At 42.1% G+C, this 266,782-nt stretch overlaps 5 protein-coding genes, 3 long non-coding RNA genes and 2 pseudogenes across 9 annotated transcripts; 4 read left to right on the top strand and 6 right to left on the bottom strand.

Moving 5' to 3' along the window:
* Nucleotides 1-1,630: 1,630 nt before the first annotated feature.
* On the bottom strand, nucleotides 1,631-63,279 carry LOC119913464 (melanopsin-A-like). The gene is made up of 12 exons (XM_038732893.1): nucleotides 63,105-63,279; nucleotides 58,069-58,293; nucleotides 22,941-23,083; nucleotides 19,448-19,581; nucleotides 15,664-15,867; nucleotides 11,530-11,701; nucleotides 10,002-10,166; nucleotides 9,198-9,305; nucleotides 5,094-5,289; nucleotides 4,849-5,013; nucleotides 3,363-3,422; nucleotides 1,631-1,867 (listed from the first exon to the last, which is right to left on the bottom strand). The coding sequence occupies exons 2-12, from the start codon at nucleotides 58,252-58,254 to the stop codon at nucleotides 1,706-1,708; spliced, it is 1,695 nt and encodes a 564-aa protein (XP_038588821.1). The 5' UTR covers nucleotides 58,255-58,293; nucleotides 63,105-63,279; the 3' UTR covers nucleotides 1,631-1,705.
* LOC119913465 lies at nucleotides 19,555-40,442 on the top strand. 2 transcript variants are annotated; one of them, XR_005446456.1, is made up of 3 exons: nucleotides 19,555-19,645; nucleotides 36,482-36,553; nucleotides 39,701-40,442. It is a non-coding gene; the product is annotated as an uncharacterized LOC119913465 (long non-coding RNA). The 2 variants fall into 2 exon arrangements; XR_005446457.1 differs by lacking the exon at nucleotides 39,701-40,442 and adding an exon at nucleotides 38,410-38,593.
* Nucleotides 63,280-81,335: 18,056 nt separating the features above from the next.
* zgc:64201 (prolyl-tRNA synthetase associated domain-containing protein 1) lies at nucleotides 81,336-88,672 on the top strand. Its single transcript, XM_038731226.1, has 4 exons — nucleotides 81,336-81,416; nucleotides 83,815-83,940; nucleotides 84,056-84,145; nucleotides 87,791-88,672. Exons 1-4 carry the CDS (start codon nucleotides 81,336-81,338, stop codon nucleotides 88,001-88,003), a joined length of 510 nt encoding a protein of 169 aa, XP_038587154.1. The 3' UTR covers nucleotides 88,004-88,672.
* A 4,354-nt stretch (nucleotides 88,673-93,026) lies between these two features.
* Nucleotides 93,027-94,082, bottom strand: LOC119912179. The gene is made up of 2 exons (XR_005446080.1): nucleotides 93,907-94,082; nucleotides 93,027-93,434 (listed from the first exon to the last, which is right to left on the bottom strand). It is a non-coding gene; the product is annotated as an uncharacterized LOC119912179 (long non-coding RNA).
* Nucleotides 94,083-94,306: 224 nt separating this feature from the next.
* Nucleotides 94,307-97,332, bottom strand: LOC119912178. Its single transcript, XR_005446079.1, has 3 exons — nucleotides 97,225-97,332; nucleotides 95,770-95,913; nucleotides 94,307-94,742 (listed from the first exon to the last, which is right to left on the bottom strand). It is a non-coding gene; the product is annotated as an uncharacterized LOC119912178 (long non-coding RNA).
* A 14,240-nt stretch (nucleotides 97,333-111,572) lies between these two features.
* On the top strand, nucleotides 111,573-167,936 carry LOC119912176 (annotated as a pseudogene).
* Nucleotides 167,937-171,961: 4,025 nt separating this feature from the next.
* LOC119912482 (multimerin-2-like) lies at nucleotides 171,962-210,467 on the bottom strand. Its single transcript, XM_038731690.1, is given in 13 exon segments — nucleotides 171,962-173,780; nucleotides 173,919-174,416; nucleotides 175,994-176,092; nucleotides 176,095-176,278; nucleotides 176,281-176,355; nucleotides 177,805-178,263; nucleotides 180,125-180,325; nucleotides 180,461-180,909; nucleotides 188,046-188,249; nucleotides 193,793-193,858; nucleotides 195,253-195,359; nucleotides 197,835-197,957; nucleotides 210,208-210,467. Coding segments are annotated over 13 exon segments (3,108 nt in total). The 5' UTR covers nucleotides 210,465-210,467; the 3' UTR covers nucleotides 171,962-173,394.
* A 17,950-nt stretch (nucleotides 210,468-228,417) lies between these two features.
* Nucleotides 228,418-238,928, bottom strand: LOC119911574 (G-protein coupled receptor 4-like). Its single transcript, XM_038730477.1, has 4 exons — nucleotides 238,840-238,928; nucleotides 238,422-238,577; nucleotides 229,745-229,932; nucleotides 228,418-229,639 (listed from the first exon to the last, which is right to left on the bottom strand). Exons 2-4 carry the CDS (start codon nucleotides 238,560-238,562, stop codon nucleotides 229,138-229,140), a joined length of 831 nt encoding a protein of 276 aa, XP_038586405.1. The 5' UTR covers nucleotides 238,563-238,577; nucleotides 238,840-238,928; the 3' UTR covers nucleotides 228,418-229,137.
* Nucleotides 238,929-241,677: 2,749 nt separating this feature from the next.
* LOC119913455 (G-protein coupled receptor 4-like) lies at nucleotides 241,678-247,016 on the bottom strand. Its single transcript, XM_038732884.1, has 4 exons — nucleotides 246,853-247,016; nucleotides 243,455-243,646; nucleotides 242,854-243,345; nucleotides 241,678-241,699 (listed from the first exon to the last, which is right to left on the bottom strand). The coding sequence occupies exons 1-4, from the start codon at nucleotides 247,014-247,016 to the stop codon at nucleotides 241,678-241,680; spliced, it is 870 nt and encodes a 289-aa protein (XP_038588812.1).
* A 13,828-nt stretch (nucleotides 247,017-260,844) lies between these two features.
* LOC119913453 lies at nucleotides 260,845-264,858 on the top strand (annotated as a pseudogene).
* The last annotated feature ends 1,924 nt before the right edge of the window (nucleotides 264,859-266,782 follow it).

Below are 266,782 nucleotides of genomic sequence, written 5' to 3'. Positions count from 1 at the left end.
AACGTTAGCCTGCACTCCAGGAGTAGCACAGTGGATAATGCAACGTGTAATGCCACAAAATAATGCAATGCTAAAAAAAATGCCTTAGGTTTACTACTTTTTATAGTAGCATAAGGTAGTCAGCTGGACATGCTCATTTACATCTTAGGTTAGATTTAACAGTTTAATCCCATTCCTTACACCTTTACTCGTACCTTTTTATATTGTTTGAGTGGGTTAGAGTATACAGAGCCACATGTACACCTCTTCACCATGCGGAAAATTACAAGACTTGACGGATCAACCACTCCTAGTAAGGTTACTGTTAGCTATGAGCTGTGATGGGGTTTAGTCAGTCAACGGTCAAATTGAGAGCTGGGTTTTGAATTTGTTTTTTTATGTAATCTAAGTTCTTACTCACAAGAACCAAACAACAACTTTCCACCTGTCACATGTCTCTGTAGGACTGAGCTGGGAAACGACAGAAAAACAAATCAAAAGCAAAACACAACAAGCACACAAACAGGAATCCACAGGGTTTGTAGAAAAATCTCATATTAATAATTTCCTTGTCCTGAAACAAATGAAAATGTTTGTTAAAAGGCTCAGGGACCATAACCCGTCTCACCTGAAGAGAAAAATAAAATGATAAGAGAAAAAAAAAACTTACATCTGTTTACATCTGAATCAGGGATAGCAAGCCATTCTACTCCCAAGTCACACATAAACATCATCACATAAGATACATGGCCAAGTCCTGTTGGCATCTAGGGCTAACCCTACCCCTAACCCAATGCACTGGGGAGCCCCTTAACGTCATCGTTCAATGCACTGGGGGAACGTAGCATAATTTTTGACCGCTAAAGGTAGGTGTAGATACTTAACAGAAAGGTCTGAGTAAGGAGGTAGTCCAGAAACCGGACTTTCAACCAGGGGACTGGTGTTCGTTGCTCGTGTGAAACAAAAAGTACAATTGAATTTTTTTATTTAAATTATGTAGGTTATGTTAGTTGCATAAGTATGTTACTTAATTTAAGAAAGTCAAGTTACGTAAGTAACGCGGTTATTTTAACCCAAACCATTAACGTTTGTCAACAACGTGCCGTTTAAAATTGCGACATCTCGCAACGTTAACACATACCATTATTGTGAAAGTCTAACATTGCGTGTTTATTGTTGCTAACTTGACCGGACGTTACATATCTATTGTTTAGACCCTAAAACCCTTAAGGGTACTTAGGGCGTTAAAAAGTGACGCCAAGGGTCTTGACCAAGCGTCCTTATGTGACGAGTTGGGATTTTGGGATGGAATCAGATGCAGGAAAATTATGTTTTTGGGTTAAAGTAAAAAAAAACATTCCACCCTCCAATGCTTGTTTACTTAAGTAGCATAAGAAACATTTTCATATTACAGTCTTCTTGACAACTTAACACCTAATACACGTTAGTTGGGACAAAAATATAAGTGCTGTTTGGTTCAGTTGGTACTGGTCGCAGTCTATATTAATCATGGCTACAGCCGTTCTTTGACATTTATCAGGAGTAATTCTGTCCACTACCAATAAATCTTTGACGTAGTCCCCAACGTACCCAACACCGTCATGTTTGCTTTGATCAAATGGCTTTCGTGTGTTCTTCAGTGTGTTTGAACTCTACACTTCTAATTATCTGACTGGACGTGAGCTGGTCAGGTGGCTGCAGGTGATCAGCTGGAGGGGGCGGGGCTCTACCCAGACCCCGCCTTTGTGTTGTTGGCTGTCTTGGAGCGGGCAGTGCTGGAACCTTTTCGACTGATGGGAAGAAAGGGGCTGGACTCAGAGGTGACGACGATGCTCGGGATTCGACCAATCGTGCTTCTCGTCACGTGTCCCTCTGCAAGATCCCCGCTCTGTCAAACAGGAAATCCAGCTCAACATTTAATTTCAGAATTTATCGCTTTTAACTTATTAAGATTAACAGATTGTACGTATTCAAAAAATCCACCAAGTCCAGCTTTGGGAGAAGTATTCCGATCCTTTACTTCAGTAAAAGTACTAATACTAAACTGTGAATATACTCCACTAATGCTTTAAAACCCTTAAGTATTATGAGCTCATGCTGGCTGTACACTAGAGGACAATCAGGCTAATACTGGGTCCGATTCGCAAAGCTGAGGCTGGTTGATGAACAGATTATTGGCCCAAATAATCCTGTAGTGGGAGGGTTTATAGACATACTCTTAAGGCTCCCCAGTTACGGATCGTCAATATTACAATTCCAAATCAGTTAACTTCCGGAAACCTGCAACGGCCAATGAGAGAAAGGTGAGTGGAAAGAGTCCCAGCGTGTTGTGCATCTACTCGCACTATAAAACGTAAAAGTGTATAAACCTGCTCATTCCCTGTTCTCAGCCTCGAGTTCATCCACAGTTTGATTCTCTTCTTTTGTTTTTCTGTGCAAAACACAGCACACAAGAACAACCAGCTGACCTCTAGTGTGTACCAGGCATAAATGTACTTCGAGTATGAAATTAAAGGTACTCAACTCAGAAAAATGTTTCCGGTCAGTGTTTCACCATTATATCTAATGTTTCTGGATTAATATTCCTGCTGCATTAATGTGGATGTTGCATTTTACTGCTGAAGGTTAAGCTCATTCAAACTCTTTATCCTGTTCCGTAGTTTAATCTGCAGCAATACATCATTGTCTATAAAGCCCCTTTTCCACTGCACAGTACCAGCTCGACTCACCTCGACTCACCTCGACTCTACTCGCCTTTTTTTGGTTTTCCATTGTGGAAAAGTTGTACCTGTACCTGCTACCAGGTAATTTTTTTTGTATAACCTCCGTCGAGGTTCCAAGCGTGCTGAGGCGAAACTAAAATGTGACGTGAAAACACAGCAGACTGCTGATTAGTCAGAGAGAATATTGACTATTCACTGCATCATCATTGCACGCGCCAGACAGAGGCCAGCAACAGAAAGTTTTATATTTTACAGTTTTCGTATGGAATTTCATCACTAAATCCACTTCTGAGAAGTTTTGAGGTGAGAAATCAGCTGTGTAGATTTCGAATATTGACAGTTTTATGAGAAGTGACAGCGGAACAAAAATGTGCTTGAATATTTTCGGAGTTCTTTGAGACGATGCATTTTCCAGCTGACACACAGAGGAGAAATTATCTCTTGTTTGTGTCCGATGGTGTCTCTCTCGCCTGCGCCAATGAAAGCTACATTAGCTAGCAAGGCTAAATTAGCTTAGAAACACAGTTCAGAGCCGCGAAGTAAACCACTCAAAGTGGGTAAATAAGAGACGGAAAACACCACTCACAGATTAATATTTTTATATTTGCTTTCATAACTTCAGATTAAGATCCGCTGTGTGGACAGCTGGACAGTACTTACGTTTGGGATGCTGCCGCGTTCACTGACTCCTGCCATGGAGATATCAGTGTCACCGGACATCTGCAAAAAAGACACAAAAATGAACGGGAGCCAGTGATTATCAGACTGATTAACCAGCATCCGGCTGCAGCCATGATGGAGATTCTCCTCTGCACCACTTCCTGTCACATTAAATCCCAGGAAAGAATTTAATATATTTAGATTTTCATCGAAAGTATAAGTGAGTAAAGCAGGAAACTAGAGTCATTAAACTCTAATCTGTTTTGCAGAATTTTAAAACACTTTTAAAAACCCGAGCGACCGTTTCGATTCAATGATAGATCAAAAGGAAAAGAGGATTTTCTCGTCCGAGCTGAAAAGCACATTGAGCAGAGAAAATATGAAACACAGAGCAGCAGATTAACAACGGTGTTTTAAAAAAAGATGTTCTGGTGTTTGGAGCTGCACAGATCTGCTTTCACCAGACACACACACTACTCCTCACCGGCTGAATGCAGCGATAATGATCTACATGAGGGGTAAAATGCCTTCTGAAAAACACTTGTGGGTGTCCTGCTGTGGTAATCTGCTGTTTAATCTGACTCCAGCTGTGCAAATTATCTCTTTGAGACATGTTAAAATGTTTGCCCATCAGGTCAGCTGAGTCAGTGAACTCTTTTAAGTCCCTTCTTACAACATACTTTTATAGGAGAGCCTTTTCTGATTTTTGTTGATTTAATTTTATTCTACTTAATATATTTTTTCTTTTCTTTTAACTATATTTTGTGTTTCTTATGTCTTTTCTTGCCTTTTCTGTGTATTTATAATCTGTGTTTTATTGTATGCGCTTGTTTAAGCACTTTGTAACATGGGTTTTGAAAAGTGCTCTAAAAATAAAGATTATTATTATTATCATCGTCCCCTTCAGTTGGTCAGATCCTGACACCGGGACCTGTCAATCATCTGGATTGGCTGTTATTTGAGCCCGGGGGAAACCTCTGGCTCTCACAAGTGAAGCCAGTGCTGAAGCACCTTAAACCTGCATTCTCTCTAGCAGCCAGCAGGGGGCGACTCCACTGGCTGCAGAAAGTAGTGTGATTTTATCGAAGTCAATAAGAAAATGAGGCTACTTCTCAGCTGATTTATTACCGCAGTAAACACTTGGTCTCAGTCGCTAGTCAACATTGACTGTTTTTAGTAAAATTGCATAAGTACTGTTAGTAACTATTTATTTTAATCCAAATTATGATGTTTTCCTGAACCTAACCAATTTGTGATGTTTAACATTAATCACTAGTTTTATTTTGTTTCAAACTTCAAACAAACCGTAGAGCCTTAAATGTTGAAAACGTCACTAAAGGGTACCCAGGGCGTTAAAAAGCAACGCCAAGGGTCTTGACCAAGCGGCTTAGGAGTAAGAATCTGTTGACAAACACGATAAAACACTGCAGGCCTGCGGCAAATCAAGCCAGCGGTAACCCATGGGAGGAGCTGGCAAGGTGTTTACCTTTTCGAAGATGCCCGAGTCGTGGTTCTTCATCTTGGACTTGAAGCTGAAGGAGGGTTTGATTTCGGGGAGCTCGGCGGTGTCTCTGCTGATGTCACAGGAGACCTGGCGGCTGGCTGGTCTGGAGCCCATGCTGGACAGGTCAGCTTCAGTGTCCGTCAAACCCTGCAGAGAAAAAAAAAACACACTCTTTGACTCGCACAGCGGTGCACACACACCTGAGCGCCAAATGGATCTGAGCTTACCGATTCGCTGTCGGAGATGGAGGAGAGGCGGGACTTGCCGTTGCTCTGCCGCCTGAACTGGCTGCTGATGTCGGAGGTCTGGCTGGTCACCGTGGAGCGACGCGTCGACATGAAGCTGCTGCTGGCCGAGCGGAGGTCACGAGGACGGATGCAGAGCAAGGCGCCGAGGAATGGGATGTACTTGGCTAGCGCTAACCTGTACAGACACAGAGAGATCCAGAGATTGAGGCTGGATTGAAGCTTTGATCAGTTCTTCGTTGGTTAAGAGGTTGACTCTACTGTTAGGCAACGGGAGCAGGTGCCTCCTTCCAAGATAACTTCCGTTTTCTGATCCAGTAGAAAACTTCATACCAGCAGCATTTTCAATAACACAAATAACTTAAAATCAGGCATTGGAACATCATTTTACTCAGTGGTGTGTGGTTCACTCCACATGTCCAGATAAAAAACTAACACCACTTCCCATAAGCTCTAGAGCTCCACCGGTTAGACGTTACGCCTCGACAGAAGAGCCCATGAGCAAGCATCGTGCCTACAGGTCGAAACCAAAGTCTATTCTCACTGACTGTAACCGGCAACTGTACTGAAGTTGTGGGCAGACGGATCTTCCGCTGTTTGTCAAGAAGTAGTGCCTGCACACAATATTTATATATATATATATTTATATTTCTGTTTGTGATCTTTACAGGTGTTGGTTGGTGCATTTTGCTGCCTCCTCCTGCTTCCAGCTGTTATGCTAAGCTAGGCTAACCACACCCTGACTCCAGCTCTGCACTGAACACACATGAGATTGATATCCACCTGAACATATCGCTAACATAACACTATTTTCCAAAATGTTGAAGTATTCAGGGTACAAAGTCAAGTTTCACGGTATTCTAAAGTGACGCAGTGCTGAGGATGAATTACGGACAGCTGTTACGAACAGTAGCTAGCTGTGTATAGTTTAACCCTGTAAATTTGTTTATTAGATGTCACATTATAAGCTTTGACTTTTGAATAAAAGCCACCAAACAGGACTTTAACTAAACCATTTTATTGCTTTTTGTTTGAATATAGAATTTAAAGCTTCAAGCATCAAACAGCTCTCTGCTTTTCCTTCATAATGTTACAGATGTTGTATTAAACACCTAGAGTTACACAAGCTGTTTTCTCTTACACTTTAAAACAAGGTCAGGTGTTCTGCATCAGTCCATTGTGTGTGTTCGATTGTCTCCAGCCCAGTTAACATTCAGGTTAATTGAGCAGCGATTGGTTCAGTTGTTAGAGCGCCTTGTCTGATTGGATCAATCTTCAAACAGTGTGACGGTCCACTGAGCAGAATAACAGGCAGGTTAGCTGGAGTCAAACTAAATTCAGATACTAATGAACAAATAGGTTCAGGTGAGAGCCTGCCGCCGAGCTTTAGGTTGTATGTTGTCGATGTTTTTCTTCTCTAAGGACGATCATTAATCCTCTTCTGAGAGTGTTTAAAACTAAAATTGGCAGATTAAATCAAGAGGGGATTTTGAGGAGGGTTGAAAACAAAAATTAACAGAGATTTAAAACAATACACAGATAACTCAAACACAACTGAGTCAATTAAAGTATGGGGTAAAGTCAGTCATCATTTAGAACAGGACCTCTGTGTGTCTACTCACGCCTAGTATGTGTTATGAGTTGTAGTTGTTTCCCTGTGAGTTTGAGTTTTTGCCATTGTTTCATATGTCTATTTGCCCGTTTCTCTCGTTCCTTGTCCTTAGTAGTTTATGTCTCCTCTTTTATCTTAGCTCTTGGTCCTGTGTTCTAGTTTGTCTTTGTTCCCAGTCCTGTGCCTCGGTTACGTTTTAGTATTTACTTCTTGTTCCTCGTCTGCATTATTTTAGTTTAGTCTGCTCTGTATTCTGTGTCTTAGCTCCTCGTTCTGTGTCTCGGTTTATGTCTTAGTGTTTTGGGTTCTGTCCTGTGTCCAGTATCAGTTATATAGTCTGTTGTGTTTTGGGGTTTACTCATGTCCGTCTCTGTCTGTCACTCATGTCTGTCTTCTTGATGCATTAGTTTCCAGTTCAGTGTTTTACTTCGCTTCACTTCGGTCTGTGTTCCTTGTTGGTGTTAGTTCAGTGGGGATGTGTCTGCTTGTGTCTTGATTCATTTATATTTATTCCTCTGATCTGTTATGTGTTCAGTAACCTGTGTCATGTCTATTCCCTCCAGTATCCCTCTGCCTGACTGTCTCTCTGTTCTCCTCTCTGCTCTGCCTGCCTCGTTAGCCTCATGTCTTTCTCCTGTGTTGCTCCCGCCCTGCTCGTTAGTCCGTGTATATATACCTGGTGTTTCTGTCTTGTCTTTGATGGGTCATTGTTTGTTGTCACCCAGTGTTGCAGTTTGTTCTTGTGTCTTCAGCCTTACTTGCTGTGTCTTCCTGTTACCCTGCTCATTTTTGGATTCTGGTTTTCACCCTTTTTGGATTTCTGTTGGACAGCCACTCTGTTTGTAAGTGTGCTCGCCTTTTGTTATATTAAAACCCTTCTCTGAACTGTTCCTGCTGGCTTTTCGTGTCCTGCATTTGGGTCCTCCAACCTGCTCAACCCTGCCTATCACCACATAACTGTAACAGTATGTCTAACCCTTTTCTAGAATTTGTCCAGTAAAATCAGGATTTTCAAGTGTGTGTGCCCAGAAAAATATAACTGAGCTTGATGACCTACATAGCTGTGACAGACTGATGCTGTTCCAGCAATTTAATGACTTAGCAAATACCTGCCACACACATGGATATCTACAGCTGAGACATTTTAAACGTTCGGATCCCTGGAAAAAACAAAGCTTTCACAATTTATTACAAACCCAAGGAATCCAACGTAAACATTTCAGTGGCCTGTGATTTATTGTTAGCACACAGCATAAAGCTAACACCAATTTGCTCAGAGGGAAATGGGACACAGATCTTGAAACAACACAATTTGATAATCAATGGTCCTTACTGCCTCAGGGCGCACACAAAGATAAGTGCTAGATACAAAATCTGAAAAATAGTTTCCAACACATTCTTTTACACTCCTGATTTAAAAACTGGAGCTTCAGAAGCAAGAACCAGAAATTTCTTCTATATGGCTTGGTTATGCCCAAAACTAGGTCCGTGGTGGGAGGCCATAGAAAATACTCACTAAAGTCTTAAATATGGAATATGGCTCCTCCCCTATAATGGAACTACTGGGAGATTACTGAATCTGCAGTTTAACTTCATCCATTCAGCTCATGTCTTTGGGATGCCCAAAAATTATTTTTGTCAAACGGACTGCTGTGGATCCTCCTAGCCAATCACAATGGGTGAATAGACTTAACTATTGTCTGGCTTTAGAGAAGGTTACACATTTTTTTTAGAAACACAGCCGGGTGAATCTGCACTCCTCCACTATTATTTTATTAATTCCTTTTTCCCCCTCTTTCTTTTATTGCATAAAACTTAAAATGTTCAATAAAAAGGTTCAAAAAAGAAAATGAGTCTTAACGAAAAAATCAAACTAACGTAAACTGTATTTTTTTGTTTGCAGAACAACAATAAACTAAAATTACAGAGCAAATGTCTAATAGGGTCGACATAAGCTTAGTATTTCAGGTTGGATATGAAGTCTAGTGGCAGCAAAGTCGGGAGAAAGCGGCAGAGTAATTTGGGCTTACTTTCACTTTGTCACTGATAAGAGCAAGTGCCTCGCAGTGGATGGTGAAGAAATATGTGGAACGTTTCTCAAGGGGAAAAATCCCACAAAGTCCGTCCAAATTTCTGCATTCACACCTGTCCAAATGAACTGCGCCAAGGGGGAAAACGAACTCTGGTGCGATTCGACCGAACTAAATGAGGCAGGTGTGAAATCTCCCTAAAACTAACAGTGAAGCTAATAAAAACTAAACTAAAACTTAACATTTTCTAAAAATATAAACTAGACTGAACTAGCAAACCTGCTTTAAAAACTAAACTGAACTTGTAAAGTCAAAACAGAATAAAAATAAAAACTAATGACAAAATGCAAAACTACAATGACCTTGGTAAGGAATCTGTGAAGGTTCTCAGTCGCCCAGGTCACAGATATCCAAGGAAGGTTAAAATCAAGGGCAGCATGTTACCTGTATTTCGGGTGCGTGATGGCGTAGATGATGGGGTTGTGGATGGCCGAGGCCTTGGCGATGACTGCGGGCACAGAGTTCATGTAGGGAGTCAATATGTCTGCGTACCTGAAACACAACAACAACACAGTGAGGACCAAGAACCTTTGCAAACGGACACTTCAGCTGCACCGTAGGGGGGCGGGGTCAAGTTCACGTTCCCGGAGGGGACCACACGTCCATTCTCCCCCCAGCTTGTACTTTAACCATTTCTGTTTTCTGCTATTTTCTACTTTTCCACATTTCTGAGGGAAATATTACACTTTTATCCGGCAGCTTTAGTTACTTTGCAGATTTAGATGAATAATACAATATATAGTAAAAATATAATCAACTAATAAATTAGTTTGTATTATTACTGATTACGATTAAGACTTTATTGGTCCCTTGGTGAAATACACAAGCTACCCAGCAGTGTATAAAAACTATGAAACTAGCTCCACCTTTGCATCTGCAACATTAAAGTGATGAACACATTAATGCATCAATAATAATAATAATTTATTTCTCTTACATTAGCCATTCCGCATGATAAGTACTTTTACATTATTTTGTACTTTTACTTTTAGCAGAGTATTTTTCCAGTTCATTTCATTAAAATTAGTTTTCTTGGAGCAGCATCTAGTGGTCATTAGAGGAACTGCAGCTAAAGACCATCCCTGACCTCGACATTTGAATTTGGCGGCTGCAGGTTTGAAGCTGTGATACTGTGATTTTATCGATGTTGCTGTAAGCAGCACACGTCTGGCGGTGGTCTTGTTTTACCCGGCGAAGGCGGTGAGAGCAACGGCGGAGTACGGCGACCAGGAGATGACGTAGAGCAGGATGACAATCAGAGCGATCTTCGCCATTTTCCACTCATTGTGCATCCGGTGGGAGTCTCGACCGCTGCCATGACTGTGAATGCTGCCGTTTGTCTTCCCCACGGCCCTGAAATCACACAGACACACACACACCTGTAGCGCTACACCTGTGGGGACACCGTGCACATGTACTGTAACTTATATAATAATACTAACCAAAACAAACACAAAAGGGGAAAACTAAATGCGTTTTAGGTTTAGAAACATTTTGAGCCCCCTCTCCTTTGCCTCCCAGTGGTTTGATCCACTTCCTGCTTTCCCCCTTATGTCACTGACACACACAAGTCCGGTTTGAAGAGACCAAAGTTAAGATCTCTATAGTAGTTGTGGATCTCAAAGTAACATTGAGTTTTTTCTCTTTAATACAGATAATACTCATTCATAAATTAGTCACAACAAAAACGATAATGATTACCGTGAGTGCTCTCTGTTAGCTTTATTAATGTTACTTAACCTGTTTGGTGGCTTGTTTATTAGCTTGTTGGATGGTAAGTGACCCACTACAACTAACACGGCAATTAGCGTGAACCAACATCAGGCTAATACTGTAGCTCTAACGTGTGACTATAACTCCTCAAACATTAGGCCTAAATGCATAATTCTGGTCTCCTTTGAAAGGTCAGAAGCTACGTAATATGATCAATTGTAAATGAACCTATTTAATTTGCTAATAAAGAGTAAAAGGATATTTTCATCCTCGCCTGGTATAAAATTTATATTTTAATAGCAATATCACCATCAAAACCATCATCCAATTCATTATAGTTCAACAGAATATCTTCTAATACACCTTTAACTGTAAATTGGATGAAAAGAATCTAATACACAACAGTTATTACACACTTTTTCAAAAATATACCAGGTGAATATTTACTGTTAATATGTTCACTGGTATTGTAAAACACTATTTCTGCCCATACAACCACGTTCCAAATAATATTAAGCTTCCAAAACATTGAAATATTGATAAAAACAGTGAATATTCATCAACATTCCTGTGACCAAATGCACTCCCATGCTTTACAGGCCCAGAACTTGAGAAAACAGCTGACAAAAGTAAGTCTGGGGTTGTAACTGTATATGTATGTTGGTGCGTTTGTTGTTATTATTAGTCCGTGTGAGTTTTGTGATTTGAGTGATATGAGTTTCACAGCTGCAGTGCCGCCGCTAAAGGTGCGCCAAATATGACATCCAGACTTTAGTCAAACAAGAATAAACCTATAAACGTTGAATCTGTCAATACGAAGCGACTCTTTTATGTGTTTATCTTAATAGACTATATGTTTTCAAACAAAAAGGAGCTTTACATAGTCAACTTTAATCATATAAATCTTAATTTTCCAACAACAAAAATGGGGCTAGTAACCACACTGGCTAGTGCTCAAAAAAGTTAATGTCAAGCCCTGCCAAACACACGTACGATGACTGACCGGTTGGTGTTGCGGATGGCGCGGAAGATGAAGAGGTAGCAGTAGATGATGATGAAGAGCGGCAGGAAGAAGGCGAAGATGAAGAGCAGCATGGTGTACGCTCGCACCGACGGGGTAAAGGTCATGTAGTCCCACGAACAGGAAGTAAGCAGGCCCTCTGGGACATAGGCACCTGAGGGGCGAGAGACATAAACAGACACACACAGAGAGAGAGTTTTAATGTCCCATCTGGACACTCTTGTTGCCACGGCCACACATTTCACGCTCTGTTCAAACACAGACGTACAGACTGAGAGGAAGAAAAGGGAGGGCAGGTTCTGACCTCTTGGCGTCACTGGAGCCATTTAGTGTTATTTTTGCACGTGAAGGGCTCCGCGCCGTTAAGTTAACAAGAATAAACATGCAACATCTGGTTAGAAGTCTTTCAAAATAAAAGTAGTGAATTTGGATAATTTTAGACAATAAAACTATGTCCACCCAACCACCTCCTTACATTTCTGTTATTTATATAAATGCTCCGTATAGCACCTTTCTAGTCTTTTCGACCACTTAAAGTGCTTTTACACTACATCCACTCACTGAGCCTAAGTGCTCAAACAGAACTGGCAATTCAGGGTTCTGTATCTTGACCAAGGACACCTCAACATGTAGCCTGGGATTGAACCTCCGACCTTCAAAATAACAGGCAACCTGCTCTACCTCCTGAGCCACAGCCGCCATGCTTACTTTTAACAATGACGCTAAAGAGTTTTGCCAGTGCAAGGGGTCTTCACCATACATTAACACTTGGGAGGGAGAACGGTTTGCATTTAATCAGTCGTAAGCGAACACTTAGACAACACTTAGAGAGGGAGACAATGCTGCGCGAATATATACGCAGCACTCTGCAATCAAGTACTATTTTAAATAGATCATATTAATATGTGGTGGTTGGCGGTGATACTGTTGCGGGCCGCCACAAACAAATCAATGTATGGGAAACACTGACTGAGTGATGACCTAAACGTGCTCCGGCTCAGATCGTTAGGCGCAGTGTGAGCGCAGGCCAGCGGTGGAGTGGGGAGGAGGGACAATCACGGAAACCGGGCCTAGTGTGACTACGCCCTAAGTCCCTCCCATTCTGGTGGACCACCATAATATGTGTAATTCTGGGCTCAGTTCAAACAGGATCAAAAAATAAGTTGTCTCTCACCATTGACTACCGGACATATTTTTTTCCAAAGTAAGGTTCCATGAGCCGGAAGTGGAAGCGAATGACTGAAGCTGTGTTCACACTGAAAGCGAATCCAGCGTTTCGGGCGGCTTGATTACATACAAAGTCACGAATTCCTGCGAATTTGCTCCAGGCTGTGCGGAAGATACGTTTGTTGCAAATTTTTTAACTTGAGTGTGAAATTTGCATGGAGCTATGTTGCAAAAAGCCTATCAGCGTTGAGATTGTCCGGACGTCACCGACGGCTTGAGAGCGTTGTTTGGAGAGGACCAAGCAGAGCGGGTTATTGACGCCGCTGGCCGACGGAGAGCTGCTAAACTACGGGGAAGTGTAGAAGAAAGAGACGGGAGCAGCGCTGCAGCTTTTGGACAAATAAACCCCCGTCTGGATTATGCTCTGACAACTACGCTTGTCAGCAGCTAGCTTCCGTGCATTTGCGGTTCCACTGGTATTGTTAGCGTCGGTTGGCACCCAGAGCTCTGTTGGACTACACTATATCAAAACCGGATAAATCTGGACGTTACTTGGAGAAAAGAAAGCGAGGAAGTTGAACTACCTGGAGAGTTCAGAAAACATGTGTCTGTAACTTTATACCAGCTATCGTTGTACTTTACTGTGAACAAGTTAGCATAGCGTAGCCCTGATCAATCCAAACTACATTCAGAAAACAAACAATTTAGAAGTTGTTGTCCTGCTGACAGACCTGACAAAGCATAAATTCATAGGTCTAACAAATCTGCATCATATTGTAGTTATTTCGGCATCAGTTTGATCCGTTTTCATTTCAGCTAACATCACTGAAATGAAACAAATAAGGAGAAATAGCGTTATAGAAATAAATTGTTGCGTGTTGCTAATGATATCAGCTGCAGTGTTTTCTGTCTGTCAACATGCAAACAAAACGTTTCCTCGTGGTTAAATGTCTCTCTGTGTTTATCTCCTTAACAAGAACACAGCCAAGAGACCACATACTGTATAAACACTGAGGCTGTTCTGCTATTTCTGCCTTCAGCACTGATTTATTTAAAATTGGTCCAGATTTATATGTATTGTTGACTTTGTGTGATTTGTAAATGAAGCAGATGTGCTGCTATGTGCTTGTGAAAATGTCCTCTTTCTTGTTTTGCTTTGTTGTATAAAGAGGAAAATAAAGAGTAATTGTCCAACGAAGGTTAAAATCAAGGGCAACTGGACTTGGTTGAAGATACTAGAAGACGTCGAAACGTCTTCCAGTATCTTCACATAAGTCCAGTTGCCCTTGATTTTAACCTTCGTTAACTATGACCTAGATGACTGAGAATCTTCATAGACAAAGAGTAAATGACATTTTTTGTAGGTAAGATTGTGTAAGCTGTGTATTTGAAACAGTCAGTGATATTTTTCAATGTGAATATAAACTTTCAGATGCGTGAATGTTTTTATTGTCAGTGTTTTATCATTACAAAAAGTTCTGATCTTTTCCTGTATTAGAGTGTACTCTTTCTAGTACTATATATATATATATATATATATGAAGGAAATACATCGGGAACATGTGTAAGTCATGCATATGATGTGTGCATTGTTTCTTTTTGGTGTGAATTTTCATCTGTTGTCTAAGAGATCAAAGATTGAATAATATTTGTTTCTATGAAACTGTAAAATTACACATTGTCCTACTTTGTTTTAATTATTAATGTTTAATTTCATGCTTGTCCCAAAACAGCCGCTGGCCTCTGTCTGGCCCCTGAGAGCCGTCACTGGAAATGAATGACAAAGAATTACCCAGGGGAAAAAGTTAAAACGTATGATCAAATTTAAAGATTTAACAACATACCAGACTCCATTCAAATGACAGCACGTTTACATTGGGTTAGAAGGTTGACAGACCCTACGTTCACCTCCAGCTGCTCCAGACCTGAACCCAGGAACTCATCAAGTCCTGAATAAGATTCCTGAAGAAATGTTTTCTTTCATTCTCCACATGTCCTCATAAATATAAAAAAACTCAATCTTAGAATCACATACTGCTAAAAGCAAATGGCACATTTATGACATGACCTCTGCTCAGAAACATTTTCAACCTGAAGGATTTATAGGAGCTTTTCTGTTTCAATACGTTATAATTTACATATATCTTAGTAGAAATGAGAGGTGAGGGTGAAGAAGGAAAACAAACCACGTGTAGCGCGTGTGAACATGAACTATAGGCGACTGGAGCACAGACACCATACGCCGGTATGGTTTATGTTATATTATTCTTTTTCCTATTTTCCTCTAGCACCATCATGAGGTTCTGGTCCAGTTTAAATACAAAGGAGAGGAGAGTAACATATGGAGAGCCTAAGTCCCTCTCCTTCCAATGGACCACCACCTTACTTTGGAAAAAATATGTTCGGCAAGAGACAACAAATTTTTTGATCCCGTTTGAATTGTGCTCTGAATTACACACGATGATGGTCAATTTATAATATACATTTAATCTAAAACTGTATAAGACAAAAAGTCAAAAATACAAAATTACAAAGACTACAAACCCAAAAGTCGCGTATGTGACGTAACTCTTTCTCTAAATGACTGAAGCTAACGTCAAAGAACTTCCATGAAAGGATGATGTGATAAAAGGCCAGAGAGTCGTTGGATTAAACAAATCAGATGAGATATATATCTGCGAGGAACAAAGCTACGTTATCTAATTAGCAGCAACCAAGCAATGAACGTTAGCTAGCATTACCGCGGCAACATCTTGGTGACGTATATTGTGCGAGACAAGAGAGTTAAGTAGTTCACTCAACTGTTTTCACACAAAATAACATGTAACTTTATAAAATGATCTTTTAAATTGACAAACATCGTGTGTGTGATTCAGGGCTCTGTTCAAACAGATAACAAACATATAAACAAATAAGGTCCCATATAACAGAGTGTGTGTGTGTCCTCACTCCAGCCGAAGAACGGCGGCAGGCTCCAGCCCAGGGAGTACAACCACGCCGCCATGATGACGAGGAGGGCCCGTTTTCGTGACAACACCCCGATGGAGGTCAGAGGTCGCGTGATGACGAAGTAGCGGTCGACAGCGATCACCGTCAGCGTGATCATGGAGCAGATCCCGAAGAGAGCGCCGCAGAACGCGTACAGCTCGCAACCTAAAGACAGAGACAAGATTACAGTAATGGGGACAGATAGTGTTTGAAAAATGTGCTATGCTTAAGAAAGAAGAAGCATTTAAGACTTTCAATGAACTTATAGGACAGGAACTGGAACAGGAAACGCCTGCAAGTGAAAGACATGGCGTAAGATAGGTAACAGTCTATTTGTAAGTGACATGTGATATAAAGATTCAGTTGCTTTGTATGTCATGAAAAACACAATGGGGGCAACCAACTGTTTAAAAGCAGACTGTCGAGCCTCTAGGTAGTTAGATAGATACGTATGTTTTCAGATAAAGTGGACTAAAGGGAGTGCAAAATGCGTAAAAGAAAACTCTGCAGGCAGTTTAACGAGACATACAGGTGCAGAAGATGCTGATGATGTTTAATTAATTTATGAAGGACACAATAACTGCTCCTCTCTTACAGTCATCGCAGCCAAAGAAAAGTCAGACTGTGGTTTAATGAACTGATCAATCCTCCCTGAAAGAGTACATTTCTTGTTAAAAGACAGACTCAACAAGATAAACCAGCACCTCCTCTGCTTGTCTTTCTCTTTTTCTTTACACTCAGTGATTAAAACTTAAAGTGAACTCTCTCTCTGCCTTATTAAAATGACCTCGGGGCGTCTGTCTGGGGAGACGGAGGATCGAGGATCGACTCAAATGAAAACACTTCGCCTTGTTTTCTCTGAGCTGAACATTATACTTTCATGGTGGGAAATTAAAACGGATCTGAAAGCCTGAAGGTGGAGGGGGGGAGGGACACAGACAAGGACTGGATCAGATCTTTATAAGTCTGTGCACTGGTACTTGGTAGCTTTGGGAGAACATATATTTCCTATCTTGTATCTCTATATCCAATTTTCCTACAAATGTTCAGTGCCAATCGTTTAGTTGTTTAAAGAACCACACCAGCAGTTTTAGTCCATGAAATTAAATTTGCAGACCATTTTACACATGATCGGTATCATCTTGATTTCCTTTGCTCCAGGCAGCCTTTTTGGTGTCAGTTCTTTTAGCTAAAAATCTACTTTTAGAGATTTAAAACTTGCCACAGAAAGATAATCCATCACAGTTTAGTGCCCGATGACACCAGCTTTCAATTAAATTGCTAAAAAATAAATCTATTCCTGCTCTTATCCCTATGGGTTTATGCTTAATGAAGAAGCTTTACAACAACCAAGTCTTTCTCTGTTATTATCCTCATTTCTCATCTTTGCTTTCTCTTAAAATATTCCTAACCAGAAGGACAGTCACAGAGCACAGAACTCCTACAAGGCCAACAGTCCAGTCTTCTATGAGACCCAAATCTACAAGCGCTGCCACCATAAACAGGGTTTCTGCGGAGTCTTAAAAAGCCTTAAATTTCAAAATCAAAATTCAAGGCCTTAAAGAGTCTTAAATTTGCTGAAGTTTGTGTTCTAGGTCTTAAAAAATAAAAAAAAATTTCCCAAGTCCATGTAACTGTTATGAGTTGTGGTTTCTTCCTTGTGAGTTTGAGTTTTTGCCATTGTTTCATATGTCTATTTGCCCGTTTCTCTCGTTCCTTGTCCTTAGTAGTTTATGTCTCGTCTTTTATCTTAGCTCTTGGTCCTGTGTTTTAGTTTGTCTTTGTTCCCGGTCCTGTGCCTCGGTTATGTTTTAGTATTTACTTCTTGTTCCTCGTCTGCATTATTTTAGTTTAGTCTGCTCTGTATTCTGTGTCTTAGCTCCTCGTTCTGTGTCTCGGTTTATGTCTTAGTGTTTTGGGTTCTGTCCTGTGTCCAGTATCAGTTATATAGTCTGTTGTGTTTTGGGGTTCACTCATGTCCGTCTCTGTCTTGTCTGTCGTCCAGTGTTCAGTAACCCTTGTCATGCCTGTTACCCCAGTGATCCCTCTGCATGTCTGTCTCTGTTTTCCCTGCTGTCTCTCTCTCTGCCTCGTTAGCCTCATGTCTTTCACCTGTGTTGCTCCCGCCCTGCTCGTTAGTCCCTGTGTATATATACCTGGTGTTTCTGTCTTGTCCTTGTCGGATCATTGTTGTCTCCTGGAGTTGCTGTGAGGTCTCCTGTTGTCTGCCTGTTTGTCGTGTCTCCCAGTCGTGTTACACTGCTCCCTTTGGGTCTCTGTTTGGACTACCTTAGTTTTTGGATTCTGTATTCAGCCACTCACCTGTAAGTGTGCTCGCTTTTGGTTTGTTTAATTAAAACCCTCGAACTATACCTGCTCCACTCTGTGTCCTGCGTTTGGGTCCTCCAACCTGCTTCACCACACCACTTACCGTGACAGTAACAGTCTCCCACATATAATTTGCTGTAATACGACTACAAAGATCTACATGCCGGTGTCGTGTTATTGCAGCGAGTCTCTTGTGGTTTGTACCACAGATATTAAACGGATTTATTCTTCAGCTGTGCGAAAGTGCAACCTTAGTGACTCTTGCATGAAAGAAGCAGAGCTTAGGGCTTGGTTAAAACCAGTTGCTAGCAACGTGTTTGTGTCCCAACGTATAAGTGTCCCAAAATGACAATCAACCAATCATAGGCGGTCGCTGTCAACTCATTTCGTTTCTGTGAATAAACAAAAGCTGCCCGTCCTCACAAGAAAAACAGCCGTGTAGGTCAATTATTACACCGCTTATTACAACAGATGTTGAGGTTTTTAGCGACCTGTAGTGGCTGTACGGCAGTAGCGATGGAAGAAGTCAGTAGACGTATTATAAACTATAAAGAGCATAAGGAGGTAGAATGGGTTAAATACAGGACTTGCACACAGGAGAGCAGCATTCGAATCTTATTTCAAATCAAGTAAATGTAGAGTAAGTTCGATCACACCAGCGTTGAATTAATTTGCTAAAAATAAATCTGTCCCTGCTCCTATCCCTATGGGTTTACGCTTAACGAAAACGCTTCACATAACTTTCTGTTATTGACCAAAATACGTAGATTGTCACGTGTCCCAAAACTACATATGTGACCGTTGGCGAATACCAATCCAGTGACAGGTGTACTGGAACTTGACGTTAAACATGTGGTAAATGTTGTGAAACGGTGGTAGTTTGGTTAGGTTTAGTAAAAGATTGTGGTTTTTCTTTAAAACAAGTACATTACGTCACATGATGATTTTCATGTACAAAATGTCATAACTTAAAACATGTGACCTTTGACTTTCTATAACGCGGGACTCAAACCTCAGTCTCCTGAGTTAAAGTCCCAAGATTTCCTGACTCGTCCATCCCATCACCTCCTTACGTGGACTTTGACTAGATCACCTGACTTCTTCTGCCACTAGAGGTCGCGGCCTAACAACAAATGTAAATATGTGTCAAAATAAGCTGCTGCATAACCGACCTGCGATGCTGTTTCTCTGCACCAATTTTCATAAAAATTGAGCCAGTAGTTTTTCTGTAATCCTGCCGACACACAAACGGCACCGAATACGTGACCTCTTTAGGTTAAAGGAGGTAAAAATAAAGTGAATAATTTGACCATTTTGGGCCTCAAACAAATGACATCGTGTGAAAAGTTCAGAGGGGAAACTGACAACAATACGTCGGTGCTAGACCTTCATCAGGCAAAAGGTGACTTGTTTCTACCTTTCTCTCCAAAGATCCACCTCCTGTGCATGCTGGTGATGAAGAAGGTGGGCGTCTGGGTGACACACATCAGCAGGTCTGCGATCGCCAGGTTGATGATGAACATGTTGGCCGGCGTCCGCAGGCTGCGACTTCTGCAACACACACACACAGACCGCCATGTTTAAGCCACGAGACCAGAGCAGGTTTAACGCCACGGTAAGAGGGGTTTCTCTGGTGTGTGTGGTTATAATTAACAGACAGACACGAGTGGAGAAAGCTGAAAGAAACTCGGAAACAGACTAAAACAAACGGAATCACTGTTTGACCGCTTCAAGATAGAAAGTTCAAAATTCCACATCTTCAGAGCATGAAAAAGACCCTCAAGTTACCACAAACTACAAAAAGACAACTAAAAAACGGTGTCTTCATCTTCTTAATGTGATGCCTTTCCTGTTGAATCCACTGGGTAAAGCAGTCCACACAGACTGAATTGATAGGACAGGCAGGAAGGTGGGATGTTGGTAATCTAAACTTTACGGTTTTCTTTTTAATTACTAACATGCATTGGTCAAAACTGAAGTTATTTGTCAAAACTATTAACACAGTAAGTTGAACAGAAGTGTATGTGGACCAAACTGTGAATCATTTATCATTGCTTTCACACATAATACATTCATTGACTGCTTTCTCCAAAATCCATGAACTCTTTTCTCATCCGTCCTCCATCACCTGCGAAACAATATATATTTGGAGCATATTTTTCCAACACATTCAAAACAGAATGATGGCAAATGTCCTGAAATTCTGCAGAAACCAGATGGAAATAAACAGAAAATCTTAGCAGAACTCTGTGCAGTGATTTGAACAATGTTTGGTTTAGAGCTGCTGTGTGAGTGTGAAGCAGGAAACGTGCTTGTATTGTACAAGACTTGATTGAAGGGGTTGCAGTGTTGGGAGCAATTACAGTAATGTATTTCTTTTTGCTGTAACGCATCACTAAAAGAAAATCGGTAATATTATACCCGTTACGATCTCAGTAATGCGCATTACAACGCGCTTTAACCCAAAATTAAGTTGTGTTTTGTTTTTTTAATAATTCACCAACAATGAGAAACATTTTGGAAGCAGAGTAAAAGAGTAAAGTTACTTCCTGTTGCGGGAATCCGATGGTCGAGATTGTAGGCCGGGTGCAAACTACGGGTGAGCTCGGCTCCTCTTAACAAGACGTTAGCTCCCCTGATGGATCATGGGTAAATAGATTTCGATAGGCTGTGTGTTTGTGTTTTAACAAATTCCTGATCAGAGAGGCTGCTGTCACTTCATAATGATTCAAATAATCAATGATCTTATGCTGCTGTACCTCGTGCGTAAGTGCGCACAGCGTCTTTCTTAATGGGGAGACGATCCATCCTATTTCACCCAGGTTGCACTCTCCTGTCATACATAGGCCCTAAATGTTTCTGAATCGGAAGAACAGCAGCTGTGCAATCAAGATCTTTGGCTTTTCGATAAAGGAGATGTAACATCTGAGTCAGGGCCAAACTTCAAACCATTTTTCTTCAAATTCCAATAAAAGCTTGTATCTAATAAGCTGTCCTTTAAAGCTGATTTAATCAGAGCTGAGTCTCCTCCTGCTGCTGCTGCTCTCTAACTTAAAGCTAACTGGCTGGATTAATCATGCGGTTACTAAAGGAGGATGAGGAAGAGCCTACACAGAAACATCACTGCTTCACTACCAAATTTAACATTTAATCAATGGAAGACCCTTCATGGACCAGGTCTGCCTCAAATGGTCCAATCAATAGGTCGGTCGAGCTCATCTTAAGTGCCGAAGCTTCTTCAAAAGACTCCAGCAAACGCTCTGTTTCAGAGACATTTTCTGTGCAGTGATGGAAGATAAAAAAACGCAGCGCAGGGTCGATAAAAGACAGCAGACACGACTCATTACCGACTCTCCCTCTGCTTATCACAGCGGGAGATGAACTGAATTGAAGGTTTTAGAGGAGAAACAGAAACAAAAGGTGTTTGCTCGTCAAACGATGTTTCTCCCACTTGTGAATTATCTTTTATTTCAACACCAGGAAGGAAAATAGAACTGAATCCTTTCAGTTTGTGCAGACTGACAGTCTTTCAAACAGCACACAAAAAACAGACTTTTTCCTGTAATTATCACATCACGTGCGTGAGAAGAAGCAGCTCTAAAAGAGAAAAAACATGAAGCTGCTCTGCTTTTAACTGGAACCACAAGAAGAAAACACACCACCAATATTTTCACCTCGCTTCATTGGCTTCCTTTTGCTTTCAGAGTACAGGTCACATTTGTACGAACAAGGGCACAACAGAAAAGGCTCCTCCTGCAGTCTAGATTTGCAGCGTCCATTTTGTCACATGTCCCTTGGCGTCGCTTTTTAACACCCTGGGTACGGTCTTTTTTTATACGTGTAGGCCTCCGTTGTCAAATTAGCAATAATAAATATGCAAGACTTTCAAAATAAAACTAGTGGTTAATGTGAAACGTCACAATTTGGTTAGGTTTAGGCACCAAAACCACTTGTTTAGGTTTAGCAAAAGATCCTGGTTTGGGTTAAAATAACTACCTTACTTACGTGAGTTACGTAACGTAACCTACATAACTTAACTAAAAGGAATCAATGTTGACTTTTTGTTTCACATGGGAAACCGGTCTCTGTTATTTACTACACACTTGCTTCTACAGTTCATAAATGATGCCAAAGGGCTTCCCCCACTAAACTATGACGTTAAAGCGTTGAGAATCAGCACAAATACTTTTAAACGTTTATCTGTTTTTACTTTCTACTGTATGACTGTGTTAAAGCTCTGCGATGTGACCAGGTGTACAACTATTTTCCTGTTTCACGCACGTTTCTGTGCTAGCTCTGGGACAATGCTGCACAAATAAAGTTACAATTATAAAACTATTAGGCCTTCGTGTAGAAGCACATTTTCTAAACTTTAATCTGAGGTTTGGATTTACATAATTACAGAAGTGGAGGATAAACAATATGATCGAGGGGATTTAAACCTGCAACAAGTTCAGCTGCTGAACTCGGCAAAAAAAAAAGATCAAACACAGGAAATATTAAAGGTGCAATGTAAAAGAATTTCAGTTTTAAACTTTCAAAAAATTACCAGGATGTGAAGAAGTGACAGCTCTGATGTCAAAGACCTCTGTGTTAGTTTGCAGAGATGTCAACTGGAGTAAGTTGCTAACCAGCTAAAACCACTTTGTACCTCGGGAGGCGAAAGTCCGATAGTTCAGCTCAGGCCTCCCGTCGTAGTTTCAGCTGTCAGATAAAAGCTAAAATAAACTCTCAAAAGGTCAAAGGAAATATTCTTACACCTAATGTGAGTTTATTTTGTTTATGAGCGAGGCAACGCATGTACACAAACTGTACGCAGTCAGAACGCACTACACACTCATCTGACATCATACTTGTATGAATGGTACGTTTTTCCAAACACCATATTAGGGCACAGGAAGTTGTCGTACTTGCAGAAGGCGTATATGACCAGGAAGTTGCCGATCATGCCGGTGATGCCGACGGCGAGGATGACGGAGCCGATGGTGTAGTGGGCGTGGTCGGGCACGTCCACTGTGGGGAAGGGGTACTTGGGCTTGGGCGCCATCGCCACCTGGAGGACAAAACAGGAAAGGACATGTAAATGTGACGATGCTGCAGGTAATCACCTTCCTGGCAGTTTACTTTGCAGAGTGAACAGCGTGTTTCTGCTTTTTGAATTTTAAATTACTGTCACAGTGATAACTTCCCCGAGTCTCGAGGCGTTTCTCAATCTGTTATGTTCTTGTGAAACGCCATCAGAGGGAGAGGCAAACTCGTTAACTCTGCTGCTCTTATAACAGCAGCTGTCACGTAACTTCACTGTCATTTGATGAATGAGGAGGAGAAGCTAGCAAAGTGTGATTTACGGGTGTGCGGGTGAAAATCAGTAGTTCCGCATTGATATTAAATAATTGAGTGAAATTTTTGTAGCATCGGTCATAATTCAGCAGCGGCGATGCGCCGAATACAGGGGAACCATGTCTCTGTAATGTGGACGTCAACATTACCTTATTAATTAATACTTAGATAATCGATTTTTAAAATCTGTGAATCAAAAAAATAACTAAACCCAGCTTTCATAATTGATCATATTTACAGTACAATGTCAGTAAAATATGAGGGCAAACAACAACAACAAAAACAAAATAATCCTTTGATATGGTAATCAAGGTAAAATGTTCAGTTTATCGTGATTTTGATTTTAGGTGAAATCGTCCAGCCCTAACTGTAGGATTACTGCATAAGCATTTGTAAATATTTTCTGTTTTAACATTGCATTGGTGTTGACAGTGTACTTTTCAGCACCTCAGCAGATAACGTTCACTCTACAACATTGAATGGAAATGCATCCATGAGCCTGTGAAAGACAAAAGGGCTTTAGACTTAGAACGACAGTGCGTGCATGGTATATCCAACAATTGCTATTATGAAAAAAGTGTTTGGCGTTTGATGCAAATGCTTCACTTTGAGATGTGTTTATGTTATTTTGAATGCGGTGTTTGATTTTGAGGGAGGCATTTTGCAGTTTGAGTGCTACATTGCATCATTGCGACCTAAGAGAAGGAAAACCAGACATCAGATGTTGGAAATCGCAGCAGTTTAATTCTCCACCTCAGCAGAACTCAGCTTTCTCTAATATATTAATGACTTTATCCCACACAGTGGAAAAACCTTCACATCCATCAGCCTAATTATCACAGACTACCGACCTTAATTCCTTTTGAAAGACTAAGATCTCCTGTACATCGCTGTTTCTAATTAACATGCTCTGAGCTCCCTCTCTCTGTCGTGTCTCACATCGCTTCGTCCCGTCTCTCTGTTGCCACGCAAACGGCATAAATTACTCCTCTGCCAGCAGAAACATCCGACATCAGAGATGGAAGTCAGTCAGAGCAGCAGCCTGTTTAATTTGACTCAGGACCAAACTGCAGTTTTAATAAAAAGATTCTGTGGACCCTGGCATGTCAGTGTACTTCCACTCCAACATCTTCACAAACCTCACAAAGTTCACAAAGTTCACCTGCACTTTAGTTTGTTAAAATATTTTTACACCCTATTAATTACATTTAGCAAAGTAAAATCTATAAATACTCCTAATCTACTAATACTTTTTTCTTTAACATATGACCCATAGAGTGATTCCAGTGTGATGTTACATGTGGTTATATAATTACATCTGGACAGAGCGATGTGCTCTACAACAAATAAACATCACCAACGTTGTTGACACAAAATTTTCAGCCTGTATGCAGAAAAAATATAAAATGTTATTAAAAAAAATGTTATTAAAAAATGTTTTCATTTTAATTTAATTTCTGTTCACAGTCCTGCCTGTTTCCAGTCTTGGAAACCCGCCACGCATCAGAACTGACTTGTTAAAACAACCAGTAGACTTTCCAATCTGCTTCAAGGGGCCTTGGCGTCGCTTTTTAACGCCCTGGATAGCCTTTGGTGTCCTTTTTGGAATGTAGGGCTCCGCGGTCAATGATAATTATACAGCGTCTGGTTATACTTTAAAAATAAAGGTTCTTGGTTAGGTTAAGGAAAAGAAGTGGTTTGGGTTAAAATAACATTACTTATGTGACTGAACTTACGTTACTTGAGTAACTTACATAACTTGAATAAAAACATTTAATGTTGACTTTTTGTTTCACATGAGAAATGGTTAAAAGTACGGCTTCTGGCCCACCATCCATCCCAACCACCTCCTTACTCTGACTGTTCTGTTAAATATCCTACACCTACTTTTAGCGCCACAGGGCGTTACAAACTGACGCCAACGGGTCCTGAACATCCAATGTAAAGAAGCAAATTTTCACCCAAAGTCATGTCATGTTGCCACAAAAACTTGAGCCAAACCACTTGAGCATTTCACAGTTTAACACACACCCTCCTGCGCAAACACTCGCGCTTGACTTTGATGCTTCCCATCCTGCAGTGACCCATAAAGCGAGACGTCACCTCCGGCACGCTTTGGGTTAAATGTTTATTAGGTTGTTAACGCTCTGAGCTCCACTCGGCAGCCAGCATAAAGAGGAAGCTGTGAAGGACGCGGTGACAGTGATGGCGTCCGACATGTTGTGACAGATAGGGGAGTTGATGCAGCAGGCAACAAACAAACCAACACGCCGGCTCAAGGACACGCAGCCATCTGACTGCAGCGGGAATCAGCACAAAGTCACTTTTAAAAACTAAACTACCTTTGGTTCAGTGTGGATTTCTTCCTACAGTTGTTTTTGTCAGCAGAAAAGGGAGGAGTTGTATTTTCTGTTATTTTTACCTCTTAAACCCTAATGTTACCTTAAATTTCCCTTTTGTTACATATTCAAAACATGCAAATTCTAAACCAGTCGTTTCAGAGCGTGGAGTAAAAGCACTGTATTTTCCCTGGAAAAGATGATAATTGCTGTTTTGTTTGTGATATAACAACAACCAGTGGTGGAGGAAGTCTGAATACTTCCTGTACTTCAGTAAAAGTACAAATACCTTAATGTAAAAACTACTGCATTGAAAATGATACTAAAGTAAAAGTATGTATAATCAGGAATATGTACATAAAGTAATAAAAGCAAACTACTCTTTGTCCTGTGACTGTACTTTTATATATTTTATTATTATTATTCCTTATGCATTTATGTAAAAGCAGGATTTTCAGCTAATGATTAATGTAATTATGGATTAATCTGCTGATTATTTTATCCATTAATTGACTGATTGATTTTTGAAATTCTTAACATAGTGAGAAATGCCATCACAGTTACGCAGAGCCCAAAGAAAATTACAAATCTTCAACAGCAAAATCTTCAAAAAACAAACAGCAAATCGTCACATTTGTGGAACCATGAAATGTTTTTACATGAAAAATGACTTAAATGATCAAAATAGTCAACTGACCAATCGTTTCAGCCGTACTTGTATAAACTGTTTAATTTATTTTAAACTCTCTGTGTGTAAAAATCTGACTTTGTAAAGTAACTGAAGCTGTCAGATGTAGTGAAGGAAAGTACCTCAGATTTGTACCTCAGTACTTGAGTAAATGTATTTAATAACTTTCCATCAGTGAAAACAACTTTTTGTTTAGCTGTCTGGCCTGCAGCTTTATGCTTTAGAGAAAATCCGTGCACGAGCTGCCTGACAGGGAAAAACAGCCAGTAAGTGACTTTTGTTAAAAGAATGTACATGAATATTTATCCAAATGTTCCTACAGTCTGTGGCTGGTTTTGAGGAAACCTTTTCCATCCCGTCAGCAGGTTTTATTTATTTTTATTTTTTGCTGCAAGGTCACAAATCTCTCAGATTAACTGTGGCAGGTCGAGGGCAGCGCGGCCTGTCAGAGAGGATCCAGCTTCACCCACCACCGCTGCGTTTGACTCAGGGAGGATCGGTCCGGTCTGCCTTTAAACGGCGAGCTAAAAGGTCCTTTAAAGGGCAGGCGTTTCTTCTTTTGGTTTCAGTTACACATCATATTTAGCTAGAATTATTTTTCAAGCTGTTGTGAATTTCAGGAAACTCGATTTTTCCTTTTTAAATGTACTTTTATGTTTATCTATACTCTCAAAAGCACTTTTTCTTTCCACTCATGTGTAGCGTGTTGTGTGAACACGTGTGTTTGTGGATAAATCTTTCCCCTCAAACAGAAATATTGCAGTTGTTTCATGCATCTCCTGCCTCCACAGTTGGTGGCTATAAACACTTCTGATGAGGTCAGACGTCGTGAAAACTGCCTCTTTTTGAGCATAACCAGGCTTTACTGTTACACACCACTTCAAATTCTACTTTATTTGTCCCTGGAGGAAATACTGAGTGTTGCAGACTCTGGATGAACAACAGTGGAATAAAGGAATGAAGTGCAGAATTTCAGGACATCAGTCACACAATCAACATGACAACAATCTTAAATACAATGTGGATATGTAACTAGGCCTGAAATTCAACAGCCGGATGTAAAAACAAAGCAGACAATGTCCATCATAAACAACAAAATCAACAATCAGCTAAGGTCGGCAACATCTGCACCTCTGCTCTCGTCACTCTTTACCGTGACAGCGAGTATGAGCACGACACGAACACTTCACGTTCAGCTCATGTTCAAGTTTTGACGACGCTCCTGAACGCACCATGTGTCCAGTACTGTGGGATACTGAGGACTACTCCGGTGACTCCAGGTAAAAATCCACCTTTCTGAGAGCCTTTGGAGACAAGACCGACCCTGCTGACCCTAAAAGATGTTTTCTGTCTTGTAATGTGAATTGATAAAGAGGCGGTGACGCAGCTACAGTCACATTCAAGGACATTTCAGCACAAAAGGAGACACGATGCTGACGGATGCGTGTCGGCTGTCACTCCGATTGAGTCCTTAAGGACTCACGTGATGGACGCCGACGAGGTCAACAAGCGTGTGACCTTAGACTGACAGATGTCTGAAGTCCATGAAATATTGTTAGCAATGAGAAAGATCCCCTGGCTTTTCAGCTCGATTTGCTCTCTTATGTCTCTCTGAACACGATCTTCCTGCTGAAATCCAGAGAGAGATGAAATGTTCATAAAACTGCCTGAGAATTGGTTTGTGACCTAAATTCAGAAGCTGTCTTTTGCAACACTTTGCACAAACGCACATCTAGTGGCCGCTCACGTACACTGGGCATGCGCGTGCCGGTGTAAACGTGAAGCAGATGGTCTATTCCGTAGTTCCAGAAGATTTGGCGAAAGAATAAAGTAATGCAGACAAAGAACCGCACCAGATTTTATTTTGCATGGACCAACAACGAGCTGGGACTGTTACTGAATGTGACACAGGAGTTTAAAAGCAACTGCGGCGGCGGAAAACAGACTGGGAGTCATCGGAAAGTAAATACAATGTAGTGACATGCAGAGTACAAGTGTAAGTTACTTGCACAGTCAGTCAGTAGCATCGTGTTTCTACTTTGCATGACTGATAAGACCCAATCAGAGAGCCAAATGTGATGCGTCATCGTTTCTCCTCCGGTTTTGCCCGCTCGCACTAAAACGTTTTGAAATGAAAAACGGGGTCTGCAGCGTTTTCAAACTTCTCCGTTTTCGGCGTTTTAGTCTGGACGGGAGGTGCAAACGGTCTCCGTTTTAAAACGAAAACGCAGTATTGTGGACGGGGCCTCGGTCAAAACCCCTTGGCTTCGACATGTGGGTCCACGACACGCGGTCAAGTTAACAAGAATATATACGCGACATCCGGATAGGCTTTAAAAAGAAAAGTGGTTAATGGTGTGAAACAGGTGGTTAGGTTTACGCACCAAAACTAGAGGAGAGCCGGGACGATTGAAACATGTTTATACATTTAAATAGTTTAAGTTATTCTTGTTTTTATTTAGAAAGCTTGACTCAGCCTTCTTAATATGTAATTGCAAATTCAGTATGTCCATTTTCTTAATAAAAACTAATAAATATAACTTAGCTAGCTAACTAGAATATCCAACAGTTCATGCACAGTTGGATCAAATCTCGGCTGCCCTCTTTATGCTCATCTGCAACCTGTTTTCCTGGTCAACTGTGAAGACCCTATTATTAGGCTGTAAGTATCCTGGTGGTCTAGCCTGTAGTCTAGTGGACTCTGCCCCCCTCCCGCTGTATCTAAATAAGGTAGAATGGCTACGTGTCGGGCGGCACGGTGGTCTGGTGGCCGCACAGCAAGAAGGTCGTGGGTTCAAACCCCGGTTGCCCCGGCCTTTCTGTGTGGAGTTGCATGTTCTCCCCGTGTCTATGTGGGTTCTCTCCGGGTTCTCCAGCTTCCTCCCACCGTCCAAAGACATGCAGCCTAGGTTAATTGGTGACCCTAAATTGTCCTTAGGTGTGGGTGGTTGTCTGTCTATGTGTGGCCCTGTGATGGACTGGCGACCTGTCCAGGGTGTACCCCGCCTTTCGCCCGATGCCAGCTGGGATTGGCTCCAGTCCAGGTTGAGGATGGATGGATGGGAACGTGACTCCTGACGTTTAAACTTCACTCGCTTCTAAACTGTAAAACTTTAACACATCCTGAAGTTTTAAATGTCAAAGTACTAACTAATCTGTCACGTGATCATGACCATGACACATAAAACAATTAACACAACTTGTCGTAAAACGTGAATTTACTTTCCGTGCTTGAAAACAGCTTCTTTCGTATAACTCCCTGAAAGTGTGACGTATGCACTTGATCTTTCCCGGTTCTTGTAAGTACTGTGTCTGTATGTGCTGAGGTAGTTTGGCATATCAGACTTGTTTGGGCTCTGAGAAAATCGCTGTGTCCAATCGTCCCGGCTCTCCCCTACTTGGTTAGGTTAAAATAATAATCCCCAGGACCTTCTTGCTGTGAGCGGACAGGGCTAAGCACTGCTCCACCGTGCCTTCCCTACGTATCTTAAATAAAAACTCTCAGAGTTGACTCTTCGTTTCCAGGTAGAAGCACAGTCGGGCAGGCAGAACGCTCCCAAACGCCTCCAGTGTGAGTTGACGCCGGGCAGAGGACACAACAAACCCGCAGTGCAGGCGTTCCTGTTGTGAGTCCGGGGTCATGTTATGTTGTTGTGACATAGTCTTTATTTTTAACACTCAATTTTCCCCTAAACATGCTAGAATTGATTAAATATTAGCTATGGCAGAAAAGGACAGTAGTCTTTAAAGAACATTATTACCTAAATGTGATGCTACTCAAATGCAAAGTATTTAGTATATATTGATTATATAATATACACACACATAAATAAACATCTAAAATACACAAAAATGCTGTAATTTATAGGCGGAGAGTTTCTTCTCTGAGCTGAAAAGTTAATTTAAATGTCACCGAGGTTCATCCACTCGCCTATGAATCCAAAGTCTTCATGTAATTAGACTGCTGAGAGCCGTTCTGCTTTACATGTAAATTATTTCAGTGACTCTATCGAAAGGTCGTTCTTCTCATTACGGCCATTTAAATCCCAGCAACCTGTGTAACGATTCAATGAGCGCACATATGTAGAAATATGGCTGTGGAGGGAGTGTGCGTCACAGTGAGGACGCCCCTTCAGTTGGAGCTACAGTTAAATGTATGTTTTTAGACCATTATCATATGAATCATAATATAAATATATAAATAAAACCAAGAGAACAGAGTTTTATATACTGGTGTATGTTAATGAGCCAGTATTGGCTGATGATCACACGGCAGGAAGTCAACGTCTAGAGCAGCTTGACCAGCAAGATGTGTTTTGTTTAATCAAATGTTTATTTTTAATGTACAGAATCTCATAAATTGATGGACTCTTTGACATTTCCCTGCCTGGTAGTCAGAGGTGGGTAGTAATAACATGTACTCAGAGTAGTTTTAATACAACGTATATGAGAAAAATCAGTACTTTTACTTGTGTTGGTTAAATTTGGATACAATCATCACTCTACTTTCATTTATTTCCTATTTTATGCTTGTTATCTTTCGAAATGTATTTTCTATTGCTAATTATTGGTATATTTATGTGTTTTGGTTAACACAAAATCCAGGTTTCTTGCTGCTCCAGGTTCAGACGCACAGATACAGACAGAGATAAAGTAGGGAAATAATAAGGAGTTCAGAGAAAAACAGAATTCAGAAGTTAATAAGTAAATTAAATGTCAAATACGACCCTGACTGCAGCTAATTAACTTATTTAACTCACAAATACACTGTGTGCACAACTATTAGGCAAGTGAGTATTTTAACCATGTCAACATTTTAATGCGTATTTTCCAACTCCAAGCTGTTAATAGTTGAACGCTTGTTGGATTTAAGCATATCAGGTGTGTAATGAGGCCTGAGGAGATCAACACCCTATTTCAAGGTGTTCATTATTATTAGCAGCTTCATTTCCTGGGCCCAAAATATATATTTTTACTGACCTTTCAGACAGATGCAGCACTCTTGAAATAGCTCAACTTTTGAGGCGTGACCACCGCACAATCAAGCGTTTTGTTGCTAACTGAAAGGGCGCAAATTCACTGGGTAATAAATAAGCACGTTATGTAATGTAACTCAAAACATTCAGTCAGAAACTTTATTTAAATTAAAACTTGTCACCTTTGACTTTCTTTAACATGGGACTTGTAGTCCTGAGCTTACTTGACACATCCATCGACGCCACCACCTCCTTACACGGCAGGTCCCACTCAAGCCAACACGCTTTGAAGGCAGCATTATTTACAGCAAGTGTTGGGAACAGAAGTGGAAAAAATCCTCTCTGAACTGGACATAAACTGGATCAGTGTTTGTTTACAGCAGGCAGGAATCCATTACTACTTCAATTATGTAACAAAATTACACGTGTACTCGTTCTACGTGCAGCTGACCCAGATCACTCTGTAATTACAGTCGTGTCTGAATCACTGTGCATGTAATTAAAGTTTCACCAGCTCGTGGATATTATCATTCCTTATCTCCTCTATGAGTCCGGCTTCTCATTAGATCTCACAGTGCTGACGAAGTCATCTGAAATCATCTCAAGCTGAAGCAGTGTTCGTCAAACCTGAGGCCCGTGGCCTAAAGTCTGGACAGGAATTTATTAGAGGGTCAGCAGAGGGACAACAGAGCGTCCTTGTTTTCAAATGGACGATTTGTTCATCAAGTATCTGGATGAAAACATAAATGTAAGTAAATGAAAATCTGATTATATTCAATGAATCTATTTGTTCATTAACAGAAAGCCAATCAGCAGGTGGAAAAGTCACAGTTATCCAAGGACGGTTAAAATAAAGGCAACTGGACTTGATTGAAGATTTTTGATGACACATACACTCCAGACTCATCACATATTGACTCGTGATCAAGGCCCTTTAGCTTCATTTTTATTCAACTTAGCAACATATGCAACGTCTGGGTAGACTTTCAAAATACAACGCTAGCATTTAGAAACATTGCCATTTTGAAATGGCACGTTATTAAAGTTGTGAAACGTTGCAATTTGGTTATGTTTAGGCGGGGGCGGCGCTAGACTCTCAGCACAGGGGGGGGCGGAGCTTCATCGCGGGTCCCACCTGAGCCCGTCTGCGTCGCAGCTACTCTAGTCAATACTTGTGCTCACACCAGAAGTGTCTCTTCGGTCCTCTCTGGAGAGAATATGCAGCCATTTTCAAAATAAAATACCCCGTGCAGACCCCCGATCGTATACCAACAATAAACACAGATAAAACAGACAAAAAAGAAACAATTTAACTATGTAGCTACTTAATCATAGTAGAAGGTCAAAAAGCAAGCACTTATCACTAAATCAACAAAATCTAAATATGTCAGCAAAATCAGGCAGGCAAATGCTCTTATTCTGAAATGCTCCCTGTGGGATCTGCAGATCGGAAAGAAAGCCCTCCATCCACCTCCTTGCTCAGTCTTTTCTGTTAAATATCATATACCTGCCTTTACCGTCACAAACTAACGCTACAGGGCTTCCAACAGTGTGTTGCATTATGACGCTACAAGGATCCCCAGTGCGTTACAAACTGACGCCGATGGGTCTTGACCATGCGTCCATATCTGATGAGTCAGGGAGAGCGAACGGGTTGGATTTGAAGACGTTTGTCATTCACTGACTGGTAGGGAGTCCCAGCTATTTTACCCTGTGTTGGGTCGTTATCAAGGTGATGGACACGATTGGTTCGTTAGCGGTCCAGGCTGTTGTAATGACTGTCATTAGACACCTGAGGTCGAGTCTGAATAATCCTTTTTGCCATTATCACCTGAGGCCTAATGGGACAAAACCAGCCCGACCTCAACAAAAAAAAAACGGTTGTACAGGTCTATTATGCAACAGCATATTTGATATTTTTGAAAGGCCACGCCTTCTATAGGCAGAGGAAGTCAGGTGACTTATTATGAAAGTCCATGTATAGAGGCGGTGGGGTGGATAAGTCAAGTAAACTCAGGACTTTCACTCAGGAGACCGAGGTTTGAGTCCCACGTGGAAGAAAGTCAAAGGTGACATGTTTTAAGTTAAATAACGTTTTGTAGGTGACTTACGACACTTGACTTTTGTGATATACTTATTTTAACCCAAACCAGTATCTTTTCCTAAACCCAAGTGGGTTTGTTGCCAAAACCTAACCAAAGTCCACATGAGGCCAAATGGGACAAAACACAGCAACTGATGATGAAACGTATATAGGCAAAGAAAGATGATTGTAAGCACAAGGTCTGATTCAGTAGGGATGTGTTTGGTGATTTGCACTTGAAATACAGTGGCTTTATTTCAGCGGCTTCCACAAATGTAGTACATTTAAACAAAGTCAGAGAAAAGCTGGTAAAACACCCTGTTTCTAACTACATCCTGCAGCTGCACCATGATCCTGCTCACCCAGAAATATCCACATATGATCTTCATACTTACAATTTAAACTGAGATTACACATAAATAAACATTTTAGTGGAACTACTCCAACTAACTGACAGCTGTCTTGTCTCCAGTTGTTAAAAGAAGGTCTTTTCTCCGGCTCCACGTCCCTCAAACCCTGCTATAAATCTTCTTTTTATCAGTCTTCCTGCCTCTTTGTCGGACCAGTGAAGCCACAGTTTGTTGCCATTGCTGTCAGCGTGGCTGTTAGTGTGCTGTTGGTTTGAGCAGCTTGCTGTGATGTCGGGTCAACAACCATCAGCAGAAATAAAACGACTCAGGCGACAGGAGCATGATGGGAGGAATAAGAGCGAGGAGCAAAAAGCAGCATGATGTGTCAATTCCAGTTCCCATCAGCCCTCAGTGTGATGCAGGCGGCGGGGGGGTAAGAAGTCACTTATATTTATCTTCGTTTTGTAGTGGTAGATTTATAAATATATTTTAGTATATTAGTTTATTTTTGTGTGTGCGACCTTCCCTGCAGGCGTTATTGTTTTCTGTTGATGACGTTCACATGACGCTTCCTTTAAAAAGAAACCTGGTGACGGCTTCATGCCTCAGCGTGTCAGCAGTTTTGTCAGCCTGGTGATTGCACATTAGATCAACATATGAGCTGATTGTTTTGCTGCTATCCTTTTCGCTTAGGGGTGCTGCACCGTAGAAATGCGCACATGACACGACTGTGTGTGGGCACGCACTTACACACTGTCCTTCAACAGAGTGTTTACAAGCATGGTCGTATGAAGTCACCGAGGTCCGGACCTCCGTAATTATATGTATGTTTAAATAAAATCATCTGAATAAACCCCACTGATTACATGATCAATTTAAATGAAGGCCATGCGGACGCAGCTGATTACACGTCGCTACCCTCATTTCAACTTGAAAAACTGTTCCACGCTCAGTGTCCACACTTGGGGAAACGCCTGAAAACCTTGAGCATGCAAGAACTGAGAGCACCGCTGTTTGCAGGCAGAGCCTTAGGCAAAACGTTTTGTGACTTTCCGGGTGGGTAAATTAGGGGGAAGCGTCTCCCCATTAAAAGATACGCTGTGTGCATTTAATCACGGGGAACGGCAGCACTAATCTCCCGACACCGTGACAGGATCAGTCGCAATCTAACGTTAATTAATATCTTGTGTTCTTCTACACATCCAAATGGTCTCACACACAGTCCAAGTTCACACAGTGAAACTGTTTGGAGTAAAGCAGCCGTCCTGATCAATCCTGAGCTCTATCAGAGCTTTAAACTATTTCAGAAGCTAAAAGTTGCATTGTTTCCTCTGCCTGTCTTGTCAAGTTTATAACTACAGTTTTTAGTTTTGCTGCTGGAAACATTTAAAATGACTGATACCAGCCTCTCTAATCAAAAAGATCGTTAAAGAAAACACTCGTACATCAACACAATAAAGAAACCACACCTGGTCGTGTGTGGAAGAACTTTGCGTTACCATTATTTTAGTTTGAGACAGCTGGCTTTGCTGCGTTGCTTGGCCAACTATGTAACATACCACGTTCGCCACATATGGACGCATGGTCAAGGCCCATCGGCGTCAGTTTGTAACGCGCTGGGATCCCTATAGCGTCATGGTTCAACGCAGTGGGAGGAAGCCCTGTAGCGTCTGTTTTTGACGGTAAAGGCAGGTATGATAATTAACAGAGAAGACTGAGTAAGGAGGTGGTTGGAGGGCCAGAACTCTTGAACCAGGACACCAGGGTTCGTGTCTTGTGTGAAACAAAAAGTCAGCAATGAATATTTTTATTGAAGTTGTGTAAATTGTATGTAATTTACGCAAGTGACATTAGTTGACTTACATGTTAACTGACGTACGTAGTTATTTTAACCCAAACCATGATCTTTTCCTAACCATAACCAAGTACTTTTTGGGCCTAAACCCAACCAAACTGCAACGTTTCACAGCTTTAATAACCCGCAGTTTCAAAATGGCGATGTTTCGAAACGCTAGCATTATTTATTGTTGCTAACTTTACCGGACGTTGCATATTTGGAGTGAGAATGTGTTGGTTTAGGCTAATGTAATGTAAACACAGCTCAGAGTAGCCGTCCTTACAGTCTGTCTTGTCTGTGATGTCGTTTTAAATAAATATTTCTGGACTAATGGTCTGTCTCCATGTCAGCACATTTAAACTACTAATGGCGCTCTGAGTAGAGGTGCAGGGGTTTGTACAGTTATAATTTATTAAGAGTGTAAGTTGAAGTACTTGGGATTTATTTTGTTTGGAGTGTTATCATGCTCGCACAGTGTGCCAATGAAAATGATTTGCAGCCTTTTGATATTAATGTTAATGTGGGCTCAGCGGCGGTGGTAAGGTACAGGTAATGTGTCTCCTGACAGTGGATATCTGGAGCACTATGGAGACGTGACGGAACGGGATGCCATCTGTATCCACGAGTTAATTAAGGTATATTATCGAACCGGATTGCTTTTGAAATGTTTATCTGCGGGGAAACATTGTCATCAAGTTCTGAATCATTAAAACAGAAGTCCAGTGCTCTGGTTCACGTCCAATCACATCCCCGTGGAAACATATTTGCTTGGTTTAGCGAGCCCAACAATCTTGTAGTGTTGAATTTATACCTTGTGATTTCATCTGTCTCTCTCCAGAAAACAGAGACAAAGACATTTGGCTGAAAGCTGCGTGTCACACTGATGTTGCATCAAAGCTGAACAGTAAAGGTAGGGGATTCAACACATGCACATCGGGATGGACACACACTGCTGCTGCGTTTTCAAATGTTACCAGCATGAAGCCAGAGGCCTCGAGGTCTGAAAATCAGGTGCTCCTCACAGAGATAAAATACCTTCACACACTCAGGGGCAATCTGCCTTACACACCTCCAGATACAAACACAAACATGAGGGCAATGAGTTCCATCTGAACACACAGTTGATGTATTATAACAGACAAAATCAAACTGTGAAGAGAATCTGTGGAGAAAATTCAAATCATAGGCTTGATGTGGCTTCAATCATGTGTGTGTGGTTCAGGTTTGGATTCTGGGGTTCAGGTCAGACGTTGGTTTCGGTTCGTCTCTGGGTTATGATTACAGGACAGTCAAACTTTGAATTGATAGTAACAGTCAGTATTTTGGTTCTCAGTTAAAGTTTCTACATAGTTAAACCTGGCTGCTGCGTCTGTGTGTTCGTCAATAGTGACAAATAATCTATGTTACTATTTTTATGGTATCTAGTTGTTGTTGTTCAGAAACATCAGCTCTCTGCTAACACAAAGCCCGGTTGCAAGATTATATTTCTTTTAGAGCCCGACCGATTTACCGTTGTGCAGATATTATCGGCCGATATAAGATACTTGCAGAGAGATCGGCATCGGCGTCTACAACACCCGATTTATGACTGTTACAGTTATTCTCAATCGTTTTGGCACAATCATCAAATCACTAACAGGATTTTAAAATCCTGAAATATCGAAATCAGTATCGGGCTTAAAAATCCCATATCAGTCAGGCTCTAATTTCTATTGTCTGACTTTTCCTAGGGCCATCTCATGAGGTCTACATTTTTATTGGTCCAGTACTTACACCTGCAAAACTAAAGACATTCTCATCAGCCTTAGCTATACCTGAGGTTTGGTGCCAAACGTTTGCATGCTAACACGCTAAGCTAAGATTGTGAACATTTTAAAAGCTATATATGCTAAAACTCAGAGTCTTAGCATTGTCATTGAGAGCATGCTGATGTTAGCATTTAGCTCAGCTTCACAGAGCCATTAACATGACCTCAGTCTTTTTGCTCCATGTAACGTCTCAGGCTAAGGTTTGCGTTAAAGTTGTCGTCGTCGTCAAACCTCTCTTATGTTACGTCTACATAAAAAACATTAGTTGACACTTTGTCTGCATCTGAAAGGCCCTGAACTAAACTAAATCAGTTAGATCAGATTTTCAAGCGTGTGTAACAGGACTTTACATTATTATTATGCTTTTCCACATTTTATGACTTATCTACATGTTATAATGTTGGATGTTCATGTTAAACGTGAGCAAAGCTTTAAAAAAAAAGAAATCAATGTGAGCAAATTTCTCAGGTTTCCTCCTGTTCTGAACGCTCTGTTTTGAACTGCTTCTTCTACCAACGGCTCCGTTCTATGTAATACGGAGCCAGACGGAGCCGCCGTTCCATATATGGTCATTTGCTCCCACACTAACAGCACAGCAACACTCAGTCTGCCTGTTCCGCCCAGCAACAACAGCAGCCTGGTAACATGCTTTAGCTCTTGGCCAATCAGAAGACAGTGGGCTCTGAGGGGGGGCTTAAAGAGACAGGAGCATCTACAGCTTGTTTCAGACAGAGGCTGAAATGAAGGCCTACATGAAGAGCCAGTATAAGATAGGAAATAATTTTTTTTGAACTTTGATTCATGCATAGCTGTCATACAGGCATCACAAAACTACAATATAGGACTGGAAAAGCAGTATAATAGGTCTCATTTAACCAGGGGAGGGTTGCTTTACAAATAAAGACCGCGAGTTCAGTCTAAGCTGAATCTGTAAACCATCCTTTTCTCTCTGTTTCAGCCCTACCTCATTTTCCAGAGTCTATAAATCCTAAAAGCTTTGTGTGTCAGTGTGTACGGAGAAAACAAAGCTTGCCAAGTGAGGGTCGGGGCCTACGTGGTTAAAGGACTTCCTGTGATGCATCATCTTAAAAGTCAAAATAAACTGAGCAGCTCTTGTGATTTACCTATATTTATGCTGATTCTGTCAGACGATGTGGGAAGCATTTAAATTAAACTGGTTTGTTGTGTGACAACACAAACTGAAACAAGTAAACAAGAACAACTATGTAATAAACTGAGACACTCAGGTAACAGGCTAATGTGTCTCATTATATTCTGTACTCACACTTACTATTTTGTGCATGCGTGCGTTCACACTGACCGTTATGGCAAAGAGCAGTTCACTATTAACAACGGTCAAAAAGTTTAGTCTAGCACGTTGGACACCCCCTCGATGATTGCCATCTTGGCAGAAGGGAAGGAACAAGACAGAAAATTTATTGTATTTTTAATAAAATTTAAGTCACGTGAGCAAACAAGCCGGCAGATATTTTGGCGGTCAAGTGATAATGAGCTGCCCGGTTACAATTTGCCATAAAAATAAAAAGTAGTTCATTGTCCATCCGCATTCGATTGGAGACACCATGTGGACATTTATTAAATTTTAGGTACATAATATACACAGTATACTGCATGTTAGTGTACCAAAGTGAGACACAGCTTGTCCTCAGTCAGTCCACTGTGTGGCAGCTGTTTCCGAACGTCGATAGCTGGAGATGCAACACGACTGTTATGCTGTCATGTTATTTGTCACACGATGTCACGAACATGAAATGATAATGATTCGGCCCGTCTGCTCTACAGAGCGTGACCAGACAAGAACAGGTGAAATTCAGGACAGGGGAGTTGGAGGTGGGCGTGGCCTCCTGTGCATTACTTTCACGGTCAACGAACAGTAAAACCAGAACCTGCAAAACGCTAAAATGTATAATTTTTGTTAATGAAGTCACCTGTCTGTCTTTAAGAAAAAACACAATGACTGTATTGTATGCAATGATTTGTTACATATAGTTTATGTAATTTTCCTGCAGCGACACTTCCCCTGTCCTCACAACTATCTTCATCTACACTAGAAAAGAAGAGGGGCAAAAGAGCAGCGAGTTACTTTGTGGCTTTAACAACTCTTTTGACAAAATGTCCAGATACTCTGCAGTCCCTGCTGCAGCCAGTGGAGAGCAGGGACAGAGCCCATTAACACCAATAGTTAATGTTTTATTATGCAATTACAGCTTTAATTTTGTCCTAAACAGGACAGGACTCGGGACAACCGCTCATAAATCAGGACTGTCTCGAATTTTTTGTCTGGTCAACCTACCTCTGTGTGACGGAAGCCGGCGAGGCTGTGCAGTGAGTAAACCTCACTCCCCGACACCTAAAGAGAAACGCCAGGGCCCATGGGTTTTAGCCTCCTCGAAAGTGTGTCCGCCTGCCGTAGCCGAGGTCGCCGGTTGGAGTCAGGACCGTGCAGTACGTTCTCAGGAACAGCCGGTTACATCTACATGACGTTGGCTGTGATGCAGTTTTATCTGACTACTGGAAACATGTGACTTTTCAGACCCGGAGTTTCCAGCTTGGTTTTTAAACTGAGTGTGCCGTCCATTTTATCTCTTGTTATAAGACTGAAACAACTAACATAATCTGTATCTTTATTAAATAACACCTTACTCTATGGAATAAATGCACATGTGTTTTTGCCAAATTGATGAAAATAAAATGTTTGGAAAATATGCTATGCTTGCCTAAAAATAGAAAGATGAAGCATTTAACACTTTCAACGCACTTATGCACTCTCAGTGAACTTATAGGACAGGAACTGGTGCCTGGAGGCAGACAGGAAACGCCTACAGGGAAGGACATGGCGTAAGATAAATAACAGTTCCTGTCTATTCTTAAGTGACATGTGATATAGATAAAGATTCAGCTACTTTTTATGTCATGAAAAAACAATGGGTGTGACTTTTTAAAAGAAGACTCTCAAGCCTTTCTCGTCAGTCAATTCTGTATTCATTGCAGTGCATGTGTTGACTCCTTGCAAGTAAAGATCATTAATTGTGACTCAATCGTTCTTTGGTAGAGGATTTTCTTAACATTAACAATGTTCAGGGTTGGAACAATTACACAAAATACAACAGGCTGAGACCAAATACAAAACTGAAAACCTCAAACTGGAGACGCTGCGACCTGCAGAATATAAATTATAAATATAACTGACACTTTATTTCTGCAGCCAATGAGATGTTTAGAACCGAATCTTGTCGATGAACACAATGAGAAATTGGAAGAAGGATTCTCTCGTTAACATTAAATGAATGCATTTAAAATAATCGGTAAATTGCTGGGAAAAAATAATGATTTTCTGTAGCTGTGACTTGGAGATAACGAGGCTGAAATGACTGTGAGGGACAACAGAGAGAAAAGAGTGTGTGTTTGTGCATTTAAGAGTGTGTGTCCTCTCAGCCTTGAATGTTTGAATGCTGCATCACATGACAACCATCCACATTACGTGTGTGTGTGTGTGTGTCTCTCTCTCTCTTACACAACAGGCGTTAGAACTGATTCAGGTCATTGTTTGATCGTCGCACAGTTCAATAACTTCAGCAGCACTGAGTGGAACAAAACAACTGATCACACTGACACCTCCAGCCTTTCACTGATAACACCAGAAGTTTTAAATCTTAAACCACCTGCCTGAGCTCAAGCTCAGCTCATAAACGATTACCTAAAACAGACTTTTATTACTGACAAATTGGAAGTATATACATGCAGATAGTTTTTATTTGTATAGATTTAAGATATCTCTTTTCAGTACTAATTAAGGGTCGACTAATACAGATTTTGTAATTGCAGATATTTAGAGAGCAGCTTGATGTGGGGTACCGTATAACTATATTTTTTAACGCTAGCCTGTTAAATTAGAGCTGCTGACAGTTAGGATACGTCTGCCTCGGAGGTGCATCTCAAAATGCCAGCTATCGGCCCGATTAATCAGCTGACTGATAAATATGTCATGTCTACCACTAATACCAATACAATATTTAGTTTTTACTGCTCATAGTCTCACCAGACTAATAATGTGTCTTCCGTCAGTACACTTACAGTATCTCACAAAAGTGAGGACACCCCTCTCATTCTGGTAAATGTTTGATTATATCTTTTCATTTGACAACACTGAAGAAATGACTGTATGATGTAAAGTAGTGAGTGTACAGCTTGTATAACAGTGTAAATTTGCTGTCCCCTCAAAATAACACATCACACAGCCATTAATGTCTAAACAGCTGGCAACCAAAGTGAGGACACCCCTCATATTCTTGTAAATGTTTGATTATATCTTTTCATTTGACAACACTGAAGAAATGACTGTATGATGTAAAGTAGTGAGTGTGCAGCTTGTATAACAGTGTAAATTTGCTGTCTCCTCAAAATAACACATCACACAGCCATTAATGTCTAAACAGCCCCTAAGTGAAAAAATGTGATAGAATGTGTTTGGCACATTTCATGGCAATTCATCAAATAGTTGTTGAGATATTTCACTTAGAACCACAAATGTGAACCTCTTGGTGGCGCTAGAAGAAAAGTCAGATGATCACCAAAGTCAATAAAATAAACTATCTGGAGATCAAGAAAGTCTGTCCCACATTCTTTGCAGATCCCTCCAGGAGATATATGTTTCACAGAAGACTCTGACCTGCTGGTGGCACTAGAGGAAGGTTAATAGGACTCATCTTCTGGGGAACGTGAACGTCAAAACTTCATCACAATCCATCCAACAGCTGTTGAGATATTTCAGGAACAAATGTCCTGGTTCCTCTGGACAATCCAAAGAAGTCACCACACAACTTTCATACAAAAGCTTTCCCACGGTGTTTTATAACCTCACCTCCACTAACGTCAGAAGTAATTATTTTAGGTTTATTAAGTATAATATTTGGATTATTAGACTTGTCTTTAATGAGTGAGGTGATTATTGAACCATCAACTAGTAACTACACTGATAATAAAATGAGCTGCATCAGGATCCGTCTGATTCAGTTGATTGAGCGTTTACAATTTGGGAAAATTAGAGACAAACGGTCCACTGAGTCACAGTCAGGGGCTGATGTGGGAGCACGGGGGTTCAAATAATAACGCTCCAGCAGCAAACAGGGTTCGGATCATGATTATGTGAGATGTGCTCGTGCCCCAGCTTTTGTCTTCCGCAATGCGTCCAGTACTTACAGGCAGTTTCCTGGAAATGCTTTGCGTGAGAACAACATTTGCAAATACAATGGCGACCATAAATATAATCAAAACAAGGTTTTATATATCAGATATCTTGTTCAAGGTTGACTTCACTGTAAAATCCAAGCTGTCTGTACATAACAGACAGATCAGGCTCATCAGCACTGCAGCAACCTGTCGGTCTATCATGCAGAGCCCCAAAGAAAAGCTTAATTTACACCTCCTGCCTCAGATGGAGCGATGCGAAGCTCTGTGTTCTGATCCGTATAAATACTTTAAATTTACGTCATCTACATGCCAAACAAGATTACAAGTGTGTAGTCACGTTAGTGCTGCAACACTCATTACACAGCAGGAAGCCAAACATGGATGAAGCTTTGCTATTCTTAGATCCTCACCACTAGTCTGGTTCCAGACCTCTGAATTACCACCCACGCCTCCCAGTTTCGCTGCAGTTCAAACAGATCTGAGACAGAGCCGAGCCGATCGGGGCTTTGCAGGATGGGTTTCATGTGCTAGAGGCCACAGAAACGTCTTGAAGTGTGGATGAGATGTTTGCAGCTGTACAGGTTGGTTGTTGGCAGTCGACTTTAGAGAAGCAACTCTGAAATCAACATGTCTTTGACTGACACGAGAAACGTTGACAACCTCCACAGCAGCTTCTACGCAGACTGACTTCCTGCGCCAGCCAAGGAAGCTCCACCTGCCTAAGGAGCTGCTGACCCGTTTCTACACAGCCATCATTCAGTCCGTCCTCTGCACGTCTGTCTGGTTTGGATCTGCCACCAAACAGGACAGGAACAGACTACAGCAGACAGTCAGGACTGCAGAGAAGATCTTTGCTGCCAACCTGCCCTCCACACTTATACATGTCCAGGGGTCTCATTTATAAAACCGTGCGTGGAATCCTCACTAAAAGTGTACATGCGGCCAAAAGCCAAAAATGGCGTATGCCAAAAAATATTCAGACTTATAAATCCGTGCGTACGGAAACTTCTAAGTAACGTTCACTTTGTAAATCACAATCAATCTTGAAATGTGGTGCATGTGAGGTAGCCCAATGTCCGACCCTTCAAGGGGCCTCCCTCTCGATTAGTGACGTCACCGGCTGGAGGGGAACACACTCACAAGACGGGATGACCCAGGTACTAATCTGGATTCCCCCGTTTAAAAAGAGAGTAAACCAAATGCACTACAAATAGTGTTTGTAACATGAACATGAGATAACAATACATGAAACTATGCTCTCATATCTGCTCGACTGACGCATTGAAAACGGCATTAATTTAAATGTAATTTGTTCTCCTGCTCACCTTATATATGAGAATAAATTGCAGTGCACGCAAGTATTAATTTAATAATTCCAGATTAAACTGTCCAACATATTTGAGGCGTTCTTTTGCAGAAACAGAATCTCCATTTGTTTTTATTATGAGAGTAATGTTAAACCGGAGTCACATTCTACGTATGTGTGCACATACCTGGACATTACGTTGACGGGATGGATACGTCAGTCAGTTGGGATAAAGAGAACAAAATAACCCCCAATCACAGAAACCCAGTAAAAGACCTGGTTTCATTTTCAAAAAACACCATATTTTTGTCCGACTGCACGTTGCTGTAGCTCCTCTTTTCACCATCTTACCTCTACAACATCTTTGTTGCGCAGTGCCTACTTAAGGACTACCAGCCAATCAGAAGCAGAGTAGGGCGGGTCCTTGATACAACGGCTTTTGTTCAGCCGTACCTGTTGGAGCCCGATTCTGATTCCAAAACACAGGCAGAGCAACCAGAACCAGCTTCACAACGTGGACTGGATCAAGATGTTTCAGAGTGGTAAGTTATGAACAGCATTATGATGCGTGTTACATGGTGACGCAGAGAGGTTACACAAGTAAAGACTGAAGACGGTTAGAGAGCTAGTGTGACTGATTAGTGTGTTAGCGGTTAGCTCGCCAGCTACAGTCACCAGCTAGCTTTGCCACTAGTCCCTAAATCGGACTGCTGATAAACTCATTTATCCTCTGAACAGTGGCCATTTTAGGACAGACTGTCAGGCAGTAAAGCTTCCCCAGTGTAAGATGGACTTACTTGCTAACATCAGCATACTAACCAGAAAAGGTTTTTAGACTTAAACGTCTTCTGACATCCAGCTTTTGGAAAGATCTGGACAAGACACCACAGCTGCACCAGTTATCCACAGAAGATGGGATTAAATTCTCGAGTGGAGACAGAAATCCGCTGAACATCACCTCATTTTAACACTTTTTTTAAGAAGAAGAAGAAGCTCAAACCTGTGAAAACACCGGTTTGCTGTAAGATGGATTACAGGCAGGCCTCTTGAACCTGACCCATCTGTGAACTTCATTCCTCAGAGAAGAGTCAACAGATCAGGACTTTATTATAATTACACCAGCTTTCACGACACCAGGATCCTTTGGTGTTTGAAAGATACACGCTCAGGGCCAGAGGTCAGATAACCAGCGTGAAGACCCCCACGTCCTCTACAGACCAATCGCTCTGCTCTCAACAAAGGCAAGACAAACCATTCTCTGCCTCCTTATCTAACATTTCTAAGTATTAACATGTTTGTAGAAACAGGTTAGTACACATCTGATTTCCATCTGCAGAACGCGTCTTTGAACCAACAACTTCTCAGTTATGTTGAAACTCCAACATGTCAGACTTAAGAAACAACCAGATTCACATCCTCGTGTTCACAGCGTCTGTGTTTGCTTGTTGGTTGTTGTCTCAGTTTGACAGAGGTTGGTGGTAAAGTGAAAGGAGTCTCTGTACTAGAGGGGCGCCTCTAAGAAAAATATACAGTATATTCAATCATTTGTAGACATCATGAACGTCAGCTCACCTGTGTTTTGTACCTGAGACGTTGCTACTGTTAGCGTTAGCTGTATCTGGGGCGTCGTCGTAGCTGGGAGAGCGCGACACACTGAACACGGTGCGTTCCTTCATATTCATGCCACGTTGAAGTAAACGCTTCATGTTGGAGCTGCTTCCTCCCTCGCACCAAACCTCCTGACTGCAGCTGTTGCATTTTGCTAGTTCGTGAAGCTAAGCCAAACTTTGGAGCGTTTGCTGCGGTCCGCCTCGGTCCAGGACTGGAAACAGAAGGACTCTCTTCTTCATGCTTTGTTGACGTAACACATGAGGTGACGTTAGGCCGGCGTAGCAGCTGCTGGCAGATAAGAGACACTTTTATGGACTGTAAAATGCTCACTGTAGTTCAGTGAGATATGCAGGAAGTTAGTAACCGAGAAGCAGAATCGAAACGCACGGGTCTTGAAAATTTTGTACCTACTTTATTTGCAGTCTGACAGTTGATTTTACAGAACTAAACCAATGACTGCCTGGAAGGTAAAACATCAATCTAGTTCAAATCAAATGTATCTGGATAGCGATCAACCGGTTAGAAACAATTTAACAATTATTTAAACTGCCTACAAATGTTAAAGTGTTGCCATTCTGAGAACAGCTGAAAACTAACTAGTAACACCAGCTGCCAGATAAAAGTAGGGATGTAACCAGTAAAAAGTTTCCCTCTGAAGTGCAGTGGAGTAGAAGTATAAAGTAGCAGAAAGTGCAGTACTTGAGTAAAAGTACCTTACTCCACTTTAAAAACAGTCTGGTTCTGCCTCACAGAGAACCGATGCAGCTGCAGTAAGTCAGTAATCCTGTTAGAAAAAAGGGAGGTTTGGTCCAAGAAGACTATAAATCCAGACCTCTTCTTCACCTCCAGGGAATTATCTCATACTACATATATACGCCACAGAGGTCAACCCCGTTTCATATATCTCATTATAGCCTGAGAGCCCCCCAGTGTGTGTGTGTGTGTGTGTGTGTGTGTGTGTGTGATTGATGGATATTAGCTGCACATATTTCCCGATATCATTTCATCTTTTCATCCCTGACTTTCATTCCCTTTACCTCTTATAGCTTTTTTTGTCCAAACATGATTTCCTGAGCACCAAGCCTCCTCCTTTCAGCCTCCAAAGTTCAAGTGTGTGAGAGACGTCCTACTTATGATGATATTGTACAAATAGTAAACATTTAGTTCAGGATTAATGTTACTAGCTCTAAAAACTAACGTTACCGAAGGTTAACTCGAGCTGGCTGCATGATGGTGTGACGATGGTAATATTACCTAAGTTAAATTAAACTTGTCTTGTGTAAACATTATAATTAACCAGCCTGTTCTCATTCCCAGAGCATGGAGTACCTACGCTTTCACGTCTGGTAAGAACGCACATGGCAGCCTTTAGAGTCAGAAACGGGACTTTCACACAGGAGGCCGATGTTCGATTCCACGGCTTTCAACAAATTATTGTTAATTATTTTTGTATGTGTAGCCGACAGTGAGGGAAAGCCCAGGGACACCCCAAAGTCTGTTTCAAACCCACGCAGACCGAGAGGGTTGCAACACATTCTCACTCCCGACTTGTCACATATTGACGCTTGGTCAAGGCCCTTTGGCGTCATGTCTAGACGTTTAGGGCTCCGCGGTGAAGTCAGCAACGCTTAGCAACAACAAAATGCAACGTGCCGTAAGACTTTCAAAATAAAACACTAGCGTTTCAAAACATCGCCATTTTGAAAAGGCACGTTATGCAATGTTGACATTTTAATTAGGCTTTAGCCTTTCCGCTAACTTACCAATGTGGCAAACATACAAAACTGTTTTTTAGGAATGTTGCTTGTGGTTCTCCCCCCTCAAAAACCTTTTCACATGATGAACACAACAAAAGAAATAACAAATTAAACGTGCACATTTTTTATTCCTCAGTGTACAACAAACCAAACAACTAATTATTCTGCCCAGCATCCTGTCTTTGGCCAGAGATTCTTCCTTCACCTCTTCCTTCACCTCCTCCTCCTCCTCCTGTCTGCTGTCCTCCACCTCTTCCTTCACCTCCTCCTCCTCTCTGCTGTCCTCCACCTCTTCCTTCACCTCCTCCTCCTCCTCCTGTCTGCTGTCCTCCACCTCTTCCTTCACCTCCTCCTCCTCCTCCTGTCTGCTGTCCTCCACCTCTTCCTTCACCTCCTCCTCCTCCTCCTGTCTGCTGTCCTCCACCTCTTCCTTCACCTCCTCCTCCTCCTCCTGTCTGCTGTCCTCCACCTCTTCCTTCACCTCCTCCTCCTCCTCCTGTCTGCTGTCCTCCACCTCTTCCTTCACCTCCTCCTCCTCCTCCTCTCTGCTGTCCTCCACCTCTTCCTTCACCTCCTCCTCCTCCTCTCTGCTGTCCTCCACCTCTTCCTTCACCTCCTCCTCCTCCTCCTGTCTGCTGTCCTCCACCTCTTCCTTCACCTCCTCCTCCTCCTCCTGTCTGCTGTCCTCCACCTCTTCCTTCACCTCCTCCTCCTCCTCCTGTCTGCTGTCCTCCACCTCTTCCTTCACCTCCTCCTCCTCCTCCTGTCTGCTGTCCTCCACCTCTTCCTTCACCTCCTCCTCCTCCTCCTCCTGTCTGCTGTCCTCCACCTCTTCCTTCAGATTTCTCTGGATGCATTGAATGAACTGACTCCGGCCCTTTTATCTTTCTACTGAAGCTTCTGATTGGCGTGTTATCAATCCTGACTCCTTGTGTTTCCACCTGGGTAGCTCTGTGCTAATTGAGCTCACCTTGTGCTGATTGAGTGAACAATATCGAATGTCAGTGCTTTCTCAATGACCGCACGGTGCAGGCAGTGAGAAATGAAGGGATTAGAGTTTAGAGAAATGCAGTTTTGAAGCCTGTTTATAGTGTTTAAGCAATGGAGAAAACTGTAACTTCACCTTGACTTGCAAGCTGCTAAAAATTAGGCGTTGCACATATTTGTTGTTAGTTGTCATTCTTCTATATTTTAATATTTTGTCAATTTATATATTTATATAAATACAATATCCTCTCCCGCTGCAATACGTCTGCACCAGAATGCGTGCACCGTATACATGTAAATATCTGCCACGTTGTTTTTCTCTGCACATAGTTCTATTATTCTTTTGCATCTGTTTATCCCAGATATATACATATTTTTACATTTATTAATGCCAACTGTACGTTTGTTTACGTGTAGCACCTTATCACCACAGCACATTCCTTGAACGTGTAAAATACTACTTGGCAAAGAAAGCTCTTTCTGATTCTGATGCAATTATTTCTATTATAAACCCGCGCAGACCTCCGCCAAGGAGGTGAACTGAGTCAATGCGCCGTTTAAAAGGCAAATATAAAGTTAACAAAGCAAAGAAATCACTTAAATCAAGTATAGGAGGCATCAGATTACTGCATACCTTTTAATAACAATAACCTTGATGGCAGTGACAGAAAGGCGCAGTACTCCTTCTCAGTTTGCTTTCTACCTCTATCTTGATCAGTTTTTCCTTCTTTCAGTCTCGGACCCTCTGCTGGCTTCTGACTCAGGGGTTACACCTGAACTGTATTTAAAATTTAATTTAAATAGTCTGTCACGTTACATTTGGGAAATTCACATCAAACCTTATCAGCCGTGTAAAGTCGCCCGACTCTTTCCAAGCTGTTGCCATGTAGAATACACACATTAACCAAAACACAGGATGAATGTGTGACGTGACACACATAATGACAGGGAGCTGAAATCCTGAACGTCTGCAGAGGATTTAAAAACCTGCTGCTGGATCAGCGGATCAACACCGCAGCTTTGGATCACAAACAAGGACTCCAGAGGCCCTCAGGGAAAGTCTGGCAGCTCCAACACAATAAGGAACAGATTCATTTCACTACAGTTCAATGGAAAACAATTTATTCCAACCAGAATGTCTGCTTTCGTTACCTCCAGGAATAAAACTACCCTTAGAGCGAGGGTGCCCAAACTTTTTGGCTTTTCAAGACGAGGTTTTATCTACCTGCAGAGGTGAATACATCACTGTAAACATACTCTGTTACAAGTTAAAGTACTGCATTGAAAATGTTACTCAAGTAAAAGTATAATCAGGAAAATGTACTTACAGTTTTTCTCGATTGCTTAAACACCTTTCTTGAAATGATGCCTCTTTTTCTCAAAAGTCTAAACACAAATCCACAACTTCTCACCCAATTCCCCAAACGTCCTGTTTTCAGGTCATAATGAAACCATTCAATCTTGCTGAAAAACCAAACTTTGCCCTCAGACACTCGGACACACGAGGCCTCAAAAACACACACACACACTACAACACGGTCTGAAATAAATTCAAAACAATACTACAAAAACTGGTTATTAGTGATGTTGCTTGTGGTTCTCCCCCTCAAAAAACCTTTTCACACGATGAACACAAAAAAAATAACAAATGTAAGCATGTGCACACTTGTTATTCCTCAGTGTGCTGTGCAGTCCAACACACCAAACTACTAATTATTCTGCCCAGAGTCCTGTCTTTGGTCTGGGACCGGCCAGAGATTCTTGTTCTCCTTCTCCCTCCTCATCTTGCTCCTATCCCATCTCCTCCTCCAACTCCTAGGGCCTTTCTGAAACTGCTGGCTCCTCCCTCTCCCTACATACTTCCACTCCGTTTGCGCGTTCATGCGGAGGATCCGCCACATTGAGTGGCATCCGAAACCAGTAACAGCCTTTGCTGCACGATGGCGGACTTTATTTCAAATGTGAGCTCCGTGTGACTTCGCCGGTTAACATGTAGGATTTTTTAATTCCCGAAACCACACTAACATTTCATATCACCATTCACAGGTTAACAACGTAGCCCAAAGGTTAAACTGTGTTTAATTAAAAAGGCTCTTGTCTGATAGGCAATAAAACTGTTGTTGTTATTGAATCGTATTCATCTCATGTGAAAATAAAATAGCCTACATTAAAGGACAGAATAGAACTTGGCGTAACTAGATACACGGGGGGGGTCACGTAACAAGCAACAAAGGCATTAAAGAAAATAGTCTTCATACAACTGTTGAAATGTCGCATTTGTGAATGTAATATTTTTCATATAAGATAAAGAGGTTTAAATATACAGCCTGGGCTTTTCTTTACAATGAACATCATTCTTTTCATAACAGAAGTTTCGTTGTTGCAAAAACACAAATTTTTCCTCCACATCAATCCTGAATCTTAATGCAGCTGTTGTTTATTTGATACACGTATTATAGCAGTGAGTAGGCTTAGGCTACAGCGGTAACGTCACATCCTGTTTACGCTGGGGGAGAGGGTAGTTCGCCCGAAAGTTGGCCGCTGTATTTAAACCCTACGCCGGTTAGAAAGCTCGATTTGGCTGTGAGGGCAACTCCGTGTCAGAGTGGAAGTGGCGAGGGTCTACTGTTCCTCTTCCTTCGCCTCCTCCTTTCTGCTGTCCTCCACCTCTTCCTTCACCTCCTCCTCCTCCTCCTGTCTGCTGTCCTCCACCTCTTCCTTCACCTCCTCCTCCTCCTCTCTGCTGTCCTCCACCTCTTCCTTCACCTCCTCCTCCTCCTCCTGTCTGCTGTCCTCCACCTCTTCCTTCACCTCCTCCTCCTCCTCTCTGCTGTCCTCCACCTCTTCCTTCACCTCCTCCTCCTCCTCCTGTCTGCTGTCCTCCACCTCTTCCTTCACCTCCTCCTCCTCCTCTCTGCTGTCCTCCACCTCTTCCTTCACCTCCTCCTCCTCCTCCTGTCTGCTGTCCTCCACCTCTTCCTTCACCTCCTCCTCCTCCTCTCTGCTGTCCTCCACCTCTTCCTTCACCTCCTCCTCCTCCTCCTGTCTGCTGTCCTCCACCTCTTCCTTCAGATTTCTCTGGATGCATTGAATGAACTGACTCCGGCCCTTTTATCTTTCTACTGAAGCTTCTGATTGGCGTGTTATCAATCCTGACTCTTGTGTTTCCACCTGGGTAGCTCTGTGCTAATTGAGCTCACCTTGTGCTGATTGAGTGAACAATATCGAATGTCAGTGCTTTCTCAATGACCGCACGGTGCAGGCAGTGAGAAATGAAGGGATTAGAGTTTAGAGAAATGCAGTTTTGAAGCCTGCTTATAGTGTTTAAGCAATGGAGAAAAACTGTATTAGAAGTAAAAGTACTCACTGTCCTGTGACTGTTCTACTAGTATATATTATATAATTAGATTATCATTCCTCATGCATTCATGGAAAAGCAGGATTTCACTGCTGTAGTTGTTGAACTGTTTTGTATAAGACTGAAATTAGTGATTATTATCATTATGGATTAATCTGCTGATTATTTTCTACATGAATCGATTGTAAAAACTCTGAAAATAGTGAGAAATGTTACTCAGAGCCTTCTCAGAGACTCCTTCACAATGCTTTGTTCTGTCCAAACCTCAACATTATTAGAAATACATAAAAATAATTAAAGGAAAAGCAGCAATTCTTCACATGTTTGGAACCATCACATGTTTTTACATGAAAAATGACTTTGACTGAAATATTAAAATAGTTGCCGATAAAATTTCTGTCAATCAACTAATGTTTCAGCTGTACTTACTGTTAAACTGTTGGGGAGTTTAATTTATAACAAAACGTCATTTTATAAACTCTTCACGTGTTTCGTATGTAAAAATCTGACTTTGTAAAGTAACTGAAGCTGTCAGATAAATGTAGTGAAGTAAAAAGTACTGAGATGGAGTTTATGACCTCAGTATGAAAAGGAGTTGTGAGCAGTTCCACCAAAAAGTTGTTTTTCTTTCTCTGATTGTTTCATTTTGATTTTGAGTGGCCTGAAGAGGTGAAAGTATCCGGTACTTGCTTCACTCCAGAGGTACTGCAAGTTCTACGGAGAACCCTTTTGGCGTACGCACTGATTCTGAGGATTGAGCCTTCTTCATTTGATCAATTACTCAGTTGCCATTAACAATGATTCCTTAGCATTTGCATTCTGCACAGCAGTATAATAACACAGGAGACCTAACGGGACAAAACATCATGTAAACGCAGCGTTGTGGATTTTCTGAGGAAGGTGATGTGGAGAGAGGTCAGGTCAATGTGACGATCCGCTGCTGTGCTCTGATGGTCTTTCTGTTGTAAAAATACGGCTTTTAAAAGTACGCCACGCATTTAAAAATGCTTCAGATAACAGAGTCAAATACGTAATATTATAATTACACAATATTCTATGTAAATAGTGATCACCTGACATGTTAAACCTGCGGTGTCAATATATAAGGGAACGTTCGTGACGCAGCATCGACGCAGATGTGTGTGTTTTAGCCTTCTATAGAAAACAGATGCCCCCGTACCGGGGGCAGCCGGGCTGTGGTCGAAATCGTTGACTGAATTTTTTTATCTTCGCCGTTTTAAGTCCAAAATCCGCCTATTTTGTTGCTCCGAGTCTCAGCGGGCGCCATCGTGATTATTGTGCAATACCTGGGAGGAAACGTGCCGCTGTGGAACACATGGGCTTTTTCGCCATTTTGTGGCCGACCCGTTGGAGATACATAGACATGCAAGGTACCAAATGAAAGCTCTGCTCAAGCCGAATCGATTGAGAACAGAACATCCAACAATTTACAGTTTTTATAAATATTTCAATGTTATGTTATTTGGAACTTTGTTGTATGGACAGAAAAAGTGTTTTAAAGATATCTACCAACAAAAGTCAATATGTAAACAGTAAATATTGCCAAAATATGGACATTCGCCTGGTATATATTTAAAATATTGTATGATAACTGTTGTATTTTAGTTTATTTTCATCAAATTTACTGATAAAATTGTATTCCAGGTGTATTAGAAGATATTCAGGTGCATGAAAAGCTTCTTTTTGATGGTTTAATGCATTAAAATATAGCTTTTTTTTTACCAGGTGAGGTATTTGTTCTTTCTTGCATCTCCATGTAGTCTGCAATGGTAAAATAAACATGTTAATTTACAATGGATTTCTATTCCTTAGCTTCTGACCTTTCAAAGGAGACCAGAATTATGCATCTAGGCCAAATGGTTGAGGAGATATTCTTGATTCATTTTGGGTTTATTTTAGGCATTTTTCCTGGAAAAATGTCCCCAACAGATTAAACTTGTGTAGTTTGCTAATTAATTCCCACTCGTAAAGTTGTAACGACAATTGCCTGGAGGATTTTGAATTTACATGTGTTGTCGGGTATGTTTCGTTCTGATTCAGGGGGGCTGAAGAATAAACGGAGATCGACTCCCGACACTGATCCATCGAGCTGACACCTGCATGAGGACAGTTACATATGTTGTGTTCATGATGTTGTGGGAAGCAAAGGCATCAAAGACTGAAATGTCATCTAAATGCCATCGACGTACAGTTTCACTGTGACATTAACGCGTCACGTTAACCTACTTTTCTCTGACTGGTGGTCACAGGAAACACTTCCAGTGTTTGTTGACGTTCAAGTGAAGTGCGTTCACATGCGGCGACCGTCCAGTTGGATCAGGTGCACGCTCTCTACAGCTGGAGCTAAGCTAACCCGACTGTAATCAAAACACTGTGAGAGGGTGATGTTTCATCTTGTGCTGCGTTCAAGTTAAATGGGAGAAAAAGACACTGCTGACTACAACAGACTAGATAACGTGATATAATTTATGTTTGTTACCTTATTGAGATGTTTTTCACTAAGGTGAAGCTGTATCATGCAGAAACATGGTCAAATAAATACGGTAACGCATTGATGTGATATTATTACTTTCTCTAGTGTAAGGGATTACTATTTCTGAAACGGTCATAGTATTAGTTACTAATCTAAGTAAGGCTGTGGCTAAAATCAGGCATTTTAGCCCCCCCCACCTGTCCCACGCTGTCCTGGCTGTCCTGCACCACACACTTTCAACCTGGACCGACATCCAGTCTCAAAAAAGCCGCATCAAATCGGACTGACGGTGGTTTTTGACTTTGTGTCATTTAAAACTCTGAGTTGCCCAAACAGTGAGCGGAAAGTTGGCTTGAGAGAGAACCAGAGCCGGCAGCCGGAACACATGTCGAATCGATTCAAAACATTTGCAGATGCATGGATGGAGCTTCTGAGCACAGACGTCGATATGTGTTTGTTCAACGACATGCAGCAGATAAAACAATCAATACCAGACTCACGACATGACCCGCAGGAAGGCAGGAAATGTGCCGCGTCTCCACCTGAACAGGTGAGTACAGCGACCGCTGGGGGAGGATGTAAAAGACAACAGAGGAACTTTTCTACCCTGACTCCTGCATGATGTTTTAGACGCTCTTAGAGTTTAGCTCTTTGTAGTTCCAGTTTTAGCTTATCACTGTCTCTGCGTTTGTCGTTCTTTGTCCTTAAATATGTTTTGTTTTGTCTCTTACCGTCATAGACTGTATATAAGAAGCAGACGTAGTCATGGTGACGTCACCCGTTACTTTGTGGACTGCTGTTTTGAAGCCTCGAGTTTGTCCGATAGGCGCCGCCATGTGGGTTTTTGCAAATATGGCACCAGATGTGACCATATTTGGACGAGACGGTGGAGCTAACGTCCGTGTGTGGAGCTAGTTAGCTAGCTCAGCTAGGTCATCTGTAGTTAACGTAAACTGTCACTTTAACAGGGCTGATGACTTTGTCTAGACAACAACAGGCTTAAAACTAAATGTGCTCGCCAGAGAAAGTGAACAGCCGACTCCTAATACGCTTTTTCAATGGTTAAATTTACACAGCGCCGTACGAGTCACTCTAGATAATCCCGCCCTGAAGCCTCCCCTGCTTCCTGGTCTCTGTTCCTCTAAATGGGACCATAATTTACTAAATGAACATCATGCTGTGTTGAAGAAGACTTGAAACTAGCGACTGAGACCATAAACTCATCAGGAAAGTGTTTACTGAGGGAATAAATCAGCTGACAAGTAGAAACATTTTACCATTATTTCTAATGGAACCGGACTTCTTTCTGCAGCCAGAACAGTCGCCCCCTGCTGGCCGTTAGACAGAATTCAGGTTTAAGGGACTTTCGCGTTCACATCAGTTTACTGAGCGCTTCCTGCTTGGTTACCGTAAAAAGTCAATTAATAGCCCGAACATTTATTTGCTTAAAATCACTGAACTGACTATATTTGGGACAGGCGTCTAATTCCTTTCACACAAAACTCTCGCTCAGCAAAGATGTGAAATGAGCTTCTATCAAACTGTGTTTTTTTACCAGTATGAATACTAATTTATGAAAAATAATGATATCAAATAATATCAATTAGTGCTGGGCGATAAGGCCAAAAATGTTATCACGATAAAACATTTCATATCATTCGATATCGATAATTATCAGGATAAATGTTAAATCATTGTTTCTTTCCCGTTTAAAGGCAGATTTTTGCTCCTGAGTGAAAATTGAAGAAAGCAGATGGTTGATTATGTGGTTAAACTTTTCTTTATGGCCAGAATGGGACAAACACTTGATGCCAAACAGTGGATCACTTCACAAGTCTGAGGTACAACATTCAAAATTATTATTATAAAATCTTTTTCAACAAATATGATTAGTTAATCTTTCTTTAGGCCTCTTCTTCTCAACATAATAGATATTTTAATAGAAAAATTAAGTGCTAATTTGTTCGTGATTCAAATGAATTAAACCAAATATTTATTGACAATATAATGAACATTTATTTTATTGTTATTGAGGAAAATTGTATTGCAATAATATCATTATTGTTTTATTGCCCAGCCTAATATCAATTACAAATCATTCATTTGATCGATCTCTGACAGACAGCTTAGGCACTTTTATTTTGAAGGCAGCAGGTTAATGAAACCGAGCGTACCCAACAACACGGTGCAGGAAGAAGAGCAGACAGTGAGAATCACAGGACAGAATTCACAACTTGGATGAACTGTTTTGATTCTTTTCACTGGACCCTTAAAGACTAAAGGAAAATAAATAATCGAGGAACGTAGACATTCAGACTTTACGACCTCTTCAAAGGTCGGCACTTTTTTTCATCTGAGGACTTAGATTTTGGGGATCGCTGTTTCTGTAAAAAATAACTTAATTAATTGATCAACTGATCCAAGGATGTGTAGCTCGTCCACACTTACAAATGTTTGAACATTTAAATTTGTATTCAAGAGCTGAGCGGCTTAGAAGCAGCTAAAGAGATTTAAGAGGTTTTATACGTCAAAGTAAGTTCTATAAAAACCAGACCAGGCGTCTAATTGAGACAGTTTTACAGTATTTATTCATTCTGTGCTTCCTGTTTTATTTTGAAGTTGTCTTTGCTTCCAGTGTTTCCGCCTGTTTCTGATCATCCTGCAGTCTCTGTTCCTGCCTGCTTTTTCTCTCTGTTCATGAATCTACCTTCTCACTCTGGATTTGTGGATTTGTTTTATACCCTGGACAATCTGACTCGCTGTTCTGTAACTAACCTGCTCGCCACCGTTTTTTTGTATCTGGCTCTGAATCCCTTTTCCCCGTGTCTGCGCTTGACAAACCCTAAAAAACTCAAGGTTGTTTTTTTCTCGTGCAGCCGAGTGTAAAGTCCTGTGTGCGTGTACACATGTGATTTTAGAGTGTCTGATGAACCAAACAAAGCCGTCAGAGTTGCGTTCGAGCATTTCATGCTGATGCATCCGAGGGACACGTGCTGTCAGCACATCCCTCTGTAACTCTCTCTCCGTCTGTTTCTCTGCCTCTCATCTTCTCTGACATCTCAGCTAATTACACAAAACTAATGCAAATGCTGATTTAATTACATAAACTGAAATCTATAGGGTCTGCAGTATCAATGGAGGATCTGAGTGAGCAGTATTTATAGCACTAACCAATTATAGCCTTGCAATGGTCTGCAGATATTTATTTGTCAGGCCAATAAGCAGAGTCCTAAACTCCCTCACAGCCAAAAGACAGTTCATGAAGCCCAGGTATGTTATCCTGATATCAGGACATATAATCCTATTCAAACTACCAAGCTGAGTGGGGAACCCTCCGAGGATCAGCCTGTTCATCTGCAGTGATTTTCTTCACCTCTTCACCCAGTAAATTAAGTCTGTTTCATTTCACCTGATCAATATGTAGCCTGTGACCTGATGGAACTCAGCAGCTGCATGTTGAACATCTGAGAAAATAAGCTGTGTTGGAGTGTGCACCAATCTCTGTGGGAAAAAGGGTGTGTTGAATATTCACTTGCTCAGTGGCAGTAGTAGTTACCCAATACAATGTGACATGAGATTGTTTTTAAATCAATATGACTGATTTCTAAATTCGGAAATAAATCAAATCAAATGTACTTTATTTGTCACATACACTTGCGATATTCATCCCCTGCATTTAACCCAATCTTTTTAAAAGAACCCTTGACTGGAATGAGGCTTCATCAGGTTGCTTGCACACCAGAACAGAGAGAGTGCAGCCAGGTGTGCAGGAGTCAGGTCAAAGAGATCAAAAAGCATGAACATATTAAAGTGCTACAGTTTCTAAGGAGTTTGGTTCGGCAGCTTCCAGACCTTTTGGAGCAGAGCTCAGAATAAACCGTAAAGGTACTCACCGTCGGGGCGGCCGAGGCGGGAAGCTGGAGCTCCAGCAGCCGGTACGCATCCAGCGCGGAGCCGTTGCCGCTCCACGCGGATGCTGCGGACAGCGCCAGGGTGTCCGTGGTGCGCGCCGTGCAGTTCGGCTCGCTGCACGAGATGCTCTGCCGCGCGGACCGCAGCAGCGCGCTGTTCACGCTCATCCTCCCACGCCTCCTCTTCCTCGCTCCTCCTCACGCGCTCTGTGTGAGACGGAGAGAGAGGAGGCTGAATGACTGACAGGCGACAGGATGCGCAGCAGGTGGATCACAATGGAAAGTCTCCTGAATATGGTCGCTTTCTATAGGTGTCATTCACACTGGGGACGCTGGGGACATGTCCCCAAAAAAGGCTGATTTTGTCCCCGTCACTTTTTGAAAGTATTTGCTAAAATGATAAATTGCTTGCAACAAGAAATGTTAAATAACAAATGAGAATGCTTTTTAGAAGGTTTATTTGCACAATAACAAACATGCAATGCAATATAAATATCTAAGAATGTGCATTGTCCAAGAAAGCTTAAGTTGCAGAGTACTACATTATATTACATTATATTTTTATACTTTGTATTGTCACCTTACACCTGAATTTTGTGTTTCCCTTCATTTTAAAAGACATTTCACCCATAAATTGGTCTGGAAAAAGTCTCCAGAATGCAGGAAATTAAGTGCTCAGAATCTCCTGGGGGAGGAACCCCACCCCCCCAAATCTAGGGCTGGGTGATATGGCCAAAAATGTTATCCAATAAAAACATTTCATATAATTTAATATCATGAAATGTCAAATTATTATTTCTTTCAAGTTTAAAGGATGATTTTTGCTCCTGAGTGAAAATTGAAGGAACCAGAGGGTTAATTGTGCGGTTAAGAACATTCAAAACTATTAAGATAAAAAAAATTTAACAAATATGATTAGTAAATCTTTTTTCAGTCCCTTTTCCTCAACAAAATTAATATTTTAAAAGAAAAATTAAGTGCTAATTTGTTCGCGATTCAAATTAATTAAACCAAATATATTTTGACGATATTTTGAACATTTATTATATTGTTATTGAGAAAAATGATATTATATGATAATTATCATTATTGTTTTATTGCCCAGCCCTACCCAATCATATATCAGTAGTGAATATTTATTCTAATATTCTCTTGTTTTGTTCCTGTTTCGCGAGTAAGTGTATCACTGCACCCCTAATCGGAGCCCTTAAATGTTCCCTCCACTTTTCAGCACAAAGTGACGCCTCTGGGTGTTTCCAGGTGTTGGGGAGTTCCAGCCTACTGCACGTGATCCAAGTAGATTGACATGCTCATTATTGTTTAATGTGAAGATGACTTCAGACCCTGTTAAACTGTAACGTTTTATTTACTCTGCCACAGTTGGAGGAACTCGCTCTGATCCCGCTGCCTTTCTGTTGGTGAGTTGGCGGCTGGGTTTGTCCACATGAATCACACTTCAGCTCCTTTGTTTATAACACTGTTCTGCACTAACATGTGAAATAACACCTAAGCTACAACTCTTAATTGCACATTTGAACAAGAGGGACAAAACCAGGCGTCATCTGCTGCAGGGACGTCCATCCTGCAGAACTGTTCCTGAGCTTCGTATCATTTTTAACTCATGCAAGGTGTAGGCACTCAACACAGTCACTTTTAGTATCCGGGTATGTGAGTGGAGGCAGTGCGTCTGGTTCTGTGTCTCTTGGGCTGCAGAGTCAAATGGATCTGCAACGTTATTATTTTACCCAAATTACTGTGACCTTCAATTTCTCCCGAATGGCTTCAAGTGGGCGCTACAGCTGATCTTTTAAAAGTAGAGAGAAGAGACAGGATGCAGGGATTTCAGGATCACCAGGAGCTCTGGGAAACATGTCAGGCGCCTTTTGTTGATAAGTGCAACTTTTGAAAAAGTCAATGCGTTCATCAATGTCACTTTTCACAAACTGACCAATCACAGCCTGGATGGGGCGAGATGTAAAAAAAAACGTTCTGCGTGAATATTTAGGATAATTAACGAGTTAGCACAAGTCCTCCAAGTCGTTTATCCAGGCCTCTGAAAATGACCCATTTCCCGTTCCAGTCCAGCGTCAGGCGACCGGACCTGACTATGTTCCGTAAGTCACATGACATTTAGGTTTGGTTAGGTGTAGGCAACAAAACCAGTTGGTTAGGTTTAGGAAAACATCGTGGTTTTGGTTCAAACGTACGTGACTTTACTTACGTAACCTAAATAAAAACTTTCAGTGTTGACTTTTTATTTCACACAGGACTGGGTGAAAGTCCATTTTCTGCTCCACCTCCTTACTTGGATCTTTCTGTGAAATATCCTACATTCACTTTTTTGAGCGTTCAAAAACCACGCTGCAGGGCTTCCAGCAGGGCGTTGCAAACTGGCGCCGAGGGGGACCATGCGTCCAAATGTGACGACTTGGGAAAGACAGCAGGTTGATAAAAATGAAGTCCCAGCGTCTGTTTACAGTTAAACTGTGTAGGTGGGTGAAATAAACCCTGAGGGGCTTCAGAGCTTCTCACCTCAAAATGAGGAAAATAATGAGGGTGACAGACATGAAAGCAGCTCGTAAAGCTGCTGTAATTGATAACACTTTACTGAAACCTGAGTCACATTTAAATGGATTGTTCACACCTTTTTTTTGTTAATTTAGAAAGTTTGTGCTGAGTACTATTCTTGTAATAACTCGATGAGCTTTTATATTCTGAACGTTTTGTCCACATTGGGAAAACTGATTCATCAGTTTAAGGCGTGAACCTTTCAGAGACGTTTCCTGATCAAACAGCTCCGGTTTCTCCCGGGTGATTTTTACACATCAGCTTTTATTTCCGAAAGTTAAACAGATGTTTTGGACTCTGATATTTAACATCCTGTGGCGCTAGTTTGTTGGACGTATTTCATCACCGTCTTTCATTAAAGCTTTGTTTATTTCTAGTTTTACTGAAAATCCAACAGTTTAAAAAGAATTCAGATATTTGACTTTATTTTTCTTACTCATACCAAAGTGTAGAAATACTATATGTTACAAGTAAAAGCCCTGCATAAGTGGTATCAAAAGTTATTATACAGGATTGGTAATTTCAGAATAACTTATATTATTTGTTACCCCCCCCGAGGATCAACGAAGTTGTATCCTAAACTGTAATAAAATATATTGTACAATTACTTTCCTCCACTGCACAAAACTGCTGATTGATCCTTTGTGTGTTGTTATTTTGGACCCTAAATTATCTGAGGATGTGCAGCTCTGAAATGTAAAGTGTTCCTGCTCACTGCTGACATACTTACATACATACATAGGACAGCTCGGTCTCATCTCAGGGCTCAAAGCTTGACAAAGCATCGGTATTTGGTCTACGATACCCTTTAGCATCTGTATGAAAAGCGCTGGGCGTCCAATGTAACCCATTGTTGGCACAACGTGTGATGTGTGGAGCAGGTACAGTTCTTGATAAGGAGTGGCTGAGTCCAGTGAATCCAAAATAACCAACAGAAATAATCACAAAATGGCACAAATCCACATGTAGGCAGGGAACAAGCAGCTCATTACAAAAAAATCCAGTCAGGACAGAACACAACAGCAGGGAGGGAACGCAGAGGTGAGACATATGGGGTGGAATCAAGACAGCTGGATGCAAACAGACAACTTCAAACTAAAACAGGAAACAGAGCACGATACAAAGACATGGACCAAACTGACAGGGCATTACGACAAAACCTTCAACAGACAGGAACAAACTCAAGACGAACAAGACTGTAATCAAAATACACAGAGCAAAACCGAGCGCGCGACAAATAAGACTGAACAGACATAACAGGGAAACAGACTGAAACAAGGATCAAGACATAAAATGACTTAAACTGAAAACATGATCTGTTACTAAACCTAACCAAGTACTTTTTGGTGCCTAAACCTAATCAATCTGCACATGTAGGCTACCACATACTAAAAAGGTGGACGCTGAAGGAGTTTGGATGAGAATGCGTTGAAAAGGAATCGTTAAAAGACTCCTGGATGTGTCTCAGGCCCCGTCCACGCTGCTGCATAGACCCTTCGCTACGTTTGCTCCTTCCGTCCAGCCTAAGACGGCAAAAACGAAGACCTGAAACGGAGAAGTTTGAAAACGCTGCCGACCCCGTTTTTCGTTTTGAAACTCTGTTTTTGCCCGTCCGCACTAAAACGGAGTTTCAAGACGAAAAACGGAGGGAAATGATGACGCAGACGCTCTCGCTCGGCTCTCTGATTGGGTCTCATAAGTCATGCAAAGCAGAAACACGATGCTGCTGACAGAGTTTTTGACTCTGTACTTTTATTAAAATATTTTGCACCGTGCAAATAACACTTACAGCCTACACTTGTACTGTGCATGTCGCCGCATTTACTTTGCTGCGACTCCCAGTCTGTTTTCTGCCGCTTCAGTCGCTTTTAACTCCCGTGTCACATTCTGTAACAGTGCCAGCTCGTTATTGGTCCATGCAACCAAGAATCTGGTCTGATTCTTCGTCTCTATTTCTTTTTTCTTTCGCCAAATCGTCTGTAACTATGGAAGAGTCCATCTGCTTCAAGTTTACACCGCACGCCCAGTGTACCTGAACGGCCCCTAGATTTTCAGTCCTTTTAATACAGACGGAGATGAACTCTGATACGCAGCAAAAACGCTGCTGTGGACACAGATCGCATTCGTTTTAAAACAAACTCAGAGTAGTGTGGATGGGGCCTGAGGTGCAGTCCCTCCCCACTAATTTCCAGTCCTCGTCTCGACTGTTGCTCTCTAATAAAGGCATCATAAGGCGGATAAATATTTTAAAAAGTCAGATTTCTTCTCTTTACAATGTGCAAAAAGTGTTAAAGTTACAACTTTTTCTGTGGAGAGGCACTAAAGCACTGAATGACTGAAACATTTCATCACTTTCTGTCGTCTTCAATGCTTTAACAGCCAATAAAAAATCCTGTATGATCCAAAAATACACCAGCATCATCATTTTAGAGGGGGGGCTTTCTCTGTACCTGACGAGATTTGAGAAGACGCAAGTGAAAATCCAGGAGCTGCAATCCGGTCCAAATAATCCTGACGTTTGTCTTCAACTCTTCTGAGGGAAACGCTCCCCTGTTCATTCGTCCAGGCACCTTCACCTGTTCAGGGAAAAGCAAACCAACGAGCGCCAACAGACGTCCGGTCATCTACTCCTGCAGCTCCACTCTGTGCGCTGATGTTAGGGAGTTAAAAAAAAACATTAATCTTATTGATCCACAAAGTCTTTTATCTGCATGGACAAACAGCTGCAGCTCAGAGGGTGAAAGCTCGGATTAACACAGGTGTTTACGCGGCGGAGAAGCACACACACGCTGTTTATCTGGCATGTGTGAGTCTTTAGGTCAGCGCTCTGATGAAAAGTCATTACGCTGATTATCCGCTGACCTGCTGCTGCTGACTTAATTCACATCAAAGGAAATTATGAGGACAAAGCCTCTCGCTGATGATCAGACGATTACTGTGCGTCTGTGTGTCGGTTAAACTGTTAAACTCTCTGAGAATCTTCACTCTTATCACGATAATGGACGGCGGAGATCAGGCTGAAAGCCCTTCAAATCTATTTGGACGCACAAATCTGCCAAAGTAAAGAGACTTTACTTCACTTGTTAAGCCCCAAAGCAGCAGGCGGAGTACTGTGCAAGTTTGAGGTACTTGTACTTGAATTTTTTCAGATAATTCAGAGGAAATATTTTTATACTTTTTCCGGGCCAGTTTATACTTCTACGTTGAGTCTATGCCGTAGCAGACAGCGCCAAAACACCAGTACCTAAATTAATGCTTAAGTACAGGAGTTACTTTCCACCGCTGGACGGAGAAGATGGCGGCAGTGGGATGTAGATGACAACAGGATGTACGACACCTCGAACACACGGGTTCATTTGAAGCATACTGAGGCCTTAATCCAGTCATGGTGCTGCGAGGAGTTTTACATGAAGAAGCCTCTGTTTAATGGCAAATGGCGTGTTATGTAGCGTAGAAAAGGAGGAGAAAAAGCGCTAAACGCCGGCAGCGTGCAGACTCAAGCCCCGGATCCCAGCAGGTGTTGGTAGGAGAGCGTGACTGTCGCTTCAGGCCGCAGGTGTAGAAACAACAACAGCCGAGGAGCATTTATACTTGTGCGCTGGTGTCTGCGTCGCTCTGCAATCACGCCGCCAAAACACCAGCGGTGCGGTTTCTATGCTCCACTGTGTTGAGATCCTTCTTCTTCGTTGGTGCCGGCTGAAACTAAGCAGATCATGTTGGAGTCGGAGCTAAACGACGTTGAACAGCAGTCACGTTTAGTGAAATTACTAAAACGCAGAGACGAGAAGGATTTTGCCACCAAAAAGCGGAAATGTCAGACGAGAAAACTCACAACTGTGATTTATAATACTGCTCTTCTCGTGTCACATATAGTAGTTAAGAGTTTTTTTAAACTCCAAATATGTGGTTGATTTCTCAAGACAGGGCTGATTTAAAAATGACGGACTGCGCGCTCCCGCTCCTGGGAGCTTGTACTTTCGAGCCGAACTTGCCAAGTCCGAGCTTTAAAGAGCAGAAATCCGAACTTGGCATACTCGGTATTGAGAAACAGCCGTAGTCACATGGATGGACGCAGAAGTATAAATTGGCCTTTAGACTGTCTAGGTAATTGTTGTATTTAAAAGAAGTGTTCCAGTAGAACCACGTGTAAATTCTTCCTACAATCAGCACCAGATTTTAAAGTTCTTTTCAGGAATCAGCAGACGAATTACAGTTACACATCAGTTACTTCACTGAGCTGTGAAAGAAAGTGTGACAGTTTAATAGGACACAGGGTTTCGCTTATGATACCACGAGTACATTTTGTTGATAATACTTTAACCTTTCTAAACCTTTTTCTTTATCTGAGCCCCGTTGTGTACCTAAAATAAAAAACAGCCTCCATGACGTATGTTTGAGGCTTCTCGAAGGACGACACATGTTGAGCGCTAATTCTCAGACGGCAGCAGATGTTTCTCTGCGGGAGCCTCGATTCCTCTCCTGCAAACCAAGTTTCACACCTCAAACACAGAAACACGGGATGTTAGCTTTCTGAGAGCCCGCCCTGTTTGTGTATTTGTTAGCCAACACTGGTGCAGGCACGAGCAGTGAAATTGAGGATTATTGTAGATCCACATTTTGTATACAATATAGAGTTTATTATGTCATCTTAAGTATTTTGTGAGTCTTTCTACAATAAGAATATTTGTTTTCACAGTGGAATTCAGGAGTTTTACCCGCACAGGTAAATGTTAAAGTCCAGGTTTGTTATTTCAGATGTATTCAGTTTTATTTATATATCGCCAATTCATAACAAAAGGCATCTCATTGCACTATATTAGACCCTAAAATTCCCAATTCCCTGATAGTGTATGACTGCTGCTTTATTGAACGCAGATTACATTTGATTCACGGTCAACATGAGCGGGAGGAAAGGAGATATTTGCAACAAAAAGTTGAAACTTGAATTAAGAATTAGAGATGATAATGCAGACTGCATTGTATGACTGTGTCTTTGGTTCTGGTTCCACATTGTGTGGGTCTGTTTTGAGCGGTCATGATGGTCAGTTTTGCTCTAGAATACTTTGTGATCTCTGACTCCAAAAGTTGTCGTGTGGTATGGAGCACCATCAACAGGTGTAATGAATTAGATTTATCATCTACAGACTGCACACATTAGTTAAATAAGCAAGGATATTGTAAGCATTGTAAGATTTTAGTTTACTGAAGCCTGCTCCTGCTGGGGTTTCTTTCTCCCCCCCCCCCCCCCCCATGTTGTCACTGTAATTCAAATTCAAATCAGCTTCATTGGCATGAATGTGCAACAACAATATTGCCAAAGTTACATTTAAATTACATAAGAACAATTCATTTCATACATTTCATTAAATAAGCAAATAAAACAGTAAAAGTTGTGTTTGTGTGTTATTAAAATAATAATAATAATAAAATATAGAAAATCCGTAAAAATAAATATTAAAAATAAAAGTAAATAAATAAAATATAAAAAAATATATATATATTAAAAAATAAAATAAAACTTAATAAATGAAACAGTAACATGTGTGTTATTATAATAATATATCAAAAATTAAAATAAAGTAAATAGATAAAACCGTAAATGTGTGTGTGTGTTTATTAATTCATCATTAATTCACCAACTCAAAGTAACAGTCTATCACTTGCATTTTGGTTTGCAGGCAGTGGAAATAACGTCTTTTTGCCCCCCAAGGGAGCGTTTTCATTGGAGTGTGACGTCACGTGTGTAATTCGCACCCCGTCCGCCGTGTTTACGTTACCAGAGTAACACAGAGCGGAGCTGACGTGGTTGTTCTGGATGGAAGAATTTAGGGATGAATTTAAGGGAAGTTCCCTGAGCAGGGAGCAGGCTAATGTTTGTGTACACTGTGGATCCGAACGCAGCCGTTTGTGTGCGGGCCGGTGGGCTATAAGAGGTTTTTATAGATTTAAAAAAACCAGACCAGGCGTCTAATCAAGACCTGCGTTTATTTGTCAAAATGTGTTCCCACACCAGGCCACCAGACTCGGTTAATAATACAGTAAGTTTTTTAACCTTAACCATGACCTTTTCCTAAACCTAACAGTTTTCTTTTGAAAGTCTTACCAAACGCTGAATGTGTTGTTTTATATGGCGTTTACAAGCTAGTGTGCGCAGGCAGGTCCGCCGCTCAGTCATTTAAAGAGCTTCCACAAGTGACTGCTTCTTCTTCTTCTTTGATAACGAGTGGGGGGGTCACAGCCTTTAAACCACGTCGTTAAACTTCTACTCTGTAATTAAACCTCCCAGCAGGTGAAGCTCTGGGGTTACAAGGTGTCAGCAGAGACCTGTAATCCAGTATAATGCAGAAACTTGTTCAGCCTGTCAACACACATAAGCCTTTATCACATTTTCTCTTCTTCCGCTTGTGTTTTCTATGTGTAGCATTTGTATTCAGGTTTTTACAAACACGGTCGCACACCGCCAAAAAAGCCACATGTAAACCACAAGCAGGGCATCTCAGCTGCTGGTTACGACATCGATCCATGGAAGAATAATCAAAATCAAATGTGTGTGTGTGTGTGTGGTTGTCAACGGCAACCCCTGAATCAATTTAATCAGCAGTTAAACTGATGGAAGCTGAGAGGAATGTAGGGCACTGACTGAGCGGCAGAGACACACAGTGTTCACGGGAACGAGGACACACATTTGAAGGTCGTCTCTCTCTGAATAGAAAGCTGCTGCACTGACGGGAAAGTAATGACAGCTAACAGCCAGATCAATACGTTGAAATGATACTGAATGGTCTTTACACACAGCATCAGCCCTGATATTCAGTGAATATAAACACTACCAGTCAAACGTTTGGACACACTTAGAAATGTCCTTGTTTTCCAATGAAAAGCACATTTTTTTCCATTAAAATTAAATCACATTTATCAGAAATACAGTGTAGACATTCTTAATAAAAATAATAATAATAATAACTTTTTAGGGCCCGTGTCCACCAAAGCAACCTGGTAAAAGCACTAGCGGCGTGACGAGGGCGCTGAGCGTTTTTTTTTCCTGTCGCCGAGAGTTGTAAAATGTCCAACTTTGGGAAAAGCGTTGCGCTCGTCACTTTTTACCCACCTGTCCAATCACAGCGCAGAAGGGGCGGGACACAGCTGATAAAAAACGCTTTGGTGCACCACGGGGCCTTAAACTACCTTAAAATCAACATAAAATAATAGAATAACAACAATAGTATAATGTTTATAAAAACACAATACGATACAAGTGAGACTTAAGAAGAGATTTAAAAGATGCCACTGAGTTTGCCTCCCTGAGATCTCCAGGCAGGAAGTTCTCGGGGCCTGAACAGTAAAGGCCTGGTGAATGAATCACCTTTAGTGACAAGAAGAGACTTTGGAATCACAGATGTGGGCAGGAGCCTGACCGCTTTAAAAAACGCTACACGTCCGCGAGATGCAATTCAGCACATGAACGTGGGGGCAGAATGTCGATCTGAACGGCAGGTCAGCCACAAACTCCTGTTCCGCACACCAGCCCAGGTGGTGGCGGTATGCATTTGGTTTGCCAACCGCCGTTAAACGCAAAAGAAGAAGAAGAAGGTCAGCAGCAGACTTAATAAAGGAAATTTATGGAGGGATGTTTCCAGTAAAACTCCTGGAGCTTGTCCGTCGTTACGATGTCTCGTTAAAATCATAACCTCCTCGAGTGTCGCCGTGCTTGGTTTGTTTACATCGCCCAAATTCTGAGGTTGATGATCCGGTGTCAGCGAGGGATGATCCGGCCCTGGTCTGCCCCCTTGTGGATTCAGGTTTAATCCTGCAGGTACACGCAAAGTACGCAGGCAAGTATGTGAACAAAGCATCGACTACGCCTGTCTGCGCCTACGCACTGTTAGAAAGCAAGTATGTCGGGGGCTTTAGTGAGAGTTAGAAGTTTCCCTCACTAACACCAGCAGACAGCTTTGCAGTAGCCGAGTCTTGAGGGAAAAAAGGCAGCAGAGGAGAGGAATGTTCTAATCTTTGTCGGCTGTCTCAGCTGGAGAAATCAGGGCTGCACCACTGTTTAAATGTTGCTGCAAACTGATTTGTAACTGAATATGTACAGAGGTGTGTTGTGTTTGCCAAGTTTATCATTTTAAAAGGCTATCTGATTATTAGAAAACAGTTTTCAATCATGGTAACACAGCTGAAAACGGTTGTGCTGATTAAAGACGATGCATAAAACTGGATCAGCATCTGGAGTCCGTTACAGGCTTAAAACGGCCAGAAACAAAGAACTTCTCCTCTGAAACTCATCTATGTAATCTTGTTCTGAGAAATGAAGCTATTCCAGGAGAGAAACTGGCTTTAACCAGACCACAAAGAGGAGTGGGAGGCCCCCCCGGTGCACAGCCGAGAGAGGACAAACACATCAGAGGGTCTAGTCTGAAGAAACAGACGCCTCTCAGGTTCTTTTCATTGGCCGGTCTGAGATACGGCCTTTTCTTTGCAACGCTGCGTAGAAGGCCAGCATCGATTAGTCTTTTCAAATGATAAACTTGGATTAGCGAACACAACGTGTCATTGGATTTTATAACAACGTCTACACTGTTTGTCTGATTTTATAAATTAGATGTTACTTTAATGTGCTTTTCATTCAAAACCAAGGAAAGTGTCCAATCCTTTGACTGGTGGAGTGTATATAACCACGAGCCTTTCATTTGCTCCTTTAGTGCTCCTTTTGTACAGATTGTTGTATTTTATTGTTTTATTTTATTATTTACTTAATCAATCTGTGTGTGTAGGACTACAGTACTATAATAAAATAAAAATAGAACAGAAAACAAAGCTCCCTGTGACGGATTTTCACAGAGATCTCTAAACTGAACGTAAATGAATCCTCTGGTCAGAGAGGACGGAGGTGTTGAAGCTTCCGCCATTCATCCTCATTCACCAGTAAACTGTGTCCCTCTGCTACTTCAAGGTCAAAATGTTTTACTGCGTTTAGTGAAGTAATACACAGAAGTTATAATCCAGCGTGCAGATAATCTTCGTTCAGCCTCTTTTGTGACTCTTTCATCTGAAAACACAATCAGCTGGAAGCATCAGCCTGACCTTTTTTTGGACTATCAGTGGTGGTAAGTACACTTAATCAAGTACTTCATTCTGGTACAATTTTGGGTTACTTTACTTCCATTTCCTGCTGCTTTGTACTTCTACTTCTACTATTTTGGAGTTAAATGTAGTACTTTTTACTTCACTACATTTATTTGACAGCTTCAGTTACTTTGTAGATTCTAATTATTAAAACAAAATATAATCAATTAACATTGATGCAACATTAAAGTGATCAATAATTATAACCCAGTCACATAAAATACATTACAGGACATTATTATGGTACTTTAAAGCTACAGTCTCTGGAAAAAGCATGTGAAGCCTTTAAAATCCCCTGGATTTCTGCATTTTACACGTTTTATGAGCAATAAAATGTGATCTGATCTTCATCTAAGTCAAGAGACAAACACAGTGTGCTTAAACTAATGCCACACTAAAGGGTCAGATTCACTAAAGGTCTGTGTGAGTAAAAACGTGTGCAAACTTGATATCACCAGCAAATTGACACGTAAGCTGCTAACGTGCAGCAGAATGACGTCTTTCAGAAGTGCAAGATAGCACCTGTTGTTCATTTACTACTTTTGCCTTCATGAAAATGAAATTTGGGGTGTTTCAATGTTATTGTGCAAAGTTTTGGGAGGGTAACATGCAAATTACATTTATTTACTACACACAGTGTGATCTAACAAGCCTAAACGCAATTTAATGTGAGTGCGACAGCGTCTGTATTTAATACGTTTGAAAGGAAGGTGCAAAGTGTTGCAGAGATGGCTGCTGTTATTGTTGCGAGAGAGAAATTAAAATATTAGATAATATTATTCTGTATCCAATAATTTTATATTTTATTTAATCGATGAGCTATATGAATAGAATTGTTTTTTTGTATTTTCCTTTAGCTTCGGTGATACTGTTGCGTCCACATGAGTTAGGGAGTGAGAACGAGTTGCCGGAAACCATTAAAACACGCAAACCCCTCATTTAAAATACTGCCACCTCTGTTGTGTTTGCTCCTGTTGTCATCTATGCAATAATTCTTAGCTGATCACACATAACAGGTACTACAATTACATGTGAAATATTTCCAATGCACATGCAATTTAGTGCACTTTATTTGGCCCAAACGATTATCTGTTTTTAGAAAATACAGACCGGTGAAATAAAGTATTTTTATTGATTGTTACACCAAGATACAAAAAAACATCTGAACCTATCACTGAAATAAAGGATGTAAATAATCCTTCCGTCTCCTGTTCACACTGCTTTTCTTTAAGAACTGATTCTACATGTAATATATGCATCACAGGCGCGTCTCTCAGGACTTCTGCTTGACTGGCGGCTGACGCAGGAAGCAGCATGGTGGACAGTCGACCCTCTGTGTGTGTGTGTTTGGGCTTCAGGGACTTTGAGTTTTTTAGGGTTCAGGTTAGGCTTCAAGGTTGTGTTTGGGGTCCTGGATCAAGACTTCTCCTGATTCTGTGTTAATTGCTCAGACACCTGAGTGGCACTGGCGTTATCAACTCCCTGCAGAGACACAGACTGGATTCACACTGTGTCGAGTCTTCTGGCCTGAATGAAGACCTGAACCTGTTCCCTCTGATTTATTACACTTGATGGATGCAGTGCTTGTACTTTCTTGTACTTCGACCTGTGTACCTTTAAGATGAACCTGTGTTCTTTTGTTTTAAGCACCAAAACTACTTGGTTAGGTTTAGGAAAAGGTTCAAAATAACTACGTTACTTAACTAACTAACCAATCAATAGTTTGACTTTCTGTTTCTCACCTGATGTTTTTGTCCTGTTTGCACAATTAAAGGCTGCAGATCAATCTGTGTTTTTCTCTTGATCCTGAGTGTTTGAGGTCTCAACCGGAAAACCGGATTATATTCAGTGGGAAGTGCTTCTGCTCAATAGCTGTCATTGTGGTCGACTGTGGTTTCTATGCTGCCTTTCTGTTATTATTACATGGACAACAGGGAGTTTGATCTCTCTGTAGGATAACACATTTATCAGACACACGACAGTTATTGCCTCTTAATTATTATATAATTAAACCAGGTTGTGTCATTAGAAATCAAAGATACCAAACAGCAAACTCTACTTTTATTTTTATATTTTCAGTCCAGACTTCAGACGAGGTGGTCCTGAGTCCTGAGACCTACCTGCTGTGGTCAGCTCAGCCAATCAGAAGTGATGAAGTGAATCAGCTGCATATTTAGTGCTCTTACAGTATTTTTGTTATTTTTTTTTACAACTGTTTACACACGTTTTCAAAATTATGTCTCTTTTTTTGATTTACCATTTACACACTGTCGCTCTAAAGCTGAAGCTCTTCTTTCTTTCACAGGCTTATGTGTACATTTCCACACAATGTTCGTGAGTGAAAGTAATCTGCTGAGAGGTGCTGAAAAGTACACTGTAAACGCCTTCTCTCATTGTCAACCTGTGGTTGATCACATGATCAATAAGTTTGGCCCTGATCTCATCAGGGATGGCTCTCCTTCCTTCTCTTCTTTGCCCTCTTCCTCCTCCTCCTCTTCGTCCTTGAACTTGTCCTCGTTGTCGTCCCCTGCCTCTCCCTCCTGCTCCCCTTGCTGTCCACTGACCTTTGACCTTGAGGTCTACTGTAAACGAAAGCAGTGCGTGGTCAGTTAAACAGTCAGTGTTTGTGTGAGAATGAGATGTGTTGCATTTTCATTGGTTGTGCTTGGAAAATGAAAGCAGGTCACATCCTGTTAGATTTTTGTGTCTTATTTTGAGAATTGTGTTTTATGCAGCTGAAAACTGAGTGAAAAGCTGAGAAATAGAGATTTGAGGTGAGGTTTTGCTCTTTGAGTGGAAGGTTTATAAAATCGTGTGTAAAGATTTTGTGTGTAAGCGGTTGTAAACAACTGTAACTAAAACCGATCAATGTTGACTTTTTTGTTTCACACGGGAAACAAACACCTGGGTCTCCCGGGTGAACGTCAGGTCTCTGGCCTACCATCCACCCCAACTCATTCCCCCAGTGCACTGAACTATGACACTAAGGGGTCTTGACTGTGCGTACGTACAGCCCCCTCCAAAAGTATTGGAACGGTGAGGCCTTTGTTTTTGTTGTTCACTGAAGACATTTGGGTTTAAGATCAAAAGATGAGACAAGAGTTCAGAATTTGAGCTCTCATTTCCTGGTATTCACATCTAGATGTGTTAAACAACTCAGGACATACCACCGTTTGTTTTAAACCACCCATTTTTCAAGTGAGCAGAACTATTGGAACATGTGACTGACAGATGTTTCTTGTTGCCCAGGTGTTGCCTTTTAGGTTGATTGTCCAAACATTTAATAGCTCTGCATGACAAGTCTTAAGTTTTCATCCTTCAAACCTATAAAGACTGCATTTCCTGTTAAAGAGGATAAAGCAACAGAGAGCTGTCTATGGGAGAAAAGCAAGCCACTGTCAAGCTGAGAAAAGAAGGAAAATCGAGCAGAGAAAAAAGAAAAAGAAAGAAACTACTGGTGTCCTGAGCAACAGACGTCCAACAGGTCGGCCAAGGAAAACTACAGTAGCTGATGACAGAAATATGGTGAGAGCTGTGAAGAAAACCCCCAAAACATCAGGAAGTGACATCAGCAACGACCTCCACAGTGCAGGGTGAAGGTATCACAATCCACTGCTGGAAGAAGACTCAGAGAGCAGAAATATAGAGGCCACACCACAAGATGCAAACCACTCATCAGCAGGAAGAGTCGGAAGGCCAGAGTGAAATTTGCAAAGAAGTACAAAAGTTCTGGAGCACAATCTGATGGACTGATGAGACCAAGATTAATCTCTAGCAAAGTGATGGAAAGGCCAAAGTGTGGAGAAAGAAAGGAACTGCTTATGATCCGAAGCGTACGAGCTCATCAGTAAAGCATGGTGGAGGTGATGTCATGGCTCAGGCTGCATGGCTGCTTCTGGAACAGGCTCATTAATATTTATTGATGATGGAACTGATGATGGTCGCAGCAGAATGAATTCAGAAGTGGACAGAAACATTTTGTCTGCCAGTTTACAGAGAAATGCATTGAAACTAATGGGGAGGAAGTTTATCATGCAGCAGGACAATGAGCCAAAGCACACTGCCAACAAAACAAAGGACTTCATCAGGGGAAAAAGGTTTTAGACTGACCAAGTCAATCAGCTGACCTTAACCCAACAGAGCTGCATTTCACCTCCTTAAGAGGAGACTGAAGGGAGAAACACCCCGAAATAAACAAGAACTGAAAGAAGCAGCGGTAAAAACCTGGAATAGCATCACAAATGAAGAATGCAACAGTTTGGTGATGTCGATGGGTCGCAGGCTTGAGGCAGTTATTGCAAGAGAGGGTTCTGCCACCAAATATTAAATGTTATTTACTTTAATATGATTTGTTCCACCTAAGAATGCTGTGGTCTAATACAAACGGTGGTTTGTCCTGAGTTGTTTAACACATGTAGATGTGAATACCAGGAAATAAAAGCTGAAATTCTGAACTCTTGTCTCATCTTTTGATCTTAAACCCAAATGTCTTCAGTGAACAACGAAAACAAAGGACTTTGCCTCACCGTTTATCAAACTCTTGGAGGGGACTGTATGTGACGACTTGGGAGGGAGAACCGAGTGGTCTAAATGTGCTCTATAAATAAAACTGACTTGCACAGCCTTTGGAAACTCTCACCCCTGGATCCATTATCCAATAGACTTCCTGTTCAACCAATTATCCACTAACAACTGTCCATGTGTTGGAGGCTCACCTGATGTTTTTGTCCCATTTGCACAATTAAAGGCTGCAGATCAATCTGTGTTTTTCTCTTGAGTCTGAGTGTTTGTGGTCTCAACCGGAAAACCGGATTAAATTCAGTGGAAGTGCTTCTGCTCAATAGCTGTCATTGTGGTTGACTGTGGTTTCTATGCTGCAGCACCCCTCCTCCTATTTTTATAATATGTACAACACTTCCCTCGAAGGAGTTCTAACAGGGGGTATGAGCTTCCTCAGGGTGCGAATTATACAGTGACAACCGGGTGGGGTCAACTTTTTCCCCAGTTCATAAAGGAAACCCAGTGCAGGCGCGTGCGACAGTGAAATAAAATCTTACAATGCTAATTCTTATCATTTTAAGTTTAAAGTTTCAACTTTTTTAGCAAATATCTCCTTTCCTCCTGCTCATGTTCGCTGTGAACGCAGTGGAATATGATGTTCAGTAAAGCAGTAGTCAGACACTGTTTTTGTTGGATCTCTTCCCTGCTCTGTATAAAAAGTGCAATGAGATGACTTTTGTTATGAGTTGGTACTATAAATAAAGCTGAATACATTTGGAATAACAAACCTGGATTATAACATTTATCTGGCAGGTAAAACTCCTGAATTCCAGAGTGAAAACAAATGACACAATCATAAAAGACTTTAAATGAAATAATAAAATCTATATTTATGTCAAAATGTATCTCTACAGTAACTACTCTGCGTTTCACTGCTCATGTGGACAGACAAGACATTCAACTGACGTCAAGGTTAGAAAATGGTACGGTCCATTTTAGGGGTGTCAGAAATCATACTTCAAGATTCTTGAATGTAAGGCATGAGTGCATTTGCAATTTCAGGGAAGAAAGACCCTCCTGAACTGTTGTTTTTGCTTCTTTTGGGGGGGTCCAAGCATTAATTAGGGGGGTAAGACAAGCATGAGCCACCTGTAGGAGAACACGGTGCACATTTATCAGACAGACGACACTTATTGCCTTTTAATTAAACCAGGTTGTGTCATTAGATACCAAACAGTAAACTCTACTTTTATTTTTATATTTTCAGTCCAGACTTCAGACAAGACGGGCCTGAGTCCTGAGACCTACCAGCTGTGGTCAGCTCAGCCAATCAGAAGTGATAAAGTCACGCCTGCTGTTTCTGTATCAGCTGCCAATCAGGCTGAAGACCTCGGTTTACTCGCTGTGAGTCTGGTGACCGAAACCATTAAATTTAGACTAATTATTTTGTTTTAACATCAAATTATGATCAGGTTTAAGAATTTTTATAATATTAAAACTCATGCATATTAAAAATGAATGTTTGGTGTTCTCAGAGTGTTTACTGCATATTTAGCGCTCTTTTCCTGAAATAAAACCTCATTTCTGCTTCATGGTCTGCATTTATTCAGTAATAGTCATTCACTTCTGTAATTTTCCCTCTGAGTAGCGCTTTTCATAGATGTGGCGTGAGTCCGCCACTCCTGCGCTGGATTCAAGTCGCCTTTACACATGAGGTACTGACAGGACACGATGCAGCGTGTAATCAGCGTTACTGTTTGACCTGATTGATTTCAGCGTCACTGTCTATTGATCGCTCTCAGACAGTATTTTCCTCCAAAGGCAGTTTCTTATCGTTTCCTGTTCCTAAAGTCGCTGCTGTCGCCCTGTTCAGCTGAGGAGCAAAGCGCTAAGTGCTAATGGGAGCTTCTTCACAACTGCACGGATACATTGAACAGACAACACGAGAACACACGCAAGTGAGGTTTTACAGCACATTTAATACAGATAAACGCTCACACACATTTTAAATTCTTTACAAGCTGCTACAGGATACATTCCTTCAAGTTTACAAGAAGATAACTGATGTTACATCATCAATGACAGGCGAGGAGCCAACGCTACATGCTACATGCTACATGCTACATGCTCGTAGATCTGCGAGGCTGCACTCACGCCATATCATTTAATGCCTGGTTCTCTTCTCACTCCTGACTCGTCACATATTGACGCTTGGTAACAGCCCTTTGGCGTCGCTTTATAACGCCCAGGCTCCGCGGTCAAGTTAGCAACGCTTAGCAACAACAAATATGCAACGTCTGGTAAGACTTAAAAAAAAAAACGCTGCCGTTTTGAAACATCGCAATTTTGAAACGCCACGTGTGACGTCCTGTAAGGTCCTGTGGTGGGTAGTATTTGTGTTCCAGGTGTGTCTCTCTCCAGGTATGCCCCGTGACGTCATTCTCACAGCTGCAGACGCCCCCCCATAACTTTTGTTGTAATTATCAAAGTCCCTTATTTTGCCTACATGTTGTTTTAGTTGTCCCCCTAAACATCTCCAGTGGAGATCGCTGTCCGTTTGCTGCCTGATTATAAGAAGTTTCTGTTAAAACTTGAACCCGTGTCACCTGCTTGACTTTCCACCCTGGGAATTCAAACAGCAGTTTGGTTGGGTTTAGGCACAAGCAGTACTTGGTTAAGGTTAGAGATCATTGTTTGGGTTAAAATAACGTAACTCGCATAACTTAGCTTAAAAATATTTAATGTTGACTTTTTGTTTCACACGTGACATGAACCCCGGTCTCCTGCTTCAAAGCCGGGGTTTGGCCATCCATCCACCCCGACCACCTCCTTACTTTCTGTTAAATATCATACACCTGTCTTTACCGTCACAAACTGGCGCTACAGGGCTTCCCCCCCACTGCGTTGACTATGACGCTATAGAGATCCCCAGTGCGTTACAGACTGACGCCGATGGGTCTTGACCATGCGTCAATCTCACAGATCTCACCTGATCAAATGTGACTGTCGACGTCAGGTTGACCTTGTGTGCGCTGCACAGAAAAACAAAAGAAGAGAATCAAAGTGTGAATGAACTTGAGGCTTAGAAATCAGCAGCTTTATACATCTGGCTGGGGACGCGTCACGGTCAGCTCGCTCTCATTGGCTGCTGCTGGTTTCTGATCGGAGGTTACCTGACTTTGAATTTTAAACGTCACCAGTTCTTTAAACCGAAGTGTTGGACACGTTAACACGTTGACCTGATGGTGGCACTGGAAGAAAAGTCAAAGAATCACCAAGCAGATCATCCTGAGGGGACCGTGAAGGTCGGAACCACATTTCATCCAGTTAAAATCTGAAGTCATCCTTCTGACTCTCTGATTGGATGTTTCCTACAGCAGTGCCGGCAACATGACCTTTAGTGTGTCAGGCGACGGCAACATTAACACATAAAGAGTGAGTGGGATTCAATATAATGAATAGAGCTGTGTGTGTCATTTTATTTTTATTTTATTAGCATATGTTTGTTAATATTTTGGTTTTCATTGGTATTTATAGCACCATCCCAAAGAATGATCAGACTGTCAGGCAGGCGTCCAGGTACGTGCAGACGCTTCAAACATGTTCAACACATCAGCAGAGGTGGAAGAAACACTCTTAGGTGAAAGTAGAAATACTCTGCTACAAGTCAAAGTCAGTCTGCAGTTTGCATTCAAAAGTACAAAAGTTATAGGACAGTTCTCATAAAGCAGAACAGCCCGTTTCAGAATCGTATGTATTACTAGATTATAATTATTGATTGTTGATGTTCATCCCCTTAATGTTACAAAAGGTAGCGCTCATTTTCATCACAAAGTATATCATATCATATATTTTTATAAAGTTAGCTTAAGTTTCCATAGTAACGCTACCTAATTTAGCATAAAACTCAAAATAACTGAGGCTCAGTCCTTTTTACACCGCTTGGCCCTGCCCCTCCCATTTCTGCGTTCAGGTCTAGGAGGGGGGTGTCCCGATTCTTGTTGCAGTACATGGGTAGGGCGGAGATTACACTACAAACAGAGGGCTACGAGAAAGTATTTTCTTCGTATAATCTATGATAACCATGGTTATTCTTAGTTTAATGTTATTTCAACTTAATATGGTGGTTAGCGTTATTATTATTGTCAAAGTGGAACAATTGATTATTGATTTATTCATTATTACTATTGACTTTTCTTTTTTTTTTGCAGATGAACACAATCACGATCTGCAGCCACTCAGGAATATAAATGACTGATTTGTGTTTGAGTCCTTGAGCTATATGATTGGATTCCCATGCTGAGAAGGTGGTTATTCAGTCTTTCACTGAACTCAGCGGGGGGGTCAGCTACAGTTTTCTGCAGGCTGTGACGGAGAACCTCGATGCAGCGCTTGTAGTCTCCTGAGCATCTCTTGGTAAAACTGTTCCATCTGTCTCTGTGACTCGGTGGAAAGTCTCACTATCTGACACCCGTTATTTATTTTTGTTTGTTTTGTTTCACCGCCTGCAGCGAGCGACCCTGTCAGCTGACGTCTGTTTGTGCACTCTGCTGATGGCAAATCAGTGATGTCATTCTGACACAGAATCTTAGATCAAAGAGAAAGAAAGTGATGTCACAACGGGAGGGAACTTTTTCTTTCACCTTAAACTTTATTCAGGCTGTCGCGTAAGATGCCTTCAAACTGCCCCTGTAACGGCCAGTTTAGCTGCATATTACCCATAAACCAGCGCGGCTGTGGCTACGTTTTTAGTAGTTTTCTTGCTCTGATTTTTGAAACACTGTAAGAAAAGATACACTATATCTACTCAGATTACAACAACAGATTACAAGCAATATTATTAATTAAATTTCACAATGTTTGGTATTGAGTAACTATTAACTAAATGAGACTATTAACAGTTATCCATTTAATATAAGTAGATTCAAACAGTACAGAATTAATTACTACCTAATCAAAAATATTGAGTTGATTTGAAAAAGGTAAACTCCCTGATGTGTAAATAGTACTAATAAAAATTTAATTATATATATCAACGATATATAAATGAGTATCAACCGTGGGTGTACAGGGGCAGCCGACCCAGGTCAGCCAGGGTCGGTAGGAGACCCCACATGGCCACAAATACGTTGTCATTTAATTGTATTGTAGACATGACAATATAAGAGAATTGCTTTCCACACATGAGTCTAAGATCAGTGCAGCCGAACTTATCAAACACAACAGGCACTTCACTCCCGGTTTCATTAGTAAACCGTAGACTGTATAGAAAAAAAACACCACAAGAAAGACAATTACCAACAAAAAGCACTATATTCTAAACAGACACGTTTAAAAAAACATAATTGACAAAGTACATTTTGTATTTCAAACAAATAAGAGACTTATTAGCTCATTTTAACAAAACTCCCTTCACCGCCATGCATCATGGGAATTCTTGACAGGAAGTGCTTTTCAATTAAAATTTGCCTGATTACGTTAATTTGAATTCACTCAATATTCTCTCTATTTGGGATTAGATAAATATAAAGCTTATGTTTTATTTAACTACAATGGGTGGATTTTATTCCAAACATTTTTATTTGAAATTTAATTAAATATTTGCCTCAAAATCAAAAATCATATTTAATATATTTTATGTAATACATTAATTCAAATCTATATGACCACAGAATCCTTTTTTACATTACTTTACATCGTACACAACTTTCCTTGCCAGGAGTACGCCCCCATCGTCGGGTCGAGCACTGTTGAGAAACAAAAAAAAGAAAACCCCTTCGTGCTGATGTGTGTGAGATGAGATACATAAACTATCTTGGTTTACTCTGGAAGCTAAATTAAAAATGGGTTATCTTTTGTGAGAAATTGACATATACTGGCTCATGTCGTGGGTATATAACACATCAGGTATGTTCCAATCTGGTACCAAGGCCACGAACAAACTGCATGATGAGAAATGTTTTGTTTAGAGCTTCTTCTGCTTGGAATGTGCTGCCTGTCTATATCCGACAGATTAAAAGCAAATTCTCTTTTAAAAAGTCACTTACAAAATGGCTGATGAATCTTACATAGATGTGAGATTTATTTTCCACCATAATTTAAATCAAAAAGTGAAACTTAATCACATATTCTAGATTCATTACACATAAACTTAAATATTTTAGGCCTTTTTTTGCTTTAAATCTTGATGATTACAGCTTATAGCTCATGAAAATCAAAAATCCATATCTTAAAATATTAGAATATTAGAATTAAGAATGTATAATTCAGAAATATCAACCTGAGAAGAGCCTTTAATCTCTCAGTCTAGTTCAGTACACACAACCACAATCATGGATAAGACATCTGACTTAACAGTTGTCCAGTAGACAACTAATAATTTAATCAAGATTAAAACAAGAAAAGGTCTGAAATATTTCACTTTATGTGTAATGAATCTAGAATTATTTAAATTACAGGGGAGGGGAAACATTTCTACTATAGCCTAATGGTCTGAGATGCACCTGTGAATATATATAATTAGGTGTGTATGTTATTTTTTTAGTTTCTGAGTTTTATATTTAGTCGACTGCCTATTTTGTTTTATTTATATTATATGATTTTAAATAATACTTTATTTGAATGGTTGTTATTTTGGACTAGCAACCACTTTGTGGAAGCTAATGGGGATTTAATTTAAGAATAAAGAATAAAGTGTTGGATTAGTACTTGTACTGACGTAAAGGATATGATAGTTGTTTGAGTCCAGCTTGTTCTGTTTTTCAGGGGTCAAAAAAATCCACCTATCAGTCTGTAAGAAGCAGAACCCCCAGTTATTTGATTTCCATTTTCATTAATTAATTTATGTCTATCTTTATTTATTTGTCCATTGACTGAAAACTAAAAAAACTCAGTGACGCTGAGGAGTAGATCCAGTCCAACAGATGGCAGCACTGCATCAGATGTCAGCTGCTGTGAACCTCAGTGCAGAAGAAGAAGAGTCTCCTGCATACAGCTGTTTCTGTCCACCTCTGTTTCTGGTTTCTGTTTGATTTTTAAAAAAATATTTAGTGAAGATGTCAGAAGACCTGCGGGCAGAGCTGGAGAAATGTCTGGAGACGTTAAACATCCAGACGACCTGCGTGGAGCACCCGCCGGTAAAACCGATTATCTGTCTATAATCAGTCAATGAATCAGTCCAAACTTTTCATCGGAAACATTTTGATCGCTTTAAAGCAAAATAACATGTATGAATGAAGTTGTTGTAGCTGGCAGAGGAATACAATGCTGGAATATTAGACACTAACTGTATCGAGAACACAACACCGTTGAATCCCATAAGGAAACCACACAATTTTAAGTTTCTTTACTTATTGTAAACTGTTGATAAACACCAATTTTTAGAGACACTAAGTTACATGAATCGCTATAATTCACACTTCTATTCGGCTTTATCTAATAATAAGCCAGAGTGGCACTTATTGTAGTAAAGTTTTAACTTTGGGAATAGAGATTGAGAGACGTGAACGCATTAAATAGTTATAAATTGAAGTACAGGAGAGTTACATTGCCCATTACTTGTGTGCCGAATTTACCATCAGATCAATCGAAACTGAAATCATTTGAGGATTTGTTCGCTCCTGTCATGTAGTTGTGTGGAGGATTTAGGTAACCTAAAAAACGACAGGTTTTTGAACGGAGTCTGGGATGCTGCGACACTCCCTAAACTTTAAACGTCGCCTACCAGCTGTATACTTTATTCTGAAGTACAAACGTTAATTATTCCTAAACCTCCTTACCTTTCCAAAGTTTTTAAAATGCACAATTTATATATTTGTTAAACTGATTGGTTACATACTTACATAACGTAGAAACCTTTCCACTAATGGAGCGTGTTTGTGCAATCCTGAATTTCAGGTCCTTAAAAACAGAAATATATAATCAGATCCACATCTACAGATGGTTTAAATATCCTGTTTGACAAGTTTCTGCAGTATGAACCCGCAGTGACCGGCAGCCACCTGCAGGGGGCGTCAACAGATAATGAATACCTGTCCTGCAGCTTCACGCTCATTGGTGGATATAAATGTTCACTAACAGTTAAAAGTGTTAGAGCCTACACCCCCACCGTTACTAGTGTGTATGTAAATATAAGCAGTTCAAGTCCAGTTAAAAACCCTTTAATGGTACAAAAGTGTGTATATATATATATATAGTATAGAGTATAGAGTCCAAATAAAGCTTCTGGAGGGTGAATTAACAGGCTGTTTCAAGGTGTTTACTGTAGAAAAGTGTTTCATTTCCTTCCACTGCTGCAGAATAACTTCAGGTCGTTAACTTGATCCCTGAAAATTGCACATCTCTGAAATTTAATTATATATTTTGCTGACCTAAATTTAGTCTTTACCTGCTGTGGTTTTTCTGCAGCAGTTAAAAATCTTACAAAACTTTGCACAAAATTCAAATGTAGTGTGGTAAAAATGTTAGATATGTCATGAACAGACTTGCAGAAAAGCCTCTTGGAGCCGTTCCCTAAACCCAACATGGCCATTTTGAAATTTTTAAAAAATTTTTGGTGATTTACAGGTTCTGTATTTTAAAGAATTCCTCCTGGAGAATTGATCCGACCGACTTAAAATTTTCGCTGTAAAATCTAAAGGCATTGACGATGAGAAGTTGTGCTATCGGTGAGTTTTCGTTAAAGGGTGTGTCCGTGGGGTGGCGTCAAAAATCGCTGATTTGTAACAGGAAGTCGTTGTAACTTAAGTGTACATACTCTGTAACGAACTTTACATTTTTGATGACAGTCCCTCCCTCCACACATCTACATGCCAATTATCACTCAATATCTGAGCGCCAGTGTGTAGTCCTGATATGCCGGGACTTAACGCATAAGTAGCGGGTGTTCTCTAGCGCCACATAGGGGACACAGGAAGAGATGTACGTGAGGCATCCAGAGCACATTAAAAATTCAGAGCTGTGTCGACATTTTGCGACTCCCAACAACCCCCGACACGTGTCACAGTGCAAGGGCCCGTGCACTGCTGCTTACAGCTTTAATTATATATCTATGTAAGTTTGGATGCAGTTAAGGATTTCTAGTCTATAATTAACGTTTGCCTGAAAGGAAAAGGGACTTAAGTCCTGCTACAGTCACAGGTTGAGATTGATCGTTTGTTTAGATCAGTTCTTGTTGCTGTTTAGGATTTCATGTTTTAATATTTAACTTTACTCCTCATAAAGAACACGCTGTGTGCATTTCCTCCTCTGCCCAGCCAACTAAATAAAAATGTTAGTCGTTTAACTGCATATTCAGGTTTAACATGTTCATCTATCATTTCGTGACAGCTCTAGAGAGTTTACCTTGTTGCACATCAGGTGTGTCAGAAGTTCCTGCTGCTGTTTCCTGTATCTGCTGTTGCTATTTCTGAAAATGAGGTTTATATTTGTGTAGCTTCTAACTGTGACCGGGCAGCTGCAGAACTTCAGCAACAGAGACAAAAGGTCACACTCACAGTTGTGATAAAATCAGTTCCTCACCTCCCCCCCCTGCAGGTGTTCACGGTGGAGGAGATGATGCCTCACCTGCAGGAAGTGAGCGGAGCCGTCACTAAGAACCTCTTCCTGAAGGACAAGAAGAAGAAAGGCCTGTGGCTGGTGTCTGCTCGCCACGACCGCCAGGTCAGCTCACATCGTCCCAGGAGTATCTCATCCATCTGACAGCGCTCTGAACAGTCCTGCATCTTGAATGCATCGCCTCCATCCTCATCCCACAATCCTCTCTGCTCCTCTACAGGTGAACCTCAACGACCTCGCCAAGAAGCTCGGCGTCGGCAGCGGCAACCTGCGCTTCGCAGATGAGGCGGCCATGTTGGAGAAACTCAAGGTGGGAAAACACAACAACCAAAAACAGACGAGCTCTGAGCCTTAATGACGTCACCTCGTTGTGTCCTTTTCTTCTTCTGCGGTGGTTTAAAGGCAGCAACTGTAGAACCAGCTCCACCAGCTGTTATCAGCCAATGAGCTCGAGTTCTCACAGCAGCAGGTCAGGCTTTATTTTCATGACTCAATGAAAATCTGACTAACATCACCCTGCCTCCCATCACTTTGCTTTACTTCCTTTCAAACTACTCTTCATTCCTGTTTCTTCGATATATTAGTAGTAATACTACAAAGTAGAAAAACTCAAGTAAAGTCAAGTCAGTTTTATTTATAAAGCCCAATATCACAATCTGCCTCAGGACGTTTTACGGTCTGTACAGCACACGACACGTTCTGCTTAGAGTTTAAATGTTAGAAAGCTGAGGAAGGGTCCCTCTCAGTCGCGTGTACAGACGTGGATCAGTCATAGATCAGTTAAGACGACAGTGTAAGGGCGTGTTCACAGCTAAAGGTCCGGTTCCTGAATTGAACCAATGGAAGGATGATGCATTGTTTAAATTTTCCAGCTCCGGTTTGCGTTCACAAAAACTCAAATGGTCCATAAAGTGTAAACGAAAGACGTGTGATGGAAATGCCATTCGATTGTTGGCCACGCAGTTTCTACTACTACAAAGTTCTGCCTGGATATCATCATGGAGCGCCGTCACGGTCCGAAGCGCACACCAGCAGACTTTAGCGGGTCACGCGTACGAACGTGTCGTCTCGGGTATTAAAACATTTAATAAAGCAGGAATTTTGAAGGAGAAACTCTGCAGATCTTCTACTTTGCATTTGTTGCAAACATGCCAAAAACAAAGTTAGACCATTGAAAAGGCCAGCAGCTTATGTTTACATGTATCTCCTTAAATTAACATCGTACATAAATAAAAAAGGTCAATAAGCTGCCGAGAATAAATATGACATTATAATAATTTGCCAATTATTAATATATATTAAGTATTTGTTGTTGTTATTTTTCATAGTATCACTTTCATATTTTTATTGTAATTTTTCAATTATCTATATTAATAATGAAAATCAAGATCTGGTGAGTGTTTGCCTTCTGCTCCACGGGAGGTTCCTGTCCTCCCTGAGCTCACCTCAGTTCACCTGTGTTACCGTCTGACAGGTGTACCGCCCATCTAACTCCCCACCTTCTGTTATTAACTGTTGCAGTACTTTTTTTATTTTATTTATTTAAAAGGGACAGTGCATATTAATAATAATTAATGGACATCTTAGCGTCTGTAGTCCCTCGGCAAGTACAAGGTAACACAGCTAAACAATTAAACACAATTTAAGAGACACCACAATTTTCAACGTAATATAATCAAAGACACCACAGTTCTGTAGACAGGGTTATGTAAATTAAAGTGCCGTTCTATGAAATGAAGTACAATTTAATTATGTAAGTGCTACTCAGTGCAGTAAAGTAAACAATACAACAGTAAACAAACCCATACACGTACAGTTGTGCTCATAAGTTTGCATACCCTGGCAGAATTTTTTTAATTTTGAAAATATGACTCATCATGCAAAATAACTGTCTTTGATTCAAGGACAGTGATTGAATGAAGAAATTTCTTTTTACACAGTTGTTTTGCTGCTTTTTAAGCAATAATGATACCAGAAATAACCCAAATGGCCTTATCAAAAGTTTACATACCCTTGAATGTCTGGCCTTGTTACGGACATACAAAGTGACACACACAGGTGAAAATGGCAATTAAAGGTTATTTCCCGCACCTGTGGCTCTGTAAATTGCAATTACTGTCTGTGTATAAATAGTCCATGAGTTTATGGATGCACTGAGCAGGCTAGATACTGAGCTATGGGGAGCAGAAAAGAACTGTCAAAAGACCTGCGTAACAAGGTATTGGAACTTTGTAAAGATGGAAAAGGATATAAAAAAGATATACAAAGCTTTGCAAATGCCAGTCAGTACTGTTCAATCACTTATTAAGAAGTGGAAATTTCTTGGATCTCTCGATGCCAAGCCAAGGTCAGGTAGACCGAGAAATTTCAGCCACAGCTGGAAGAAGAATTGTTCGGGATACAAAGAAGAAAATGAGCTGCATGGTCGAGTTGTGCCAATACCACAAAATAGCCCGGTTACAATATGCCCGAAAACACCTTGACACGCCTCACAGCTTCTGGCACACTGTTATGTGGAGTGACGAGACCAAAATAGAGCTTTATGGTCACAACGATCAGCGTTATGTTTGGAGAGGGGGTCAACAAGGCCTATAGTGAACAGAATACCATCCCCACTGTGAAGCATGGTGGTGGCTCACTGATGTTTTGAGAGTGTGTGAGCTCTAAAGGCACAGGAAGTCTTGGGAAAATTGAGGGCAAGATGAATTCAGCATGTTATCAGAAAATACTGGCAGACAATTTGCATTATTCTGCACAGAAGCTGCGCATGGGGCGCTCTTGGACTTTCCAGCATGATAATGACCCTAAGCACAAGGCCAAGTTGACCCTCCAGTGGTTACAGCAGAAGAAGGTGAAGGTTCTGGAGTGGCCATCACAGTCTTTGAAGATTTTTAAGGCTTGTTTGAAAAGTGACTATTGGTTTGAGTGTTGTGGCATTTATAAGTGACCAGTTTGTAAAACAGTATTCAATATGAGAAAAGATCATTGAATGAAGAAACTTTCTGGCTGCATTGCCTGAGAGTGATGGTCTGATATGTCTAAAGTTGATTTTAAAGGACTGTGTGGGATCTTGTAAAACGCCAAGGTACGTGAATTCGTTTACAATCTCTAGTTCTTCTTTCAGGAATACATTTGAGTGTGTCCTTTCAGTCGGCCGTTTAGAAAAACATCATACAAACAGTTTTTTCAAGTAGTAGAGTTCAATAGTAGACATGATTTTGTGAGATTGTGAGGCTTCTTGATCAGTTTTGGCACGTGTAAAGATTACTGTGTCGTCTGCATACAATAAGATATTTATGTTTTGGCATACTATAGGCAGACCATTGAAACATAAAGAGAACAGAATTGGTCCTAGTATGGAGCCTTGGGGGACTCCTACTGGACATTTGAGGTGAGGAGGTTTAATATTGTCGACAAAAGACAATAATAAATTTCCATTTATTTCCTTAATGTGTTTATTGAATGTACCAAACGCCAAGGCAAGCTGGCAAACAGAGGAGACCCACCTGGTGGTGGAAAATATCCTTATAAACATGAAAATATAATAAATAATTATAATACATATAATAGCCCAGTTATGTTAATTATTTAAAATTACATAATACAATAGTAGCTTCCTGCGATTGGTTTGAATGGTGTTCACACCAGAAATTAACCGCTCCAGAGTTCACATGATCCGAGACCACCTCTTCAAGGCGGACCAGAGTTCGAGTCCAGCGATCATACCAACCCAAACGAAACCCAAAACCAAGGGGTTAAACGCTCCAGGGTTCAGTTCACCTGGACTAATCAAGGCTGGTGTGAACGCACCCTAAGACATAAGAGAAGAGGAGGACAGGTGAGCAGCTGACTTTATATGCTGCTGGGTAGTTTGGGGGTTTCCCCCCGGGGATCAATAAAGTTTATCTAACTTTTCTTTGTATTCACATATTTTCCTCCGCCCGTGTCCTCTCAGGTGGGTCAGGGCTGCGCGACGGCGCTCGCTCTGCTCTTCGATAAGGACCAGAGTGTGAAGTTCGTCCTGGACCGGGACCTGGTGGAGGGAGGCCACGACATGGTCTACTTCCATCCCATGACCAACGCCGCCACCACAGGGCTCCGACCAGACGACCTGCTGCGGTTCCTCAAAGCGACGGGACACGAACCCGTCCTGGAGAGCTTCGAGTAGGACTGGACGGAACCTGGACCTCAACCAGGGACGCCAACGCTGGACCCGAACAGCATGCGGGGATTAATGTGGGACAAAAAGGAACATGCAGAACGAACTTATTCTGCTTCAAAGATTTAATAAATGATCAAATGAAACGCACGGCCTTCATAAGAACATGAAGAGAAGAGACGCTGAGCTGAAACGATTTATCGATTCGTTTTCAACTGTTAAATTAATCGCCAGCTTTTTGGGTAATTGATAAATTAGTTATTTCCTGGTTTCTTTGCTCCTCTGTGACAGTAAACTGAACATATTTGGGTTTTGGGAAACACTCATTGACCTTTTTCTCCATTTTATAGATCAAACAACTAATTGATTAATCAAGAAATTCATGAACAATAAAAAACAATGGTTATTTGCAGCCCTCAGCATGCTGAACAGTTCTGATTCAAATCAGAAAGGGAACATTTTACTGGTCTGAAAACAATCATTTTTACTTTGGTAGAATTGTCAGAATTTGAAATGCTTAAGATATATTTAGAGAGGATTATTTATTTTAGTTTGTCGACCGGAAATCTGTTTGTTTCTCTCTGTTACTTTGTGGAGATCATGTCTGTTTTATTAAAGACTGTTGCTTTTACATCTTTGAGCTCCGTGAATAAATGTCTTGTCCCTGATCATTTTCATCCATCGGCTTTTTGATTGATTTCCTCCTCCTCTCCACGCACAGAGTTTTTATGGAAATCTACTTACAAGACTAGAAACTTGTCACAGTAAATGATTAATCAACCTTTCGACAAAATAATAAAGCAATATTATGTAGGATAATGTGTTTTTGTGTGATTTGGAGCCCCAGTCAGTAACTCTAATAACTTCTTGATTCACTAAATAACCGGGTATACTGTGACAAAATAAATCTACCTGCCTACACAGTTTCTTCCTGGCTTTCCGTTCTCTCCCTGTGAACGTGACAAAAGAGGAGGGAAGACTAAATCATGACTCAGCGGGGATGATATTACAGGAGAAAAGTTGATCTACAGGAGAAACAGATCTGTGAGCTGCACTGACTTACATCGTGTTAGAGGTTTATAGTTTTGACACCTGAATTCTGTTTCCCTTTACATTACTAAAAAAACATGCACACCATAAATTGGTTGCTCCAGCATTGAAAATTTCTCCAAAATCCCACAACTTTTCAACGTACTTGTACTTGAGTTAAATTACTTACCGCCACAGCTCTCAAGTCCGGTCCAACTCCAACCACTGTGACCTCGGTGCTAAACGCTTGTCCTGGGGGTGGCGCTAGAGGGCTAATCATCTCGGCCCCAAAGGTGTCCAGATAATTGTGGTTTTATTTTGAAAGGACCGCCGGAAGTGCTTGCTTGCCCCTCGGCGTCGGGTCCAGCAGAGTGTGCGGGTGAGCAGCTGATTACTGACGGTGACGCAGCGTTAAGCACAGCTGCGGGCTTACTGCGCGCGTGTGCGTGTGTTTTGCTTCCCGTATGCAAGATGATGGTGCACGTGCACGTCGCATCCATCCATCTTTCCTGCTGCTGTGAAACTGAAGCTGCTGTTTCAGATGCAGTCATGCAGAGTTTTCTCCTGTGTTGTCAGTGTTTCCTGTCAGGACGCTGCTGTTTTGTTGTTTCTGTTTCTGACTAAATGACTTCAGTGCTGCTAATGCTTACCGTCTTAAAAAATGTGTACATATGTATTTACTGTACATATGTATATGTATTTATGTATTTACTGTACATATGTTTTTATGTATTTACTGTACATATGTATATGTATTTATGTATTTACTATATGTATTTACTGTACATATGTATATGTATTTATGTTTTTACTGTACATATGTATATGTATTTATGTATTTACTGTACATATGTTTTTATGTATTTACTGTACATATGTATATGTATTTATGTATTTACTATACATATACATATGTATTTACTGTACATATGTATTTATGTATTTACTGTACATATGTATATGTATTTATGTATTTACTGTACATATGTATTTATGTATTTACTATACATATACATATGTATTTACTGTAAATATGTATTTACTGTACATATGTATATGTATATATGTATTTACTGTACATATGTATATGTATTTACTGTACATATGTATATGTATTTATGTATGTACTGTACATATGTATTTATGTTTTACTATACATATACATATGTATTTACTGTAAATATGTATTTACTGTACATATGTATATGTATATATGTATTTACTGTACATATGTATATGTATTTTCTGTACATATGTATTTACTGTACATATATTTGTATTTACTGTAAATATACGTATTTACTGTACATATGTATGGCACATTTCAACAACAAGGTAATTCAAAGTGCTTTACATAAAACATAAAAGCAACAGGGAAATATAAAAAACACATGTATTTATTGTACATATGTTTACTATAGTATGGAAAGGATTAAGCTATGGTCAAATAAAACTACACTTTTATATATTTATTGTTTATATTTTTTGATAAACATTTTTATATTGCAGACTTTTTAAATTGGGTATTTTTTATAATATTAATTTGTTTGATTATGTTCATGTTACGGATTCTAAATAAAACTATTATGTAGGCCTACACACATACAAGTTAAAAAGTATTTGTGTGTTCAATCAACACACACACACACACACACATATATCTACATGTATATATTTTATTTCTTATACTTTTAACATGTTTGTCATAAGTCCAGTGCAATACTGAGTCACTGGAGTACTATTTGAGGTTTGTTTTTTTTTAAAAGTTATTGAATTTAAAAAATGTGAAATGTTGTCTTGAAAATAACTCACAAGCATCCAAGCGCTCTCTCTGTCTCTCTCTCTGTGAAGCTCTCTCTGTCTCTCTCTGCATTTCTAATGAGTGTCTATTGTTGTGTAAAATTAGCAAATGAATAAACCCAGTTCCCAGGCATTCTTTCACACGCTGTGTGTGTGTGTTGTACAAAGACATTTTGTTGGGAACATGCATGAAACAGAGCATTAGCTGACACTGAGCAAGGCGCTGACCTTACTTTTAAACATTATATTTAATGCCGTCGTACGAGAGTGGCAAATTCATATCTGTTCCCCAGAGTTGAGTTAAATAAAACAATGAGAGATCAAACGTCCTGCGAACAGACAGTCGCATGATGATCGATCCCCACAGCAGCCTGCAGAGCCAAGTCCCATATCAGGCTCTGTCGTCTGCGAAGTCCTGCTTTCAAGACTGAAACTCACCTGCATATGCTATCCAGCAGCCAGCAGGGGGCGACTCCACTGGCTGCAGAAAGAAGTGTGGTTGTATAGAAGTCTATGAGAAAATGTTTCTACTTGTCATCTGATTTATTACCTCAGTAAACACTTTCCTGATGAGTTTATGGTCTCAGTTATTAGTTTCAAGTCTCAGACCTCTGACCTTTCTATGGTGATACAGGGGGGAGAGAGAGAGAGAGAGAGCAGCTTCTTCTGTGTTTACTGTCCTCTCTCTCTCTCTCTCTCTCTCTCTCCAGTCTCTCGCCCCTTGCTGTCTGGTTGCTATGGGAGACAGCCAGAAATAAACTCATTAGAGGTGAGTGTGTGCGCGATCATCTGTAATTTGTTTTTCTGCTGTTTTTAGTGTCACAGTCTGCTGAGTGGACACAGTACCATATAGCAATAACACAGTACTACACAGTACTACACAGAAGTACTACACATAGCAGTATAGCTAGTACTATAACAGCTGTTGCAGAACTGTGTAGTACTGTTGCAGTTTGTGTAGTTTTAAGGAAAAGATTTGTCGTGATCAGCTCCTCAGAGGATGAACCCTTTAGATTTCATGATTGCTCCTGTAGCGCCACCCTCAGGAAACACTTTAGATTTTTAGCTTCACTGCTGGTGAGAAATATTTTAAAGCTGCAAGGTGCATTGGACGGGCCCTCGCGGCGTGATGCATGTGGTGCAGTTGGTGCTGGAGGTCGTCAACCCGCTTCTGAATTACCATGCCTTTTGGACCCCTCGCAAAGGAGTTAAACGTCACTTCTTGTTTCCCCTAGGTGGCGCTAGAGAACACCCACTAATTACATGTTGTGTACCAGAACATGGAGCATACTGTAAAAATTTCACACAGAGCTTACTTCCTGTTGCCATTAGGTGGTGCTATGTCTATGAGTAAATATTGGTAAAAGGATGTCTTGAGGGTGGGACACTTATCAAACAGATGGAACAGATTTCACAGCAAAAAATAGATTTTTGACGCCACGCCACGGACACACCCTTTGACAATAGACAATTTAGATAGCACGGCTAAAATTTTATGTTGATCTGATTAATTCTCTGGGAGGAGTCTGTGAAATTATGGAACGTGTAAATTGGCAAAAATGATAATTAAATTCAAAATGGCCGACTTTCTGTGGGGTTTAGGGCATCGCTGAGCCCTGAAAGAAGAGCCACAAAGATTTCTTGCATCTAGGTGAAACGTGGCGCAAGGGCTGCTTCGTTTAAGGGTCAATTCCTGTTGCCAGCAGGTGGCACTACAACTTTGAGTAAATATTGATATGTGGTTGTCTTTGGTGCGGGAATGTTCTCAAACGTGTGAAGTGTGGTACAGATGTGAGCATGTTCACTGAGTTCATAACAACTTCCTGTTTCACGGCGAATCATGGATTTTTGATGCCACGCCACAGATACGCCATTTGATGAAAACTCACAGATAGCGCAACTTTTCATCTTCATTGCCTTTAGACTGCACAACGAAAATTTGAAGTCAATTGGATTAATTATCTAAGAGGAGTTTGTTAAAGTATGGAGCCTGTAAATTGCAATAAAATGACTAATAAATCCAAAATGGCTGACTTCCTGTTGGGTTTAGGGCATTTCTCCCAGAGGCTTTTTTGTAGGTCTGGACATGATATATGTGCCACAGAAATTTCGTACATGTATGTGAAACGTGTCCCGGGGGCTTTAGGGGGCGCTAGCGACCCATTTTGCTACACCCATGCATGAAAACACTATGACGTGCAAATTTGCTTTTTTGTAAGTTTTCGAGCATGTTAAGACTGACAAAAATGCTCTTTATTGGCAGAAGAAAGAAAGAAAGAAAGAAAGAAAAAGAAATCCTTCAGTTTCAAAAAGATCCTCGCTTGTTTCATGTTTCAATAATACGAATCCTGCAGTCTGAAGGAGATTCAGATATTTAGTTTCAGCCTGACTGCAGTTGTGTTTGTTCCTCTTCCTGCCGGCGATCCGTCTCCAGTATACAATTAACAAGAATATAATCCTCGTCTGTTTTCTACATCTGCATAATTCAGTAATTGGTTGGTTCATCCTGCGTGTGTGTGTGTGTTTACAGCCCGGCAGGGTTTGTAGAATAATATCGTGGTTCACATTCAGCTGCGGGAGAAACACTCAGCCTCATTAGATCCAGATAACTCTGCAAAAGAAAGGAAAGTTTTATCGTCATGTGACGCTCTGCAGGGAGACGGCCAGTCCAGAGGTCGGAGGTGCTGCAGATTTTAACCTGTTACTGTGAGTTTCAACAGTCTGGTCGCTTACTGTCACCACACATGGACATAAAGGAGAGTCAGCAGCTGACAGTTGCATGAGACTTTGTAGATTCACAACGATACACTAAGACAGAAATATGTAGACACATCTTTTCATCAGATTTATAAAGCAGATTCACTTTAAAAAAAGTAAAGTAGCAGTGGTACAGAAAATTAATGATGGTACTGATACTTGTACTCTTGTATTTTCCAAACACCCGTCTCCTGAGTGAAAGTCCGGTTTCTGACTCATCCATCCTTGCACTCCAACCACCTCCTTACTCTGACTTTTCTGTTACTTAAAGTACTTTTAGCGTTGAACAGTGATGCTAAAGGGCGTCCCCCAGTGCGTTGACCTACCATGTGAATGGCGCCATGCGTGTTGGTAACAGACACCGAAAGACGTGACACAGCGAAGCGATTTCATGTTCTGGGAAGGAGAAAGGGCTGGATATTCAGTTCCACAAATAAATTACAAAAGAACAATTAATTTCATACAGTTCATTAAATAAAGTAAATAAAACAGTAAATGTGTGTTTGTGTGTGTGTGTGTGTTAAAAAATTAAATATTAAAAATGTAAATAAATAAATAAAACACTAAATGTGTGTGTTAAAAAAATTAAAATTAAACATTAAAAATGTAAATAAATAAATAAAACACTAAATGTGTGTGTGTTAAAAAATAAAATTAAATATTAAAAATGTAAATAAATAAATAAAACAGTAAACGTGTGTTTGTGTGAGTCTGTGTTAAAAAATAAAAATTAAATATTAAAAATGTAAATAAATAAATAAAACAGTAAATGTGAATTACTGTTCGAGGATCATCCCAATATGTGATCAGTGATTAATTAAAAGAGCTCATGTTGAAACAGACTTCACAAAGTGCTTCACAGCTGACAATAAAAGAAAAAGATCATTTAAGGGGAAATAACTGCACAAAGAAAAAGAAAAAGAACGCTAATTAATTCATTTAACTTAAAGCGGCTCTAATCAATGTTCTATAATAGCAGAGAGGCTGAATCTGAGCGGGGAGCTTTGTACAGATCCTGCAGCACGTCTGCACACGCTCAGTGAAGCGGTGGCGGCCTCCTGCCGTGAGGCGTCTGCTGGGTTTTAATGGGACTCTTTCATGTCGGCTGGTTTCTAAATTGGTTCTGTGTTGCTGTTTTGGAGCAGAAGCTGGAGACTTTGTTCTGTAAAAGAAAAAGACACTCGTCTGATTACAAACTGTAGTTCAGCGGCGAACTCGGCAAAACCTTTCTGAATCTATCATTATTCACAAATACTGTCTCGATCAGCTGATTCATGATTTGGTCAGAATAGTGAAGATGTCTGCAAAACAAAACATTTGAAGACTTTACCTGAAAACCAAATGTTTGGCTTTATTATGGCTTTAATGATTATTAATTATCACTGTAGTTTTTACAGGACTGGAGGAACTTAAATGGGAACTTGGTTCTTTGGAATGAACCTTACGAGTACAAGCCTCTTCAACATGTTCCACCAAAATGTTTTATAGTAATAACAATAAACTTTATTTCTAAAGTGCTTCACAAAAGCCTGAGAGAGAGATGACATCACATCCCACAGCAAGTGATAAAATACATGAGAGCTAAATAAAATAAATAAAAATAGAAATTACATTAACTACGCAGGGTATAAGAGAAGATGAAACAAGAATAAAATCAGTAAAATAAACAGGCAGCTCGGATAAAATCAGGAAATGCTTTCTGGTAAAAGTGCGTTTTTAAAAGAGACTTAAAAGAAGACAAAAACTCTGAGAGCCTAATTTCCTCAGCCTGGACCTGGGAGCTCAAACTACGTAAAGGTTCATAAGGAGTTAAAGGATCTAAAATCTGGTGCCAGGCCATGGAGAGCCATAAAAGTAATCAATTTTAAAGCAGACATGGAGCCAGTGTAAAGAGATTAATACAGGTGTGACCTGACCGGACCTCTGGTTAAAAAGAGCACTGCTTACACACACATCACAAATACTCTCACATTTCACAAACGCTGGTTGCTCATATATCACAGAACCATTTGCGAGTTCTCCTGCATGTTCAGGGGCTCTTTGACTCCCAGTCAAGTTTCTTTTTGTCCCAATCCTGATCCATTTAATATTGAGCATCTGTCAGAGCCGAGTCTGATCCGAAACTTATTAATCTAAATGATCCAGCTGCCCAGCTCACACCTGTGTTTGTGTAACCCGGTATTGCTCACCGTGCAGCCACAGTCACAGTCTCTTTGTACTCCCCTGTTACTTTCAGTAACAGTTCCACATCATTGTCCGTCCATGCAAAGAAATCTCTGCTGTGGTTCTTCTCCATCGCTGTTCCTCGTTCGTCTCTAGTAGAACTTCTGCACCTGTATCATCAAAAGGCGTTTAAATAACACGCCAAGTCATTTGGTGTGGTATTCCAAAGCATTTTAGACTGCCTTGACTTCTATTGTGCAGAAACGGTGTGCTATTCATACGCCTACTGTCAAAGGTAAAATCAGCGTGTGTGGGATATAAATAAGTCCAAAAATTCACAAAACATTCATTTTTGTTATTTATTTATGTGACTATCTATCATACGGCCTTTTCCAGTCCTATATTGTAGTCCTGTGACTCCTCTATGGCAGCTTTGCATGATTCAAAGTTAAATAAATATATATATATTTTTATATTCATGTAGGCCTTCATTTCAGCCTCTGTCTGAACAAGCTGTAGATGCTCCTGTCTCTTTAAGGCCCCCCCTCTCAAAGCCCACTGTCTCATTTTTTGAAGCTTTGGCCACGTTTAACATGAACATCCAACATTATAACACTGTAGATAAAACATCAAATGTGGAACAGCATAATATGTCTCCTTTAAGTTACGTAGTTTACCATGCTACATCGTTGCTAATGTTAGCTACATAGCATTAGCTATGTTACGTTAGCTACGTTAAAGTTTAAGAAACTAGCTAGCTAACGAATCTAGCAACGACGCTAGTATTTTACTTTACTGCTAACCTTAACCATAAATAATTATATATGCATGTCTACCGGGTTAGCTGCGCAGATAGGGTTAACCTCCTTTGTGTTGCTTAGGTCTATGGGGACTATGCTATTTATACGCCATTTGATATCAAGTTGGCAGAGTAGACAATCTGCTTCCTGTTCACCCTGCACGCTCATGCCCAATGTACGTTAACGGTAACTTCGTTTTTAGTCGTTTTAATATAGACAGAGATCAATTCTGCTCGCAGCTAAAACGCTGGAGTGGATTGAGAGTTTTAAAACAAAAACAGAGTAGTGTGGATGTACCTTAAATGCTGGCCTTCCCGCCTCACCTCAGTGTTTCTGGTTGCTAAAGGTTGCAAGTAAACTACCTTTCATTGTTTCCTTTTTCCCCTTTGGCAAGTTTTGTCCCAACTCCCTTAAAAAGATAGTGAACTCCCCTGAAAGCCACGGTATAGTTCGCACACTGCATGTATCATTTTATCTGGACTTTACATTAAAGTCCAGCTGCTGCAGATAAAAGTTCAAACCTGTTTGACATCAGTGAAACCTGAGTTGTGTCTTCAGGAAGCAAATGGACGGAAATGTGTGTGTGTGTGTGTGTGTGTTTAAAGTGAATTGTTCCTGTTACAGAAACAAAACAGAAGATAAAACCCATCAAAATAAAAGAACAAGAAATATAAACCTTACACTGCCTGTTTCTGTTGTTCTGATTTCTTCTTCTGTCCCTTTGCTGGCGTTTCACTTTGACCAACAGTGTTTCGCCATTACAGTTGAACACACTGATCTGAATCTGAGAGCTCAGTGCTATAAATGCCACTTCCCCTTTAAGAGATCCAGGAAGTGCATGGGGGTGTGTGTGGGTGGGGGCGTGGCTTTCTGGTTCAGGGGTGGTGCTTTTTGAGGAAACAGGTGTGTGTGCTGACAGGGATGATGTCATTCTCTGGCTGAGTCACCTGGGAGACGGCTGCTGAGCGTAGTGTGGACAGAGAAAGAGAGATAAAGGAGGAGGAGGAGGAAACGAGCTGCCATCATCACTCCTGTTTTTCTTCCCCGAGGAGGCGTCGGTGTGAGGAAGGAGACCCAGCCGGAGGGCAGGAGGAGGAAGAGGAGGAGGAGGAGATCATTTGAATGCTGCTGTTGGTCAAGGTGAGAGAGAGAGAGGGGAATGAATGAGAGAGAGAGGGAGAGTGTAGTTGCAGAGTAGTTCTTCTCACCAAACTCCATTCAAAAATCTGTGTATTTAAGCTCATCTCTTAACTGTAGAACTTGATTTAAGATCTCAACTCTTTAAAAGACCACGTTGGTGTGTTTGCATGCTTCAGCTCAATAACTGGCAACTGCAAGTGCAATTTTCATCCTTGCTGTTCATCCTTTCCCAAATGATCTAATCTGTTTTACACTACATGGCCGTAAGTATGTGGACACCACCATCATGTCTGTATGTTTGGAACAGCGCCGGGGTCACGACGGGAGCGTGAACATATTGTCTAAAATGTTGAATTTAAGTTAAGTGAACTCACTGCTTTCACACTGACAACTATATCAAGAGTTTCATCGCCAAACTGGCATTGAATAGGAAGATAGTTTGTTTAAATTGACGGTGATATCTGTGGAAATTTGAGGAGGAGGAACAGACAGTTAAACGGCAGACGGTCTGCAGAAGTTTGGTTTTTGTGGTCAGTTTAGCCTCCTGGTCCCTCCTGTTTTTGGTCCTGGTTCTGGATTCTCTGTTGCTGAAGGTGAAAACTCTGCTTGTTTGTGTTTTTGTTGGGAAACTGCTTTTATACTAGTTTATTTAAAGCAGTTAAATGTTTCCTTTTCCTGCTCAGCAGTGCCACCATCACTGAAAGAGGTCTCTCCCTCCGTTTCTCTGTAAGCCACGATCATTCATCGCTCATAAACGTTCTCCATCTTTTCTCTTATTGCTCTGACCTCTGACCCTGAACAACCGGGCTTGAAGCAGAGATGAAACTGTTAGCTTAGCTCAACCAAATGAGCCCAAGTCAGTCTGATTTACATGCTGGATCTTGTTAGCTAACCAGCTAGTCAGCAGTCCATCCTGTAGCCAGATGGGGTTTAGTTTAGTTAGAACAGAGTTAAAATCTACAATCCAACAATGAGGCGACCGTATTCACAAAACATCCTCAGGCTAAACGTAGCTCCTAACTTTTACCAAACACAGATTTAATCCTGGCTTTCCTCGCGGCGGTTTTATCGCTGGACTAATGTTCAAACACAACTCGCCAAAAAACATTTATTTGTTAATCGGCTCACCAATAAATCAACAAAACACCCGAGATGACAGTTTGCTCCATGGTACTTGGACACCAGCGCTGATGAATGCTTTATCTGTGGAACTGCAAACAACTCGGAGACGTCTGAACTCCTAAATAATGCTTTTTATCTATAAACATATTTTGTAATGTAAAATCTTGCAATATTAATAATAATAATAATAATAATAATAATCTTACAATATTATTAGGCTCTGATTGGCCGACGTGGCTTCACGGTTAGCGTCATATCGCTGCCTGATGGTTTGGCGTGCTCTTGGCAGCGCTTGATAGCGTGTTTTTGCGTTTTCATGTAGACAGAGGAGGAAAAACTCTTTATAAAATGCACTAGGGGTGGGAATCACCAGAGGCCCTACGATACGATATTATCATGATACACAATATTATTGTGATTTTAAACGTATTGAAACTTAATACGCCTTTTTCCAACTTCAAATTGTGTCCCCAAAGGAAAACTCTTTTTCTAGTGGACTGAAAAGGCAACTGATTTCATTATTATAGAACAAAAAACGAAACTTTTCATGTACAATTTGTACAATAAAAGATCGATACTTGACGTTTGTGTATCGATACAATATTGCCACGGAAGATATCGCGATACTATGCTGTATCTATTTTTTCCCCCACCACGTGTGGACTAGGCCTTAATCTGAAAAGTATAGCTGTCAAAATAATGTAGTGTAGTAGTACATGAGTAATGTTACTTTCCACCACTGCATTCCCTGTAGCCCAGCCATCATATCACGACCCTGAGCTCTTTATTAATCTCCTTACCAACATCTTATTATTATAGAAGAGTTAGAAATGATAATATACCAGGAGAATGATCTTTTTGACCCCTGCTCTTTAGCTGCAAATATTGTTCAAAAAGGATTAAATTACCAGATTTAATTCTTCTTTCAGTACTCAAATGACTTCAATAAATTCCCTCTGTGAAACTTGCTGATAAGGTGTTTGTCAACATTTGTCTCTAGCAGATTTTAGAGTTCCATGCATATATACAAGAATAAACATGCTGATTGGTGGAGCTTTAGAGATAATTTTAATAGCTAAAACAAAGTGTTAAAGATGTCAGTACGTTTAAAGTGGCGTTAAAGGTGTCAAGTGTGTGACAGACAAACAGCGGAGAGCAAACAGGTGACTACCAGTCTGTCAACACACACACAGTGTACTAAATGAGTCACATCTGCCCCGGGCTGTGTGTGTGGTACCATCATATGACTGGGAGAGTAAACAGGGCAGAGGCAGCACGGGGGAACGGTGAGGGTGACGTCATGCAGGAAGTGGACATAGTGAAATGAAAGCACACACACACACACTGGTAACTGTACGCAGCCTGTCACACGATAGTTTGTTTAGTGTTCAGCTGGTTCAACCACAAGTGTCTTTCAAGCCTTTTTGATGTGACTGTCACTGTGTGCGTCCACATTGTGAGCCGTGTGGTTGGTCAGTCGTTCCGCCACCAGTTTAGACAGAAATATCTCAACAATGTAGGGTCCTAAATTATTTAACAATACTATACAAGCCTTAAAGAGGCAACAAAACGTATAGACAGTCCCTGCAGGATTGAGCTGAAGAAGTCTCTGTTATTGCCGGTACAACTACAATATGAAAAGCCTACATATAAAGTTAGCATCGGCATAATATCAGTCACAACTGTCATATTTAGGCAGAATATGATAAAGTTTTGTGAGTTTCCCACTGTGAAAGTCAGACGAACACATTTGGAAACATGTTAGTTCAAAACACGTTGGTACAAACTAAGTTAATTCAAACCACGGTGGCATTTAATTTCATTTTTTTGACACTTTTATCCAAAGGGACTTACAATTGCTATACAAGTTTTGGGAAACGGTCGTACTTCAGATGTTGGTTAGTTTAACGATGCATCGTACCAGGATTGTTCAATGCTACCTTCTGTCGCTGTACGGGAAACGGACCTTCACAGACACCCTCCGGGAATCGCAGCTATTAATACAAATTCAACAAACCCCAACTTGCAGTTTTGATGTGACCAAATGTGACCTATCATCGCCGTGTTGAAGAAGATTTAAAACTAGAGACTGAGACCATAGACTCGATAGGAAAGTGTTTACCGAGGTAATAAATCTTCTATACAATCACACTTCTTTCTGCTTGGCCCCGTCCCATGTAACGAACCCTTTGTTCTAATGTGAACCTGAGGTGTTTGCTGAACTACCTGGGGTTAGTTGTTCTGTTAAAGTACACACCAAGCAGGAACCTCCAGGTCTGAAAAAGAGCCTCACACCTGCGTTCTCTCTAGCAGCCAGCAGGGGGCGACTCCACCGGCTGCAGAAAGAAGTGTGATTGTATAGAAGTCTATGAGAAAATGTTTCTACTTGTCAGCTGATTTATTCCCTCAGTAAACACTTTCCTGATGAGTTTATGGTCTCAGTCGCTAGTTTCAAGTCTTCTTCAACACAGCGTGATGTTCATTTAGTAAATTATGGTCCCATTTAGAGGAACAGAGACCAGGAAGCAGGGGAGGCTTTAGGGCGGGGCTACAAGCAGGACAGAGGATAGAGGCACTGTGTACATTTAACCAGTGCCGCTGAATAAGCTGCTTTGTAGTTGGCCGTTAATTTTCTCCGTTAAGTACGTTTTATTTTAAGCCAGTCTGTCGCTAGCCAAAATTAGCATCCAAGTATCAAAAATGCCAGACTCTAGGCTTAAAAACGTTAGTCCACAAACCAGCGGGTGACGTCACGGTGGCTATGTTCACTTCTTTATTAATACCGGCTATGTGAGGGGCGCTGGCCGAGTCAGCAACAGTGGCACTACTACTTTTACTTATAGGATCAGAGTACTTGAACCACCTCTGACTGCAAAGCTAGTTTCTGTGTGATGACTTCCTGAACAGCATCAAAAGTACTGGTGGTAATATCATCATCATCGTCAGGGTCGCTTATGGTTTGAAACAGTCAGTGAAGATCCTGCAGGAGTAGACTGGTTCAAACAGGACGCCCCCCCCCCCCCTAGTTAACACACCATCAGTAATGAGCAGGAAGCTGCAGCAGGTCAGCACAGTCCCCCTCGTGTCTGTTCTGGGCTGCAGACTCTTTGTATTCAAATCACAGCAGCTTTTTGTCTGCGAGATGAATGAGGGACGAGTCTTCGCTCGCACTTCACTGAGCTCTTTGTCCGTCATCACAGACACTAAATCACAGCCGGCGGGGCCGAGAGGGACAGTAACCATCAAACACGCCAGCGTGAGAAGATGGAAGTCACTCATTGTTGTGTCCGTTATACAACCTCAGCTTCACGCTGTCACGTTTTAGTAAACTACACTGAGACTGTCATCAGCTGAACCAACATAACATTATTAGTGAAGGTAAAGAGTGCATGTGCAGGATAACAAGGAACACTTGTTTGGTTGGGAATTCATGCTCATATATATTGTAAAACTCACAAAACAGACTGAAATATAATGTTTGATGTAGTTGTTTGCGTAGTAGGATGGACTATCAGGGGGAAAAACTGAAGAGAACTGAGAGTGGTAATTTACCAAGATAAATTACATTTCAAGAATAAAGTCATAATATGATGAAAATAAAGAATCAAACAGAAATCAAAGATAATTAAGATTTACTTACCGTAGTAAAGCAAATGTAATCTAATTGACCCATTTTAATCACAGCATGTGACATTTCTCCAGTACAACATTTCTCTTGAAATTACAACTTTTGGAAAACTCAAACTCATGAAACTGTATATTTGCATTGTAACAAGAAAAAGTCTCATTCTTTCATATCACATGGAAATGACCAAAACCTCAAATATTATGAAAGAAAATTGCTTCTATTGTATCTAAGATCATTAAAAAGAACATCCCACTAGATCTGAGTTGGATTTATGAGTGCAAGAGTTATAGCTGTTGATTGGAAGACAATTAATCATATAAACGAGACAAATTATGGCTGCAAACATTTAAAACATTATTATTAAGTTTAGAACATGTCTAATTCCATATATACACCCACTCATGTAACTTGGCCTCAGATTAATATGCAGATTTATAGTATTATCCTGTCCTGACTAAATAAATGTAAATGTTAACACTATTATTGGGTTCTCTCTGGGAGTAGGCTGTTACTTAAACCAATCCACTATATTTAATACGTATATATACACGTTTATAAGTTAGGGTTAAGATATAAGTGCAATTTATGTACAGACAGAAAAAGTACCCATATGTTGTGTTATGTTCAATCATGAGCCATTATTAATGCAATCCAGGAATAGTTTCCTCTTGACTTAATTCATGCAGCATTTGTTCTCTCTGTGCATTAATGTAATAAAATAAACTTTTTCTTCTAACATTATAGCTTTAAAAAAATCTAAATATTAAAGTTTAATTCTGGAAATATTTAAATATTTACAAATGCCTTTATTCTGTAGTAAAATGTGACGAGTTTAATCATTATTGTGTTAGAAATGTTGTTTCAACATTGAAAGCAGTAAAACTGCCTGGATGAGGATAAAATCAATTATTTAGCATTCTCATGTGGTGCAAAGAAGAAAGAATGAAAAATCTTTGTGTTGTGTTATTTCTCACTGTTTAAATTAGAAAAAGAAAATTCTTAAACAGAGAAAAGTAGAAAAATTGTTGTTAAGTTGTTCCTTCATCTTGTGCATCTCCATGGTGATAAAATATCCCATAAACGCCCTTTTAGTGCTACTTCAAAATAAAAGCATGACGCATTTTCCCACATGAACTTTTATCTTATGTGGAGAAAAACCCTTCTCTCTGCTTTCACACTGACGTTTTCCTTCGCCGTGGTGACGTCCCACTTATCACAGTTGACCATGTGCTGTGACCTCTGACCTTTGACCTCCTTACTGCTGCGTGCGTTGAAGGTCGCTCTGCTCGTTCTGATCCTCTCTGGACACAAACAGTCCCTTGCATGGAAAACAGAAACTTTAGGAGTTCATGAGTCCAATTAATTATGAAAGATTTGTGACAAACAAAGTGCTTTATGATAAAAATTCAGACCTTGAAAGCATGTGCGAAGAGGATGGTGATGAGTTAGTTGCCTGTTTAATCCATTTTTACACTCCTGTTGACACCCTGACAATGGGCCGAGCGGCAGAAGAAGAAATGAACCGGTGATTAAATATGTATCTGACACATTGAAATAGCAGCTTACTGCTCACCAAACTAACTTGTAGAAGACAGAGAAAGATAAAGGGTTGGATAATCGTGGCTTTAGACCAAATGCATGAGCGCAGAATAAAGCAGCACATGATCCTACAGAGCAGCTGACTATGAAACAGTCTCATTATATTTATTTTTATAAGCTGGTATCCTCGTCCTGGATGCTCGAGAGTTTTTACCAAAGTCTCATTAGGATCAGAGTCGAGTAAAGCTGAAGACCAGCTGAAACCTACAAAGACAAAGTGACATAAAGACTGTTTCCACCAACCTGCACAGATATTTCAGTCTCTAACGGTCAAGAAGCTGCAGAAACCTGAACCTCTGCTCAGGAACCACCGGAGCTCTGCAGGTGGACGACAAGTAAATCAAGCAAGAACGCCAACCGTCACGGGTTCGTAGAACAAAACAAACATGGACGCCAACCAACAACTTGTTTACACTCAGCAACGTTTGTGCTGGAAAGTCCAAAAAAAAGGAGGAAACAGGTGAGATCCTGGATGGCGGGACTACAGAGCCCACAGAGGACGACCAAACGGCCGGCAGCGACTGAAGACTCCAGATTAGAGTCTTTACACATTTTATGATAGTATATATATATGTACAGACTTCATCATCAGCCCAACGGTCCTAATGACTTAATGTGCTTACAAAATTCCAGGAATTTGGAAATGCATAAAATGTACATCTCCAGGATTCCTTCCCATCATGACTTCCAGCTCTTGTTGAAGCCAGGATCCATCTGATGAGGTCAAAGCTCTCCGTTAGTAATCACAGACCTGCTTTGGGCGATGTGGGGTTCAGCTAATCTAGATATTTTACCAGCTGGACTCTGGATCATGACCATGAACTTTCCTTAACCAAGTTGTTTTAGTTGCCTAAACTTTAACAAATCTTAGAGCTGGCAGACCAGAACACAGTCGTAGGTTCTGACAATCTTCTGATTGACGGACGAACCATTTTGTCTTTTAGTTCGAAGGACCTGTCATGCCACCCTGAATGATGTTGGTGTGAGATTCCTCAGAAGCCACCGTCAGACAGATGTGTTCAGGTGAAGGTGTTTTCGGAGCGGAGCAATGACCTCTGCGACGTTTCTGTTGACTTTACCAGATAACCGTCTGTGTACTCAAACCTGCCCCCACCGTGTGAAGCTCCACAAACACCCACAGCGATAAACGTCATCAGATCGGCTGTGCTGTCTCTGCCAGGCTGCAGTGGAACTTCTCACCAGGGGGTTAAAACGGGCTGGACCTTTTCCACGGCTGGAAAATGCTTCCAAAATAGCCTGCTCAGATATGAGAGCTGCTGCTGTGCCACCCATTTCAAAAACAAGATCATGTGATGTTACGGGAGGTTAATGGAGCCACTTTATTCGGCACAGGTTACGTCCAAACATGCTCACATGCTCGTGAAGTATTAGTTCCATACTTTTACTGCATGTTCTCTGTACAGACAGATCCTTTCATGCGACCGTCTGACAGGCACAAGACGTTCCTCCTTTCCTCCAGTGCTTTCTGTCTACAAACCTTTTAGTTAAGTTCACCTTATTTGGAAAATGCAGGTCGTCGTGTTTATTGTTGGTCCTTCGCACCAAAGTAACGGCATCAAAAGATGTAGATCAACTTTGACCAAACAATGACTTAGGAGTTAGTTGCGATAACCACAGAGACTGAGGTCATGCTTACTGTTTATTATCTTTAAAACACTATTTATATCCAAACAACCACATTCAGAACATCATAACATTGAAATATTGATAAAAACAGTGAATATTCATCATCATTCCTTTGCAGGACCACAACTTGAGAGCTTCCCACCCTGGATGTCTATGAGGCGAGAGAAAGCTGGTGATATTTATAGTAACAAACTGGCGGATTTTTGGACTGGAGACGGCAAAAATAATAAGAAAGCAATACAGCTGATCTCAGGGGGAGATTAGCTTTGGTTTGAGAGGCTTGACATGAGGATGCGCGTTGTGATTAGAGATAACTGGATACTTATAACTGCAGCCATGTAAAGTGCTCACACAGTCATTTATGCTCATTTAGATGCTTAGTGTTTGATGTGCATAAAAGTGGTTGGTTTGAGTTTCTAGCTGAGCCTCCTAGCTTCACAGAGGTGTGTAGCATGGATAGGGTGATGCAATACTAGTTTCAGACTGGACAGGAATTTGCCATTTGCATTTTCCTCGTAATTGGCGTGCTAACATTGAATATGTGAGAAGGTACCTGTTATTTTGGACTCCATGTAGTATCTCTGTCCTTGAACCAAAGCATTTCAACTCAGAGGAGTCTGCAACGGGACACGGCATCTAATTGATAATCCGTAATGTAATCTATGGATGGTTTGTGGAGGGCAACAATAGGTGGACAACATCCAACCTGAAAGTGGTGAAAAGCTCCTTTCAGATGTTCATAATTTGTGTATCTTTCCAAAACAGAGAAACTGACAGAGCTAAACAGTCCGACCTGAACCATCCAGTCCAACAAAACAAGAGAAACGTTCCTCTGCTAGAAATGAAACTAATAAGCCCTCAGTTGGCTCTGTACAGCCCTGTTTAGCTCCATTTGGCCCCGTTCGGTCCAGTTCAGCCCTGCTTTAATAGAAACCAAGCTGAGGAGTTTCCACCAGAGGAATGTTTGAGGGCTGAGCTGTGGTTCATATCCGTTCTCCACCCAAAAACCCAGTTCAGCTCCATCAGACACTCTGCGTCTCATGTTTTCACCTCCTTCTGAAACTGTTATCTCTGGTGGATGTTGTGTTTTTATAGCAGCCAGTGGTGGAATGTATCGAAGCACATTTACTCACGTACTTGTACTTCTCTTGAGCATTTTTCATTTACTTTACAACATCTCAGAGGGAAATAATGTACTACGTTTGTTGCTATGAACAGTTTTCCATAACTCTTAACACAGTTAGCTGAACATCCATCTGTCCAGGCTTTATATTCAACACATTTCGTGTTGCTATGACACAAAACACACACAGTAAACACAAATTTAAAATGCTTGAACTTCTTTTAGACTCAACTAAGCTCAACTTACTGCCAAATTTACAAAGGCTTTCACACTGTATGTCAGAACAGATAACATCATGTTCTAAACATAACTTATAAGCTAAAGTCAAAGTGAACAGCTTTTCATATTGTGACTATTTTATTCCATTGCTACAAACAAAACAGCTAATTGGAGTTATGCAAATAGATCAATCACAGCTAAACACACTCAGGTGTTTCCTAGATGGGAATTAGCTTTCAGTTGCATAACCATACGGTATAAAAGAGGACCTCTTTGGGCTGATTTTGGGTGGAAAAGGAACAACATAGAGCCACACAAAGAAAGTAAGGAAAATGCCTGCACAAGGGAGAGAAAGACGAGTGCAAGGGAGAGGAATACCTGGACGAGGACAAGAAAGAGAGTATGTTGCTCAAAGAAGGGCCAGAGCTGTGACTGTACTATAAACCGGAAGTACAGTAGGACACACCGTAGGTAAACAGCAAAGCATTTACACTCACCGTGTCTGATTACTTTCAGAGAGTCACGAAGTTGGAGGCCAATCAAGTCCCACGTTACAGTAAACGAAATACATTCATTCATCTTTTGTATTGAATTTTTGCAGCAAAGGAAACAAAATGCATGCATTTACTAGACCCAACAGAACAAAAATGTGGAGAGACTGCAGAGCAAAGCATAATCTATGATCAGTACAATATAGTGTCTGTTGTTTAAGTGGCAGAACTGACACATATAAAATAATGCAGTTTCTGTAATACCACCTGATAATAGTGTTTTTATGACAATGTGCTATAAATGTTCCTGTTGGAAGAGAACGTGTGTTAGTGTTTTGGAAGAATGATTTGATTTGGGGACATGTCTGCTGTGTTTTGGTAGATATAGTGTACTGTGTCAGTGTATTATTGTATTTTGAAAATTAGTGTTGGAGTTTACTTTACAATGTGTGATTTTGAGCATGAAGTTAACTGCCAGTTGTGTGTTGTAGGTCTGTTGGTGCGTTAAGAGTTTAGGAAAATTGTTAAAGGTATTCAAAGGATCGTCATAGCAACAGTAAAACACTGTAAGATTTTTGCACACATGAGGACTTTTGTTTCTGTTTCGTTTTAAATTAAACTTCCCAACAGTTTATACAAAAACAGCTGAAACGATTTGTCGCCAATTGATTAGTCCAGGGGTTTTAAAGTCCAAGACCGTGGACCTCCCATCAGGCAAAGCTTAGAAAACTATAAATATAATAATAATTAATTAATAAAAATATTAAAAATAAAAAAGTTAAGGTGTGTTTGTGTGCAAAAATAATTAATTAATAAAAATATAAAAAATAAGTAATTAAAACAGTAAAGGTGTGTGTTTGTGTGTAAAAAAAAAAAAAGAAAAAAAAAGAAAAAAAATTAATTAATAAAAATATTAAAAATAAAGTAATTAAACAGTAAAAGTGTGTGCGTGTGTAAAAATAATTAATTAATGAATTAATTAATAAAAAGTAAAAATAAAGTAATTAAAACAGTAAAGGTGTGTGTTTGTGTGTAAAAATAATTAATTAATAAAATATTAAAAATAAAGTAATTAAAACAGTAAAGGTGTGTGTTTGTGTGTAAAAATAATTAATTAATAAAAATATTAAAAATAAAGTAATTAAAACAGTAAAAGTGTGTGTTTGTGTGTAAAAATAATTAATTAATAAAAATATTAAAAATAAAGTAATTAAAACAGTAAAAGTGTGTGCGTGTGTAAAGAAAAAAAAGGTATTTGTTTAAAAATTATTAATTAATAAAAATATTGAAAATAAAGTAATTAAAACAGTAAAGGGGTGTGTTTGTGTGTAAAAATAATTAATTAATTAATTAATAAAAATATAAAAAATAAAGTAATAAAAACAGTAAAGGGGTGTGTTTGTGTGTATAAAAAAAAAAAGAAAAAATATTAATTAATAAAAATATTGAAAATAAAGTAATTAAAACAGTAAAAGTGTGTGTGCGTGTGTAAAGAAAAAAAAAAGGTATATATTTTTAAAAATAAAACAGCGTGTGTGTGTGTTGTCTGTCTTTAACCAAATCACGCACATTTTGACGATTCCGTGTGATCTACTTTTGACAACTGCTGTATTGTAATGAGTAATGTAATATATTTTTTTCACTTCCATTCACTGAGCCTCCAAAGAAACTGTGTGGAGCCCCGGTAAGGAGGCCCGCCCCCCACTTTGAGAACCACTGGATTAGTCGGTTGATTCACTGAGTCATTTTTCATGTAAAAACATTTCATGGTCGCAGCTTCCTAAATGTGAAGATTTGCTAACGTTTCTAAGTGTAATTATTGTTGGCGCCGCTCTCACAAAGACAAACCGACAAGCCGACAACTGACAACTCGCTGTTTTCCTCAGAACCTTGCAACTACCACCGGCACAGGGCCCGCTGCATCTGTTCCTGAAGAAGCCAGCGAATCGTGGCGTTTCCTCGGCTCTGTGAGTCTGAGAGAGCAGTTTGTTGTGTTGGAGTAACGCTAGGAAATAAAGTCTTGCTAGCAGCACCTCTACGTGCACAACAAACCCCTCATCTCATGCAACAACTCGCCTCTCACGAGATTAAGAGCGAGAATTCGACAGTTGCCCCAAAGTGTTTATGTGTTTGCAGCAGCTGATAAAGTGTCAATGAGTCATAACAAAACATGTTAATGACTAATTAAGCTAATGATTTGTTATATACATTATAAGTCCTCTATCTGTCCTCCTGCAGTATGTGTTGCGGCAGGCTGCGGTGAGCGCCGCCACGTATCGATCCTGACATGTTCTAATGTGATCAATGCCCCGATCAATACTGTCACACACAAACACACACAGCACATCTTCAGCTCTGCTGCTCGCTGCACAGTCAGCTCACAGCTTTAACTCCTGAGTGACTCCATTTGATTATCCAGTGATTTCCTAATAATTACTTCATTATAATGTTAATTAATTGATGATATTCCAGTGACCTCTTCATAAAATCATTATAATCTTAAACTAAAAGACGCCTTAATCATTTCTTTATCTACACACAATGTAAACTAAAGCCCTGAGAAATTACTGGTGCCTCAAGTTTATCTTAAACATTGCCGGCCGGAGTACTTTTACTCGTAACGGAGTATTTTTCAGGACAGAATACAGGACGTTCCCGTGTTTTCCCCAGATGTTCCAGATCTGTTTCATCTCTGTGTGACCAGCGTCAGGTGCAGGACCCGGTTAGCCTAGCTGAGCACAAAGACCGGAAGCAGGGGGAAACTATTAGCCTCAAGGGCGTCACTTTGTGGTGAAAAGTGGTGGGGACATGTGGTGAGCTCAGATTAGGGCTGTGAAGAGACACTTGGATCGCGAGACATCACGATTAAGTTTCACGAGAATGAGACTAAAATATCCTTAAACAGCGTTTCAAAGTTATCCTCAATGTGGAGATATATGAGCGGGGAGGGGGGTCTGTGTTTCTTAAACACCTTTTTCTCGAAAGTCTAAACTCAAATCCACAACTTCTCACCCAATTCCCCAAACGTCCTGTTTTCAGGTCATAATGAAACCATTCAATCTTGCTGAAAAACCAAACTTTGCCCTCAGACACTCGGACACACGAGGCCTCAAAAACACACACACTACAACACAGTCTGAGATAAATTCAAAACAATACTACAAAAACTGGTTATTAGTGATGTTGCTTGTGGTTCTCCCCCTCAAATAACCTTTTCACACGATGAACACAAAAGAAATAACAAATGTAAGCATGTGCACACTTGTTATTCCTCAGTGTGCTGTGCAGTAGTACTTGTTCTGGGACACCCCTGAGATTCTTGTTCTCCTCCTCCTCCTCCTCCTCCTCCTCCTCCTCCTCCTCCTCTGGTGTCCTACACCTCTTCCTTCAGATCTCTCTGGATCCGAAATGATCCGATATGACATGTGAGTACTTTAGTTTTAAAAGTTAAAATAACTAAAAACTGTTACTAGTAACTTATGGGATATTTACTATTAACTAAAAATTGAAGTACTAGTAAATCTAATCAATAGTAAGTAATGAAAATGTGATATCTGAACTGCAGAGCCTCATGGACTTCAAGGGAATGACAAATTAGTTTAGTAACTAAAAATCTTTACTAGTAACTTTTAAATAGCGACTACTAGGCTAAGTTTTGGGGAATAAATGTTAAAACGGCTTCACATGAAAAACAAAGCAACAAACTGAATATTATTATTACATTGATTCATTTAGCTTTTATCCAAAGCGACTTACAATTGCTATACACGTCAGAGGTCTCACGCCTCTGGAGCAACTAGGGGTCAAGTGTCTTGCTCAGGGACACTATGGTGAATGTCTCACAGTGGGAATCGAACCCACGACTTCCACACCAAAGGCAAGCATCTTATCTATGCACCATCACCACCCAATTATTGAACATAAAACTTTTTCAGATTCAGATGTGACCCCCACTCTAACCACTGATTACAGTTGCATTTATGTAGTAATTAGTTACGTAACTAAATGACATGTAGGTCGTCACTCCTCCCCTGCACAGTGCTGCAGGTAGTAACTCCTCCCCCCTCCGCGCTGCCGCTTTAAACACAACAAACGGCCGCCTCTCCGGAGCTGCAGACGAGCTGGCTCCAGGTCAGCCGGGGTTCGCGCTTCTCCTCCGGCGTGCAGGTCACAGGTGAGCCGCTCTCTAACCTCCATGTTGCTGTTCGTCCGTCTGTGTTTGATGGTGGGTTTGAACGCAGCAGCCGTTACTCTCATTCACCCGGCGTTAGCTAATACTACGCACCGGTTACACGCAGGCTCCGTAGCGGACGACGCGCTAACGTGCCGTAAGTAACATCCACACGGACTCTGTTTTTGTGATCTTAGATTAACCAGAAGAGACATTATTCGGCAAAACAGACCTGTGGTGCTGTTTTTTCCCCTCATTGTTCTCCGTGAAGTTTGCTGGAAGTGATGTAATGTAGCCCCGGTGCGTAGTACGGGGTGGTGTGGAGCGAGCGCCGCGCCGGACTCCATTTAAAAACCAGCCTTTTTTAAATGCTGCGTTGCTGTTTATATAGCAGGAGAAACTTTGGCCCGCTGTGGTCTGGTTAGATTTGCTTAGTTAACACGCCAGCTATAATGTAGTTTTAATGAAAACTCAACTCCTGCCATTTGCTCCTGGTGTTTTTAAATCACTGTTTTGGAAGACATGGGAGTTAACATTACGGGAAAAACGGGGGGGAAACTTGCTGTGAGGTAAATTTAACTTCTGCCGATTTAAAGAGCAGTCCGTGTGGATTTCAAAAAGTAATTTACTAATATCATTCGGCGAGACTTTATCTTCATATAAGCGAAGAAGCTTTAAAGTGTTTCATTTTGAGAACGGAGTTTGGTGTGGCGGTAGAATGAGAACGTTTACGGGGCAAAGATGCGGTGGAATCTGCTTTTGCTTAACTAATTATGTTAGAATAAATGGGTAAATCAGCAGTACATCATCTAACTCTTAACATATATACAGTAAACAGTTTGGCTTTGATGAAATGACTTGTTGAGCTCATTTCCCACAAGGCATTCCTGTGTGCAGACTGAAGGCTCCCGTGGTTGAGACTGGTTACTAATAATTGTTGGTTCTAGTGTTTCACCATGAATCATCATGGTATAAGTCAGAGTTTGAGAGATGGGGTTTTGAAACAGAGTACAACAAGCTGTGGGCCTGCTCGTCCTGCAGCTGGAGCAGTAATGGACCCCTGGTTCAGGAATGAATGAATTAATGATGCATCACTTCTTGGGGAAGTTTTTTTTGGTGTAAGATTGTGCAGAAATGAAGAGTTTTGCATTGTGTAGGGTGACTGCGAGCAGCCGCTGAGCTCTCAGTTAAAGGGACATTATTCAGCAGTATTCATGGGAAAATAATGTGCTGAAAGAACAGGAGGAGGAGCTCCTCCCAGTCTGCATGATTTACTGTTTATTCACTCACTGATGGAGGCTGCTGTGTGGAATGTGGGAGGGTGGAAATTAGAACAATACGTTCACAACGGGGCGACGTGATGGAGGAGACGCAACACAAAGTCTCTTTCACAGACTGCTGTTTTTAAAGTTGTTTTTTTTTTTTTTTTTAATTAGTGAGAATTCAGTGAAAATCTGAGAGTGAGATCTTTAAAGAGTTTACAGTGATGACAAGACTCAGGGAAGTCCGCACATCCGGCTGGTCGCCAGGAAATAGTGCCAACATGTAAGACCTCCTAGTCCGTCTTCGTACATTTGTGTTTTAATCAAACAAACGAGATGCAGCTAATCGGCGAGCTTCAGATGAGCTGGCAGGCAGCTTTGTCATCTTTGGACAGAGCCAGGCTAGCTCTTTCCCCCTGATTCCAGTCTCTATGCGAAACTATGAGGAACCACACCAGAGATTTCTTTGCATGGACCGACGGCGAGGTGGGAGTAACACGGGAGTACAAAGGTCATCATGGACGGATACGCCATGACTGATCCAATCAGGAAGCCAAACAGGAAACCTCTGTATTAGCGCTGCAGCTGACGATTATTTTCATAGTCGATTATTCTAATCGATAACTTGTTCGGTCTGTAAAATGTCCTCAAATGGAGAAAAATGTCAATCAGTGTTTCCCAAAGCCTGAGGTGACGTCCTTTTTAAATGTCTTGTTTTGTCCACAACCCAAAGATATTCAGTTTACTGTCACAGAGGAGCAAAGAAACCAGAAAATATTCACATTTGAGAAGCTGGAATCAGAGAATTTACTGATTTAATCGTTGAATCCCTAATCCCAGGTGGGACCATGCCGTCATAATAAATCCTAAAAAACATGTCGTGGAGTTTCACCTCACACTTTGCCTTAAAGTCCTTGAAAGGTCCTTGAATTTGCTGCCCAGGTTGAGTTGAAAGAAACCTCCTGAGATGTAATGAACCCGTGCTGGATCATTTCAGACAGCTGTGTTCAGGGTCTGGTTACCGCTGGACAAAATGGTCAAAGATGTTATCACAATAAAAAAGTTTCATATCTTTTGATATCGATAATTATCACGATAAGTATCAAATCGTTATTGCTTTCGAGTTTAAAGGCTGACTTTTGTTCCTGAGAAGAAACGCGATGGTCAGTTGTGGTTTAAACTCTTCTTTATGGTCAACAGTTGATGCCAAACAGTGGAGAACTTGACAGGAACATTCAAAACAATTATGATAAAAACAAATATGCGCGAGTAAAATTAAGTGAAAGCTTTTTACCAAGTATGGCTGGAAGCGAACGTGACATCACTACTGGCTCCATGTTCGTTCCAAAAGATGGTTCAGTTACAGAAGGTCAACAAATCATGCTAACATGTTAGAAATGCAAGAAGACTAACGACAACAAACTAATTTCACCACCTCAAGCTGAAGCACCTGGCTGAGTGTGAGGAGAGCTCAGCAGCTGTCGTGAGTTCAGAACCAAACATTTTACTGTTTTGTGAAATCGTCAAGAACATCAGCCTCAGAAATATCGTGCAATTATTTCATCATCGTTTAGTTTTAAACCACTGTAAACTGCATGAAAACATACATGTGGGAACGCTCGTGTTCAAGTAAATTCATGTTCATTTAAAGGTGCTGTGAGTGAGGAATGCTGGGAAAGGAAAGCAGGAGGTCAGAGGTCAGCTTGCTCGTCGGACTCCTGTTTGTCTGCTGGTGTCCAGACAGCCGTCATCACAGGAGGTCAGGAGGTCACCGTCCCGGGGTTTGGTTATTAAACTGAACAGCGATTTGAAAGTAACGTTTAGGGAAGTCTCCTGAGACGACACTTCGGTACCAAGTGAATGGCAATTCTGAAAACACGCCGGTACTTATTTGTCTACAGTAGCGTGGTACCGGAGGTCCAACACGTGGAAGATGGCGACGTGTGCACCCTCAGTGACAGCTCCACCGTGACTCGTCAAAAAAAAACCTTTCCGAAACTGCTGGCTCCTCCCTCTCCCTACATATTTCTACTCCGTTTGCGCGTTCATGCGGAGGGTCCGCCATGTTGTTTTTTGATTCTGAAACTACGCAGACATTACATATCACCATTCACAGGGTAACAACGCGGGTTATATTGTGTGGGTTACAAAATGCTCTTGTCTGATGACCATAAAACTGTTGTATACGAAAATCATAAAGCGACAGAATAATAGAACATGGCACAACACAGCGGGTGAGCTGGGATTGGCTCCAGCCCCCCGCGACCCTGGATGTAGGATAAGCGGTTGACGATGGCAAAAATAGACCTGCTACCTATTCTCAGAGAGAGCCACAGCTGATGGACTCAAAAGCATTGACTATAATGGACGTGATTTGCTCCGGCAACCGCAGCGCTGCCGTAACGCACCGTAGCCGGAGTCAGTGGATTTTAGGGTTATGTCTTTATTAGGGCTGACCACTAATGGTGGAAGATTTGATGCTACGATGGGCGGAGCCTGATTCGACTATCAATCTCACAGTTGAAGCTTCGCAGCAGAACAAGGATCGTACCATTTTGGCGATATGGGGGTGCTCAACGTCTGATTTTACATAGAACTAACAGTTTTCTCCCAATAAGTTAATATGCAGCCTGTTACAATATACATTTCAACGTTTAATGCTGTAAATAAACAAAAAAAAAGTGTGGTGTTGTGTTTTTAAAAGTGCATGAATAAATTCAAAATTGTAACCCTAACCCTGGGTCATCAGTGCGCATGTGTAGGCGTAGCGTGTATGTGTGTGGCGGCAGCAGAGGAACACTTGCTGAAGAGACGGCGCTCCAGCTTCACTGGTGTTGTACCGAGTTGTTCGCACCTCGCGGGACTTTCGGATAATTTATCACCGTTGATGAACCACACAAAGAATATTATATTGTTTTTTAAATAGTACTTGAAATACTTCCGCGAGGATGCACGCAAAATCACACAAGACCGATGGGGGGGTGGGAGAGAGAGAGAGAGAGAGAGAGAGAGAGACTCAGTTTAGCTGAAAATTTACAGTGAAAGTTGAATGAAAAGAGACTGCAGCTCTGCAGCTTCTCAAGATTAAAGCGGAGTTACCATGTGATGCATTTGAACTGTTTTAAATTCTTCATTAGATATAATGCTTCAATATAATGTGTGATTTTATATTGAAATGTATTTGTGAATGTATGTGTACTGTATGTATGTATAATACCACTGTTGCTTATTTGATACACATTTAATGGCAGCGAGTGCAGCGTTAACGTCAGGTCCTATTTACGCTGAGGGGAGAGTGTGGTTCGTCCGAAAGTTGGCCGCTGTATACAAACCTTACGCGGGTCGGGGAGCTGAATTTGGCTCCATTTCAATCATCAATGACGGTTTTAGTGTTTCAATATAAAAATCTCAGACAGCCGCCAATATAGACAGTGACCACAGATTATAAAAATAAATAAATGATGCACATTGTAACTCTAGGGCTCTAGGATAATGTATTTTAGACCACACGATTAATAGTCCTTGATTTCTCCGAACACATTTGTCACACAAAACTAGTTTGTCTTGTGAGTCGTGAGAGGGAGAGATGGAGAAGGAAGTGAGACAGCTGGTTAAACCTGTCTCTCCGTGATCACCTCATCTCTGTGAGTTAATGCAGCCAATTTCACCACACACTGTTCTTATCAGACAGACACAACTAAATTAGAAGTTTTACAGTGAACCCTGGAACCACAATAGAAACACTGCCAGAGTTTCAAGCGGTATTGAAATGTGATTTTTAAAGTGTTGATGGTTTTTAAAATAAATGATACATTATATTTAAAGTTTTGCTGCATCTGTTTTGGCTGGAAGTCAATGACAATAATCTTAATTGTGCCAAATTCTGGTTTGACTCAAGCAGTCGGTGTGATGTTGAGACCCAGATAATAGATCAATCTGCAGATATCTTGCATTTTAAGATAATCCGCATCGACAGATACCTTCACTCAAGAGGCCGATATATCATCCTAATAACTAAGTGTGTCACGAGAGCCGGTACTTTAATATCAAGTCGATACAAAAATTCTGAAAGCGTTGAGTGTAGGGAAGCAGCGAAATGAAAATTCTTGGCCGAAACCAAATATAATGACAAAATTTGCCGAACACCGAACAAGTACATTCACATTGTTCCATTTATTTAGCCTTTTTCTTTTTTTTAACTGCATGAATTAAATAGTAAAAATGTGCTTTATGATCTCATTCCACATTTTATTGTGTGTCATGTAATGTGGGGAACTGGTCTTGACTCAGTCTCGCCCTCCCTCGGTCTTGGTCTTGGTCTCAGGCCCTAAAAGTCTTGGTCTTGACTTGGTCTCGGTTTGGGCGGTCTTGACTACAACACTAGTGTGTGGAAAATAGAGACGTCTGACAAACTCGCTCTCTACAGCAGAACCCATAAAATATGTTTCTGTTTCATTAATAAAACCTCCATCCACACTGACGTCTGTCTGATTTTATTTTTATTGTATTTTTGAGTAAGCACACGGTGAGCGACGCACACTTGAGTCAGATTCCTCATATGTGTACATATACCTGGCAATAAATATGATTCTGATCTCAAACATGTTACTGCTGAAAGAAACGTTGTACTGTGAGCCATCGAGCCAGAACCAGTGAAAACATCCAGTCTCAGTTTGTACCTGCACAGTGCGTCGCTGATTTTAAGCTGCTGTGTGTGTGTGTGTGTGTGTGTGTGTGTTTGGGATTATTTCTTCAGCGTTAGCCTCATCAGAAGAAGGGGTTTCTCCATCTGTCTCCCTCTTCTTAGTCAGAGTCCGTTAAAAAGACCAGACTGGATCTCTGAGTACCGGTCACAGCTTTGACCGGAGCTGAAGTGTCCTTGCCTGAAAGTCTCAGAGGGGCGACGACAAGAAGCTAATTCCTCCTTTCACTGCGTGGAATAAAGTGATTGAAGTGCTCCACATTCCCAAATTCTCCGAGTTATTTTGGTGCCGTTGCAGCGCTGAAGGACGGCTGTATATTCATGAGCTCTCCTTTTTAGTCATTAGGCCCCAAATCTCCCCCTCCAGACTGCCTGCCAACGAGGTCAGCGGCAAGCACAGCGTCAGTTCCTCCGCCCAGAAAGCATCTTGGAGAATATTTCACATCTCTCCAGAGCTTCATACAACGGAAAAAAGACAGATGCACAGATTTGTCTGAAGTCACGTCCTCAGGAATCGCCCGTAAATAAATCTGATTCTGAAATAGAAAGGTTTGTTTTTAATTGAAGAATCCTCAACCTCATTTTGGGTTAGTTGTTTCCTCTCCGTCCTCCGTCACTACCGAGCGTGCGTCTCTCACACTGTTCATTTTTAGACAAATTTATGGAATAAACATGTTTGCTGTGTCCTTAGGTCCCGATTTACACACCGAATAAAAAGCACTTAAGTGTGTGTGTGTGTGTGTGTGTGTATTCTAAAATATTGCACGAGTAATTTTAGTACCTGTTGTGGGTGATTTACTCAGAATTATTGCGTAGATGACAACAGGAGCAAACACAATGGAGGCGACAGTATTTAAATGAGGGTTTTACGTGTTTTAATGGTTTCCGCCATGGAGAGTTGGGAGGGAAAGCCGCCACAGCGTAAAAACCTTGGTTTGTTTCGTTCAGTGCGTCCCGATTATGTGGACCTGCCCATCCTGCCTGAGATTGCACCAAGTACTTGGGACATTGGAACGAGCCAGACGGGAGGAAATGCCGGCAGATCGCGCTTCATCCAGCCAGAGGGAACGATCACCGACCGACCGACCGACCGGGCACCGTGTCCGCGATCTCCTGTCCCTGTACGCCCCATTCCCTCTCCGATACCTACAACGGGTTGTGTCGCTATTAACGACCGGCGCGCTGTGAACAGTTGCCGATCGTTCCCTCTGGCTGGATGAATTTCACGCCTGATCCGTGCACCGCTGCAGCTGGGGGCTCTCCGCAGCGCCACGCAGCTTTCTAAATTCTTCCCTCTCACGGGTCGAAACGAAATTTGCTTTATTGGCATGAATGTTAAAACAGTATCGCCAAAGCTAAAGGAAAATACAAACACAAATTCTATTCAGATAGTTCATCGAATAAATAAAAAAAAATGGGAAATGTAGGACCTGGTGTTTTTGGAGTTTGACCCAAAGTCATTGCATTTCCACCTCTGTGTCCCAGTATGATCCGTAATATCCCCAGTTCATAATTTTGGCGTGGGGAGCGTGTCGTTGCTCAGTCCCACATTTCCTGACATACTGTTGCTGAATAATTCAGACAAAAAAAATCACCGTAAGGCCTGATGCTGTGAAGTGTCTACTGTGAGAAAGGTCATGTAAGGGCGTAACCCTGTCTGTCAGACTCCTTATCTCTGCTTCTCCATGTCTCTGTCCCAGTTTGCTTCACCCTCGTCCCAGTGTTCCCAGTGGCATCCACTCTCCTGGCAGCGGTCCTGTTAGCCTTGCAGAGCGGCTGCATGGAGCCGGCTCCGAGCCAGCCCGGCGAATTAGAGGTGATTATAGCTCTGTGTGAGTGTGTTGTGGCTGCAAAGCCTCTGCGACAGGCTGACGTTTTGTTATATAACCAATTTTACACCAAATCAGCCCTCGGCGCTCACCAGGAGATGAAACGACCTCTAACCAGCTGAACTAATCCTGGCTCTCTGATTGGTTAGTCTGCCGTCCAGGTACAAAGACGTCACCTGGGTCCCGTTTCAGTCACGCCACTTTGATGCATTTGAAGCAGGATTAAGTCCCGTGTGAAAGTGGAGACAGTTTTCTGTCAAGTTCAAATGTTTAAAGGGGAAATCAGCTGTTCTGTCTCACACTGTAAAACAAAACAAAAACCTCAGCCACAATGAGATTATTGCAGATATATCATAATTCTTAGATGCATTGTGAGCAGGTTGTATTAAATTACATTGGAGTTTAGGTATATTTCTGCTGATATCTACACAAACTGTTTATTAGAGCTTAAAGAGTCCATAAAATCTGTTTGTTTACATTGAAACTCTGTAAGGACACCTTTTTATTAGAAAATTAGAGCTGAAATTAATGTGCAACTATTTTGCCAATCAATTAATTGTCAAATATTTGCTGGTTGCAGCTTCTCAAAAGTGACCGGACAAAAACATTCCCACTGAATCATCACTGTGGCCACTAAATGAGCTAATCATGAAGTTATTTCCAGATAACAAAAGTAATTATTGCAGCCTCAGTCAAATTCTCTTGTGATTTGAATGTCTTTTTATTTTAAAGTCTTTATTTTCCATTCATCTCCCATTGTGTCTGGGTGATATTTCCAAACCAGAGGGACGAGAGGAGGCGCGAGCCGAGATTTCTAACACAGGTTTTCCTTTTATTAGCAGCAAACTCTGACCTCAGTCCGGTCATGTTTGTGTGCTTCACCCTCTTTCGGTGTGAATGTCACCAGGGTTTTATCAAGGTCCATTTTTCTAATCCCAGAGGCTCCGTAAGCCACTAACTGCCTCCCACTCACTCTTAATGTTACACTTCTTTCCCTTTAATTAACATCTCACTGGTGTTGATTCGACCTTGGGACCTTAATGTGTTTCTGCAGGATATAAAAAGCTGTAATTATTCAGGGGGAGGCTTTAGAAAGAGATTTGTCCTGCTCGCTGCTGCGGCGCGATAGCGGCTGGAAACGGCTTCTCCATGCTTCATAAATGTCATCAAGACGTTTTGTCTCCATTAAGCTTCTCTCTGCACTTTTCACACCAGGTTTCCAAACCTTCTCCAGCGACAGGAGAAACAGATTAATAAAGAGCAAGAGGACATGTCGGGGTGATGTTTTTAGTGTTATCCCACCATCAGGGAACCAACAGCTAAAATGTTCTGGACCTGAGTGGCAGCTTGGTGGTCCGACAAGCGCTGATCCTGAGCAGGAGATCCTGCTGCGTGGTTTATGATGGATACGCCGTGACGAGTTGACGGACCATTCCGCGTGTCTGCATTTGCATGAACTGAGTCCGTCCAACGCAACTCGGCAGGCTCATGAAACTCAGAGCAAACTGTAAAACTAGGCAGCGCTCATCAAATATGAATAAAGATTCTGTTCCTGGTGTTTTTCTTGCCTCATGTTTTCAGAAACATATTTTAGTGTACTTTTTATTAGGGATGCACCAAATGTTCGGCCACCGAAGTTAATCGGCCGAAAATGGCAACAAAAAAAGCACTTCCGGTGTTCGGCCTAATAAGTCAAAAGGCCAAATAAATAAAAAACGAACATTTAGGTTGACATGTCGGCAGTGTGGAAGCATTTTAAAGAGTCCGAGAAAGATGCAAAAATGGCCGTTTGCAGACGCTGTTCTGCTGAATTGTCTCCCAGCACATCCGCTCCATCTGCGGCTGACTTCTTAGAAAAGAACCGCTTTGTGTGTTTCTGTCACTCGTCTGTGAGAAGGAGATTAAGCTAGCCGCACCTACATTTGGAGTGCACGCATATTCAAGCCTTTATGGTAAATGAAGCAGCCCAGAGCGAGCTGACAGGCAGGTTAGCGACTTTATCCTGTCAGTTTGTCTCTTTACAAAGACAAGTGTTGCAGTATGAAGAGAGGCTGTGAAGTCTTCATGTTACGCCGTACGAGAACCACATACAACATTATTTATCACACCGGGTCGGACTGGATGAATTTAGCGCGAGGAGGAAACACATGTGACAACGTCCGTGGATGGAAATAAGATTAATTGGATTATATTCACAGAAAGTATAAAACAACCTGCATGTGTCCATTAAAAGTAAATGGCAAAATAATTGGAAAAACTGTAAACAAAACAAAAACAAACCTTGTTCGGTATTCGGAAACGTTTTTCATTATATTTGGTTTTGACTTCGGCCAAGAAGAATTTTCATTTCGTTGCACGACTGCTGTACTGAAACTTGCAGTCCATAGCTAAGCATCGCCCAACTTGCTGTTTTGTAACCCACTAGCCAGCTTTCATTGCTACGCTGCGTCCAGAAACGGTTGGTGAGCGAGACTGAATATTATCAGTGAGGTTGTTGCCTCACTTTATAACAGTCAGACCGCAGTGAAGTTACTGTAGTGGATGGTTCTTCTTCTCTTGTGTTGTCCTGTGACATAGTGTTGCATTATTGTATATTTGTGGCCCACGTTAGTTACAGCGACTGGGAAGTTGTGTATCTGAATATTAGTATAGTGACAATAAATCTAAATTGAACATTAAGAAGCAAACAGCCGCAGGTCCAAGCTAATATAGCGTTAGCTGGCTGCCCTGCCCTGTATCACTACAGGCTACTTTAAAGAATTCGCTCCACATTTGCTTTGTACCGTTAAATAATTTCTTGCAGGTTAAAATCAACACTTTGTCATAATACCGGTGCTACACAGGACAGTAATAATAATAATTATCATCTTTATTTGTAGAGAACATTTCAAAATCAAGTTACAAAGTGCTTTAACAAGTGTAAAGACAAAAATACCCAAAAAACAATAATACAGAAACAATACAAGATAAAAGCAATATGGGTTGTGTTAGCTGATGAAGTAAAGTGGAAAGACATGCAACTAAACTATTTTGCACTGGGATAACGTTAGCAACAGCTCGGTGTTAGCTGGCAAGCTAACGTTATCTAACTAACGTTATCGCAATATATTTCCCATGCTTTGCAGTAATGTTAGTTTAACTGTCCGATAAGATGAAAACCAACTCTGTGTTGGTTTTGTCAGTTCCAAAACAAACGGTCTCTCTGTGACTCCAGCCTTTCTGATGTTGACTCTTTTCACACGTCAGTTTGATTATTGTTTGGCCTGACGGCCTTCAGCACATAAACCTTTTATTGTGGTTTTTTATCCTTACATGGAGTCTGTGTTGGAGTTTATGTTGGAGTCTGTGCTGGGAGCCGGTTGTTTGTTGGTGTTATTGGACTGCATGTTGTTGGCTGCGTTGTTGTCACTGTAGTCAGAAAGGGGCTTGGGAGCGCGCATGCAGCTACATCCTGACCCGATACATTCACATAAGAAGCATTATAGTGGCTTTTCAAGCAACAGAGAGAGTTTTTTTTAAGAGGGGTGATTGTGTTGGAGAGGAAACCTTACTTTTTTCTTCAGCATTAAGTTTGTCACTGTAATTATCTTTCCTGTGTTATACAGATTTGTTTTGTGAGTAGGTGCAGTCAGATCTTCCTTATCTTTCCTTAACCTCGTGATGTTTTTCATCAAAGAGGAGTGGTCAGAAAAGAACATTTTTTTTTTGGGACTTTTTGACTGCAGCCTAGGTCTCGATCTAGATTTGGTTTTGCTAGCTTACGTCTTACTAATGTCAGGATTGTCTGGTCTACTGCTTGCTCACTTCCTGTTTTATCTGTTGTTGTTGACTCTGTGAGAATAAATAAACACATTAAAAGGGGGATCAGGGGACGACTCTACTGTGAGATGTATGGTGTTTACCTTCTACTACTGTTTATTACTACACACACACTCAGACAGTCTAATCCTGTGCAGTCAGACAGAATCTGATCACACTAATCCATCCACACCTCCCTCTGCTCTGACCGGTAGTTTACCTCTCACAGGCCACACAACACACATCTCGTTCCCATCTCCCTCCACGTTGATTCATTTATGTCTTATTTATTTTATGATGGAGTTTAAATGAGGCAAAATCCCAGCGTTGGAATACAAAAGTTGTTTGTTTTTTTTGACTCTTTGTTCTGGAGGTTTGCTGAGCATCATGGGAGCTCTGACATGTTTGTTTTTAAAGCTGACAGCTTCGTCTCGAACAGTCTTGTGTTTCACTGAAGAGGAATCACTCTGCACGGTGGATCAAGATGCGAGACAGATGATCTGCTGTCGGTCCACTTTTACCGCCAGGATCCTCCGAGTCACACTCATAAAGATAAACGGCAGCCAAATACACTGTGTGTGTGTGTGTGTGTGTGTGTGTGTCCTATCAGCTGATCCCTCTTTAGTAAACAAGTGCTCCCTGGAGAGACACACCCCTGATCTTGCAGCACACACATTCACGTTCTGAAACGCATACAAAACAACAGGTTGCCAGAGTAGCAAATAATCATCAATACGTGCTGAAACTGTTGGCACATCGTCACAGTCCTTACATGAGTATCAACACGCACTGCTGAGTTACAGCTGAGTCTGTTTGCTCACTTATATCATCAATAAGAGGGACGCCAAAGTTCAGACAAACGCACGGTATTCATCAGATGCAGAGAAACTCAGACAGGAAGCAAGATGTTAAAACACGGAGGCGTTTACCACACAAACCATTAAAGCCAGCTGCGTCTTACAAAAATTATCCAGAAGTTTGAAGCCGATCCAAAGGATCGAGATCTAGATTTTTGACCCAGTGTCGAGCAAGACTACCCAGATTAAACAAGCTGATTTGTGCACCATGAGATGATAAACATTTGCTCACCATCTGCCTGTGGTGTTGAATGCATTTATCTGCTGCACTTTGAGAACTTTGTGCTCTAGTAAACAATGTGATCATAAACACGTTAGTTATAAATGGTGACGGAACAGCAAAAAAAGTCCCAAAAATTTCTTGAATGTTTTTCCAGCAAAAAAAAACGGAAAAAGCACCGGTCCAACCGCAGTGTTCGCACACAGAGCTTGAACCCGTTTGTACATTCAGGCTATTGGCGACTGTAATTGCCAAACAGTATGCAACAAGTCCTTCCCTGTCTTTGTGTTTTTTTATGCAGAAGCAAAAAGAACATTAATGGGAAAATCATAAAATGTATATTAAAATCTTTAAAATGTTATAAGAACAAAAATGAATCAGTTTTTTGCTGTTTGAATGAATCATTAGTCAAGATTGTATACGATTTAATAACGTAGTGTTATTTTTCTCTTTAAACCAACAAACCAATAACTTTGTGATAAGATCTTGAAAAGTGATCCTGCCTGAAATAAATCGTTGCCATACTGCCTAGCACATCCACTCCATCTGTGGCTGACTTCACTGAGTAAAAAGCACATTTTGACTTTTTAATTTATGCAATTGTGTTAAAAAAAAACTCAAATGTGAAGAACCTTATTCTGTATTTGTTGATTTTTTTTTTTTTTTTTTTTTTTTTTTAGTATTTACTTTGATGGACCCCTGTAACATGTTTTTATACTTCCTGTGAATATAATCCAATTAACCTTATTTCCATACTGTATATATGTTGTGTTAACACCTTATTTTGAAAAACAGATGTTGTCACACGTGTATCCTCGCACAAATTCACAAAGTCCGACGCAGACCCTAAGACTGCAACACTTTTTAAAGAGAGAAAATGACAGAATAGAGTCTCAAACCAGCTGCTCCGTTTCATTTACCATAAAGTCGTGTTCTCACAAACGAGTTACGGAGGACACACTCCACACTGTTCAAACCTTTAGTTAATGTTACCAAACCTTTAGTTAACGGTACTGTAACGTTACCCAGCCTTTAGGTAACGTTACCCAGCCTTTAGGTAACGATACTGTAACGACCTCACACCACATTGTGTCCTCAAAAGAGAAGTGGTTGTCTCCATTCAGAAGTGCGCTGCAGGTCTTTAATGTTATGAGAAGTGTAAAAATATTTTTCAGATCATTTTGAAACTGTGGTGAAACAAATATGGTAAATACGCTGAGCCGAATGGATTCATTGGCAATATTGGATTAATTTATCATTTTTGTATCGATCAGATATTTTTTAATTAGCTGAATGAAACAGTCCTGCCTGGAAAGTTGATCAATCGATTTGTCATTTAAAGTAATAAGCGGCTATTTTGATAATAGTTTAATAATTATAGTCATTTAACAAGCATAAAGGTCCAGACTTTGTCTGTAGCTCTGACAGACTTTGCTTTATAGATTGGCCTTTTGTTCTGTCTGTCTGTGTGATTACTTTCCTTTTAATTTGTGTGTTTTGTATTAATTGTCAGAAAATCGCCCCGAGGGCTTTGGCAGCTTAAGTCGACAGTCGGGACAATAAAAGCTCTCAGAGAGGGAGTGATAGAGCGAGGTACAGTCAGAATGAGAGAGCGAGCTGAAATGCTTCTGTTGGTGCGCCTGCAGTGTGGCAGAGAGGAGCAGGAGGCTTTCCTCGAGTCATTACTCCGTCTGCAGAAGCCTTAAATTATCTCAATAGAAGGTCTTAGAAGAGATTTAAAGGCTTTAAACCCAGTTCCTGAGCTACACTGAGTAATGTCGGGTTTCAGAGCAGAAGAATCGGCTCCTCTCTGTCTGCATTTACAGTTTTCATCAAACTTGCAGCTGCTTATTTAACAGTTTGTTTTATCCCCTGTAGAAATGCAAAACTTTTACATCATGGCTACAGAAAATGCCTGGGATTGTGTTTCAGGCAGGCTCAGTAGTTTCAGGGCTGGGCGATTCTTTCAGGTTTAAAGGCTGATTTTTGTTCCTGGGTGAAAGTTGAAGAAACCAGAGGCACTTGAGGCCAAACAGTGGATCACTTAACAAATCTGAGGCAGAACATTCAAATCAATTCCGATAAAATCTTCTATTCAACAAATTTGAATTAGAGTAAAATCTTTCCTTTCCTCAACCGTAAAAGGTTGGCCCGTCCAGGAACGGTCCATGGGTCATGGTCATGTTAATTAAATTACTAGGAATTATTGTTGTATACAGGAAGTGTGTCAATACATTCACATTCTGAATGAATAATTGGCCCTGAAGTTTGTTTCCTGTCATTCTCTGACCATTATGACTTTCCTCCTCCTGCAGATCCGTCCTGAGTGGCTGCAGAGCCGAGCTGCCTCCTGTCAGTCTCTGACCTCTGACCCGCGGCGATGATGATGAAGAGGAGGATGAGGCGGGGTCACTGCTCAGCTGCACCTGCTGATGTGTGAAAGGAGGGAAAAGGTCGTCGCAACGGCAGCACACGGACAGGAAAGAGTCCTTGAAAGTCTTGGAATATAAAGCAGAGAAGCTTTTGGACATCCTTGAAACTCTGAAGCTGATTATTCTAAAAGGATCCTTGAACTGTGGAAAACTGAGGATATAACATTTATAATCTTCTGATCTTTCTGGATACAGAAGTCCTGGATTTCCTTGGATTTAAAGAAATTTTTTGCTGGAATTTAAAAAAGCAGAACTTAGAAATTAGTTCACTTTAAAAAACAAACATTCAATCTAAGGTTTCAACAGTTTATTACGAATTTATTTGTGCGAATTAATAAAATATTTTTGAGTTTATATATATTATTTTTCTTTTTTCATTGCTCCGCCCGTCCCGTTGAGTTTTCATCAGAATCAGACTTTCATCCTCCTCTCGGCCCGGAGGAAATGGCTCAGCCTCCTGCGCCACGGGAGCGGACGACAGGAAGTTGACTCCTGCAGGGAGCGAGGCCGAGAGACGAACAAGAAGAGAGAGGGGAAAATGTCGTGGAAGAGGAACTACTTTGCGTCGGGCGGCGGCGGAGGAGGCGGCGCAGGTGGCAGCGGCGGCGGGATGCAGGGAATGTTGGCGCCTCGCACCATGACGTCCATCGCTCCCAGTAAAGGGCTGAGCAACGAGCCGGGACAGAACAGCTGCTTCCTGAACAGCGCCCTGCAGGTAAGCACACCTTCCTCTCTGACCTCTGACCCGTGTTGACGAGTCACTTGTTCGGCGTACCTGCTGACTCGCCTTCACAGAGCACTGAGGAAAAACTGGGCTACATGGAAAGATGAGAAATGTTTCTGTCCATCAGTCTCCCCTGAGCCAAACTGTCGTCTTCTTCTGTCCAAAACCAAAAGATATTCACTTGATTTCTGGATAAATAATTTATTCTATGAACAGATAATTGATTAGCAACTATTTGTATGATTGTTATTATAACTAAAAGTAATTAATGAAGTAAAAATTACTTTGGGATATCTATGGGTTTTGGACTGATCGAGATTTTCTGACATTTTACAGACAAAACAATAAATCAAGATTCAGGAAAAATAATCTGGTAGATTAATTATTTCAGTTTACGTTTCCTTTAGCGCCGCCATGAGCTGCACATTTACGGTTGGGTCTGAAACGTCTCAGCAGCTGTCGGACGGATTGTGATGAAACGTGGTTCAGACCTTCATGTTCCCCTCAGGATGAACCGTAATGACTTTGCACTGAGCTCCTCTTATCCGCCTGCACGAGTCTCCTGTTTCACCTGGAAGTTCAGTGCCTGTGATGTGAAAACGTCACATTTCCTTACAGTCAGAGAAATGCACAGCGCGCGTCCTGCTCGCATCGAGGGATGTCACAGTACCAGAAATTTAGCAGTCGATACCAGTAAATTTCCACAATTCTTAATACCAATTCAATACCACGGTAAAAACTAAAACAATAAAGCCTTTGTACTTCCACGTCCTTTTATATAAAAACATTTGAACATTACAAAGAACTGTGATTAAACTGTGAAACCAGAACTGGGGGAAAAGAGGCTTTGACGCGGAGCTGTTAAAGGAAACTGCAGATGCACTTGCCGTCGTCTTCTACGTACCTAGCAAAACGAATACGTATACAGCACAAGGCTGCGTACTGAAACGAACTTTGTAGTTCTTCATGCTATACAAGTGTAGGCCCATAATATTAAAATATGGTAACATATAAAATAAAAACAATAGATACACTTATTTACACACCCAGAACATCCCACAGTGCATTTTTTTGGGTGAATGTAAACAGCAGCAACCAGATGATATGAAAGTTTGATCTTCACAATAGACATTTGGGGAACAGAGTCCATCTTGACTTGTGTTTGAGCACCGAGCATCATCGATGTTAAACACAGAGTCCACCTCCTCTCATCTTGCTGGAGTCTTGCGCTGACAGCTCAGAACATGGACCACCTGCCGAGTGCTTGATCCGGGATCTTGATGGGGCAGGTCTCTGTAACGATGTGGGCACTACAGTCTCTGAATTCAGTTACCTGGTCCACATGAGTCCCATTTTGTCCAGACCGGCTCTTTAGGAGCAGAATTAAGTCCAAGCTGGGCCAGCATGGCTCCTCTCCTGGCTCTCTTTCCTCTCCTCTGAGCGATCAACACACCTGGTCCGGTAGATGGAGAGAGAGAAAGTCTTTGAGTTCAGCTCATGATGAATGGGGGCAAAAACAAAAGTGTTCTATGATTTTGTTCAGTGTAATTTGTCCCAGAAGCCAACACGCACAAAACATGATGACGCAGAGCCGTTAAATAAGATAAAATGTACATTATGCGTTAATATTTACTATACTACAATTATATAGTATTTACGTTCATTATACTATAATTATATTGTAAAGTATACTAATACTATAATTCATTGTTATTGTTTGCAGAGCCACATGAACCACATGACCGCGTGGCGAGATCAAAGACTGTCAAAACTCTTATTTAACGGCCGTTCTGCTGCCTTTGAACCACAACATACAGTCTAACTTTCAAAAGGTGGCTTAGGAAAACAAAATAAAAAGGCAGCTGGATTATTATTTTTTTTTTCTCTATTGAATCTTTAATTAATCTCCTACAAAGAGCTTTAGCCAAAACCAGAGCCTTTAAATAAGATTTTATTATATTATATTATTATTTAACGGCTCTGGACAAAACAAACAAGATAATAAAGCATGACACAACTAGATATACAGAGGGGAGTGTCACGTTAAAACATTTACACATGAACTGGTTTAATTGCTTTAATACCCTCTTGTCATTAAAAAAATCTCTCTGTGCCGCAAATTAACCAGTCAATGTAAATCTGAAATCAGCTGGAGGATTTATACTGTGTGGGCCAGCTGAGATAAATCATGTTTTGTGCGCGGTGGCTTCTGGTACCAACCATATTTGGAAGTTGAACTTCCTTCACGTGTGCGTGCTGCAGCTGGCCTGCCGTTAGCCGACTTGTTTCCAGCCAATCGGAGCAGGCAGCTTCTTTTTCATTAAAGAACATTTTTCACTCGGGCCCCTGCTGCCAGCGTGTGCTGATCCAGTCTTTCACCCATATTCTTTCTCTTTATAACGTTTATCTTTATAATGATAATCAACTTCTGTTTTGCATATATTTCCGTGTCACTTCTCATGTTTTTTTTGTTTTTTTTAATGAGACAACGTCGGGTGACAGAGTTGTTGTCAGCTTGTAGTTTGTAAGGTTGGGAAGCCCCACGATAAAATATTATGAGGATACGATATTATTGCGATTTTAAACACATTGCGATGTTTTGGAATTTACCTTTTTCCCCAAAGGAAAACTTTTTTTTTTTCTAGTGGACTGAAAAAGCAACAGATTTTAATATTATAGTACCAAAAAGTAAAATTCTCATTTACAATTTATATAATAAAAGGGAGATACTTGGCGTCGGTGTATTGATTCAATATTGCCACGGAAAATATCGCGATACTGTGCTTTATCATTTTTATTGACAGTAGTTTTTGACAGAAACGAGTAGTGTGTAGTCTGAACTAGGCATAAGATCACATGTGCATTAATGGCCCTAAAAACTGTGTGAAAGGCCCTTTTTTATGTATGACTTTAACACTGTCGAGATGCTTGTGTCGACTGGCTGAATGCACCGAGTTCAGACTCTGACAGAAGACTGGAGCCTCTCAAAGCTCTTTAATGTGCGGTTCGACCACGGTGCCTTTGAGCCAGGAAGATGACTCCACCATCCATCTCGCACTCGCACATAACAACCAGTTTGACAACATCCTCCGTGTTTGCTTGAGCCCGTAATGAGCCGATCGGCCTGTAACACCTGCCAGACTGCACATTACACTCATTTCTGATTCATCAGCTTTCTAAGGAGGCGGCGTGGAGGCGTGGAGGCGTGGAGGCGTGCCGTCTGCCAGCCTCAACAATAAAAGCTAAGACGCTGTGAGGGATGGAGCGTGTGAGAGCAGTAATTACTGCTGACGGAGGCTGACTCATTAACCTCGGAGGGTGGGGCGGCTCAAATGACAGACTGGGCAGAAGAGGAAACTCTCATTACACCGTTTTTAACTAAAGCTTAGAGCAACATCACTCTGAGCCGAAGGTCAGAGAGACATTTGGATAGTTCAAACATCTCAGTGTCATCAGAAAAAGTCTTACTCTGTTGTAAAGTTAAAATCCTTAAAGGGGAACATCTGCAGGTGTTCTGCTGCGTACGTGAACAAAGTCAAGTATACTTGAATATCAAGCCAAGTCAGGTTTATTAATAAAGCACATGTAAAAACAACCAAAGCGCTGGACAAAGTCATATAATATATATTATAAATTCATGTTTCTGTTTGACGTTGTAAAAAAGACACTAGTGTCCCCAAACAGCCAAAGAGGGAAACAAAAGCGTTTTAAAGAAGAGACTTAAAAGTCTTTCTTCCTGAAAGGTACGATCACCTTCAGTTATCTACACTCCACGAACTTTAAAACACCTGAAAGCAAGGGTGTCACCAAAAGTGGTGGGGACAAAGGGGCTCAGTTAGTGGTGTGAACAGACACTTAAAAATATCCTTTAACAGTGTTTTTAAAGATATCAATGCCGAGCTATAGGAGTGGGGGGTCTGGGTGGACCTCCCCCAGGAAACTCCGATCTTTAAACCCTTCATTTCCTGCATTCTGGTGAAAAGTTTCTGCACCAGTTTATGGTGGAAATGTTCTTATTTATGGAAAAGGAAAACACAAAATTCAGATGGGAGGTGACTTTTTAAAATGTATAAATCTAACAGAATCAGTGCAGCTCAGTCATTCTGTGCTGCTTTTCTCATGAAACATCATCCCTGCTGAGGCAACAGATATGTCGGCATGATTCAGTCTTCCCTCCTCTTTTGTCATGTTCTGTCACAGGGAGAGAACGGAAAACTTAAAGTTACTGATTGTTGCTGCACGTTTTGGATCATTTTATAATCAGTAGCTTCTTTGCTTTTTGTACTAGTAGTTACCTTTTTTGGACACTGCACATTTGTTTCTTCTGTGTTTTATTTGCATGTTTTCTAAATGTGCAAATAAACATCATTTGTTACTAACTGCAAGCTATATTTCTGAAAGAATTATGCTTTAGAAAAATGAGTAAATACTACCCCTCCCGTACCGCTACAGTGTTTTTTAATATGCATAGATAATGAGTTTAATGCATCGTCTGTCAGTCAGCCAACATGGTCACAACAGTACACTCTAGTGTTGCAGCCACGCAGCTGCACAAATGTCAAATGCAAAAATACAATCGCTTTATACGTTCACATTTACTCACTTGGCAGATGCTTTTCTCCAATGTGACTTTCATTTAAAGAACAACATAGAAGCATCAATAAAGACAGAGATCTACAAGTGACAATAAATACTAGTAAGAGCTAATAACGCATGCAGCATCAGCAGAGTAAAGAAGGAGGAGAAAGTGTTCTCTGAGTTTTCAGCATCTTCTTGAAGTCTGGTGGCGTCACTGCACCCATCTACCTAATGAGACACAGGACTTTGGTGCCGGACGCCCACCGACACTTCACCCCTAGTTGCTTCAAAGGCTTGCGACCTCTCAAATATAGCAATTATAATTCGCTGTGGATAAAAGCGTTGGTTAATGTAATGTGATCCACCTTTAAACTTGTTTCCAAATGCAGCAGAAACACAGGAAGTGAAGAGTGAAGGAGATTCACCAAATGTTCATAAAATAAAACTGCCCTGTTTGTTCCTGTTTTTATTTTCTAATGAACTCAGATTTTTTTTTTTTTAATGTTTGTATATTTCCCTCTGTTGCTTTTATGTCCATGTAAAGCACAATACTTGTAAACTCACTGGTTTCAGTTAGGGGCATTATTTTCATTATCAATTCATCTACGGATTTATTTTCTCTTGACAGTAGGGCTGCAGCTAAGAATGATTTCAGTACTCGAAGCGTCTACAGATTATTATTTCATTGATTCAGTAATAGTTTCAGTTAAATGCTAAAGTTACTGTTCCCTTGTCTGTGGCCGGCTGCTGTCTGATCAGCTGCCGTCGTGCTGTTGCGTCAGTTTGGTTTTACGGTGGACGGACGGCAACGTCGTCTTATTTCCAACCTGCAGCCTAAAACCATAAAGAGATGCAGTTTACTATCATTAGAAAAAATCCTCTGACGAGCTGAAACCGATACAGAACTTTCCCTTTTTATGGGTCTGTGTCGAAGTTAAAGCTGAACGTTTGTGTTTCACAGTAAAAACACTGAAACACTGGTCTCCTCATACGACTTTAGAGGGATTTACGTTTCCCTTTTCATAATTAAGTAATACACAAACAGTGTGGGGTCAGTCTCGGCCTCAGGTACCCGTCTGCTGCCCTGCAGGATCCGAACCCCCCTCCGAGCCCGGTGTACCGTGAACACACTCACTTCCTCGTGACTCCTCTGCACCAGCCAACTGCAGATCTTCACCGACCTGACCCCCCCCAGCAGCCCTCTGTCCGCCCGTCTTGACTCGTCACCGTTTCCATATGTCAACCTGAAGTGATCCGAAGGGGTCGGGGCGCCCGCGGGGGCCGGCGAGCTGAGCCAAGCGGAGGCGGCGTGGCGACTGACCGTAAGGAGCCGTGAGGCCGTCGGGAGGCTCAGCGGCTCCGACATGTGACGAAGACGAAGCGAAGAGGGAGAACATCGCGGTAATAAGCAGCTGAGGCCTTCGGGTCAGCCGTTCACACACCATCATCCTCCTCATCGTCCCTGCTGCTCAGGACATCCAACTTTCTAAGAAAAGTCTGTCTGTCTGGGTCCTCAGGAGTCACTTTTATTTAATCAGGCCTCGCTACCATTGATATTTAGACATTTTCAGTTTCATCACAGAGCTGGTCGTTTGATTTGTTCTTTTATTTAACCATTTTAACCAGATTTTATCTCTGACGTCGCCCGTTTTAGCAGCAAAGTCACTCTAGCCTGATCGACAGTTTGCGATGGTGTCGACTTGTCAATCAGCTTGTAGCCCCGCCCTAAAGCCTCCCCTGCTTCCTGGTCTCTGTTCCTCTAAATGGGACCATAATTTACTAAATGAACATCACGCTGTGTTGAAGAAGACTTGAAACCAGCGACTGAGACCAGAAACTCATCAGGAAAGTGTTTACTGAGGGAATAAATCAGCTGACAAGTAGAAACATTTTGAGACTTGTTTGTCTTCAGCGTTGGTGTCATTTTTCCTTCCAGCTTGGTGACATGAGACTAGATGTAGTAAATTTAGCAGATTATTCCAGAGAGCAAAGTAAGACCCCCCCCCCCCCCCCCCCCCCCAGGCTCAGTGATTATATCTAACACAGGTCAAGTTTCACAAATCACATTTTTAACCTCAGCCGTCACCAGGTTTTAACCCTTTAATCCTGAAAACTTCCCTTCGGGCAGCCGTTGGTTTGCTTCAAGCAGATAATCCATCACAGTCCGTGTTCAGGAACCTTGTTTTGTCCTTTTTTTTGGTCAACGTTGAGTTAACGCTACATGCTTATTGTGTTACAGAGAAACTTGAACGCGCCTCCTTCAGATATTCTAAAAATGCTTCCAGGTCCTCGGTGCAGCCTCCCCCGTGCTCCCCGGCGGTTACCCCACGACCGACACTCCCGTTACACCAGATGTGTTTGAGTCCCATATATTTATTAAGTTTTGGATCTCAGTTTTGGTTCAATTCTAACATTAAAAAGGTTCAGAAACTCGTCCTGCATTCGCCATCACGCTGTGGTTCCTGTGAGTTTCACAGGAAACAGAATCAAAGCAGCAGGTTTCAAGTCTGCAGGTTGATTTTCGTAGCGTTCTGATGCCAGAGCTGCAATAAAGGAGGATTTGATGCTTTTCTTTGTCTTGAATAACAGTAAACTGGAGCTCTTCTGACTGTTGAAGACGTCACCTTTGGGCTGCGGCAAATTATTACAGGAATCTTAGTCCTGCTCCCTGCCTAGAATGATTAATCTGTTGAAAACATACTTTACACATGAATCGATAATAAAAGTTATAGCCCTAACTGAAACCAGTGAGGCAAGAAGGCAAGTTTATTAGGACTGCACATTTCAACAAGGCAATTCAAAAGCAACATATGGAAATATAAAAAAACACGCAGTGTAGGAAATGAATCTGCAGCCTTAAATTTGATTGAATAAAAGGCATGATTTAAACTGAGAGTTTCAGCAGACCTGCAGTTTTCTTGTTCCAGATATACAGAGCATAATAACTGAACTCTGCTTCTTCAGGTTTAGTTGTGGACTCTGGGGACAGAAAGAAGACCTGATCACAGACGACCTGAGAGGTCTGGATGGTTCAAAACGTAGCAGAAGATCAGAATTATATTTTGGCCCTAAACCATTCAGGACAGTCTAAAGACAGCCGGGGGATGTATGAAATTAGAGAATACAGGATTTGTACATATCTGTTCTGAAGGTTTGTTACCTGACTGAGCTGCTGCTGCTGCGTCGTCCTGCAGGAAGAAAGCAACATATTGGACCTGGTGGGGGGGACAGGAAGGAGAAAACAAACACACCCAAAGTGCTGACACGACGGTATGCTTCACCGAGGACTCGGGTCCAAAGAGTTCTCAGTTGCACCTTTTTATTCCTGCATTATAGAAATCATTAAAAATGATTTTAAACGTGTGGGAGAGGGAGAGAGAGAGAGCATCCACCACCAGCATTATTATTATCTTTCATTTATCCATCAAACATTCATTTGGCGTGTTTAGAAAAATATAAACAAAATAAATGTATTTTATTTTGTTCAGATCTGATGCTGGACTTTTCTCCCAGTGACGCTTTAAGTATTTGTTTGCTGATATATTAAAGCTGCTTTCATTAGTGATTAATCAACCAATTATTTTCTCTGTTAATTGATTTTAATTGTTTGGTCTATAAAGTGTCAGAAAATCCAAGGTGACGTCTTTTAAATGTCTGACCAACAGTTTTGGGCAAGTTACTTATTACTGCTTTAAAAAGTAATATTACTTATTACTGGGTGATAAAGTAACTAGTTACATTACTGTATTACTTTCACTAACTCCCCCAAACAGAGCAGTCGCTCCCGACTTTTTAACTAACATCATATTCATAACAGCAGCAAGGAGCGTGTTTCTTTACGTCACTGGCTGAAATAAAAAATTAAGTAAATCCTGACTTTGAAACTACTGTTTTTCTGCACGTGTATTTATAAGAGCAGTATTCAGTATTTTTACAACACGTTACGTTCACGCCTCTCTCTCCCGACAAGTCCAAGCATCACTGGCAGCCATAGGTGTCATTTACGCTGAGGACGCTGGGGACACGTCCCCACCACCTTTTGAACTGGCTGATTTTGTCCGCATGACTTTTTGAAAGCATTCGTTAACATTTCTTGGTGCGAGCATTTTTAACTAACAAATGAAATTGCTTTGAAGATTTTTATTTGCACAATAAAAAAATGCAATGCAATTTAAATCTAGAAGAAACACGTGCGTCGTCCAAGAAAGTAACTTAAACAACCAAAGCTACAGGTTACTGCATTATATTCCTTTATATTTTTAAACCTGCTACCTGAATTTTGTGTTTTCCTTCATATAAATAAAGACTTCTCGTCTCCAGAATACAGGAAATTAAGAGTTTAATGCTTAAAATCCCCCCCAGAACTCCTATTTCAGCATCAAATATTTCATCTAACTAGTCCTATAAATCTTCTTGTCTTGTTCTCGTGCATCGTCACGTCTCAGGACCCAAATGTATCATCGCACCCCTGATCTGAGCTCCTTATGTCCCACCCCTTTTCAACAAAAAGTGACGCCCTTGCTGACAGCAGCTGCCGGAGTTTCTTTCTGAAGAAGTGCTGCTTCAACAAATCAGATGTTCGCGTCTGAAAGCTTTTTGCTGCTCGCACAAAGTTTACAATGAGAATGTTCTTTGCATCTTAGGCTGTGACACAATAATGGAGATACTTCCAGCTGTACAGAAGGTCCGCTGACCTGCCGCACAGTCGCACATTCACGTCAAGGGTGGTGCGTTCAGCCGTGCTTGGATTAGTAAATTTTGAAAAAGTAATCCATTACTCTACTGGTTACTGGGGAAAGTAATATTACAGTGACGTGCTGCTGCCCAACAGTCGAAAAGCCAAAAAGATTCAGTTTACAGTGAAAAATAAAACGGAGAAAAGCACAAATCCTCAGCCTGGAGAAACGAAAACCAGCAAATGTTTGTTGCTTTTGCTTAAAAAATGAATATTTTATTAGGGATGCACCGAATGTTCGGCCTCTGAAAGTAAAAGAGCAAACACTTCCGGTGTTCGGCTTAATAAGTCAAAAGTGAAGTGGCCCAGAGCGAGCTGACAGGCAGGTTAGAGACTTTATCCTGTCAGTTTGTCTCTTTACAAAGACAAGTGTTGCAGGATGAGACCTGAAGAGAAGCTGTGAAGTCTTCATGTTACAACATTATTTATCAAACCGGGTCGGACTGGATGGATTTAGTGCGAGGAGGAAACACTTGTGACAACGTCCAGTTTTCAAAATAAGGTGTGGAAATAATAATTCACAGAAAGTATTAAACATATTACATGTGTTTATTAAAAGTAAATGGACACATGTAATTTACTTTACCGGACCCCCCCCCACCATAGTCTCTCCACAAACACTGAGGGTGAAAAAAACATTTTGACTGTTTTAATTTATGCAGTGGTGTAAAATTAAATATAGGGGCAATACTGTGAATTTACTGTTCAGTATTCGGCAAATTGTTTCCTTATATTCGGTTTCGGCTTCATCCAAGAATTTTGTTTTGGTGCATCCCTATTATTATATCAGCTGTTGATGGACTAATCAGCTTTTTCAGCCCTGGTCTCTATATTTATAAAGAGTTTCTCTTTTCTGCTCTTATTGCTTCTGTACATTCGTGAAGTGCAGTTGTAACGCATGATAATTACACCTGTTTTGTCTTGTTTTTGGCACCAAACGTTGGGCTTTGTAGAAATTGTTCATCACTCCAGACGAGCCCGCCTGTCTGGCTCTGACCTCCAGGCCGCCGCGGCTCTTTTTAAAACCCTCCTCATAAATAAAGTGATGAAAAAATTCCTCCGTGTCTGGATTCCAGCCGCTCCGCAGGAGGAGAGACTCCCGAAGCCCTCTAACACGAAGTCTGAATATTCTGGCTTGAAATAAACATTTCAGCGGCTTCAACTCAGAAATCATTTGAACTGTTCGTCCTGAGTTTGCTGATGGTTTCTGATCCCGTTAAGGACCTCTGGCTGCCTTCACCACCCGCCGTCACAGCTGGTTAAAATCCACTCTGCGTGTGTGTGTGTGAGTGTTTCATGTTTTTATCCCTCGCTGGGGACTTTGACCTGAGTGCACACTAACCCATGTCAGACCTTGTTGAGGTCCCCACAGGTAGAGACGCCTTGTTGGGGTTAAGGCTCGGTTTTAGGGTTCAGGTTACAGTCTGGTCAGGGTTTGGCATGTGGTTGTGATTGTAAGGGGCGAGGAAATGCATTATGTCAAAGAGATGTCCCCACGAGCACAGAGGCAGTGGTGGACCAAGTTTTCAGATTCTTTACTTAAGTTAAAGTATCAGGAAATGTACTTAAAGTATAAAAATAAGTACTCACCGTAGTAAAATGTCCCCGTGACTGTTATTATTATTATATCACGAGATGATTATTATTCATGCATTAATGAAAAGCAGGATGTTTCTGCTGTAGATAATTAATGCGCTGATTATTTTCTCCATGAATCGATTGATTGATTTTATAAAAATGGGGAGAAATGCTGAGCCCAGAGTGACACCGTCGTGCTTTATTTTGTCCAGCCAACAGTCCAAACCCTCAGCGTTGTTTACAAACATTTAAATGATTTAAATAATTTAAAGGAAAAGCAGCAAAGTTTCACATTTGTGAAGCATAAACTGTTTTTACATGAATAATTAAATGAGCAAATAGTTGCCAACTAATTTTCTGTCAATGAACTAATAGCTTCAGCTGCACTTATATATAAATTATGTATAAATTTATAACTAAACATCATATTTTAAAAACTCCTCATGTGTTTTGTAAAGTAACTGAAGCTTGGATAAATGTAGTGAAGTAAAAAGAACAACATCTCCCTCTGAGTTGGAGTAGAAGTAGAAGAAAATACTCAAGTAAAATACAAGTACCTCAAATTTGTACTTATTTACAATACTTGAGTAAATGTACTTGCTGTCCACCTGGAGAGGGGATCAAACGTGTGTGTGTGTATTTGTTTGATCTCTTCACATCGGTGTTGGTCCATAAGAATCCTGAAACTGATACAGGACCAGTTGTACTGGACCGACCCAGAACCTCAAAATGAATAAACTGATCTGAGGTCAGAACAACAGCTCCTGAAGTTCAGTCACATCAGGAGGTCAGATAGTTGTTAGAAGTAGTTTTTCAGATCAGAGAGACTCTCTGAGACAGACAGACAGACGTTAACCACTTTCTCCTTCTGGCGCTCTTTCTCTGAACATCACTCTCGCTTTAACACACTCCATCTCTCTCACACACACTCGCCTTCGTCACGCAGGAGCCCAGATGGTTTCCTGCAGCAGATGGAGAACGTGACGGACGCAGTTTGACACGCGAACGCATGCAAATTCACTTCCTCTCGCTCTCTTACACACACCTCTGCTCGTCCTCGGGTCACCAAACTTGGCTCTGATTGGCCCGGCCGTGGTCTCAGGTCGGCGCCGGCCGTGCTGACAGGTGATTGGCCGGTAGCTGTGCTGATGCACGTCATAGTGAGCCTTTTAGTGGAGTCAGAGACTGCTTTGAGTCCTGCTTGTAGTCTGAGGATTTTAAAGCATTTGGTCGACTGCTCATCTGGCGGAGCGGTGGGCGGCGTTTTTTGGACAGTCGAATCAGGTTTATTTCAAAGGGACAGTCTTTATTTCCTGCTCTTTGTCTGCAGAGATTTTGGGATCAGATCTTGGCAGGTAGAGCGATTTACTGCTAAAGGAAGAGACTGGAAGTCTTTTTTATTTTGGTAGGTCAGGGGCTAGAGTAACAATATTTAAGTTTTTATGGAAAGGTTGTAAAGTTCTGTATATCTGAAGTTTTGATCCTTTCTCCTCCCATATTTCCTCAGTTTTGTTGACTGATATCCTCCCTCTGTCTCTCAGGTTCTGTGGCATCTCGATATCTTCCGACGTAGTTTCCGTCAGCTGACGACTCACAAGTGTATGGAGGACTCGTGCATTTTCTGCGCCCTGAAGGTGAGAATCAGTCCGTCTGTCTGAAAGCTGATCCCAGACCAGCTTCTTGTTTCTAACCTCGCTGTCCTGCCTGCATCCTCTCGTTCTGCAGAGCATCTTCGCTCAGTTTCAGTACAGCAGTGAGAAAGTTCTACCGTCCGACGCTCTCCGCAGCGCGCTCGCCAAAACCTTCCAGGACGAGCAGAGGTTTCAGCTCGGCATCATGGACGACGCTGCAGAGTGCTTTGTAAGTTACATCAGGTGTTTAAAGGACGGGTTTCGTGTTTTTGTTGTTGTCAGCGCAGTTTGCTGACTCTCACTTCGGTGTTTCTGCAGGAAAACATCCTGATGAGGATTCACTTCCACATCGCAGACGAGACCAAAGAAGATATCTGCACAGCCAGACACTGCATCCCCCACCAGAAGTTTGCCATGACGCTCTTCGAACAGGTGAGACAGAGACGTGGACAGGCGGTCTGAGCATGAGCGGTACGAGAAGAGTCACAGTCACCAGCTGAGTTCTTCTCGGCTGGAACGAATGACAAAGAAACATCTGTCACCTTGAAAACTATTAATTAATTTAGATTAAAGGATTAAACCGTGGGTACACAGATTTAAAAAAACGCATACAAAAATTTCTCTTTGTTTGTTAAAACTGTCACTATATCCTGCCAGTACTACAGTAAAAATCAGGTTCCTCTGTATCGATGAGTGGCAAAGAGGCACATGCGGCCTGCAGTCGCGTAGTCAAGCGGCCGCATTTGCTTTTTTCCGGCTGATTGTTTTAAATTAGCGGTAAGCTCACGCACTCTACGGGAGGTAGAATGTGTCTGACTTTATGCCGTTATATCGGGTTTTTTTAGGAGTGGGGGAAAATATCGATACAGCATAGTATCGCGATATTTTGAGCGGCAATACTGTATCGATACATCAAGTATTGATCTTTTTATTATGTGAGAATTATACTTTTTTGGTGCAATAATAGCTTTTTTCAGTTGACTAAAAAAAGAGTTTTCCTTCGGGGACACAGTTTGAAGTTGTAAAAAAGGGAATACATTGCAATCTCTTTAAAATCCCAATAATATTTGTCAAGATTATCAAGATAATATCGTATCGTGGGGCCTCTGGTGATTCCCACCCCTCGTGTTTTTATACCTGCAGTTGCTTGCAACTCGTGTTTGACTATCAAGTCGGCGAAAGGCAGCCGCAGTCATCTCGAACGCACCCGTTGTCTCTGAAGCCCGGGGCGCTTCGTCCTGGGCCATGATGCATCATAGGCCAGCGTGTTGTTTTTGCTACCAACTGCTGCTTTAAGTGTTGAAAAGATGTGATGTTCACCCTGTGTGTGTTTGTGTGTGTCAGTGTGTGTGCAGCAGCTGTGGAGCGTCCTCAGACCCTCTGCCGTTCATTCAGATGGTTCACTACATCTCCACCACCTCGCTGTGGTAAGTCACATCCACACACACAGGCAGGGGGGAAAAAAAACACTTGTGAGGTCAAACCGCTCTGAGTTTGTGTTAAACTCCAGTGTGATCAATGAGGGTCACTAGCCAGAGCTATGAAGGTCACACCTCCTCGTCTTCCTCAGCAACCAGGCAGTGAAGATGTTGGAGTCGAGGGAGAAAGCGACTCCTGGCATGTTTGGGGAGCTGCTGAGAAACGCCAGCATGGGAGACCTGCGCAGCTGTCCCGTAAGACCCCGTCGTAGCTGATCAACGGTTATTAATCAAACCAAACATTCGCCGGTTACAGTTTCTCAGGTGTTTCGTATCAATGTTGCTCCTCCTCCTCCTCAGAGTCAGTGTGGTCAGCAGCTCAGGATGGCTCGGGTCCTCCTCAACAGCCCGGAGATCATCACCATCGGTCTGGTTTGGGACTCGGATCACTCTGACCTTGCTGAGGACGTCATACACACCCTGGGAACCTGCCTGCGCCTGGGCGATGTAAGACGCCGCCAGAACAAACATCAGCATGTAGTTCTGCCGCTGCACTGAACTCTTCTTCTTCTCCTCTTCCTCTCTGCAGTTGTTTTACAGGGTCACGGAGGAGAAGGCTCGCCAGGCGGAGCTCTACCTGGTCGGCATGGTGTGTTACTACGGGAAACACTACTCCACCTTCTTCTTCCAGACAAAGATCAGACGATGGATGTACTTTGATGATGCACACGTCAAGGAGGTATACTCAAAGATAGGAGAGCAGCAACAAACACTGATCAGCTGAGACGTTTTAGTCCTGGTAGCTTCTGGGTTTAAGATGCCAGCCATGAACTCCCTGGTTGAAGTCTCTCTGTTCTTGCTTCTGTACACCGTCAACTCCCTGATAAACTTATAAAATGCCCCAAAAAAGAAAGATTAGAAACTCTTCTAAGCAATTACATCACAGAAACTGAGCCATCTTTCAGGAATGGAGGGTGTTGGTTGAGTCAAATAGAAATGTGAGAGCTGCTTTAGAGGAAATGTCTGGTGTCTACACAGACTGCAACAGCCTGAAACATAAAGAGCTGCTGTGGGTAAACCAGGGAACAAGATTAAGGCAGGTTCATTTATATTGCACCTTTCTAAAACAAGATATAGCAAAGAGCTTTACCTGAGACGGAAAGGCACCGAGACAAGCTCAAAAAGAAAAATATTAAATGATTTAAAAAACAGTACAAAAACCAAACATCTCCCTAATAAAGGATAAATAATCCCCCGTCTGTCTGTTTGTATTTCGATTATGTCAAGAGTCGCTCCTTCCAGTCGACTTGCAGACCAAAGGTAGTGCAGGGAAATACTAAATGTATTTCACAACTTCTTTTTAATTAACTCTGATGTCGTATCCAACCAGGCGAGATAAGGATATTCATCTTCCCTGTTATTGCACAACCTACAACCTAATGCCATAAACTACAGAGAACACCGGCCCCCCCTCCATCATAGCTTTACTGCTAAAGTTACTGCCTCCTGTTGGAGCTCACTACAGTTTCACATTCGGATATTGGGCAACAAGACCATGGACGGGACCGTATGAAATCTGTTTTAATTTTCACATTTATTTTATGAATATGGCGATAGGAGGCGCAGTACTCGTTAAAAGTGATGTGTGTCAAAATGCAGATTTAAATTAAATAGTACTGGCCTACACATCATATTCCACAGACGTAGGAAAACATCTTTGTTTGATAAAGATCCCTGCAAAAATCACACTAGAATTAATTTTAATATGTTTTTCAGTAAAAATTAATCATTGCTTTAAAAAAATGATCATTCTTACTAGAGCCCAACCGATATGAGATGTTTAAGTCCGATACCGATTTCGATATTTGAGGATTTTAAAATACGATAGCCAACCTAGACCAAGATTATCCCAAACATTGGTTATGTTGAGACCATACCAAGATACCATGACATAATGTGTTTAAAAATAAACTTGTATTGTTACTACTACTACTTGTACAAGTAAAATGTATAAAACTAAGTTGTAATATCGGATTTATTATAAATTATAGAGTACTACTACTAATGAACATTAAATAGTGTATGTCCAATACTACTACTAAAAATAATAATGATACCATATGTCATGTCTCATGTCATTGCTATCATAATAATGATAAACAGGACTCCTACATAGGCTAATAATAATATATTTGTCATGCAGTAGTTATTACCTTATAACCTTACCATATAATCTACTTTCTACATGTGGTTTATCACCGTCACTCTGGTAATTCTATCCAAAGCTGCACAAACAATTTCCTAACAACCTTCTGGCTCTGACACAGTGACTCAGAGGAAACGCTGCCCTTAAATTAATCTAATACTACATGACTGTCTAAAACCAGGACCTGCAACTGTATGTTAGATACTTGTTCAGCTCAGATTTGTTCACAAGTGTTTGATCATTTCTGACACGCCGACTGTAACTAGAGGCACTACAGTTTAATTGCTCTTTAATGTTCGGCCCCTCCACTGATAAACATGGCGTTAGCTTTGTGGCTAACTTAGCAACAGGCAGAGTTATCTGCTGCTGGCGATGTTGGAAAATATTTAGAAGTAATAAGTTAGGGGGAAATGAGAGCACCGGTCGCTAGAACTGCCAAACTGTTTCAGAAATAAATCTACAATCACGCCTGTCAGCAGCGGAGCCTCCAACGCTACCGTAACATTAAACACGCTGTGAGCCTGGAGAGGGCAGTGAACAACGGGAGGGTTCGGTCTCCGAAGAGAAGTGATGAGAGCTGTTTTTATTAATATGTAAGTCATGTAATTGTCATGACAAAAGACCAACTCGCCGGGAACACTGAGCTACCAGGGGCTCCTCACCGTAGCTCGCTTTGAGCTCCCTGCGGTCAGCTGATGCTTCGTTCTGTGGTGCTGCAGTGCTGTTAACAGAGGAGCTGCAGCGCGAATTATATCCCAATTGCAATATCAGCCACAATAATCACAAGTAGATATTTTCTTCAAAATCGCTCAACCCTAGTTTTTTTTGTTTCTTTTCAAGCCCCCTTCTACAAGCACTGTCCCTGCTTTGTTTGTCTTCTGTAGGGAACTCACAGGTGTAGAAGCACGTGTATGTGATGGGGGGGGAACTAACCTAAAAGAGGCAGTTTCAGGACAGGAAATGATGTTGTAGTCGTTCCTGTCCATCCTTAACACCTCTCTCCTCCCTCTCCGCTCCTTCCTCTTTCCTGTGTCCTCCCTCCTTCACCTCCTCCTCTCTCCTCTTGTCTTTTAACTGTTTTCCTCTGTCTGTTTCTGTTATTGCTGCACTCTAATAACACTGGTGCAGTGAGATATCACTCTCCCTCGCTCTGTCTCTCGCTCTGTCTCTCTCTGCTGGTTGTGAAAACACGGATATCCCTCTATTGTTAATGAGCCCAGCTGGACAGAACCAAGGGTGTGGTCACAGCACACACCACAGCCGACACTTTTGCCCACGCTGCAGACTTTCATTCTATATCTTTCTTTCTCTTGCACAAACACACTAACACACACACACACACACGGTTGACGGACAGGTCGGCGTTTTGGATCTCGGGGTGTCCTGTTAGATCTGAGCTGGAGGTGAACGTGGACTTCTGGAAATTGGAGGAAAGGTTGGAATAACAAGCGGGAGGATTTCTGCTGCACAAACGTACAAAAGCAGGAAGGCAACTTTTTTTTTTGTTTTTTTTTTTTCTCAACCCCCGACAGCCTGATGAGAACGGCTGCTTCAGCCTCGGACATTTCAGCTGCTGGGCGGCGTTTTCGAGGCGAGGGGGACGCCGTCACTGCGGCTGGAGTTTAATTACTGTGGCTGGTAAATTCCAGGATTTCAGCGGATGGTTTAATGTGGAAAAGTTATTTTTAAAAATGAGAATATCTGCTCTTTTTAAACATGTGGCGTAAAAGGGGCTGGTTTACATAGTGTGAGTTGAAGTTGGATTGCATCTTAGGGAATCCTGACCAGTGTTTAATTCACTCATGGACTTTTTATTTAATCAAATTAGGTTTCAACATTTGTAATTAAAAGATAAAAATGCCTGAAACTGAAGGATTCAGTTGAGCTCTGAAATCCCCCGTGTGTCGTTTAGTGACGGTCAATGTTGACAACCTTTAGCATCAACCTGGAAAAGAGTCGGGCAGCAGAAGATACGGAGTGTTAAATAGCTGAACGTTTACCCCTTATTGTTCAGCATATACTGGAGCTCCTGACGCACGCCTATGAAGCTGATCGCTTTCAGTTATTGATCTGATGTGAATGAAAGTTGAACTGGGAGATTTTCCTAAAAACCTACAACTGCTGTTAGATCCCTTCTCTAGAGAAGAGTCACCGCTCTGTTCATCTTGTTGAACTACAAAAGGACCCAGTGGAATCGCAGTCATGAACGTATGTTACAGAGAGTTAGTTAGGTTTGTTGAAGAGCAGCAGTTCTTACATTTTGTTTACCAGAGAGCGGACATTCGGCAGGTGAATCAATGGGAGCGCAGTGTGAAAACCCTGCTGTCTCAGTTTAACCAGCACGCCGGCACGCTTCCCCCTTCGGCATCTCCGGTTGATCCCATACAGAGCGGATCCTCCTCCAACTAATAACTCCGGTAAAGTTCCAGTTTCAATAAAGAGTGGTGGAATACTGTGAGCCGTTGAAGGTCCAATGTTTAAGAGCTCTTCTCTGGTAAATATTACCAGAGAGGGACAACAGAGTTTATAAACAAAAACACAAAAAGCAGCCTGCGGCGCCATCTTGGTAAGCATATATTGCACCTTTCAACAAGATCGAGCAAAGGGTTTTACATAAGACAGAAAGGCACTGAGACGTTATAAAAGAACCACAAAAAGAGAAAGAAAATATTAAATGAAACAGAACATCTCTCTAATAAAGGCAGGAATCTCTGTCTGTCTGTGTGTTTGTAATTTGATTATGTCGAGAGTCGCTCCTTCCAATCTATTTCACACGTGGAGGGTGTGTTGCTGTGGGTCCAAGGGAGTGCAGGGCCACGTTTGGACCAAGTTGGACACGCGATAAGTTCAGAATTAATAAATATACTAGAGAACAGAGCAAAGCGAAGCAGCTCAGGCGGGCGGAGCTTATGCCGCTCTGCAGCAGCGAGGGCTGCTAAAACTGCTGCTTGATCTTCACCACTCTGTTAATCTTGTTGAACTACAAAAGGACCCAGCGGAATCGCAGTCGTGAACAGAGAAGTTTGTCTGTCCTGTCACGACCTGAACATGTCAAACACACAGCACACGTTTCACTGAGGCCATTAAGGTTAATGTTATGTTCAGCTATTAGCCAGTGACGGCGACGATCAGCAATAAGCATTAATTAGCATCAGAGCAAGACTCAACTTACTTTTTGCATCGGTTGCAGTCGTGCACCGAAGCCCCTTTAGAACCGAAACGGTATATTCTAACCTTTTGTCATATCCCGTACACATTGTTACGTAAATGACTGTAAACAGGAAAACCTTCAGGTAAATTTTGTTAGGAAAAACTAAAAAAATTACCAAAACTTAATTATTGTAAAACAACACTTGGTAGCGTCGTCAATAAAAAAATAAATGTTCAATATATCATCAATAAATATTTTGTTTAATTTATTTGAATCAAGGGGCTGAAAAAAGATTTACTAATCACATTTGTTAATTTTTTATTTATTTATCATAATAGTTTTGACTGTTCTCTCTCAGATTTGTTAAGTGATCCACTCTTTGGCATCAAGTGTTTGTTCCATTCTGACCATACAGAAAGATTAACGACATAATTAACCATCTGGTTTCCTCAATTTTCAGTCAAGAGCAAAAATCAGGCTTTAAACTCGAAAGAAATAACGATTTAACATTTATCCAGATAATTATTGACAACATAGACTTCCGTGAGTGAGTTTTGGGGAATAATAATAATACACACACACACAGACAGAAAGAGACGTGGCCCACAAAAAATGTCCTGCGAAATGTTAGTTGCAACAGTGCGACCAAGAAAAAAAGTCGAAGTCTGGAGCCCTGCAAGTGTGAACTGGACCCAAAAGACTGTTAAACTGATGATTTAAATCAGAGCTGATCAAAGAATTCTGAAAAGTGATAAAAACATTTTAGACTTGTTTGCAGCTCTGGGCTGAAAGTTTCACAAATATAAAACGTGTATATATATTTCTGTAGATGTCAGTCTGGAGTTTCGTAGCCTTGTCATCAGCTTTTGGAGTCATCGTCTCCTGTCTGTTTTTGTCCCCTGCAGATCGGTCCCAAGTGGAAGGACGTGGTCTCACGCTGCATCAAGGGCCACTACCAGCCGCTGCTACTGCTGTACGCCGACCCGCGGGGGACGCCGGTGTCGGTCCAGGACCTGCCCTCGCGCTTCGACCTCCACCACCTCAACAAGGCTTGTTACGACAGCGAAGATTCGGGTAACTACAACACAACTAGGAGTCGTAGTAGTAGCACAACAGCAAACATTCAGGTAACTAAACCGGAAACGGTAGTACTTGTAATAGTCGTAGTAGTAGTACTATGGCAGACAAGACTGAGGTAACTTAAGAGCAGCTAACAGTTAGAGAAGTAGTTGTCGTTGTAGCAGTAGTAGTAGCACTAATAGCAGCAGTGGTGTTTAGGTGATGTATATTTGTGTGTGCGTGTATATGAGCACATGTTCATCACCACTGACGTGCCTCGACTTGTTTACTAACCCCGCCCCACCACCTCCCCGGCCAGGCCGCGAGCAGTCCATCTCCAGCGACACTCGCACCGATTCGTCGACGGAGAGCTACTCATACCGACAGCCCTCCCACTCGCACCATGAGTCCCTGGCCAGTCACTACTCCTCTGACTCCCAGGGAACCGTCATCTGCACCGAGCGCCCAGACGGACCGCTGCACGCCTCGCTCTGCAGCCTGGATACCATAGGTGGGTAGCTGCATGGACCGCAGAAGTCATCTGGGCGGGATGTAGGAGTTGGGATTGATGGATACACCGGACAGCAAATCAGATAGACAGCTTAACTTTAGTATTACCGATTAATTCATCTGTTGATTGATCTATAAAATGTGTGGGATCTGTTTCCCTCAGTCCAAGGTTACGTCTTCAGATGTCTTGTGTTGTCCAACCAACAGTGAAAAACCCAGAGAGATTCATTTTAAATTATTTAACCCACTGAGCTCTGCAAATCAAATGGTCCACATGTGCCTACATTAGTATTTTTGCGTACTGTGATGTCATTTTTGTGTATTATCTTCAAAAGCTTCATATCCATAGAACCTGAAATTGGGTGGTAAATAAAAATAAAAAAAATCAGGCATGTTTTCTCATAAAACTTAAATAAACACACAAAACATAGTGATCCAAAAGATTTCAAATTTAGAAAGATGGGGAAAAAAAAAAAAAAATTCTTAACAATCCACACAAATTATGTAAATTGTATGTGTCCCTATGGTTGTCTTCATGGCAGTTCCTGTTAACTACTACTGCAATATGTCATAGCTAGGCCTACTATGTTAAATATAACATAGCATAATGTAACATAACGGCATCACCACAAGCTTAGAACGTGATGACCTGAGTGACAGAAGTCTTATCTTTCTGCTGCAAAATAATGAATGGTCTAGCTATTATGGTTTGTATTTTAAATCAATTTAAACAGCATAATGCGAACAACAAACTCCCGTGGCGAGTTCGAGGTGAGTTCAAGGTCCGTTTTCAAAGGTTTAAAAAAGAAAGGCAGCAAATCCTGGAACCAGATCACCATTATTGGTCAATCACCTATTGAAGTTGTTTATTTTTCTGTCGATCGTCTACACGATTCTTTTGAAGTTTACTGGAGCTTTTATTCCAACCACACAAAGCAGTAGAATATATTGAAAAGTATTATGTAGAAGATGTAAAGGCTCCGTCACAGTGCTGCTGGACTTTGGTAATAAAGCAGCATGGGGATGTATAATTACAAAGTTATACAACGTAATGTCTTTGTATGAAGACGACATGCTTCTTTATGTTTTAAAATTTTTACCATTCATAAATCATTTACCACTTTGTCAGGATACATAGTATAGTGCTGTCAACAAGGTGAGCAGTTAGCACATTTATTTACCACCTTAGAGCTGGAACAATTAGTTGTTTCATCGATTAGTCTATCAACAGAATATTTATACGCAAAAGAAATATTTTGGTTTTGGACAAACAAGCAATTTGAACACGTCATCTGAGGCATTTTCTTTATAACAGTTAACGATTATATCAGCAGATTAATCAATACTGCAAAAAAATCTTTAGAAGCATCATTGGGTTAACAGATATAAATATCCAGGTAGACAAACCTGCGATATGTGAAACACTACCTTCATAGTATTTGATGTGAATGACCATCAGCATGTTGTTAACCAATCACAGCAGGGTCTGATCAGTCGCCTCTCTGATGACACACCGTTCACTTTAATTTACACCGTCTCTTATTATGAGAAGTAAACAAGAATTTGAACTGGTAAAGTAAAATCTAAACTTTAACCTGAAGAGGTTTGACCCATGTGACCCTGCTGTGCAGCCAATCACACTCTGCCATTTGTCTTCTGTCATTGTGTGTTGCGTGAATGTGGTGACCATGCTGTAAAACATCCGTTACCATGCTTCTTGTTGCTAAGGCCACGTGACGGACAGTGAGCAGCACCAGTCTCTGAGGAAGGGAGGCGGGGCCGGGGATAGGAGGCGGAGCTCTAGCCGGCACCGGCGATCTAAACCTGACCACGAAGCCTCGTCGGCCGGTTACCACAGCGAGGGTAGGCGGGGTTTGTGCCAATCAGGGGCTGGGGAATTTGGCCAATCACAGGGCAGAGAGGAAACTATTGGGCAGATTAATTAAAAAATGTGACACGTTGAATAAAACTGGATTTTTATTCTGATTTTTAGAAAAGTTTTAAAAGTTTGATAACAATATATTTTTATTTGTTAACATAACACAGGTAAAATGTTTAGATCAGAATAGTTTGACAGCTGAGGACCAAGCGGCATATTTTAAAGTTGAAAAATAAATCATCAGATGTGGTACCAAGTCCTAAATAAGTCATAATGTGCTCTTCTCCAAATTTAATACCATTTTTTATATTTTTAAGCGTTTAAAAATGAAACGTTTTTGAACAAAGTGTACAGATAAAAGGCAAAGGTGCAGTTTCACACAACAAATGTCATCTAATTAATTTCATTAATCAAATGAAGCGTTGATGCGCTGCACAGTTTATCACAATTTATATTTTGGCTCGGGGAGGGTATCGAGTCCAAGTGAAGTCACGAGTCATTAGTGTTAAAGTCAAAGTCCAGTTGGAAGTCCTTTTTTGATTTCGAGTGAAGTCGAGTCTAAAGTTAGTCCGCACCTCCTGTAAATCCTGACACATTTTAAACTTCACTTGAAATTAGAACCATGGACGAGTACAGGTGCCTCTCGGAGACGTGCGTTATGAGCACCAGAACCAGACTGAGAGATTTAAGTCTCAGGAAATCTTTTGTAGGTGTTTTTGAGTTAATCGGCTGATCAGAGCACTTCTCAGGTCGACTTTTCTGTATTATAAATTATTTATTCCAAAAATCAGATTTAGAACAGCTGCACCTGTAGAAGTACACCAAAAATATATTAAATTTCAGAAAATAACACATCACACAGCCATTAATGTCTAAACCGCTGGCAACAACAGTGAAGACACCAAAAATGAAAATGTCCAAATTGGGCCCAATTAGCCATTTTTCCCTGCCGTGCTAAAATGTAGGGAGTTAAATGAAAGATCCCCAGCGGTCGAGTTAAAACAGTCCTGTGACTGAAGGAGGATTCATGTTGCTGTTATCGTTGCTGTCACTCACATTAAATCATTCTGTTCCTTCATTCAAACCTGCTGTCACTCTGATACTTTACTTTTCCCTCGTTCCCTCCTACCTGCTTTGTCCTCCTCCTTTTCCTCCCCGTTCTTTTTTTCCCTCCTTACCGTCTGTCTCTTATCCTAATTTCCTTCCTTTTCACATTCTCACTCCGTTCTCCTGTCTCTGCTTCATCTTTCTCCTCCTCTCCTCTTCCCTCCTCCCAGGAGAGACCTTAAAGGAGCAGCAGGTTCCTCGTCACCTCCCCAAACCTTCCTCCTCCTTCTCATCCTCATCAACCAGTCGCCTCCGAGACTTCAAGGAGACCATGAGCAACATCATCCACAGCCGACCCCTCTCCTCCTCTTCCTCCTCCTCTTTACCAGCTGCCGTCCTCTCTGAAATCACCTCCTCCACCATCAACCACCACCTCCCCGCCAGCACCGCCGCTTCCTGCTCCTCCTCCAGTAAGCTCCATGACTGGGAGGCCGACAGCACCAGCAGCGAGTCCAAGTCCAGCTGCTCAGGGGGAGCAGGGTCGGGGAGGTGCCGGCCGGCATGGAGGCCACGAAGGGATGTGCTCAACATCGACAGCATCTTCAGCCGCGAGAGGCGAAGGCAGGCGGGATACAGCCCGCTCGGCGCCTCCCTGCAAGATGACTGCAGAGCTCCGGCCTCCGAAGGAGCAGACGCCTCCTTCCCAGCCCAGGAGGAGGTCAAGTCTGTCAGACCTGGCTCCTCCTGGACTCTCCCCACTACCTCCAACAGCCACAGGGCGGGTGGAGATGGACCAGGGGGTGGAAGGGGAAGTACAGGAGGTGTTAGAGGAGGGGCAGACCTGCCTCCTCCACCACCTCCTCCTCCCAGGCTGATCCAGAGGATGGAGAGCGGATACGAGAGCAGCGACAGGAACAGCAGCAGCCCGGTCAGCCTGGACCTGAACCTGGGAGACAGGTGACGACCTCCTGTCCCCGATTCACATCCTTTAGTTTTCAGTATTTGTTTAAATCTGTACATTTATACTATAATAAACTACTAGACTCTATCTGTCCTGTTATATACTGCAAACAGAGCAGCAGCTGTCATTTAACTTTAAGCTGAAATGATTTGTAGGAAATTAGTGATTTTTAAGGAAACCTACAAACACTTTCTTGTTGAAGCTTGAACTGTGACTGTGTCAAACATTCAAGATAATTATTACTGGATGCCAGTGTGCTCATATGTCATTCTCTTCTCTTCAGGGATTGTGCTGTGAAAAAGCCTTCATCCTCCTCTTCGTCAGGACCGTCATGGAGGAACATCCGGTCGAAGAGCAGTGGAGCTCTGCTGCAGGACCTCAGCTCATCCGGCAGGGGGAGCCTCGGTACGACGTGTGTGTTGTTCGTGTTCGCCTCCTTTTTCCTCGTTTTTCACGTTTGTTGAAACATTTTTAACATCATGAACCGACGCGCGTCTCTTTGTGCCCCGTCTAAACTTCACTTTGCGTTCTGCCGACCTGGAAACTTGTTGAAATGAAAGCGATCGTGCTGCTTTTACCACGTCTTTAAATGGATAGTAAAGCAAACTGAGCCACGGCCTTTCACTTTCAGCTGCTGCCCCTTGAAGCTTTTGCCGTTTAATGGAGCTACAGTGATGAGCGCGTCTTATCTAAACAATACGGTTACATCTCTCCTCTGTAGACGTCATTTTCGGGCCGACGGGGAACCCTCCGCGCAGGCTTTGGTCGTCTTCACTGTTGGAACTCTTGCCCACCACCTTGTTAATGTTAGCTGACTTAAGCTTTGTGTTGCTCACCAACAGCAGCGTTTGCAGTCCAGAGTTTATTAGCTTCTCACGTCATTGCAGCTGACGATGTATTCTGTGTGAACCGGCACAGTGAGCCCTGCCGTCCCATTGGCCAGCCTCGGCACGTCAACACAAACTTAATTTAGGGGCAGGACGCAGGAGGCACGGTCCCTCCTGAGGACGTCTCTTTTAAACAAATTTCCAACGTGATGTGAAAACTACCCGTGTAGGCCGTCTTGCAAGCGCATAGCTGGAGTTCACGGTGATGATTTATGTGTGTGTGTGTGTGTGTGTGTGTGTGCTGACCAGCGCCCCCTGCAGGCCGCAGCGAGCTGGACGAGCTGCAGGAGGAGGTGCAGAGGAGAGCGAGGGAGGAGGAGCAGCAGCGACAGCAGGAGAAGGAGAGGGAGGCGGCGCTCGGCTTTAACCCGCGCCCCAGCAAGTACCTGGACCTGGACCAGCTGCAGATCCAGGGTACACACACACACACACACACATTACACTCAGTTGTATCTTTGTATTAACAATGCATCATGGGACATGTGGCTTCTTAGGGTGCAATGAAAGTAGACTCAGGAATAAACTTCTTTTTCAGAGTCATCAGGACTCCACTAGAAGTCAATTTAAATAAGTAAATGTCAATAAATGAGAGATTTCCATCACTGATGGGGTCACTCAGCTGTTAGTTTGTGTGTGCGTGGTCAGCAGGTGTGTTGGACAGCAGGAATGTTCCTCATTGAGCAGCTGAAAGGCCCGACTCAGCCGCCACACAAAGGACACAATGACCCATGCAGTAATAAAGCCTGTGTGTGTGTTTCCAGCTGCTGGCTGCTCTTCACTTTATAATTGTATCACACTGTTTGTTACTGAGTGCAGATTACGCAGATCTCTGATTCAGAAACCTTTGAGTCAGGAGTCATTACCGTCCTACCTCATCAGTCTGAGAGCACATTCTCAGAGGTATGTTTCGTTAAGAAAATATAAAGGTGCATTTCGGAGCACGTTTCCTGCACACGTCTCTGGCCTTTAACTCTTTGAGTCGTACGCTCAAACCTTCAGCGGCATCTTTCTCTTAACCCTTAACTTTCACTCTCACCTGCTTCCACGAGTGAGTTTTATGGACAGCACAGACCGCCGAAAACAAAAATCTGTCCAGTGAAATGTTAGGTGCTCCAGCGCACTCTGGGGCCGGGAACAAGACTAGATTTAACGAGTTAATTAAAATGTTCAAAGTACACAGTGTGTGAAATAACACCGTTGCTGTAATCAGTAAAGTGGCGTCCCATTGGATGTACTGATGCAGTCACCTGACATGAAGCAACAAACTGCAGCTCTCTGGCCTCACCCATCAGAAGGGTTTTGCTAGAGGATCCGTGAAGCAGAATCACTAAGTGTGTGTGTGTGTGTGTGTGTTTATCCTGCAGGTAAAGGCGACAGCTTTGAGCGGTGCGTGTCGGAGGCGGAGCTTCTGCTGGACCAGTCGGTGCGTCTGGAGCAGGCGGGCGAGGTCGCCGCTGCGCTGTCGGCGGTCAACGAAGCAGTCTGTAAGCTCCTCCTCTGCTCCCTTCCTGACCCCGCCTCCTCCACTTTACACCCACATCACCTGCCCCCCCCCACACACACACTCCAAAATAAACACACTGTGAATGAGGTCATCCCCCCCCCCCGCCCACCAACCCTCTGCTTGGTTGCTAATGGAAACTAGAGGCAGCACAGTGGCTGAGAACATCAACGACCGACACTCCACACACACTCTGCTGGTGTTTTCTCCTCTCTGAACATTTAGACTAATTTCTCTCTCTCATTTCGTTTGATCTGTCAATCATACTTACACACACACACACACACACACACACACACACACACACACACACACACTGCCTTGTCCAGCATTCACCATCGTCTGCCGTCACTGCAGCAGCACGACAAACTCTTCAGTCGTTCACCCACAAAAACCTGACCGTCAAAAAAACCCATCAAAACAGAAGAAAAATACAAAACTGTGCCGAAACATCGATCGACAGATTAAAGAAAAGCGCCGCATATACAAAACCGAAGGGAACGAAACATTGAGACATTGAAACCTCCTCTCCCCTAAATCAAAGCCCGTCGGAGCAGCGTCACTTCCAGAAACTGTTCAAGTACAACTTGGGTCTCGTTTTGGTAGTTTAGTCAATCATTTCTGTCAGGAATAATTAACTTGTCATTATCTGGGAACGTGGAGACATCGTTAAATATCAGTTCAGGAAGCAGTCAGGCGATCACGCGGGGTGGAAACAAAGCACCAGGTTCGTCGTCGTATCTACATCCACTCAGCGTTTTTACTGCGTATCAGAATTGATCTCCGTCTATATTAAAAGGACTGAAAACGCACATGAAGTGGCCGCTCACGTGCACTGGGCATGTGCGTGCCGGGGTAAACAGGATGCAGATTGTCTACTCCGCAGCTGCAGAAGATTCGACAATGGAAGAAAGTTCTTCTAGAGACAAAGAGCAGCGATGGTGAAAGAACCACAGCAGAGATTTCTTTGCGTGGAGCGACGACGAGGTGGAACTGTTTCTGAAAGGAACACGGGAGAACGAAGAAGACGGTGGCGGCGGGAAACAGGCTGGGAGTCGTTGCAAAGCAAAAACGGAGACATGCGCAGTACAAGTTCAAAATATTTTAATAAAAACACCAAAACTCTGTCGGCAGCATCGTGTTTCTGCTTTGCGTGACTGATGAGAGCCAATCAGGAAGCCAAACGTGAGCGCCTGCGTCATCGTTTTTTAAAGCCCTCAGTTTTCACCTCTTCGCACTAAAACACTACCCCGGAGGGGAGGCGCACAACGAAAACAATCAGTACGTTGAGTTTGTCGCAGGCGGTCTTTGCTGCTTCTACCTGTCACACCCACAGTTTCCTGTTTTAAATGAAAACATGTCATCAGTATTAATTAGGCCATCATTGGCGACTTGATGTGGCCTTGATGAGTTCTGCGAACCCAGGCATGTTCACAGTCTGACAGTCGGATGAAATCGAGACAACGGCGCTAACTTGGAGAGGTCAGTGTTGTTGTTACTGAATGACTGACAAAACTCCTACAATAAGCTGTTATAATCCGGAACGATCCTTTAACTTGACGGCTCGGTTTGACGTAGTACGGACATTTGTGGTTGTAATTTTGTTAATTTAACGTTTGATGTCTGAATATAATTTCGCCATTTCATCATTGAGAACTAAACCTGAGTTGTTGTTCTTTTAATATTGTAATTTCTCATACCTACCATTCCCATAATACACACACAGTCACACATCACCATCATGTCAGCAGTCTGATATTTGATTTTCTGTCAGGTGTATATTTGCTTTGTAAGATTTTTGCATGAAATCATCATAACAAGTTATTTTCTGCATCCTTTTCCTTATTTATTCTTTCCCCTCTTTGTTTTTTTTCTTTTCTTTCTGTTGTGTATTTTCTGTTGACATGTGACACGGCTGCAGCCAAACTGCAGCTGGTGGCGGCTGAGGGCGGAGCTAGTAGTCACAGCCGGCTGCAGCGCTGCATGAGGAGAGCCCGCAGCCTGCAGCAACGCATGCAACTGCAGCAGCAGCAGCAGCAGCAGCAGCAGCAGCAGCAGCAGCAGCACTCAGAGGCAGGCAGACAGCCGCCGCAGCAACAACAGGAGGAGGGGCAGCAGCTCCAGGAACAGCCCAGGTACCACCTGTAGTCCGCTCAGCCAGAAGTCACGCAGTGTGTCAAATATTTTAGCTGGAATCGCTGGGGAGGATGACTCACAGGCAGGACCAGGTTTTGGTCTCTGCAGAAGATTTGCAGCACCGACCGATCACTGCAACTGACCACTGAAGCAGTCTGACTGCAGCCAGTCGCGTTGAGCGATCAGGAGGTTGAGGTGTCAGTTCAGAGCAGCAACAGACAACAAACGGCAACATGCAAAACTACAAATGAACAAACTAACACACCAAGACACTCCTGAGGAGGTTGATTTTTAATGTTATAAAGTTTATTTAGAATTAGGGCTGGACAAAAACTTTATCACGATAAAAATTATCGATAATTATCACGATAAGTATCAAATCGTTATTTGTTTTGAGTTTAAAGGCTGATTTTTGCTCCTGTGTGAAAGTTGAAGAAACTTAATGGTTAATTGTGGTTTAACCTTTTCTTTATGGTCAGAACAAACCCTTGATGCCAAACAGTGGATCAGTTCACAAATCAGGCAGAACATTCAAAACAATTCTGATAAAATCTTTGTCAACAAATATGCATGAGTAAAATTAAGTAAAAGCTTTTTTCAGTCCTTTGTCCTCAACAAAATAAACATCCTAATAAAAAATTAAGTCCTTATTCGTATGATTCAAGTGAATAAACTAAAAAATTTGTTGAATATTTATTGAACATTTGTTATATTGTCATGGCTCTTTATTATTTTATTGTCCAGCCCTATTTGAAATACAAAATTGAATAATAAGCCTGATTTATACTTGTGTGGAGAGTCTACGCACGTGGCCACACATTTATTCTTGTCCACTGCGTTGACCGCTGCCGGCCGAGCCAGCTAACTACCAGTTTAGCCCTCCGCTAACTTGAACGGGGGTAATAGTCTCCACGGGGAACCTCTGTAGCCCCGACGTGTAGTTAGTTTAGCCGTAGTAGCACCGACGCTACGTAAAATCTCTTTATTTGTCCCCGTAAGGAAATTAGTTTGCAGAACTAATTCAAAACTAAACACGTTTAAAGAAGAGCTGTGTTGTTTGTTCTGTGCAACACTTTCACAATCTGACTGTAATGAAGACCGCGGCCTCCGGGGGGCGCTAGCAGCGCTTTAGAGACAACAGAAGTGTTGTCGTGACAAGCAGCTAATTCGGAGGGTGAAACATGGTGAGAGATCGTCGGCACTCCCCAGGAAACACACACACACACACACACACACACACACACACACACACACACACACACCCTGTGTTTAGCCAGAGCTCTCAAACGACACCATCTGTTCACATGCTGCAGGCCAACACACACTTATACACACACACACTTATATACACACACACTTATATACACACACACACACACACACACACACACACACACAGGTCCTAATCTCTCTCTCTCTCTCTCTCTCTCTCTCTCTCTCTCTCTCTCTCTCTCTCTCTCTCTCTCTCTCTCTGCAGTGAAAAGCCTCTCTCGCTCCAAATACTTCTGACAGAGAGACAGGGCGACCAATCAGCTGCCTGTAAGGACCAGCAGATCCCGCCTCTCTCTCCCTGCCTTGTTAAGCCCCTCCCTCCCAAAATGAATTCAGTGTCTGACCCCGCCTCCAGTGCCGGGGCCCTTATAGCTTCACCGAGGCAGGACAGCAGCTCTCACATCAGGAAACCCCTAACCAACACCAGGTCCCTCCCTGCTCTGTGCGTGGACACCTGGGAGCAGAGCCCACTAGGCGACTTGGCCCCACCCCCTCCACCTGAGGAGCCGGACCATCCCCCCAGTGGGCCAGAACGCCTCCTGTCTCCATCTCAGCACAGGCCCCACCCAAGCCATACCCCCGAACCCCGTCGCCTGTTGGCACCTGCGACAGGCGTCCTCAGATGGAGGAGGAGCCATATTACACAAGACACCCACAGGCCACGCCCCCTGCGTCTAACCCCGTCTCCAGACCATCCCCGCCCCATTCCACCTACCCAGCCAGGAACTGGTCCTGCTTACACCTGGACCGACCTGATGTTGTTGATTCTCCTGTAGACCTGCCAGTCAGCTCGCACCTTTACTCCCCAGACCCCCCTTCCAACACCCTCCCGCCTCCTGCAAGCCGGCCCGGTCTGCCCTCCTCGCCGCCCCCCAGCCAGGACTTCAGATCTGCCCTGCCTGTGGAGTGCTGGGCAGAAAACGTCAACCGATACTACGACTCCCAGAACGCAACAGAAGGCGACGGAGCGGCGGCGCCCGACGAGGAGCTGTCGGAGCTGGACTCTCTGTACCAGGCCAGTCTGCTGGCTCCCAGCCTGCACCGGGCAGCCGTGGAGTCAGTCCTCAGCCAGTCAGCAACAAGCCAGGTAGGAACTGCACAGTCAGAGGCAAGAGCCAAAAACGTCGAGGTAAAAGAAGAACCTGTAGACATATGGATGATAAAACAAAATCGACTCCAGCTGTTTCTTCTTGGCCGTACTCCTGATCGACGTTAAGCTGCCGTCAACAAGACTAAACACTTCAGCTCCAGAGTGTTATTTCCATCAAAAGTCTAGATTAGAGGGCAGGCTTTTATTTTCTGTCTCAAATTGATACCATGTTAAAAAACAAGCAGCGTTGGGCGGGCCCTTGCATGTGTAGCGCGTCGAGGTGTGAGGCGACCGCGTTGCAGATGTGCGGCTGTGAATTTGCAACGTGCTTCGGACACTGCACGAAGGTGTTAATCGTCACTTCCTGTGTCCCCTTTGTGGCGCCGCATAGCACTTGGCGCTATGACTATAACTGAATATCGGCATGTATATGTGTTCAGGGCGGGACTCTTATCAAACGTGTAAAATTTGGTACAGATCTTAGATTGGACGGTCAAGTTACAACAACTTCCTGTGTCTTGGCGAAGCCACCGCCACACCGTTAACCAAAAACTCACAAGTTTTACAACATGGCATTGTCAACGTGTTAAGGGAAAGTTTTGAAGTTGATATGGCCATCCTGCTAGGAGTAGTACATTACAGTGTAAAACGTATCATTTCCTGTTGCCAGCAGGTGGCGCTATGACCTGGAGTGGATATTGGCATATGGATGTGTTCAGGACGGGACTCTTATTATACATATAAAATTTGATGCAGATATGAGGATGTACACTGAAGTTTTAACAACTTCCTGTTTCACGGCAAATCATCGATTTTTGACAGAACGCCACGGGCAAACTGGTCGACTGGTAATAACCGTTTGTACAACTTTTAATCGTCAATGCCTTTAGAAGGCACAGCGAAAATTCAAAGTCGATCGGACTAATTCCCTAGGAGGAGTTGGTTAAAGTACAGAGTGTGTAAATCGACAAAAATGACCATTAAATCCAAAACGGCTGACTTCCTGTTCGGTGTCGGGCATCGCTCCAAGAGGCTTTTTTGTGCGTCTGGACATGATACACGTACCACAGAGTTTTCGTACACGTAGGTGAAACTTAGTCAATACTGACATGGTGACGGTTAGATTTATATCTCTCCAATGCAGCGTAGTTTAAAACTCAGTTCAAAGGCTTCTATTGAGGTGTTTTTATGCACGAACTGGAGATGTGTAATAAAAACAGGTGAGTGGAAAAGCACTTGTCTCCCCTTGGTTCTGCAGAAACAGACAGAGTTAGTACTGCACCTGCTGTTCTTAATATATATATATGTGTGTGTGTGTAGGTGTGAGGAGAATGCTGTCAGGATCTGGACGGTCCAAAACGCCGACGGCTGAGATCGAGCGATTCGCCTACAGAACACCGGTTGCACCTGTTCATAAGGTACCGACTGACTGACTATTAAACATTTTATGGTTAACACACAGATTTGATCTGATACTGACCTGATTAAGCGGACTGGGTTCCAGCCAGACGATCCAAATGTTGTGCGTCAGCTGATGAGTTTGAAACTGAAAGAAATGTGGTGTTGGAAAGATATGAGATACAAGAGCTCTGCTGCAGGCTTCATTAGCCACTTCTAGCCTGTCAGAGGAAGAGTTGCATTGTGGTAATGTAGGCGGCAGGTGTTTGGACATTAATTAGAATAATGGAAAGAGGTTTTGTTTTTACTGAGCACCTGGCGTCTCTTTCAATTATTTTATTGTTCCTCAGACGCCTTTTTTTGGACGAGGATTGTGAGATCCTTCCGTTTTGTTCAAATACAAGATTTATTATTCAGAAAAAACAAAAACAAATTCTCCGTGGTTGACTTTCAACAGAACCTATAAACTTAAACTCTTCAGATAATCTTACAATACGATCACTAATTAGTTTCAGTCCTCCTCTCTCACTCAAACACCTGGTGACCTGGTGAGGAGGAGTGGAGGTAATCATTTTTACCAACATTAGTTCATAGTTATTTCAAAAGTTTCCTAAATCAAAATCCAGAGTCTATATTTTTTGATCTCAATATTTCAACAGAAAGAATAATATACATTCAAATCATCTTGTTTTGCTATAAATTAGTGACTTAATCGGAATAAACTTTTTATGACTCCAATTTCCATGTTTTTATGGATGAATAAATTTAACCTGGAGGGAAACGAGTGTCTTGAAAAAGTAAAGTATGTGTACAAAGTATACAGTTGGACAGCTGTGCAGTAATGTTACACTGTAAAAACTTGAAGGCAGATGTGCTGCAGCTCAGTGTTTGCCACACATAGACTTTTTGCATAGATGCGATCTATAACAAGACACGGTGGATATTTAACAAGCGCAGACCAGGTAAAGCGACAAGAACACACCGGTGCAGATGCCATCAGGTGGTTTCGTCTTTACGATAGGCTACGTCATTAAGCCTCCTCTACATGCGCCGCACCTGCTGGTGTGAAAACACGAGTTCTGTGTCTTTTCAGCGGCTTTATAAAACTGTACAGCTTTCGGGGAATTCAGATAATCTTTGCAGCCCTGATTGGGTGTCACTACACAGAAAGTACCACAGGTGTTTCCAGGTAACAACAAGGTGCAGCATCAAACATCCGTACAGTTTTATGGTCAAACAAAACGAGAGTGTTTGGAACTTCAGCATTATTATATCCTAACTACCAAATTTTGACTTCCAAGAATTTCCGTGTGATTTTGAAGGTGCTTACTTAACTTTAAAGACGTTATTACCGAGCGTGTGAAGCGCTACCCCGTGAACTTAACTCCTCCTCTGTCCTCCGTGCAGCAGCCGTCAGGTGAAGACGAGAGCTACAGCGCAGAAAACCTGCGACGCATCGCCCGCAGCCTGAGTGGAACCGTCATCGGGTCTCGACCCCAAAACCTGGCCCCTCCCACAGCTGCGTAAGTCTCACACACACACACACACACACACACACACACACACACACACACACATCATCACCTCCCTCCACTGGGAGTTTTCCTTAACGGCGTGCTGCCACCTTGTGTTTGCACGATGTAACTGCAGCCAGTGTGACTGTAATGAGACTGGTCAGAAAGGCAAACACAAATCTTGACATTACAGCTTATAATAATAATTTAGACATCAGCACTGCGTGTCAGCAGTAATACAGCTTTAGTAATCCGCGCTGTGATCAGTCTGTCACGCTCTCTGCCGGAGACTGAAACGTCCGGACAGCCGTTGGTTCAGATATTCACAAACATGTGGTGGTGATTTTTCATGTAGTGCTACCCACAGGTCAGGATTTCCTCTTGTCCATCACATGTCACCTCTACAGCTAATAACCGAGCTGTACTTTAAGATTAACCAGTGGTGGACAAAGTACGCAAATCCTGTACCTGAGTGAAAGTACAGATATCCTTCTTGAAATCACTCCACTAAAGGTAGAAGTCTTCAATTTAACTATAAAAGTACCTGCATTTAAAAATACTCAAGTATTTAACAGTGAAAAGTACTATGATGCTTCTGTTTGTTTGGTTGCTGATGTAATATAAAAAACGATCATCTAAATTTTGCCAATTAATTCAATCAGCTAATGGCGTCAGCTGTAATTTATGAGAAAACATCCTTTTTTATAAACTCTTCATGTGTTTTGTGTGTACAGTACAATATCTCCGTCTGAGATGGACGAGGAGAAGAAATTACTCAAGTAAAATACAAGTACCTCAAATTTGTTCTTAACTTGAGTAAATGTACTTACTGTCCACTCACTAACAGCCTGATCACATTTTAACATTAAGTTAGCACTTGGTCGTCAGGAGAAGTGCCTGTGAACGCATCAGACTGACTGAAAGACGAGGTTAGGATAGAGCAGTATTTTATTTGATTTAATTAATTTAAAGTATATATATTTTACACTTTTCACTGCAGTTAGTGCTAAACTACAAAGTTCTCTGAAGGAAACGTCCTTTAAGTTGTTTCACAGATCTTTAAAGTGTTGAAAACATGTGGATCCGTGTTCAGCCAGTTTATATTATTAAATTTAGCTTCATGATTTTATTGTGACGGAGACACCCTGTCTAACTAATTAGCGTCATTTGGGTTCCTTAAAGAACCTCTTTCTTAACCAACGAACACAGAGGAACTTAAATAAATACATTTAAAATGGCACGACATTAAAGAATGTTGCATCATTCTGTAAAACCCCTTTACCGCCCCTGAACCTGCTGCTGCTTCCTCCTCTCTGTTGCCGCTGGCGTTGAGCCATCTTGTATTCAGCCCTCAGGATTCGCCTCAGGCCGGCGCATTAAAGATTGATCGCTGATTTAGTTCTCCCCTTAAGCTTTTAACCTCGGCGCTTCGCTGCCTGATGTGAACCGACAGCTGAGCTTTGACTCCAGATATCACCGTCGAATCCTCGCGGCCCCACCGAAGCCTGATGTTTCCCCTCAGCCGCAGGGTGAGCCGGGCAGATTGTGTCTGCAGCTGAAACATTCAAGCTCGCATGGCTGCGGCATTAAACTGAAAACGTCCTCTTCGGAGTCTGACCTGCAGTCAGTGGTTATCTGAAGGAACAGCTTATCGCCGTATAGCCATTCCCTTCACGGCTAAAGTGAAAGGAGTCTCTGCACGAGAGGGGCGTCTCTATATTGAATCACCTGTACATCATTCGTTTCCCTTCAGTATAAAAGGTCAGCTCACCTGTGTTTTGTACCTGAGACGTTGCTGCTGTTACACAGCGCGTTCCAGGGACGCACCGAATGTTCGGCCACCGAAATGAACCGTCCGAAAGTAGCCAAAAAAAAGCACTTTCGGTGTTCGGCCTAATAAGTCAGAAGATTTTACTGAACAATTATGTTTTGACATGTCGGCAGTGTGGAAGCATTTTAAAGTGTTGAGAAAGAAAAGTGTTTTTTCCTCAGTGTTTCCCACAGGATGTGGACAGACTATGGCGGGGGGCCCGGGGGGGGGGGGGGGGGTCCAGGGCCCGGCCCGCGGGGGCCCGAGGGGGCCCGGTAAAGTAAATTACATGCGTTTACTTTTAATGGACACATGTAATATGTTTTATACTTTCTGTGAATATATAATCCAATCCTGTACAGACGTCTTATTTTGAAAACCGGACGTTGTCACATGCGTTTCCTCCTCGCGCTAAATCCATCCAGTCCGACCCGGTTTGATAAATAATGTTGTAACATGAAGACTTCACAGCCTCTCTTCAGGCAGGACTCTCTAACCTGCCTGTCAGCTCGCTCTGGGCCGCTTCACTTACTGTAAAGGCTGAATACGTGTGCACTCCAAATGTAGGTGCGGCCAGCTTCATCTCCTTCTCAGAAAGGAGAGACAGAAACACTCAAAGCGGTTCTTTTCTAAGAAATCAGCCACAGATGGAGCCGATGTGCTGAAATGCTTCCACACCGCCGACACATCAAAACATAATTGTTCGGTAAAATTTATTCTGTCTTTTGCCTTATTGGGCCGAACACCAGAAGTGCTTTTTTATTTATTTATTTTTTAAGTTGTTGCTATTTTTGGCCATTTAATTTCGGTGGATTCGCTGCATCCTTAATCTTCCCTGTACCATTTTCCCACAGGAGGCCTCCTGTCTCCTGCCAGGCTGTTGTTCTTAATTTACTTGCCTGGTAAAATAAAGGTACAACAAATATATAAAAATATTTCCTCTCGCCGGCTGTAGAAGGTAACGTCGTGATTCCACGTTCTGCACCTGGAAACTAAAGTGAGCTCTGCTGCAGGAGGAGGTTCAGTGTCCTGGAGAAATGAGTTATTAACTGGTGAAGTGTTTCCTGAAGTGTCCCGTTGCTCTGAAGCTGGATTAGCAGCTGCTTGCTAACAGGTGTGCTCAGTCACCTTTTTTTCATTCCTAGACAAATGAACTTGCATCTCAGAGATGCAAGAGCTCCAACATTGATCACATGTCTGACTTTTAATTGAGTTTTATTTCATCCAGTCATTTTTCACGGTGTTCCCTCCATCATGTTAACTCGTTTCATTTTTTACCCCCTCCCCTCTTTTTTCTTTTCCATTCTCCTTTTCTTCTGCTTGATCTCATATTCGACCCTTTTTTTCCTTCCTCTTGTTTCTTTCTTTGTCCCTCTCACTCCTCTCTGTCGCACCTCCTCCTCCATCTTCCTCCATGTTTTCCTCTCCTCCTCATTATCCCGTTCTTTCTTTGATCTGTCCTCCTCTTCACCCTGAAGGACCCCTCTGTGTCCAGGCCCCCCCTCAGACATGCCGACCTTCACTCCTCCTCCTCCTCCTCCTCCGTCGCCCCAGCACCTCCTCCCTGCACCTCCCTTCCTCCTCCTCCACCTCCCTCATTACAGATCACTCCCACCACCACCAACCCCGACACCACGGCCCCTCAGCTCCTGCACCTCCTCCGCCGCACCCCCCCTCGCAGCATCACGGCCCCCGAGCTCGGGCCTCTCATCCTGGGGACTCTCAGGTAACCTGCCGGCCCTCCGCCTCCGCTCTCCACCAGCCAAACAGTTTCTCCTTTTTCTTTTATCTGTTCATTGATTATTCATTCCATCATTCCGCAGCAGGAGTTTTAAAATCCGAGGGAAAGTAAATGGATCATTTATCCAGAAGGAATGTTCTCCTGTGTGCTCAGACTTCATGTTAGGATCTGTTTATCTAACAATGTCTCAGACTTATTATTATTATGGTCCACCAGAAATAAGTATTCAGGATCAACTAAAATTCAGCGCAGGAGGGAAAAATCTTTTAATACCGTGCGTTATGTTTTATTCTAAAATCTTATTTATCTTTATTTCATATGTTTAAAATAATCACTCATGTGCCTCTAGGGTCCAGTAAAATAAAATGCGTTTCTGTCACTGAGTTCGTTTCCAGCATTAACTCGTGATATTTCTCTGCATCATAAAGGCGGAGAAATCATACGACACGACAATAGCTCGATAACGTGAGCGGTGTTGTGGGTTAGCAAACCGCTACAGCAGCATGTCGTGGTGACCTGAACGCCTGTGGGCAGGTCATTCAAACATTTAGCTCGCGTGGTCTGATTCAAGAGATTCATTTGTTTCCTCCCACCTGCCAACTGAAATTCAGTTTCTCTAAATGTCAACATGTTCACTTTACAGCTTTGTGCTCTAATTGTTTCTCCTCCTCCTTTTCCTCCTCCTCCTTCTTTTCCTGCTCCTCCTGCTCCTTCTTCTGCTCCTCCTGCTCTTTCTTCTGCTCCTGCTGCTCATCCTCCTCCTGCTGATCCTCCTCCTGCTGCTGCTCCTTCTGCTCATCCTGATCCTCCTCCTGCTGCTCCTCCTGCTCCTCCTCCTGCTGATCCTTCTGCTCCTCCTCCTCCTGCTCTTCCTCCTGCTGCTCCTCCTGCTGCTCCTCCTCCTGCTGCTCCTCCTCCTCCTGCTGCTCCTTCTGCTCATCCTGATCCTCCTGCTGATCCTCCTGCTGCTCCTCCTCCTCCTGCTCTTCCTCCTGCTGCTCCTCTTCCTCCTGCTCTTCCTCCTTCTGCTCATCCTGATCCTCCTGCTCTTCCTCCTCTGCTCATCCTGATCCTCCTGCTGATCCTCCTGCTCCTCCTCCTCCTCCTCCTGCTCTTCCTCCTGCTGCTCCTCCTCCTCCTGCTGCTCCTTCTGCTCATCCTGATCCTCCTGCTGATCCTCCTGCTCCTCCTCCTCCTCCTGCTCTTCCTCCTGCTGCTCCTCCTCCTCCTGCTGCTCCTCCTGCTCCTCCTCCTCCTCCTGCTCCTCCTCCTCCTCCTCCTGCTCTTCCTCCTCCTGCTCCTCTTCCTGCTCCTCCTCCTCCTCCTCCTGATCCTCCTCCTCCTGATCCTCCTCCTCCTGCTGCTCCTCCTCCTGCTGCTCCTCCTCCTCCTGCTCTTCCTCCTGCTGCTCCTCCTGCTCCTGCTCCTCCTCCTGCTCCTCCTCCTCCTCCTCAGGTGTCCAGCAGCAGTTTCTGGTTGTGTCTGACCGGCGTCCGGCTGTCTCAGGTCAAAGCCTCCACAGCGTCGCGCTGAGTTACGGCACTCTGCCCCGGGCTCCTCGCCGAGCCCCGCCTCCCTCCAACACCGCCTCCCTCCCCAGGCCCAGAGTCTCCTCCGGTCCGGCCCCCCTGCCGGCTCCACAGAATCTGTACGCCACCCTGTCTCACCCTCGCCGCTCAGCCAACACCGCCTCTAACGGTCACTACCGGCAACCATCGCTGCCCGCAACGCTCCGCAGCACCTCGGCCCCCCGCAGCCGCTCCGCCTGGACATGCCCCCTGAGAGCGACTGGCGCCGTGACACGGACTACAGGACCGTCCGACCCAGCTCCTCCTGGGACCCCCGCACCGCTCGCCTCCGCCAGCCCCCCCCGGCCCGGCCCCGCAGGGACCCCCAGCTCTGCTCGCTCTGCCAGCAGCTTCCCGCGGCCGTCCCGTCCCTACTGCCTGTCCTGTGGCGCCTACGTGGCTCGGTTCCGCCCGGCCAGCTGATCAGACCCCCCCCCCCCCCCCCTTTCATTTTAAAGCTTTTCTTCTGTTCCACAAGTCTCGTATCCGTCGCCACGAGCTCCACGGCGAGGATCCAGACAGACGGAACGTGACGTCTCTGTATTTAAATGTGCCAACACGTTGGTGGATAAAACTCTCTGATTGGCTCCGATCATCAGGCGGGAGACACGACAAGCCGCAGCCACACAGACGCACCTGCACTGATGCAGAGGTGATTCTGACCCGGGCGGGACGGCGACCTGCTAACCTGCTGTCTGTTCAGAAAACTGAGACCGGTAATCAATAAATTAGTCGGGAGCTCTTATTACTCACTTTATCCACCGGTGTCAGATCAACATAAACACATTTATTTACGGCTCAGTATTTAACTCGGCTGATCTTCCAGGTTCAGTTTCTTACGTGATGATGAACGGAGTGCGTTTGGGTTTTGGACTGTCGGTCGCCTCTCGTGTTTGAGGACGTCGTGATCCTCATTTTCTGACATTCTTCAAACCAAACGATTAATTTGATAATTCATGAAAAGAGTCTGCGGTCTTGATGTGCGTCTTACCGGGTCAGCGCCGACAGAAGATGCTCGAACCGCTTCCTCAAAGATAAAACGATCAGCTCTACTTTTTTGTTTGTTTGTTTAGAGTTTAAAATCTACACACAACACCCTGTTTCTATTTTAAATGTGCCAGCTTTTATTTTGAAAGCATGTTTCAGTGTTTTTATAATGAAGTTGCTTCGTGATCATTTCTAAAGATGCACAGACTCAAATAGCGGCTGGACTAGCCGATCTTTGAATTCAGTTTTGCAGGTACTGCCTGTAAACCGGAACACTTTTTGTTTTACAAAGCAAAGAAGAAATGTTCAAGTCAAGCTCGACGTTTCCGTGCACATTAAAGAATGACTCCCAGTGAGGGAATACAGCTTATTCATTTGACCGAAGAATCGGATCAGGGCTCGCCCTCGCTCTGCGATCAAAGCCCCGGATCGCTGCGTCACTAACAAAGTGCTGAACGTTTCATTAGGGGTCAAACAGTGATTTCATCTGACCAACAGTCTAAACACAAACACAAATCCACTGCTTCACATCAGTGAAGCTGGAAGCAAGAGAGCTTTTGCGCGGTTTATCTGTAAAAAATAAACACAAACAAAACAAGACGATCGACGCAGATGATCGACGAGTCTCTTCAGCCTCGGAGGGTTGAATCTGACAGCAGGTGGGAAAAGGAGAATAGGCGGCCGGGAGCAGAGTGTTAGTGAACAGACGGCAGCTGCGCAAACCTCAACAGGAAATGAAGGACAGCGGAGACACGACAGGAAGGAGAAGAGGAGCTTTTGAAGGAGTTGGTCTCTCGTTTGAATATAAATCTACTCTACTTATTACTCTATTTATTTTTGTAGGCTAGGAGTTGTGCGTAGATGAATCTATTCTACCTGCCTAACATGAATATACTCTCTCCTATAGACCTGATCTAATTTTCTAAAGGCAGTTAGCCGCCTTGTTTGGGATGTGGAGCCTTCTTATATTGTACACGAGGCTGATTTCTGTCTTCTCAGAGCGCATTTAGATTATTAACAAAGCTTTTATTTTGACAGAGTTGCAGCTAATATTTAGCATGACGTATCATAGCCTTGAGAGATTCGCTCGACGTCGGTGTACTTCTATCGTAATCATGATATATATGCAGATCTGTTTTAGTGCAGCGACTCGACTGCATGTAACTCTACTTTAGTGCACTTCAGAAGTGTTGACGATAGATTTCTTTCATGTGCTCGTTGCCGGTTTCCTTTTGACATCTCTCCCGTTGTTCAGGGAGACGCTTCTTTACACGTAGGAGCTCGTTTTTGTACTTTAGATGATGAAGGAATGTGACTTCTGCAGAGTTGATCTTTCCTATACTGCCAAGAACCCGGGGCTGACCCCGCCCGCCTGGTGCTCTAGGTGAGCTAAAGCAAACAAACCCAAGTCTGGTCTGAAGTCTGAGTCCTTTCACCTGCCGTCGCTCTGCAGATTACGCTTAAAGCTCGGAGGAGCTGAACAGGATTCGATCATTTCGTCGCTCCAAACCAAAATTCAACCTCTCACCTGGCAGGAAGTCTTCTTTTCAAAATAAATTTAATTTATCTCTGACGTTTTTCAGACCAGACCTGAGTTCACAGTGATGATGATGATGATTCAAGTGAAGAGAAGTTATTTTTTCACCATGTCGAACTTGTGTTTTTGACTTTTTGCTTCGCCAGATTTAATTTTGTTTTTTTGTTTTTGGGTATATTTTTGATGCTTATTTTTCTACACTGTAGACTTAACAGAGATGATACGATGATTAAAATGTTTAAAGGTTCATTGTGTCTTTGTCTTGATTCTTATTTTAGTAGGAAAGTAGCTTTTGGTAGCTGTTGAGCCTGCGGTGTTGATGAGGCACTGCGACCCGTCCACCATTGTGTCCCTGAGCAAGACACTTAACCCCTCGTTGGTCCAGAGGCGTGCGACCTCTGACATACACAGCAATTGTAAGTTGCTTTGGATAAAAGCATCAGCTAAATGAAGAAAATGTAAATTCTGGAAGACTACAACTTCACAAATTAACTACCAGTGAATGTTCGCTAGGTGGTGCTGAGTACCTGCGTGTGGTGCCGGTGTAATCCTGAAAAGCTCGCCAGTCAGCCCTCATCTGAAAAGTCTGGTTGTAACTGCAAGACTGACTTCTTACACCAGAGCTGCGCTCAGATTCTTTGCCGTGTGTCCTTTCCTAACAACTTTTCCTTGATGGAAAAATGCCTCGAGGTGAAGATGTGAAGGTATCCACCTTCACATCTTCACCTCATAAGGACTTAGGAAAAGACACCCGTGGTGCTCAGAGAATCGAACTGCTCTGGCTTAAAAGAAAAAACCTAACACATGGACGATAAGTACAGTGACAAAAAGGCAAAGTGTCCTGTCCAACACAGAATCACACCTGTTGGTCACCCTTTTCCAGGAAAAGCTAAGGAATATAAATCCATTGTAAATTAACATGTTTATTTTACCATTACAGACTAAATGGAGATGAAAAATATATTATATATTTTAATGCAATAAACCATCATAAGATAGATGATAATGCAACTGAATATCCTAATACACCTAGAACGCAATTGTAACTGTAAATTTGATGAAAACCAACTAAAATATAACAGTTATTTTCAGAGTACACCAGGCGACTGTCCATATTTTGGCAATATTTACTCTTTAAATGTTGATCTTTATTGGGAGTTATCTTTAAAACGCATCAATCGATCCGAACAGGCCTTTCATTCGACACCCGTCATTGGATGTTTATGTAGCTCACCACCAAATGGCGAAAAAGACCCTGTGTTCCAAAGCGAGAGACGGCAAAGCTCCCGGGTATTGTGCAATAATGAAGATGGCGCCCACCAATACTCCCAGCATCAAATCGGCTGATTTAAAACGGCGAAAACGGCACAAGTTGTTTTGATGATGGCGTGCTGCCAGCGCTGTGCCAGCTGCAATATTTTTTTTCTCCACCAGATTTTCGGCAACTCTGCCTCTGATTGGCTCGCACTGGTTGTCTGTGTCGGCGAAGGAGGTGGTTCTCAAACCTTTTTCACATCACTGAACCGTAAACCGACACCAGCGTCCCCCATCTGATAGGATGTTTGATTTCAGAAAGTGAATGAAACCCATTCCCAAAAACATTAACTCTGTGTTACTGTATGGATGGACTTGTAGTTCGAGCTTGGCATTGCGGCCGTCGCCATCTTGGTTTTTACGCTAGCTAGCTTGGTTAGCGAGGTTCATCCAAAATGCTGGGATGCTAAATTTCTAAACAAAATGTACTTACCAGAATTTACAGCCGCCTCCTAATAAGCTTTGTCAGCAGCGGATACGAGTCGCCTCTATCCTGATTGACTGGTCACCATGGTAGCGACTTGTCAACCACAAGGTAGCCCCGCCCTAAAGCCTCCCCTGCTTCCTGGTCTCTGTTCCTCTAAATGGGACCATAATTTACTAAATGAACATCATGCTGTGTTGAAGAAGACTTGAAACTAGCGACTGAGACCATAAACTCATCAGGAAAGTGTTTACTGAGGTAATAAATCAGCTGACAAGTGGAAACAGTTTCTTTCTGCAGCCGCTGGAGTCGCCCCCTGCTGGCTGCTGGAGAGGACGCAGGTTTACGACAGACCAGGAGGTTCCTGCTTGTTGACGTTACTGTAACACTAAAGGAAAAGGAGAATGCAGGTTTGTTACTTCAGCGTTGGCTTCACTTTTCAGAGTCAGAGGGTTACCAGAGGTGCTGCAGCAATAGACAGTATGATAATGTTTTTAACATTAAAACAGTAGACGCCCAAAATAAAATAATAATAATATGAGTTTAATGCGTCATAAACCCCTGAAAAAATAAGAGAAAGCAGGAAATAAATCTCGTGTGTGTTTGCAGTGTTGTAACATCATACAAACTGTTTTAAGTTACAGCCTGGTGACTCTTTAGATAAACACATTCACCTTCTGCTCCAACATGCGGCTCAGCTGTTAGATAAATATATTCTGCTCTGTGTGTGTTTACGTAACGATACTGGTACTTTACAAACATTACAGATACAGGCGACTTTACAAAATATTTTCAGTATGCAAAGTAAAAAGAATCCCTTCAAAGACAGAGGACGTAAAGACTTGAACCTTTCTACTTTGTCCTTTTCCCCTCTTCACACAGAAAACGTCTGTGGTCAGGTTTTTTCTGAAGATAAAGAATGTTAAAGTGACACAGCAGGGTCGACGGCACATCCTGTCAGAGCTGAGTAACCGGATCAATCAAATACTCTTGATGGCTGAAAGCTTGTTGTGTTGCAAGTAGAGCGAGGCATTGTGGGTCCACTTCTCTGGGCAGCGGTCTGTGCGGTTTACTGAGGAGCACTGGTGACTAATCGTGGTAACGGTTCTTTTTGTAAGTTAGCAGATTGGAGATTCACTAAATAACGTCATTGCTTTGGGTTTTTGGAGCAGGAGTCAGGACGTGGTTAGCCTAGCTTAGCATAAAGGCTGGAAACCGCTAACCTGGCTCTGCCCCGTGGCAAAACATCCACCAACCAAGATCACTAACGTGTTGCTCTGCTTTGCTGTTAGTGTACAGATTAAACCTCAGTTTGTGGTTTCAGGGGAAGTTGCATGCTGGAAGTGTTTTCATGTTGGTGCAGTGACTGAAAACCAAACCAACAATGACGGAAATGCTGCTTGATGTTCAGGGCATCAAAGTAACTCCCACTAAAACCACAAACTGCTGCGTTAGCTTACAGTTCGAACAACGGTTTGTCGGTGTGTTTTAGTAGTTTGCACCAGGCTAGCTGTTTCCACCTGCTTCTAGTCTTTATGCTAAGCTAGGCTGCTAACTTCCTCGCTCCAGCGCTGTGTTTGAACACAAAGACACTGAAACTCCTGCTTTAATTTGGGTCTTCACTTGAAGGTCAGTTTCATCTCGGTTTGCGTGTTTTTGACCTCTTCTTGTTGTCGAGTTGGAGGTCCAGCCTGAGACGTTTGTGGAGCTCAGACTCTGACCTGCAGTTCCCAGATTTATCAGAACTGACTGGTGGTTTGAGGGTTTGAATCCCTCCGGACGCAACACAAGTAAACCTCGGTGATACTGTAAGGGGCTTTGGATTAACGCCTCCACCGGCTGGAATCCAGCGAATGTTAAATTCTCATTTTTAAAACAAATTCTGACTCCGCCCCTCCCAGAGTCTCTGATCAGCGTCTTTCCTCCAGCTGTCAGCTGATTGGTCCACAGCGCCCTCAGGTGGTCCGGTGGAGCAGCAGCACGGTGAACACATTGTCCTCTGACTCCGCCCACGCACCTCCCTTCAGTTCCAGCCGCACCTCCTCCCCCTCGCTCAGCTGCAGGAGGCCCACGCCGGTGACCGGTCCCGGCTCCACCGCCTCCTGTCGGTGTACAGACGCCAGACCCCCGCCAGACCCCCTCCTCAGGACCACGTGGGCGGGGCCCGGCCTCAGGTCCAAGGTGAGGACGAACAGGTAGATCCCGCTCACGGGAGCCGTGAAGGTGCCGGCGTCGGAGAAAAACTGACCCCGGTTCAGAGATGCTTCTAACACGATGACGCCGGTCGAGACGCTCAGGGGGGATCCGGCCTCTGATAGGCTGGACGGGACAGGAGCAACACCTGGAGAGAAAAGCAGGGTCAGGAGTCTGTTGATTGAGACTGGAACCAGAAAAAACACCTGGACCTCGGCAAGGACTACTCAGACTGAGAGACTTGCTGCAGCTGCTCAGCTGGAAACAGCTATTTAGTCGACCTCACCTGATGACTCCCTCCTGCTTCGATGGTTTCCGCCTCCTCGCTTCTTCTTCTCTTTCTTCCCGTCTTTGTCCTTCACCAGCTGCCACAGTTTATCGAGCTCCAGCGTGGCGTCAGATCCCGCCAGCACTTCAGCATTACTGAAGACGTTCTTGAACACCCTCAGATGTTCCTCCAGCCCTCTCTTCAGCCACTTCACCTCCGCCTGCAGTTTGGCTTCCACGCCGCCGGCCGCCGCCTCTCTCTCTGCAGAAGTGTTGCTGAGTTTCTCCTCCAGCCGGAGCACCTTCAGCTCCAGCTCCTCCACGGCTCTCTCCAGGTTCCACAGATCGCTGCCGTCTCCTCCGTGCTCCGGACGCCTCCCCTCGGGCTGGAGGAGGACCTGACGCTCCCTGGATGCTACTCCGCTGCTGCTCCTCCTCACGCTGCCAGTCGGGAGCCAGTCGTCAGTGAGGAGGTGGGAGGAGGGCTGGTCAGCAGATGGAACCTCCTCTCTGGCTCCTGGGAGCAAAAATGACACTCAGTGTAAGAAAACCTGACCTGGGGGCCACGGGGTTTAAGATGTCCCTCATCTACTGTCTCCTCTCGCTGCTTCAATCAAACATTCTCAAAACACTGTGGCGGTTTACTTTTATTGGTGCATAAAACAACCAACCCTCAGGAAGTGTTTCTTCAGAGCTCACCAGCTGTCAAAATACTTTTTTTCCCTGCAGCAGAATTTTGTGCCCTCCAAATGAATCAAATCGCCAATGGTCATAATATTTCACTTCCTGTTCCCTTTGTCTAAAAACCCCATGAAAGCAACAACACTGTGGTCTGCAGGTAGGTTAGTCTGGACCTGAGGACAGAACGACTGGGCCCATCAGCTGGTCTGAAGGTCAGTCGGTGTTAAAATGGAGTAACCACAGCAAATATGGAAAATGAAATATTTACCAAGATGACAGAGAGAGAGTGATGTTCTGTGGCATGTTGTTGGTATACTGGTGTTAAAATACACAAACGTATCTACGTGCGCACGGAGATGGAGAAAGTTAAACATCCAGCTAAAATTCAGAAAGCTGCTGTTTGGTTAAGATGCACTGGCTCCAGTACTGGATCGTGTCCTGCTGATGTTTGCATGCAAACTGCAGACTCGGTATGCTAAGACGATATTTATATAATCCATATTGCATGGGATTACAAAACATACAAACCTTTTTGCAACAGCCAGTAAACACCGGCCATGTCCCGAATCCAAAGATCGGCAACACAGACAGAGAGGATGGAGGATTTTGTCCTCCATCCTTTACAGCGCAGTCGTGTCCAACATACTGACTATCGTTTGTACTTGTTCCTCAAAAGTACCTAGTTTCAAAAGTACTTCACTTCTTGTGACAGCAACTAAATTCACTAAAGACTGTTTTGGATTCAGCAACAAGGAAAACAGTTATTTATTATTTTGCCCTGCAGATGTGATCAGTGTGGGACTGCATGTTGATGAGGCGGAAGGAGGTGGAAACCAAAACTAACTGAAAACACTTGTGATCAGACAGAAATCTCACCACAACTCCGCAGAGAGGTTAACTTCAGCAGCTCACAGTCCCAAACAGAGCGAGGCTGGCTCCAGATTTTAGATGTTTATATTGCAAAACTCGTTTCCACTCCGTCACAAACTGTCTGGACTCACAGTGATTTATCAAAATGCAGTGGTGGTGGAAGCACTCACATCTTTTACTCAAGTAAAAGTAGTAATACCAAAGTAAATCCACAAAGATATCAGCATCAAAATGTAGTTAAAGTACCAAAGTAGTCATTGTGAGCATTTCAGAATATTAATTATATTATTAAAATCACTTTAGTGTAGCAGCTGATGAAGCTGGAACTCATTTTAATTCCTTTATTTACTGCCAAATACTTGAATTTTTTTATTATACAGCGGCATCATTTATTTGTTGATACTATTTTGGATTAATAATCTAAATACGCAAAGCAACGAATAAAATTAGCAAATAAATGTAGTAAAAAGTGAAAACACTCCTACTACCCTGAGTAAAAGTACTTTATTTCCACCCCTGTGAGAACGTGCAGGTGCTTCGTACCTGGCCTGTTGCCCAGCAGGGACGTGATGCTCAGGTTGTGTCCTCTCAGCTGCTCCTGCAGGTGCCTCAGCTGCTCCTTCAGGGCCGGGATGGAGTGGGCTCCTGGTCCTGGACGGGCCACTCCAGGAACTCCAGCACCTCCTCCCCGAGCAGCAGCTCCAGCACGTCGCTGTGTCGGATGGCGTCTTTCAGCAGAGAGTTAAAGGAGCCGGACAGGTGCTGCATCTCCGCCAACAGCCGCCTGTCGGTCTCCTTCAGCCCGGAGACCTCGGCCAGACCCACCGCCACGAGCTGCTCAGCTGGGACAGGCTGCGGTTCAGGGCCCCGGTCCTGGTCTGCTCCGTGTTCAGAGACTCCTTCACCTGCAGGAGGAGGGCGATGTAGTTTCACTTAAAGATAAGTGTAGTGTATTATACAGGGGAGACCGGGGGCAATTGTAACAATTTTTGGTTTCTTTGTCATAGCTGAAGAACTTCTGGAACTAGCTGGATACAATTTTTTTAGAGGTGTGTTTGTGTTTTACTTCTTAACAGTCATCACTTTTTTTTTTTACAAGCAATGTTAAAATCACAGTATTGATGTGAAATGTTACGTCTGCCCCCACGTGCAGAGGCAAACACACATAATTCCTTCATATAAATCCCAAAGATTAGGGCTGTCCCCGACTAAGGATGTATATAGTCGAATCAGGTGTGTTTTTGTGCGAAGCGATTGGGGGGGGGGGTTACACACAGTAGCGCCCATTAATCTTGAGAAGCTGCAAAGCTGCCGTGCTGCCGACAACTGCATGCACGTCGCGGTTCCTCGCTGGTCTATTTCAAGTAGCCGGCTGTTTAAAAACAAAAATATGAAAATGATCCTCGTTTCGCTGCGAAGCTTCGACTGTGAGACTGACAGTCGAATCAGGCTCCGCCCATCGAAGCTTCGACTGTTTCGGGGTCAGCCCTACCGAGGGTTTCGTACAGACAAAGGTTTAAACTGAAAACTTTTCTGACATTATTAGAAAGATAGTATCGTCTATTATTTTCTAGATTGAGCTTCAACACTACAAACTAAAAATCAAAAGAATGTTGATCTCTTGATGAATATATGTTGATATAATATTATTATTACAGTATTTAAAGTTAAGACGACTTCGTGAGACATTGAAGATACTGAAAGCATGAGCAAATGGCTCTTAGTGGGAATTGAACCCCGGTCCCCAGAATGAAATGGCCAAAAGATGTAACAATTGGACTATGCTGCAAAACACACATTATATAGAATATACACCGGATATTTAAACTGACCACAAACACTTTTCTGAAAATTATCAGAAAAAAAAATACATATATATATATTGATGTTCTTTCTAAGCTGGACACTATTTTACATGATTCAGGGGTTAATTGTAACACAGTGTTACCTAATTGAAAAAGCTAATATTTGACAAAGACATCAAATATTATACAACAGAATGGTCATCAAAAAAAGACTGAATCAGCGTATCAGCATCAGAAAAATACTATAGATGAAAATAACTAGTTGCATAGCTCAAAAATAAGTCTTAAAAACGTTGACAAGTTTGTCTCCAGTGATGGCCACATGATGAGTTTCATGGTTCTGTCTCGTTTCTGATTGGTGCAATTTGAGATGTCACAATTGCCCCCGGTCTCCCCTAGTTTTCTGCCTGTCAACAAATCTCATGTTCAGACTCAAACTCGCAGCGTGTCAGTCCGTCTCAGTACTTTGACTTCCTGTCTGTTCAAAAAGAATTTGAATACAAAATGAGTCTCTACTAGAAAACTGTTTTAACGTTTCATCTTTCATACCTGCTGGAGGCCATATTGGAGCGTCTCCACTGCCGGCTCCCAGTCGCTGGCCCCGGCCCACTGCCCCTCCCCTCCCTCGCTGTTCTCCAGGGCTAATCGGTTCTCGTTGGTCAGCTCTGTCACATTGGCCACGCCCCTCTCCAGTCGCGCCACGGCGGCCATCAGCCCCTTGCAGTCGCAGTCCCCGGTGTTGTGCTTGTTGAGGGCGATGTACAGATTGTCCATGTCGTCTTCCATGTCCTGCAGCCGTTGGTCCTGCTGACTCAGGTTCCCCGCCAGCTCGCCCACCTGCCTCAGCACCACCTCCCTCGCCGCCTCCACCTCCAGCCCTGTTTCCATGAACTGGACCTGACTGGTCCGGGCCGTGCTATTGATCTGCTTCTCGAGCTCCTTATAGTTCCGCTTCAGCTGCTGGACATTCCCCGAGGTCACCTCCACGTCCTCCATCAGCCCGCCGAGCTGCACAACAACACGGAATTAAGAGACCTTTAAACCTTTTTTTCTTTTACAGTCTCCCTTCATTTATTTTCTTATTCTTATTTTATTTATAAGGTGCACTTGTATCACCTAATGTTAGGGGTGTGTTGATACACAGAGCTCACGGGACTACACACTATTTTTAAGAAAGATTTAATGATGAAATATATGGCTGGGAAAAAAGTTACAAAATGCAAAACAATGCAGGTGCATTTTGAAATGTTGCTACACACTCATTTTGTGTCTTGTCTGTCACTTATTGTTTCTACCTGGTCCCCAAAATGCTGCCACATAAACGATTTAAAAGTGCTAATTTCACCCTCACACTCCGTCGCACTATTACGAAACACCTTTTCACCCCACGGAGAAATATCGTAACATTTTAATATGTCGTCACACTCCTACCTAACAATGAAGAAAGTCACGTGGAGGAGGATTTTCCTTTTATTCAAAGCTATTTTACAAGATGTGCTAAGAAAACCTTGGTTATTGAATACAGTACAGTATGATGGCCTCTAGCAGGTTAATCTGACTATGCTTCTATTGTTTAGATGTTTGTCTCGTCACACAAAAATTAAATCATTAAAATCACCAAATAGCCGCGTGTTGAGCCTCCGGGTCAGATTCGCTTCATGGTATTTATTTGCATATTTTAAGAACTTATAAATGGATATGGAAGGATCTGATTCTGAAGTTTTCTCTGTGTTTGTGCTTTAAAAGCAGCAGCACAGGGACATTCATGTAAAAGTCCAACAAGCCTTCGTGTTATTTATTAACTCTTACACTTTCGTGCAGAAGTGCTGCATTAAATGTAGACATCATTGAGCAACATGTCCACGAAGCCTGATATACATATTTTTGCAGAAATGAAATACTAATGAACCTTATTGGTGTAGTTTAGTTTTAACTTCACGCTGTATGTTAAATTATTTCTTGGCATCAGTCGGTATCCTGTTTGATTTCCTGTGTGAGTCTAAAGCATCAAACATGAATAAAAGGCCTCTGCAGGTTTAAGCGAGTTCAGTCCAGATGCTCAGGCTGTTTGTCACCCCAGGTTTTAGGAAGCAGTTCGCACACTTGTTTTAATAAAACTGAATTTTTACGTGAAGCACTTTGAGCAGCATTTCTTGTGTGAAAGGTACTCTATAAATAAAGTTTATTATTATTATGTAAAGTTTTATACTTGGTGAAGATGAATAAACGTTTAATGTGTCCAGCCAATTTTTTCATTTTCACCTGCAGCGCCTTGTTTTGAAATAAGAAACATACTTTGCTGCCTCATGCGCGTCTTTCTCCAGAGATAAATAACCTTTTGTCTCTGTGCTGCTCAATGTTGACTCACTCATCGTGTTTAGTGAGGAGGTCTAGATGTCCAACACTTTAGTCCAGAGACAGACAAACATACTGCTGTCTTCATCATGTCCTAACAGATTCTATATTTTTATCTCCATTATCTTGAGATGTTAAATTATTTTCTTGCGCAGACAACATACAGTATTATCTGACATTTTGTGCAAACATCTTCTTTGGGGGGCTGCAATGATCCCCGTGAATCCTGACATTTTGTCTGACCCCCCATTTCCTTTACTGCCTCCACGCCTCCTCCAGATGTCTACTTATACAGAAGAAATATTAAAATCTAACAGGTAGATTTTACACATCCTGGTTCTTTTTTTAGCTCCACTACTGACAACCCTTTACAGAAGTGACTGTAATGAACGCTGCAGCCTCTGGGGGGCGCTAGTTAACAGGACTATCTGCAGAGTTCACATCACTGCTGACGGTGACTGTAAACAGGGTCATGTCTGTCCAGAAGTAATAAATATGTTTTGGTTCAACGCACCTTCACTGTGTTGTTGACCACCATGTTGTCCAGGCGTTCGATGGCCTCCCAGAGCGCCGAGGTGTCTGAGGGCTGCGGCGGCGGCAGGCGGGGGGGAGACTGAGTGGGAGGAGGGAGGTGGTGCTCCAGCTGATCCTCAGGGGTCTGATCCTGTTCCAGCTTCAGCTCAGCCAGCGTGGCGTTCATGGCCTGCAGGCTGACCTAGGATCAGACACAAAATATCAAAATGTAAAAGAAAATACTTTTCTGCTGTTAATATTTCTCTCTTTTGATTGAAAGACAAGATTAAATGATTAATCATCATCTAAAGTCAAAATCATCCAGTTGTCCACTGACCTGCAGCATCTTGTTGTGGCGTTTCAGCTTCATGTCGATGTCCGTCTTAAAGCTGGTGAGGTTGTAGTGCAGCATTGCATGCTGGGAGTGCAGCCTGTACTCCATGTCTGCCCGCTGGTTCTCCATCTGCCTCCGGACCTCCCTGACCTGCTCAGACACCTCATGCAGTTTGGTATCCAAGCGCTCCTCCGTTGCCTCGTCAAGCTCGTCGGGGCCGTCCGCGGGCCCTGCCTGCAGCTCCGCCTCCGCACTCAGCTGGCTGCTCTTCAGCTGGGCCACGTCACGGGCCAGGTCCCCTACCTGCCGGCTCAGGTGCTCCAGTGAGCGGTTGAAACCCTCCAGGACCGGCTGCAGCTGGGACATGACCAGGGCCATCATGTGGGGAACGGGGAGGGCAGCGGGGGCTTGCGGGTACGGGAAGGCGGCAGCGGCGTCCACCCCATCTACAGCTGAACACAAACGCTCAATCAGTTATGATTCAAAACAATTTCCATGAGAGAGGTTTTACATCCCTTGGAGCCGCCCCCCTTTGGTGCTCCAGGTTTCTCACGGGCAGCAGAAAGACAACATTTCCCCTTCTGCTGCTCACAGAGCAGATTCTCTGAAACAAAGTAGAGAATCGCTGTGAAGCAGCTGTGTTGAGAATGGTTCATTGTTTCGGAGCATCTGATGGAGTCAACATGGCGACGCTCTGGCATTCAATCTGAGACAAACCCAGCAGCCTTACTGCTTTCATTATTGTTATTTAGTTCACTTATAAACAGTCCTCAGCAGATTTTAAATACTGCAGCAGACTGACGCCTTTCTGATACGAGTGTGGTGGTCCTGATCACCTGATCAAAAGGTTGGCCCTCAAAGACATACGGACTCCAAAAGCAATTTTCAGGTTCCCACGTTTCATTTTTACCAGCAAATATGTGTGACTGATGACTAAAAGACAGAATGACCTCATTACAGAACTTCAATACTTAAAGTCAGCACCAGAAGAATTAAAACTGTTGAAGCCCCCAGAGTCATGCAGCCAGTTAGCATGTTAGCACGCTCTGTTAGTGTGAGGTTCTGACCTGTCGGTGGCGCTAGATGAAAACATGAAGTTATTTGCACTCTTCCTCTGGGAAATAAGATTATCTGAACCAGATTTTGACATTTTTAGTCTCTAAAATAAAAACAAGATCACACAAAGATTCCTTACACCCACGACACTCCCTCCCTAAACACAAGCTAATTTAAGCTAACAACACACACACTAATGGCTCTCTGGGGGCTCCGCTCTAAAACTGAACCAGTTTCCAAACTGGAATATAAACACAGCGCAGCCTGGAAAACAACCCAGTAGGGAAACACAAACGGCTGAAACGGCTCTGAGCCTGCTTCCTCTCCTGCCCTCTGAAAACACCGATGTTGATGCTGCTGAAGCACAGAGGGGCCAGTCAGGAGATTCTGAGGCTTCACGGTCAAATACTGTGTTGAAATGCAGAGAGATTAGATGAGTTTGTTTCTGTTGGTTCTGCAGAGACGGACGGAGTGAAGCCAGAACACACACGGACCGCAGGGTGCTGCCGGTCCTCCAGCTGGACCTCATTCATCGGGGGCCTGAGACGCCTCAGGGCTCAGTGGATCCATCTGATCCGGCCTGTTGTTGTTATTTCTGAAACAAACCCAACTGTGCTTACGTTTCCTGCCATTTATCGGCCTCACTAATCCAGAGAGATGAGAAAGTAGGAGCTGAACGCAAAGAACAGAGCGCCATCCCCCAGATATCAATCACATCTGCTTCCTGAGACATGTTGCTAACCGAGAAACTACTTCAACTGAAAAATCTTTTTAATCTTCAGCAGCTTCGATTCTGTGGGTGCAACTGCCCAAACACATCCTTCTCCTACCTGTATCCAGGTATCTCTGACTTCAGCAGACACAGGAGATACAAGCCATGACACAGTCATCGAGTATAAAACAGAACTTTACTTTAAACAAATTAAAATGATGATTGGACAGCCACTTACAAGTAATTTAGTTAATTTAAGTACAAAATAAATGTAACTCTAATCTGTTACAATTAGGAAAATGTTTCTGATTACACTGGGAGTTAAATCTGAATAATTTCTGTAAAAAGCTCGGCTTTATGTTGAATAATATATATAATGAATAATAATATTCATTTTGTTGCTTTGCATGGTTTTCATGTGCACAAAGTCGTCATTTCCAGCTGTTTAGTAAAGTTTGATGCTGTTCTGATGCTTCTGATTGGTTCTTATTAGTGCTGGGGAACGATTAAGATTATTAATCGCGACTAATCGCATGATTTTCTGCGATTAATTTAATTCTAAAGCACTGTATTGCTCACTTTTAATTTGAATGTACTGCTATATACACAAATGTGCAATAACATGTGGTTTGCATGCTTTTTCCCAGCAGTATTCCCTTTACACAGTAGCAATAAAATATTATTATACATTAATGTAATCAAATCAAATATTAAACCAAAGCTATTTGCCTCGCCTCACGCACACGCCCGCTGAAGTTGAATTGTCTTTAACTTTTTGGACGCAACGCGCAGCACAAATCACTGGAGGAGAGACTGATCCTCGCTGTTTGTGAGTTTCCAGAATCTATTACTGTTTGACTAAACAGGACATCAACAGGAGGGAATTCACACGGCAGAGCGTCCCCAGGTAAAGCCTACCAGGTAAAGTTATGTAGCCTATACTTTTAACTTGAGTTAAATAGGCTACAGCTGTGTAGCGCACTGCTTTTTGCTGAATAGAAAACACATTCTCACTCCTGACCCGTCACATACTGACGCTTGGCGTCACTTTTTAACGTCCCGGGTACCACTTTAGCATAATTTTTAAACGTTTAAGGGTCTGCAGTCAAGTTTAGCAGCAACAGTTAGCAACAACAAATATGCAACGTCCGGTTAGACTATCAAAATAAAACTTTTTTAAAAACAGGGGCATTTTGAAATGGCACGTTATTTAAGTTGTGAAACGTTGCAATTTGGGTTTAGGCACAAAAAGTACTTGGTTAAGGTCAGGAAGAGATCATGGTTTGTGTTAAAATAACTACGTACATCAGTTAAAACGTAAGTTAACTTACGTCTAACCCTTAACTTCAACAAAAATATTTAATGTTGACTCTTTGTTTCACACGGGACACGAACCCCGGTCCAGGTTCTGGCCCTCCATCCACCTCAACCCCCTCCGTTACTCTGTCTTTACTGTTAAATATCATATACCTGCCTTTACCGTCAAAAACTGAAGCTACAGGGCTTCCCCCACTGCGTTGAACTGTGACGCTATCGGGATCCCCAGCGCGTTACAAACTGACGCCGAAGGATCTTGACCATGCGTCCATATGTGACGAGTCAGGGAGGGAGAACGCGTTTAAATCCATTTACAAACCATTTGTCTGTAGCAGCAGGACAGTTTTTCCCCAATAAAAACAAAGCAACTTCCTGGAAACTGGACAAAATACTGTTTTCTGGCAGATTCTGAGACTTTCTCAAAGGTTTGGAGGTTCAGACCTGGTTTCAGGGTTAATGTGAGGTTTTGGTTGTGTTTAGGGTTAGAGGCTGGCGTAAGGAATGTATAAAGAGTCCTCACAGGGACAGAAATGCAACCAGGAGTGTGTGTTTGCCTCAGGTCACTGCTGTCACTCTCCTCTAGAGACACAGTCCAGACACACACAGCGACCTCAGCCTCACAACCTGTTTTCATTACGACAAACCAAACTCTCTCCACACATGCTGCGGGGTACCGAGAGGTCAAAGGTCAGGGTACAGTGGGAAGTTCCAGGTCACTTCAGGCTCCAGCTGCGGGAGCGTTTGGAGGTTGAAACCCAACACACCCGTCAGCTGGCAGCGTTTCCATCTAATGACTGTCGGCGTGATTTACGGAGCCGAGCCAGAGTCCGCTTCCTGTTCGGACAAAACATCGTCTGTTGCACGAGCGAGCTGCTGTTTGCTTCTTCTGACGTTTTGTTGTAAATGTCACAATTAAAAAGGTAAGACGACACTTTAATGAGCCACGTGGGGAAACAGAGACAACACGCAGCCGGCACAGGAACGCTGAGGAGGATGAAGCTTTCGCAATAATCATCAGATCACCTGATGTTTGACTTGTGTTCTGTGCGACTGTTCTTAAACCTCTTTGTAAATAAAGGTTTAATCAAAGAAAAGCCTCCAAGCTGGTCTGATGTTGTTCCCTGCTGCTTCTATGCCCGTCCTAAATAACTTTTTGATTTCAGACAGAAGTAAAAGCATCAGCTGTAGCTAGAACTGCTAAAAGCTCTTAAACATGCACTTGGTGGCTAAATGCGTGATGCTAACTCTGCGCTGTCAATGTGCAACAGAAACTAAAGCTCAAAAGGGAAAGTGGAAACAAGCGAGAGGGTTATGATGTGAATGTGCTTGTGTTACTCTGGTTTGTGACTTTTTATTCATTTGTGACTTTTTATTCATTTTTATGTAAAATAACTTTTCCACAGTGGTGGTTTCTTTTTTTTGGAGATGATTTTACCTGCTTCAGAAAATTATTATTAGGGTAATATGGGGTAAGAGCCCCCAGTTTAATTCTTACAAAAACAACCCAGCACTTTCTTGCTGCCGCTAGTCTTACTCAGCTAAAATGTCCTCTGTTTTGCCTCGATGCGCGCTTCACAAAAATCATCCTGGATTACTCGACACACGCTTCGAAGCCTCGATCCGAACGGACATCACTGTCACAGTGAAGAGACACTTAGCTCACGAAACATCCCGATACACGATGTTAGGTTCACCAGAACGAAACGAAAAGATCCTTAAACAGTGTTTTAAAGATATCCTCAATGCCACGCTATTTGAGGGGGGTCTGGAGGACCTTTAAACACTAACTTTCCTGCATTCTGGTGAAAGTTTCTGCACCAATTTATGGTGGAAATGTTTTTATTTATGTAAAAGGAAACACATAATTCAGGTGGCAGGTGACATTTTCAAATATATAAATATAATAGAATATAAGTGCAGCTCTCAGTCATTCTGTGCTGCTTTCAGATCTGTTTTTCCTGCAGATCAACTTTTCTCATGTAACATCATCCCTGCTGAGGCAACACACACACGTAGGCAGGATTTAGTCTTCCCTCCTCTTTTGTCATGTTCAAAGGTTAGAGAACGGAAAACTTGGCCAACAAGAAACTGTGTCAAGAAGTTGTTTAAGTTACTGATCGGGCTGCACATTTTTGGGTCCTTTTATAATCCGTAGCTTGTTTTTTTTTAACCTAAGCTCTTTTTTGGACTATGCACATTGTTTCTTCTATATTTTAATTGCATTGCATTTGTTTTCTTAATGTGCAAATAAACCTTTCTAAAGGCATTTTCATTTGTTATTTAACAGCAAGCTATATATCAGAGCGTTGTTTAACAAATTATGCTTTAAAAAAAGTGGTGGGGACATGTCCCCAGCGTCCCCAGGGTAAATGACGCCTATGACTTGAGTTATAGTTTGTATTTTCAAACTGTACGATTTGCTTTCACAAGAACAATGGGTTTGAGGACGAAGACCGCAACGCTATCCTGGGTGAACCTTGCTGGGTGAAACTGTACACGATCAGCCATAACATTATGACCAACTGCGGGTCATAATATAGGTCTCTCTTTTGCCGCCAACACAGTCCTGACCCGTCAAGGCATGGACTGAATCTGTGCCTGCGTGTTCTGTCGGATCGGACCACACGGGTTAGCCTTCCCTCCCCACGTGCATCAGTGAGCCTTGGCCGCTCATGATCCTGACTCGGTTCACAGATTTTCAGTGGTCATAATGTTACGGCTGATCGGTGTCCAGTTTGCAACAGAGGGTGCTCACACCTTTTTCTTTAGCTCACTCACTCCATTTTGTTAATAGATACACACAATCTATGATATGCTTATTTTTGAAGGCATTCTTACTTTACAGAAGTGTTTCCACACATGGAGCTGTTGATGACATAATGCTGGCTGGTCAGTGAGGTCAAAGGTCAGAGAGAACAGAGCACTGTGGGAACATGACGGACGGAGGAAGTTTCTGTGTGTGTGATGTAATGCGCATGCTGGTCCGGTGACACAGGAGGTATAATATAGTGTCAGCAACCATCTTATACACATACACACACTTCCTCCACAGGAAATCCTCTCTTTCTTCTGTCTCTCGTGTGTGTGTGTGTGTGTGTGGTTCAGCATTATGGTTACCTCATAGGATGCGAATGAGACATAAGGATTATTACCACACACACACACACACACACCTTACAGATTCTTACGTTGTGTGAAGAGATCAGCAGCTGATTGACTGCAACGTCCAACACCGACTGCTGAGTGGTAACTAGTTTAGTTTCCCACATCAGACTCTTTTCACAGCAGAGAGTTTGACTTGTCAAAGCAGGAAAAGCACAGGTGGCATTGACCCTTCGCTAAGCCACGCCCCCCTTACTTACTGTTGCCTGACGGACCTTTGACACGGCGCGGCCACTGTCTGTTACTGCACTCCCCGGAGAAATATTGTCTAATTTTTGGAAAAAGCGATCTCAGAAAGAATCAGACAGTTTTGCAGTTGCATTGTGCATTTAAAGGTTGTATTCAGGCTGTCAGACTGACTCGTACGGACGTGAAAAAAATGAAAGAGAAGCTAAAGCCTACCAGTCACACAGTACAAGTGAACCACCGCATTCCCCGACGACTGAGACAAAAGACAACGATATCAACAGTGTTCCTGTACAGCTGGGTAGGCTTCTGTTCACTATTACAATCATTAAAAAGCAGAACAGCAGGACTTTATTACGCTACATTCAGTAGGACGTTAGCTAGTGTTAGCTAACTAACGTTACACATGGTTGTAATAAACAAGACATACGGGTTCCAAACCAGAAACAAAACCAGTCGCATGAACCGGAGGGCCACTGATCTTAGGAAAATGGAGAGAGGTCCTCACGTTATGGGAATATCCGGTGTTATGCCGAGAACAGCATGCACCTCCAAATAATGCTTTTAAACGCTCTAATATCCTTTGTGGGGTTCATCAGCGGTGATAAATGATTTGAAGTATATATTTTATGAACATTTAGTAGCATTCATTGAGATTCAGCAAAAATATGCGGTGATAACACAGTTTGATCATTATGCAGAGCAAAGAGGTGGATGCATAATTCAGCAGAACAGATGATGAAGGCTGCCTGCCCAGATTTGCATCCACCTCTTCCCAGCACAAATGAGCGTTACCAGCCGCGAGGGCAGGCGTGCAGAGCTCTGCACAACCGGGCAAGACGCCGCCAGCAGAAACAGCTGATCAGACGTGAGTTACAAGTTTGCTACGTAAGAACTTATTCAGAAAAAGTGTTTCCATCTTAGCGCATAGTCTTTTTCGACAAAGGCAAAAACCAGCTCAAGTGAGCGTAAAGATTTATATATATATATATATATATATATATATATATATATATATATATATATATACTTTGGAAAAATACAGCAAAAGAAAGCAAAAGATTGAGACATATACTGCACTGTGATTGGCCAGCTGCGTATTTGGGGCGTGGCTTAGCGAACGGTCAGTTAATAACAGTATAGACCAAAACTCACCAGGAAGGTGGTGTTCCTCCTGCTGGTGGTGGTGGTGCGTGTCGGCAGCGTGATGTGGTGTGTGATGGGGGTTATGGACGTGGCCTGGGTCCAGGGCGGGGTGGCTGGAGTTGCGCTGGTTGTTTGAGTCATACAGCGCGCTGGTGGACGCCTGGTGGTCGTTCTGTTCGCGGTTCGGGTCGCCACGCTGCAGCTGCTGGACGTCTGAAACACACAGGTGAAGATGAAATGACGCCTGTAATAGAGAGAGAGCGAGGGCTGGAAGTAGAAGTCTTTTAGAAAATGTACCCCAGTAAACTGATGAGTTTCTGGTCTCAGCCGCTAGTTTCAAGTCTTCTTCAACACAGCGTGATGTTCATTTAGTAAATTATGGTCCCATTTAGAGGAACAGAGACCAGGAAGCAGGGGAGGCTTTAGGGCGGGGCTACAAGCTGATTGACAAGTCTCTACCATGGTGACCTGTCAATCAGGATAGTGGCGACTCATATCCACAGCAATGCGTACATTTAACCGGCGCCATAGGGAGTTGTTTTAAGCCAAAATTAGCATCCCAGTTAACGTGAATTACAGATGCACCCTGCTAACCAAGCTAGCTAGCTCCACCCTCCCGCCCAAATATGGTCACATCTGGTTCCAAAACAACAAGATGGCAAAGGCCAAAGTGCCAAAGTGCCAAACTGGAGGCTTCAAAATGTGACTGGTAACGTCACAGTGACTATACCCACTTTTTTTGCACCGTCTATTGTACAGACTTTATCTTTACACGCACACTAGTTTCCTGTGCTGTGTCTAAATTTGCGCTCTTTCATACTTACACTTACTATTTTGAGGGCATAAGTGTGTTCACACAGAGAAGTACGGAAAAATGCAGAACTGAGTACTCGGATGGCGCACTCATAACGGTGGAACGGTGGACACTTCTCACCCTCAACGACCGCCATTTTAGCTGCGTAGCGGAAGGGGCGGAACCAACAACACAAGAGAAGCGGGAACCAGCAGAGGCAACGGCCGACAACAGAACGTCTTCTACAAGTTTCGTACATTATTTCATCACTAAATCCACCTCTGAGAAGTTTTGAGGTGAGAAATCAAATGTGCAGATGTCGATTATTGAGTTTTGATTAAAAATGTGCTCCAACGTTTTCGGAGTTGAGAAGCTCCGCAAGTGGCGACGGGGGAAGCCAAAAAGGCTGGCTAGCTGTCCACGCACAGAACCCTCTGCTCCGGCAGAGGAAAACACAGCTGTAAGATAGTTTAAGTGTTCGTACTGCTGAGTAGTTTAAATTAAAAGAAGAGACATCTGGTTCGTGATGTACAGAAAATTCTAGGCTTGTGAAATAAATAAATAAACAGAAATAGTATGAAAAGGGGACTGGTTTTTATTATTATTATTATTATTATGGCTGTTATTTTGGAGCTCTGCAGGCGGCCTCTGTGCTGGGGGGATTGTGCAATCTCGCAATAGTCGTTTCCGGTTAGTGCAGCAGTTTTTGATTAGACTGCGGTGTGTTATACTTGTAGGCTAAACGCAGCCTGCAGCAGAGACGAGCAGCGAGCTACAGAGGTATATGAGCTCAACTCTTTCTAACTCCACACCAACAGATTTCTTTCAGTTTTAAAGAGGCAGTCTTCAGCCGACGCTGACTCAAGTGACATCACTTGAGGACAGGTATGAGGCTTCGCACAGCTCCCCCTGAGACACTAAAGGCTTTTTAAACGTTTTTAAAACACATGCCGTCGTACCCTCCAACACCTGAGGTGCAATCACTCCTATAACTCTATTTACTAGAAGTTAGCACTTTATTTACCCTGTATGCTCTGCAAGGCGATGGACAGACATCCCCTTCATCTCCGAGTGTTGATCATCAGTACATCATTTACCAGCATATTTGTTGTTTTACTAACTGCCATGTAATTTGAGAGACCTGTGCATGAACTGTGCATGTAAACAAGCTTACTAATGTAACAACTAATGCGGATTAGAGTTAATAATAGACAAATAAATCAAATCACTCCCTATAATCCTGTGTATTTATTATTCTCGTTGCTAGGTTTATTCTGTGGCAACATTTTACGTTTTTTGATCATATCAGTAAACCTTCATTGACCTGAATTGAACTGAGATATACATACAGGAAGTGTGGCAGACAGGTAGAGACAGAGGGGCTGATGGGAAACAGGCTGATGTATTTGGGGATTTCTCAGCTGTGTTTCCTCAGTTTTTGTTTCACTCTGAGGTCATTGTTAAACTCTGAGTCAGTGACAGGATCAGAGCAGGAACAAGGCGCTCCGTATCAGTGACCTGCAGTCAAGAGTCGAGGGCAGAAATACCCAACGCTGCATCTGCAACACTGGAGAACAAACAAAAAGAGGAGGAAGTCCTGCAGTGTCATCAAATCTGTTTCCGTCGTCATTTTGAACTCCACAGCTGAGACTGAAGAGTTTTTATTTAGATCAGTGACCGCTTGTTCAGCATCCACTGGATGGATTGTCATGGAGGTTTGTACATGGACTACCTTGTGACCTCTGTGTTAAACGAGCCGTGAACTTGTTTTTGCGTGCTGTCTGAGTTTTTGTCTCAGAGCTTTGACCCTTTCACAGTGTGCTTTCGGTTCATGGAAGTTAACTGGAACATTTTGGTCGGCTAGAAATATCTCGTTCAGCATTCGGTTGAACTAAAAGGAACTCTAATGTGTTGCCCGTTTTTCCTGTAATGTTTTAAGCCTGTTTTTCACTAGACGGAAATTTGCATCCCAATAATATCGCAGTTAACGTGAACTACGGATGCCCCTTGCTAGCCAAATTAGCTAGCTGCACCCTCTTGTCCAAATATGGTCGCAACGAACCAAATTGTTCAAGTGTCACTGAGTGAAGCCCGGAGCGTATCCCAGCATGCACTGTGTTGGAAAGTGGAAAGAGACTGTGAAAAGAGAAAAAACAGAACAGAAAACACCAAGAAATGAGACAGTTCAGTCTTATCCATCCTTCCTTCCATCCTTCCATCCTTCCTTCCTTCCTTCCTTCCTGACCGACTTCAACTCCCTTCAGTCCTTTAGGAACAAAATTCATTGATTGTAACTTTCTACAGCCTCACAGTGTCATTTCAACTCAACATCTGAAGGTATCAAAACTATTTTAAATGTTTCAACTGCAAGATTTTAGCAGCATGTTTATGAAACCTCCCGATGTACAGGAGGTGGACACATTAATAGAAACACCTGTCATGCCTGTGTTCAGGTGGTAAAGTTTAGTGTTTTTGTGTTGTTGAGGTGTTTGCGTTGGATTTTAAGGTGTTCCTGTTATTGTGTCTCTGCTGGGCTGCAGTTCTGTTGATGATTTAATTACATCGACTTCAGCTCGCAGGAAGTCGGTTCAATCGTAGGCGTGGTGGGAGCGGACTGTACCATGTTCGAGGTGTGTGTGTGTGTAACGGCCTCTTTGTTTGTCTTTCTTTGTTAAATCAGCCTCTAAAGGCCAAAGGTCTATTTTAGTCAGATTTTTTCCCACAAACATCGACTGTTTTGAGTTCTCAGTGCCACTCATGGTACAAATATTTCACGTTGTGTACACTGGACATATCCTGCAGTACTGCAGAGCTGCACTGTGGCTGAGTTCACCTTCAGTTTGCAACTCACTACTGGTTTTTCTGTTCAGAGTGCGTTGGTCTGCTTCAACGAGACCTTTTTACCAAACAAGTGAAACGCTCACATTTATCTTCAGCGCAGTGAGAAGTCTCCACACGCTGCACTGAAACAGGATGTGATGTCACAGGTCTGATATAAAGACATATTAAGCATCAGAAACAGCAAGAGCTGGACGCCAAACAGGACAACATTGACTGAAGCGTTTGTGCCGCCGCGGCACAAAATGAGTGGATGATGAATTTTAAATGGCTTTTCTAGAAAACTGCCCAAAAAGTTAAAACCTTTTTTATTGTTGTTTTGTGAGAAATGTTTACACATGTTATAATCATCAAGTCATCTGTTAACCTTTAGGGCCTGTGTCCCTGCGAAGCGTATTTTTACCAGCTGAAAACAGCAGCTGCTCTTCTGGAAACGGCCAGCTGGGAGTGCAGCGTTTTTTTTGCAAGTAGGCTACATAATTTTACTGAATGTAAAAATGTCACCACAAACTACCTCGGCGAGGAGGCACGTCGTTTCGTCCTGCCCCTGCTGCGCTGTGATTGGACGGCTTGTGATTAGATCACTGCGTTTTCCTCGGCAACCGGGGAAAAAAGCGGCAAGCGCGGAATAGGTGCATTTAGTGCATCCTGAGGGGAACGTGAAGGTCCGAACCGCATTTCATGCCAACTCCTAAAATACCTCGAGGGTCAGAATACACAGCACCTCTACGACACGTGCTGTCATCAAGGGTCAAAACATGAAAACACCGTTCATCCACCTCCCGACATCTGAACATCTGGGCTCAAGGTAAAACAAACAGACCCTTTTACGACCGATAAAAGCCTCCCGCCTACTCTCGGCCCTCGGCTTGTCGCTCTTCCTTTACTTCTTCAGGTCACAGCAACATTAGTTTCAACCACCGTCAGGCTGCTGTGACCTCTGACCTCTTCTTACAGTGTTCAACAGAATGGCTGAAGGCCTCTGATAACAAACCTCAATCAGGACGCTGACGCACTCCCCCTCCTTTAGTGTGTGAGTCGCTGCTTGTTTACAGGCCGAGGATGTGTGTTGGGGGGGGCAGGAGCAGCTCACCCACACCCTCTTCCCCAGAGGAGGTGGGGAGGTTGGACCTCCTCCTGACCTGAGGGTTTATTGAAGGTGAGCGTCACTCAGCACTTCACAGCTTCCTCACTTTGTTAAAGAGGCAGGAATGAGTCAGGCTGACACCGTTAACGTCGAGACTGAAGGGTGTGTGTTCCCAAACAAAAAATAAAGAATTTTTAAAGGCAGGATCACAGATGGATGTTTGACTGGTCTGTGCCAAACATAATCGTTGAAACTTGAACACCATCAGCTCTCTGCTGCTCAGACCATCAGGGTGAAAGTTCGGATCAGGTTCAGTGTGTGTCTTTGTGTTGAGAGTAGTGGGGTCACCAGGGCTCAGATTCAGGGTATGTGGCAAAACACTTTGCTCACGAGACACGATGTAATAACAAATTATTCATAATTCAAAATAATAAATAAAATTCAAGGGGCAGGTGACAAATATAAATGCAGTTTTTTTCTCAAGCAATTTCATTTGTTATATAACATTTCTTGCTGCAAGCTATTTTTCAGAACATATTTTAAAAAAATGGACATGTCCCCAGCGTCCCCAGTGTAATGACACATGGCTCACTATCTGAAGAGCCAAGATGGCGCCGGCTGTGGGCAACGCTCATCTCCCTTCTCTCCCAATCAGCCTCACTCGCACCTCGTTTTCTTATGTTTATATTTGTTCATTATTCTAATTTGGTTCCTTAGATACCCTCGTTATATTCTACCCTCACTACCGCCGGTGGATCGGTAGTACTACCCTCTACCTAAAGTGTTTTGCACTGTAACTTACACATATTGTACATACTGTAAATGTGTGTATAATATATACACACACATTTACACACTTATTCTGTGTTATATCATTCTTCTAAATTAAAAGTAGTTTCCCTTTTTATTTCTATCTTTAATGCTACTTTTATTGTATTTATTAACTCTTCTCTAATTTATTGTTTTATTTTATTCGAATGTAAAATATGTATATGACGAAACTCGACATGCGCGTGCAGGTGAGCAGCGTCATCGTACCTGTTCTCGCCGTTTCAGATCGTCCACCCAGAGCCGAGCTTCCAGAATCCAGCTGCGCGTCAGGGACTGTCAGAGACAAACACATCAGGACATTTATTTATTCAGATTCTGCCGCTTTACATCTTATGAAATAATCTGGTTTGTCTCACTTCAACAACCAGGAAGTGGGTTTTAAAAAAAAAACACCCTCATGGAGCGAGAGGAAAACTCTCTGACTCATGGTGGGAAAAAGATCGATACACTTTGAGTTTTGGCGCAAACAAGAGGAGAGAGGATGTCCTCCTTCAGACATCTGGTAAACACTGCACCCTAACACACACAGTCTGGACTAAATTAAACCCCTGATACCAAAGCTGGGCTGGTTTTCTAAAAGGACATTTAAAAATAGACCCCAGTGGAGAAAAATAGAATGACTGGGGTAAAAAACGATGATCCAGACTGAGCTGGTACGCAGCACACACATATCTGTATTTAGTGTAATCTACAAGTTGAACTGACCAATCAGTGTTGGAGGCCTTAGCCCTGAGATGCTTCTGTAACACGTCCACAGAAGCAGGTTTTGACGATGGAGAAGGATGTGTGGAATGAACCAATCGACATCTCTCCCTTTGCTGCATCGAATTACATCCTTTATTTTTTGTTTTAAGTGTCCAACGTGAGCCCGACATTGTGATAAATCAGTGGAGAAGTGTGAAAGAGCTGGAGTCATGACGTGGTTAGCTATGCTTGTGCATAAAGACTGGAAGCAGGGAGAAACATCTATCCTGGCTCTGTCCAAAGATCGACAATATTCTCGGTGAACAACAGTGTGTCATCCAACCGGCACGTCTGTGCAAACCCTCTGCTGTGGTTCTCAACCGTTTTCTGTCAGGCCCCCCTTCAGAAGCACCACCGACCTCAGCAAGAAGATTTCTCTTCTGCATCAGTCATTAATAATAATACGAGCGATTGATCCAGATTAGCAAAACAGCCTTGTTAGCATCAGATCCCTTTGTTTGAAAACCACCACATCCATCATATTCATGCAACCGTAGCAGTGGCTCTACGGGGACCACTGCTCTAGCTGAACAAATGCTCATATTAGCACATATACACGTGTGTTTGCTGCGTCAGCACTGTTCAGCCTGGTGGAAAAGACAAACTCTTAAACACCAATATAAAAACCATAAATACGTGACGCCAGCTGATGAGCTGAAAGTGGAACAGTTCTGCTGCACATCAATTTAAAAAAGTAATGAGATTACAGTCATTTGTTAAGAGGAGAGGCTGTCTGCGCCTGCCTCCAAGTTTTTACAGGTGCAAAGTTTCACCCCGCGAGGTCTTCGTCAGACAGACATCTTGTTCACGTTTCCTGGAAACGACGTTGCACAATAAGTACTTGTCGCTATGTGGACAGCTTCTCCTTCTTCCTAGCTGCTGTTGGAGCTTCACCCTTTTCACGGTAACTTCTGCAGACCCACCTGTGTCCTCACAGTTGTTTCCTCCGTGTCCCGGACAGCAGCGCCACAGCAGGGCGGTGAAGGTCTTCTGCTTCTGCCTGTACACCGGCCGGGTGGCCAGCTTGTACCTGCACACACAAAAACACACACACCTGAAGTTCGATGAGGGAAAAGTTGACGGGGATCTGATTTCAGATCAGTTCTGCTCTGCTGTCAGGTCAGAATGAAATCAAACTTAAACTTTCCAGGAAGTGAGGTCAGACAGTGTGGATTTCAGCTCAGCTGTTATCTGATGGTTTCCACAGAGGGCAGTTTGTACAAAGTCCTCCACATGTCCGTCTTCAGCTGAAGGTACCGCAGGAACATGTGGGAAATCTAATTTACAGTAAATGAGGTTTTTAAATGAGAGCAGCAGGATGTCTGACTCTGGATCAGGTTTCAGGAAAAGCTCCAGTTTCTTAGTTTGCTAGTTTAATAACTGTTCCTGTCAGTTGTGAGAACATTTCACTCAGCAGCTGTTAGACTTCAGCTGTACGTCCAAGCTCTTCTCCAGCACGTTGGCTTTACTCACCAAACCTTTTACTTTCCCTCCGTTAATACTTACAGACAGTTTTTTTTCTAAGCAGAGCTGAAGCTTTTACAATTACACTATGAGTATTTTTAGACTCAGTATTTTGGAATTAGGCTACTTTTGTGCCACACAAAACATGAATAAGTGATTCACAATGTTCCCACAGTGAGTTTATTCCTGGCTGTGTTGGACGTGTTGATCCAGCATTCAGGCCCACTGGTTCACAACCCTTTTCTCTTGTGACCCATAAAAATGAAGCAACTGTGAGTCGTGACCCCTCATCAGGCAAAGGTATCCAGAACTTCACTGGAACAAAATTAGAGAAGAGGCTGAAAAATAAATATCATGTTGTGTAGTAGAATTTGTTTGAAAACATAATTGAGCCTTTAACCAAAAGAAAACATCCGTCACACCTCACACTGTCGGCCCACTTGTGCTCGCTCATCAGGCCTCTTTGTTGCACAGTCAGTTTATGATCTGATGCATCTGTTTGTAAGACTTTCTGCAGTTTATTTAAAATCCTGGATACTTCCTGAGTGCTTTAACTAGAGTTCAAGTTATTCCCATTAACAAACTCAATCCAGCTGTATCTTCCACATCACTGGGATAAACTCTCCCGACTGCTCACGTTGATGTTTTGGATGTGAAGCTGTGCAGCTCCGTTAATCAGACTTTATTCATCCTGGTTCGGCAGAGTCGGGGCTCTCCAGGTGTTTTAGGGGGCTTTCACACCTACGTCGTTTTGTCCGGACTTTCTGACTTTTCAGTTTGGTCCGAACCAAAATTGCAGGTATGAAACCTCCCACGGACCACAGTCCGGACCAAACAGTCCGGACCAAACAGACGAAATTTGGGCCGACCAAAAGAAGAAGTCTCGGTCCGGATCAAACTGAACCACGGTTCGGTTCGTTCCTGGTGTGAAAGCATTTTTTTGGATGGTTCGCACTTTCAGAAGATTTACAGGAAGTTTGGCGGTTGACGTGTAAACCAATAATAATAATAATAATAGTATAGTGGCAAATATGCATATGTTCATTTTTTATTCATTCATTCTTGTCAAAGATACCCGCTGAGCTGTTTAATAAACCAATCAATGTCCAGTACAGGGAGACGCAGCCCACATAGAGGATGACGACAGGACGCAAGTGTGATCATGTAAAGTCCTTTAGTGCGGTCGCAGAATTGCAGTGAAACCAAACCAAAACTAACCGAATGTATCAAAACATGAGCTTTGGTTCGGATCTCGGTGACGACTTTCCTTAGAGAGCAGGTGAACTCACGGCCCATTATCCAATGAGGACTTGACACTTAATAACATGGCTCTGCTGTGGAGGAAGCTGCATTTCTAAAGCAGACATTTCAAAATAAAAGTACCCAGCAGAATGTATTTGAAGTCGCCTGCCTGTAACTCCGCTGGCCTTTGAGGGAAATTAAAGCTTTAATAATTAAACAGACTTGACTGAATCTGATCACTTGACAGCCAGAAGCAGCTGTGGCTCTGCATTATATTTCATTCTCATTCATGTGTTCTTAGGTGGTAGGTGGTGGCTTAAAGATACATAATGTATAACGTACATTTAAGTACAGGACTCTCAACAGACATGATTACAAGTCAGCCAACTACCAGCAGAAGAATATATCAAGGATTAAAGGACTTATGTCTCAGCAGGACCTGGAAAAACTTATCCATGCATTTATCTTCAGTCGTCTCGACTACTGTAACGGTGTCCTTACAGGCTCCCTAAGAAATCCATCAGACAGCTGCAGCTGATTCAGAACGCTGCTGCTCGAGTCCTCACTAAGACCAAAAAGTGGACCACATCACTCCAGTTCTGAGGTCTTTACATTGGCTTCCTGTCTGTCAGAGAACTGGTTTTAAAAATATTACTGGTGGTTTATAAAACACTGAATGGTTTAGAGCCAAAATACATTTCTGATCTTCTGCTTCGTTATGAACCATCCAGACCTCTCAGCTCGTCTGGGATCAGGTCCCCAGACTTTTAATCCACCTCTCTTATTGTTGTGTACTCACATGACCAATTCACAGTCGGGCGTCCCGCTCGGACACGGACTCCGAGACTTGATGGTGTACTTCTCTGTTCCGCACTCCATGGCCACGGTAACCACGCGGTTCTGCACGAACGCACACCAGTTCCTGCACAACACAGACACACAGAGTCAGGATACTGATGCTGAGTGATAACGTGTCCACAGTGACTCAGGAAGACGGATCACGAGCTCATTTTGAAGGTCTCGAGGACACACACACATATACAGAGTCTTTGACTGCTGTTAGTTTGTTTGTTGCTGCCTCCATCCTGTTTGGGGTCGGAGGTCAAACACCGTGTCGTCTCCTCACTGACCACCAACAGCTAACCTGTTACCTTTGGACAGAGTCAGGCTAGCTGTTTCCAGTCTTTATGCTAAGCTAAGCTAATGAGCATGGTATCAATCTGAACATCTAACTCTCAGCATGAAAGAGAAGAAGTGAATTTTAAAAAACTATTCCTTTAGCAGACCTTCTGTAATGCTACAAGACTTTTGGCCTTGACTACAGTGCACACGCACAACTAAAGAACAGAGAGGAGCAATGTTTTTGCTTTTTGTAATTTGGCTGAATGGATCATTTAAAGTGCAAATAACAAACTTTTTATCTGATCAGAGCTGCCGTATGAGTCACTGCGTCTGACAGCTGGAAAGAGCAGCTCACAGAAAGCTCAACATGGCTGATCCATCACGGAAAGTTTGAACATCTGGCAGCTGAACAAACTTTACACGATGAGGACCATGCCATGTGGACAAAAGCTCCAGAAACGGCGTGCATCTATCAACTACAACTCCCAGAGTTCTTAGACGCACACTAAGATCTTTTATTCACAGTAGATGTCGAGAAAAATGGATGTTCAGTAAAGTTTAAGCCTGGTATATTTTTCTTCCTGTCAACAAATCTCATGTTGAGAGTCAAACCAACAACATGTCAGTCCGTCTCTCACTTTGACTTCCTGTCTGTGGCTCTCAGCTCTGAGCCCATTTATTCCTCCTGAAGACGTTAATCTTTAAAAACTCCTCACAGATTTATAGATTTATGTTCAAAAAGGCTCAGTAATTTCCTCAAACAGCTGCTCGCTTTAGTTAGGGTTAAAAGGGCTCATCTCAGAGGTTCAGCAGAGTCATGAGTCAACATATTCTCATCACATGTGCATCATTTTTCAACATTTAGGGCTCCACGGCAACAATAAATATGCAACGTCCGGTTAGACTTTCAAAAGAAGTACTGCATTGTGGTTCGGTGTAGGCACCAAAAGTACTTGGTTAGGTTTAGAAAAAGATCATTTTTGTTACTAACCTCAGTTAACTTACGTAAGTTAAGTAATGTTACTTACACAACTTACGTAACCTAAATAAAAAAATTCAATGTTGACTTTTTGTTTCCCCCACGGGAAACAAACACCAGTCTCCTGACTGAAAGTCCAGTTTCGGGCTCACCACCTCCTTACTCTGACTCTACTGTTAAATATCCTGCACCTACCTACCTTTAGCGTAAAAAAAATGCCACTACGGGGTTTCCCCCAGTGTGTTAAACTATGCCGCCCAGTGCGTTACAAACTGATGCCAGCGCCTGCGCGAAGTGGTGAACGGTGTCTGACAGCGCCATGGCTAGCTAACCATGATGGACACAGGAAGTCTCACGCACAGTGCAAACATAGATACAGGTGACAGGACGAGTGCTGATTGAAAAATCCAGTTCTGGTTAGAAGGTCTGAGAAGGGAAGGACACAGCCATGAGTTTAGGAATCGGCTCTATAACAGGAAGATTTGCTCCTGTCTTTGACACCTAAGACAGAAACGCAGTTAGAACATGTTTCTGCAATGAAGCCTCAGGATTTTAAATGTGCCTTCCCCCTTCTTTTCAGCTGTGCCCCAGTCTGTGTGTGTGTTTACTGTGATGTTGATGTTGGACTGTTTGTCTCACTACTTCCTGTCTGTGCCAACAACAGCTCCGAGAGTTCAGCTGCACTGTTTCATGTTTCACAATCGTTCCTGTGTTTCTGGAAGTGACTCTTTATACAAACATGTTCCTCATTGAATAAGCAAACACAGTCCATTATCTCACATTTGATTTGCAGATTCAAATCCCTCTCTTTTCCTGTAAAATATTCAAATATTTCAAGTACACAGTAAATGTATCCCCCTCCCTCCTGATCTAACATCGTGGGTGAAGGCCAACAGTCCTCTGCAGCACTGCCAACCAGTTTTATGTTGATAATGTTGTTGTGGACCGGGCGGAGAAAAAGTTCTTCACATGGAATCAGTGCGTACACTGGAGGATGAAGTCACCCAGGAGGTCTCCCATAAGTCTGTTTGTGGGTTCTCGTGCACGTTCACAAATCATGAAAGAGAGCAACATCTTTACTCACTCTGTGATTCACTTTCTTAATAAATAAAACAAACACCGTTACCTTAATTAAAAATCACTATATGGCGTTTGTGGCGTGACAGAGCGATGAGGACAAATGCAACAAAAGCTGCACCAACTTAAATAAACTTTATTTAATCAGGAGGGAGACTCGGAACAAGAAACTTTCAGACAACAGCAGACAATAACAACACCAAACGACGACAACAGACCAACAACAAGAGTCATTAAAACATCAGAAAAGCTTGAGGGCAGTTTGCAGTTCACATAAAAAGGTGCAGAGTCCCTTAAACTACCAAGATCAGTGCGCATGTTCAGTATCTGAGGTGACATCGTGCAGATTTAACAGTTTTAGAGATAAATATCATGAGATGAACTGAAGAAGAGCATACCGAGAGCAGTTATGAGTGAAATGTGGTTTAGCTGCTGCAACGAGCTACTAAATAAAACACAGCCTTACATGAGAAGCCTCGTTTGATTTTGAATCTTTGAGTCACATGTTGAATATGCATTTTGAATGACCCGTCTCTTCGGTTTGTACCATTTCAAGTTTAACGTCAGGACAGTCAGAGACGCAGGGGGATGCACTTGGTCTAATCGACATTTAAGTAAGTTCTGAATACTGTTACCAATGATGTTATTTACTGTGCACAAAAAGACCAGAAACCGTCTCTAATCCTGATGCCGGCTCCAGTCTGAGAGCCGATTTCAGGATCAATATTCTTGACAGGTCGCACTTTTTAACCATCAATGTGACAGAATATTTCACTGTACTGCAGAATGAAGAATCTTGCATATTTATTTCCTGTAAAAAAAAAGAAAAAGAAAAAAAGAGTGTAACTTGGGCAGCGACCAGCAGAAGTACCACTAATTGTAGAGCCGTCTCAGGAATCAACATCTTCAATCTGGTGGGATTATCATACAGTAATAAAATCCGTTGTTCCCACATGTGACAAACTCCTCTGACTCAGAAAAGCCCCGTGTCATTTCCTGTGGCGAGCTGTGACATCACTGAGGGTCGTCACCGGAAACACACACACACACACACACACACATATAGCTTTGGACAGGAAGTTCCTCCTCATCCTGAGCTGCTGTAACACACAGTTAACCTACACATGTACAAACACACTACATTTATCTGACAGCTTCAGTTACTTTACAATGTCAGTTTTTTACACACGAAACACATGAAGAGTTTATAAAATATGATGTTTTGTTATAAATTAAACTCCCAAACAGGTGACTGGATTAGTCGGGTGCCAGAAAATGAATTGGTTATTTTTCATGAGAACAGATTTAATATTGCATTGGTCCACAAATGTCAAGATCTGCTGCTTTAATTATCTTAACAATTTAAATGTTTGTAATAAAGTTGAGTTTTGGACTGCTCAAGCATTGATTTCACTACTTTCAGAATATTTACTAATAATCAATCTGAAACTAAACAGTTCAGAATGAGCTGCAGCAGCAACATCCTGCTTTAAATTAATGCATGAATAATCTCTCATTATATAATACAGACTAATATCAAAGTCGCAGGACATTTTTCTTTCTGTTTTGAGTACTTTTACTTTCAATACTTTAAGTAAATTTTCGATGCAGACCTTTTACTTGTAAAGGAGTACTTTTACAGTTAGGTTTGATGCTTAGCAGCTAGCTTAGCTCTATGTCGATATTTAAATCTGTGCATCAGAGAGCCTCCAGCTGTGAGGGCAGAACTGCAGAATAAAGGTGTGTTCAGGTGAAGATTATCGTAGCAGAAGTTAGCTGTCAAGCTAGCAACATTAACTCACCAATAAACTAAAAACATTTAGTGCACGGTGGCTTTTTACAACTTCTTCTACTCTGGAAACGACACGACGAGACCTCTGAGAGGGAATCAGAACAGGAAAATTGCAGCCGCACAGATAAACAACGAGCTGAAAGTCACTATGAAGATTCAGCTGTTTGTTCTCAACCAGAAACAACAACTCACTGTCAGATTATAAGCTGTTTTGACTCAGTGCTGTCCGACTTGTGGTCTACAGGTTTTGTTGTATCCAAACACACCTTCCGCAGCCCAGAGAGCTTTCATGCACAAGTGAGTTTGAAAACATCCACAGTGGGCTGAGAGGAGATTTGGGGATTTGAGTGAGCTGGAACAACATCAGAGAATAAATCTTTAATCTTCGCCTTCAGGTTCATTTGTCCTGTCAGACTAAACTCTGGGCGCCAAATGACATCAAATAAAGCTTTTCTCTTTCTGGTCTTCTTTTGTCCTTCACGTGATGCGGCCTAATCTCAGATATTTCCTCCTCTCTCCTCGTTTTAAAAACATTTCCAAAGCTCCCGTGGTTCCAGTGGTGTAAAGCAGTGTCTGTTTGCAGATTAGGGAGTTTCATTCAGTGAAGTGAGAACTGATAGCATCAGGTCAGTGACGAGATGTCCTGAGAAGATGATGTTTAATTAATTCCAGGAGTTATTTTTGTGATGAATGATTGTAATTTCCTGGAATGGAGACTTGCCTACATTACCCAGCATGCATTTAACCCCCCCCCAGAAAACCTGTTGGACTTTTATCAGAGGATGAATGTTCTTTCAGGGTAAAAAAAGTAAGAAATAAAGGAACACTGTGCTGTTTCTGCGAGCAACATCTGTAAAATAAGCAAAAATACTTTTAATATATATTCTAAAATAAAATAATCATAATTTTAGACATTTTTCAACTCTTTGTTTTTGTTTTTTTGTGTCTTAATGGTCGTTTAACTTTCCGGCAAAAAGCGGAAACATTCCTTCACACGGGGCTCAGGTGAGCCGGGTCCGTTGTCCATCCATGATACGAACAAGCCAGCTACAATCCACTGATGGGAGGTTCGTTCAAATGAGGCAGTGCAGAGAGAGCTGCTGGGATTTTGGGGGGAAAATGTGTTTTATCCGCTCACTCAGCTGCCACTTTGGGGCAAACTAAATATTTAGAGCAAATGTGCAGCAATGACAGAATACTGCTTATAATATAAATAAAGTATATTAATGAATCACTCTTCAGCAACAAGATGAGTTTAAATTGGCAATGTTTAAAGCAGGAACGTCAGTAACTCTGTTTCTAAATTAATGTTTTATTCTTCCAGCTGGATCCTCAGCTGGAAGAAAAGTTTCTCCTCCAGTTCATTAAATCCCTGCAGACAGGTGCTGATAAATCTGCAGCCTCTGATTCCTCTTCCACACCAAAGTCATGAGCCTTATCCACTGCGACGCAGGATTAAGAGCATCGGATACCTACAGCGGCTCCCTTACATTCAAGATGGCAGCGAGGATGAGAATTATTCATGTTGTAACTTTAGTGGATCATAACGGATCAGGTATGGAATTAATGTGCAGATGCTCCAAGAGCAAACCAGACGGTAGGTATTGCTTTTAGCCTCGCCGATGCCTTTTGCCATGTCGTAATGCGTATCGTGAAATGGCGATGACTGTTATCGGTCTGCACTGAGGAGTGAAAAGTCAGCACTCAAAACCACGAGAGCTCTTTGAGCATTCAGTGCACAAAAAATGATCTGCTGATGGGTCCAGTAGTCTGGAGATTAGCTGCACACACACACACGACCAAAAGCACGACCCTCTCCAGGTGCAATGACAAAACATCACAAAATAACTGCTGGATTGTGTTAAAGGCGTCAGACTGAAGAGATGTAACCTTGTAAAAGAGAGTAAATTGGATTTTCTTTGAGTTCACTTCTTTCCAACACAAATATCCAGTCATTTGGTTTCATTTTGAGCTGTCAGTCATTCTGTAAGAGGAGGCGGCGATTCTCATTTTTAACCATGGATCCTAAAATCTGAACTGAAGACATCTCTTCTTTATTTGGCCTGAGCCTCAAAGTGTCACAGCTGTGGTCCGTCAAACTGTCACGTTCTTTAGCTGCTTTCAGTTTGTCCTGGTTGGATTTGTTTTGGTGAGCGTTCAAGAAAGAGATCAGTGTTTCAGAGCGAGACCTTCACCCGTCCTGAGAGAGACGGAGGAAAACAAGCTGTAGGGTTTCTGCTGCAGGTCCAAGAGTTCAGTTTCAGATCTGAAAGATGTTTGTGAAGCAGCGAAAGCCTGAATAATGAGACTGCAGGAGCCCCGAGGACCAAACGCAGAACAGAAGAGGGATCAGCAGGTTTCATCCAGAGACCAGCAGTTTTTTCTTTCCCCAGTTTGTTTCCACAGAGCTCAGAAGGTGTCACGAAGAATTTTAAATATAAAATTCAAGCAGATGAAGTAATAAATCCTGCTCACAGACGAATAAATAGGTTGTGTTGATGAACTATGATTCATGTTATCAAATTGACCCTTCGCTAAGCCACGTTACATTCGTTACGTTACATTCGTTACGTTACATTCAGTAGGAAGCTAACTAACATCACATTAGGAACAATCCACAGCCGACATTTATCTGGATTTGTTTTAGGTTTTGGAAAGAGAATAAATCGTACTTCTCCTTTCAGCCTCTCTGGGTAGCGATTGTAACTATGACAAGACAGACGCAGGAACAGCGTTTGACCATATGTTAGAAAAATACAGCCAGAAAAAGCTAGAAAACGACTCTTTTTGCATCAGAGTGAATGCAGCGCAGTGTCTCCTCTGTTAGAGCGAGACCTATACTGCGCTGTGATTGGACAACTCCGTATTGGAGGCGTGGCTTAGCGAAGGGTCAATTATGTAATTTCTCTACAGGTGTCACAGAGAAAGAATAAATTCATGAGTTCCAATTAATGAATCATGTGTCTCCATCACACCTGCTGGCTCCATACGTTCGCAGTGTTGTTCTATATCATCTTTTCTTTTTCCTTTCACTTGCATTCGGTGACCTTGTACTTCTCTGCGTATCGAAAAGGTCAATTTATACTTCTGCGTCAAAGTCTACGCTACATCCGACTCAGGAATTACACCACCAAAACGCTAATGGGCGGTGGGGTTTCTATGTTTCACTGTGTTGAGTTTCTTCTTCTTTGTATCACTCCCCCCAGGATTTCACGATGTCGCGATCACAGCTACTAACACAAATTCAACAAATCCCTGTGAATTCAGCGCAACTTTGTCACCCTGTTTACTTTAGTTTAACATGGCGACACATTTTGAAGTTCTCAGGGAAGATATTTTGGTGCTCCCTCATGGATAAAATGGGCTGAAGTGACACCAGAACTTTCCAGGGTCTGATCCACAAGTAAGAAAACCTTTCAACAAATCTAATAACTAAAACCCGGTTTAGATCAGGACAGTAGTTTAAAAAAAAAAGAGGTGCAGTCTGGTTAGTTCACGTGTGCTCTCTATAGCTTTTAATCCTTTGGGTACTCAGTTTAAATCAAGGATGCACTTCCTGTCTTCTTCAGCTCCTCCCAAACCTTATCTGACCGTCAGAACTTATCAACCTGCCTGATGATCAATCTGATAACAAACGCTGTCTTTAAATCCGTCTCCAGGAGCGTCGTCCTTTAATCTGCCAGCTGTGGGCCTCCTGATAACGGCTGAATGAGCCGTAAATGATGCCTTCATGGTCACGTTATCTGCACGCTCAGAGAGCTTTGATCTGAAAGTGTCTGCCCACTGCTGCTCTTCTTCTTCTTCTTCAGTCAGACAGAGGCGGCGTGTGAGCACCTGGAGATTAAGACTGCAGAGGGAATTAACAGGATTTTAGTGAGGCCTTTTATTGAAGCAGGTCACGACACCGAGATATCTTCCTCTCAGCCTGGAAGGCCACCATGACGAAAAGGAAGAAGCGCAGAGACAGGAAGACTTAGGGCCCGATTTACTAACACCCCGAATAAAGTTAACAAAAGTGCGTGTCATTCTACAATATTGCACGTGTATTTTTAGTACATGTTAAGGGTGATAAACTAAGAATTATTGTGTAGATGACAATAGGAGCAAACACAACGGAGGTGGCAGTATTTAAATGAGGGGTTTGCGTGTTTTAATGGTTCCCGCCATGGAGAGCTGGGAGGGAAGAAAGCAGCCACAGCGTAAAAACCTGGGTTTGTTTTATTCAGTGCGTGCAGAGTATGTGGAAATGTAGTACTTGGGACAGGAAACCCCAGCAGAAACAGCTACAGTATGCTGGAATGACCCGCGAGGAAATGTGGGGTTGCAAGAAGTTTGGGCATCGCAGAAACTCCTTCTTGTAACGGGCTCCAAATCAGCCCTTAGGTCAGCAAACAGCTCCAACATGGCACGGCTGGAGAGGCGTGATGTGTGCGTTATGCGTTCCTCAGTCATGCCACAAATATTGACACGAAGGGAAAAAACCCTTTCAACAGTACTGCCAAAGCTTCAAGGAAAATACAAAAGAACAATTCAATCCTACAGTTAAATAAATCAAATAAATTATTTATTTCTATATATTGGGTATAGAATAATATTGTCTAATATTTTTAATTTCTCTACCTCTTCTTTCATTACAGCTGTGTCTCCTTCTCGCAACAATAACAGCAGCCATCTCTGCAACACTTTGCACCTTCCTTTCAAACGTATTAAATACAGACGCTGTCGCACTCACATTAAATTGCGTTTAGGCTTGTTAGATCACACTGTGTGTAGTAAATAAATGTATTTGCATGTTACCCTCCCAAAACTTTACACAATAACATTGAAACACCCCAAATTTCATTTTCATGAAGGCAAAAGTAGTAAATGAACAACAGGTGCTATCTTGCACTTTTGAAAGACGTCATTCTGCTGCACAACGTTAGCAGATCAGCTTACGTGTTAATTTGCTTGTGATATCAAGTTTGCACACGTTTTTACTCACACAGACCTTTAGTGAATCTGACCCTTTAGTATATACTTAAAAATAAGAGCACATAGATGTTTCTCCATTTGTCTTTATCTCTCTGCAGAAGGTTTCAAGTTGATTTCATAGAAATGAAGAGAAACCAATGGGAAGGAAATCCATCTAAAAACTAATGATGTGGAAAATGATCAGCTGGATTTGTAGAAGTAAACGGACTAAAACACCAGAATGCTCCTTTAAGTTCCTCTGAAACTTTAGATGTTCTCCTCTTACAGCCAAACAACAAGCTTCTTCACCTCCACTTCATCAGCGCTTAACTACCTGTTGACCTCTGACCTCTGAAGCGAGTATAAGCACCCCCCCCCGACCAATCAACAATCCAAAGATAACGCTGAAGCTAAAAGAAACAGCAACCCTGAAAGCTGCTCTCCATTACAGCAACAGCACCGACTCGCAGCACAAAGAGCTCCGTTTGTAAACGAGGTCATTAAAGCAGCGTTTAAAGTGGGGGCGGCGGCGTGGAGGTGGTGGTGGGGGGGTCTTTCAGCTAAGGGAGGGTTGTTTTGTTAACAGTCCTCAGGGATCTTTTTATCAAGCAATCTTTGGACGAGTGCTGTGGTATAATGTACGTATGTGGGTCAGAATAATGAGGGTTCCTGTATGAGCGCGCTCCAAAAAAATGTCACCCGAGACATTTAATCCTCTTATTTAGTCTGTCGGTCAGCGTCGCACGTCTCGCGGCTAAAACAAGCGTCCAACTCTCAACATGCTGCAGATCAGATCACCTCTGGCCTCTTGCCTGTTTACAGTCAGCTCTGCGTTGTAAACAAACAAACCAACAGTTTGCAAGGCCGAGGCGTGCACAAAAGAAAAGGCCATGTTTCTGACCTGGAAGAGAAACACGCCTACTTTTATTTTGAAAGGCTTGGATATCAACAGGTTTTTGGATGCGCAGGGAGGGCGCACGGTCGAACAAGTCTTTTAGTCGCCAGAACAGAATCTCATTGCACTTTTTCAGCAGGTCTAGATTCTTTGTTGCAGTTCATCCTGAGGAGAACATGAACCATCACAGTCCGTCCAACAGTTCAAGCGTGGCCCAAATACTTTGGTACCTCTACTTTTAAAAATAGAGTCTGGCTTATTTCTAAATATTGCACATCCTGGTTTAAACTCTAGATTTGTGTTTCTTGTCGTCTGTTGGTACCTTTAAAATACCTGGTTGTTAGTGATTGGATAGGATACTTTAACATTTTCAATATAAATAAAGATTTTTTAGTTTAGTTTAAAAAAGTTGTAATTGTTTTATCTATTAATATACAGACACACACAGTTAATGTTTTATTTGTTCATTTTATTTAAATTTTTAATATTTTTATTTTTAACACACACACACACAAACACACACACATTTACTGTTTTATTTATTTTATTTTATTCATTTGATGAATCATATGAATTGAATTCACAATACACACACGTTTACTGTTTTACTTATTTTTATTTTAATATTTATTTTTACTTTATTTTTACATTTTATATATAATTTTATTATTATTATTATTATTATTGTTATTATAATTATTATTTTATATATTTTACATATTTATTATTATTATTTACTTTTTATATTTTATTTATTTTTTTATTTATTTATATTTTACATATATTTATTTTATTTTTTACTTTATTTTTATATTTTACATATATTTATATTTTTGAACTGATTGGTGGAGTGTCGTGTCCTTATACTGTAAATATACTGAACGCTGAACAACAACACTATTGATGCCTAAATGAGCTTTTTCAGACGCTGCCTACAATGACAGATTACTTGTTGATGAAAACATTTTCCTCACTTGATTAAACCTGGTGGAACTGAAAAGATGAAGATAACGAGTGAGTTGGTATTTGTTGGTGTTTCAGTCAGTGCCACAGTGATGGCCAGATGGACGGACAGACACAGATTTCATCTTCAGTGGAGACATGAAATAATAAACTGCAGTTAAAGATTGTTTTCTGCGCAGTGTGAAACGTGTGAGGATCGGCTCGGTCTAACACCTGGAGGAGAGACTCATAAAACGAATGTCTGGTGTCTGGGTTGCGTGGCAGCAGCCTGGGAGGTACCGGCCTTCTTTTACGCATGCTGGCAGTCAAAACACTGAAACGCTCCCTGCTCGCTACTTCCACATGCATCAGGCGTGACTGGTGTGTGTTTGTATAGGGCGCTCACTTCTTCAGCCGTCTTTGATGGTTCACACCTGATTTTAAGATTAAAGTTAGAGAATCAGGTTTGCGTTCAGGGTCAGGGAATGTTTTAGGTCCCATGAAGCGTATAAAATGCAAACATCTGTGTGTAAAAACGTGAGCCCCAGACTGAACTGCGAAGTCAAGAGAAGCTAGCCATCACAACATTAGCTCACCTAAAAACATAAGCGTTATGTAACATCCCACAACAGAGACACCAAACTATTTTATACACAGTTAGCAAGCTTAGGCCAGTGGTTCCCAACCTCGGGGTCAGGACCCTCCAAAGGGTCACCAGACAAATCTGAGGGGTCGTGAGGTGATTAATGTGAGAGGAAAGAAGAAGAAACAGAGTTCTGATAAACAAATCTGTTTTCAGTTTTTGGAATTTTCTCTAATCTTTGATTTTTAGTGAGATGTTTGGATCATTTGACCTTTTTTGGGCCTCCAACGGTTATTTAGATGAATCCATGTGAGGAGTTTTAGAGGAGGAGACTTTATCAGCTTATCATGTTTTTTATTTTTATCCAGAAAGTAACTGCAAATGTCAAATATATGTAGTGTAGTAAAAAGTATAGTAGTAAAATGGAGATACTATGCCACTGGCTCCCAGATATTAACTTGGCGAGTATAAAGCTATTACTCACAGGAATGTGCAAAGTCATATTTGGTAAAATTTGCAAAAATCAGAACCGTGTCAAAGGATATATGATTAATATATATGTGACTGAAAATTTCTTTTCACGCTCTGTTGATCTGCTGATTATTTTCTCAATCAACGCTCACAAAGACTGTGTGGGTCATTAAGAAGCTGGAGGAATTAATATCTATAATATCTGCCTTTAATGATTAGTCAACAATGATTAAAATAGTTGAGAAAAATTGATGATGGATTAACTGACTCATCTTTGCAGCTTCATTCTTCAGTGAACGCGGTCGAAAGCAGAGGAAATAAGTGGTAAGTGAAGCTTGAGTTCAGGATCTGGACTCACCCGGATCGGGCTGGGTAGCTCCCTCTCTCTCGCAGTGGGGGGGTCTCTGTCGGCCCGGGGTGGAACCTCTCGAGGTGAGGGGGGAACGCTGCTCCTCCTCCTCCTCCTCCTCCATGTGCTGCTGCTCTTCCTCCCAGCTCCTCCTCCTCCTCCTCCACCTCGGGGTCTCGTGCTCTCACCTCACAGCGAGCGCTCACCAGTAAGCCCAGTACCAGCACCAGTTCTCCCACGGCTGCCATGTCTGCTCCCGTCCACATCACTGAGTGGAGGCTCGCACGACCACCAGCAGCTTTTAAACAGCTGGAGGAGAGAGAGGAGGGAAGAGGAGGAGGGAGGAGGCCACACCTCCTTTTTCCTCTGCTGGTAGTTCTGACTTGATCAGATATCACATCATGTCTGAAATAGTACCAAAAGTAAAAGTACTCATTATACTGTATGTATTTAAGAGTGTTTTCATCTTAACTTTCCGAAACATTTTATTCCTTTAAATACACAATTTTTCACCCCGAGTCTGCGACATTTAGTATTTTATGTATTTTACTTTTCTGTCTATGATCTGAGACGTATGAAGTAACAGAAAATGTAAATACTCTAACGAAGTACCTAAAGGTTGTACTTAACTACAGAGTAAATATTGTCCACCACTTCCATTTTTTTCATCAATAAAGAGTTTTCCTTGTTAAAATTCAATTTCAATAAAATTTTATTTATATAGTGCCAAATCACAACAACAGTTATCTCTCAGCGCTTGTTATAAAAGAGCAGGTCTAGACCATGATGTTATTTACAGAAGCCCAACAATTCCCACCAAGAGCAGCACTAGGTGACAGAGGCAAGGAAAAACTTCCTTTTTATTAAATTAATAAATATTAACAAAATTAAATAGCAATGAATGAACAGTCACAACACGATAAAAGAGGTCTAAACCGGAGACGTCTTTCTGACACTGTCACAGTTTTATGTCTTTCAGCAGACAGTTCAGAGGAGAGAGTGTAAACGAGGTTTCACTTCTCTTTCTCTCTCCACTTTTCTTTTCCCCACAAGTCTGTGCACGTCAGGTAACCACCCCTACACTCCTTTACCGTTTCTCCCTCTCCTTCTGTCTTCAGCCTTTTCCTGTGGAAGTAATAAGAACAGAGGAAACCGCTGACCTGCAGGAGAAATGACCTCCTTCCTTTCTCTGTGTGTGCGCTGCTGTACTTCATCATCATTATCATTTCTCCTCCTATAACTGCTGCACGTGTGTTATCCTGTATATATCTTAGTGTATCCATCTCTGTTGTTTATTTATATAATACCACTACCTACAGTTTTGATGTCTCAGTACTTTGTGCAATGACAGTAAAGTTGAATCCAATCTACTTAAAAACAAAAGGTAGATTTCTAAGGAATAAAAATCACACCTCAACATCACTTAGATTTGAGAACAAGAAGTGACTCCAACTAAGAAAATGCTTGCTATAAAATCAGCATTACAGTGGATCGAAGAGACAAAACCACGAAGAGGAGCTGTTGATATTTATATTTCAGAGAATTACAACCACCTCCGGGTCTGAAAAGTGAAGCCTCAAACCTGCGTCCTCTCCAGCAGCCAGCAGGGGGCGACTCCACCGGCTGCAGAGAGAAGTGTGATTTTATAGAAGCCTCTGAGAAAATGTTTCTACTTGTCAGCTGATTTATTCCCTCAGTAAACACTTTCCTGATGAGTTTCTGGTCTCAGTCACTAGTTTCAAGTCTTCTTCAACACAGCGTGATGTTCATTTAGTAAATTATGGTCCCATTTAGAGGAACAGAGACCAGGAAGCAGGGGAGGATTTAGGTTTGTTCAGCATTCGGTTGTAGTAAAAGACACTCTAAGGAGTTGGCTGTTCATTTTTTCTGATAAGCACATTTAGTTTTTGGCCTGTGTAGCCAAAATTTGCATCCCGGTTAATATCACAGTTAATGTGAATTACGAATGTGCCTTTGCTAACCAAGCTAGCTAGCCACCGTCTCGTGTGGCTGTAAAAAAACCAAAACTGCAACGGTCAAAACGCCAAACAGGCTTCAAAACGGTAGTCCACAAACCGATGGGTGATGTCGCGGTGTCCACTTCTACGACACAGACACATACTGGAATGAAAACGAAAGGATTTAGTCGATGAACTGAAGCCACAAACTTTGATGTAAAAGTTAACTTTAAGTAAGGCAGAAATTAAAAGTGTAATTCATTGATTAATTGAGCACACATTGAGAGAATTGTGGTGGATGCACGGGGGATAAGAGAGAAGAGTTTATGGAATAAAAGAAAAAAAGCAGCATTAAAATAGGAAAACAATACAGCAAGATGTGACTTTTGTCAGAGATATGAAGCTGAAACATTGATTTAAGTGATATTTTCTAAAGAATTTGTTGTTTACATTTATTTCATTTATCTGATCAAGAGGATAGTTTTGCAACTAAAAGCATCAGCTGTGTGTGGAGCGATGAGGAGGCTGTAACCTTCCTCACATGGTTTTCCATCGATAGAGCTTTGACTGGAGCTCTTTTAAAGACTTTTTCTCATTGTGTTTTCTTCATTTTCAGCAACTGGAGAATCAGCTCCACCAGCAGTTTCTCCCCATCAGCCAATGAGCTTGTGTTCACACAGCAGCAGTGGGGGGAGACCAACAGTTTCTGGAAAAAAATTGGCGCCGCATTTGGATGTAAATCGAACTAATGTCTGGCTTTAAAGTTAGAAATAGATTCAGGATAATGGGTAGGTGTTGAGAATTGTGGGGCCTCACAAGTTTAGAAGCAACTTTTCTTCAAATAAAAGTCACTGAATAAAAAAGAGAGGACAGGCTGCAGGTGACTGTTGGACTAATGGTTTGGAAATGTGTTTTTTGGCCGTGAGATTACGTCTCAGTCGTGGAAAGACGTCTCACTCTGCCACCTTTTCTCTCTCACATTGTCTCGTGTCGTTTGTTGGTTTAGTCACAACATTGAAGCGGATTAAAGTGAATTAAAGTGACCTAAAGGAGAAAGAGGAAGGCAGAGTGACGGTTCCTGTCCAGGCTGAGAGAGCCGGGGACTTTTCCACTGGGGGCTGGATGGGTGGGGGTCATTTCCGAGGATTGTCTTAGAGCTGCGAGGAGGTGGAAGAGGGGGGTCTGACATGTGTGACAGAAAGAGAAAGTGTGGAGGGATACTGAAGTGAGAGGCGCCGAGAAAGTACTCAACATTCTTTTGTAGATTTTTTATTAAACCTGTGATACGAGTTTGTAGGAAGAAATCACGTCGTTTCACTCGGAATCAGCTGAAATAATACAGTATCAGCCGACACGACAACTAATACATTTACACAAGTACAGTAATTAAATACATTTTTGAGATTCTTGTACTTTACTTGAGTATTTCCCTTTTCTGCTACTTAATTCTTTTACTCCAGTAAACCTCAGAGGGAAATATTGTACTTTTTACTCATTATAGATCTGATTTATCAGGCCGATATCCTCACTCACGAGAAAATTATATTAAAAGTATAATATACGAGTGCTTCTTCCCTCTCTGTTGTCTTGTGTATTATCTTTATTCCAGGATGTACCCCTATTTGATTGATGATAATGTTTGAGCTACTACAGACTGTCCACCAGCGTCACGTGCAACAGAAAGATTTACACAGCCAACATCTAAAACAGAGAAAGAAATAATCAAGCTAACTGCTGGTTAGGAAGCTACATCACAGAGCTCTCTTATGAAGCTACAATCAAGCTCACAGGAAACATAATGAGCTCAACAAACTGCTCGGCATCAAATGTTGCTGTGGAAAGAAGGCAAAATGATCACAGATCAGGGGGCCCAGCAGAGGCCGCTCATGTTACCCTACCTAATTAGCAGATTATAAATAATATTACCAAAAGTAAAATATTAAATGACAAAATAGTAAAATGGTAAGTGGCTACTAATAAATTACGTTTATAGTATTAATGGCTACTAAAGTGGAATCCCCATCAGATGCAGGATAAATAAAGCAGGAACAGAATATAAACCACTTTCATTCACCAAGTCCCGTAACAAAAGCCCTGTCATGCAACTGTGTTTGTTCAGAAATGTAGAGAGAGCCAGCCAATAAAATCCCAGCGTCCATTTTAAAGACGATTAAAACAATTATAATATTTCCTTCATTGCTGCAGTGGAGTTAAAATATGCACTGTAACCATGCACACGATAACATCAGGTAACTATCTGAGTGACATGTTTGTATTGATCCTGGCTGTGTAATAAATGTGGTATTTGGAGTAATCCAAGAAAAGCATGTGTACTCTGGACTTTGAGTGTTAAGGTAGGGCAATATTTATTTATTGATTATTTGGGATCAGAAACAGCCCATTCACACCATGAGTATGACATCCTACACTGTACAGTAAACCACTCTCTTATTTGGGAGGACTTCTCATGAGTAAAATAAAAACAGGTGACTAAATAACATGAATATGTGCTTGATGTTATGCAGGCTGGTCTTCCCTCTCTCACAAGCAAGTGCTTGGATCAAATATACAGCTCCATCTTGTGGACAGTTTATATCATTACCTATTGTTGAAAGGCAGGCAGGGTGACGTACGAATAATCAGTGGGGATGATAGTTTTACATAGTCCTTGTCTAGGACTCACACTTACTGATTACTCTTTAAGACCCATTTTCGGTTCAATGTCACACAAACTGGAGGAAGCCTCTTGTGTTGATGAGCTGTGCTGCCTTCCAGAAAGATTCAAACCACTTTGTGTAAGCAGTTGTGACAGTAAACATGTTTATTAATTTGCCATCACATATTTAAATGCTGTGCATAGTATCAGCATTATGTAAACACAAGTTGTAATATGGAATCATTATAATTTCTTCCTTTTACTCCTGTTTTCAAAGAAAGCGGGGAAGTGACTTTTGTTTACTGGTGTATGGAGCGCACGGACAGGTGAGGCGGTCTAGTGGGCGACTCTCCAGCAAAGGAATATAACCCTAAACTGTGAAACCTCTCTGTTTTACTGCGAAACAACATTATGTTTTTCCCTTTTAATGAGGTTTTATTCATCATTGGACTATTTAAGTAAAGTTAACGGACTTTGGGACCGATGGGACTTTGGGAATTTCAGAATAATCATTTGTAAATTGTTTGTTTGATTGGGGTGTCTGAGTGCTGTTTGTTTCCTGTGTGCCGTCCAGGTTGGACACATTAACAAATAACAAATACGTGGTGATAAAAGCAACAAACACCTTATACTTGTGTATACTGTGCTTTTCCCTTTACGTTTCTTAATAATTGTAACAAACCTGTCAGTCTGACTCTCAGTCCTGTCTGACTTCCTGTCTGTGGCCCAAACCCACTGGTTCCTCCCAAAGACGTAAATCTTTAAAAACACCTCAGCAATAAAAGGTTTGATGTTTAAAAAGGCTCAGTAATCTCCTAAAACAGCTGCTCGCTGTAGATTCTATCAAACAAACAGGAGGAAGTAGAACATTTGTTGGGGACTATTTTCAGCGGTGGATTAATCCACATGTGGTGCTCTAGTGAGCAGCAGGATGGTGTATGTGGGACTGAGTCAGAATAAATAATGATAATAATAAATACAGTGTTTATGGTGAAGTATCATGTCACCCAGTGCAAATATCATAGCATACTTAAAATTAGTGTTTCTCAACGGGGGCTTTCCGAGGACGATGGGGGGCGCTGGAAGCAATATTTTGGAAACGGGGTGCTGAGCTGCTTTTGGGGGGTGTTTGTTGGTTGGAAATTCTAAGGCGAGTTTAAACTTAAGATTCACAACAATGCGAGTTTAAACTTTAAACTACTTGCAAAAAACTGTGGTCTGCAACATTAAAACCTGCCAGTTTAGTCCACTGCCACTGGACGTCAGCTACTTGTGGTGCAGAGTATCATCTCTAAAATTTTACCCACATGGCGTTTACTGTGTAAACTCTGGAAAATTGAGGCTCTCTTTCTTGGGGGAAAAGCGTTAGTGTTAATGTTAGAATGCAGCTGGGTTTTCCAGGCTATAGCATGCTGTGTATAGCTGCGCCACAGTTAGTCATTCTGTGGGATATGATAAGTTATTAACTGATGAGCTAATAAAGTCCAGCCAATAGCTGAATTAAAACAGATTCATTTATTACTGAGATGAAAAGAGGCCACAAACACATTTAAAGAGGTTACTTCCCCACAAACGAGCCAAAAGAGGAGGGAAGACTTAATCATGTGTGTTGACTCAGCAGGGATAATATTAAAGAAGTTGATCTACAGGAGAAAATTTTTTAAAAGCAATAAGAATGCCTGAGAGCCTCACTACATTATATTCTATTATAATTATATATTTTGAATTGTCACCTGCCACCTGAATTTATAGACATTTCCACCATATATTAGTGCAGAAAAGGCAGAAATTGGGGCGGTAAGGGACCTGGATAATGGATAGGGGGGCGCTGGCCCAAAAAAGGTTGAGAACCACTGCTCTAAATAATTAAGGACTGTGGCCAACTAATTCCCTTTTATTTTACCTTAACTGACAGTTTAATAATAATAATACATTTTATTTTATGGCACCTTTCATGGCACTCAAGGTCGCCTTACATCATAAAATACGACAAGCAGCAATAGTACATAGCATCATAAAAACAGCATGAAAACGAAAAGGTAAATAAAATTTAAAACATCAACTGTCACATTTTGTCCAACCAACAGTCTTTAACCCACAGATATAAAGTTTATTATAATGTAAGATGAAGAAAAGCAGCATATTTTAGGGTGGGTTTACATGGTCACGTCCTTCGTGCCCTCTGACACGGCGTGCTTGGCCCGCAGCAGGTGGACGGCGTTGTTCATATATAACATTTTCAAACTAAATCAATATAAAATGTTTGGAAAATCCCTGAAACAGAAAATCCGAGACTTGCAGTTTATTTATTCATTTTTATTTTTGGGGAACAGCGGAGATGATATGGACACCAACCCTCCCTCAGGTGGACAAGAAAAAACTCCCCAAATCTTCAAAAGAAATGGAAGCAAACCTTGAGAAGGACCACACAAGAGGGGCCCCCTTCCTGGGCTGATGGTGTCCTAACCTGTCCATCCATCAGCAATCATGTAGGAACATCCTGGTTTGGGTTCTTCTTCTGTCTCTGCCTGCTCCTGGCTGACGTCACTACTGTGGGACTCCTTCTTCTTCCTGGATCCGTGAGTGAACTTAACGAATCTCTTCCACTGAGAAGGCTTTTTCTGGAGGCTTTCTCCGGGGTCGGCCATCGCCACGGTGCAGACGCCGTCTTTCTGCCTGGAAGGGTCCATCAGCCTCTCTTCCTCGTCTGTCTCTGGCTCGTCCTCCTCAGACAACACCTGATTAGAGTCTGAGTTGAACATACAGTCAAACCACCCCTCGTAAATCGTGAACCTGTTTGTTCTGCACTCCTCGAAGTACTCGATATCCCTGGTTAGGCCAAAGTCAGTTTTCTGCATCCTCTCGTTCTCTTGTTGGAGATCCTCGTTCCTTCTCAACATCTCATTGATCTGCTCTGTGTGGAGGTTGAACAGCTTTGTTTGCAGGGTCCTGTTGTCTTTCTGCAGCCTCTCGTTCTCTTCTTGGAGAGACTTGTTCCTTCTCCACATGTCAGCCTGTTGATCTGTGCAGAGGTGGAACAGCTTTGTTTGCAGCATCCCATTGTCTTTCTGTAGGACCTTAATCTGAAGGCACAGGCATTTAATTTGATGAGTGAGTTCCTCTTTGCTGCGCCTGAGTTCCTCATTTTCTCTCCTGAGCGTCTCTTTCTGTTGGAAAAGTTGTTCCAAAGTCTGCATGGTTCGACCGAGAGTCGCGATTACGATGGCCTGATCGTGGTTGTTCATTTTTGGTTGCTTTCTGGCGACTGTAGGTAACGAGATCTTGTAACAGTACTGAATGACTGAGTGTAAACTAACTTCTAGTTATACCGCGACTGATGATGAACGAATGATGTCATGCTGACGTGGAATCCTGGATCAAAAGATCAAAGGCAAGTGGTTCCAAAAAGAAGTGATGTCACAACTGGATGGAACTTTGACCCAACTTTATTTGTTTTAGTGAGAACTTTATGGCTGTGGCTGAAATCACCCACTACAGTGGACTATATAGAGGTGTTCGCATGATGTCACAGAACGCAGTTACGCTCACAGAGTGGCAGTGTTAGCTTGAATCAGCTAAAACACAAACAACACATCTAAAATGGGAAAGAGCTGGATCACTCGTTCTTTGGTAAGGAGTACGGATCACTGTCAAGTCTGACTACCTTTAATTTAAGCAAATAATCACTTGTTTTACTCCCGGTTTGCTAAACGCAGTGTGTTCCGGAAGGGGAAGTGACATCAATGCATACCCTCTATAGTGAGCTCGCCATTTTGTTTCGGCTATCCGAAATGTACAGTATAGTGAGAATTATCATATCCTATATAGTCCACTCAATGTATCCCAGAATGCATTTTGAAAGATAGTGCACAACTGATGGTCAATAACCAAGCCCTATATACCATCATGCTTTGCGTGCTGATAGAAAAAACAGTCCACTAACTGATTGTTTGACAGTAATGACGTAATTGACGGCGCTGAAATAATGATCAGAGTAGTGTCATACAGTGTTGTTTTTGTTTTGCGGGCGGGTGAGCTCACTATATAGTCTAAGGTGACCAGATTTCTGAAACGAAAACCGGGGACATTTTTGGTTTGGTGGTCAGTATGTCATTAAAAAATATAATGTTATTATATATGAAATAAAAAAGGGGGCAATTTCGGTTTTATAATCGGTCAAATATAACTATTCTGAATGAAATCAAGTCATTTTGAGGCAGACTCTACCTTTCAGTCAATAAGTCACTTTCTGGCAAGTGGAATACTGCGTAACATGGGTTGTATTGCCTTTTAAAGGTATTTCAACAGGTAAAAAGGACTGGATTGGTTGGTAGACAGCAAGTTAAATAATGTAGAGGATTGCAAAAGAGATCTTGTCTTTATTTTATATATATATATATATATATATATAACTAAGCAGTAAGTCATGTTAATTATAGGCTTAATTCGTTTTCCAAATATAAACAAGGATATTAGACATACACCATTATATATATTACTCAAGATTGTTTTGTACATTTTATGAAAGTATGGCAACAATATCACTTCTGAAAATTGACAGATTGAAGCAAAATCATAATTTTGGACTGTGGTGTCTCGCCTTAGTAAATTTCTCATATGCTCAACCGACATTGTCTTTGAATAGCATTAAATTACATAATAAGAAATGTAATAAGACACTTTTTTTTTACCTCATACATTTCTGTATTTCAAACAAGGAAAATAAATAAGTTAAGTAAAAATAAGTAAGTAAAATCCATCCAGTAAATTCTATAATATTCAGATATGTGGCTGTTGATAGCTCCTGCTCCTTTTGTGGACGCACTGATGAAACATTTATCATCTTTTCTTTCAATGTGAATCTACAAAGAAAAGTTGCCCCCCCCGTTTCTCTTAAGGATGTAATATGTTACAGCAACAGTAGTAAGGATAAGTCTGTAATTTATGTGGTTTATAGAGAAGAGTGTAATTGATGAGCTTCCTTGACACCTACTTTAGCTACTTTAGTTTATTTTTATTGTATAATAAATTTACTCCTTTAGTATCCTGCATCCATTAATTACTTCTGTACATTTATTTATTTACTTTTTTTTTTTTTTTTTTTTTTTACAGTTGTTTACTTTCTGATTAGGATAAGAATACAAGCATACATAAGTTTATGTATGTTTGTTTATATAGGTCCTTCTGTGTATGTATAATTTATATTTATTTATTTTACCAAACTAAAGAAACGTTTGTTATATTGTACAAGTAGACGGAAGTCTATTTACTGAAATTAATTCAACAAGGTGAGAAACTTACAACGATGAAGAAGCAGGCAGTCTGGGAAATAAACAATGTGCAAATGTAACAGAATAATGTCCAACAGTAAGCATAATCCACACAACATGAGGGATACGAGAAACACTGGAGAGTGAAACATAAACCAATGCATGAGCGATGAACAACAGACCACCATACACGCACACAGGAGGGTGAGGATAATGAGGCAAAGGTAAACAGAAACAGGAAACAGAAACAATGGACAGAAGAAACACAACACAGAGACGAGACAACACAGAAGGAGGGTAGGAACACAACAGGAACATAATAAACCCAAACACAACCAAAACCGTGACAGTGTTGCTTGATTAGGTCAAGGGCAATTGGACTTAGAAGAAAAACTAGAAGATGTTTCGTCCTTCATCCAAGAGACTGGTAGGGAAACTCAGCTATTTAACATCTGTGGGATCGTTAGCTAGGATTGTTGATACCGCTGGTTTGTTAGTGCTCCTGGCTGTGGTAACGACAGTCGCCGTGGTCGTTAGAACCACCCATGGCCCAGTCTGAACGATCATTGTTGGCCAGACTTGGCCATGGGTGGTTCTAACGACCGTGGCGACTGTCGTTATTTAGATTCCTGGATATAAAAATAAGATTTAAAAAAAGTTTCATAGAGAAATATTCCATCTCTTTTTCGTAAATGAATCTTAGTCTCGCAAAGCATTAAAGCAATGATTCCAAAAATTATTTATAAGAATACAATAATAAAATGTACCAATACTGTTAAATTGTTGGATAAATTAAATGTACAATTTTAAAATGAACTTTTTTTACTTTGTCAGTGACAAAATATTTTGTAATATAAGACCAAGTTAATGTCCAGTTCATATTTTCAGAGCTTCTGAGTTTGATAGGTTAGCCCAAGTACTGTTTAGTGATTTTTCCGGGCAGTGTTGGATGTCTTCTCCACCTAATTGAGGGATCATTGCTGTGTTTGTTGCAAAATTGCATTTGAAGTTGTGTATGTGATTTAACCCATTATGTATAAATATGTTTATAGTAATGCTTGAAGTGGAAAAGACTTGGTGCCAGTACTCTCCATTCATGTGTTGTGTTAATTCAATTCAATTTTATTTATATAGCGCCAAATCACAACAACAGTTATCTCACAGCGCTTTTCATAAAAGAGCAGGTCTAGACCGTACTCTGTGATGTTATTTACAGAAGCCCAACAATTCCCACAAAGAGCAGCACTAGGAGACAGAGGCAAGGAAAAACTTCCTTTTAAGAGGCAGAAACCTCGAGCAGAACCATGGCTCAGGGTGGGCGGCCATCTGCCTCCACCGGTTGGGGTGAAGGGGGGGGGAGGGAAGGCAGCTCTTTAAGATAAGATGGTGCCTGACCATTAAGAGCTTTGTAGGTAAGAAGAATGATTTTAAATTCTATTCTGGATTTTACTGGAAGCCAATGTAGAGAAGCTAAAACAGGAGAAATGTGATCTCTTTTCCTGGTTCCTGTCAGAACACGTGCTGCAGCATTCTGGATCAGCTGAAGAGTTTTAACGGACTTTTTCAAGCAGCCTGATAAGGAATTGCAGTAATCCAGCCTAGAAGTAACAAATGCATGGACTAGTTTTTCTGCATCATTTTTAGACAGGATATTCCTTACGCAATATTACGTAGGTGAAAAAAGGCGGTCCTTGAAATTTGCTTAATGTGAGACTTAAACGACATGTCCTGATCAAAGATAACTCCAAGATTCTTCACAGTGGTGCTGGAGGCCAGGGCGATGCCATCAAGGGAAACTATATCTTTAGATAATACGTCACGGAGGTGCTTAGGCCCCAGAACAATAACTTCAGTTTTATCTGAGTTTAACATTAGAAAATTACAGGTCATCCAGGTTTTAACATCCTGAAGGCACATTTGAAGTTTAGCTAACTGATGAGTTTCATCTGGTTTGATCGATAGATATAACTGAGTATCATCTGCATAACAATGAAAGCTTATGGAATATTTCCTGATAATATTGCCTAAAGGAAGCATATATAAAGTAAACAGGATTGGTCTGAGGACAGATCCTTGTGGAACTCCATGACTAACTTTGGCATGCATGGAGGACTCATCGTTAACATGTACAAACTGAAATTGATCTGATAAATAGGACTTAAACCAGCTTAGAGCGGTTCCTTTAATGCCAATGAAATGTTCCAGTCTCTGCAATAGGATCAATGATATCAAATGCAGCACTAATTTTCACCAGTGCTGTCTCTGTGCTATGATGAGCTCTAAATCCTGACTGAAAAATCCTCAAATAAACTATTGCTCTGTAGAAAGTCACACAGCTGTTTAGCAACTGCTTTCTCCAGAACCTTAGAGAGAAATGGAAGGTTAGATATAGGTCTATAGTTGGCTAAAACATCCGGATCAAGTTTGGGCTTTTTCAGAAGAGGTTTAATTACAGCTACTTTGAAGTACTGTGGTACGTGCCTGTTGATAAAGATAGATTGATCATATCTAGTATAGAGGTGCTGACTAAGGGTAGAACATCTTAGACCAGGGGTCTAAGAGGCAGGTTGATGGTTTAGATGAAGAAATTATTAGTTAGTTGGTAAAGACTGAGGGAAGCAAAGCAGTCTAAACATATATCTGGTTCTATAGCTGTTTCTAAGGTTCCTGAGTTTAGAGATAAGTTGGTGCCAGTTGAGGGCAATTGTTGAGGGTGAATTTTGTTTCTAATAGTTAGAATTGTATCATTAAAGAAGCTCATGAAGTTGTAACTACTGAGAGCTATGGGAATACTTGGCTCAATAGAGCTGTGACTCTCTGTCAGCCTGGCTATAGTGCTGAAAAGAAACCTGGGGTTGTTCCTATTTTCCTCTATTAATGACGAATAGTACACTGCTCTGGCATTACGGAGGGCCTTCCTATAAATTTTAAGACTATCTTGCCAAATTAAACGAGAATTTTCCACTTTGGTGGAACGGCAATTCCTCTCAAGTTTCTGATATATATATGATATTTGCTTTAATTTGGGAGTTTCAGTATTATACCATGGAGCTAACTGTCTTTGTTTTATTATTTTCTTTTTTAGAGGGGCTACAGAGTCGAGTGTCATTCGCAGCGAGCCTGCAGCACTATCAACAAGATGATCGATTTGGGAGGGACTGAAATTAGCATAGGAGTCCTCCGTTACTTTGTGACTTGATAATGAATTTAGAGCTGATGGAATCGCATCCTTAAATTTAGCTACAGCACTATCAGACAGACATCTTGTATAGAAATTTTTGCCCAATGGCGTGTAGTTCAGCGATACAAACTCAAAAGTTATCAAACAGTGGTCAGATAAAGAGGGATTCTGTGGGAACACTATTAAATGTTCACTTTCAATACCATATACCAGAACAAGGTCGAGGGTGTGGTTAAAACAGTGAGTCGGTTCATGAACACTCTGATAGAAGCCGATGGAATCTAACAGAGAGATGAACGCGGTACTAAAGCTGTCATTCTCATTGTCCACATGCATATTAAAATCCCCCACAATAATAACTTTGTCCGTTTTAAGGACTAAAGTTGACAAAATCTCTGCAAACTCAGATAAGAATTCAGAGTACGGACCAGGTGCTCGGTACATTATACCGAAAAGAATTGGTTGCAGTGATTTCCAACTTGGGTGTGAAAGACTAAGAACAAGGCTTTCAAATGAGTTATAATTTAGTTTAGGTTTAGAGCTGATTAGTAGGGTAGAGTCGAAGATAGCTGCAACTCCAACTCCTCGGCCTGTGCCAGATTTCTAGAAATGAGAGCTGCTCCTTCCCAAGTGGGATGGATGCCGTCTCTCCGAATCAGACCAGGTCTTCCCCAGAAAGTCAGCCAATGATCTACAAAGCCCACATCGTGGTAAGGTACATTGTTGTAGTATTTATAATCTGTTAAGTAAGTTTGACTTTTAATGGAGTTATATAACTAAAGGCATTTAGACGATGCCCGATCGGCACTAAGGGGCCTAAAGTGTGCCCAGAAAACATCCCCCACACCATTACACCACCACCAGCAGCCTGCACAGTGGTAACAAGGCATGATGGATCCATGTTCTCATTCTGTTTAGGCCAAATTCTGACTCTACCATCTGAATGTCTCAACAGAAATCGAGACTCATCAGACCAGGCAACATTTTTCCAGTCTTCAACTGTCCAATTTTGGTGAGCTCTTGCAAATTGTAGCCTCTTTTTCCTATTTGTAGTGGAGATGAGTGGTACCCGGTGGGGTCTTCTGCTGTTGTAGCCCATCCGGCTCAAGGTTGTGCGTGTTGTGGCTTCACAAATGCTTTGCCGCATACCTCTGTTGTAACGAGTGGTTATTTCAGTCAAAGTTGCTCTTCTATCAGCTTGAATCAGTCGGCCCATTCTCCTCTGCCTCTGACAAGGCATTTTCGCCCACAGGACTGCCGCATATTTTTTTTTTCCCTTTTCACACCATTCTTTGTAAACCCTAGAAATGGTTGTGCGTGAAAATCCCAGTAACTGAGCAGATTGTGAAATACTCAGACCGGCCTGTCTGGCACCAACAACCGTGCCACGCTCAAAATTGCTTAAATCACCTTTCTTTCCCATTCTGACATTCAGTTTGGAGTTCAGGAGATTGTCTTGACCAGGACCACACCCCTAAATGCATTGAAGCAACTGCCATGTGATTGGTTGATTTGCATTAATGAGAAATTGAACAGGTGTTCCTAATAATCCTTTAGGTGAGTGTATATAAGCCCGTCTAACCCCTCTTGTTCTTGTTTGTCTCAGTTCTTACGCCATTCGTTTGACACACACACACACACACACACACACACACACACACACACACACACACACACACACACACACACACACACACACACACACACACACTGAAGCTACCCAAAAGTACTTTCGATTACCTTGTTATGGATTACGAGCTTGTTCTCAGCCCCTCGGACTGCGATCTGTACGACAACCAGTCCGTGGTTTCTGAATATCCTCCGTCCATTGTAACATCCTTCCACGTGGGCTGACTCCACCAAGCACACAGAGAGGCCACAGACGCCGTTGCTGATCTGGTTCCTTCGCACGGCACAACCATCTCTCCGCCCGTCTTCGGGAAAGGCAAATTCCTTTCCACCAGAACGCAAACAAAGCCATGCTTCTCCAGGCTCAGCCCAGCCACCTTTAACACTGGTACAGCCATCACTTCTGCATTCCAGACCCAACGTTACAAGCACGTTGATGACGTCACTACGCAGGCTGCACACCATACCCCCACACATGCATCCCTCCATCCCAGCATCCTTTCTCCTCCCCTTCCTTCAGCTGCAGCTAAAATAGCTACTTCTTTCCCTTTCACAGCAACCAACGCTGCTGTCTGCTCTGGCTTAGCCACAACAAGCCACAGCGTACCACCTACCGGACTCACTCCATTTCCTCCTTTTCTATCGCTATTCCCCTCAGTTTCGCCTTTGGTTTCCATCCAGGCATCGAGGTCATTCCCAATTCATCATTCACTTGTCATAACCTCCAGTCCGCCCTCGCCAAGTCCAATACCGTGGATAGACTTCATAGCAAAAGAATTGCCCAACTGTTTCATGATGGGCTTTTCACCAGCCCCCCTTCCCCCTTCCCCATACCAGAAAGTACTCAGGCAAAAATAGATTCATTGGCGACCCCCCATGGCACCACCATTCTAAGCATCAACAGCCTCATTCCCCAGTCCAGATTTTTCCATGCATTACACAACCATCTCACAAGCCATCAACCTCATCTGTCTTGCCCGCCACAAAGCCTTGTTGGCTAAAGCTGACATTACCAGTCGTGCCCATCCATCCCGACTTCTGGAGTTTTTTCGGCGTCTCTTGGAACATTTCTTTCTACTTTGCAGTCCGCCTCATATTCGGTGCAAGAGAAGCCCAAAGATCTTTGACTTGCTTTCCAAAGCACTCTGCTGGGTCATCCATCTTTTGGACGACACTCTCACAGTCATACCGCTATCCTCACCTCCAGCATACGGTCTCTCCACTACTACGGAGGCAGATGGTTCGCCTCTGAGTGGCCGCCAGAACTGTCCTTACTATCCCCCTACGCTGCCCTTTATGAACCGTACCCAGTAGTCATCGCCACCATTCTTTGGGAGCATATGTGGTCCAAAAAAGTCATTCTGGTACACACAGACAACCACACTGCTGTTATCATCATAAACAAAGGTCTCTTTCCATTACCCATCTCCACCAAATCCTTTCCAAATCCAGGATTTCTCTGGATTTGGGGCCGCTTCCTCTGCCTCCAGTCAAGGGCTTCCAGACCACACCATCAAAATGCTCGTCTTCCCATACCTTAGCTATATTGACAATAACCTCAGCCGCTTCCATCTGTTTCAACACGTTCTCATCTCAATGTGTCATAACTGACACTTTCAGACAGCGTTACAAAGCGTAAGTATTTTACGCTAAAGGTACCCTTCAGTGTCCGTATGAAGTGCCACCGTTTGCTACGTCCCAGCAACACAAAGGAGGCCAACCCTACTTATGTGCACAGCAGTAGGGTTAGCCGGTTGACATGTATAAAGTCTAGGGCACTTTAAAAACATTTATTGGAAGTTGTTTTTTCTTTTTACATGTTTATTTACAACATTAAACATTGAAATGTGTATTGTAATAGGCTGTATATTAATGTAATGTAATTGGGAGAAAACTGGTAGTTCTATGCAAAATCAGACGTTGAGCACCCCCATATTGCCAAAATGGCATGATCCTTGTTTGTTTGCAAAGCTTCGACTGAGATTGACAGTCACATCAGGCTCTGCCCATCGAAGCATCGAATTTTCGACTATTTGGGGTCAGCCCTAATAAAGTCAGTGACTTTGGTTATGGTAAGGGTAGGGGGCTTCGGGGGGCTGTCAACACCTTTAACACGAACATAGCTAGTTAGCTAGCACTTCCGGTCTGTACAAGATGTCCCAGAGTGTCTCAGAGACGCATCCGGAATAGTCTCATAGAGACGCACTGGGTGCTGAAAGGTACCTTTGGCATCAAATAACTATGTTTTGTCACTTTTTGTGAAAGCGTTGGTATTTCTATCCCCTTCCATTGTTCTGTTCTCGACCCCTTCATCCCTCTACCCTCGACCCCTCAGTCATAACTGCTTTTATACCCCATATGGTCGTCGTTCTTGTTAGTGAATTTCACTATACCTGTTTTTTGCTTCTTTTGTCTGTTACAACCTACCCTGGTAGTGGGATAGGTTGTAAAAAAAGGAACACCATGTATTTGACATTTACTCAGGAGGCCTGTAATATTCTTGTAGAGGATTGAATTGGTGCCATTTGTAGTGAACAAATGTGGGTGCTGAAAGCAGACGCAATGATAATGACTGAGAATTTATTTTTTCGCCGTTTTAACTCCAAAACCCGCCAATGTTGTTGCTCCGAGTCTAAGCGGGCGCCATCTTGATTATTGTGCAATACCTGCAAGCTGCCTGCCTGCTGTCATCGTTTCTGCAGAGAGGAAACATGCTGCTTGAGAACATACGGTGTTTTTTGGCATTTTGTGGCCGATCCGTTAGAGATATATAGACATGGGTATCAAATGAAAGGTCTGCTCGGGCCGGATCGATTGATATCCCCCCATCACTGTGGGATGTTCCGTTCTCAATCTACAGGCCTGTAAAGCATGGGAGTGCTTTTAGTGACAGGAATGTTGATAAATACTCCTGTTTTTATCAATATTTCAATGTTTTGTCATTTGGAAATGGGTTGTATGGACTGAAAAAGTGTTTTAAAGACATCTATCAATAAAAGTCAGCATTTAAACAATAAATATTGCCAAAATATGGATATTCAGTTGCATTAAAAGCTAACTCAGGATGGTTTTGATGGTTTATTGCATCAAAATATAGCTTTTTTTACCAGGCGAGGATAAAAATATCAGATTTTTTCTTTATTGCATCTCCATGTAGTCTGTAAAAGTAAAATAAATATTAATACACAATGGATTCATATTCCTTAGCTTCTGACTTTTCAAAGGAGACCAGAATTATGCATCTAGGCGAAATGGTTGCGTTATTCCTGATTAATTTTGGGTATGTAATTTTAGCCGTTTTTTCTGGAAAAAGGGGTCTGTTTTCAACAGGTTAAAGTTTGAGAACTCTGGCAAAAAAATTGAGCGAGTTGTTGTTGCTGAAGCAGAAAGTGTTACAACCATACCCGGTCTCCCCTAATTAACATTAATAAATCAGAGACTAACCACCATATAGAGCATTTTTCTTGAATAATACTTTAATGAAGGAAAACAACAGATAAATATAACTGGAATTAATATTGTAGCCTACTAGTGGTAAGCTATATAGTAGTCTATACAAGGGGTTTTCAAAATGTGAGGCATGCCTCCCTAGGGGTGCTCCAAACAATGTCGGGGGAGGCTCAGTGAATGAAAGTGAGACAATATTACATTACTTATTGCATTAGTTATCAAAAGGAGATCACATACAATAGTCTACATGTGGGAGTTCAGAGACACAGTAGTTTTTGGGAACTGTTTACCCCCCATCAGAGTAAGAAACTACTAAATGCCTTAGACAGACCTTTTTTGAAACTATTTGGTGCAGTCAGAAGTTATAACAGCAATATTAGGCTATTTTAGCTAAAATGTTGAGTGTCTATGGGATCAAATAATATAATCATGATCCCATAGGCATCCAGGAATTGAGCGAAACTTACCAAGTAAACTAAAGATGTGGTGGGGGGGTGTCATTTCCCAAACTTTGTCTGAGGGGAGGCCCGCAGTCTCAGACTTTGGAAAAACCCTGGTCTATACAATTATCTGAAATTAAAGTGAATACACTAACTTTCACCACAGGGGTGTAATATCAGAATTTTATTTGTGGAGGAGTTGAATCTCAATTAATAAGCTGTTTGAATGTTACAAATGCTCTATAAACTATCTGTAGGCGGACTACACATTACACTTTACTCCAAATTATTACCTAAAAAAAGTCTGTAGTCCTGTTTGCCTACATGAAGCTGACTGTGGAAATGTTGTCATCATTCATACTGATGGACTGCTGATATCATTGCTGTCCATTCTACAGCAACACACAGAGGCCAAAAGCTTGTCTATGATCCCTTTCCTCATGAAGACATACAGGACTGAGTCTGCAAGAGGATTCAACTTAAGAAACATGAAAGACACGCTGGTGAGGGTATGACTAGGGTTTACTTGTAGGTCCCAAATGATTCTGGGCAGGAACAGCAGAGTGTAAATAAACAGCACCAGAACCAAAATTCCCACAATTAGTCGTTTTTCATCAGAGGGGACTGAGGTGGAAGCAGACAGGGCTTTGAGGGTCCCAACCAGGAAGAATATTAACAGTGGGAAGGGAAGGAGGAAGTGGATGGCAAAGATAAATTTCACGACCCAATAATCAATCTTGAAATAAAAAAGGACGGCATAGACAAGAGAAAGGACCCAGACCACGACACAGACCACCACAGAGGTCTTGATGGTTCGTCTGAAGCGGTACCACAGTGGGTGGGCGATGACCAAATACCTGTAATACAAGATGGACACAAAGTCTTTGAGGAGCTTCAGGGTTATAAACTAATATAATGTTCAGACACAGAAGGAGCTCCACACATACTGGATAGACAGATACCTTTCCAGGGCGATGCAGACCATGAAGCCAATACTGGCAAACAGAGCAGAGAAGTAAATATATAAGAAGATGTTTGATATCTTCTCATCCTCAGGTTGTGCCACCTCAACGATCATGTAGCAGAACTGAAGGAGGTCAGAAATGAGAAGGTTGATGACGTAGATGGGAGCAACATGATCACTTCTCACCTGCCGGAAAACATTGGTAAAAGTCAACAAGCAGTTGGAAACATGTTGTGAAGTCCACCTCCTCCCAAATCTGTCATCTTGCTCTGCCCAGCAGCTGCAGTCAGAGCCATTTCTGACTTTTTCATCCAACAGAAATCTCAGATGTGACACACTGGCCAATCACTGCAGTAACAAGACTAAGGGCCAGATTTCCTGCAGCTTCTGCAGCAGTTTTTCAGCAACAGTTATGAAGCGTTCTGGCTCAAACACATGAGCTGGATTTATTAAACAGACACACCAGACTGGAGTCACAGTTTGAGGCTCATGTTTGTGTTTGCAAGGTGAGCCTCTCTCCTCATTGTAAATGCATTTCAGGGAGGATCAAATAATAAGGAGACATGTTAACAGAGGTTATGTTTTTACTGGATTTACTGAGGTCACACAATTTTTCCACCTGTCAGATTGCAGGGAAACATAATAATAAAGGTGCATTAAATATAGGCTTATGTTTAACAACAGTTATTATAAACCTCTGTTCCATTCATGCAGAGAGAAAGAAAGACAATATTGTCTAAGAGTCAAGTAAAAATTAAATTAATAAAAAGCACAATTCATAAAATCAGGAAAACGGCAGAAACACTTGCGGGGTGTGTGTGTGTGTGTGTGGGGGGGGGGGTAATTCAGTCATCAACCAAATAACTGGACAAATTAACATTTATGACCGAACGATGGCAATCCATCAAAAAGTTGTTAAAATACAAAACAAATGTTTACAAAATTTCACAATTTCCTTGATTGTTTTTCTAATAAAAAAACACCATGAGCCCAAATAATACTGTACAAACTACTCTTACATTTGTCTTTAGTTGTAACTTCACTAGCAAGGACCACACAATCACCAGATACGATTAAATGATTTATTAATGATCGAACCAGAAAGATGTACGAGGCTTGCTGTTGCTGAATAGACATTCGAAAGCGTTGTGGAGAAGCTGCGATAGAGAAATCCGCTGTAGCACCCGGGCATGACAGACCCCCCAAAAGCTTGCAGTTATGTGGGAGAGCATTGGCTGATCTGGGATCTATGAGATCTGAGCGAATATGATGATGGTATGCTTGGGAAGACCAGCAGTGCATTTATGTATCAGGTGTTTGGGAATGACGTTGCAGGAGGCTGGAATGGTAGCTCTGATCCCGAAGGAGTGACCGGGGTAATGGATGAGCGAAATGCTTGGCAAAAGAGTACTTGGCAGAAGTGGTGGTGGAACCAGAATTGAATGGCCACAGGACTGGACTCGATATGACAAAGTTGTGCTCTAGGATTCCCAGAGTTGCAAGTAGTTCACAAGGGTCTTGAAAGGGTTCAGAGGTGATTGGACTGGAAAAAGACGATTTGATTTGATTTATTGGATTTGGTTGCTTTAAGAACACAGTGTTGTTGTTGGGAAATGAGTCTGAATTGCAGGTATGACGCCAAAGGTCAAAGCAAAGGGAAGAAGCAGTTAAGTGAAACCAAAGAGATCAAGTGTGAACGTAGATTCTGAAATTTGAGACAATTCAAGGATGCTGTTGTTGCGGATACAGACGAACAGTGAGTCTGCTGGGAGAAGAAGGCAGAGTTGGTCTTGAGATGGCTCTTGACATTGAAGACCTAAGAAGTAAGGTTATCTGATAATGGTTAGAGGCCGGGCACACAGGTTAGAAGTTTGGAAAGGATGGAACTTTGATGGATTGCGTTTTATAGCCATCATGGATTGGGTGTAGCTGATGAAATGAGACGTAGTGACGAGATTGAATGGTTGGATTGTTACGTTGTACTTGTTGTGATGGTGGATGAAGCTCTTCAAGCTGGCCTGTAATGTAAGAGAGGGCTATGCTGTTTCAGGGACCAACCATCTTTCCCTATAGAGTGAGCTGCAGCGGTTGCTGGATGTGGGCTGCGGGAGGGTTTTGGCATCCCAGTGCCTAATGCCCCACCACAGCTGGTTGTGGTTGCTGGAAGTAGACTGCTGGGAGTGCTAGCAAGAGCAAGCTGCCGCAGTTGCGAAACCTTGTCTGGCAGCTAGAATTTGTCAGCGTTCATTGTGTCAATGGCGGCCTATGAGGAAGTACTGCCATGCCCTAAAGCTGGGTGTGTGATGACGTGTGTGGAAGTGACTGATAGCTTGAAACAAGAATGCTAACGATCTGACACAGTCAGCGATGGCTGGAAGTGTAAAGCAGGGGGCTCTGGCATCCCGGTGCCGAAAGCCCCTTCTCGTTCACGACTATTCACTTGAAACGACGTACGCTCAACCTTCTGACATAGTCAGATTAGCAATGACTTGGAGTGAGCAGTGGAGGGTTCTGGCATCCCAGTGCCAGAAGTCTCATTTAGTCTGAATTTACTTTAGTTTAAGACGACTCTTGGCTCGAAACACTTTTTCACTCAAACATCATTTGAAAAGACTGTTTTCGAAACGACTTTAGCTCGAGATGGCTTTAGCTCTAAATGACTTCAGCTTGAACGGCGACTTTTAGCTTGGAACAACTTGTTCGAAAGACTTTGTTTGAGATGAATTTTCACTCGAAATGTCTATACCAAAGGGGTTAGCATGTATGTTGCTAGCATCAGTTATATCTGAACTGGAGAATATTCTTTATTAAAACACGAGCAAGGAAAAGCACAAAGTTCTCATTCTTCATATCTGTTTCCGACGACGACTTCAGACGGTTCTGTGTAACGGACAGTAGGCAGCGGGCATCCCGGTGCCAAAGCCCCTGCTGAAGCCAGCTCAGCGAAAAGACTTCAGCGTGAAACAGCTGTTTGCTCGAAACAATTTTGGTTCAAAATAGATGTTAGCTTGATGTTTGCTCAAAAATGACTGTTAGCTAGAACCAAATTTAGCGAAACGGACGTTAGCCCAAGGCAACGACAGGACCGATACTGTGCCAGTGGTGGTATATCACAACTTAAAATTATTTCAGGTAAGTATTAAGATTAATACTAATGGACATTACATTATGATAAGCTATCTGCTATTGAAATCAGTGTGAACAGATGAACTCTCTCTCTATCACAGCTGGTCCCACAGCTACGACAATAATAAACATAGGCCAACAATGTGTGACAGTGAGGCTACAAAATAAATAGGATCTGAACTGTATTTTATTAACTTCTACAATCAACATTTCCATAACTTATTAACCATAAATAGGCTAAAACAAATACTTTGATACGATTTGATTAAAAATACTTTCGCAAAGGATTTTCCATGAACATCAGTGGATCAGTAGTAGGCCTTGTATGCAATATTGGAGCATATTAGGCCCACTTACTTTTATAAATGATTTCTAGTCAGAAGTACTACTGGTGCAGCACTGAGTAGCTGTTTGTCTTTCAAACTGCTACAGTAAAACTATGAACAGAAAAAGCTCACTACTAATGACCTCCACAGAGCACCTGTTCTTGCTGAAAAAATTGCTAATAAACTTGACTAATTGTAAAGGGTGGTGTGAACACAGACTGTGGCTAAAATATGTGTCATTGTTTGCAGTAATACCATCCAAAACAACAAAACCACACAAATAATCCATCTACAAACATTTCTAAATTTAATTCAACACCATTTTTATGATTGGTCGGTAAATATTTGTGCATTTATTTTTTCAGCCTATTGTTAATTCTATAGTATTGAGGGAGTGTGTGGGGGTCTGGGGCACGGGGCTTTGGAGCCTCTGGGTCTGGGGCGGGTCTGCACGCTGGGGGGGCTGGGCCCGTCCTGGGGATGGGCGGGGTTGTCACTGACTCTGGGGTGCTACCGGTGCTAGAGGGGCTCTTGCTATAAGCCCTGGGCTGGAGGGACCTGGCGTCCTCCTGCTTAGGGGGGGTGGGGGACGGGACTGAATAAATGATGGGGCCAGTCAGGAATCTGGTCTTCTAGCCTCCCTATGACCTCCTTCACCTTTCCCCCTTTGGTCATGTCTCACAACATACACCCTTAGGATCCTGGGGGGCGGGCAGCCTGCAGGGCGTTTGGGGGGTGGGGCTGCTTTATTGCGGCCTCGCACTTCTTCCTCCCTCACTGCCTGCCCCTCAATTTTAATTACACATTAGACACAGAGGGCTTGGGGGGTGGGAGGGGCACGATGGGAGGCTCCACTACCTGACAGTTGTGGGGTGCCTGTGTCACAACTACCCTCCAATTTTAGTTGCACCTTAGTTACCACGCACCTTATCTTTACTCCACCATACAACACTTCACAATCCATGACATGCATCCAACACAAAACAATACATTTACAGAGGCAGGCAGAGGGGTTGAAGGGGTTGAAGGAGTGGGAGAGATTCTCATTGGCCTCGTGTCCTACCCCTGGAGCCCCGGGCGTTGGGGGTGCTGTGGGGTTGGTGACGGCCTTGCCTGATCTGGGGTGGGCTGGGGGGGGTCGGGGCTCCCCTGGCGTGGGGGCCCGCCCTTGGCCTAGGGTTCTGCGGACTCGGGCTTGTGGCCTTTGCTCATTTCTGGGCGGGTGGTGTGTCCCTGGGCCTGGGGGCCCCGTTGTCTCCTCTCCTCGTCTGGGCCCTCTTTGGCAGAGGTGAGGCTCCCGCTGCTTCCCCCTGCCAGCTCTCTCACGGTGGGGGCATTCGGGAGTCTCTGGGGCGCATGACCGGTGTTGTCGGGGTAGGTTTTGGTGCTCCTCCTTGGGGGTGCTTGACTGGGGGGGGCTGGGCCCCTGTCCGGGGATGAGATCGGCCTCGGGGGCTGCTGTCACTGCCTGCACTGTAGGGAGGGATGCCTCTGGCTGGGCTGGGGGACCGTTGGCCTGGTTCTCCCGCGTTATCGCTCCCTGGCGGTAGCGAGCTTCCCGGCACGGATTTCTGCTGTTCTTCCTTGGGGCGGGGTACAGCTTCCCCCTGGACATGCGGTCTGGGGTCCTTTGCGCTTTGGGGGGTCGCAGGGTGTCCTGGCTTCTGGGGGTGGGGGTCTCTGCGCGGGTTGATCCAATTGCGGTTTGGTGGGCTGCGGTGGGATTGTGGGGCGATTGTCGATGCATCTTGATGCATTATACTTTTTCCCTGGGCAGGGTCTCTGGATGGCTGCTGGGCGTTTAGTTTGTGCATTGGAGTCCGGGGGAGGCATCTCCTCGTTGGCTTGGAGGGACCTGTTTGCGTTCCTGTTTTGCTTCGTTGGCCTCGGATCCGTGCTTGCCCATTTCTCTGTCGGCCAGCTGTTGGTCCCCTCTGGATACTGAGGTATATAGTTAGTTTTCGGGATGTGCAGTGTGGGTGCGGGGCAGGGCTGTGCTCCGGTTTGTTCTGGGTTTGTGCCTGGAGTTCTCGGCCCTTGATGGATGGGTGGGTTGTTGGTGGCATGCAGCTGAGCTAGTTGATTTTGCCTCGTTGCTGGTTTGGCTGGTGTTGCATGGCGGCCGGGGGGTGCGCTGGGCATGGGGGATGTCGGCTGGCGCCAGCGGCCTTAGTTTTTTCCGGCGGTTGGGGGGACGGTGGACTTTTATTGGCGGGTGCACGGTGACCTGTGCGGCGCGTTTGCTGCCGGGCTGGGACTTGCTGCTGGTGTTTCTCTCCGCTGGCTTTCGCTGTCGTGTTGTTCCGTTTGCTCTCTCTCATTTGCCCGACCTCGCACGCGGGATTCGCGGGGGGCTGCTGGGCATGGGTGTCGCCGTGCTCGCGCAGTGTGCGCGTTGGGCTCGTCACTTGTGCATTGGTGTTGATGATTGCGTGGCATTTGGGCATTGTGGTTGTTTGCTGCGCGGCGGTGGGGTGCTGGATGGGGGGGGCCACTGGTCTATGTTGTGTCCGCGCCGCGGTCGGTCCGGGCGCTGCTCTGCCTCTTTTGCGTTCCGTCGGCATTACGTTGTCAACTGGCATTTGGGTCGGGGTCTTCTGCGTTTGCATCGCGGTGCATCTGGGAGTCTTTGTTTTTTTTTGATTTGATTTATTCTTTTTCTTTCTTCCACCCCTATTGGCTACTGGGGTTCTTGCCTGCCTGTTACAGTCATGGCGTCCCACTCTCACTAACAACTACATTCTTTAACAGGCTTATGCGCACACACATGTACATACACACACATACAGACACATTCACCCACACGCACACAGACACACACAGACACAAACAAACTTAGGTTGTCCCTGGTAGAATTATTCCTGATGCCTTTCTTTCAGTTACTTATTTAAATTAATTATTATTCCAGCTCTCGTGGCTGTGTTGTGTTGCTTATTTAGTGTGTGTGACTGTTTCTTGTTTTCATTGTTCTCTTAGTTGTCTTAATATGTCATTAATATGTCAGCTGTTTATTGCTGCTGTTCGGCTGGTTGTCTTTTACTATTATTATTATTTTTATTGTTTTTTTTGTTTGTGTTTGTTTGTTGTTGTTTTTCTCCTCCCCAAGCCCCCCTCTCTGTTCTCTTGCAGGTTTCGTTTCTTTCTGCAATTGGTGTTTCCCACAGCTTTTTCCTGTTTTCCCCACCCTCCATCCCCCTTTCCCCCTTCTCTTGCAGGTGTTGTCCTTTCTCTGTGCTGTCTGTTTGTGCCCCCCCATCCCCGTGTCTGCCCCCCTGTCCGGCCCGGTGACAAATCAATACATAATTAAATAAATAATAAAACAGACAAAGGAGTATTTTAATACTCTCTTGTTAAAGTAAAATCTGTCTGGCACAATATGGTATCCAGGTCATTATACTCTATACCAGGCTGCTGGGCAGGACAGGTTTAAAAAAAAAAAAAAAAAAAAAGGAGGCAATTGACCCTTCATTAAGCCCCGCCCTCTTTTGTAACTGTTGCTAAGTCTGACAAATTGTCGGCGCTGCCACAGTCTATTACTACACTCCCCAGAGAAATATTGTCAGATTTGTTGGGAAAAGAGATCTCAGAACGAAGCAGACAGTTTTGCAGTTGCATTATACATTTGAAGGTTATAATCAGGCTGTCAAACTGACTCAAACGGACATGAAACAAATGAAAGATAGAAGCTAAAGCCTACCGATCACAAGGTACAAGTGAACCAACGCATCTCCGGACAAAAGAGGATTGACACTTCCTGTAAGGCTGGGTAGGCCTCTGTTCACTATTACAGTCAATAAAAAGCAGAACAGTAGGACTTTATTATGTTACATTCAGTAGGAAGTTAGCTAGCGTTAGCTAACTAACATTACTTTAGGAACGATCCACAGCTGACATTTTTCTGGATTTGTTTTAGGTTTTGGAAAGAGAATAAATCGTACTTCTCCTTTCAACCTCTCTGGGTAGCGACTGTAACTATTACAAGTTTCTCAGGAACAGCGTTTAATCATATCTTAGCTAGAAAACGACTCTTTTTGCATCAGAGTCAATGGAGCGCAGCCATGACAGTGGCTGACCTCAGTTAGAGTGAGACCTATACTGCGCTGTGATTGGCCAGCTGTGTATTCGGGGTGTGGCTTAGCGAAGGGTCAATTCTATAGATTGGTTAAGCATAAGTTATTTAAATTCTTAGCATAGGCACTATATTTTAATAAACTAAATGTCTTTTAAATAGCTGAATTAACGTTGATGTTGAAAACAAATCATACCATAATGTAGGCCTGTGCTTCATTTACATTGTAACAATATTTCTTAACAAATAGGCAACATATGAAATCCATCATGATCTATCAAAAAATATGTATGTTTTATTAAATCATTACACTGCCTCAGCGTGCTGTCACATGTCTGACGGGCCACCGTCCACCACACATTACATTTATGCATTTAGCTGACGCTTTTATCCAAAGCGACTTACAATTGCTATTTACGTCAGTCGCACGCCTTTGGAGCAATTAGGGAATAAGTGTCTTGCTCAGGGACACAATGGATTTGAACCCGGGTCTCTCACACCAAAGGCATGTGTCTTATTGTCCATTGTGCCATCACCACCCCACACACAACACTGGCAGACAAACTGTGCAGTTTCACTCGATACTCGTCAAGTAGTCTGTTTGATTTCTCCCACTCTCGTTACTTTTGCATCTGCTTCCGTTTCAGAGGGGACGCGGGGGATTTCTGGAGCTGTCGCCGCTGTTGTTTCAACTTGACTCCTTGCCAAGAAACCCGTCCTTACCTGACTCCGATTGGCCCTGAACCAGACGGTATTAATCGATCCAACAATGGCAGCGGATATTGCCCAATCAGAGGTAGGAAAGGAGAAGTATTCACAGAATACTATTTGCATGCTATGCTGCATTAAAGACAACTCAGAAATACGGGACAAACTGCGTCCTGTATTGATTCGGGGACGCACTATATAGTCCTCAAATACAGGACGATTCCGTATTTTAAAAGGACGGGTGGCAACCCTGACTTGAAACGACTGTTAGCCGTATGTCTAAAGTTGTAACTAAATGTACATTTTAACTATGGAGTATACCATTCCTGTAAGTCCCCAGGGGACCTAGCCCCCAAACCAGATCCTTGACGGACAGACAGACAGACTGTAGGACAGAAACACGACACAGAAAGGAAATAAATAACTCTCAGTCAGAATGTACATACCATAGAATAAAGAGCATAGATGGCCACGAGGGTCAGAGGAAGGCCGATAACAATGATTACGTATGTCACCACATTCATGATGAAATTAAGTTTGTTATAGTCATTGAGCTCAGCGGTGATGTTGCTGTGGTTAAAGTCCATTCTTCAGAGTGAAACCTGTTTGAGAGATCAGGTTATTAAAGGGAGCAAGTTTTTAATATCTACCTAACATTGTTCAGTGACATCACTAAAGCTGTGAGGTGAAGTTTACACAAACACAGTGTACTTATAGTTTACCCACAATCATATCAAATCACAAACTGCTGTCTGTTCACTTTAATATATTCATATAAATATTCATGCATATCTATCTTCATGACTGTGTGCAGTTCTTGTCATCTCTACATAAGAAAAAAATAATCTTTATAATAAACTTTACCTTTGAAAGCTCTGAGACCCCACCTGAATGAGTTTCCTACTGCAAAGTCTGATGTGGTGTCCTCTGCATCTTAACAGTCTACAGTAAATATAGTAAGCGATAAGAAGTAGGTTCCTGTTGACTACACTTCCTCTTCAAAAGACGTGAGAAAGGCACAAATATGCTTTATTCTGTTCTGTGGTCATGACATGGCTGCCTGCCGTCACCTCAGCTGAAAGTTTAGATGAGCTGCTTTGAGTGTCAAACTCTTCCTGTAGGCTTAAAATGGAAGATGTACGCTGCTTGTCTTCAAAACCATTAAATGCCTTTCTCAGCGAGCAGTAAAATCCACTCACTGTTACTTGGGTTTTTAATGTTTCAAAATCTGTGAATCACATTCTTACAAATAAGCTGGTACTGTCAAATCCTGTTTTTTTTCATGCCAACATCAAATTTAAGGAATGCGAGAACAAATTAAATTCAATGTGATTTGTCTAAGACAGAATGTACTTTACAGCTATCGTCCAAAGCTCTCTGCATTTTTTATTTTGATGATAGTTTTGGACTTCTTGCTTTGTTATTCCAAATTCGCTTCAGTTTTATTTGTATAGCGCCAATTCCAAACAAAAGTTATCTCATTGCACTTTTCATATCGTCTATACCCTACTCTGTGTGTTATTAACAGAGACCCAACACTTCCCACCATGAGCAAACACTTTGTGACAGAGGCAAGGTAACCTCACACAGAACTGTGGCTCAGGCCCGCCACTCGTTGTGACTTTATGGGTTTTCTGTTTCCCAAGTGGTTCTCTGTATGTGTTTGTATGTGCTTCTGCAAGTGGGCGTGGCTTTCTACTCTGACACCTGGGCTCTCCTCCATACCTGATTGCAATCACCTCATCAAGTCCTCAGCTCTAGTAATTCTGGGCCCTGTTTCAGAAAGGGGGATAAGTGAAAAGTCTGAGTTTGTTAAGAGGGAAGCTCTGGGCTTCCTGTTTCTGAGACCGAGATCAGATAAACAGTAACTCGGGCAAGTGATGTTGTGAACTTGACCTCTGAAGAGGTTTACTTCGCTAAACTCTCTGACTCCTCCCCTCCTCTGGAGCCTGAAGCAGCTGTCCAACACAGGTTTCATTTCCTTATTCATACAGTCGACATTAAAGCACACAAAGCAATCATATTTCTAGTGCCACAGGAATTATAGGCTACTGATCAGAGCACTGACAGCACAGCAGGAAGAAGCTCTGACATGTTGAGTCCTTTGTGAACGATGTAGTTGACTTATTCAAAGATTTTTACGTCTATAGAAAGACATTTGTTGTTCCTGGGAGATTATTTGTGTGAATGTTACCATTTCTTTGCACCTTCAATAACCTACCTAAACAACATTCTGCATGGGTATTGCACAGGTGGGCCTTAGGCTGGCCACAATAAAAGGCCATGTTCCCACTGGATTCCTTCAGCTTTTGTGCTGCCTGGAATTTCCGTCCATTCTCCTAACACTTTAATAAACTACCCAAAGTGCAACAATACTTCGACCTCTTCCTTCGACTAGACTCACACCCAAACCCCACAAACTACTTTCTGTACAACCCAAGACCAGCCAGTTACGTTTGCCCTCCAAGACACTCACATCACAGAAGGGTCTTTTCTAGCTTCCCTGAAGAGATGGCTCACCTGCCCTGAGTCTGGACTCCCCTGGATCCCTCCTGCCTAACCTGCCACCTTCCATCGTCCTCTTTCATCCATCCATTCATCAACAACCCTGATCTCTCCCTTTAACCCTCTATCCCTCACCTTTTCACTCCCTCATTCATCACCCTTATCTCCTCATCCCGGCATCCCTCGACCCCTCACTCTGCTTCCTCGTCCCTTCATCCCTCCATCCGGACCCTTAATCCATTACGGTACATCATCTCGGCTCTTCTCCATTTGTATGATACAATAAAATATTCTAAATCCATATCTCTAGTGGCGTAGTCTTTGGCGTAGATCTGAGGAGACACAGTGCTCTTAATTAAAGATAATGAAAGCCTAATAGTTATCCCCAAAGTTGGGCTCAGGTAACCCAAAGAGAAGTTGGACTTTGGATACCGTCCTCTGAACAAGATCACTCTGCCACAGTGAGATTTTCTGTCCTCTGCGTCCAAACATTCTGCAGTAGTGTGGCGCTTCCATGTGTGAATGCGTGTAACTGTGTGAATGTCAACAGCGTGCAGAAGTAAAAATTGCTCTTTGTAAAACTACTGAGGTTTGAACACACTTATTGTTAAGTTTTACAAAAAACCCATCTGCCAAATGAATGTAATGTAGCAGCTAAATAAAGGTAGAATAACATTTCTAAATGAGCTTCATGCAGTTTTTGGGTTTTGCTCTGGTTTGTGCTGGGAAAAGATTTGAAGCTTCTGGGCACTGAACTCAGCCGGCACAGTGACATCTGGTGGTTCACAGAAAATATAGCAGCAGTCCAAGCTGCAGCCCAAACACTAAAACATCTCACTTGCATCATGCTGTTTTAATCCTAGTGCTCAAAAGTCTAGGAAGGATATATATATTTTTTATTATCTATAATATTGTCTCAGAATTACTGCACTAATATTATTTTACTTTGAAAAATACAGTACAGATAAGTGTTTGGATTGAGAGTGCAGTCACCACCACAAAGACTTAACACTGATTAAAGCAAGAAATTCAATATTCAGCTGATATGGAAAACAGTGTTACACTCCCACATATTTGAAAATGGTCTGGTGTATTCTGGTTGCACTTCTCAGGGCTGCGCTCAGTGATGGAAAACCAGCCCCCCCCCAAGCCAGACTGTATGCAGTGACACATGACACATACAGTTTTGAAGGAAAATTATGGTGCATTCTCAGCATATCTGTAAAATGCAACAAAGGAGTGAGGGAGCAACAGCAACATAAGTTACAGATCTCGGAGTCTGGCCTGTCTCATCATGGACAGAGAGGGGGAGAATGAAATTACATATGTGAGCTCTGAATGGAGTTAAAATCATTCAAGACTGTATTAATTTTCTATTATCATGTATGAAAGAATGAATGCTTGTTATTGTTGGATCTCAACTAATGGGCTAAAGTTTGCAAAGCGGAACACTTTATCATTTCTGCCCCAAATTATCTAAAAAAGTCTGAAAGCTTTAAGAGTTGTGAGGAAACCTCATTTGGTCAGAAAGTGCAGGATGCCTCCCTGCTAACAGCAGGTTGGGCTTTATGTTCATATAGACAACAGAGATTTGTCAACCAGCAGAGATTTTGTTAAACCTTCATTTGTCAGCTTTTAATTCACTGAGTTGGTCAAAGACAAACATTCACAGTTTGGTCTACAAACTGATTTTTATTGGATTTCCAGAAAATGTACAATTTCATATAAACTGTAGTATATCTTCCTGCAGGTTTTCTGGCTCTGGAGCTGTGGAGTCTGGATCTGTGGTTGCGGGTCACCTGCTGCCCCCGTGTTCCTGCTCGACACCCTCTGCTGCAACGACTATTGTTACTAGTCCTATTGTTATTATTGTTATTATAATCATTAACATTACGACTGTTACCATTAACACTACTATAAATATCTGTACCATTTTTCATTTAGTCTATAGCAACATCACCTTTACTGTCTGTACCTCTGTGTGTATATTGTGTAGGCTGCCCTCTCTCTCTCTCTCTCTCTCTCTCTCTCACCCCAACCGGTCGAGGCAGATGGCCGCCCACCCTGAGCCATGGTTCTGCTCGAGGTTTCTGCCTCTTAAAAGGAAGTTTTTCCTTGCCTCTGTCGCCTAGTGCTGCTCTTGGTGGGAACTGTTGGGCTTCTGTAAATAGCATCATAGAGTACGGTCTAGACCTGCTCTTTTATGAAAAGCGCTGTGAGATAACTGTTGTTGTGATTTGGCGCTATATAAATAAAATTGAATTGAATATCTATCATTTCTATTGGCTTCCTGTTTCCTCCCCTTTCTCTCTCTCCCCCTTTCTCTGCCTACATGAAGCTGACTGTGGAAATGTTGTCATCATTCATACTGATGGACTGCTGATATCATTGCTGTCCATTCTGCAGCAACACACAGAGGCCAAAAGCTTGTCTATGAACCTCTTCCTCATGAAGACATACAGGAACAAGTCTGCAAGAGGACTGAATCTAAGCAACATTTGCGACAGGTTGAAGAGGTTCTCGTCATAGTCTACTTCCAGGTACATAATGATTCTGGGCAGGAACAGCAGGGTGTAAATAAGCAGCACCAGAACCAAAACTCCCACAATTCGTCGTTTTTCATCAGACGGGACAGAGATGGAAGCAGACAGGGCTTTGAGGGTCCCAACCAGGAAGAATATTAACAGCGGGAAGGGAAGGAGGAAGAGGACGGCGAAGACTGTGTAAATGACCCCATCAGCATCATACAAATAGTAAGGAACGGCACAGACGAGAGAAAGGACCCAGACCGCGACACAGATCACCACAGAGGACTTGATGGTTCGTCTGAAGCGGTACCACAGCGGGTGGGCGATGACCAAATACCTGTAATACAAGATGGACACAAAGTCTTTGAGGAGCTTCAGAGTTATAAACTAATATAATGTTCAGACACAGAAGGAGCTCCACACATACTGGATAGACAGATAGATACCTTTCCAGGGCGACGCAGACCATGAAGCCAATACTGGCAAACAGAGCAAAGAGGTGAATATATGAAAATATGTTATATATCTTCTTATCCTCAGGTTTTGCCACGTCAACGATCATGCAGCAGAGCTGGATGAGGTCAGCAATGAGAAGGTTTATGACGTAGATGGGAGCAACATGATCACTTCTCACCAGCCGGAAAACATTGGTAAAAGTCAACAAGCAGTTGGAAACATGTTGTGAACACTTGCTCAGTGTGTGTGAGTGTGTGTGTAGTCATTAACCAAATAACTGGAGCCAATCCCAGCTTACATCGGGCGAAAGGCGTGGTACACCCTGGACAGGTCGCCAGTCCAACCCAGGGACTTAAATTAAGTAAAATCTTTTTTTCAGTCCCTTTTTCCTCAACAAAAAAATAAACAGATTTAAAATATTAAGTGCTTATTCAATCGTATCATTCAGCATTAGCTACTTCCCTCTGTTGACTAAATTGTGCATCTCAATGGCAAATAACTGACAAGCAACTATAGCATAGGGGGAGGGTGGGGCTGTGCTCTTTCTGAAGTCCACGACTGTCACCACGGTCTTCAGAGCGTTGAGCTCCAGACTGTTCTGGCTGCACCAGGTCACCAGATGGTCGATCTCCCACCTGTAGGCGGACTCATCCCCACCAGAGATGAGCCCAATGAGGGTGGTGTCATCTGCAAACTTCAGGAGCTTGACAGACTGATAACTGGAGGTGCAGCTGTTGGTGTACAGGGAGAAGAGCAGGGGGGAAAGAACGCAGCCTTGAGGGGAACCGGAGCTGATTGTCCTGGAGTCAGAGACATGTTTTCCCAGCTTCACGTGCTGCTTCCTGTCCGTCAGGAAGTCAGTGATCCACCTGCAGGTGGAGTCAGGCACGTTCAGCTGAGAGAGCTTGTCCTGCAGCAGGGCCGGTATGATGGTGACCTGAAGTCTACAAACAGGATCCTTGCGTAGGTTCCTGGAGAGTCCAGGTGCTGGAGGATGTAGTGAAGGGCCATGTTGTTGCTGTTGGCTCTGTAGGCAAACTGCAGGGGTTCCAGGAGTGGGTCTGTGATGGATTTTAGGTGGGACAACACAAGGCATTCAAAGGACTTCATAACCACAGAGGTCAGGGCAACGGGTCTGTAGTCGTTTAGTCCAGTGGTCCTTGGTTTCTTGGGGACAGGGATGGTGGAGGCTTTGAAGCAGGCTGGCATATGGCATGTCTCCAGTGAGGTGTTAAAAATGTCTGAACACCGGAGACAGCTGATCAGCACAGTGCTTCAGGGTGGATGGGGAGACAGAGTCCGTCCCAGTTGCTTTGCGGGGTTTCTGCCTCCTGAAAAGACCGTTGACTTCCTTTTCTGTGATGGAGAGAGGTGGAGGGGGTGCAGCTGGCCAGCTCTGAGGAGGGAGGGGAAGAAGTGGTGGACTGAGGCTGAAGCTGAGCGGAGAAGTCACGGGGATGGTGTCTGATTGACTCTCAAAGCGGCAGTAGAACTGGTTCAGATTATTTGCCAGGCGAGAATCGTTTATGGAGTGGAGGCTTTGGGTTTATAGTTTGTGATCTGTCTGAACCCCCTCCAGACAGAATTGTCGTCATTTGCAGAGAACTGGTTCTTTAGTCTTTCTGAGTCGTTTAGCTTCTCACACCTCCCTGCTAAACCTGTACACGTTTAACGCCCTTCACCCGGCCCCGTCTCCACTCCTAAATGCCTCCTCTTTTTCCAACCTCAGCTGTCTGAGTTTAGCTGTGAACCAGCGTTTGTCATTGTTATAACTCACCCTGGTCCGTGTTGGAATGCAGCTGTCCTCACAGAAGCTGATGTAGGACGTCACAGCCTCTGTAAACTCATCCAGATTGTTGGTAGCATTCTTGAAAACATCCCAGTCAGTGCAGTCCAAACATGCCTGGAGGTCCTCAACAGCTTCACTAGTCCACTTCTTTGATGTCCTCACTACAGGTTTACAGAGCTTTAGTTTTTGCCTGTAAGCAGTGATCAGATTGTCCCAGTGGAGCGCGTGTGACCGCGTGATAGGCACTGCTAACTGTGGTGTAGCAGTGATCCAAAGTGTTCCCCTGTCTGGTTGGACACGTTATAAACTGTCTGTATTTGGGGAATTCTTGGCTGAGATTTCCCCTGTTAAAGTCGCCGAGAACAATAACAAGGGAGTCCGGGTTTGTCTGCTCCACACACAGTATCCGGTCGGCCAGCATGCGCTGTGCGTCCTGAACGTTGGCGTGCGGCGAAATGTAAACACCGACCAGAGTGAATGAAGCAAACTCACGGGGGGAGTAAAACGGTTTACAGTTAATGATAAGAAATTCCAGATCAGGAGAACAGTGCTGCTGAATCACTGTCACGTCGCTACACCAGCCATTGTTGATATAAAAACAGACACCTCCACCTTTTGTTTTGCCGGAGAGTTCTGTGTCGTGGTCCGCTCTGTACAGTTGGAAGCCTGCCAGCTGCAGCGCGGTAGTTCGGAGTCCGGTATCAGCTCCCACAACCACGTCTCCGTGAAGCACAGAACAGAAGATGAAAGTCTCTGTTTTTCCCCACCAGAAGCTGAAGTTCGTCCAGTTTGTTGCACAGTGAGCACACGTTGGAGAGAAATATTGCCGGTAGCGGTGTGCGGAGTCCCCGCTGGCAAAGACGCCCAAGCGACCCGGCTCTTTTCCCTCTCCTGCTGCGCTTGACAGCGAGCGAGCCCTTCACCAAAATGTCCAATAATTCCACTGATGACTCAAGAAAAGTGGGAATTAAATCCGCTGAGTTGTTCCCCTAATGTTCATGAGCTCCTCCCTGGTGAAAGAGCTCCGTGAATAACAGCCGAAAACTGAAGTAACAAACAAAACCAAAACAAAGCGCACCCAACACCGAGGCAGCTATACTCAGTGCCATCTTGGCAATACGTTTTATATCCAATCAAAGTTGGGATGTTAGAAAATAAATCAGACAATGCAAAAGCAATTCATTATTGCTTATTATTTCCTAAGTTATGGTCTTGACTGGTCTTGTAAAATCCCTAGTCCTCCATGTTCAAGACAGAGTCCAAATGCGGTCGAGTCCGAGACATAACCATCAAAAAAGTGGTCTCAAGACTAGCCTCGAGTGCTACAACACTACTAAATGGTTCCATTAACCTCAACAGCTTAAGAGAAGGCTGAATGGAGCCACACATGTAAACTGCACGTGTTTAGGGTCCAATCAGCTTCATGTACATTTTAATTATGGAGTCAATTATTCCTGTAAATTTATAGATAATTACAAGCCTTTGTCCCAGCTCCCTGACACCTAGCCCCGAAACCAGATCCTTTATAGACAGACAGACTGTAGGACAGATACGACACAGACAGGAAATAAATAACTCATTCAGAATGTACATACCATAGAATAAAGAGCACAGATGGCCACGAGGATCAACGGGAGGCCAATAGCAATGATTACGCATGTCAACACATATTTGATGTCTGGCTCATTGTTAATGTTGGAGGTGATGTTGATGTGGTTAAAGCTTTGGTCCTGTGAGGTGCTGTTAATGTAGAGACCGTCCATTCTTCAGAGTGAAACCTGTTTGAGAGATCAGGTTATTAAAAGGGAGCAGGTTTTTTAATATCTACCTAACATTGTTCAGTGACATTACTAAAGCTGTGAGGTGAAGTTCACACAAACACAGTGTACCTGTAGTATATAATTTTAATATATTCATGCATTTACATTTACTCATTTGGCAGACTCTTTTATCCAAAGCGACTTACATTTGAGAAACAACATAAAAGCATCAAATACAGCAGGAGATCTACAACTGACAATACATACTAGTAAGAGCAGCAATAAATACTAGTAAGAGCTAGGAGTTAGGTGTTATAAGAACAAGTGTTCTCAGAAGAGATGAGTTTTCAAGAGCTTCTTGAAGTTAGAGAGGGACGCCCCTGCTCTGATGGAGTATGCACATCCACCTTCATGACTGTTTGCAGTTTTTATCATCTCTACATATAAAGAAAGTAATGTACCAAACTTTACCTTTGAAAGCTGCGAGTCTGATGCGTTGTCCTCTGCACCTATTCTGCAGTAAATGTAGTACGTGATGACGTTCAGAAGGTTCCTGTAATCTACACCTCCTCCACTAAGGAAGTAAGAAAGGTACAAATATGCATTATTCTGTTCTGTGGTCATGACATGACTGCCTGACCTCACCTCAGCTAAAAGTGTAGATGAGTTATTTTGAGGATCAAACACTTGATCTGACCGAAGTTCAAGTTCACGTTTATTTATATTGCACATTTAAAAAACAACTCTAGTTGACTAAAGTGCTTTCCAGTTTCAGAATACAGAACAAATATACACAACAACAGTAGAAAAGGTCAAATGTCACCAATCATCTGTGTTTGAAGGCCAATGAATGGGTCTTTAACAAGAATTTGAAAGTGTCAGCGGTCCGGGAAATTCTTATTTCAACAGGTAAAGTATTCCAAAGATTAGGAGCAGCTACTGAGAAGGCACCGTCACCTTTAGTTTTTAACCTGGATCTGGGGAAATCAAGGAGCATCTGATTGGATGACCTCAGTGCTTTGACTGGAGTGTCTTTAAAGACAAGCAATAAAATCTTAAAAATCAATAATAAAGCGGACAGGAAGCCAATGGAGCGAGGCTTAAACTGGGATAATGTGCTCATGCTTTTTAGTTCCACTTGGAGGTCGAGCTGCAGGATTCTGGACTAACTGTAACTAATGGAGAGCTGACTGATCCACTCCAACGTACAAAGATTTACAGTAGTCTAGTCGAGTTTACAAATGCATGGATGACTCTTTCAAAGTCTTTGCATGGTAGGTAGGGCTAGACTTTAGCCAACAATCTCAGCTGGAAGAAACTGGCTTTTACAACAGAACTAGCCTGTTTTTCAAATTTAAAAGCACTGTTGAAGATCACACCTAGATTCTTGGTCTTACTTTCATTCAGACAGAGAAAGTTCTGATTCAAACATATTTTAAGATCTCTCAGGCAGTTGAGCAAGGACTGAGTTGAGGCTTTATCATTGGATTTTACAGGCAAATAGATTTTAATGTCATCTGCAAAGCAATGAAAGGAGATATTGTGGTTCTTGAAAATGGACCCAATGGCAACATGTACAGTAAAAAAAAACCATGGGGCCCAATATGGACCCTTGGGGGACCCCACAAGAAAGACGGGCAGTAGATGAAGAAAATTCGAGATGAACAGAGAAACTCCTTTCTGTCTTTGTGTTTAAGGTTTGTTGTTGGGACACTACGGACCATGCAGCAAGCCACACAGAACACAAAGGCCGACGCTACTTGAAGTTGGATTTCCTACTTGTGAACTCGGAGAAAAAAATATGTACCCCGACTTGACAAGTAGCAGCTGAATGACGTCACAAAACAATGGCAGCTCCCATGGAAGCACACACTGTAGCCTAAATGGTAAACCACAAACTAAAAGGCAACAAAAAGTATATTTGCATGTATTTAAATTAAAATAATACAATCATATAGTAAAACCTGTTCTGCATGTACATTGATGTAGAAATATGTATGCCTATTAGGTAGCTGGCTACTGCAAAAGACTCTCAAAGCCTTCAAAATCATTAACTGGTTTGCAGTGTGAACTGCTCTCCCAGCATGGCAACAAAATCAACTCACTGTTACTGATTCAGTGCTTAGTGTGTTTCAAATTCTGAGATACACATTCTGCCAAATAAGCTGGTCCTCAGTCAGATACTGTTTTTTACATGCCAACATCATATTTAAGGAATCAGAGGATGGACAAATTAAATTGAATGTAATTGGTCTAATCCAGTATGTACAGTACAGCTGCCGTCCAAAGCGGTCTAAATGTTTAATTGATGATAGTTTGACCTCTTGCCCTTGTTATGATTCCGAATTTCATTTAAATTGTATTTATATAGCACCAATTCAAAACAAAAGTTGTCTTACTGCATTTTCCATATAGAGCAAGTATAGACTGTACTCTGTAATAAAATTAACAGAGACCCTTCAATTCCCACCATGAGCAAACACTTGAGGCAGAGGCAAGGAAACCTAGAGCAGAACGGTGACTCAGGGTGGATGGCCATCTGCCTCGACCGGTTAAAGACAAATAAAGTCTGTTTCACAGTTCAGTTGTGGCTTTCTGTGTCCCATTTGTTTCCCCTCCCTCCCGTCTCTGTGTGTTCGTATGGGCTTCAGCCAGTGGGTGTGGCCGGCTCCTCTCTGGCACCTGGGCTCTCTTTCCACACCTGATCCCAATCACCTCATCAACTCCCCTGTTTCACAAAGAGGGATAAGTGAAAACTCTGAGTTTGTTAAGCCTGAGATGAGGGAAACTCTGGGCTTCCTGTTTCAGATAAACAGTAACTCGGGCAAGTGATGTGAACCTGACCTCTGAGGAGGTTTACGTCACCTGACTCTGACTCCTCCCCTCCTCTGGAGCCTGAAGCAGCTGTTTGACACACGTTTCATTTAATCATTCATACAGTCGACATTAAAGCACATAAAGCATTCATATTTCTAGTGCTGCAGGAATTATAGGCTTCTGATCAGAGCACCGACAGCAAAGCAGGAAGAAGCTCTGATATGTCGTGTCCTTTTTTAATGATGTGGTTGACTTATTCAAAGATTTTTACGTCTGTATATAGACCCCGGTTAGACATTGTCATTCCTGGAGGATTATTTGTGTGAATGTTACTGTTTCTATGAACCTTAAACTGAATATAAAACCATTTTGTATTCAGTTGGGTCCTCCCCGGAACAGGTTCTGAGAATTGTATCCAGCAAACTTCCTCTGACCTTCACCTCGTCCTTAATACCTCCAAAACAAAGTTAATGTGGTTTGGTATGAAAAACACTCTCTCCCACCCTGGTGTAATTACCACAGTTGAGGATCTGGAACTAGAGCAAGTAAATACATAGAAATACTTGGGGAGTTTGGCTAGACAGCACACCATCTTACTCTCATTACCAAGCTACAGGCCAAGGTCAAGGCCAGATTGGGGTTTCTCTACCATAATCGGTCATCTCTCACCCAATCTGCTAAACTCCCCCTGATTCAGATGACTTTATTACCCATGCTATACTTTAGTGATGTATTTGGGATGTCTATTTCATCCTCCTTCCGTCACCTACAGCACCCGCTCTTCTAGTCACATCTGGCTACAAATCCCTTTAACTAACACATCATTAGGTCGCACCGCCTTTCAGTTCCCTGCCTCCAATGATTGGAACCAATCAAACTGTCCACTCTAGTCCCCACTGCCATTTTTAAAGTCAAAATCGGCAACTCGTTTACAGAAAACTGTAACAGCTTTATGTAATGTTATGTGTTGCTCTGTTACTATCTTGATCATTTTCATAATTCAACTATTGTTGTATCGACTACTCTCTGTAGATTATCTTATCTCTAGACTGTAATCTTGTTTCTTTATCCGTCTTTTAATTATTTTCTCATCTGGTCTCTTGGTGTCTTTGTGTTTAAGGTTTGTTGTTGGGACTGTGTTGTTATCCTGTCCCTCCACCACACGATTACAGGACAGTTGATTGGCATAGTACTTGGGGACAGAGGGGACCCCTGACCCAGGATCAAAGCAACACAGCAGGAATTGAGCCAGGATCAAGATGCTTCGTATCTGTATAGCGCCTTTCTAGTCTTTACGACCACTCAAAGCGCTTTTACACTACATGTGCATTCATCATTCCACACATGTATACACTGAGCCCACTGGCATGAAGAATACAAGAGGCAGACATGCATGTGATGATCCTGGAGCTCCAAGACACATGTTAGCAGGCAGGTTAAGCACATACAAAAGAAGTAAAATGCACAAGAGGTCAAACTGCTGTCTGAGAGATCACTATGGCTGAAAAACAATCTGGCAAAGACTGGATGGAAAACTGCAGTTGTATTGCAGGTAAGCAAGATGATGAGAAGCAGGTGAGTAAGGTGAGCAGGATGATTGGTGGATTGTGAACAGGTGTGTGAAGCCAGCAGCCAGGAGACGTGGTGGAAGGAAAGTCACACCCACATCAACGTCAACAGGCACACGGATAACAAACAGGGGAGACAGAAACATTCAGGGCTCTCAAGTTTTATCAAAAGTTTAGAGTGAGATAACGCTTGTTAGAGGAGGAGCCACTCAAATATTTGCAGCTGTGGCCCCTTGGCCCTTGCCAGTTCTCTCAAGCTTTTACTAGCAGTTAAATTTTACCCATCAATAACTGACCCGAACAAATAGAAAGTATAACAGTAGGTAGAGCTGATAAGCTGAGGCACTGTGCCTCAAGGTTTAGCCATTTACATCATCACGATGGAAGATAGCGCTCTGTCCAGAGCCAAAATATAGAAAAACATCTAGTCTTCCTTAGTTTCAGGTAGCCAAAGCTAAGCCCAGTGATGGACAGTAACAAAGTAGTACTGTACTTAAGTACACGAGGTATTTGTACTGAACTTGAGTATTTTCATTTCATGCCACTTTTTACTACTTCACCACATCTCCAAGGGAAATATTGTAGTTACTTTAAAAAAGCTTTTTACACACAACATATGAAGAGTTTAAACAATAGGATGATTTGATATAAATTACTTTACAACAGTTTATAGAAGTCCAGCTAGTAGAACTACATCAGTTAGACTAATTGACAGAAGTTTAATTGGCAACTGTTTTGGTATTAGTCATTTTTCATGTAAATACATTTCATGGTTCCAGCTTTACAAACATGAAGATTTGCTGCTTTTACTTGATTATTTGAATGTGTTTTTAATCATTTTGGGGTTTGGACTGACAAAACAAGCATTGTGAAGCGGTCACGTAGGGCTCTGGGTAACTGACAACATTTCTCACTATTTTCAGAATTCATTACAATTGTATGGGACAATTTTCTTTCTGCTTTGAGTAGGCTACTTTTATTTTTAATTGGCTACTTCTACATTTTCCAGCTTATAGCCTACTCACATACTTTTACATCAGCCGCTCTCACTATCTTTGATCACAGACAAGTGATTTTGACCAGGAGTCGTAAAATCAAAATACTGGGGAAAAAAAAAACTTCAGTTACCGTATTCATCGGGTCTCGCACTTCCAACTTCCGGCTCTGGCATTTAGTAGGCAACAGGGAAAGCTATGATCGTCTACTAATTGAATATAACGGGACAACTGTGAGGACGTTATCTCTTAACTTCTCAGCGTCAGAAATACAAGGTGTGACGTGTGAACTGGCTGAAAAGTGTGTGTCTCACAGTGAATGCACAGTGGAAGTGTATCCATCAAAAGGAGGAAGTTTGATGAACATTATGTGCAAGAATGTGAATCTCTGAAGTCCTCTGAAGCCAAACAATACCTATGCAGACATTATGTGGGCGTTAATGAGATGCAGGCAGTGGTGTAGTCTGTGACATGCAGAGATACGCCGTATACCCACTTAAAATTGCGAGATGATACGCAACATCGTTTTGTGAAAGAACTTTCACTCGTTCATTCAGAAATTCACCCCGTCTGTGTTGCGAAGCTCTGAACTGACGTTTGGAGCTTCCATGACCTGAGGCGACGTCACCTACTGAACAGCACAGCTGCGTGGCGGTCACTCTGCGCAAGTTTGAAATTAACTAATGTGAATCACTAAATGAAAGGTAAAATGTGAGCATTCATTTAGTGTTTTCGTAAACCTGCAGCAGAATCTCCTGCCACTCCGGGTGACACTGCAGCTGCAGCAGATGACACGAACTGGTCTAACTCTTTTGTGGTGTTTGGATTTCACTGGAGGATTCAGAGGCGGACACAAGTTGGATGTAAAAACACACGATCTGGTGTATTTTCAACAGTGCAGGAAAGGGAACGGATGGTTTGGGGTTAAGCGGAGGCTTCCAGACAGAGCGGGGCTTTGCCATGGCGTCCTTCTGTTCTGTACAGGGCGGAGTGGCTTGGCGGGCGGGCAGCATCTCAGGGCTTAGGTGGGGACATTAAGCAAGGATTACAAAAACACTCAATAATGCTGAGATGCAAAGAATTGCCAGCGCAATTGTACCACAGGAGGTAAACTGGTGAAGAGCAGAAGCTGAACCGGAGTATTTGACTGCACGGGTTGATTACTGGATGAGCCGCTGCAGGTGGTCAGAAACCAGGATCGGACACGCCCACACACATAGTACATGACAAACAAGACTGATGGGGACAGCAGGGAAGGGAACTGTTGCTTGCTACAGTCTGCTGAAAGGTGTATATTACAAAGATATTTGCATGGTCGTCGGCGTCACCAGGTCATTTTTCCGGGGCTTTAGACGGGGATGTAGCCCTGAATGTAAACAACAACAATATCAAAAATGTTGAATAATGTTTTAAGAGCCTGGAAACGTTATTTTGGTGGAAAGACTGATTTGGGGGGTGCTAACTGTAGCACATTGTTTTTGTCTGAGTATGTAAAATCATTTCCAGGAACACACGTCATGTTTTCAGAAATATTTGCATCATTGCAGACTGTGTGGATACAGAGGACAACACTGACATATGAGGTGATTTAGTTGTGTATTAGGTTTGTTAGACATTGTGAATGTGTTGTTGTTTGGTTCATTTGCAGAATTGTAAATAAAGTTTCAACAACTTGCCTGCTGATGTGGCTGCAGTTCGGCCTCACTTCACATCTACAGAGCACGTCCACACATCATCAGGAAGTGTTGTTATTTTATGTTTTACTAAATAATACGAGCAGGTAATCAAACAAATTCTGGAAACTGACAATAACAACATAAAAAGACACCACGGAAGATATTATATTAATAAGAAATAAAACTTCTCTCTCGAACTGTAAACATTGTTGTTTTATACACAGGTAACAATTTGCAGAGGCTAAGCAGCTACCTGCTCATCAGAACGGAGATAAACATTCATTCATTCATTCACACAGTGATGGCACAGCCACCAGGAGCAGTTTGGGGTGTCTTGTCCACGGACACTTCAACATGCAGACTGGGGGAAACTTCCGGTTAGTGGACGGCCCCTCTGCCCCCTGAGCCACAGCCGCCAGTAAAGAAAGGAAGACAAAAAAGGTGGTGGGACTGTTTAGAAATGGAGTCTGTATATCTAGAAAAAGCTCTCAAAGTTCTTACTTCATACCTTCTTTATTTTATTCTGTATTTGTTATTTTTGCTGATTAAACATTAATGCTAACATTATCTGATGTTTTATTCTTCCAGTAAATGATGACAGCTAAGAAATTAAAGTTCATGAAACATAATCAGCATCATTAAGTAGACAGATTTTAAAGGTTTGATTAGATTTTTTTAAAATCCTGATTTCCTTAGAAAGAGAAATAAGCTGCTGGAAAGCAGAAGAAAACATCAACAGGTGTGACATCAGTGTGGCCATTTAATGTCAGCAGGTCACATGCACATTTCTTAGTCAAATACATTTTGAGGAACGTGATGTTTGACGTTTCTAACATTAACTAACATTTACAATGTGTTATATTTCTGTGATGCATCATTTCCATATTCACGTCACTCCTTTTCCTTAGAAGAGCAGCTGTAGATCATCAACAGCCTGCTGCTTGTTATCACTTCCCATATTTGAGGTTTGGATGCAGAGGACAAACATCGGCCACTGGTGTAGGAACTCATTCAGGTGGGTCTCTCAGCTTTTAAAGATGAATTTGATCAGATTACTTTTTTCTTCTATGTAGAGCGAACAGATAAATGAACATGCAAACTGTAACAAGCAGACAGCTTTGGACTGTAGGTGGACAGGATACTGAGGTTAAACCAGTTAGGTTTTATTTCCTTTGGGAATACCAGAAAGAAAGTATTTTAAATTAATTAAAATCAGTTAAAGAAGGAATGTTGAAAATGAGATGAGCATAATTATCCCTGCTGTTGTTTATTTCATGTTTATTAGTTATGTGTTCCTGGTCAAAATTTACCACCCCATTATAACTGAATGTGGATCCATTTTAATACATATATCATCACCTAATGATGTCATAGACTTTTTTATCAGTTTAAGTTCTTGTGCACATTATGTTTTAAACTTCTATTTATGGCCCATATGGGCCTCATTGACCTGAGCTCATACAAGGTTTTGAGTAAAAAAGCATTATATACACACAAATATATAGGAGCAGTTTGTACAGCACATTATATGGGCTCATTATTCACACACACACACACACACACACACACACACACACACACACACACACATTTATGATAACTGTTTTAAGCTAAATGTCTATTTTTGATGCATGTTATTATTTTTCTCTGCAAATTTGACAGTTGAAAAATTGTGTGACCTCAGTAAATCCAGTAAAAACATAATGAACCTCTGTTAACACGTCTCCTCTTATTACTTGTGCATTTCTCCTTAAAATGCATATACAATGAGGAGAGAGGCTCACCTTGCAAACACAAACGACTAGCAACTCCAGTCTGGAGCGTCTGTCTCTTAATTCCAGCGCATGTTTTGTGCTGTGGCTGTAAAACTGCTGCAGAAGCTGGCCCTGGCCCTTACTGAGCATTCAGACCAAATGCAGAACCTGCTCCGGAGCAGCAACCTACATTTGAGAAACAACATACAAGCATCAACAAAGCATCAATACAGCAAGAGATCTACAACTGACTAGTAAGGGCAGCAATAAATATTAGTAGTCAGGGACTGAGATTGCTTTGTATGTAGGGATGGCAGAGCCAGGCGGCGTTTGTTGGAGGAGCATAGTGGCTGAGAAGAAGCTTGTATTATGGAGTTTAGGTAGATGGGTGCAGACCCAGTAGTCACTCTCCGTATGCAGCATTTGAAATTAGAAATGGTGGTTGGGAAGGTTCCCAAAGCCAGAGAAGTATTTCTCACAAGTGGTGGAGGAGATTGGTAGGAAAAGGTCCAGTGGGCTTGTAGTGGGATGGCTAAGGGTCAGGAGTTCTGATATCTCGCTCTCCGTGAGAGGAGTAAACGAGGAGAGTAAAGTGCCATTAACCTGGGAAGACAGAGTGAAAGCTTATTTTTCTCCTAGCAATGTCCAGTTTTGTATAAATATGAAGTAGCAGTCCCACAGAGCTCTGGGTGCACACTGAAACCAACAACTGATGATTAGAGAACAGCTCCCCTCAGCCAGGAGCTGTTGGCCAGAACAGATTCTGCCTGGTCCTCTCCACGGCATGTGCGCTGCACAGCTGTAGGATGAATTCAGGTATATTGCGACAGTTTTTGTAATTCTATCTTGTGATCTCGTTCTTGTCATGAATTTAAAAAAGTAACCCAACATATTTCTGAATTCCTCAAGATGTCTGCTTTCTTTATGTGAAGAAATGAAGTGTGTACAATATTTTGACAAAGCTAGGTTCACCATTTTGTTGTAGTTGACACAAAACTCATTTTCACGAACATGTTTGGTAATTTAGGTCACAGATTTATTAGTGTATTCCCTTGCTATTAACCCTATTGACATATAAACTTATTTCTTAACCATATATAAAATAAAAAAATTAAATATATGTCTAAGGTTACTTGATATTATGTATTAGCCTATCATTTGTTGTGATAGCTTAATTTATTTTTACATCAACAAATGTCAACAGGCTAGACTATTGATTAAGAAGTTAAAATGATTAAAGACTCCAACATGTTGTCAAAATTTATTTATTTATTTATCTGTTTCTTGGTGGCATTCTATTCTGCAACAGAACAGACATCAGAATAAAGTGAGTAGCAAACGTCTGCATGCAGCAGCATTGCTTCTTGATTAGACTTTACATGTTGCAGCACTACCACATTAAACATAGTAAACATTTGCTTTATTGTTTACCATCGTCAGAAGATTGTTGGAATATGCTAATTTGACCAGATGATAAGGCCTTCTACAGACGATGTGGGGGATTAGCATCATTAGTATCTCACTCTATCCACCTAAAAGTTACCTGTAGGTTACATGTCTGTGGTTTTGTGTTGCCACACATATGAGGTCCCAAATCAGGTTATATGAATCCACACTAGTGATAAATTTAATTCTATAGTCCCATTTTACCTGAAACATGCTGTCCCAAATTACCACAACACGTTTGGTAATTTAAAAATTGTAAACACAATTTCCAAATAATATAGTTGTATTTTGGTACACTATTCATGTTTTGTATATCATTTAAATCTACAGTATCTTAGTCATCAAATGTTTTACTCTTATATCAAAATCAAGTTGAACCTTATGGCGTTTCTATTAACTGTTGTGTTTTGGGATCAACTTCCTGTTTGATGCAGACCACACACCCCCATGATGATACATAAATTAAGTCATGTGACTTTGTGACTTCAGTTATGAGCATTCATAGCAAGGTCCTACCACCAATAACTCAGATTTAAACTTTTCAGGGGAGAAGTAAAATGCTGTTTTCTTATGCTGTCCTAAATTACCTGATGTCCCACGATACCTGAATTCAGCTTATTTAACTTAAATTAAAAGTATAGACTACTAACTTTACCTGATAAGCCTGCATTTAGTTTTGCGGGGATGCTCAGCAATGATATCAGCAGTCCATCAGTATGAATGATGACAACATTTCCACAGTCAGCTTCATGTAGGCAGAGAAAGAGGGAGAGAGAGAAAGGGGAGGAAAGAGGAGGAGAAATGGAGGCCAATAGAAAGGATAGAGACGAGACAGATCCTGTCATCTACTGAGACCATTTCCAATAAGACACCTAACTGTAGAGACCAGGAAGCACTGTTTGGACTCTGCTGTGGGAGAAGTGGCTGCTGGGAAATGTTTTGGTCAACTTGCTCTGGTTCACTGTGATGGCTTCAACACATGGAAATAAAATGTGTTTTATTAGTTTGGAGCTGGAAGTTGATGTCTGTCATTATTCTCCTTTAATCCCAGAAGCAAAGCAGATATTATTTTAGATGAACTGAGCTCATTCTAGCCGCCTCACTGTCTTCTTCCTAAATCTTTATTTGGACTGTTGTTTGGATGTTTAACACAGGGAGAGCATCTCAACATGTCTTTAGCACTTTTTGCTTCTCACAGTTTAATTTAGTTGTTTACATATGTATGTTTACCAAACTGTGTTTGTTTTTTTTTTGTTGTTTTTGTACAAACACAAACAACTCCATATTATTTGTTTCTTTATTTAATCTAAGTGTAATTTCTGCTGTTTTAGTGGTAGGCATGCTGCTGTTTAGGATGTGATTCAGAGCAGCTGTTTTGCAGCAGCTGCTGTGTGCTTGGCAATATGGATAAAATCTCAGCTAATAATGAGCTAAAGTTTAAAAAGGGGAAACATACAGCAGACTTTACTAACTTCTACTGAAACATGTTGGTCTGATCTGTTGTGACTGTCCCTGTCAGCTTCCTAGATGTTTACTGCACGCTCATTAGAATAAAATCAGTGAGGTGTTTTAGTGTTTGGACTGCTGCTATATTTTCTGTAAACCACCAGATGTCACTGTGCCGGCTGAGTTCAGGACCCAGAAGCATCAAATATTTCAGCAGAAACCAGAAGAAAGCCCAAAAGCTGCATGAAGCTCTGTTCAGCCCAATACTGACATACTGACATACTAAATACTGACTGGACAATCAGAATACTAGTTCTGATTGTCCTGATGTAGTTTTATTCTAATGAGCGTGCAGTAAACATCTAGGAAGCTGACAGATCCAGTCACAACAGATCAGACCAACATGTTTCAGTAGAAGTTAGTAAAGTCTGCTGTATGTTTCCCCTTTTTAAACTTTAGCTTATTATTAGCTGGGATCCAACAAGAACAAGCAGATTTCCTAAAATGTCAGACTGTTTCTTTAAATACCTCGGCTTTCTGCAGGGGACACTTTGGAAACTAGCAAACTGCATTTTAGGAAGATAAACTGCTAAAAGCTTAAAGTAATGACTTGATAAGCTGATATGGATCCCAGATATGTAGATGCTTAAGTTTTAGTTTAGTTTTATTTTTACAAATTCCTCTTTTAGTGTCTGTTGGCAGTCACTGTCTGGCAGCTGAGATGCAGAATAGTTTTGCATTTTCTGATGATCTTTATGAAAAGTCCCAGGAGGACAGAGTTATGTAATCCAAGACAGGTCACAGTCAGTTAATGATTCAGTTAAATAAACATTCAGTGAAATGAAAACATAAATCAGTGTTTCTCAATCTCTTCTAAACATAATAACTTGTTGTGGTTAGTTTGTGTTTTGGGGGCCATTTCTGCCTTTATTGCAGGAGACAGTAGAGACATACAGGACATGAGGACAGAGGGAGACGGGGCTGATATGATTTATGTGTACATGATGATTATTTAGATTTTATTAGTCACCAATTCAGCTGCTATAATCGTAACTCAGCTGCTGACGTCAAATTATTAGCTGTAATATGAACCTGAGCATCCACTGAATTTAACACTAACCTGCCATATTTCATGTTGTTATATAGTAATAATAGTGCCCAATATGTAGTCTGCACGGGTCATTCCAACAGCATACTCCTGTGATGACAGTTGTTGACATTTCACATTTAGCCTAATGCAGGTTGTGAAGACAAGTAAACCAAGATTTCCCTCTTTGCACTACCTGTTCACTTTTGTGTCTGTATTTCTTATTTTATACAATTTTAGCAAGGTTCGAGTTTTAATCTGAGCTTCATGGGGGTCTCCAACATGGCCTACTAACTGAGGAATAAATAGGCCTAAATAGGGCTCAGATTATGGGTGTGACGACACAGTTAGGTCATGAGAACAAGACGAGAAGATATTTTAACAGTATTTTGAATAAATATTCGATGCTGAAATATATCAGTTGGGGGTGGGGGGGTCTTATTTTTTGTTTTCTTATCGTTTCATTTGTTATTTAACATTTCGTTGCTGCAAGCTGTTTTTCAGACAACTAAATGACACCTAATGTCCCGCCCCCTCCAGGCAGTGATTGGTCATTTCACAAAAAGTGAACCTATTTCATAGCGCCCAGAGAACCTGATATGGAGTGGGCAGAGGAGATTACTGTAAAAATTCTATTAAAAAAAATCTGGTCCTCACTCATTTCTAAACCCTGGCTTTGGCCCTGCTTGTAATTATTTTCTTATTTGAATAAATAAAAGTTAAATGTAACAAATGTTGAGGAATGATGATAGAAGTGAAAGACAGCAGTTTGTGATTTGATATGATTGTGGTAAACTACAGGTACACTGTGTTTGTGTGAACTTCACCTCACAGCTTTAGTGATGTCACTGAACAATGTTAGGTAGATATTAAAAACCTGCTCCCTTTAATAACCTGATCTCTCAAACAGGTTTCACTCTGAAGAATGGAAGATTACAACATTTACAGCACCTCACAGACCCCCCCAACAACTGTTCCAACAACTGATACAACAATTGATACAACAACTGATAGAATATACCCTCCCGCCACCATCTTTGACATGTACGGTTTCCACACCCCCAACTCTCAGGACAACAGCGACATGATCTTCAACTACGAGAATGACAGCAATTTCACCTCCAACTACCAGAATCACAGCAGCATCATCTCCATCTACCAGAGTTACAGCTATACATTCATCATCAGTGTGGTGATATACATAATCTTTGCTCTTGGCCTCCCGTCAATCCTCATGGCCATCTATTCTCTTTATTCTATGGTATGTACATTCTGACAGAGTTATTTATTTCCTGTCTGTGTCGTGTGTCTGTCCTACAGTCTGTCTGTCTTTAAAGGATCTTGATCGGGTTTTCGGGTTAGGTCCTCTTGGGGTTTACAAGAATAATTAGCTCCATAATTAAAAATGTACATGAGGCTGATTGGACCCTAAACACATGTAGTTTACACGTGTGGCTCCATCCAGCCTTCTACACAACAGTAATACACTCACAAAGACACACAGAGCAAATGTTAACCATTTTGTTCTTTGTTGTGTTCTGCTTTTTCCCTGATATCAGGAATTGTTCTTTTTAAAAATTTCCTTGTTAATTGACATTTTGGTAACATTGTCTTTGGTCCACTTATGCAGAGAGAGACAGATAGGTTTATAACAACTGTTACAGTTTTTTTCAATTGCTAACCTGCATTGTCAAAATTTCACACACAGTCAGTGAAACATAGGTGTATGTGGACCAAACTGAATAATTAGGGCCCAAGCTCGAAAGTGCAAGGGCACCAACGAAAATTTGCACACACCTCAGATCTGGTGGAAAATCCAATGTTCTGCACTGATAGGGTGGGGCGTGGCCAGGGGGCTCAATAGCACCCCTAAACAAACAATAGGTTTTGGACAAAGTTTCTTTGATCTTCATGAGATGTTGTGTGATTAATGCTCTTATTACAAAGTCCACATATCAGCTTTTTTATGAGATTTCGCTCAACAGAAAGTCAGCCATTTTGCGCTTCCTGCATCATTTTAAAATTTTTAAACAGATATTGGAGGCCTTTAGGATGATCAAAGAGCCACGAAACTTCGCAGCCAGAGTCAAACTGGCAATGTTTCGATTTGATGTAATTTTTAAGACTGAGGGTGTCACGTTGGCTCTATAGCGCCCCCTAAAGCCTTTTTAGCCATGAAATGGCCAGGGATAGTCAATCCCTCACAAGACTTTAAACGCTCGTCAGAACAGTTGTTTTGTATTGGCTGATATGATTTGAGGGCCCTACAAAATTTCAAAAAAGCAGCCCCTGCAGTATGTTGTCTCTAGCTATATGAAATGTGGGGGGCCGATGTATCATCTCTAGGCTTAAAAATAAGTCTCCTGGAGCCATATCCTAAACCCAAAAGGAAGTTGGCCATTTTGAATTATTTACGAACTTTTACCCCGTTTCCACTCTCCTAGAGCTTTTACACTATCTACTTCAAATGTGGGTAGCACCATCTTTAGAGCCTTGTGATGTTAAATTGCAATGCTTTTTTTGATTGATCAAACGGTGCGTCAATGGCGTGCCGTTAAATTGATGTCACGCCATGTAAAAGGAAGTAGCATATAAATGGACTAGACATGGTCTGATATGTCCCAAAATTCACAAGTAAACCTCTTAGAGACTTACATGTTAATATCCAGTCATAGTGATAGAGCCACTTACGGCATCTGGAAAGTACGTATTAAAATTTATTTCTTATGCCTCTTTCATATTTTCACCCCACTTAGTACCTCAGCGGACCAAAATGTCCATAGTGAGGCTTTTATGCTCCTCATAACAGGTTGACCACATCCATCTTAAAGTTCTTGTCAAATGCTCTTGCCTTGGTGTCAGCTGGAGTGCGATGCAAGAGTCCCAGCTGTCGCTGCACCCGAGGCACGCATGGGGGCGAGGGCCCGCTCAACGCTGCTTGCAGCTTTAATTTTTCATTGCTTTCACACAAAATGCATTCAATGACTTTCTCCCAAAAATCCATGAACTCTTCTCTTTACTACTTCACCACCTGCAAAATACTATATATCAGCAGCACATTTTTCAAATGCTAACACACTGTCCAAAACTGTTAAAACACATTCAAAACAAAATGATTGCAAATATCCTGCATTTTTGAAGCAACTGGACAGATATATATATATATATATATATATAGAAAATAGCTGAACATTTGCGTACATTTCATGTTTCTGTTTATGTGCATACAGAAATGTGTGTAATGTTTTTAATGTGGTTTTACTGTAAAACTGCACGCTGAGTGGAAAGCAGAATTGGTTCAAAGGGTTAGTACATCACTTACAGGCTGTGGTCATTGTGTCTCAGGTACCAGTGTTACTGTAACTGTATTGCATTACAGTACTGAAATTTCAGGAAATTCTTTCATAAGCTAATTACTGAAGATTATTGCAGGAAGAGCAAATTTCTGTGTTTCTGAGTCATTCTTGTTTTAAAAGATTTTTTCAATGTGTCAGTTTTTCAAAACATCTGTTTTAATGTTTTAAAAAGCTTTGATAAAATTTTATGGCCAGTGCCAAGTGTACAGACACCAGGGTCTTCACTTCCCCTCTAATGGTTTCATACCACAGTAGAAGACAATGAGAAAGAGCTCACACATAGTATAAATACGTGTATAATAAACAGCTTGTTAAACTCTGTGTTACTTGAACATTTTTCAGTGTGCTTCTAAGTTTCTTTGTGTGCTCCCTAAATTTTTTCATTTAGGAATCCGGATTTTTTGAATCTTTTAATGCAGCTTATTATCATGTTTGATGTTTAATCTGACAGGTGAAAAATTGTGTGACCTCAGTAAATCCAGTGAAAACATAATGAACCTTTGTTAACCTGTCTCTTATTTGTGTGATCCTCCCTAAAATGCATATACAATAAAAAGAGAGATTCTCACCTTGCAAACTCAAACAAATGAGTCTCAAACTCCAGTCTGGTGCATCTGTTTGATAAATCCAGCTCATGTGTTTGAGCCAGAACGCTTCATATCTGTTGCTGAAAAACTGCTGCAGAAGCTGCAGGAAATCTGGTCCTTAGTCTTGTTCCTGCAGTGATTGGCCAGTGGGTCATATCTGAGATTCCTGTTTGATGAAAAAGTCAGAAATGGCTCTGACTGCAGCTGCTGGGCAGAGCAAGATGACAGATTTGGGAGGAGGTGGACTTCACAACATGTTTCCAACTGCTTGTTGACTTTTACCAATGTTTTCCGGCAGGTGAGAAGTGATCATGTTGCTCCCATCTACGTCATCAACCTTCTCATTACCGACCTGATTCAGCTCTGCTACATGATCGTTCCTGTGGTTTCAAATGTGAATAGGACTATACGTATCATCAGTTCTATTTACCTCTCTGGTCTGGTTGCCAGTGTTTACTTCATGGTCTGCATCTCCCTGGAAAGGTATCTATCTGTCTATCCAGTATGTGTGGAGCTCCTTCTGTGTCTGAACATTATATTAGTTTATAACTCTGAAGCTCCTCAAAGATTTTGTGTCCATCTTGTATTACAGGTATTTGGTCATCGCCCACCCGCTGTGGTACCGCTGCAGACGAACCATCAAGAGCTCTGTGGTGGTCTGTGTCCTGGTCTGGGTCCTTTCTCTTGTATATGGTGTCCTTTACTATTTCATTGCTGCTTATGTGGTCAGGTACATAATCTTTGCCATTCTCCTCCTCCTTCCCTTCCCACTGTTCATATTCTTCCTGACTGGGACCCTCAAAGCCCTGTCTGCTTCCATCTCGGTCCCCTCTGATGAAAAACGACGAATTGTGGGAGTTTTGGTTCTGGTGCTGCTTATTTACACCCTGCTGTTCCTGCCCAAATCATTTTGAACCTGGATGTAAACTCTAACGTGACCCTCGCCCACCTGTCTCTCATCTTTGTTAGGTTCAGTCCTCTTGCAGACTTGTTCCTGTATGTGTTCATGAGGAAAGGGACCATAGACAAGCTTTTGGCCTCTGTGTGTTGCTGCAGAATGGACAGCAATGATATCAGCAGTCCATCAGTATGAATGATGACAACATTTCCACAGTCAGCTTTCATGTAGGCAGAGAAAGAGGGAGAGAGAGAAAGGGGAGGAAACAGGAGGAGAAATGGAGGCCAATAGAAAGGATAGAGACAAGACAGATCCTGTCATCTACTGATAGAGAGTCATAGCTCTATTGAGCCATGTGTTCCGATAGCCCTTCTAATCTATGTCCTATTTATCAGATTGATCTCAGTTTGTACATGTTAACAATGAATCCTCCATGCACGCCAAAGCTAGTCATGATGGGAATTATTGGGTCACCTTACCTATATGAATAGTCTTGTGAAAGTTATTTTTATTATTATTAGTAGTAGTACTGTTAATGTGAGCTACAGTATAGAAATAAAATTTAACTGAATTGAAATTGAATTGATATGATTTCCAATAAGACACCTAACTGTAGAGACCAGGAAGCACTGTTTGGACTCTGCTGTGGGAGAAGTGGCTGCTGGGAAATGTTTTGGTCAACTTGCTCTGGTTCACTGTGATGGCTTCAACACATGGAAATAAAATGTGTTTTATTACTTTGGAGCTGGAAGTTGATGTCTGTCATTATTCTCCTTTAATCCCAGAAGCAAAGCAGATATTATTTTAGATGAACTGAGCTCATTCTAGCCGCCTCGCTGTCTTCTTCCTAAATCTTTATTTGGACTGTTGTTTGGATGTTTAACACAGGGAGAGCATCTCAACACGTCTTTAGCACTTTTTACTTTTCTCATACACATTTTAATTTAGTTGTTTACTATGTATGTTTACCCAAAGCTGTGTTGTTTTGTATTTTTGTTATTTTGTGTAAGTATAAGTACTTGTATAAGTAAGTAAATAAGAAAAAAACATGTGTAATTTCTGCTGTTTACCCAAAACTGTATTTGTTCATTGTTTTTGTTCTTTGTTGAAAATGATTCGCCTGTGCTTTAATTTTGATGGCTTGCCTTTTAAGACTGATGCTTGGTGCCTGCTTAGCTCAGTTTCCAAAAGTACAAAGTGAAAGTAAGAAAGATGTTTTGTTTGATATACTGTTTTATATTTTAATGTCTCTACAGTCTCTTGAGCGCTGACCTTTGCTTGGCCTTCGGAGACCTGATCATATTTCAGATTAGACACTCATGTCCAGTAAAGAGGAAGTGAAAGTCTGCTCTTGCTGGCAACTCGACCCTTTAGAGAAATAAAAAATGTCTCCCTGATGACAGATGTGTGTATCTCGCTCACATGAAGGGAGGCGAGAAAGGAGGTGTGAAAATAAGAAGCGGGTCAAGAGTTTTCATCTTATAAATCAATACTATGAGTTTCTAATATTCATTAATACATTTTAAAACTTGTGTTTTGAGATAACATCCTCTACATGTATCCCCTGCTGATGTCTGAATAATTGTTTTGATCAGCAAAGAAGGCACTATTTGTTAATGTGTCACAGACAAGAACCTTCATTTTGTGACTACAGGAGCAGGGGAGGCTTTCTTCTCTCCTTTTAAAGTCATCAGAGAGGTGAGAAGGGTAGAATGAGTGTCGACATGAACTGATTTAATGTATTCTGCATTTGGAGTGATGAATTTAAAACTGATTTGTGCATGCACTTAAGATATGTAAGAGATGTTCATTTATTTATTTAAGAAGTGTGGCCTACTATATTTGGCCTTTATGCGTTTGAACATTTAAAAGATTTTACTAAAATGATTAGAGACCTGCATAGTTTTATTACCATATTTAGAGAAACATTAAGAACTGAGGCAAAGGGTGTTTTGCAACTACTGGACAGAAGACCATCTACCCATAAAGGAAAAGTAATGTAAAAACCAATCAATGTGATGATCAAGTTTCTGATAGCCATGATTGTTTGAGAAAAGGGTGGGGTCCTCCCTGTCTATTTCTTTATTTAAGTTGCTGACCCTAGAGCTCTGTGTGAACTTTTTGGGGCTTGTTGAAAAT

This window comes from Micropterus salmoides, unplaced genomic scaffold (genome assembly GCF_014851395.1).
Source record: "Micropterus salmoides isolate LMB-PRFRI ecotype aquatic unplaced genomic scaffold, ASM1485139v1 Ms_hic_scaffold_2, whole genome shotgun sequence".
Taxonomy (NCBI): domain Eukaryota; kingdom Metazoa; phylum Chordata; class Actinopteri; order Centrarchiformes; family Centrarchidae; genus Micropterus; species Micropterus salmoides.
The sequence above is the reverse complement of the archived record's forward strand: the minus strand, read 5'-3'. Positions and strand labels throughout refer to the sequence as shown.

Excerpts from the sequence above, each read along its gene's own strand:
- LOC119913464 (XM_038732893.1), bottom strand. The coding sequence starts at position 58,254 with ATGAGCGTGAACAGCGCGCTGCTGCGGTCCGCGCGGCAGAGCATCTCG. Across the intron at positions 10,167-11,529 it reads GCCATCCGCAACACCAACCG|GGCCGTGGGGAAGACAAACG; the intron begins GTCAGTCATCGT and ends GTGTGATTTCAG. Across the intron at positions 5,014-5,093 it reads CCATCTCCGACAGCGAATCG|GGTTTGACGGACACTGAAGC; the intron begins GTAAGCTCAGAT and ends TTTTCTCTGCAG.
- zgc:64201 (XM_038731226.1), top strand. The coding sequence starts at position 81,336 with ATGTCAGAAGACCTGCGGGCAGAGCTGGAGAAATGTCTGGAGACGTTA. Across the intron at positions 81,417-83,814 it reads CCTGCGTGGAGCACCCGCCG|GTGTTCACGGTGGAGGAGAT; the intron begins GTAAAACCGATT and ends CCCCCCCTGCAG. Across the intron at positions 83,941-84,055 it reads CTGCTCGCCACGACCGCCAG|GTGAACCTCAACGACCTCGC; the intron begins GTCAGCTCACAT and ends GCTCCTCTACAG.
- LOC119911574 (XM_038730477.1), bottom strand. The coding sequence starts at position 238,562 with ATGGACTTTAACCACAGCAACATCACCGCTGAGCTCAATGACTATAAC. Across the intron at positions 229,933-238,421 it reads TCTATGCTCTTTATTCTATG|GTGAGAAGTGATCATGTTGC; the intron begins GTATGTACATTC and ends GTTTTCCGGCAG. Across the intron at positions 229,640-229,744 it reads GTCTGCATCGCCCTGGAAAG|GTATTTGGTCATCGCCCACC; the intron begins GTATCTGTCTAT and ends CTTGTATTACAG.
- LOC119913455 (XM_038732884.1), bottom strand. The coding sequence starts at position 247,016 with ATGGACGGTCTCTACATTAACAGCACCTCACAGGACCAAAGCTTTAAC. Across the intron at positions 243,346-243,454 it reads GTCTGCGTCGCCCTGGAAAG|GTATTTGGTCATCGCCCACC; the intron begins GTATCTATCTGT and ends CTTGTATTACAG. Across the intron at positions 241,700-242,853 it reads AGCAATGATATCAGCAGTCC|ATATGCTGAGAATGCACCAT; the intron begins ATCAGTATGAAT and ends TGCATTTTACAG.